This window comes from Triturus cristatus, chromosome 2_2 (assembly GCF_964204655.1).
Source record: "Triturus cristatus chromosome 2_2, aTriCri1.1, whole genome shotgun sequence".
NCBI lineage: Eukaryota > Metazoa > Chordata > Amphibia > Caudata > Salamandridae > Triturus > Triturus cristatus.
In genome coordinates, this window is record NC_140582.1 from 1,192,187,756 (window position 1) to 1,192,476,113 (window position 288,358).

The window sequence follows — 288,358 nt, forward strand, 5'->3', positions numbered from 1 at the left end:
TGTGTTCTTGTAGTTATATTTATATATAAATATAGCGTACTTTAGGCCTATACCGTCTGCTCCTCGTACAAATACGGCCACGAGGACTCCCGTTTTACCCCCCACTTCCCCAGTGTTTGTTTCCTGGATCTCACTTAGCCATTCAGGACCCTCCATGCCAGACGTTCTCCGGATCTCATTGGCTTTAGAAAGCACCTAGAAAGTTCAAAGGTGAAACTGCGGTTATTTCTCATGGCTGTGGATAAGAGGGCTGCAGCTTCAGGCAGGGTTGCTGTTGCTACGTATTTCACGCTGATCCTGGACAAGGTGCAGTGGAACAGAGCCCCCCTGAGCCCTGATAATTGCTGTTTGTATACTCCAACAGCAGTCACATAGGGCCGCCTGCGCTCCGGGGCACTTGATGGCTGCCGCCCAATGTGAATTTAATAATGCTGAACCCGGCCGAGGGTGACTGCAGTGGACCTCGTGGGAGTCGTCCGTCACACTCACGGTAAGGTTCATTCAGGGGCCGCAAGGAAGACAGTACTCACAGCAGGGACAGTCAGCTGTTTGTGTAATTTGTGTTGGGGCAGCGCGTCAGAAAGGTATTATGTAAATGCATGTTATTTGGGTTCCATAGCTTGAGGCGTGCGTTTAGGAAAACTTTGTATTTTGAAGTCCATTAGAGTGAGCTTATCGGCACTCTGTGGAGCAATGGAAATTGTGTCCGTGAGGGCACTTTGTCGAAAAACGGAAAGCTGTCTTTCTCCTGGTTTGTAAATCATGACAGATTAATTGGTGACGTAGAGACCTGTTTGCAAAGGTCGGTGTCAATTGTGGTGCGCTTTGCGGCTATTATAAAGCAGCTGTTCACTTCTCCGCATGTTAGCGTGTTTTCGAAATATCATTTTTTCGCCGCTTTCCTGCACAAGATGTTGCTGTTTTTCGAGCATGTCTTCGTAAAAAAAGCTTTGTTTCTAACCCCTCTGCTCATCAAGCCAAACGCAGTGTTGTACAAATCACGATAAATAAGTGGTAACAACAACTTTAAAATATGTATGTTTCAAAGAATTAATGTATATAATATAAACTTTAGTTGTACACACTGCTAAATAGAGATAATCTGCTGTTGAACTTGAAAAGCACCCTGGGCCTTCACGAAAGTGCATTGTAGCTTATGTATAGCACTGGATATCTGTCACCCTCAGCCTGTGTCCCCGCCCGGGCCCCTAGTAATTGTTGTTGTCGCCTGACAACACTAGAACTCTCCTTCAACACATGCTCTGAGTCCGGGACTCGGAGAGGCTGAGCAGGTGGTGTTTAGGACAGGCTCGCCGCTCACATTAGCCGAGCAGTACCACTATGTCCCGTTCTGCATAGAGATCTCCTCACCACCCGCGTTGTGACTAGGGACAGACTGACTTGGCTACTGTACATCAGCAGACACAAGGTATTATTAAATTAAGGCTTCCACAGTAATGTCACACTGATGAGGGGTTAAATATACCTGTTGAAAGCATCTGACTGTACCAATGATACACTGCATATTCCCAAAGCTACGATCCATTTGCCAGGGCACTAGGTTAGTTCCCTTAGATTTCAGGTGATTTGCAGCAGGTTTAAGATTTTCTTAGAGTTTCTTGTTGCTCAAATGGGTGTTACTTCTGATATTTATATATGTTTCCCTCGTCTTTACTGCTTGATTTTGCTCGAGAAAAAGTGTCACTCATAGTGGTTGAAATGTCACTCAATTACACTGATTTTATGAAAATGTCACACATAGCAATCTGAAACCTTAGCAGCTATGAAGCAGCTCTGAGACAAGACCGCGCCAGCCACCCGCATACCAGTGAGGCCCCAAGGAGCCAACCTTCCACTCAAGCTTCCTGCGTCGCTCTAGTAGTAGGACGTGACGTCCCCTGCAGCGCACCGGCCAATTGTATCCAACAACCTGACTGGGCCCAGCCCTAAGTCAGGTTGTCTGAATCAGAGCTGCATGGCGCCGCAGAATAATCACATAAAGATGCATTGTAGCACGGTGAGACTGCAAGCGACGCCTTAGCTCCACTGGGAGCCCCCAAGCCTATGGGAGCATTGCTCACAGGGCACAAGGCAGGGCGCTGCCACCCACCACACACAGTGCCTTCCATAGCGCTTCACAGTGACAGCTGACATATCTGCAGAAATGCGTGACAATGCATTTCAGTGCGGTGATGCGGAGCACCACACTGAAATGCGTTCGCATCACGCCTGATGTGTGAAACTTGGCAGGATTGCACATTGCCAATTTTCCTCGCTTCCTCCATGGCTTGTAGCATCCTTGCTACACTACTGTGTCTGGAGTCAGGGCCTCACTTCTGGTGGGTGGTTGTGGCGAGGTCTGTGTGCACCACAGTGGATGCAAGGATGGGCTAGAATACCACTAGCAGCCCGGGCAGGATTTGGTTGGGCCCCAGTTCCGGAGCTTTTATTATATCTTTAGTCATTCTTCAAGCAAACCAGGAACTGTGGTTGAGACTCCGAGGGTTGGGAGAGGGAGGGTTATTGATAAGATGAAGGGGCATTTTCAAAACACCATAATCCGCAACGAAGCGCCCCTGGAAGCTCTGATTCAGACATTTTCCTGGGAAGGGTAGTGCTCGTGAGTGTAACACAAGATTATCACAATAAACATCGATTTCCAGTCAGATGTTACTCTACTTCTTTATTAAACGTGAAAGTAAAAAACACACAGCTAACCTCTAGTCCATATGGTACCCGAGTTTGGACCCAACAAAGCTCAAGCATAGCTCCTAGAAATGTGCTATTTGGCGCTGCATCACCTATAAAGGCCAATATAAAAATTCAGTCTTTGGTGGATGAGTTAGGTACTCGTTCTCATCTGCCTGGAAGGTGCCACCCCAGCAGATTCCAAGAGGTCCAGTGTTCCTGTACTTACATTTAAGGGGTGTATGAATAAAAGTGCTAGTTTTACCAGGTGCAGTTCCACCCCCAGTGCAGCCACATGTGGGTACACTGTTTAACCTGCTGATAGATGGTTGAAACTGTCAGAGGGTGAGCTAAGATAGTGAAGTGGAAAGGCGGAGTCTGAAACCAATATCACCCCCCACCACTCCCACACACAGTTCAAAATGTAGTTTTTTTTAGGGTCGAGCCTGGGAAGCGCATGCGCTGCGAGGCATGCTGTAGAGTATGGAGTTGAAGCTCCGCCCATATTTTTCATTGGCTTTAGTCAATGTCCTTCGTAAATTCTGGCTTCTGATTCGTTAATAGGCTTGTTAGTCCCTCCTTAGTACTGCCTTGGCTTAATGTGTAACCTCTCACGAGGACCGGCCCTTTTACTTCTGTTACGCAGTATGTCTTATTTGGTCTGCAAGCACTATTTTCTTCAATGAGTTTCTCCTACTGCAGGCACAACATGATTTCCTGCAACATTCAGTGCGCCATGCGTGCTTTCACTTTACAAGCAGCCCGTACAATGGCGGCCGCTTCTTTGAGATGAAATAGGTCTTGCATTTACAAGAGTTTCAGCTATTGGCATTGCAAATGACAATGCCTTTTATTTATGTATTAATTATCAAAACAGATAAATAAGTCATTGTCATTTACAATGCCAATGGCTTAAACTCTTGCAAATGAAAGACCATTTGCATTGCAAATGCTTGTTTTAAGTTTGGGTCATGCCACCAGTAATCTCACACAAGTGCTGACTGTCAATGAACTAGATTTACGCACATTCAGCACATGTCACTGGCACCTAGCATCATGTTGTCAGAAAAGCGCTCATCCAGTAGCTTTCAAACAAACCCTTCAACACAAAGCAGCGAAGCAATTCTTAGTATTGTGGAACACCTTCTGCTTCCTTCAGGGCCACTTAACTCAGGCTAGACCCTTTGCCGCAAGGGGTTCGTTTAGTTATCACTCACAAGACTTAGAACTTATCCCAGCTAAACAACCCATTCTTTTGAAGCAGAAGCTTCCCCAACCCTCATACGGTGGCTTGGGCCCCGGCACTGACAGGGGCATAACACAGGCCCCCGCAGCCCCTCGGTGCAGGGGGGCCCCACACTCCAGGGGCCCCCCTCACTTACGTCATCATGAATTGAATGGTGTGCAGTGCGCACGCCACCTTTAATAAATGAAATGGTGCGCAAGGCATGCATGCCTGGGCCTCAGAAGCTAATCTCTAATTAAATGGTGCGTGCGCAGAGGCTTGCCCCGGTCTGCATGAATTAAATGGTGCACAACAACAACTGCTACACACGCTGCAGAGCCAAGGAGAGGTGGGCAGACTCTGGGTGGGCTCCATTGCAGCAGGGCAGGTGGGCAGTGGCTGCGTTCGCTGCAGAGCCAAAGAGAGGTGGACAGACTCTGGGTGGGCTCCATTACAGCAAGGCAGGTGGGCAGTGTCTGTGCTGGTTGCAGAGCCTCAGGGGAGGTGGGCAGTGTCTGTGCTGGTTGCAGAGCCTCAGGGGAGGTGGGCAGTGTCTGTGCTGGTTGCAGAGCCTCAGGGGAGGTGGGCAGTGTCTGTTCTGGTTGCAGAGCCTCAGGGGAGGTGGGCAGTGTCTGTGCTGGTTGCAGAGCCTCAGGGGAGGTGCGCAATGTCTGTGCTGGTTGCAGAGCCTCAGGGGAGGTGCGCAATGTCTGTGCTGGTTGCAGAGCCTCAGGGGAGCTGCGCAGTGTCTGTGCTGGGTGCAGAGCCTCCGGGGAGGTGCGCAGTGTCTGTGCTGGGTGCAGAGCCTCAGGGAAGGGGGGCAGTGTCTGTGTTGCCTGCAGAGCCCCAGGGGATGTGGGCAGTGTCTGTGCTGGGTGCAGAGCCTCAGGGGGAGGTGGGCAGTGTCTGTGTTGCCTGCAGAGCCCCAGGGGAGGTGGACAGTGTCTGTGCTGGGTGCAGAGCTCCAGGGGAGGTGGGCAGTGTCTGTGCTGGGTGCAGAGCCCCAGGGGAGGTGGGCAGTGTCTGTGTTGCCTGCAGAGCCCCAGGGGAGGTGGGCAGTACACTATACTAAGCACAGATTTTTAGCTTAGGTGTTTTTAGCCACGTCCGTAATTACATCGAACAAACACTTTGGAGAGACCCCCTATATTTGACATCCCACTTAAAGCCACAGAAACAACACCATGTCGCTGTCACCTCATGGCCTGGCACTGTGCATCATGCATGACTCATGACAACTTTCCAGATTGCCTATGTGCAGAGGCATAGTGAACCCTCCCCCACCAAACCCGGCCCTTGCTTTAGGAACTACGGCGAAGTCCTTGATGGGTCTCTTGTGTCTGCAATTCTGCAGACAAAGGCTCAGTTCATAATTAATATGAAAAGGGGGGTAAGTGAGTAGGTGAAGGGATGGGTGGGTGGCTGGATGGCTTAGTGAATGGGTGAATGGATGAATGAAAGGTTGAATAGATGGATAATGAGAGGATGGATGGATGGATGAGTGAGTGGAAGGATGGATGAGAGAAAAGGTAAATAGATGTATGGGTGGATGGGTAGATGGATGAGTGAAAGGATGTATGGATGAGTGGATTGATGAATTGATAAGTGAAAGGGTGGATGGATGGATGAGTGAAAGGGTGGATGTAAGGATGGCTGAGTGAGTGAAAGGGAGGGTAGATGGACAAAAGGATGGATAGATGAGTGAAGGAGTGAAAGGATAGACGGATGAGTGATAGGGTCGATGGATTCATGAGTGGATGAGTAGATGGATGGGTGGAAGGAAGGATGGCTAAGTGAAAGGGTCGATGGAGAGAGAAAGGGTGGATGGATGACAAAGGGTGAATGGGTGGAAGGATGAGAGACTGGGTGGATGTATGAGTAAGTGAAAGGGTGGCTGGATGGGTGAAAGGGTAAATGGATGGATGAGTGTGGAAGGATGAGAGACTGGGTGGATGTATGAGTAAGTGAAAGGGTGGCTGGATGGGCGAAAGGGTAAATGGATGGATGAGTGAATGGATGGATGGGTGGAAGAGTGGTTAGATGAGTGTACAGATGGATAGGGTGAAAGGGTGGATGGATGGATAATGGATGGATGAGTGAAAGGGTGGATGGCAGGAGGGATGGATGAGTGAAATGATAGATGGAAGGATACATGATGGATAGGTTTGCAAATGGTTGAATATGTTTGGCTATGGATGGGCTTACTTATATACTATTGCATGACCTCCTCCGATGTGTCTGTAAAACGTACCTTTTGTCCCGAAGTTATGTCCTGAATTTTGACCGGTGGTAGGTGGTCGGCTGGGCCGCCGAGGAGGGGCCCCCTCCATGTGCTTTGCAGGGGGGCCCCCTCAAGTTTCGTTCCGCCACTGGAACACATTGAAAACTAAAGGGGGTTTAGAAATTTACTTTTTGGAAATCTCAGGAACTGTGATTTTTATGAATGGGAAGCCACTTATTTAAAAATAATTGTGGCTTTTTGCAGGTTCCCCTTAACTGTTTGCCCCCATTTGGACAACTAGCTGCTGGTGTTTCGACTCTGAGAGTGCACTGAGGCCTGCTAACCAGACCTCAATGCCAGCGTTCTAACCCCCTTACAAAGTATATGTCAAATTGGCCATCCCCAATTGGCAGAAACAGACCTACTTATAAGTGCCTAGTATTTGATACTGTGGGCATGTAAAGCAGATTGTCCATCCAGGGCTGAAGCACCGTAGGACCTTCCACCTGCAATCACTGCCACTTCACCTGGTACAGCACACACACCAGCCCACTGACCAGCTCCACCCCAAACACACCGCAGACATACCTGAACAAAACCACCAACTTGCATGCACTCCACTCTACACACACTTACTATGCAAACGCCCCACCAAGATTTGGAACCTCATCTCCACCCTCACACCCTTTTCCTCACTGAGACCTGGCTCAACCCCACTTCCTCGCCGGACATCACCACCGCAATACACGAAGGATACAAGATCACCAACCATGACCGCATCAACAAGCGTGGCAGAGGTATTTTCAACATACAAAAAGAATAAATCCAATGCACCACCACAAATGATGACATAACCCTAGCTATGGAGCACCTCAACTTCTGACTCCCAACACTCAGTAAAACCTTCATCAGGGGCACCCTTGCCTACCATTCTTCTGGACCATGTCTTGCCTTCGACAACCTAATCGCTGACTTCATCCACCCCACACCATAGACTAAATTTTCCATGGCGACCTCAGCTTCCATCTCAACTACAACAATGACACTAACACTACCAACCTCCTCTGTAGCATTAACAACGTCAGACTAATCCAATTCATCCATGACCCCTCACACACTGCAGGTTGCACGCTAGACCCCATCATTACCTCCACCGACTGCATTGGGTACAGCCCTACCATGGAACCCACCTGGACCGACCACTCCATCAGCCACTTCAACATCACCAGCTCATGGACCTCTGCCCATAGTCTGCCCAGTGGCCTCCCCACCGCAGCTGGAGCAAAATCTCAAAGGCCGTGGATAAATGCCCTTAACACCACCCACCCCATCTCCTCCAACAACCTAGATCATGAAGTTAGAAACTTCAACAACGGGATCATCAACTGTGCTAATAGCATAACTCCCATCAGCAACAACACCCACAGAAGGTCCACCAAGTAGAGTAGCTGGTACACTGAAGTGGTCAGAACAGCTAAACAACACTGTAAACAACTGGGAAGCAGGTGGCTCACCAGAAAAGACACAAGTGACAAAACTGCCTTCAAGACAACCCTCAACCTCTACCACAGACAGTTAAGAAAATCAAAGAAAAAGGCCTGAGCCTCACACATCGAATCAAGCTTTAATAACAGCCACGAACACTTCAACATCATCAAAGATTTCTCAAAAGCCTCAGCTGCAAAAAACATTACCTCCTCACAGGAAGTATATGACCACCTTGCCAAACATCTTCCACGACAAGATAACCAACATCTACAGAAACTTTAAACCCCAGCCCAAGGCTACTGACTTCTTCAAGCAATTCAGTGACTCTGCTACCATCACAGACATCTGACTAACTGAACTGGGGTGGCATGGTGAGCAAAAGAATGATGGATTTAACCCAGATGGGGGTTGAATGTTTTGATTTGTTCTATATTCTGTCCATCAATTGTGTGTCTTTTGCTTTCTCGCACTAAGTGCGCCGAGTATGCCCAGACGTGGGTCCCGGGCTCACTGTGCCACTGGAATCAAGCTATCCTGGCTGAACAGGGGTGAAAACCCTAAACTGGTCCTAGGATGCTTGTTTCTGGTCCAGGGAGGACCTGGCTTGGCAGTTTGGACTGGACTGTTCCCATGAGGCACAGTGTTAAACTGATTTGCACATGGCCAGGTATAAACTGGGGTGGCATGGTGAACAAAAGAATGATGGATTTAACCCAGATCTCTTGACAGGTGGTGAATGTTTTGATTTATTCTGCATTCCGTCCATCAATTGGGTGTCTTTTGCTAACTGAACTGAGCCAGCTTGCATCTCAGGACACCGACCACATCTCTGACCTAGGTGAAGTCAGAATCCGCCATGTACTCACCAACTTGTTCAACACCTCAATTGCCACTGTCACCTTCCCCAAGGACTGTAAACACGCCAAAGTCAAAGCCCCACTAAAGAAACCATCAACAGACCCCAGCGAACTCAACAACTACTGACCGATCTCCCTGCTCCCGTTCCCGGCCTAAGTATTAGGAAACATTATCAACCAACAACTCTCCTCACATCTGGAACGGAACCTTCTTCTCTACTCCTCTCAATCCAGATTTCGTAGCAACCACAGTACTGAGACAGCCCTAATAGCAGCTACTGATGACATCCAAGCCCTACTCGACCAAGGAGAGACTGCAACTCTGTTCCTCCTAGACCTCTTAGCAGTCTTTGATATGGTCTCCCACCACACACTCTTCACAAGGCTGCAGAACATAGGCATCCAAGGAGCCACTCTCATATGGATCACCTCTTTCATTACCTGGAAAACACAAAATGTCTGCCTTCACCTCTGAACCCAAGGAAATCATTTCTGGAGTACTCCAAGAATCTTTGTTCAGCCCCTCCCTCTTCCACCCTTATATGACACCGCAGGCCAGCATTGTCAAAACACATGGACTCAACATCATATCCTACGCTGATGATACACAACTCATCCTCTCCCTCTTCAAAGACCCCACCAACACCTAGACCAAACTTCCACAACTGCATGACAGACGTCGCCAACTGAATGAAGGACAACTGACTGAAGCTCTACACGTACAAGACAGAGGTACTGATCTTTGGAAACAAAAGCTCCCCATGGGTCGCTTCCTCGTGGCCTTAAGAACTCGGACCTACTCCTACATCCACTGACTACGTTAGGAACCGAGGTGTCATTCTGGACAATAAGCTATCCATGATTATTCAGTTCAACCTCATCTCCTCCACCTGCTTCTTCATCCTCTGCATGCTCCGTAAGCTATTCAAATGGCCACCCCAAAACCAAGATGCAATGTAACCGAGACCTTCATTTCCAGTTGCCTGGACTATGGCAACACTCTTTACGCAGGGATCGCAGCTCACCTCCTCCGATAACTACAGACTATTCAGAATACCGCAGCCAGACTCATCCTGTATTCCCTAGAAGAATCATCCCACCAGACCCCTCCTTTCAGATTCCCTTTCTCTAACCCTCCCCCCCCCCCCCCCCCCCCACGCAACTGATGTAGCAGATGCGGAGGTCATTCCTTCTTCTACCTAGCAGCGAAGATCTACAAGCTACATTTTTATCTCCGCACCTCCCCATCTCTTCCAGAGTTCTGAAAGTCCCTGAAGACCTGGCTGTTCGGCAAATCTACTGGACCCTGCCACTGCCCGAATACCCTTATGGGTGACAAGAAAGGCTCTACAAATCTACTGATTGATTGATATATATAGCCACTGGACAGTTATAGTTAGGTCAGCATTTCCATAGGAAATTCCTTTTTGTTTTGCTTATAACTTTGGCATAGTTTAATGAATCCTAACAAAACTTGCCAGAAAAAGTGCTCTTATTTGCCTTGTTTCTGCATGGAAAGTTTAGAGATGAGTTATCAAGCGGGGGCAAGAATAAAGTGGGGTCCTGAAATGCAAAAATCCCCAAGCATTTTCCATAGATATTTTTAGACAGTGCTACCGCAAAAGCTGCTGAACAGAATTACACCAAATTTGCCAGGGAGTTAGATCTTGGTCCGAAAAGAGTATTTGTGTGATTGGATGTAGATCCATTGACTAGTTTTTGAGTAATTAAGGTAAAACAACTAGTTCTATATCTGGACCGTTGTATTCAAGGGATTCTTGCAAGAGTCCCTCAAACTCAATTTTTCAAAATAGAGCATTCTAATTCGCCCAGGGAGCTTTTTTTATCCCTTGGGCCACTAAGCTTGCATGGGAAAGATGCTTCTGCAGGAGCGATCAATTTGATTGGCAATTACAGGCCTCGGGACTTGGAGGCATATTTACAAGGCACATTTACACTTTTTTTGATGCTGTGCTTTCTTTGCTCTATGGTCCCCAATGGCCTCTGCAGTATGGGTGCCTTGGGTGGGCACCCGCCCACACTTTAAAAAGTGTCTGGCTGCGGCAAGCAGAGCGATCTAGGGGCACAGGTTCCTTGTGGCTTCCCCAGTGTCCTCCAATAACCCCTGCAGAGTGGTGATCCAGGGTGGGAACTGGGGCACCCACCAAAAATTAACAAAAGGGCCTGCTTTAACTAGGGTAGCCAGCTGGGGTCACAAGCTGTACTCCTCCCACAGCATCAAACAGTAATGTAGCTGGGGTACCCCCTGGTGTAATAGGACATGTTTGATAACATCATTGCAACATCTGAAATGACATCATTGATGACAAGTCTGTGCATGGTGGGGCATCAGTTATAGTTCCTTTAGGGAACAAGTTACGTTGGCGTACTGAGAGACAAAGCAACAAGAAAAAGCAGAATAAGTAGATGTGGCTTTGGCAAACTTGTGCAATGGTTATTTTTTAAAATAATTTTATTGCAAGCATACGCCAAGGAAAAGAAAGAAAACTTACTTTTGCATAAAAGTGGCAGTCATGCTTCAAAATTAAAAACAATAACCAGCATATATAAGTTTAATAGAAATGTATGGGTGATTCCTAGCAGAGGTGTAATTCAACATATATGGAAACCTATTTTAGTTTCAATGCGCATCACAGCACAGTGCACATAATTATTAAAAAAAATACGTTTTGCAATGTCTATGTGTGGCGCATTAAGCAGCACACATAGAACACACATAGAAGTTACCGTATTGAGACGCTGCCTGGACACGTCTCAATACGGTTTCAGACCAGCACACGGCACGGAATCTGCCCTAGTGACCGTGTTGGACGATCTTCGTTCACGAGCCGACACTGGGCGAGCAGCCTTTTTAGTGCTGCTCGACATGTCGGCCGCCTTTGACACGGTCAACCACGATATCCTGGTCAGAAGGCTTTAGGATGTAGGGGTGAAGGGCTTGGCCCGTGACTGGCTGATCTCCTATTTGGGAGATAGACGCCAGGTAGTGGCCTTGCCACCATTCCAGTCGGAGATCAAAGCAGTTGGGCAGGGCGTACCGCAAGGGTCTGCCATCAGCCCTATTTTGTTTAATATCTATCTTCGCCCTCTGGTGAGCTTGATTAAATCATTTGGTATCTCGGTTATTAATTACGCCGATGATACGCAGCTCACCTTTTCCATCGAGGGCAAAGATGCGGTGTCGCTGGAGACGTTCCATCAATGTATGGCGTCAACTGCGGACTGGCTGAGGCAGAACTCTTTGCAGTTTAATAGCTCTAAAACAGAGGTATTGCACTGCTCGCTGGACCGTGTCCCTCGGCCACTGCCTCCTGATTTTTGGCCTACCTCTTTTCAGGAAGCTCCTTTGGCAGCAGCATCCGCCAGAAATTTGGGCGTTGTGCTTGGGCCCAACCTTCAGTTGGACCTTTTCGTTAATAAAACTGTGACCACCTGTGGGAGATTCTTCCACTGCTGCCGGCTCATGTTCGACCAGAAGTGGTGTGCGGCACCATGTTGAGCAGGCTGGATTATTGCAACGCACTACTTCTCGGAGCTCCAAACAATTTGATGGCCAAGCTACAACGCGTGCAGAATATGGCGGCCAAGCTGGCTCTGTCCCGCCGCCGATCTGATTCTTCCTCCACGGCGTTAGCCGATCTTCACTGGCTGCCTATCTCACAGCGAGTTATCTTTAAAGCACTCTGTTTAGTGTTTAAAGGACTTCATGGGCAAGGACCTGCTCCACTGCAGGAACTGTTCCAGTGGTATGTGCCCACTCGCTCTCTTAGGTCGCTGTCAGCACATTTCGTGGTAGTCCCAAAGATACTGAGGGCCCGGATGGGCGGCCGAGCCTTTAGTTTCGTGGCAGCTAAACACTGGAATAATCTTCCTCTGCTGTTGAGAAGTTCTGGGGAGTTTTCCTCTTTTAGAAAGGAATTAAAAACATTTCTCTTTCCTAGGCATGATTAATTTGCCCCGAATGTTTTGTGTGGTGTAGGTATAACTGTCTAAAAGCGCCAGGATACCCTTCGGGTGACAGTCTGCGCTATACAAATATGCCATACATACATACATACAAAATGCCATTAAACAATCTTCCCCTCGACGCAGACACCCTTGCACTATGGTGCAAGCGTGCCTGTGTAGGCTGCTAAATTTAGCACCAGCGCAGGAGGAAACGCAGGGCTGCACCATATTGTTGTAAATATGGTGCAGCTCTGTGTGCTGTGCTCTGCCACTTCATAGTAAATATGCCCCATGAAAACAGCAAAAATGAGCAGAAATTGAGCATTTCTCCTTTTTTTTTTTTTTTTTTTTTTTTTTGTACATATTTTTTATTGAGTTTTTAAGTTTCACATTTCCATTTCCGACAGTTGACATTTTGATACAACATGTAGCGACACATTCTATAACGTTTTTAATCTTAACAGCATACTTTTCATATGCTTCTGCAGCAGGTATGATGAAATGTCAGAATATGAATCTTACATTTGTCTGGCCACGGCATATATGGCCCATTACATCATATGCCCTTTACAGATTTGTGACATTGCGGGTGTCACGTCAAATCTAGTTCGGCTTAGGTTCATCTGACATATTGTACATTTGATAAGAGAAGGGGGAAATAAAACAAGGGAGACAGGGTACAAAACTTGGAAGAGAGCTGAAAACAACCCTGCGTGGCTGCTGGTATTTGTGTACGTGCATGTCGCTTTATGTACCCCTGTTGATTGCCTTGGTAATAGGTGTCTGCCATTGCACAGCAAAGGAAAATGGGTCTAATGTCTATGACTGATTTAAGGATGTTGGACGCATGTGTGTGTTGGAGGGAGGACCACCGGGGAGTCGGAGGGACTACTCCGGCACCTTCTACCGCCAAGTTATAGCCGAGCGCCGCTGAGAAGCCTCCTAGGAGAGGTCCTTCTCCTATAATCGTACTAGGCCCAGTAACACCACCACACAGGACTCCGTATCAGTTGCTTAACTTGGTTCTTTATATATCAAAAAGGAGCACGTTCAATATGTACAGTGGGATCGAGAGATCCAGCAAGAGTCTCAATGTCTTTGAGGGAATAGGGTAGCGGGACAGTCTTAGTACCAACCAGGTACGGGAGGGCTCTGCGCCAGACCTTGCATGCTGGTCTCAGAGCGGCTCGGACGTGGGGAGCCGTGACGGCGTCAGCAGGGCTCGGGTCGTAGTTCCGCTTGGGTCGAGCCACGACACAGTCAGCAGGGCTCCGGTGGTAGGTCCGCTTCGGTCGAGCCGCGACGAGGTCAGCTGGGCTCTGATGGTCGGTTGCAACAATGTCGGGCCGCGACGGCGTCAGCAGGGCCCCAAGGTTCGTGAAGGTCTTGTAAGCACGAGGGAGCCGCGACGTCGTCAGCAGGGCTCAGCAGGTAGTTTCAGGAAGAGTCTCTTCTCCGTAGGGTCAGCCGCGATCCCATCAGCAGGGCTCTTGACTCCAGGATACAACTGACTTCTTGTTGTCGGGTCGCCCCATATATAGGTCTTGAGCCCTTTGATGTCCGGACCCTTGCGCCCAGGAGGGCGGAGAGGCCGGAAGGGTGCGGCCAGACGCCCAGCAGGAGAGGCGCCAGGCCACAGAGAGCTGTGGGGCGGTCGCACCTAGGTGTGGAAGGACGGTTGGGGGTCCCATCGATACTGCCCTCCGCTGGGAGTGGGAAGGGCTCACGTGGTATCCCCCGGGCCAGGGGTGGGCGCCTCGATGTCGGCCCTTGCTGGGACCGAGGCCGGGTAGAGCAGGGTCACCGAGGTGGTCACGTGGGGTGACGTGTAATCCAAGATGGAGGGGCCCCGAGGTGCATGGGACCTCGTGCAGCTGAGCGAGAGGGAACAGGACCACGCCACGAGGCCGGCTCCAACACGCGTCCCCCCCCCCAGCTGAAGGCAGGGAGAGTCACCCATCTTCTTGGGGGTTCTCCTCGCCGAGGCGGAAGAACCTGGACAGGCCGTCAGCGTTGGCGTGGTCGTTGCCGGGCCGGTGTTCCACGGTGAGGTCCATCCCTTGCAACGAGATGGACCATCGCAACAGCTTGGGGTTCTCGCCCCGCATTTGCATAAGCCACCGCAAGGGCCGGTGGTCAGTCTGGACCCTGAAGTGGGTGCCGAACAGGTAGGGCCAGAGTTTCTTGAGAGCCCATACCACAGCGAAGGCCTCCTGCTCGATGGTGCTCCACCTCTGTTCTCGTGGCAGCAGTCGGCGGCTGATAAAGGCCACAGGTCGGTCGAGGCCCTCGGCGTCCATCTGGGAGAGGACCGCCCCGACCCCGTACTCGGATGCGTCGGTCTGCACCACAAATTCCTTGCTGTAGTCAGGGGCCTGTAGCACAGGGGCAGCACACATGGCCGCCTTGAGGGCTTCAAAAGCGGTCTGGCAGCGGGGCGTCCAGTGCACCACCTTGGGCTGTTTCTTGGAAGTGAGCTCCGTAAGGGGGCCCACAATGCTGCCATAATCTTTAATGAATCGCCGGTAGTAGCCTGTGAGGCCTAAGAAGGCCCGGGCAGCGGTCTGGGTTGCTGGTGGCTCCCACGCCTGGATGGCGTCGACCTTCAACTGGAGGGGCGCTACCTGGCCACTCCCCACCTGATGGCCCAGATAGGTCACAGATCCCTGACCGATCTGGCATTTGCTGGCCTTAATTGTGAGCCCGGCCCTTTGGAGAGCGGCCAGGACCTTGCCGAGGTGTCCCAAGTGTGCGGCCCAATGGTCGCTGAAGACTGCAATGTCGTCGAGGTAGGCCGCGCTGAAGGTTTCTAGCCCGGCCAGGACCTTGTTTACCAGCCGCTGAAAGGTCGCTGGGGCGTTCTTCATACCGAAGGGCATTACCCGAAGGTGGTAGTGCCCATCGGGGGTGGAAAAGGCGGATCGTTCCTGGGCGCCGGGAGTGAGCTTGATCTGCCAATACCCAGCGATGAGATCAAAGGTGCTTAGGTAGCGGGCGGCCCCTAAGCGATCGATCAGCTCGTCTGCCCGGGGCAGGGGGTGGGCGTCGGTCTTGGTGACTGCGTTCAGGCCCCGGTAGTCTACACAGAATCGGAGTTCCGGAGAAGTACCGGGGGCGGCGGCCTTCGGCACCAAGACCACCGGGCTGGCCCACGGGATGTCGGAGGGCTCAATGACTCCGAGGGCGAGCATCTTGGTGACCTCGGTCTGTATGCATGCCCGGACTCGGTCAGGTACTCTGTATGCGCGATGTCGCACAGGGGGGTTGTCCCCGGTATCCACGTCGTGTACGCACCAGGGGGTCACCCCGGGCGTGAGAGAAGAGGGCAGCGAAGGGTTGCAGCAGCTTCCGGCAGTCATGGCGCTGTTCGGGGGTCAGTGTGTCGGAGAGGCGGACTCCCTCCAAGGAACCGTCTTGGCCCGAGGACCCCAGGAGGTCGGGCAGGGGCTCTGAGTCGCTTTCGCCCCCATCATCAGTAGCCAGCAGCAGGCTTAGTTCAGTTCGGGCAAAGTGGGGCTTGAGCCGGTTGGCGTGCAGGACTCGGAGGGGGTTCCTTGGGGACTCCATGTCGATTAGGTAGGTGACGGGGCTCTTCCTCTCAACCACCTTGAAGGGCCCGGTCCACTTGTCCTGCAGGGCGCAGGGGTCCACGGGTGACATGACCCAGACTTGCTGGCCTGGCTCGAACTCGATGGTCGAGGCGTTTGCGTCATACCAGCGCTTCATGTCTTCTTGGCTGGCTTCGAGGTTGGCTTCTGCCAGGGCCCGGAACTTCCGAGTCTGGTTCCGCAGGGTCAGGAGGTACCGGTAGACGTCGGGGGGGGGGGGGCATCTGGGACGTTCGCCTCCCAGCCCTCCTTGACCAGGCTGAGGGGCCCTCGGACGGGGTGCCCATACAAGAGTTCGAAGGGGCTGAAGCCCAGGGATTTCTGCGGTACCTCTCGATAAGCGAACAGGAGGCAGGGCAGCAGGACATCCCACCTCCTCCGCAGGGGCTCTTCCAGACCCTGGATCATCCCTTTCAAGGTTCTGTTGAACCGCTCGACCAGTCCGTTCCCCTGGGGGTGGTAAGGGGTAGTGAATCTGTAGGTGACCCCACATTGTTGCCAGAGAGATTTCATGTACTTCGAAATAAAGTTCGTACCCCTGTCGCTCACCACTTCTCGGGGGAACCCCACCCTGGAGAAGATGCCCATCAGGGCCCGGCCCACCACTGGAGCTGTCACAGTGCGGAGTGGGATGGCCTCCGGGTATCGGGTGGCGTGGTCGACCAGTACCAGGATGAAGCGGTGTCCTAGGGCAGTTCGGGGGTCGAGGGGCCCCACGATGTCGATCCCCACTCGTTCGAACGGGGTGTGGACGGCTGGAAATGGTTGGAGGGGGGCTTTAACTCGACCCCCAGTCTTCCCGCTAGCCTGGCAGGTCTGGCAGGACCGGCAGTGGTGGTCCACGTCCCTCCTCATTCGGGGCCAATAGAAATGGGTCACTAGACGGCTGTAAGTCTTGTCCCGCCCGAGGTGTCCGGCGAGAGGCACGTCATGTGCCAGGTTCAGGAGGAACTCCCGGAACCGGAGGGGAACCACCAACACCCGGCCGGCTCCCAGCTCGGCGACTTTCTGCTCGCTGTATAGTAAGTCATTGTCCCAATAGACCCAGTGAGTTCCCGTGGGGTCCCCCGAGGCCTGGGCGGCTGCTTGCTGTCGGGCCCCCTCGAGGGACGGGCAGGCCTTCTGTTCCTGCTGGAACTGTTCGCGGGTGGGGCCCCCATCGTGGCGCCACTGAGCCAGCTCGGGGATCTCGCTGAGGGAGGCGGCCTGGTCGGGAGACAGTTCGCACGGCTCGGCCTCATCGTCGGGTTCCTCCGTGCCGGAGGAGGGGGATAGTTCTGGGCCCGTAGGCTTGTCGGTGGCAGCGGCGGGTTGGGCGGTCATGGACCGGGTGGTGGCGCAGGCCCACTCAGGCAGCCCTAGCATCCCCAGATGCTCTCGGCGCTCCACCTGGGCCCAGGGGGAGCTCTCTAGGTCATTCCCCAGGAGGCAGTCCACGGGGGCGTCGTCGCGGACAGTCACTTTTAGGGTGCCGGACACTCCTCCCCACTCGAAGGGGATCCTGGCCATCCGGCACATGCTTTCGGTATTGTCCGCGGTCCGGACTGGGCATAGGACATGTGGCAGGATTTGTTCGGGGGTCACCAGGTGGCAGCGGACAGCGGTCACGCTAGCCCCAGTGTCCCGGAGGGCTTCGGCCCGTCGTCCGTTGATGGTGACCCACTGCTGGTACTTCTGTGTGTTGCTTGGGATGGCCGCTCGGGGCACCATTTCTCGGGAGCCCAGGCAGATGAGCGACATGGCTGCTGGTTCCCACTCGGGGGACCCGTCCTCGTGGTTTTCCTCCTTTTCTTCTCCTTCCCCCAGGGCAGCGGCGGCTATTTGTTGGGGAGGGGGCCCAGCGGGCCCGTTTCGTCGGTTCACGGGGCAGGCCGGGTCGCTCGCATAGTGGCCGGTCTGCTGGCAGCCGAAGCAGGTCACTGGTGGTCGGGGTCCCGGTCGGGCGATGGGGGTCCCCCTTCGGCCCAGGGTCGGGGACGTGTGGTTGGCGGCTTGGCCTCGTGGCGAGCTTCTGGGCGGTCCGGCCGGGAAGTCTCGGCTGCGGTGGGACCCCCCTCCTCCGCCCCGCTGGCGAGGGGGTCCCGTGGTACTCCGTTGGTAGTCCCCCACGGGGTTCCGGGGGACCCTTGTGTTGACCCATCGGTCGGCTTCGGCGGGGAGCTTCCGGGGCTCGGTCAACTTACTGTCCAGGAGGTGTTGCCTTAGTTCTACAAAGCAGTTGTTGGCGAGGTGCTCCCAGACAATGAGGTCGAACAGTTCATTGTACGAGGTGACCTTGCTCCCTTTTATCCACCCTTCCAAAGCCCGGTTGAAGAAGTCCACGTACTCGACCCAGGTGGTATCGGGGAGCTTCTTGCAGTCCCGGAAGCGCTGCCGGTACATCTCGGCCGATAGTCCGTAGCGGGTGAGTAGGGCTTCCTTCATGTGATCGTAGGAGGTCATCACTGCGTCGGGGAGTTGCAGCAGGGTATCACGGCCCTCGCTGAGGAACCTCCCCCATAGGCCGGCACCCCAATCCTTCCGGGGTACCCGATGGGAGGTCATGGCTACCTCGTAGGCTCGGAACCACTGCTGGATGTCGTCGTTCTTGTAGTACTCTTTGACGACATCCTTGGGCATATGAACCTTTGGCTCGGTCAGTGGTAGGGCGTCCCGGCCCCCGGGGGTGCTGGTCTCCCCCGTTTTGGATTTCAGTTAGAGTTCTTTGAGGCTCCTCTCGTGCTCGAGGGTTAGCCGTCTCTCTTCGAGCTCCCGATGCCGTTTCTTTTCCTCGATTTCCTCTTGCAGCCGTAGTTGCTCCAGGGCTATTTTCTTCTCCGCTAGCTGGAGCTCACCGTCCGTCGTGCGAGGTCCATTTCGTGTGCCCGGACCCTCTCCCGTTCTCGTATTTCTTCGTGGGACAGGCGGGCTTCGGGGATGCCTTGCCCCCCATCTGTCGGGGTTGTGGTCGGCAGGTTTTCGCCCCGGGCCGAGGTCCCTTCGGTGTGGGGTGGAGTGGCCTCGGTTTCGGCCCAGGCTTTCAGGGCTTTCTGCATTTCTTCCTTGGTGCCCAATCCTGTGGTTTGGGATCCCTTTGTCTTTGCAGAATTGTTTTAGTTCTTTGTGGGAATATTCTTCCAGTTTTTCCAGCTGGAAGGTTGCGGCCACGGTTGCTTCTTGGCCGTCCATGGTTCCCTTCTTCTTTTCCGTCTGGTTAGGTAGTGGGTGCGTTACTTGCTTTGTACGATTGCGTCTGGCTCGGATCCCGTCGCTGGCCACCAAATGTTGGAGGGAGGACCACCGGGGAGTCGGAGGGACTACTCCGGCACCTTCCTACCGCCAAGTTATAGCCGAGCGCCGCTGAGAAGCCTCCTAGGAGAGGTCCTTCTCCTATAATCGTACTAGGCCCAGTAACGCCACCACACAGGACTCCGTATCAGTTGCTTAACTTGGTTCTTTATATATCAAAAAGGAGCACGTTCAATATGTACAGTGGGATCGAGAGATCCAGCAAGAGTCTCAATGTCTTTGAGGGAATAGAGTAGCGGGACAGTCTTAGTACCAACCAGGTACGGGAGGGCTCTGCGCCAGACCTTGGATGCTGGTCTCAGAGCGGCTCGGACGTGGGGAGCCGCGACGGCGTCAGCAGGGCTCGGGTGGTAGTTCCGCTTGGGTCGAGCCGCGACACAGTCAGCAGGGCTCCGGTGGTAGGTCCGCTTCGGTCGAGCCATGACTAGGTCAGCTGGGCTCTGATGGTCGGTTGCAACAAGGTCGGGCCGCGACGGCGTCAGCAGGGCCCCAAGGTTCGTGAAGGTCTTGTAAGCACGAGGGAGCCGCGACGTCGTCAGCAGGGCTCAGCAGGTAGTTTAAGGAAGTCTCTTCTCCGTAGGGTCAGCCGCGATCCGATCAGCAGGGCTCTTGACTCCAGGATACAACTGACTTCTTGTTGTCGGGTTGCCCCAGATATAGGTCTTGAGCCCTTTGATGTCCGGACCCTTGCGCCCAGGAGGGCGGAAAGGCCGGGTAGGGTGCGGCCAGACGCCCAGCGGGAGAGGCGCCAGGCCCCAGAGAGCTGTGGGGCGGTCGCACCTAGGTGTGGAAGGACGGTTGGGGGTCCCATCGATACTGCCCTCCGCCGGGTGTGGGAAGGGCTCACGTGGTATCCCCCGGGCCAGGGGTGGGCGCCTCGATGTCGGGCCTCGCTGGGACCGAGGCCGGGTAGAGCAGGGTCACCGAGGTGGTCACGTGGGGTGACGTGTAATCCAAGATGGAGGGGCCCCGAGGTGCATGGGACCTCGTGCAGCTGAGCGAGAGGGAACAGGACCACGCCACGAGGCCGGCTCCAACAGTGTGGAATTACCCCACCGGCTCAGGTGTTGGCAAGGGCTGATCTGGTTGATCTGCACACTGTTGTAGCGCTGCCAGAATCACTTCACAACTTGTAGAGATAGGTATTTTCCTGAGGCCTGTGGTTTTCTCACATCGAATCGCTATGCCTTCAGCTCTGGACCACGCAAGGGTAGAGCGCCTCCATGCTTATATATGGGGGGATCAGGTGCCTTCCATCTTTTTGTGATTAGTCTCTTGGCTGTCACTATGCCCAGGTCCAGGAACCTGGAGGTAACTTTAGTGTTTTGTGTCCTATGGAATATGTGTAGCAAGTATGTTGGCCAATCAAAAGGTATCTCTCTCTCGAGTGGGCTTCCCCCTCCCAGTATGCGCTCAGACTGGAGCAACCCCAGAGCATGTGCACTAAGTCTGCATCTACAGTAGCACATCTGAGGCCGGGGTGAAAGAGCGCAAGGATCTGGGGGAGCGAGTACAAAGGGCGTGTGGACGCAGTGTCGTCGCGCTGACGGTCTGCCATTCATTTAAGTTGGGTTGCCAGGTAGTAATGTTCGAAGAGGTACAGGAATCTCGGCAGAGCCAACATTTTGATCAGCGCCACTCTACCGACCACTTCGAGAGGGAGCGTACTCCAGAATTGTATCTGGGATCTTACCGCCGTCAGCACTCTGCCCAGGTTTCTGTTGAAAAGGTCCACCGGCTGGCGATACATGTGTAAGCCCAGGTACCAGAATGTGTCAGCGCTCCACTGTACTCTCATGTCATTGCGTATAAGGCCTGGGTCGCGGCAATCCTCTTTAAAGGCATACAGTTTAGATAGTGGCTCCATCGCGAGTGCGAAAAGGAGAGGGGACAACGGGCAGCCTTGTCTTGTTCCCCGCCGCACCGGGATGGCAGCCGAAACATATGGTCCCAACTTCACTCTCACCACAGGGGTTGTGTAGAGTAAGCGGGTTAGCTGTAAAAATCAGGGCCTAATTTGTATTTTTCAAGAGTTGCAAACATGTAATTCCATTCGAGAGAATCAAATGCTTTCTCGATCAAGTACGAGTCTCGGCCATTCGCATATGGAGTAGGTTGCGACTCGAAAAAAGCAACGAAAATTGAGCGAGGTGTTTTGGAATGGCACAAAGCCATTTTGGTCCCCATGCACCAGGGCGAGGTCTGCCTGCGCTAATCTGTCAGCTAGGATTTTTGCTAAGATTTTATAGACCGTGTTGAGCAGGACGAGGGGTCGATATGAACCCATGTATGCTGAGTCTCTATCGGGCTTGAGCAGTGACATCAGATGTGCTTCACATAACGTGGGAGGGAGCTGTCCTTCATCCACAGCGGCTGTGTAAAGGATGCGTAGCTGTGGTACCAATGACACTTGATATGCCTTGTAATATTCTGCCAGGAGTCCGTCTGGTCCGGGGTCTTCCCCGTGGCCAGGGACATAATTGCTTCTCTAATCTCCTCTGTGGAAATGTGAGCATCCAGTATCTCGTTGTGCGTCCGCAACGCTTCAGGCAGTTGCACCTGCTCCAGGAAAGTCTAGAGGGAGGGCGGTACATGGTGACTTTGAATTGGTACAGCCGTTGATAGTGCTGCGTCTGGGTCTCGAGGATGTCTCGCTGCGTGTGCACTAGAAGCCCCGTGCCATCGCACAGCGCAACTATTGGTGCGCCGGCGTGTTCTTGGCGGATCAGCCAGGCTAGGAGTCGACCTGCATGATCAGCAGCGGCATGAACGTGGGCCGTGTGCATGGTGTATTTGTGACAGCAGAGACGTTCCATCAACTCCGCATGTTGTGTGCGCAGTGCCCCAGACGATGACTGTCTCTACCCTCACCCTCCCCTTCTGTCTCGTGGCGCACTAGCTATAGTTCTATTTTGCTCAGACTGAAGGTGTGAGTTTTACATATGTTCCATGTCGCACCCATGCAGTGTCCTCTTTTCGTGCCTTTGAAAGCTTCCCATTCTATTAGTGTGTCCCCTGCTGTGTCCTCATTGAGCTAAAAATATTCGAGGATCGCCGTGCCCAGGGAGGAGCGAAAAGGTGTATCTTCAAGTGCAGCTGTTTGGAATCTCCATGTTGAGGCAGGGGGGCGCTTAGGTTCCGAGGTAAGTTTCAGTAGCTTGGGGTTGTAGTCAGAGTGCGTCCGGCCTAGATATTCTATATGGTGGACCAAAGGGAGCAGCACAGGAGATCCCACTATTCTGTCTAGACGTACATGCAGGCGGTGCACTGCTGAGTAGTGTGAGTAGATTTAAGCATCCGGATTGATGATGCGCCATGTGTCTAATAGCGCCCAGTGCGCCAGCCAGTCTGTGAGAGCCTGCACGTTGGATGTTGCTGCAGTCTTGGACAAGGGCGGGAACGATCTGTCCAGGTCTACATTAAGCACAGAATTAAAGTCTCCCCCCAGGAGCCATGGGACTCCGCTCCATCCTGCTAGAAATTTTGTGAGGCCTACTAGAAATGTGGGTTGACTGACATTCGGGGCATAGATGGACCCAATTAGAATAATTTGAATGTTAAGCCTCCCACTCATGAGCGCATATCTGCCTTTGGGGTCGATTAGCGCCTCTTCACTTGTAAACGGGACCCCATCTCTTACCCAGATGAGCGCCTCGCACGTGTGCTGAGTAGCTGGTGCCATGTATTTGGCCCCTCAGACGTGTTGGAGGTGCCCCAGTTCCATGCGGGACATTTGTGTTTCTTGGAGCAGCGCTATATCGGTGGCTCTGCACCGTAGATAGGCATAGATCAAATATCTACGTGACGGCGTGTGTATACTGCGCACGATCCATGTGACTACATTGACCTGTGCCATGTTTCCTTTTTAAGCTTCCCAGGTCCGCATTGGGGAGGCAAAATGCTGCAGTTTCTGGACTGCGGGGATGTGCTCCAGCTCAGTGCTTCTAAAAACAGTACATGCGTGAACTAAACTGTGCATAACTGTTAGACCTGGCATATCTTGGCGTGATTACCCCTGACTTTTTGCCTGTACCTCCTTTGTTTTTAGATGCTTTGGGTACTTTGCCACTGTTGATCAGTGTCAAAGTACAAGTGTTCCCTGTGTAAAGTGTAATGGTAATTGGTTGGCCATGATTGGTATCTTTGCCTTACTAATAACGTCCCTAGAGATATGCACTGTGTGCGCCAGGGCTAGTAATGCAAAGGTGCGTGGAGGAGGGAACTCAGGCCTGCAGTATAGGGCCTGTGCGCAGTTTGCTAAGTTAGCATGTTGTCCTGACAAGTGCAACCACTTGTCAGAACTTACTTTCCCTTTTGCGTACACAGTGGGCACCCCTGTGGTAGGTCCCGGGTAACCCCTGGGCAGGGTGCAGTATAAGTAAAAGGCAGAACATGTACTGAGATGTGTGCTATGTCCTGACAGTAAGAAACACTCCATTTAGTTTTTCACTGGTGAAAGGCCATCCTGTCCATAGGACAGAATGGGGGAGGCTGGGTATTATGTTTGTTAGCCTGGTTTCCCGTAGGTTTAAAATGGAAAGGTGACGTTTAGTATGTATGAACTCAGTGTCATAACACATCTTTCTATGAAAGTGGTTTTGTCACTGTATGTTCAGAAACCACTCTTTTAGAAAGTGGTTGAGTTTTGTGCTCTAAGCATTTCTGTTTGTCTCTGCTGAATGTGGATTGACTGTCTGGCTCTGAGAGGTGAGAGGAGCTGGGGAGGTCTTGACGCAGGGAGGGTTTGAGATGGCACCAGGCTGACCTGCATCTGGGGAGTAGGGGTAGGAGAAGCCCCAGGAGGTGAAGACGCCTGGGTTGCTGCTATAAAACAATTGACCCGTCTCCTGCTGAGTGATTAAGAATCCAGTATCAAAGGGAGAAAGGTGACACTGGGATGGAGACACCCAGAACTGATTTAGGCAGTAGTCCGAGACCCCTGATCACAACGAACTTCAAAGACATTTAGGGGTTTAACTATGTGAGCTGAGACCCCTGAATTTTGGAATAGAAATGAATTGAGACTGAAAAGGCTTTGACCCATTTCGTGGTCAAGAGGAACCTCTGCTAAGGAAGGAACAACTGAAGAGACTGCTGGGGAAGGACCGACCCTTGCTTCATGATCTAGGGCTGGTCTGCAGTTTGCTGTTCTAACCAAGGAAGAGGCTGTTGGGATTGTGCTTCTTGCGCTGGGTCCCCCTGCTTGAAGAAGACTGTGCTTTGTGCCGTGTCTTGTTACCCCAAGGGCCTGAGGGGAGCTGGCTCCCTGTTTGGAAACACGGGAACATAAAAGTTTCCGGAGAAGTTTCAAGCGACGCGGTGGGCGCTTGTTGTGGCTGCTTGAGACCCTCGGAAGGTGTGCCCTGTGATCTTGGACACACGGAGGAGAGGTAAGACTCGGACGCGCTCGGTGCGTGTCGTGGTGCACAGGAGGCATTGGTAAGGAGTTCCCGGTCAACGTGTGCATTGAAGGTGAAGCGAGTCTCGGACACGCTGGGTGCGTGTCATGGTGCACTGCAGGTGTTGGTGAAGAGCACTTGGTCAGCGTGTGTATTGAAGGTGAAGTGAGACTCGGACGCGCAATGTGCGTGTCGTGGTGCACCGCAGGCATTAGTGAAGAGCTGCCTGGTCAGCATGTGCATTGGAGGTAAAAGGAGTCTCAGACGCGCAGGGTGCGTGTCGTGGTGCACAGGAGGCGTTGGTGAGGAGCACCTGGTCAATGTGTGCATCGGAAGTGGAGTGAGTCTCGGACGTGCAGGGTGCGTGTTGTGGTGCACCAGAGGTGCTGGTGAAGAGCGCTTGGTCATCGAGTGCACCAGAGCAGGAGTGATGCTCGGACACAGTGAGCGTGTCGGGGTGCGGCCGAAGGCGTTGGTAAAGAGCGCCTGGATATCGGGGCACCGGAGTTGGAGTAAGTCTCAGTGAAGCAGTGTGCGTGCTTTGGTGCAACCTGGGACTGTGGAGGTGATCAGCTGATCATCGTGTGCACCAGAAGAAAGTGAGTCTCTGCAGTGCGGTGTGCATGTCTTGGTGCCAACTGAGACCGCAGGAAGGAGTGCCTGGTGAACGTGCACTCAGAGTTGACATGAAGTCCTATCAGCATTGTGTGTGTGTGTGTGTGTGTGTGGCTTCATACCAGAGGAAACCCAACTGATCCTCTCCCTCACCAAGGACACCATCACAGCCAAAGCCAACCTCCACGAAGGAATGAAGGCTGTCGCCGAATGGATGAGGGCCAGCCGCCTGAAGCTGAACTCGGACAAGATGGAGGTCCTCATCCACGGCTCCAAACCTTCAGCCTGGGACGACTCCTGGTGGCCGACGGCACTGGGGACAGCCCCGACACCCACAGACCACGCACGCAACCTGGGAATCATCCTAGACTCAACGCTCTCTATGACCAAGCAAGTCAACGCCGTCTCCTCCTCCTGCTTCAACACCCTCTGCATGCTCCGCCAGATCTACAAATGGATCCCAACAGATACAAGAAAGACAGTTACCCAAGCCCTCGTCAGCAGCAGACTCGACTACGGAATCGCCCTCTACGCGGGAGCCCCGACCAAGCTCATCAAACGACTGCAACGCATCCAAAACGCCTCGGCACGACTGATCCTCCACATACCACGCCACAGCCACATGACCCCCCCCACCTGAGAAACCTGCACTGGCTCCCCGTCAACCAGAGAATATCCTTCAAGCTCCTCATCCACGCACACAAGGCACACCACAAGACCGGCCCTGCCTACCTCAACAGCTCCGCCGACCTCTCACTAGCCACCATTCCGCGCATCCGAAGAACTACCACCGGTGGGAGATCCTTCTCCCACCTCGCCGCCAAAACATGGAACACCCTCCCACTGAGCCTACGTTAGACCCAATACCTGCTGACCTTCAGGAGAACACTCAAGACCTGGCTGTTCGATCAGTAGCTGCCCTCCCCATCCCCCCAGCGCCTTGAGACCCTCACTGGTATGTAGTACGCTCTACAAATGTTTGATTGATTGGAGGGTGCTGTGGTGAACGTTCACCCGGAGTAACATAATCTCATGTGCATGGGGTATATGTGCCCTGCGGCCGCCTGAGACCTTCCTAACAGTCACAGCCTGGACCGGCAGCCCCAGAGGAGCTGAGCTGCCAGGTGGAGCCGCTGAGGCCCATTGAGAAAGTTCTACACGGAAGACCCAGTTTGAGGAAGGGCGAGAGGAAAGTGGGGTTGCACCCCCAGGTAACGTGGATCACTACCTGGGCAGGGTGCGGGCTTGGAGGGACACTCTCTCGGTCTCTCATTCCTTCTAGCGACGTGAGCCTTTGCTTCGGCTCAGATTGGGGCCTGTACTGCCCAGAGGAGTGGCCGTACTAGGGTCAGAGTGAGAAGCTGTACTTTATGTCATCGTTGATAAGTGTGTGGGGCAACTGTTATCGAAGAGGCCGATTGTCGTAATACACATTGCCAATATTGCTGCTAACGAACTGTCTTATGACGCCTGACATTATTTCTGCATAACGAAGTACACGATTGTAGCGCTACACATTGCATTATTTCCCACTTGCAAAGTACGGGATTGGAGTGGCCCGCATTGCATTATTTCTTAATTGCAAAGTACTTGATTGGGGCAGGAAGCATTGCCTTATTCCTTCATTGCGCATTACATGATTTTAGTTGTACGCATTGCATTATTTCTCCCATTGCAAGGTACCGGGGTGTATCGTTAAGCATTGTATTATTTCTCCTTTGTCAAGGACAGGATTGTATCGTTACGCAGTGCACTATTGTTTGTCCATTGCAACGTGTGTGATTCTAGCTTTATGACCAGCATTGCATTTGGAAAGTGGGGGTTGGATTTGGTGCCAGTGGTGCTGGACGGGGACTCCGGCTTTCAACAATAACCATGAGGGTGAGCTCCAAGTGGAAGTGCTAAAAACATTTGTCAAACTGACGTGTGGCGTGGGTGTGGTGTGTGTGGTGTGCCGCAGAGAGTGCCCCTTAATGTCATATTGCGGTCGTGTGTCCCCTCGGCCTGTCCGTAGCACGAGGGAACAAGGTGCGGGTCGCGCATGCCCCCCCAACATGGTGCTAGACATGTGTTGGGCATAGCTGTGTGTGAGGCAGCGCCGCACTGTGTAAAAAACAGTGACCTATTCAACATATTATGTAACACAACATTTTGCTGGCACAACAGGTACTTGCGTGGGTTATGCTCAACAGTTCACAGGAGGCCTTGGGAAGAGTCATATAATGCCATCGGCTGTTTGCGGCGTAACTTCTTGCAATAGGAACTCTTCAGGGTCCTCAAGTCTGGATGGCTAGGAGTCCCCAGTGGCCGAGGACCTGGATGGGCTCAAATGGCAGTCTGACTGTTGTTTTGCAGTGCCCAGCATCGCGGCCACGTGTTTTGCCTCTTGCCTTTCCGCCTTTCTCTGTGCCAGGTCAGGGTCCGTGGAAGTTGGCGCGGTTCCCGAGCGGTGCCTATTGTGTCTGCTCCGATTTCTTTTTCCGTTGCGTTTTCTTTGCCTTACTTCCACAGGCGGTCTGGGGCCCGTCAATGTTCCTGATTCTTTTGGCCAATCCGAAACCTTGTGGGTGAATCAAAGAAGCGTGCCGATCCTTTTGCAATAACACAAAGTCGAGCAGGAAATAGCAATGAGTAATTTAGACCAAGGTCTTGGAGCTGTCTCTTCACAGCTGTATATCCACTTCTGGGGCATTGGACTTTTGCAGTATAATCTGGAAAGACCATGATTTGGCTGCTGCCTATCTCCATGTATGCCAGCTTGCGGGTTTCACGGAGGATCGAGTCTTTGGGCCTTATGTAGGTAAATTACATTTACCGATTCTTAAATACCGAATTTTACCGATTCGGTATTTATGAATCGGTATTTACCGATTCGGTAATGGTAACCTGTATCTCATTGATTCCTATGGGCCAGGAGGCCCATAGGAATCAATGGGAAGCCAGTTACCATTACCGAATCGGTAAATACCGAATCGGTAATGGGGGGAGCTCAATCAAGGATGTCACATTGACACCCTGTTGCACCCCTGATTCCTGCATGTGTGCACATGTGGCACACATACATGCCCTGAGGGCATGTGTGTCTGCCACATTGCACACATCTAAGGGCCAAATAATGCCTTAGCTGAGACATTCGTCATTTACCACCAACTTTCAGTTGGTGGTAAATAACGAATCCCCACACCCACCACACACTCCCCCCCCCCCCTGCCCCCCCCCCCCTGCCCCCCTCCCCCCCTCCCCCCTACATCTCATTTCTGTATTCGGTATTTACCGAATCGGTAAAATTACCGAATACAGAAATGATCCCCCTACATATCAAAAGCCTAAATACCGGTCGGTAACGGTATATTTACCGAAAATCGGCCGTTACCGACCGGTATTGGGCTACCTACATGAGGCCCTTTGTCTCTATAGTTGAGAACTTTAAACAGGAATGGGCGCGGGCGGGCTCCCGGCGGTGGCTTTTGTGCCAGGATGTGGTGTGCTCTTATGACCACAAAGTAAGGAGACGGAATACCAGCAGGGAGCAAGTCTCTGATCCAATGCTCGGCATCGTCCTCCGGCTGTCATCCCTCTTCACCCTCCGGAAGTCCCATGACACGAATATTGTTGCAGCGCGCGTGCCCCTCTGCATCTTCTGCTTTGTCTTCAAGGTCGTGCACTCGGTCTATTAAGTCCTGGAGGGCTGCAGTGTGATTATTTGTGACTGGTGTGAGCTCTGTGAGTGTTTGTTCCTGGAGGCGCACTTTGTCCCAGAGTTTGAGGTGGTCAGCTTCAGAAGGGTGAAATCTGAAGTAACCTTGTCGATTTTGGACTCCAATGAGGAGCGGGTCTGTTCCAGCGCCGATCCCATCTTCTCCACCGCTGCCAGAACAGAGTCCAGCTTGGCAGCGAGCATTGCGCGTGGCATTTCTGTGTTTGTGTCGCTCTCCGCCACTGTCGGTTCCAAAACGCCGTTGCATGCATTTAGTTACTGGGTGTTGGTGTGTAGACGGCCCATTACTAATTGCTGCACTGTCTGCATTCGTCACCAGTCTGTGGAGGTGCTACCAAGTCAGGGTAGGGACCTTACTGGTACAGTAGGCCCAGTCGCGTGGAGGAGCTGCCTGCACGGCATAGGAGGATGACCGTTACCGGGATGTGCTTTTGCCACTCACACACTCGTGTTCTATCGTCTGGGTACCGCCTCTACCTTATGTGGACGTAGTGAGGCCTGATCAAGTCTGTTTTTTGTAAAAAGGGGGAAGTTAGGTCTTCATTGGTGCCTGACCTCTCCGTGTCCTAGCGGCGGGCCTGTGGGCGTACACCTAGGTGTCTATGGGCACTATCTGGTGGCCTATGGTACAGTACAGGGGTAGGGTGGTCTTGCTTTGCATGTTCTTCTGTGTCTCTGTCACCGTGGCGCGGTGCAGACCAGCGCAGTGTAGGTGCGCATCAACCCCTCGCACTATTCTTTGGACCCTGCGAGGCCAGTGCTCCTCTCGGTTTCTTAAGCAGATAGCCTAGGCCTCATCCGACCTCCGGGAATGTCTGCGTCTGGGCAGGTTCTGTGCTGTTTTTCCACTTTGACTGTGCAGACGAGGCTCGGGTCACCCTCACGGCCCAGCTCAGGCAATGACTGTCCGCATCTACCTTGTCTCGCGTAATCATGCCAAAGCGGCTCAAGGTGTATTAGCGAGTTGGGCACACTCGTCTAGCACCCATCCAGGCGAGGAGAAGGGGGGAGCCAGGGGCAGGCCGCCTGCTTCAAATCTCATGTAGCAGCCTCTCCCTAGGGCTCCACAGTTCCGATCCAACGTGTTGGTGGCGTTTCTTAGGGGTCACTGAGCCTCCTGTATTGATTCCCTTTCTCACTGCCCCAGTGGCGTTCGGGCGGTCTAGGCGCACAGCAGTAGCAGGCATTCACGTTCCGTTACAACAACACAGAGGACACTTCAGTTCCTGAGCCGGAGGGGTACGGTGATACGGCAGCACTTCGCTCCTGGCTCAGCGATTTGGTATGCGCAGGCCCGAACCACATGGGCCACGTCTGGAGGCCTTAGTTTTTCCTCCGCGCTGCGTGCGTCCTCGCTGGGCCCCTGTAGTACTCATACGCCTGACTTTACACCACATTAGTTAGCAGTCTCCGTATGACTTAGGGCGTGGTAGCAGTCTTCCCCAGCACCTCGTTGATGGCAGCTGTCTTGGTGAGTGGGGAGTAAGCCAGGGGGGCAGGCCGCTTACCTCCGCAATCGCAGCGAGTTCTTCCAACAGCTCAGCGATCCAGCTACTGCACGCTGGTTGTCTTCCACGGGGATCGCAAAGTCGCCTCAATGGCTTTCGTCCTCCATCTGCACAATGGAGCACAGGCGTCCCAGGCCCGCGCCTACGGCGGGCACCCACTAGCTCTCTTCAATAGAGGGGCACTTGAACTCTCAGGACAGCGGGGCTCAGCAGCCCGCTGCCTCTTCTTAGCTGCTTCGGCGGGCGGTCCAGCGCATGCAGGCCCGCGTCTCGTGGGTTGTTATTGTAGGCTGAGGTATTTTGCCACTCACGAGTGCCTCACCACTGCCCCTCTGCAGGGCACGTTGCCGTCTCAGCGTTCTGTGGGTTCCGTTGGGGCGGGTCGTTCAGGTGGTGGACATCTGCAGTCTTTCCCAGCAATACACTCGCTGGCCCGGGGAAGCTGGACGTCTTGCGACTGCCAGTCGCTCTTCTGAAGGTGCTCAGCGGCGTGCTCCTCTGCACCAGGGGGAGTGGTTATCCCCTAAACCTCTTCTTCAGGACTGCATGGAGACCAGCCCCATGTGTACCACTCCGTGCACAACCTGTAATAAAGTGATAAAAAGGAAAAATAATAAACACGCACCTCTGTGTCAGCGTAAATAAAGTATATACGGTTAAACTGAACACGTAGTATCTAAAGGAATACAAAAAACAGACATGTTAATATGCTGCCTGCCCATCATACTCGTGGGCAGGTAGGAAACGCTGTTCTTCTTGGATCAAATCAATCCACAGGTGATAGTGCTCTTGACTGTAACTTAAGATAAGTGTAGAAATCCAGTGCAGTCTGGTAATCATGTGTCATGAGACTAAACCAGTTTATGGAGCATATCAAACCATGTGACAACCTTGAACATAGACTGCTGGAAAAAGAACAACGCTGGGTCTTTAAACTGTTCACTGACACAAAGGGACTAAATGACAACATCCTGTGGGGTCAATTTGTCAGATAAACTGGTTTAGTCTCAGGACCATTTTTGGAATTGCCTGCCTTTCCTTGGTCTTTTTTTCCCCTTTTATTAATTTTATTTATTTTTCTTTTATAAATTTTTCCTGATTTCTCCTTAATTATAAAATTTCTTTCCTTATTTTTTTCCTTTTGCTCATTTTTTACAACGTCCCAAGGCTCACACAGGATTTAGTCCCAGTTGGGATTATTTTCGCCGTTTCCAGCCGACTAGCCTAAGATGGCCGCCGTCTTATTGTGATCAGTTCACAATAGAAACATTGGGGCAGATTTACAAGCCCCCTGCGCCACCACTACGTCACTTTTCGTGACGTACTGGTGGCGCAGGGGGCTCCTCCATATGTACAAGTGGAGGAAAAACCACCCTGCGTGACTTTACCTCTGCTCGTAAATACCGCCCCTTCACATGCAGCACTGTGCGTTGAAGGGGCGTTCCATGGATGTTGCTGTGGGTGTTACCACGCAACACCCATGAAACAAGACACATCTCCAGATTTACGAGAAATCGTAAATCTGGAGATGCGTGTGAATGCTACGCCACCCTAGAGGTGGCATAGCGAGGCGCAAACAGGAGAAATGTTTTCATTTCTCCTCGTTTATTCCTATTTCAATGCATGCTGCATTTAACAGCACGCATTGAAAGAGGTAAAAGGCTTGTGTGACTGTTTTTGTGCAGGAACACCTTCCTGCACAAAAACAATCTCCTCACAACACAGGTATCCTTGCACCATGGTGCAAGGGTGCCTGCGCCAGCGCTGGGGAAGCACAGAGATGCGACATATTTTTGTAAATATGTCGCATCTCTGTGCTTTCCAAACTAACGCTGCTCGGCGCAGCAGAATGACTTGCTGCACCGTGCTGCGTTACTTTGATGTAAATCTGCCCCATTCTCTCCAACTGCAGGGTTCAAGACCCGTTTTTTTCCTTTATTCTATTTTTCTATTTTTAATTTCCTAACTTTTCCCAACCCCCTTTGGTAATATCCTCCAAACTCATGTGCCCGTTTTTCAACATATTTTTACCATTTCTAAACTCTTTTTAACTTCCTCAGACCAAATGTGTCCGAAAAAGACACCCAAGATGGCCCCCATCAAACTAGCGTAATACGCGGCATAGTCTCTTTTTTCCCCATGCATCGGTGACCAGGCTTTTTCCAGCCTTCTGACTCACTACTTAGACCGCTAGAACCCAAGACACGCTAAGATGCGGTCCGCTGATGGGAACCAGTAGGTCAATTTGACGGAGGCAAGCCAAGTCAAGTAGCTTTTTCTTTTCCCGCTTCCAGGCTCACTCGCAACCGGGAGCCCAACCATGCTCTTTTCACTAATTCCCGTTTACGGGGTTAATTTAACGCCATACCGACTCTGCCTTTTTTTTAACCCCTACTCTCTCCTAGGGTTATTCAGGCTCCTCCACCCTGGCAGACCATGAGGCTTATTTAATAATAATCCACATTTTTACAAATGTGGATTTCTATTATGTGGATTATTATTATTGTTTTGGCTAACTGTTAAGTAGGTCCATACGCTATTGTATGTTTTATGGTATGTTTGTTAAGTCGGATGTCCCATCACAAGTGTGTTTGTCTTTCGCTTTTACCATGTGGTTTCTCACTTTAGAGACACACGATTACCAGACTGCACTGGATTTCTACACTTATCTTAAGTTACAGTCCAGAGCACTATCACCTGTGGATTGATTTGATCCAAGAAGAACAGCGTTTCCTACCTGTATGATGGGCAGGCAGCATAGTAGCATGTCTGTTTTTTGTATTCCTTTAGATTCGAAGGGGCAGATTTACAAGCCCCTTGCGTCACTTTTGCACCATCATTGCGTCACTTTTGTGACGCAGCGCCAGCGTAAAAGTTGAGGCCCATTTACAACGTGACGCATCAAGGGAGATGCGTCTGGTTTAATGTATGCAGGGTGGGCGTTCCGTTGCAGGAAGCCCTGAAAAGTGACGCAGTGAAATCTACAAGATTTCACTGAGTCACTTTTACGTCCATGCTGCGTCACAACCCTGCGCCTGCTTGGAGCAGGCGTAAGAATTGACGTAGCATGTTAGGCATAGGGCGGCCCTAAGCATTGCTGGAGTTGCGTCGTGCTTGCGACACGACTCCAGCAATGCGTGACTTTTCCGTCAACAGATGCTTCAGAATTTCGGACGCATCTGTCAATCCTTGCACCATGGTGTGCCGTATTCTAAATACGGCACATCCATGGTGACGCAAGGATTTGGCAAGTTGGCGCAGTGAAAGTGACGCATCGCTACAGATGCGTCACTTTCTTGTAAATCTGCCCCTATATGTTTCGTTTAACCGTATGTAATTTATTTGGCGAACACCCATCGCAACAAAGTGATCACTTCGCGAAGACGTTACAACGCAATTAGAACATCGCAATAACGTTTACATCGTAAGGCACAGCAACGTAAGCCAGAACAACGCATCTTTACGATGTAAACGTTAATGCGATGTTCCTCTACAACTGTCTGGCACAGTCACGCAAAACTACTACAAAAAAATTAATACAGGCATGCGAGATGTTATAATAGCATGTAGACGCGATGTTATTGCGGTCATTTGTGTTTGGTGATAATAGCATTGTTTATTATTTAGACATTGGCACGCATCATTGTTATAATACCATGCACAGACGGGAAAGTAGACGATGTAAACGTTAATGCGAAACAAAAATACATGAATAATTACATTGATAATTAATGATGTTATAATAGCATTGTTTATTATTTAGACATTGGCACGCATCATTTGTAGACGCGATGTTATTGCAGTCACGCTGGTATTCGGCACACATCGTTTTTCGTGAAGCCCATCATCTAAACACTGTTCCTCTAGGGAAAAATGTCCGGCACAAAAGGATGGATGTGTGAAAAGCTGGCAGGATGAATAATGGTTGGATAGATGGATAGATGGATGAAAGGGTGGGTGGATGAATGATGGGCGTATGGATGGATGGGTGAAAGAGATGGATGGATGAAAGGGTGGGGTGGATGAAAGGGTGGGGTGGATGAAAGGGTGGGGTGGATGAAAGGGTGGGGTGGATGAAAGGGTGGGGTGGATGAAAGGGTGGGGTGGATGAAAGGGTGGGCGGATGGATGGGCGGATGGATGGATGGATGGATGGATGGATGGATGGGCGGGCGGATGGGCGGGCGGATGGATGGATGGATGGATGGATGGATGGGCGGGCGGGCGGATGGGCGGGCGGGCGGATGGGCGGGCGGGCGGATGGATGGATGGATGGATGGATGGATGGGCGGATGGACGGATGGATGGATGGGCGGATGGACGGATGGACGGATGGATGGGCGGATGGACGGGCGGATGGACGGATGGATGGGCGGATGGACGGATGGATGGGCGGATGGACGGATGGATGGGCGGATGGACGGATGGATGGGCGGATGGACGGATGGATGGGCGGACGGATGGATGGGCGGACGGATGGATGGGCGGACGGATGGATGGGCGGATGGATGGATGGGCGGATGGGCGGATGGGCGGATGGGCGGATGGGCGGATGGGTGGATGGGTTAATGAATGAATGATGGGCGGATGGATGGATGATGGGCGTATGGATGGATGATGGGCGTATGGATGGATGATGGGCGTATGGATGGATGATGGGCGTATGGATGGATGATGGGCGTATGGATGGATGAATGATGGGCGTATGGATGGGCGTATGGATGGATGATGGGCGTATGGATGGGCGTATGGATGGATGATGGGCGTATGGATGAATGAATGATGGGCGTATGGATGGATGAATGGTGGGCGGATGGATGGATGAATGGTGGACGGATGGATGGATGATGGGTGGACGGATGGATGGATGATGGGTTGACGGACGGACGGACGGATGGATGGATGGATGGATGGATGGATGGATGGATGGATGGATGGATGGATGGATGGATGGATGGATGGACGGACGGACGGGTGAATGGTGGACGGATGGATGGGTGAATGGTGGACGGATGGATGGGTGAATGGTGGACGGATGGATGGGTGAATGGTGGATGGATGGGTGAATGGTGGATGGATGGGTGAATGGTGGATGGATGGGTGAATGGTGGATGGATGGGTGAATGGTGAATGATGGATGGATGGGTGAAGGGTGGGTGAAGGGTGGGTGGATGAATGATAGGGTGGGTGGGTGGGTGGGTGGGTGGATGGGTGGGTGGGTGGATGGGTGGGTGGATGGGTGGGTGGGTGGATGGGTGAATGAAGGGTGAATGAAGGGTGAATGAAGGGTGAATGAATGAATGAAGGGTGGGTGGGTGGATGATGGATGGGTGGGTGGGTGGGTGGATGGATGGATGGGTGGGTGGGTGGGTGGATGGATGGATGAAAGGGTGGATGGATGAAAGGGTGGATGGGTGGGTGGATGGGTGGATGGGTGGGTGGATGGATGGATGGATGGATGGATGAAGGATGGGTGGGTGGGTGGGTGGGTGGGTGGATGGGTGGGTGGGTGGATGGATGGATGGATGAAGGATGGGTGGGTGGGTGGGTGGGTGGATGGATGATGGGTGGGTGGGTGGGTGGGTGGGTGGATGGATGGATGAAGGATGGGTGGATGGATGAAGGATGGGTGGATGGGTGGGTGGATGGGTGGATGGATGAAGGATGGGTGGATGGGTGGATGGGTGGATGGGTGGGTGGATGGGTGGGTGGATGGGTGGATGGATGAAGGATGGGTGGATGGATGAAGGATGGGTGGATGGATGAAGGATGGGTGGATGGATGGATGGATGGATGAAGGATGGGTGGATGGGTGGATGGGTGGATGGATGGATGGATGAAGGATGGATGAAGGATGGGTGGATGGGTGGATGGGTGGATGGGTGGATGGGTGGATGGGTGGATGGGTGGATGGATGAAGGATGGGTGGATGGGTGGATGGATGGATGGATGGATGGATGGATGGGTGGATGGGTGGATGGATGGATGAAGGATGGGTGGATGGGTGGATGAAGGATGGGTGGATGGGTGGATGGATGAAGGATGGGTGGATGGGTGGATGGATGAAGGATGGGTGGATGGATGAAGGATGGGTGGATGGATGAAGGATGGGTGGATGGATGAAGGATGGGTGGATGGATGAAGGATGGGTGGATGGATGGTGGGTGGATGAATGATGGGTGGATGGAGGCAGAGCTTGACATTTAACCTCTGTCTTTGAATGCACATTACATGTGACCAGATAAGAACAACATTTAAAGAGGTGTGGCTCACTGGTTAGAGGCGGCAGACCCGTAAGCAGAGAATCGGCCAGGGACCAGGGTTCAATTCCTGACGCGGCAGGGTCGTGGACTAGGGTCAAAACTGACTCGATAATTCTTGCCTCGGTACCTACTCTAACCAGGAACACACTCGGCAACTCTGGGCATTAAGCTTGCCTCCTCTCTACAACGGCCCCCCACAGACGCCGGGGATGCCTGGTTTGGATGCCTGGTTTCACCTTGGAGATACCCAGAAAGGGACCATCTCACAGGGAAAACCAGGACGGCTTCCCCAGCGGTCTTAAGCGCCAGGATACTCCATGGAGTCAGTGCGCTTTACAAGTACACCCACATTTACATTTAAAGGCCTGTTTAGAGAAAATGAGCACTCGCTGAAGAATGTAAGGAGTGATGGTGAACAGGCTATGGTCCATTGGATGGCAAAGTCATACTGGATAGCCAAAAACAAATAAAGCCAGTGAAAATTTTTTAAAACTGTCAAAACAAATTAATTCACTTAAGCGTCCCTGCCGAGACTCGAACACGGTTCCCCAGCTCCAATGTCGGCTAAGCCTACACTGGCAGTTAGGCCATATCTGAGCCAGTCCCCTTTTGGCGTAGGATCCCTCTGGGCATGATATTGTATTCCTTGTTATTAGCATTACTAACGATGAACATGTTTCTAAAGGCGCTTTGGGAACGACATTGTGCTGCAGTGACGACGTCCCTAGTCTACAACCAGTGTCCACTTACAGGAGCGTGGATACAAAGTATTCCCACAGCACGCCTGCAAAAGTTGGAACCTGCTTTAGAATCATTGCCTGTTCCTGATCACTGGAAGGCACCAGGACTCTAAACTTACCTTGATTTGAGGGCTCTGTATACTTTAAATCTGAGGGCAAAATTGATTGAAGTACGCAGATTTATAACATTCAAAAGTTGCCAAGGTTGTGGAAGGATTTTGCAAGATACAACAAGATGCAACTTTTTGAAGTACTAACGTTCCCCCTAACTTTTTTTAATTTGTCAGCTTTTTGAGGTTCGTAATGTTGGCGAAATGGAGTTGCGCAAATTTGCACACCTCCGATTTTACAATTCTGTTACATGGAGATATAGCGTCACATTAGTTCATGAAGGGTCTGTAAACCATTATGGGCTTGTGGTGGGCAGTCCAATCCATTAATTGCTCGGATTCACACAAATACGCCATCCTTACAATTTTACACATAAAAATGTCACAAGCAGTTTTTCAAAATCTGACTCCGCTGCCACCAAGTGGCAGATACTATGAACACAGTCTGCGTGTTTTGGGCTAGAGCCGAGTGCTGGGAACACAAGATTTGAATATTAGAAACAGCTGAAATGCTGTACCCTGCTCATCGGGACTAGGAATTTCGAAATGCAAATATCACTCAGTAGCAGCCGAGTGCCTCTCCCTCGATGTCACGCACTCCTAAAGAATTAGCGTTGTGGGGACGGCGGTGGGTGGGTGCGTGGGGGCCAGGGGATAGAGGCAGGATCACGCATTGGGCCAAAATAATGTAGAAACTGTAGTAGGACACCAAGAATGCGTTGTGATGACGTGCGAGTTAGTACTCTGCGATGTTATGCACTTGCCAATAGCAATCAACGCATTGGCGTTGCAACAACGCGCGATGTTAAAATTGACGATGTTGTGGACTTTGCGATGTATTTAACGCGTGGTAAAATCGCGCGATGTAATGGTGCGCGATGTATCAACATGCATACAATTTATTTACGCTGACACAGAGGTGCGCTTTATTATTTTTCCTATTTTTCACTTTATTACAGGTTGTGCACGGAGTGGTACACATGGGGCTAGTCCCCATGTGGTCCTGAAGAAGAGGTTTAGGGGATAACCTTCAAACATGTTGACTTTCGATATCAGGGACTAATAGTACATTAATACCTAATTCTTCCCTTTTAATAAACCCCCTTTTTATCTTTTACCAACTAGGAGCAAGAATAAATTAATTTACGCTCACTAGCTAGGTAATTTTTAAACAACTACCCACACCACTCCCCTTTCACTTCACTACACATAGTCTTTATAATTCAGTGCTCCTACGTAACTGTCGCAAGTCGCAGCACGCCCCAATGATGAAGCATGTCACATAGGGGAAATCTTTGGTGAGTGAGGGGACTCAAGAAAATAATTCTCTTTTCTTTATTTGAGGTGCGTCTTACTCATTTAGTGGACCCCTCCTTTTTCCCTACTAGCTAGGTTCCCTGATCCCTGATCTCGGATCTTTTTTTGTCTTATAAGGTACCAAGGAGGATGAACCTAGCCATATCCTCCTCTCCCCCTCTCTTTGTTTTGAAACCAGGTTTTCCCCTGTGTTCATTTTGGCGCTGCTCCATATTTACGCCACCCTTATAAATATGGAGTGGCGTTGAAATCAATGGGTTATGCAGCTTAACGCCCACCGCCCATTGCCCTCGCCTTTCATGCTAAGTATAGCATGAAAGGGTGCCTTATTTACAAGGCAGCGTTAAACCATGTTAAGTGGCTTAACGCTGCCTTGTAAATAGGGCAAAGCCCTTAATTGCCACTACAACGTCCTTGAAAAGTGACTTTGGGGTGACAATAAGGGCTTGTACATATATCCCCATGTATCTCAGAAAAAGATAGAGAGATTCAAATCTCCCTCAATGTGGGTTAAGTCAACAAACCTTCGCCTCAAAAGTGCTAAGCCCACTGGAGATTGTATTTCTAACAGCTACATAGCAGCAGATAATTTCTCCTGTGTCCTAATTTCTTCTGGATCCTGCACAGCAGTAGTAGAATATTCAAAGCATACATACCATACATGTTAGTACTAAGTGGGAGTGTTAACTACATAGATTGGGGCAAATTAATTTTCCCATTAACTTGCAATTTAGTAAAGCAAGTTTATAAATGAAAGCTGAACATATAAACGTATATTTAGCTTCAAAATCTGGGAGTCTCCTGTCCCAATCAGTAGTATAGACATGTATGTATAAAATTAAATGGTAATCTGAGGGAAATATTTAAATAGGAGTCCATAGGCATTAGATAGTGAAGGAAAAATTGGAGCTAAGGCAGAACAAGGGCTTGCGTATCAAGGAAAGATGGCGGCGAGTTGCTAAGCTCTGCCGCATTCACGGAGATATATCTTTCAGTTCAGCCCTTCATGGCCGTGCCTGCTATTTGATGAGTGTCTCCTGTTCCCTGTTCTCCCTGTGCCATGGTGGTGTTTTCCTGTCATACGCGAGTGGCCACCTTTTTCTAAGCGCAATGCTAGCTTTAATTATGTCCATGCGCAGGACATTTTTCTTTCAGCGGTCTGGGTGAGCATTTCCTTAAATTTTGACATTCTGTTTGGATACCTTAACAGTTCGATATTTTTACATGCTCAATGCTCTTATTAGCAGATTATCCAAATGAAAGGGTTTCATTTACCTCATTTGTCCCACAATGGAGATTTGTAATGGACATTATATAATTCAGTAGTTACATACTACTGCTATTTGGATCTGGAGTCTTTGATTGTTAAGCGTTTTTTATCAGGTCTCTTGTTCCCTTGCTTCCCTGCATGTTGGCAAGCAGGTGGGAATTGTCAGAGACCCCCTCTCTCCTACCTATTGCTGTGAGGATATCTCTCTGTCAAATGTGAGTGATATCTTAACTGTAGCCCAGTGTTTTCCTTACTTCCATTATATTGTATGGGCAGGATTCAACCCTTTCAAAAACGTTCTCAAAATTATCAATCTTATTATGAATCATTATATACAGAAGATACTTATCCCCCTGAACATAATATCCAAGAATTTTTCAACAGCCTTCCTAATCGTTTATCTAGGCCGGACACTATTGATATTCTTGAAAAGGACATAACTCACCAAGAGATTTGGGATTCAATTAAATCTTTAAAGAAATCCAAAGCCCCTGATCCTTATGGTTTCTCAATTGAGCTATTTTCTTATTTCTCATCTCTTTTTTTGCTCTTAAATTTCTTGAACTCTTTGCTTTGTTTTTATTGAAATCGAAACCTGAAGGCTCTTTCCTAGATGCTCTTATCGTTATTAATCCTAAACCAGGTAAAGACCATACCCTTTGTAGAAGTTATCGTCCAATTTCACTAATTAACTATGACTGTAAAACGTTTGCTAAAATCCTTACCTCTAGACTTGAAGGTGGTATTCCTTCTCTTATTAAACCTGAGCAGTCTGGTTTTGTTAAAGGTAGACTTGCCTCAGTCAATGCTAGGATGTTTTCTAATACTCTTACATTGGGGAAATAAATAACCCTCTCCTCTTGCTGCATTATCACTTGATGCTGAAAAAGCATTTGATCATATAAATTTGCAAATTACATTTAAAACTCTTCAATGGTTTGGTTTTGGCTCTAAATTAATTTCCTTACTAAGCTACTGTACTCAGAACCACGTACTTCTGTTTTTGTCAATGGATGTTTTTCCCCTTATTTCTATTTACATAGAGGCACTAGACAGGGCTGTCCCCTTTTGCCTTTATTCTTTGTTTATAATATTTTCTTGAACAAATTTGTTGTAATCCTTCTATAACAGGATTTCAATAAAATTCCCTTGAAATCAAACTTTCTGCATATGCGGACGATATTTTGATCTATATATCCAAATCACTGTCCTCCTTACCTCCCGTTTTGCAAGAGATTAATTTATATTCTAAAATAACTGGTTATAGAATAAACCTCTCTAAAACTGAAATGTTACCATTACATTCTTTATGCTATCAATAAAGCTTTATTCGAATTCTTGAAAAAAGAAAACCATAAAAGCACATCAATATACACATCATTAATAATTAAACATATGTTTTAAAACCGATGAAATGATCAGTTTAGAAAGCAGTACATAATTGGACAACTGTGCGGATCGCACACAAGGGGAATTTACATCAAGATAGTTTTCCTGCATTTAAAAATATTCTTCTAAAACATGACAATAGAGCACGTAAAATGTTTTTTCTCAAAAAGTTGTAAAAACAAGAGGGCAGGACGGCATTGTCTCAAGCCAAGTATTCTTAAAGTAGGGAGAAAAAGTACATGTACAGTTGACTGTTGGGACAGTCATCACAAGGGCACTTACACAAGTCTCTTGACCAATCATTTAAATCAGGAAAGCTGATCAATCTGTGAATTATTACCAATCGGAATCGAGTTATCAGGAACCTATCGTAACCACCTAGAATATTTCTCAAATACAGCTGCATACTCGGTGTGGTCAATGTGAGCTGGTGAGCTTGTACGAATGGTTTTGCCATTTCATTGGTAGTTCTACTTTCCTCCAAAAATGACAGACCTCTACCCTTAAGACCTTTACTAGTTACAGTTCCCAGAGTTAGGGTCATTAAAATACTCAGGCTGTCCGAGGTTGGTTGTAAAAATGTTTATATACTTTATCCAGCTAATATTTAAGGCCCCTTGTAATCTACAGCTGTCCTTTAGTATTTCACGATTGAGTTTAGTACTGTCATTAGTCCAAATCCTGTGCCACAATAAGACTGGCTGAATTTTTAGGTCTGCTATATGTGATATTCCTAATTCAGCATGGCCGATATACGTCGAGGTACTATTTGGGACTGCCAACAGGGATCTGAGGAAAGTATTTTCAATGAGCTGTAGGGGATTGAATTCTACATGGCCCCAAATTCCAGCACCTTAAATGGCTATTGACTCACACTTTGCTTTATAGATTTTCAGCAGTTCAGCAGGTGGGCGTCTGCCAATTTTTCTGCTGAAATTATTGAGGGCAGCTGTCGCCTTCATAAACAATAACTTCCTTGATTGCACAGCCTGAGTCCAAGCTCCCAAACGGTTGAACAGTATCCCCCAACACGAGAAACGTTTTGTACATTTTACCATTTTACCGTCAATTAAGAAGTCTCTTCATTTGTTGCTACCCGGCCTGCATTTCATTACAAATGTTTTTGAGGTGTTAACTGCTAAACCCAGGTTGTGCATAAATGTGGCAAAGCTTGACACCACCCGTTGGAGCCTCACCGGGGTACAGGCCATCAGGACAGCATTGTCCGCATACAAAAGGGCGAGTATTGGGTGCTTGTCAATTAAAGGCATGTCCTGGCACTCATTTATCAGAGCCCGCTATCAATACATGTTCTCTAGTACAAATTTTATGTGGTATCCATCCAAGATTAAATACTTAGGTGTCTGGTTCTCGCCCTCTATCTCCCATACTCTCACTTATAACTTTAATGCCCTTAAACTTAAAATCCAAAACTTACTTAATACCTGGTCTCCTCTCCTTTCATCCTGGTAGCGTAGATTGGACACTATTAAAATGATGATAGTCCTGCACGTATTTTTTCTACTTTCTATGCTTCCATTCAAAAATCTGAATTATTGCTTTTCCAAAATCAACTCCCTTTGTACCAAATTCCTCTGGAATATTAAAAACGCTCGTATTGCTTTAACAAAATTAATTAGACCTAAAAATGAAGGTGGTGTCCGTTTTCCTAATTTTAAGTTATATCATATTGCTTTTCTAATTCGACAATTTTATGCCCTGACCAGAAACGACCTGGACTCCCCTATACCTAACTGGATTAAGTTTGAACGTCCTTTGCTACACGAGTGCTCTTTTAAGGATGTTATTTTTATGACTAATTGTACTCTTCTTTTATAATCTGACTTTTATTCATTTTTTTCTTGCTTCCTCTATTTGGTACAATAAATGTATTATATGTTGTCACAAATCATTCTCTTTTAAGCACTGGACAGTTAATCAGTAAATATCCCAAAATTCTGTTACTCCTTTTATTGTACTACAGGAATGCTATGACTCGCCTAACTCTTGCTCACCCCAAAATTGTCAGCTTTCACATGCACTTCAATCTTTCTTACCAATTAATAATTTTCCCCCTGATTCTACTCCTTTTATTCCTTTGATACCTTTATCCAGTTTTATTTGTGATTCTAATCCTAAAGCATCTCTCAAATATAAGCTTGAATATTGTACATTGAAACACAATGTATTACATTGCGTGCATTTACATTGCAAGTCATTACAACGACTTGCAATAGGGGGCGCGCTGGACTTAGGAATACTATTAATAACTATTCCTACTCCAGTTTGCGCAACAGTAGGGAAGGTGTTGGAATTTATTTCCAATACCTCAGCGCCCCTAGTGCAAGTCATTGTATTGACATGCGATGTAAATGCATCGCGTACTAACAACGCGGTCATTGTAACGACCGCATTGTAATGGTACAACGATGTAATGACAGCGTTGTAAACGCTGTTTGCCATAAGCTTTTATCTGCTCCTATTTCTGGTAGACTTAAATCCTCTATTGAGTTGACATGGGAGCAAGACCTTCCTGTATTGCTATTTGCTCAGCAGTGGGATAAACTATGGCATAAGTCTTTTACTACCTCCAAAGCTGCAAAATATAACTCGATCTTTATTTTTTGTGTATGAGAGCTGTGCTTACTTTTATTCACAAATTTACCTCTTCTGCTTCACCTTTTTGCTGGTCCTGTCTTTCCTCCAGTGGTACACTATTACACCTATTATAATATTGTTCTAATGTTTTTAGTTTCTGAAAATGTATTTGGTCCAAATGTTCAGCAATATTTAAATGTAGCATTCCTATCTCAATTCAAAATGTTTGTCTTGGTACTATGTCAGATTGTTTCCAAAACCATTCCTTGAAACCTATATTATTTGACCTTTTTATTGCACTTGCCTTAAAGGTTATACTTACTTGTTGTAAAGATAATTCTAACTGATTTCTGTTGACATGGTGGAATCTTATCTGTGATCAACATAGAATGTCTACTGTTTCTTCTTTATCGTTCTCTCAAAGTTGAGTCTGATTTTACTATGGTTACCTTTCACTGCTTTCTTATCTTCACACTCATCTTTGTCCTAACTTCTACACCTTCCTCCTTTACTCTCCTTTCTTTTCCTTATCTTTATATTCATTTCTTCTCCTTCTCCCTATTTTTTTTCTTCTTCATTCTTATATCTTCCTTTTCTATCTTTTTCTGTAAAACCTATTGTTGGACATATATCCTATCTATTTTTCTGTATCTCCATATTAGATTGCATATTCTAGTTTTTTCATCCTAATGTTGTGGTTTTATTCCTTAATCTCTAAGTGTTTTATTCAACTATATTACTTTATCATTGTATTCTGATGTCTGTACTTTCTTATATTCATCTTAATTCCAATAAAAACGTTTAAAAAAAAAAAGGGCAGAACAAGCTCAGCATTTCTTTTTAGAGGAAGCAGCCAGTGACGATGGGAGAAGTGGCAAATGCCTAAAGTTTTTTTCTTCATGATATAAAGTGCAGCACTATGTTATTATTGCCGTTCGGACTGTTTGGAAAGCTGACCTCTATTAGAAGACTGAAATCCATTCTCATGTTTTTCTTTTATTAAAGATAAATCATTTCCCATCTTTCTGTGTTAAGAATTGCGATTTCTCATCGAAACATGTCTGTAATTCTGAGTACAGGCACTGCTGCTCTGACAACTCACACGGTGCTACTGTGTGTCACACATATCTGGTCTCTTTGCACAGTTACCCGATGAGGAGCCGATATCACAAGGTATCAGTACAAACGAGCTGGAAACTAGTGATTTACAGCTGTGTGTTTTTGTTTTTGGAGGCTTTTAAAAGCTGACGTCCATTAGGGGGACTAAAAACACCCCACAACATTGGCACTAGTCTCAGCATGCTTGTTTTTTTTTTTAGGAGGAGGGGGATGGCGTGGGTGGGCGCAGAAGTGCCTCCTATGTAGTTCTTGGCACAAGGGCACACCCCTTCTATGGCCACACCCCTCCTCACACGGTGAATGTTTCTTAAGGTTGGCACATTTGGCACTCTGAACTTCTTGTGTTACAGCATAAGGCCCTAGTCACCCTATATTCAATTTGAGTAAAAATGAGTACAACTTCAATAATAGTGAACTACACTAGTGACGGGTATCAGCTGTCCAGTTTTACACTCTGGCTTAAGGCCTATGGACAATAGTGGTGAGCCTTTAAAATTGATAGTGTATTTTTTAAGAGAAATTGAGTACTAAAGAAGATTAACATCGTTTAAAGTGTGAACTTCAGTGAACGGCATCAGACAGACTTTGGTTTGATTTTAAATCCTAGTAATGCTCCTCTCGCATGTTAAAAAGGTGTCTTGCAAGTAGTGATCAAACCAGATGGCAGAGTTGACAAGCCAAGGTTTTTGCAAGAATACCCCGAGGTGTTTCAAGACCACTTGAGATTTTTTTGAAGGATGCAAACAGCAGATTATGGTAAGGAAGGATGCCAAGATTAGTAAAGTAAGAAGTATTCCGATGGCTGTGAAGGTAGCTATGAGCAGAGAGTTCGAGAGAATGTTGAAAGTAGGCATTGTAGCATCTGTGGAGACAATTTAGTGGTGAGGAAGGCTAATGGGGAGGTGAGATTTAACACAACTCATTAAGAATTCAGATCCGGTGTCTCCAACCAGTCAATCGTGAGCTACCAGTAGCCCCCAGGCACTTTCAGAGTAGCACACAGCCATAGGTCATATTTTCCATTTAAAGTTAAGGGAAGGCTGTGCTTATTTTACATTACTATCATCAGGCTGCAGATAGCAGGGCCTGATAATGAGCAGTGCTCAGCCAGATTTTTGACCCAGGCTTGGGCTGGATCACAGAGGTGAACAATTGCGAGTAGATGTCCACCACACCTGTCCAGAACCAACCAAGGAACTGACACAGCATCAAACTCTTGGAAATCACTGGTCTGTTCATTGAAGGTGAAGTGGCAGCTTCAGCAGCATCAACAAATTTGACGATGGAGCAGCATCAGAGATATTTCATAAACAAGCATCAAGATAAAAACAGCAAGTTGTTTCTTTAGATCAAAGTTCCTATATTGCTGCAGGCCACTCTTCCAGGATGTTGCATCCTTTTATTATGCACAAGCACATTGTCTCAGATACTTCTACAGGATATGTCTCTAGGGTCACACATATGTCTTGAATGAGGAATATGAGGTTTTTTTAATTTATTGTGAGGGGAGGCATAGTAAGAAGGTAACTAGGCAGTACTCAGCCTGGGTATGTGTACCAGAGGAAGTGATGTCACCTGGAGGCTGTGGGGTATTGAATCTGTCTGCAAACAGAGATACTGCAAGGGAGGCTGTGGGAACTGTGTGTCATTTATCAATACGACGTCAACAAGCAGGAATCCACAATGGACTTCTTCCTCTTCAGAGACCAGCTTTTCATTGTAAACAGTGGTGATGTATAAACCTTATCACCTCATTTGACTTCTCAGAATAAAGCACACAAAGACAAAAAAACTGAATCGGAGTCAGAAATTTAAATGGCATCAAAGACACCTTATTTATTTGTCAATATCCAACCATATCCAACTGTTGTACCTGGTCATTAATTTTCTTATAATAGCCCCCTATGAGAGACAACACATTTTCAATCTTCCCTTGCTAGGCGTCGTGTGCAGTTTCCAGCAAAAGCATGTGCTTTGTATACAATCATTTTGCAAGTGATCACTTAAATATATAGCATGAGCATAAAAACACTAAGAAATAAAACAATTAAATTAGCACCTAAAGCCTGCTGTCTAAATCCGCCACTAGGTGACAGTTAGGCAGCAGTTTACAAAGCATCATTATTATTATGGTTGCATGTATTAATCATATTCTTTATACCAGGATCAGAGCGGGCCATTCTAAAAGGCTCAGGGACAAGCAGTAAAACAGTGCAGAGAGTGTCCAGGTGAGCACTGCAGAAGAAAGGCCCCATTTCACACGGCCCTAAGTGTTCATGGGGCCTATTATCAAGGACGGTGTTAAAATTATCGCCACTTTAGCGGCAGGAAACTGCCGCTAAATGCGGCGATAATGGGCCTGATAATCTGCCGCAGAGAATTCGAATAGAAGCCCATGATCTGGTGTAAAGGTATCTTTGCATTTCCGTATTTGACAATTTGGTGAATCTTAAGAAAAAAGAAAGAGAACATCTGCATAAGAGCAGTGAAAACAATTAAAGGCCCCCAATCCATTTGACATTCCAAATCTGTTTGTAGGAAGAAGTACCACCATGTGTTAGGGTATAATATTTTTTGTTACGGGAGACAGACCGAGATACCCAACTTAAGTAATATGTTTGATCTTTCTGCCATCCTAAAACACTGAGGTCTTTGTGGTTTTACAGTGAGTGTACGATGTGTACGCCTGCTCGGCATGGAATTTTTGAATATTAGAAATATTTAAAAAAATAATTTCTGAAGAAATAGTATTGGAGTTTTCAGCTGTTCATGTAGAAGGATTTCAATTTCCTTCTAGGCTGTAATAATCTGAACTTTATAATTTTTGTGTAGCTTTTGCTTTTCATGTTCGGAGTTGCTTCATGCTACTTAAATTACAAATAATGTCCCGCTTTTGACAGGTTTGTCATGATCAAGGATGGTCTTGCAACAGTTTTGATAATTTATTGAGTACTAATTTTCACAGTGAATTAGTACCACCAATTAAACATAATGCATACTTATAGAAGTTGGCTTTCCTTGTCATTAGGGACCAGGAACCCTCGCCTCCTCCCCTGCTCGGCAGTTTAGGTATTGGACTGGAGTGGAAAGCTGTGCATGGGGTTTTATTTTCTGTCTACCTGGTTAACTGGTACGCATATTTAGTTGCTGCAAGAAGCATGCATGTAAGCTTATCAATTAGCATGTTTGCCTCATAATATTGATGAGATGTTTTCAGTCGCACAAACAGGTGATTGGTAATCGATGGAGGCTGTATGTTCTTCACAGGTCCTCTTGGCGGATGCTCAAGTTGAAAAAGGAGGCCCCCTTCCAGACGCCGGAGATGGTGGTTTTATATCCAAACACCGTCATGACCTCCGCTGTGTAGGGGACGTCAATAATGGCCTTCTTGACAACTGCTTTTTGGCGAACAGCTTTTCCAGCTGGGATTTCGAAGGTTGTTGACATTTTGTAGCTTGTCTGAAAAGAACAAGAACACCATGGGCTCAAACAGAACACACGAGTTGTTTTGGGTTTTTAAGTAGGATCAGCAGGTAGTACATTTATTGTCATTACTATTACTATTACTATAATCACTTCAGGAAACATTTTGTATTCACCAAATAATGCATCTTTGTATTGGAAGCGCCATTAATCTCCAGGCTGTGTTGATAAATCATCTCCAAGATATGCCCATTGGGCCGCCTGTTCTTTCAAAGTACCAAGAGGCACTCCTTCATTTTTGACTGGAGAATTTGGCTGTGAATATCATTTCTCAAACAATTGGTAAGTATGAATTTATCGCAAAGCACTGTCAACTTCCATTCAGCTCCTGGACACCCCTTTACTGATTGTCAATCACCTCGGGCCCTGATTCAAGGATCTCTATCAGAACAGGTGTAGAAAAGGTTCAATTTTGCACCAATCACTAAAGCTTTAAGTCCCTGGGGTTGAGGTATCTCTGCTCTAATCATTCCTCCGAGGGCACTAATTGAACCCAAATGGTGAAGACCACACCCCGGACAGTGCTTGAGTGATCAGAGGAGCCTCACAGGATTGGCTCCAACCCTTTTCAGTTTGTGCACAGGGCTTTTGTGCTTAATCTTAAAAGCTTAAAGTGTCAGCCCACCAGTACGATGATAGAGGTTAGTCTTGTCCCCACCTGAGGAAAATCCAAGAGCAGCACCCCTTACTCCTTAATACATAATTCACCCTTTTTTTAATTTTGTATGGTGCATAGTATGTTTTAAAGAAAGGCCGTGGCCCTGATTACATGAGGGTCGTTATATCCTGACCGTTCCTTAAACCTCCTGTTTGCATATAGGTTGGAATTATGGGTTGAGTCTTAAATGTCGACACCTACTTAACCTGTCGAAATAAAACAGGGGAAACATACGGTATTTACTGTACCATGTGGATTCTGGTGTGTTAAACACCAAAATCAATGTTATTCCCCAAAAACCCATAAGAGGTGCCATTTATCTCTAATGACCCCATGGTATTAATATTTTACAGGTGTGCTAAATACCACCTATTCTAGTAATCAGGCCCTGAGTGGTTTATCTTGAGATGGGAATCCAATGAATACAGACAAGAATGAGGCAAACAGAAAAATATTAAGATGGAATTATGAGCTTGACAGTGATCATGGTGGACAACGTTTATGAAGCTGTCAGATGGTCCACCAGAAGAGGACCTTTTTGTGCTCAATGGATCACATAAAAGGAGAGGAGAGCGGGTGGCAGAGCAGCTCGTGCCCCTTGAAACATGTTGAACTTAAAATGGGCTGTGCTGAAAGAGATGCTTTCAAAGAGAAAAGAAAGTTATTTAGTCCCAAGTGAGGCAGCAAGGGACAGCTGGAATCATTGTGAGGAGGGTGGCCGCTGATGTCCAGACACCAAAATCAATGATTGCCACTACTAAATGCCACTTAGAGGGCATCTGGTCATCTTATCTTATTTTTGCACTGCAGCCTTGGGTGGTGAATTCCATGGCTCTGAACTGGCAACAAGGGTACCAAGGATGCTGTAAGTTGAAAGTTGAACATCTCCCATCTAACTCAACATTCTCGCTACCCTTTGCCTGTGAATGACCACTTTGAGTGCATTGTCCATGCCAATTAGTCCAAAACAACAGTAATATGACAGAAGATGACTCTCTTCGCGCAGTCATCTTGGAATGGGATTTCAGTTTGGCCGTATTGGCCATCTCGCCAAGAGGCATCAAAAGAATGTCCATTAAAAATGCGTGTGAATCCAGAAGCCTGCTACCCCAGTAAATAACCAGGCAGGACATTTAAAATTGACACTGATATACATAACATCGGAATAATCTGAAGTGATACTGGCATGCAACACCTTGCTATGGGTGAAGCCCAGGCTAGGGGTGAACATGATTTTGACCAAACAGCCAAAACTGCATGAATCAAGGCATCACTGAAAGGCAATAAGTGTCTGTGGTCAGTTGCCCATATCCCAAAATGTTGATAGGAGTTCAGCTTCAGTCTCCACTTCTTCCATAGGAAGCACCAAAGGTGAACCCTGGATGTTTTCCTGAGAAGTATCCACACATAGTCTCGGTCATCGTGTTGGGCATGTTTGAAGCATTAACCTCATCTGAATCCACCTCAAAATTGTTCTCCATCTTCCAGAAGCATTGCTGCCAAAACAGGCGGACTGTAGGGGAGATTGCATAATCCCATCATACGTTTTGGTACTTAAATCTTTAAAGAAGAGTGGGCTCTAGCTAAATCTATTAATGGAGCTGAAGCCAACACAATCACAGCTGTGCTAAGGAGGACCAACAAGGCTTGCCCCAACCTCTGTGTAGTAGTGGATGGCATATAGGGGTGGAGGCACAGCATGGCATTGGTGGCGAAGAAGGCTGACTCATCTTGGGTCACAACGTGTGAGTAGAGGGCCCATTGTGCAAATCTACATGAAGGCCTGACTGGGAGGAACTTGATTAGCTGCAGCCTGTCCTCCTTGAAGGATACAATTTGCTGGGAAGTCAATAATGGTTTAGAAAACCTGGGGTGCATTGGTTCTAATGTTAGAACTGGATCCGGGTCAGAAACCAAGAACAGCGTAATGTGCCAAGACCGCTGATTGTATGATCTCAGCTTGATTTGGGAGCTCTAGATCATGGATGAGCTGTAGTCTCCCTTATGTTTCTTCCTTGACTTTTCTTTGGAATTGTCTTGCAAGCAAGACTGGCCTCACTTCTCGTTTTCTACAACACAGAGATTGGTCTCCCTGTTCCTGATGGTCTTTGGGTTAATCAAGAAACACTTATTAAACAACCAGCAGTCATGCTTGGTTCTGGGTCACCATAAACAAATGTCATGTAAGTAAGTCAGCCACATCTGCTTCCTAGGCATGTGGTATAGCTCAAAAGAATAAGGAAATTCACTGAAAAACCAAATTGATATCAGTCAGACTCCAGAGCTGCACCTTCTGGCACAGAAAAAGAGAAACTGTCATCAGCACAAAGGGTGGCAAATTTTGTTTGGCACCAGAAGTGGACTGCAACATATAGGCCTGCATGGGCTATTGCAAAATATTCTTGATCTAGTCTAGCACCTCGGAAGATGCTCAAGATGAGGAATCTGCCGTTAGGTGTATTGGAGGTTTCAGAAAACAAATGGATATCGTTTAAGAATAATGTAGTTGACCAGTTAAACCATATTCCTGACTTTGGGCCAGAGTTATGGAATACATGCAACCTACAGATTTAGCTGGCGAACTGACGTAGATGGGATAATGCTCTGATTTCTGGTGTTCCGGAGAAGGCTGAGATTGATAGCTTTAGTTACTGTTATGTCTTGGTTTTAGATCCTAACATCCTTGATGAACATTGACTCAATACATAATAATTATACTTTCTAACAATGATATCAATAACATGCTGCAGTCCCTAGTAGCCTCTGTCCAAGAATTGATGGAATTGGAGTTCTCTTGAATTCAAGAGAACACATACGGTTTGGTCTCTTCTGGTTACCCAGAAGGACACAACATGCCTAGTGATATCTTGCATTTTGAAGAATAAGTAGGCCCATCAGAACATCCTGGATGCCAAGAAACACTGGGGCATATTTACAAAAGAAATGACGGAGCGCAGCGTCAGCATGTTGGCTTAACGCCATGCTCGGCCACTTCTGAAGCTCCGGGCTGCACCATATTTACAAGAATACGGTGCTGCCCTGCGTTTCTCCCTACACTGGCGCTAAATTTAGTAGCCTAGGGCCAGCGCAGGGACGCTTGCACTATAGTGGCATTTTGTAACTTCTAAGTGTGCTGCTTTGTGCAGCACACATAGAAGTTGCAACTCGTAATTTTTTTCAAATGATTGTTTGTGTGCACCTTCCTGCACATTAACAATCAATGGCATTTTGCTGTTTCTATGTGTGCTGCACAACGCAGCACCCATAGAAACAGCAAAAACGAGGAGAAATAAAGGATTTCTCCTCGTTTCGCCAGGGGAAGACTTCACTCAAAACAACATTAAGATGAAGACCAAAATTGCTTTCATAATATCCTCAGAAACCATAATGACTCTCACTCCTGTGCAAACTCTAAAATCACCCTTCATAGATTTGATGCAATATCTTACAAAGCCAGACCATCCTATTGAATTTCCGAAATGTGTGTTACCCCCTCCTCCCCCCCACCACCAAACCTGCAGCAAGTGATTGTGCCATTTTTCCAATTGGAAAATGACCACTTTCAGTTTTTCATCCATTCCTTTAAATGTTATCCCTTTTCCCAATGCCATTTATTTCATGAGAATGCAGAGCTCTTAATTCCTACACAAATGTTTTAAAGTGTTTCATGGTCTTTTCTCAGAAACAAAGCTACCTCAAGAGTTACATTACGGGTAACTTACAATCTTCTTGTATCTTTTCTTGCTTGCTCTCATCAAGACCAGGCCTTTAATGCCGGTCATAATCTAGACTTTCAAATTGGCATGTTGCTGCTTTGGTCTTTAACACCACTAGATAATATTCTATGTTTTCACCTATTTCATGTTTCAGTGAAAAAACCTTATACTGTTCCATCAGTGTATTACTTTTCTTGCCAGCAACTTGGCGGCACTCTGCAGAAGTAACAAGGACACTGTCATGGATATCCTATGTGTGGTTACCATACACTGAACCCTGCACATTTCACAGCCCCCCTAAACTTTCTGAAATGCAGGGGGCTTCTGATTCATTTTCAGGGAAACACTTGTAGCTTGTAGAAAACCTATTGAGTGCTTAATTTTAAAAAATCAGGCAGAAGTAAAATAATAATAACACAACTAAGTTTTTGTTGCATCCTCCTTGTGCAACCAAATGCAGGAGATTGAAAAGAAATAGATGTTTTTACTTCACAGATTGAAGATCTCCATCAAAGATTCCTGCCCTGTGAAGATTGCCAGTGCACTCTTGAGAAGAAGGCTTCTTTCCTTATTAACCTCTCTCAAAACGCAATTAGAGGATCAGAAAAATAGATTGAAGAGATCCAAATTAGAATCTGTCAGAATTCCAGTAGAACTCTTCAGTTGCATAGGTTATTAAGAGATGTTATTAAGAGACTAATTGATACCCATGTTTTATCTGGAACTAAATAAATCATGATGATCCACAGAGCACAATGTGTCCTATGTTCAGCTAATTCAAACATTATGTGTTCAGAACAGTCTTCTTAAATGTTGGAGGCTACTGCAATCAAGAAACAATCTTGGATACAGCAATAAGACAAAAGGAGTTCAAAGTAGAAACAAATCCCTCAATAGTCATATTGATATTGCAAGAGATAGATATTAAGAAATCTCTTGAAGATTACATAAAATCAATTTATCAAATAACTACAATCCTAATAGAAGTTCAAATGTTACTTATAATATAGTATGATCATATTCTACAATCCCATAACTTTGGAATCTTGCAAACCAGATATTACCCATAGAAATAAACAATTTGTTAGAGCCTTCACCTCTTTTAAAACAGAGGTGGGAGATATATTTCTGGAGGACTCTCCACGGCACAATAAAGCTTTTTATGGAATTTTTCAAAACCATTTCAGATGACTTCTTTTTTAAATTTCAACAAACCTAGAAAAAACTTTCCATCAATGTCTACAAATTGCTTTCTGGATCATACTTTCTCTATTTGTATGCTTTCTGGATCATATGTTTCTCTATTTGTACGCACCTCTCAAGCCAGGACCAAATCTACCCTCAGAGGGAAATTAGATATATCTCTTATCACAAATGCAGTTTTCATCTATTGGCTTTAGAAAATACTCTTATTCAAGGAGTATCAAATCATAATTTGTGGGATAGAAGGCAGAATCATCAAAAATGGAACATATCAAAAGAAAAAACTAAAACTTTTAATTAGAAAGAGAGTTTGTTAATCCTCCGACACTAGAGATGCAAATCTAAAAAGACATTGAATATGCACGTAAATTAGTAATAAAACCTGCTGTGTAACCAACACTATTACTAACATCAGATAGTGAGGCAAATTCCATCATTACAGACCATCTTGGATAGAGTAGTCTGAGGAAGACATTTCACTATTAAATCAATTAGAAACTCCGTCTCTGACCTACCGTCTGGCTCTAGATTTAATACACCCATTTTAACAGATAGCAAATTAAATCTTCCAAAGCATAAGGCTTCAGGAAAGGATACTTACTCATCAGAATGGTAAGAATTCTTTGGGTCAGACTTATAGCCTCATTAACAGTTATTCAACTATATTCTCATAGGAGAAAGGTACTATCATCCTTTCATTAAGGAATCTTAATATGTCTTCTAAAGAAAGGGTAAGAGCTGACAAATCTAAATGTTTACCACCTACAACCTACAAATTTTACCTATGAAAATTAATATCTGCACTTGAGTATGATGGATTTTTGCCTTGTTTTATTCAGATAAATATTGACTATTTTTCTAACCTGAGATGGACTCATTTTGAGGTGTTTTCACTGTGTTACTGTGTGTGTATGTACAAATGCTTTACACATTGCCTCTGATCTAGACTTGACTGCTTGTGCCAAGTTACCAATAATAATCCACATTTGTAAAGCGCGAACAATCACCCTTAAGGGTCTCTAGGCGCTGGGGGCCGTCGGGAAGATTAAGCGAGCTATTGCCCAGAGTCACATGGTGCTGGGCTAATCTGCCTCCGGTGCCGGGGATCGAACCGTGATCCCCAGATTCCAGAGTCAGTCGCCCTGGCCGCGGCGCCACACCTCTTTGACCAAGGGGGTGAGCCGTGGTTATTGTAGCTGTGTAATCCCCTTACCCTGACTAGAGTGAGGGTGCCTACTTGGACAGGGTGAAAACTACTGCCAAATAGTGACCCTCATTTCTAATAAAGGGTAGGAGCCAACAAATCTAAGTGTGTACCACCCTATAACCTCCAGGAACACAGGCTATCCAAATTAATTGCCATTCAAATAGGTGCAGTAATCTCCCAATTTACACATAATGATCAAAATTGATTTTCTGCAGGATGCCAACTGTTTGCAATCATTTTTGATAGAGGCAATAGTTAATTTTTATCTACTAAAGACTCAAGAAGCTCCTAATTTTGTTAAAAGTAGAAAATGCATTTGTCCTTGTTCACTGGAGGGCTTTGTTTAAAGTGCTCCAGGAGATTGACTTTTCCAAGCACTAATCTGAATGATAGCTTCCTTATATGAAGACATAACATCATCACTACTAGAGGTGTGTGTTGTCACAGATGTCTTGTGTAAAAAAATAATAAATCAGAATAATAAAAGTAATCACTGTGGTCAATCTCATCTTAATGAGTGTTTAAGCAGATGTTTAAATGTTTGCAAAATGGGTATTATTCTGTGTTCCAGCCTGCTAATACTTTCATTTGATTAGTTTCAGGAACAAAATGGGAATGCACATGCTTTTGTGAAAGCAATTTTATTAATTACAAGATTATGGTTAGTTTTGTGCATTTAAGTTAAAATAACGAAGGTGCAAACTTAAATTACTGGGCCTCAGTCTGCTTGCACTGACATTGATTTTAAAGTTGCTTAAGAATATGTTGCTTGTAAGATTGCATGAACACGTTTCCTTTGTGTATATTTTTCTTCTTGGTGTTTTCTTTTCACAAAATAGGCTATTTTCAACATACAGTGTTTTCTTGTATTGAATAAAAAGTATTTACTTTGTGCCTTTAAAGGAAGCTTTATTGGGCTGTTCCCATATGTTACGTTATTAAAGGTCTATTGCCTAGGCCTATTTTATAATGCTTTACCTATTTCTCAAATTCCCTATTAAGAGTTTCAAAATTATTTCGGAATAAGCTAAGTAATATTATGTGTGCAAAATAGGCATCCCAAAATGTAACCTATTTTATGTGTCATGTTTTTACCAAAAATCATTGTTTGTTGTCACTATTTCTTCATTTCATACTATGTCAAGAGTGTGTTTTTTCACTGTATGAAACCTATAAAATGTGCCCTTTCTAGGATGCGTGCCGCACTTTCAGCTTCCTTTCTTGAAGGCAACCTCCTCATTGGCCTGTTTGCTGAATTGTATGTAGACCCTTCCTTGGCCACTAGACTTACAAACTGAGTTGATTCATGCAAGTTCTTTCCAGTACTATATTTTGATTTGAGCTAATTGCCTTATGTTCTGCCCACTCACAATTGGCTTAATTTTTATGCATCATTGATGCTAATTTGAATCCCATTATCTAACCAATTTTTGTATTCTGTACTAATTCTTACATTTGACTAATCCTTTATAGCTTTTGGGTTGATTTTTGTCCTGCAAAGATTGCTCTTCTTTTATTCAAAGGACCACTGACCTATAGGACTCACAATTCTCCAATCCAGTGACTCTCCCTTTAAATGTATTATTGAAATGTGTTGACACCTTCAAGGATGCGTGCCTTCAGGTCCATAATTCAACAGCCTCTGTACTTGTCAGAAAAGTGGTGTCTTGAAGTGGAATGTGTTTTAGCATGTCTATATATTCCATCACAATTTCAACTCCTCAACGGCTTCAAAATGTGATGTTTGTGGTCAATGTGTTTTACAATGTAATGATGATAAGTAATGTGATGCATGTTACTGGAACATAATGACAGGCACTTCTTGGATTAATTACATTTTGAGAAACTTCAATAAGTTTCTGGAAACCGTTTTCTGATTACTGCCATCAGGCACAAAAGCTCCATCTCCACTGATTTTGTTCACCATGGCCTTCTCTGACCCTCCTAGGAGACTTCAACTTCCACCTGGAGAACAACAATGACCGCAACACTGCCACCCTGCTGGACAACCTCGCCAACCTCGGACTCAAGCAACTGGTGAACACCCCCCACCCACAACGCCGGCCACACGCTTGACCCCATCTTCTCCTCCAGCAAGCACATCTCCTTCAGCCACACCACCGGACTGCACTGGACAGACCACAGCTGCGTCCACTTCAACTTCAGGAGAACCGCGACCCACAACCACCCTCAACAGGTTCCCCGCAGAAGCTGACCAGCTCACCACCTCCCTCAGCCGGAACCCCCCCACCAACACGACGGACCCCAACGAAGCAGCCCGCAACCTCACACAGTGGCTCACCAACTGCGCCGATGACCTCGCACCACTGAAGAACCCCCCAGCAGACACGGCAGCAAGAAAGCCTCCTGGTTCACCAACGACTTCAAAAAACTCCAAGAAAACCTGTCGCACCCTCGAGAAAGCCTGGCGCCACGACCAGACTAAAGAAAACATGACAGCCCTCAAGAACGCCACCCGCAAACACCACCAAATGATCCGCACCACCAAAAGGACCACATTCAAAGAACGACTGGACAACAACTCTCACAACAGCAAGGAACTCTTCAGCATCGTCAAAGAGCTCTCCAGCCCCAGCGCCTGCAACAACGACATCACACCCTCGCAGGACCTCTGCGACTCACTCGCCTCGTTCTTTCACCGCAAGATTGCCGACATACACAACAGTTTCGGCGCACAGACCGCGCACCCTACCACCGACCCGGCGCCCCCACCACCACCCTCCGCATCTGGACTACGGTCAGCACCGAAGATACCACCCGCACGATGAACACCATCCACTCCGGCTCCCCTACCGACCCCTGCCCACACCACATCTTCAACGAAGCCGACTCCATCATCGCACCCCAACTCCGGAACATCATCAACAGCTCTTTCGCAGCAAACACCTTCCCAGAGAGCTGGAAACACGCAGAGCTCAGCACCCTCCTGAAGAAACCCACCGCACCCCCGCGGACCCCAAGAACTTCGCCCCATCTCGCTCCTCCCCTTTCCGGCCAAAGTCATCGAGGATCGTAAACCAACAACTCTCCGCCTTCCTCGAGACCAACGGATCCCTCGCAGTCCGGCTTCCAAGCAAACCACAGCACCCAGACCGCCCTCATCACAGCCACCGACGACATCCGGTCACTGCTAGACAACGGGGAAACAGCTGCCCTCATCCTCCTGGACCTCTCGGCAGTCTTCGACACCGTATGCCACCGCACCCTGATACAGCGCCTCCGCAACATCGGAATCCAAGGAAAGGCCTTGGACTGGATCATCTCGTTCCTCGTTTGGTAGACCCAGAGAGTCCGCCTTCCCCCGTTCCGGTCCGTGGCCACCGAAGTCATCTGCGGCGTCCCGCAAGGATCCTCGCTCAGCCCCACCCTCTTCCACACCCAGCTGATCCTCTCCCTCACCGACCCCGCCACCGCCAGAGCCAACCTCCAGGAAGGAATGAAAGACGTCGCGGAATGGATGAAGCTCAGCCGGCTGAAACTGAACTCAGATAAGACGGAAGTCCTCATCCTTGGAACATCCCCCTCCGCCTGGGACGACTCCTGGTGGCCCCCTGCCCTAGGCTCCGCTCCAAAGCCAACGGACCATGCTCGCAACCTGGGCTTCATCCTGGACTCCTCCCTCAAGATGACCAAGCAAGTCAACGCCGTCTCGTCATCCTGCTTCAACACCCTGCGCATGCTCCGAAAGATCTTCCGGTGGATCCCCACAGACACCAGGAAGACTATCACCCAGGCCCTCGTCACCAGCCGACTGGACTACGGAAACACCCTCTACGCCGGAACCACAGCCAAACTACAGAAAAGACTCCAGCGCATACAGAACGCCTCTGCATGACTTATCCTGGACCCCCCGCTTCAGCCACATCTCTCCCCAGCTGAGAGACCTGCACTGGATCCCCATCAGCAAGAGGATCACGTTCAGACTCCTCACCCACGCACACAAGGCTCTCCACGACATGGGACCCACATACCTCAACAACCGCCTCACATTCTACACGCCCACCCGCCACCTCTGCTCCGCCAGCCTCGCCCTCGCCACCGTCCCACGCATCCGCAAGACCACCGCCGGAGGAAGATCCTTCTCCTACCTGGCGGGCAAGACATGGAACTCCCACCCCACCCACCTGCGACTGACCCAGAACCGTCTCTCCTTTAGGAAACAGCTCAAGACCTGGCTCTTCAAGCAGTAGCGGATCCCCCTCCCCCCCCAGCGCCTTGAGACCCTACGGGTGAGTAGCGGGCTTTACAAATTCATTGATTGATTGATTTCAGCCAATAACTTGATATAAAACAGGGTTACTTTTGATCAACATGCATGGTTCGCCCAGATTGGGTTACATGTGCTCATGTAAGCTGAAAATTATTTAATATTGGATATGTTAATCATACGTTGGAGTCCTGCTGACTACACCTCATGATTTCTGTTTCTATCAATCAACAGACCACTTTTAAATGCCTCTACCAATCCAACCTAGGTGACTAACTAGGTTGCGCTACAAAAGATGCGAGACATATAATGTTATAAATTGTGAGGAACTCCTATGCTGCCTTCGGAAAGTAATAACAAAGTCTTCCTGATAGCTGTGTCTTTAACACTGGTTGTTAGTTCACAGAAGGAAACAAAGAGATTCCCTTTGTATAAGAGTTCACATTCTGTGGCATTCTATTGTGCAGAGCCATAGAGCATTTCATTTCCTTCTTCTTATGATGTACAGTAATAGCTACCTAATCACATTCATACTTAACATAAAGTAAGACTGTAAATCTGTACCTCAATTCTGTTGATGTCAGTAAAATTCCAAGTGTGTGAAGTGCTTGCACTTGCAGTTATACTATAACCTCCTTCACCAACAAGTGGTACTTTAGCTTTAAAAGTGGTTTCAGCCTCAAATCCGATTTCAAATCCATGTTCATGGGTAAATTGTGTCTCAGCAATACATGTTTTATCAATTCTGAAATAAGCAGACAACAACACAGTTAGAGCATGTCATAACAAGAGATTATAGATTTGCAATACATCAGCATGGAAGGGAATTTGAGGTCAGACCCAGAACCATCCACGCTAGAGCAGACCAAAAGAAATTGTGCTGCTAAATTTGAGCCGGTAGTTAAAGGTGGGGGCAGCCTATCAGCATTCAGTTTTGGGGATTGACACCAACATGCCAATGCAGATGGACTCTCAAGGTATTTCCACTTAGAACACGAAGACTCCACTGGTCAAGGTTAGTTTAGTGTCCCTGCGTTTGGGGGGGGTTGTGTAGGAGAGTAGGATCTGCACTTATGTTGCCCCCACTTTTTTTCCAATGTATACACTGGTTTCTGGCTATAGTCTGGCTGGGTCCCTGCTAATCAGGGCCCCAGTCTCTCTGTTCTCTCTAAACAGCCACCCCTATGGCAGGCCCTATCAATCCTGAGGGCAGGGTGCTTGGTTTACAATGTGAGGGGGTGCCTCTGCACGAGCAGGACCCCTCTGCAGCAGGCAGAGTCTATTCTCTGTGGCCGTTTGTGGATGCGGTTAAACCATATACTCTTAAGTGCATTATAATGCTAACTTTGGAATAACTGCATCAAAACATGCCGTGTTTGGCGTCAAACAACTTGGAATCATACCCCCACATCAGTCCATGATGTGGGAGTATGATCTCACCCTTCTAGAGGGGACGACATGTACCTACTGTGGTAACACGGTAGAAATCTGAAAGAACCCAGGCATCACAAAATGGATGCCACCAGCACAGACACTGGGCTGCTCTCCTGCTGCTGATTGAAACTCACACTGGAGGAAGCCCAACAATAGGCATCCTGTCACTGGGAGGTGTCACCATCTTCCAGACAGGATTTAGTGTATTGGAGCTGGATGGGTGCACTTCTAGAGTGCTTTGAAGTCCTTCACTGGGGGAGCATTAGGCTCCTCTGTGCATATGCTAGCTCAAACCGGTTCAGGGGCTACCTGTCCCTGCTCTGGCGCTTCCACTACCTTTGGAAGACAGAAGAATCTCCCTTGGAGTCAAGGAGTGACTCCCCTGCTTGACAGGCACGAGAAACTCTAATCAACGGTCCCTGCAGCCCTGGAAGTGGATTTCCTGACTTCTCGATGGCCATTGTGAGTCCCCAGCAAAGCTGAGGCGAGTGGACCCCACGAGTGACGAGGAACTGCAATCCCTGGGAACCGTGCACTATTGTCGAGTGTATACCACTTCGAAAATGAATGCGGCCGTCAGGACACAAGTTCCACTGACGGTGCTTGATTACTTCTATCTCTCACGTAACACTTAAATCATGTGAATCAGCAAGACGGCCGCATTCATTTTCGAAGTGGTATACGCTATTTTTCAACTCTGAAGTCAGTTGAAATACTCAAGTTTTGTTAACAAAAGCAGCAAGAATAAGGAGAGAGGGATTCAGAAGAAGCCAACCCGGCAGAATAAGAGGCCCCTTGTGCAGATTGAACTCGTTACAAGCCCGTTCCCCTTTGATTGACTACAAGAGGTGGCAACTGCAACACTATAGGTTACATCTGTTCAATCACCTATATCCTAGGCTGGTATACAATTCCTGTGTCCTGAAGAAGACCATTTATGACTACTTACAACTAGCGGTTGATGTAGGGTCGAAACGTTGACGGTTCTCCAGTCCCTTATTAATCTGATTTCCTTGTTGACAATAAAAAGATAGGACATGTGCCTTACAAGGTTTATCGCATACCCATGAGGAAACTAAGGGCTTTTTCAAAATAAGGAACTTTGTACATATTTTTGTTACATTGTGTAAATACGTACATATACTGTAATTATCTGCACTGTCACTTATTGCACCAAGTCACTTTATTCACTTGTTCACTGCGTCGTTTTCTAAAAATATTGTATATACAGCCTTAGCTTTATCTTTTTCAATTTTTGGATTTTGCTTACCCCAATTCAAAATATAAAGAATAAATTGTTGTATCTAAAATTGTATAATTTTGTTTGATATTGATTATTCGATTGATTCATATATGCTGTGATTCTTGATTTATTATGATTGAAAGTAATTGTTTCCCTATGGAACCATTGTTTATATTTTGTATATTATAAGTAGGGCTCCCGGTTTTATGGTATTTATTTTTTTGACATTTCCGTCTGTAATTATCCATATTTATTTTTTGTCAACTTTATTTGTATTTATCCATATTTATTATGGGTTTTGTGAAAAAATAAAGCCAAAACTGGTATATTTCCTCATTTATTTAACCAATAAATATGCAGTAATGCTTGAATGCCTACCAGCTTTCAGTGATATGAACACCCGCAGAAGATAAATTGATGCACTTATACGAAAATAAGCACATTTCAGTATCAGCCTTGTGCATTTCTACTGCCGTTTAAGCCTCTTTACTAAAATTCCTTTTTTTTAACCCCCTTCCCTATCAATCCACACAGTTATTGGCCTGGCAGTCATGGCAAAGTGTATTTATAATCACTCAAAAAGCACCCAATTTCCGTTTTTATCCACATATAAAAAATAAATTCAGACAAGAAAATAATTAGTTTTCTGTCTGTATTTATCTGTAAAAATCAGTAAAAACGGAAAACGGGGAGCCTTAATTATAAGACAGAAGAACAAAATGAGAACATTCTAATAAAATAAATGTTTACTGAAGCTTTCTGAATGTTTGATTCTGGAAAGCCATTACATTTGCAAATTATTCGTGGTTAAGGAACTCGTTGTTAATAATGTAGTGGGTTGGCATTGCTTGTGGTTTAGCCTTTGTGGTTTAGGAAGTCGTTGTTTAGGCAGTAGTTGTTTAATCATATATCCGTCTCCCATGGGTCTGTTACTTACCTGCTTTCACTGCAGTAGTGAAGCCCCAGCGATTCTACAGGCCCTAGGCCTTGTCATTCTGCAAGTCGACTTTCCTAAACCTCTTTTTTAGTATATGGTCTGGTACACTCCTAGGGCCCCAGCCATATTTGTGCTTAACTTATTGTGAAACGTTGATATTTGAATGTGTTCCTGGCTTCTAATCTCATAAAGAGATTAGTAGAGTGTGTCTAGAAATAAATACATATATATTTGATATATATACCTGTGTGGTGTCCTTTCATTTGGTAATTCAAGAGGTTATAAGGTAAAACAAGCTGCTTTACATTCTTCTAAAGACTTAGCCTGAAGGCTGCTCTCCACAGCTACCACTAGGATAGCTTTCTTTTAAAGGTTGTCTTAAACCTATCTACCATAAGAGTCGAATTTGACTTGTGCAAGGTGGCCGCTATAACTAGTGACCAGCATATGCCAGGCCAACTTCTCACAAAGGAGCAGAAAGATGGAGAAGTAGGCTATTTTGATGAAAGGATGGTTCAGAAGGACCACAAAATAACTGACGTCCTTTTCCTACATGCAATTTTCTCATCTCTAGCCTTACTCCAGAGTTGCTGTCCTGTGTGCAGGGCGGACATGCTGCATGTACAGCAGAGGCTCATCATCACGAATGGAACCCTACGCATGCAGAGGAGAATCTTAAAAGAAACATAAAATTGTAAAAAAGATTGCTTGTGTATGTAAGTTATGAGTCTACAGTAAATTATTGTGTATGTTATAGGGCAGTAGGAGTGTAATGATTGCTCATGCTGAAGTGTTGATAATGAAAAGTATTTGAATGCTATAGGAAAAGATACTGTAATTTATTTTTAACTAGATCAAAACATTTTTTGATGACATTATGGAAATTAAACAGAGTTATTTAAAAATAGTACATATGAACCCTGTGACATCCCAACACTCATCAATGACAAGTGACGGCCCAATCATAAAAATGCTGCAACCAATCTAGCACCTCAAGAAAAAATGCATTAACAAGTTGATCCTGCAACAGTACACCATGATCTCTATAATGGTACCCCACCACAGGTACCTGGATATTGGCATAGATCAAAGTCAAGCTCAATACATAAGTGATGATGTTGTATGACTCACAAGAGGTGCTACACCTAGCTTGCACACATTTGCAGATTCAAATATTTCCGGGTATATTTTCATGAATAATACATTGCAAAGCCCCTAAATGACCATTCTATTCTGTCGTGGAAAAGGTATTTGTATGGAGCCTTGACCCTGCTTGTTGGGAAGTGTTTGGACGATTTGTTGGTATTGGTATGGTTATGCTTAGCGGCGGGCGGTGAACTCTGCTTCAGCAGGGGGTTGCAGAGTGTTTCGCGCTCCGCGCTCCGCGCTCCGCTTGGAGTGCGGAGTTCAGCAGAAATCTCACCATTCACCACGGAGCGGAGATCACCAGCGCCTGCCCCTCAGCTCACCAGATAATTGGTCCGACTCCTTGCGCCCCACTGTGACCTTTCACTGGCATTCCATCCAGCACGAGTTGCAGGCGCCTCGGCGTCTAGGTTGTCTTCTCTACCTCTTTGCATACCATAGGCCCAGGAACGCATCCACTCCAAGCCATTGCATGACTCAAACTGACGTAGCTGTGAGGATGGATCCTCTTGCAGCCTGCCTCAGTCCTAAAGCGCCTTAGAGAAGATCCCTCCCATCCATGCGGTCCAGCTCCTGTGACTGCCGCCCACCGGTCAGGCTGATGCTCCCATTGTGGCACCTCTTGTTTAGAACCCGCCCTCCCTGTCCTCGGAGCTCAACCCGAGAGCGGCTGCAGCACTGGGAGCAGGAGGCTGCGTAGTGGACACCAGCAGCAGCAGGACACCAGCGGCAGCAGGACTCCAGTGGCAGCCTCCATACCCCCCCAGAGGCCTTCAAGCTCCCAGCCATGCCAGCAGTGAGCACAACAAACCACCTGGATGGCCTTGCCTCCCCATTGCCCCGGCAGACTTTGGAGGCAATAGACGGAGCAGCATGAAGTATGAGGAACATGACACATCGGCCTCGCAGTTGCAGGCAGTGAATTCATTTGATTTGATATTACAAAGCAAACGACTGAGCTGCAATACTCTGTGTCTACAGAGTTCTACTGCCACCCAGTGGTGAAAAAACATATCTTCCGCTGTCCGCGGAGTAAGAGTAAGAGTTACTTAGTATAATATATGTTTACTCACTTTACTGGTCTGATTAGGGCGGAGAGGAACTCTGGGGAATTTCACTGAGTTTTTATACTCACTCACCCCTAGTTCTGGTTGGTGGATATGTTACATACATTACAAAAATCATCAAAAGACCCTCACAGAAAAATCCTTTAGTTTGGCAATCTCTCGAGAAGACCAGTCAGATCAATAACATTTCTTACCCACTATCTAGAGGTTTTATTGTGCAAAAGTTGGGCTTCTTAATGTAGGTAATCAATTGATTGACTTTTGTTAACCAGGATTCTTGCATGCCCTCCCAGTCAGAGGTCTGGGTGTTGTATTGGAAAGTCCTCCATGCTAAAACACATTTGGCCTGATTCACAAAGGTAAACTCACACATTTGGGTACGTTTTTTTTTTTTTTTTTCAGTATTCACAAGCTGCACTTTAATAGTAGGTTTACGACTGCAGAGACTCCACGGCCAGGGCTTAGAACTTAGATTTACATGTTGGTGAACGGGTTACTGAAAAACTGTTCCAGCTTCCCTCATACTACTTAACCTGCAATTTCAAAAGATCACAAATAACTTGAACTTGAACTTATCCAGCTCCCAGCCAAACTCTAATTTGAAATACAGGAAGACACAGACTGCCACTGTATCTTAACTCAAACCTCCAGGGGACATATTGAACTCCTCAGAAGTCTCTAGAAAGGTTGTCTCCAAATCTATGCTGAAGAAACGTGAAATGCTGCCTTCATTTCCTAAGTCATTAGATTATTATTTGAGATGGGCAACTTCTCACCCAAAGCATTTATCACAGCCTTTGTCAGGGCGAACTCTCAAAGTCACTAAATTTACCTGAGCTCAACCCGCTAGTAGCTAAGGCACAGAGCAGACAGAATTAACTTAGGGAAATGTGAAAACTATATATGCAGTACCAAAACAGTAATAAGGTCAAAACAGCAAGCAAAAATAAACCCTAAGTGAATTTAGGAAAAGAGAGAAAATGTTATAAACAAAATGACACCAAAAAGACAAAGATCCAATAATGGAAACCAGGGATATGAAATTTGGTGGTTTTATGTAGAAATAGCACCAAAAAATACCAAGTCAATGATCGTGGTAGACCAAGATATAGGCGAGATTTGAGGCTGACTGCGATTAAGCCCTCATCTGATAAAATAGTGCAATAGTCTCTCTGAAATGTATGGAAACCCAAGTAAAAAAAAAGTTTATTTCCTAATTTAGAAAGTTAGTTTGAGATGAAAACCGTCTCCGTATGGGTTGGAGCTGAAACTGTAGTAGATGCTGTGGAACCATAGGTTGCATTCTGGAGGCAGATTTATCCCACTAACTCTTTGGAGCTTTTCAATTTTTGGTTAAAAGAAGAAAGGGCTTTGCTGTTTTGTGGAGTTTTACACTCTGGACAAAGCTGTAATTCAATTAAATACCATGGAACTACTGGGTGGATACTTTTCGTACTGCTGATTATCTGGATCTCTAGAACAAATATTTTTCAAAGTTCCAAACTTTGTTCTGGTGTCCAAACAAGCACAGGAGTACACTTCTTATGCTCCCATGACCTCAAGGAGGATACCCACAGACTCCTTGGGTATCAGGCTGGGGCAAATCAAAAAGTCCGGTCCAAATCCAGTTGCCACTGGTCAGTTTGGCACTTTGGCAAAGAGGCATTTTAAAGAATGTTATGTCCCTGTAGACACACAGAGGGTCAGCCAACTGTCCATCGGTGTCCACTTCTTTGCCCTCAGTGCAAGGCTTCTCTCAAGTTACAGACAGTAGTTCCAGTCCTATTCATGTTCCTGCAAACTCAAGAAGCGCTCTGATTAGGTGCCTTGGGGTGTCACATGTATGGATGGAAGTATTTAGTTGGTTGAGATGATTTCTGGGCACTCCCCAACCAATGAAGTAGAAGGTATTTAGGGAAATCCTACCCACTTTTTAAGTAGTTCAAATTTGCCTTAATGCAAGAAGACCCAAAATGCCATGTGCCAGGGCATTTTCAAGATGGTGAAAGTCTTCAGCCACACCAAACCTGAGCTCTGAGGGTTGATGGTGTGTAGTGGAGTGCAATATGTTACTAACTAGTGTCCTCCCACTTCTAAGACTGAGGTCCTGATTAAGATCTTGGCAGACAGGTTACTCTATCATATCGGTGACGGATCTCCCATCTGCCGAAATATAAATCCCATTATAGCCTATAGGATTTATATTTCGGCGGGCGGCATATCCTTCACCGTGGTGGCAAAGTAACTCATCTGCTGAGATCTAAATCAGGCCCTAAACTCCAGATAGCATTGGGCCCTGTACAAACTAGGATACAGATGTTTGGTTGGACAATTGCAGGGTGCTACAGCACCCAAACACAATTGTACTGGCATCCTGTGCTCTCCATATTATGTGTGTCAAAGTGCTACATGTGGCTCCTGTTGAGTAGGATTTGACACCGGCGCTAGCAGAATGCCCAAGCTTCCACCCTGGATATTCTGCTGAGCTCAGAGGAGTCCTCTCCACTCATTCAGGTCAACCTCATGTGTAGCTTCTGGAAGGAATTTCACTCCTTATTCATGACTGATAAGAGGTTGGGAGCTGTGACCTCTAGACGCTTACAGTAATGCATTTCAGAACAGAAAGCATAACTCTGTTAATATTGAAAAAGTTAACTGTCCTGACCTCTTCATTAACCTAGACTCAGAAACATGTGGTCATGCAGGCCCTGCAACCTAGGCCTGAGGTTACTGATTGAAAGGTCACAGGTGGGGTGGCACTCAGCCAGCAGACAAAAAACCAGACAGAAAACGAATCCACAGATAGGCGCAGTGACACCACAATGGTCCTTGGGGAGATTTTTCCCAATAAAACACACATGCCCGTAGGGGTGCAGGTGTTTCCAAAACACCATAACGGCCGAAGCCACATGGAGTTAGGAACACTCAGACAATAAGAACACAGCACACACAGTACATGCAGTGATCATGCACTCCCCATGCCACCTGACATCTAGACACTTTACCCACTGGCCCGTATTGTGTCCATGCAAGGTTGTGGCCCACCTGCATTTGTTATCACATGGCATTATTTACAACACCAAAGATGAAGCCTGCTTTCTTTTACCAAAAAAGGATCTCTTAATTGTTTTATGATGCCCAAAGAAATGTCTAAAACTTCACTCGGATCGATTGTACTTTGAGGCTGTAACTGTTCTCCCAGCTGAAGTGTTTGATTAAACCAACTGTTCCTGTGTTGCCAAAAGCCTCTTGTCTTTTGTTTTTTCAAGTTAAATTCACATTTGAGCAACATTTTGGTGAGCCAGTCAGGAGAGACTGGTACCTCGGACCCGACTGCAACCGAATCCATCCTGCCCGGATGGATTCACATCTGTGCAAATGGTGGGAGGCAAACTCTGCTCCACCTGTAGAGTTCACAGAGTTTTGCCAATCAGCATGGAGTTCAGCGAAAAACTCCACCGTTCACCAGCGGAGCGGAGTTTATCAGCTCGCTCACCATCTGTCTCGCTGCTTCTCCATGACAGCTTCAGATTCGCTCCCAGGGCTGCCAATTGGACCCACACTCCGCTCCCCACCCCACCCCACTCCCAGTGGCTTCTGTCTGCAGAATGAGCAAAGGCAGGTCAATCAAATTGACTCGGGTAGACAGCGGCGGTGGCTCAGCAGAAGCAGAGCTGACTGTGAGTGTGCAGCTGAGGGAGCCAGAAAGGAGACTGAGGTGGCTTTTGGGAGCAGAGCTGCTGGGAATCCTGCGCTCCCTGCACCCGCTGCCCAGTATGTACTGCATAAATCTGCAGGAGGAAGGGCACTGGCATCCACTGTAGCAGGACGTGGGTCACACTACAGCGTCCCCACACCAGCAGATGGGACAAGATGATATTTTGACAGTCTGAATGAATCGGGCAGAGTGTGTGAAACAACTCGCTTGGAATGAATGTGTCATCGATTTGGAATCACAGTGTAGTTAAGTCAGTGCTGTATCTGAGCTCTGTGGACATAGAGCTATGAAACTGGACTTTAAAAAAAAAATAGGAAACATATGATCCTTTTAACAAGTTTGATTGGTGCATGCGGCGTCCCATCTCTGGTATGTGACCTGCATCACATCAATTGAAGGGCCCCATGTTCAAAATAAAGCAGGACCAGTCTGTGGTCTGTGTTCCTTTATATTTTATTTGTCGGGTAGCTGTAAATGGTATATTGTTTACGTTTCATGAATATTTTGAAAGGAGGTAGGAATTTCAAGCATGCTTCCTGTTTTCCGATCTCAGAAGAATTTCACTAACTTGATCCTAAAACCGCCCCATTATTATTATACAAGTTCAGGATTGATTAAGCTAATTAGAAACACCTGCATATTATATACAACTCTGCCAGGGGCCAGAGAGCTGCCTAGAACTTAACTTTCCAGATCTCCAACCTACGCTGTTGTGAAAGTAAGTCATATTTGTATTCCTGCCTTTCTGCTTAAATGTACAATATGTGTGTTTGGGCAGTCAAGGCTGGCATTAATCGTGGGTGAAGTAGTGAGGGGGGATTCGCACGGGAGGGTCGCGTGGGGGGATAACAAATTTTAAAACGTACCTGTATGCGGATCCTGAATTTTACTGCTCTCCAAGAACAGGAAACAGGCAGCCTCAATGCCCTCCCCTAAGCCAACCACAACTCTGCAATGGCATGGTTGTGATTGGTTGGGACGCCGACAAGCCATGCACCTATGGGGACTCCATGTAGCCTGCCTGGAGAAAAGGCAGAGTGCACATGACTGGTTTGGTGGCCGCAGTCGACCAAACAGTCAGCGTTCTCAGCAGTGGGCAAGCCACTCCTCCCCTGCCCCTCGCAGTGCAAGAAGCAGAAACATAAAATGGTAGTTTTACCATTTTATGTTTGCTTCTCGCACTGCGAGAAAGCAGTGGGGTGACACTCTTCCGCCCTAATGGAGGAGCCCCCTCTGTGTTCGGGGACCGGGGCAGCCACACAGAAACCAAGTGCAGCAGAGCAGATGTTCCACCACATGAAGAATTTTAATTTGCATTTTCAAAGGGTTGGGTCAGACTCCCCTGCCTTTCACAGGGAGAGAGAATCTCCAGAGCAAGTATGAATATCTAAAACTGAATGGCAGATAGAAAACTAAGATGGCATAGCACTCATATGCTCTATTAATAAAATGCTCCATTTTAAACCTTAAGTGTGGCGCTTACACAGTTGGGTCTATTTCATGGTGTTTGCACCTCATGGTTTTGTGTGTCTCTGTTAAGGAAGTAGCTTTTGTAACTGGGCTTGGTGGTCTAGTGGTTAAGACGGGCATTAATGAAGCACGTGTATTTTGGGGGTACAGGCTGGGCCTACGGAAGATTGCCATTAAAGCAATAATGAATTATCCTGTCAATAACTTATTTGGATTAGCTCCCCTCACAGTCCATAAGTGAGAGCGCTCTCTGAGAACCAAGGAGCAAGCAGCATGGCGGGCGTGCATGTTGTACTGAAAAACAAACATTCACTTTTCAACTTCTGTGCTTCCAAGTCAATGTGCGTCTTCCACCAGGAATTGCTGGGACATTGTTTAGGCACTTCCAGACAAAACTATATCTGAAATCTATACGTGAAATCACCATGTTCTTCACCAGGCGCACAACACCCATGGGCTGACAGGGATTGGCCCACACACTCCGCCCATGTGTAGAACTCCACGGAATTTTGTGGAGTTTTTCAGTAACTCTATGGAATTCCGCAGAGTGAAAGTCCACGAGCTCCGCCCAGGCCCAATCTGAGCAACAAGGAAAGTGAACAGACACTGCAATTGATTGGAAGTTCTGCTGAATATGTGTGGCAGAGTTCTGTCCTGATGCCACAGTCAGTGGGTAAGAGACTACATGAGATTCATGGTCCCATCACTTGGCGTATGGCAAACTAGGAAGCAGCTCAAAAATGTAACCTGAGCGCCCTGCCACTGACAGAAATCTGACATGCTACCTATTTTATGTGTCTGAACTGAGTAGTCCCATGGCAGCCGTAGAGGCATTCCCTCGGAGGTCACCTTTTTCGGTAGTCATGAAGCTAGGAAAGGTGAAGGTTGTTTATCGCTTGTACCGCTGAGCATAACTCAGACGGTTCATGAAACTCGTGGCTGCTGTACGTTTTGTCGATCGTGTATTCCCGCTAGATTCCGTAGTTCAGGGTGCCTGCAGGAGTCTAGGCCCCACTCTTGCTGATCCCCCAGGGTGGGGGTTGCTGGCCACGCCCTGGTGAAGGGAAATCTGTCAAGGGGACAGGGCAGCTCCCCCACAGTACATAGAAACAGGAGCCCTGGCCCTCAGGCGCAAGTCAATTTACTTTGTTCCTATGACCAGGTCGAAAAGTCCCCATTCTTCGGCACCCAGCCTGGAACAAACATTTCTTCATGGCGTTTAAAAAAGGTAGCAGCCGCCAGCCAAATGGAGGCTCCTTTTTCATTTCCAGTGTCGGGAGCCAGGTCTCTTGTACATTTGAGATAAGGGAAGAGCCCATAACCTCCATAGTACACGCACAACATTGATCAGACTGTGAAGCTGAGTCAGTTGGGAGGGAGTTTTACCAGAGCAGTCAGCTGAACTAGTCCATTTCCATCAGTGGGCAAATTTCGATGAAGTTCTGGCATTGCACCAGGCTCCCCATGCAGAAAGATTTTGCCGTCTCCTCTCTCTCAATTTGTTCCAAACAGCCACAGCCTGTTCACTGAGTCATGCCCTGCCAAAATAAAAAAAGAAGCGTGTCGCCGGTTAGAAGTCCCTGGCCAAAGCTGGTCCCAATATCCTGGATATGAAATGGTCCGAGGGAAAAGGGGGTACCGGCGGAAGAAGGGAGTACTCAAGTGTCCATCACAGCTCCATGCGAGATACACAAAAATGCATCACGCTGAGCCATTAGCCAACACACACAAGATCCTACACACACCGTCTGGGAGGGGCAATAAGCCCCAATGTCAGACACTGCAAATCAGAGGCACATGGGGGCAGTGGATCAGTTCCACAACCCCCTCCGATTCACTACAACTTAGATAACAAATCACGTGAAGATCTAGGGAAGCGCCCAAAGACCAGTAAAAAGAATCCCAAAATGAAGCCTCTAGAAAAAGGATATAGTCAAGACACTTAGCACCACTAGGGAGGGTCCCATTGCATGCTGCATGCCCGGGACCAGAGGGGTATATACTTGACCTCAGGGTACGTTGCAATCACCAACACTCAATTGCGACACACCCCCACTTCATACATTTCCCCGCGCATGTATAGGTCAAAAGGCCCCATCCGCACCGATGTGCACACCCATGCACACACTTGGAGAGAGAGGCTATTGGAGGACTGGCATTGCCCAAAGAGCGCTAGTTAATAACTGAGACCATCCACATTGTCACAAAGACCACCCCACAAAATATCCTTTCCAGTCTCAGAGAGGGGAGAGGTCAAACAACGCATAAATTAATGTGTCCTATGAACAGTAAACCACTTTCTCAAAATAGATACCCCGATCGGGGCCACCTTCCGATGCCTCACGAATTATTGGTGAATACACATTCAAGATAACAATGTTTTCTGAACTAACAAATGAACATAGCTCTTCTCCAACATGTCTGCAATCGAGCCTCCAAGTGCACCAACTTTACATTGGCCCACAACCTTTTTAGCAACCAAATCCACAATCCCCACAGGATCTAAGTGTGGAATTCAAGAACTATAAACTGTATCACAAACTTTTTTTTAACTGTCAGAACTAAAGAAAGCCTTGATCACCAGAGGACTACAGACATCTCCCCTGGATTCATCCCAAGACCTGCAATGTTCAATAGTTATGTATTGTTGTGCATTTGTTTCCTCTCTATTTACTATGGGTGTTGCCGCATCAATACATTGCGAAAGAACTGCCTAATCAAATGGAGTCCACCCAGAAATTGTTACAGAGCTTGCATAGGGACATCTCCCATATCACTTATAATTACGGCAAACCCAACACTAGCATTCCACACGCACTACACAACACCCTCTTACACAACACATGGTATCAGCACATGAATGCAGTGGGCTCCAAGACATTAGCCAGGTCAGGTTATGTCTGTTCGCTGGGACTGCATGCAGGAGACATACAGGCTTTACTGGTCCCAAGAGGTAGCCCCATAAAAGGAAAAATGCCTTCTCCACCTGTACCTATGTAGGATTAGGGCCAAAATACAAACCAACAGAGTAGAAAACCATAGAGTAGTAGTGTATGTGACCTGATAAGAGGCAAATCCCACAGCATTGTACCTCTTTTACTGAGCCTAGCAAGATTCAAACTGAGCTAGAAAGGGCACCATAGGGGAGGATACTGTTTGGCCTGAGACTTTCCAGAGCAGAGATTCTTGGAGGTAGCAAAACCAACACACCAATGCACTAACGCGTCCACTCCTGCTTCTGTCCCTGGTCCGAGGGTGGCCCTTAGCCTGTCTGGGGCAGTCTTCTTTAACAACAAATGGACCCCTGACATGGAGCTCCAGGGTAGGGCCATCCACCTCGATGATACAAAGGGAAATGAGTCTCATAGAGAAGGGTTGAACAACGCATAAATACCCCTGTCAGGAAATCTTGGCTGCTGAGATAGATATATATATATAAGTGGTTAGAAGGGAAGGGGCAATCCCTAATTGTATGGAAACCTACACAGGATGTGTTGTGTTTCAGAAATGAAGGAACAATTCCACTCAGCATGAATGAAAATGGCAGTGCACTTCTGCAAATAACAGCCATGCAATGGGGCACCTCCACGCTGAAGGATATATATTGGCAATGCTGCGAGTTTGCCTACACTGAACTCATCCAGGATGTCAGGGCCTCTGCTCCCTCATCACCATACACGCCCCAACCCTTGTCTTTCCTATGGAAGATGAACTGGTTTGGACTAGGCATAGGCCTCTCTGCCTTCAGAGATTAAAGAGAAAATGAGTATAAATGGGGGGACCCAGACCCCAGAAGTTTAGATCACTTTGGGAAACAAGAAGAACCTTTGCTGAGGAGAAGAACCAGAGAAACTGAGGAAGAGACTATCCCTAGCTGAGTGTTGTTTGGGGGACTAGCCTGCAGTGGTTGCATGACTGCCAAAGAAAGGACTTTGTGCTACTTTCAAATCAACTTGTGAAGGATCTCCAAGGGCTTGAGATAGAACTTGCCTACTGCTGAAGTCTCAGGGACAACAGACTTCACCAACCAGCTCCCCAAGAGTTCTTTTGAAGTGCTTACTGTTGTGCTGGGCCTTCTGAGGGACTGCGTGTCGCAAGGAGCTGGAAGCGCGACTCATGAAAAAGAAACGTGCCGCAGCCGCTGTTATCGCATCACCGGAGAAGCATGTCGCCACTGCAGCTGTCGCTTCGCATCGCAGAAGCGCCTCGCATCGCTGGAGAAGAGTGTCGCCGTCACATCAGGCGCCGTCGCATCATCGGAGAAGCTTTTGGGCGCCGCAGCCGCAGTCGTCGCACCACTGAAGAAGGGTGTCGTCGCTGCAGCTATCGCATCACCACGCCAAAGCACCTCACATCACAGGAGAAGAGTGTCGCATCAGGCGCCATCGCATCACCGGAGAAGAGTGTCGCAGGGCCTGTCAAGGCTCAGAAGAATCGTTGCTTCGCTGCATGGCAGTCGCGCGTGCACTCATCGTGTCGCATCAAAAAGAAGACGCCATTTTATTTCAGCGCACCGGATCTTCATTGCATCACGGCGTTGCAGGTCGCATCGCCGCGGAAGCGCAGTAAGAAACCGACGCATCACCTCCCCATGCAGAGAAGAACCGACGCATCACCGTCCCCTACGCATCAGTAGGGAACTGATGCATCACCGTTCTTGCGTGTAAGGAACCGACGCATCCCCTTCACTGTAACATTTTCGTTGCATAGCGTTACGCATCCAAAGGTACATTGAACATAAGTGTTGCATTTACCATCTTAAGAGAACTAAGCTATTTCTACCATTTTTAAGTACAGTATTGTGGATTTTTGTCGTTTGCAGTCTTGTGATAAGTCTATATAAAGAATACTTATTTTTTATATAAATCCTGTGTGGTATCCATCTTTAGTGTTGTCACTGTATTACTGTATGTGTTCACAAATGCTTTACACACTGCCTCTGAGATAAGCCTGCCTGCTCATGCCCAGCTACCAGGGGGTGAGCAGGGGTTATTTTAGCAGTGTACCCCCTTACCCTGACTAGAAGCAAGGGTCCCTATTTGGTCAAAGTTACTTACCGCTGCCAACTAGAGACCCCCAGTTCTAACAAAGTCCTGTTATCCATGTCATCACCTGGGATAACACACCCCTCCCTCCATCAAGGTCATCACTGTGTCCATGCAAGGTCATTTGCATTTGTAATCAGGTGGCATTATTTATGACACCAAAGACAAGCCCTGCATTCTTTTACCAAATAAGTATCTCTGAATTGTTTTACGATGCCCAAAGAAATGTATAACATTTTGCTCAGATGGATTGTAGTTGGAGACAGTCCTCAGACCCCGACTATGTAATTGTTCTCCTCACTGAAGTGTTTATTTGCTACCTGTCCTGTCCCTGTCCGAGAGCGGGATTCTTGGTACTATATGAAACTTCAGACTCTTCTGTTGTGGAGTATAGGGTTAAAATACTGAAAATAATTATATGTCATCTTTTGTTCCATAAATCATATGGGTTATTTATATGTACAATACTCATAACACCAAAGAGTGGATTTACCTATTCCCTGTTATCAATACATCTGCATCCAATGCAAATATACTGTCACACACAGAGTATAGAAGGCAGTTGACAAAAGCTCCATAAATACTTGAAGAAGCACAAAGAGATTCATATCAACCAAGGCCAGGAGAGCTGAGCAGAGGCAGATTTGTTTTTCTCTTCTCTTACTCCAACCCTTATTTTCCCCTGGAAATATTACAAACAGCCAATGGCTCATTTTCTGATTCATGTAGACTCCACAGGAAAGAGAACTGGCATTTTACTCAATTCCCATCTACCTTGAGAATCCTTACAGTTGTGTCTTTGAAATGAAGGTTGCTGCAGGCTGGTCACATGATTAATATATGACTCAAAACCGACATCAGCATCATTGTGTATTGACCCTTCACTGTTATTGGTTACTAGTTGGCCTGTGTTGCAAAGTCATCCTGCGTGCCCTGTCCACCCCCACTTTTTGCTGACTGGTACTGGTGGTAACTGGCTGTATCATGGGCTCTGCTAGGCAAGAAAACACAATGAGAACGCAGTGAAAACACCTGCATACATGACAGTACACTATATATTTGGGTTCACTCATAATTGACATGACCTACCCTTTAGGTCAACAGTACATAATTGGGCGGGGGTTTAAAACTACCTTTAAATGTCTAGTATATATTAGTGCATGGCAGTTTAGAGGTCATCTGCCCTTTTTAGGTCGAGCCTAGAGCAGTGCATGCGCTGCTTGCTCGACTTTTATTAAGGGGTAAAAAACGTGCTACCAGATGCTGTAATGGCTGGCCTAGAGCTTGAGTGCATGTGCGCGGGCGCGCGCATTGCGTGCCTCTATCCGCTCTTCAATTCCCTCCCCCCCCCCCCTTGCGTGCCTCTCTCTGTGCTTCAATTCCCTCCCACACCACAGATCGCACCACTCTGCTGGCCTTCACTCCTCCCAGATACTGCAGAAGGCCACGCGATCACTTTCATCAGTTTCACTTTCGAGGCATTCATCAGTTTTACTTTCGCGGCCAATGCTTGTTTCCCGCTCTGCCAATGCTTGTTTGGTTTTATGTTTTGGTTGTAAATCAATTTCATTCTTTAAAAAACTAAGATTCAAGTCCTCTAACCACAGCCCGCTTGGTAGAGCCTCACAAAATGAAATGTTCCAGCTGATTGAAAATGGGTCGCAGGCTCTCTCGTGAATCAGCGGTGGGTGGGTTCATTTCAGGAAGTCAGTGGGGTCTGGAGAACAGTGGGGGGAGCGGATATATTGCTTGCTGTGCCCCTGAGGCAGAGTGGTGGCCAGTGGGGGAAAAACGTAGCCTGTCTCTCTACAGGAATCTGCAACACTTCTTTAATTAACTTTCCTCTCCTCAGTCAGGAGTCCTTTTACAGATCGGCTGAAGTCCGCATAATTAGCCAGGCTCCAGTAAGTGCTTGAGGTAGAAGCACTGATGAGCTGGTGATCAGTAACACAGCGGCACAACACAATCCTGGCCCAGGCTACACATTGGGATTCTTGTGGACTAATGTTTTCAGCTTTCCAAGCATCGCTACGGGTACAAGGGTCTCCGTTGCCACGGGCTGATAGGGTGCAATCTGGGACTGCAACTGCCCTCATACCACATCACAGAATAGGTGCCAGCACACATGCAGAGTCGCACAGTCCTGCCAGTGGGCAGCAGATTGACTTGCAGGGCATTTGCTTAGTGTAGGGCATTTTTGTGCATCATACATAATGTTCTGCCACCTATAATGTGCCCCACATTACAGCTGGCATAAAGTATATGATGCCGGGATATCGTTCATTTGCAACAGGCGCAGCACGAAATGACAGCGTGTTAGCAGGGCTATTCATCTATTCTGAAAAGGGGCCAGCATTAGCTCAAGAAACCTACGCAAGGAATGAAAGGTGCCCCTTCTGTGCCTTTCAGCATCACATATGGAACTACTGTCACAGCAACAACTGATGCTCACAGTGCGCCGGAGCCCGGTGCCACTGCTCTTGTGGCACGCAAGCTTTTGCCAATGGTGAAAAACAGACCATTCCCAGCACTGACCCCACCATAAGCTTACCAGCGTGTCCTGTGCAGGTTCTAAACACAGCAGGTACCTGAGAAAGATTCATATATACATATTTGAGGTAGGGCACCGGAAGAAGGGGCGCTGGTTTGAGGTAGGGCATGGGAAACGAGCATTGGCATAGCCAATAGGTCTCGCCTTTGGGACCTTATAAGTGTTTGGCCATGCAACTGTTGATATTGTTGCACCAAGGATATTGTGCTGCATAACTAAATACTTATAAGGTCCCAAAAGCGAGACCTATTGGCTCTGCCAATGCTTGTTTTACTTGCATGTGTGCACAGCTGAGAGCCTGAGGTCATTTTAAACGCAGCCCTGTGCTGCAGCACTGCTTATAAATGTAAACTGTGCTCAAACTCGATATTGGTGGTAGGGGCACTTAGAAATGGAGATTCTACAATATTTTGCATATTAGGTACCCCCAAGATCTCCCCTAGGTGTCCCAAGGGTGCGGGGTTATGTCACTATAAGGACCTTCCTTAAAAAATGATGTTTTATATACCCTGGAGATGTGGAAATCACACATTTCCCTTCCCCTATTGTTAAAAAGTGCTTTGTGAAATTCACTTTGGTGCTAGGAGCATGTAGAGTGAGGCTCTACACAATTTTGACATATTTAGGACCCCTAAAATCTCCCCTAGGGGTGGGGGTCGAGTAGCCACATCGGTTAACATAGCAATAGTTTATTAATTTGTAGCTATTGCTAGGGATTACCCAAAAAATATCATTCAAGGACTTAGGAGAATGGTATTGGTAAATTTTAGTTTGCACCAACCAGGCACCGAACTCTTACTAACTGCGCCTGCTGCACAATCTGTAACTATAGCCCTGTAGACCTATCTTGCTTCAAGAGAAATAACAAGTGGACTCACTGCAAGCTACAGATTAACAAAGGTCACCTGGATCATCACCACTAAGAATCCCCAGCCTGGAGCGTGTCCAGTGGATTTGTAAGGGTTTTGTCCAAGTGGATTTTGGGGACTGAAGTCCCAAACTTTCAAGGACCATCATGGAGATTCCAGACCCATGGATTGTGTTTCGTACACTTTGGAGCTCCCAGAGGAACTTCAAGAAGAAATTTGGAGAACTTTGTAGCAACTTTGTAAAAAAGCTCCGACTTCACCACGAGAGACAAGCTGCCCACCTTCAACCGCAAGCCGGCCTGGCCTGCTGGTTCATCCCGCTTAAAAACTCAAGAGGTCCGACTTCCAGTGTTTGACCAGGATCTCCCTAGAAATCAAGCCGGCGAACCCTCACCGAACTTAGAGTGGTGAAGAGCATATGGTGATACCGACAGAAAAAGCTCCAGAAATGTTTCTAAGTCAGAAGGTAAAACTTTCACTGAGGCCTACTGCAAGGAGCAGCCGTGCAGGGCTCCATTGTGGTCAGCCTGAAACTTTGACTCTGACCCGGTCTAGTGCGATCAGATGTCCCAGTAGGCGCCCTACGTTTCTATGTGAGTTATTGTGCTAAATCTTAAAATATTCATATCTCCGGTTCCCTACATTATGTGTAGTGTCTTAATTATTTACTGAATGTGTGATTTTAAATGCTTTACATCTCCAAGTTAATGCTAGCAAGGGTTGAGCATGGTAATTATCTGCACTGAGCCCTGTGATAGTGGCCTTATTTCCAGTGGTAAATACACATTTACCACGTCTAATAATCCAATTTCCAACAGCCTGTGAATTTGTTGGCATGGTTAAAGTGAGGACATGAATGCTCTTTGCCAGACAACCTCTGTGTGGTGTCACTTGACACGGTAGCTGTTGTGCATCCTTATCATTGAGGCTAACCTATGGTTGCGCAGGGGTGAATTAGCAACATGCTTGGCTCTCTCAGTTTATTTCTATGAGTAGCAATACTTCCACCAAGCTATATCATAGATTTTCAGGACCTTTACTTAACAAAGTCAGTGTTGATAAGAAGATGAAGCAAGTCAGTCAGACTTTTAGTGTTTTGGTCAAAATTATCAGTATCACTGATTTTGGGAAGAGATTTGGACCACTTTACTGAAAAAAATGCAGCAGGGGGCCTTAACATTTGGATGGTGCATCTCACAAGACAAACGTGGTAGCAGTGCTTAATTTAACCGGTGGTTTCCGGTGCTCAGAACGGCACTTATTCATTAACACCGGTACTTTTCATGAGTGAATGAATGAATGAGGTAGCATTTATAAAGTGCATGGCTACCCGCAGGCATCCCAGTGCTAAGAAGTGAGAGAAGCTTCTGAGACTCATCTGGGGAAGAGCCAAGTTTTCATCCATTTACTGAAAGCCAGACGGTTAGTTTCTTTTCGCAGCTGAAGGGGAAGAGAGTTCCAAAGCTTGGCGGCGTTATAATAGAAAAGCCGACCTCCGCTTCTGGCTCTATTGATCCTTGGTACGAAGGCCAAGTGCAGCTCGCCTGAGCGTAAGGGCCTGTTGGCTTGATAATGTTTGGCCAGAGGGGAGATGATCTTAGGTCTATTTCCTCCTAGCAGTTTGTGAGTAATACAAAGAGCTTTGAAATGGACTCTCTCCCGAATAGGCAGCCAATGTAGAGCTTTCAAAGCGGGTTTGGCTGACAGTCGGTAAGGAATTCCCAAGAGAATACTTGCCGCGCAATTCTGAATCATTTGGAGTTTAGAAAATACTGCTTCTGGGGAACCTAGGTAAAGTGCATTGCTAAAGTCCAATCGTGATAAAATAAGCGCTTGGACTACGAGTTTCCTGGCTTGGAAAGGGAGCAATGGGAGTACTTTACGTAGCATACTTAGAAAGCCGAAGCAGGTGGCAACTACCTTTCAGGATTGGACTTTAAGAGTAAGGTCTGAGTCCAGCCAGAACCCCAGACTTTTTATATTGGACTTGGGGATGAGTGCTGATCCCATTGTGGTAGGCCACATCAAATAAGATCTGAATAATGACGGGTTACCAAGAAGCATAAGCTCTGTCTTATCGCCTTTCAGCTTCAGGTAGGAGTGGCTCATCCATTTGGCCACTTCTTCAAGACAAGTACAGAGGCGGGATGAGGATGTATCTGAGTGATTGAGTGAAATTACTAATTGAGTATCGTCTGCATAAGTTACGATGTTCACTCCGTAAGGCTGTATGATCTCAGCCAGTGGAGCCATATAGGCATTAAAAAGCGTAGGGCTTGGAGAAGAGCCCTGTGGGACTCCACAAAAAAGGGGCCAAGGTTTGGAGGTGGTTTCACCCTCGAATACCTGGAAAGATCGTCCTTCCAGGAAGGACATATGCCAGGCTAGGGCTGTTCCAGACACACCCAGGTTACTGAATCGGTCAATCAAGATACGATGATTAACAGTATCGCAGGCCGCGCTCAGGTGCAGGAGGATCACAGCAGAAGATCCTCCCGAGTCGAGAATTTTTCTTGATTCTTCCATGACAGCTAAAAGAGCTGTCTCTGTGCCGTGACCGGGGCGGAGTCCTGTTTGAGTTGGGTGGAGGAGATGGTTGGATTCTAAGTAGGCAGAGAGTGTGACATTTATATATCTCTCTAAGACCTTACTGATTCCTGGGAGGAGGGAGATAGGATGATAGTTGGCCAAACAGTCAGGGTCTAAGTTAGGTTTCTTTAAAAGAGCTTTGACCATAGCTTTTTTACAGGAGGAGGGGACTACTCCGGATGTGATGGATGAGTTAATCAGGTCTAAAATGACTGGGCCAACTGTCTCAGTTACTTGTTTGGGAATCCTAAGTGGAGCAGGTTCATTGGGTGATCAACTTTTTACTCGATCTGCTGTGGCTAGCAAGCAGTTGTAGTCCATTATAGGAAAGGCTACTAAGCGCATATCGTTGTCTTCTATGTGGGGTTTATCACAATGGGTGCTATTGGATTCTTTAGTGGAGTTAAGGACACATTCATTTAAGGGTAGGCATGTATCAATTAAGTGATTTGCCCAGAATGTTGAGCCGACACAGACTGAACCTGGTTCACCAGCTCCGAAGTCTGCTTTTCTGACCTTTACGCCACATTCCCTCCCCGATTTCATAGTTAGTAGTAGGTTCAGTTTTAGGTAGCGCTAACAGGAGAAATGGGCTGGTGCAAGCTGCCTCCTGACGAGAGGCCTGGCACTTATTTTTTTTATACAAATTAACCACTGCTTGGGAGGTAGTAAACATGTCACAGGTGGGAGAGAAAGCAAAACCACGCAACAGTCGTTTCAATCACTAAGACTGACAAAACTTAAGAACTGCAAGTAAAGCAAGCACAACCAAGGTGAGTGCACCAAGATCGCAAAAGGCTATCAGCTGCTTGAATCCACATCAGGAAGTTGATAAAAGAACAAATAAACTAAACGCTGAAGGAAATGTCACTCCCAGAAGCCATAAACCATATTTATATTTTGCAGAGACTGCCAGTAGTAAAAAATATTTCATGTTCATTGAAGAAACAGATGATGCTGTTAAAGGACACTGCTGTCTCATCTAACCAAGTAGAAACAGAGTGAACAGATAATTTCCAAATACTGGCTCTCCAGGAACCTATACAATGGACCATAACACACTGAATACTGATTGCTCACTTTGAACAAGTGTTCAATGCAATGACCAATTCCTGCAGTGCCAAGAAATATAGTAAAGCAAATAATCAATTGAAGTTTTCTACACATGCAAGACTTTGATAATTGCAAGTTTGTGCACCGTGAATTGTGTAGTTGATGAAATGTGGGCACTGCTGATCCAAGAGGGCCACTCGTGTTGAGGAATCTAACTCTGAAATAACCAAGGATAGCTTTCCAATTCATCACGATAGGCAGATTTCACTAACTCTTGGAGTTGAGGGTTTCCTACATGAAATCTGCAATGATCGTAGCATTCATGAAAACAAACTTTAAAAGTGGTCCTCTCGACTAGCCACTGGTATACCTGATGTTAACAGTAGTGGGCATAGGTGTATGTATGTCTACTGTGGTGACACCTACCTTCACATAGCAGCTACAGAAAAAATGGCAAAGAGAGTTTAGCATGTTGTAGGTAGGTTTAATCATTTCACCGAGGCATGTTTACAAAGACAACCACAATGAGAGGATAGTTCAGTTGGAACGCTGTACCTTAGACCTAAAGGGCAATTACCAAGCGTTCAGTGAGAAGCGTTTACAAATTAAAAAGGTACTTAAAGTTATTCGGAATAAAAATGAAGACTAAGAGGGGAGATCTAGAAAGAAAAACATACAAATCATAGAGATTCCAGAGTCAACAACAATATGGGGAAGCGCTCTCTGCAGTGCTTATCATTGAGCAGAACCATAGTTCGCTCAGCCAGTGGCCATCCGATGTCAACTCTGAGGCCCATAATTGCTCACCTTCTAAACTGTCATGACTGCAACACGATATTGCACCTCGCCAGAGAACAATAGTCCCTACATTACCACGATAATGCTGTCTCAATTTTCCTCCTGGGCTTTACTGTTCGGGTACATGTAGCCGCGAGAGATTTTTTACCAATCAAGCTTTCCTTGATGAAGAGGGAGGCTAAGTATTCACTCCTATATCCTGCTAAATTCCAAATTTTCTACTCAAGGAATACCCATTTCTTCATCGCACTGAAGGTGGCTGCGAAATTTATCAAATCTATTCCGAAGGCTAAGTCATGATCATCCTTGGCCGCAGAGAGCTTGGAGCCTGCACAGCTTAGCGGCTATGACTAATCTTGAATTGTGCCCTTGCCTCCTCTAGAGGGATCCGCCGCTGCAGCTTGTTACCCTTGCCGACATGTCACAATGGCAGTAAGGATGTCAGTCATCTCTTGCACCCCTGCGGAATGAGTTTTTTCGTTGCTCTTTTGTTTAACTAATTTGGTTTGCCACATGGGAGGGTTGGATATATTTGGCCTATTTTGGAGGTCAAAGTGGGAGGGGTGGATTGTTGGGGTAGTGGTATTGATTACAGTTGTTAATTTTTGTTATGTTGTCTCTTTTCTTCCTTCCTGACCATTCAGCATCACTTAGCGAACTTCCAAGCTGACTGCACGCCCTCTAAATGCTGGTTGTGCCTGTTATCCCTCCCTTACCCCAATACGCCCATTTTAATGCTTAACGTGGAATGTTCGCAGCCTTAATGACAGACACAAAGCTCGATGGTCCTAGCTTACTTGCAATGCCATCAGACTTAGGATTCCTACTGGAGTTCCACCTTACTGACCACACTCTGGCATGCTTGCGAGCAGGATGGCTAGGGGGACAACACGTAGCCTGGTATTCGAGTTATGCAAGGGGAGTGGCAATATTTCTCCACAGAGGGCTCCCTTGGCACACCCTTGAGGTCCTCTGCAACCCTGCCGGCCAATATGTATTGCTTGCTGACACACTGCAGGGCATCCCACTGAAGTTGCTTGCAATCTATGACCCTAACATTGACGACCCTTGCTTCTTCTCCAAAGTCTGGAGACTTGTCTGTGTTCTTGGGCTGGGAGAGATCTTGTGACACGGAGATTTTAATGTGATCCTGACCCAATGGTTGATCGCTCCAGCAACACTAGGCATCCGTACTCGAATGCAACAGTGCAACTGCACAGCCTCATTGTTGACAATCACCTTTTAGACCTCTGGCACACTAGGCATGTGGGAAATGCTGAGGGCATGTGTATCACATGAACCCACTCCACTTGGTCACTCATTGATTTCTGGTTAGCTACACGCGATATAGATGCCTAGACCACAAGAGTGGAGCAACTAGAATGCTATCTGATCATGTGCCAGTCTTACTGGAAATGCACCCACCATACTGGGCTGAGCGGGTTTGTACACGGCGGCTTCCATCGGGGGCTCTAAGAGACCAGGTTATTCGGGAAGAGATGAGATTGGTCATCGTAGACTATTCTGAGTTCAATCAGTGTTCCGTCTCTTTCCCATCCACGCTATGGAAAGCCTTCAAGGCCGTAATCATGGGGTTTGCATATCAAAACAGGTGAGTGTGCTGCAGACGCTGCAGGCGGAGTTGAGTAGCTTTGAGGTGGAAATTCTTGCACTTGAGACACTTTGCTTCCAACATTGCTCATGAGATGTGCTGGTAAACATTAGGGATTATTTGGCATCCTACAAGGAGGCAGCGCAGAGGGAAAAGCATTATTTGGGGAGGGAGGCACATGCTCACAGATTTGGAGAGGGAGACGGCCAAAATTCTAGCCAACCTACTGTGCAGACCCTGGGCCTGCGACTATATCACCGAAATACAAGATGACATGAATCACTGTCATATCGCTACCGTGGCAGTACAGAGGGAAATAGGCCTAGATATGAAATTTCGCTCTGCTCGCGGATTTATTCCCACTCTGCTCTCGGCTTAGAAAGCGGAGTTCCAAAAACTCTTTGCAGTTGAGTGTTGCCTCTCCCTAGACCAACTCCAAGCGACTTTTCTTAACGTGGGTGGTCGCGGCTGGTCACTACAGCTCACATTGAGAAATCTTCTGCTTGCTTTGAGGAAGCTGCTGCTTGAGTAGAACATCTACTCGAACGGAAGGAGGCAGTGCCCTCCTGCCCTGTGCGTGGTGCTGTTTGCCCTTATTATACAGCAACGGAGAATTACCTGCCCAGGCCTAAAAATTAATACATTTTATTCCTTTCTCTATGCGTCCCAACAACTCAGCCCTCCTCCAACCTCAGACAATACCTTGATGAACTGTTTACTAAGGAAGAGATCCAATAGGTTATAAATTCCCTCCCGGGTGACATGGCCCCTGGGCTTGACGGTCTAAATGCAGCCTTTTATAAAGAATATGCTCAGATTCTCTGGGCTGGCACACTGCCGCCTTCCCTCCGGGAGGCCTTGATTGTACTATACTCAAACTGGATAAAGACCCCCCAAAAATGCCACTCATTGTTCGACCTGATCAGGAGGTCTTTGTGCCAGGACTCGTGAACAGCCTAAAAACTGTTCACTTTCTTTGCTATCATTCGCACTTAATCCCAATTTGAAGGCAGCAGCATTTTTTGTAGATGCCACAAAGGCATTTGACTCCCTGGAATGGCCCTACCTATACACCCTGTTGCCCTGCCTGGGCCCAAGCCATAAATTCATTAGCTTGATTAGTCTCCTGGATACTGACCCAGTAGATCTAGTGTATCAATGGTGTACCAACAACTTTTTTCCTTGTGGCTCATGGCAGCCACCAGGTTTGCCAGCTGTTGCCTTCATTATTTGCTACCACCATGGAGCCCCCTGCGATGAAATGCGGCTCCACACTCACACCGAGGATTGGGCTTTAAGCAGTGGTGAGTCTTGGTTTCCTTGTAGACAGACGATTTGACATGTTAGGGATCGACATGAAAATTTGAATCTGTGACTTCACTAGATTTGGAGACTTGGCATTAGTCCATATAATTTCATCATTCGCGGTCACTACTGAGTTCTCCTCAGAACATTCATTTCTATGGGCTAGTGAGTAAGTTAGATATTTGGGAATATGGTTCAGCAGGAACCTTCAGGACCTTTGGCGGAGCAACTATGGTCATCTTGTGACTTGATGAGGCTGAGGTGGGAGGCTGGTGTAGACTGCCGCTGTCTCTCACAGGTTAGGCTTAACATCACCAAAATGATAGTACTTGCCAAGCTCTTCTACTTGTTCACAAATTTGCGGATCCCCTTAACAATGGCCTTCTGCAGAAGACTGTGCTCATTTCTTGTAATGCTTGTGGGGGCTGGACGACAACTTTGTATCGCTTGGAGGTGCTTACACTTCCCTTCAAGCAGCGAGAGCAGGGGGCACCAGACATAGATTTGTACTACTACTGCGCACAGGCGCAATTTGCCCATCATTGGCTCTTTCCCACTAGATTCATGGCCCATACTGTGCAGCATCTGGACTGTGCTGCCCCATGCCATCTTTTGACAGCATTCTATTTAAAACCTAGATGCCCACATACCTCTGTTGACACTGTTGCTTGCACTATGGGGGCATGGAACGGTCTTAGGCGGAGGGCCAGACTCTATGTTCTACATGCCCCATCGGTGGCTAGAGTTGACCACCCATCCATGGCTTTTACACAGGACGTGGGCACCTGCTCTAGGCCACGGGACCTCTGTTTAGTGAATATGGGCATACTTTATCCAGGAAGCTCATTCATCACCCCGCAGCAGGTGCTTCAGGGAGCGAACATCACCCCACTAGATACACTCACATATTAATAGCTGTGTGCTCTAGTCAGTATATGACTCCTTTCCCGAGGCGCCTCCTACGTTCCAAGTCCCTAGAGTCCACACTCACACTGCCCAGCCTGCGCTGGTAAGCTGAATCTATACCAAAATGCAAGTAACCTCGCCAGTATGTGGTCCCTATATGAGGAGTGAATGGTAAACTGATCTCAACATCTCATTCACTGATGGCCAATGGCTAAACTGCTGTGCTACGGCCAAGGCCCTCTCCATCAATTACAGACGTCGTCTGGTACATTTTAATTTTATATCCTGCATATAACACACCTCAGCACGTCTCCATAAAATGGACCTCCTCGAGGACCTGCAGTGTTTACGATTCTCTGTGTCACCAGATTTTACACACTTAGCGTGGAGCTGTAACATGGTGCAGCACTTCTGGTTGCAGATTTTCAACACCATTGACGACATTGGTGAATGCGCAATAGAGCACTCACTGCATGTTACACTGCTTGGATATGTAAAGGACATCCCCCCATGGGTGTACAGACTGACAGGGATGTTGCTATTGCTTGTCAGATGCTGTATTGCGCTTCCTGCTCCCAAACAGAACAATTGGCTGCAAGACGCTGCTTATTGCCAGCAGCAGCTTTCAGTGTATTGGGACCTGATGTTCCTACGCTCAGAACCCGAAGACATCTAGGCCCCCTAAGAGGCGTCTGTGCAAGCAAAGTTTGACATGTTTGTGTTGAAATGGCTGCACCTGCGAGCCCCGAACCACCCAAATTTAATGGATAAGCACTCGCACCTACATTGCAGCTTACCATCTAATTGCACCTAAATATCAAATGTAACTGCTAATAGTCCTTGGACTTGTGAAGTGGTTCCCATCCTCTTTATTCCTCTTCCCCTCCTTTCCCACTGACCTTCTTCCGGTTAGGACAGACAAGATGCATTAATTGTGGACTGTCACAAAAAACATCCCGCTTTATCATGATACTCTGCTTACTAAAAGATGTATTTCCTGAATGTCTATTGTTGTTTATTTCTTTTAAAACTCAATAAACAATTTTTTCAAAAACGTATTTCTCTTCAAAAACATACTTACTTGAACAAATTGATTCTGGTGCCTAAACATATATAAAGATACCTGTTATTTTTATACATTGGTGTGGATCTCTTTATTGAGTTGTGTTGGAAATGGCCCTTTATGCAGGGTTATCCCCAAACTTTTTGCTTCTTCCTCCTTTATTTTTCCTGACCCGTGGTTGTTGGCAATAGGACTCTGGGCACTTTACAACTGCTGATCAGTGCCAAAGTGCATATGCTCTGTAAAATTGTTGTTATGATTGGTTATCCATGATTGGGTTATTTGATTTACCTGCCAGAACCTAGTACAGTGCACCATGTGTGCCCAGGGCATGTAATTCAAATGCTGCTGGCGGGCTTGCAGCACTGGTTGTGCCACCCACAGAAGCAGCCTGTAAAAGTGTGTCTCAGGTCTGCCATTGCAGAGCCTGTGTGCAGTCTCTGACTGCCATGCTGACTGACCAAGTGCACCCACTTGCCAGTCCCTAAACCTTCCCTTTTCTTCATATCAGACACCCCTATGGTAGGCCCAAGGGCAGGGCGCATTGTAAGTATAAGGTAAGACATGCCCTGGTGTGTGTGGCATGTTCTAATAGTGAATTACAGCCATTTTCGTTTTTCACTATTGCAAGGCTACCTGTTCCCCATAGGCCAGAATGGGCAGTTTGATTATTACATTTTATAATCCTAAACTGACTCAGGGAACATGGTAGAAATTCGGGTTTAGTATGCCTGAACTCAGAATGATAAAATACATCTCCTAGTGAAGTAGGATGTTAACATTCTGTGTTTGAAAATACCACTTGTAGAAAGTAGGTATTTTCTTGTCTAACCATCCAAACCTGCCTTTGCTAGGCTGTGTATTCCTTGTCTGGAGTTTTGAGTGACAGGGGCTGGGGAATTCCAGGGGGCTGGGAAATTCCCGGAGACGGGATGAGTCAGCACAGGGCAGAATAGAGAGATCTGCATCTAGATGGGAGGGAGGAGTTGCACCTGTGACCTGAATAGGACAGTGCCTGCCCCCCACAGTTCTGGCTCCACCCCCTGTGGTGCGTCTGATGTTTCTGCCCTGCACTGTGACAGGAAAGAAGGAGTCTTGTAAACAGAGTGCTCCAGAACTGGATTGGACTGGGCAAATGCCCCTCTGCCCTCAGAGGACAAAGGATTTTGGGATATAAATATTGGGACCCTGATCCCAAGAAATTAGATCATCCTGGCATCAAGAAGGAACCTCTGCCAAGGAGAAAGCTGGAAGACTGAAGAGGAAGGACTGTCCTGCTGTGTATTTGTGGGCTGACCTACAGTTGTTTTGCTGCCAAGGAGAGGGGAAGGACTTTGCTGTTGCTGTGTCCCCTTGCTTGAAGAGATCTCCAAGGGCCTGAGGAGAGCTGGCCTCCTGTTAAGAAGTCCCAGGAACAAAAGGACTTCACCCCCAGCTTCCCCCCTGAACTCTGCTGAGTGAGTTCTGCTCTTCCTAGAGTGCTTGATCCAGTTGTGCCTGCTGTTTGGGGAGCTGGACAAGAAGAAAAGAAGAAGATCTGCAACTTTCACGCATCACTCACTTGCGGAGCGCATCATTGACAGTGCGAGAAAATTCCCGCCGCCGCGGAGATCATCGCAGCGCCTGTTGCTGCTGCAAGAGCCAACGCATCACTCGCTTGCGGAGCGTATCACCCCGGTGCGGGAAGATTCCTGTCCCTGCGAATATCGTCGCAGAGCCTGTCACCACTGGGTGAGATCGTCACCCCGCTTGCATGCGGACCGCATCACATCGCTGCGAACATCGTCGCAGGGCCATCGCATCAAGGGGCCGCGAGAGGAGAAGATCGGCGCCGCGCATCGCCGGCACACCTGAGATCGTCACCGCCCCAAAGATCGGCGCATCGTGCCTGTTCGAGACGCTTCCTACCGAACCTGCGCACCGGAATCCATAAAAGGTATCGCATCCCTCCCTATACATACCGGATTCGTCGCAACACGCCCGCTGCGTGCAGCGGGGCTGTCTCATCGCCTCCCCAGGGTCTCAGGAGTGACGCATCGCTTGTTTTTCAGCGCTGCAGCTTCCATTTGGAACTTTTGTCGCATCTACAGGTACTTTGGGCTAAACGTGACGCAACTGTGGATTATTTTGACGCAAACCCTAGAACTCTTTAAAAATCATATTCTGGAACTGTGCATGTTGGATTTTTGTCGTTTTTGGTCTTGTTTAGTTTAGATTAAATACTTATATTTTTCTAAACTGGTGTGGAGTCCATTTGTGGTGTTTTCACTGTGTTACTGTGAGTGTTGGTACAAATACTTTACACATTGCCTTTGATAAGCCTGTCTGCTCGTGCCATGCTACCAAGGGGGAGAGCAGGGGTTATCTAAAGAGTGTATCCCCCTTACCCTGACTAGAAGCAAGGGTCCCTATTTGGACAGTGGTACCTACCTCTGCCAACTAGAGACCCCCAGATCTAACAAGTAGTGTGCATCATTTATTGACACGTGTGTAATTGCAGATGTCTTGCTAAACTCTCTGATAAGCTTAAGGCTGCTCGACCACACTAACCCTAGAACAGCACCTTAGGATTGCTAGATCAAGCCCATGTCCACTCATAAGGGAACCCCTGGCCTCTTTGCATGATATATCTTGTTTTGATATATCATATAAAGACCCAGCTTCCTACATAGACTCATAGTTGTGTCACAGATATGTTTGTGATACCATGCAGCTGTATTGCTCTAGCCAGGGCTAAGGTAAAGGTGAGGCTCACTCCCAGCCTGGAAAATTTGCTTCATTGTTACCTCAGCATCTCTGCTGTCCAGGGTACCTTTGCCTTGGTTCCTTCTTCAAGTGACAAGTCAACCTCCTCCAATTCACTGATACTGAGGTGGTACAGTAGGCCAATAGGCCACATGCACAGTACTTGAGAGAAAGGTTAGGTCTTTTGGAATGGACTTTCCAACATCTCCAGAATCATCCAGGAAGGAGAGCAACTGAGGGAGGAGGATGAGAAACTAAAGTGGAATAAACAGCAAAGGAACACAAATAGAATGTGACACTCCTGGTTGGCACTTCTGTAACCTTTACAGAACAGACGGATTCTGAGGAAAATTCAAGACAAAACAAGATCATCATTGCAGCTATCCTTGAGACAGCAAATTGATTTGCACCTCTCCAGCTTCATGATAGAGTGACCAAATCATGTGATGGTGCTGTGGCTGTCACCCAGTAACCATGCAAGACCTGCCTTACTACAGTGATGAGGATGTAGTGCTGAAAGTGGCTTGTGCTCAAATATAAGTCCTTGCAGTTAATTTCCTTCCTAGATGTCACAAAGACCTCACTGCGGTCCTTGTAACTCCATAAACCACTCCCATGGCTAGTAAAGATAAACACTTTGCTTGTTACACTTTGACCATCACCTGTATGGACTTGACACCCATGGGTATATTTACAAGAACTGCCGCTAACTTGTGTTGGCGTTAGTTAGCTGCATTTTTCTTAACGCGGGCAATCGCCAAACAACTATCGCCCTGTTAGCGATATATTTACAATACGTCGCTTCATAGTGATAGTTTCAGGTAGTGTGATGAAAACTGCTGCTAACACTAGCGCGAAGGCGATACAAATTCTGAAGTTAGCGGGCGAAAACTGACGAAAGGCCAATTTGCGGGCAAAAAAGTCAAGTTAGTCAGCAGAACATCACCTTTTTTGCCTCTAGAGGCAAAAAAAGCCAATAAGCCGACCTCCAATAAAAAAATGAAAACAAAAACAATGGAATGGAGTAGCCAGGGACAGCACAGATGACCAACCTCCCAACAACCCCCAACAACCAGGATGACCATCCAGCGTCCCAGGGAAGAGGAAATGCAGAATAAGGCCTACATATATGAAAAGAGGCGCATCTCTGGGGAAAACCTGCGATGCATCACTTTTCATAGCGCCCTCCTTGATACACCATGGCAGCCAAAACCTTGAAAGCGTGGACAATCCCAGGCCCGGAGGCCTCACTGTTTCTGCGTCTGGGACCCGGAGTGGGATGCAGAGGTGCTGTGGGGTTTCTGGGCCGTGGCTGTAGACATTGAGTCGCTGGCGATCGCCCCTACCTGGTGGTGAAGTCTGCTAGGTCGCATGGTGATACGCTGCTGACCTGAGTGAGAAGACTGCCTGGTGCCCCTAGGAGCTCTGAACAGTAGAGGCACTCCAGCACACCAATGTAGGGAGCCTGCATCGCATACCACGCATCACAACTACACCGGGGTTCACGGATTACCAATAATGGGCCGCGCCTCTCTGCATCACAGGCCAGAGGATGTTGCGCTGGCCGGACGTTGTGGAGGGTGAGACCCCTGCGTTGCGCCGAGCTTGTGTGGTGGGAGCGTTGTAACTTCATGCATAAGGGGGCCCTGTTGCATCACCTGCATTGGGAGGTTCCCCAGCAGATTTTGTGGTGACTGTTGTACCCAGGCTTGTGCAATCCTGCCTGGTTGAGTCTCCTGCTGGCTGAGTCACAGATTCATGGGACATTGACACCGTGGATTGTGCACAGTGTCAATGTCCGGGTGAAGGCCCAGGCCTAGTGCCTGTGGGTGGGGCTGCTCTACTCACCGAGCAGGCACAGGCGTAGTGGTATGCCCACTCAAGTGTTCACTGACCATTTGGTCGGTCTTCTCAGACCGCCCAAAGGAGTCATGTGCACTTCCCTGTTTGCAATGCAGGCTGCATTACAGCCTGCATGGAGAACATGCCCACCCCTTGAGCCCCTGGCTGAATGCCTTGTCACAGCGCTCAAGAACAATCACAACACTGCGTTGCAGCATTGTGATTGGCTTAGGGGAGGGAACCTGGTTGCCTGCTTCCTGTTCCTGGAAACAGACTCAGGAGAGCAGGAGCACAGAAGACGCGTGACACGGCCTCAAGGTAAGAGTTAAAAATATTTACATTTACAACGCCCGCCCTCCGTGTCCCCTCCCCCTCCAGTGTCCTTTCCTATATTTCCCACCTCCCAGCTGTCCAGTCCCCCCTGCAGCACTACCTAATGTCCGCCGCTGTTTGGCCATGCGCAGTGGGCTTACCACTGATGTGCCAAAGGCAGGCCCGTCCCAGTCCGTCCTCCCCTGGACTGCACCCAACACCAAGGACCCGTCCTCTTGGACACTCCACAACTACAATGCCAGCCCACTCCTCATCATCAATTCTGGACGCCACACCACCTGCCATCTAGCATCACTGTAGTATTCCCTTGCACCCTGCGCCTGCCGAAACTGCAAACGCATCTTCTGCCACATCAGCAGACCAGAGCCTCCTGCCGCCCAGCCAACCAACAGCGCAGCCGACTAGCTCAACTGCATGCTCCTCAACGTGGGTTCCTCCACAAACACGCAACGGAATTCTGGGATCTGCTCTACTCCGCCTTGTCACACATAGCCTTATTCACGGAAACCTGGACCAATCTCCTCTCCAGACTGGACATCACCATCACCTTCCACGGAGGCTACAAATTCACCTGCACGGACCACCCCTAGCGCCCAGGAGGAGGCATTGCCATTGTCTAAAAAAGCACACTCTGACTGACCATGCACTCTAATGATCCGACGGTTACCATGGAACAACTCCACTTCCAGATCTGGACGAACCCCAACCTCACCCTCCACGGCACCCTCGTCTACAGGCCCCTGGCCCATGAACCCCCATTCACCGATGCCATTGTAGACCTCCATGCACCCCAGGCTCTCCCATCCACTGACTACATCCTACTGTGGAAATATGGATTTTTATGATCAGTTATGTCCCCTATCTTGGACCCCAACGGTTTCATGTATAAATCACGAGTACATGTATGTTTCCTCCAGTTCCAGTTATGAAGACGCAAACACATGTGCGTCCACCGCCAACATGTCCTCTTTCAGATCCGCCGTGAATGGGCCGGATATTCTATTCCTAAGTATGAAAGGCCACCGGCTTTATATGGTTCATTTATCCCATTTTTCAGTCCAGGCGAGTAGGCCCTGATTCTGCCATTAAGCCTTTTCCTGCCTTCTGCCTCTGAAAGCTCCAGTCTGAGCTCGCATCTGTACCCATGAACTTTGTCCTACTCCCTGCGCGGCTAACGGTGCCTGACTCGATCTGTCTGCTTGCCAAAAACTGTATTTCACCTTCAAGATTATCTGCTCTGCTCCGCTCCTCATCCAATGCATTCCTGTCTAGTAGTTTAAGTAAACATTCTTTCAGCTACCGAGCAAAAGGCCCGGCTTCTCTGTCTTTATGCAAGTAATTCATAGCCCTGTTACCATGGAATATTCCTACCCCCTCGCATCTAGTGTAGACACTTAGACGCTTGTACACGCACTAACAGTCAGTATAGTCAGTATAGAATAAGATTCTATCCTAAGAGACCTCTCTTTTTGGATAACCTAGTTCTTTAAACATAGGATGTTAGATATGATTTGGGATTAGGTTGACATAACCCCAGACTTCTGTCTCCACATGTAGAGCTGAATGTCAAGTCCCCTTCACCCCCTAGTCGCACGTCAATCACACGTCATGCTGCTGCGCGCGCATCTCTGCCAAGTATTTCTGCTGACATTGCGAAATTCTTTCATGGAACCACCCTATTGTGACATCATACCTGATGACGTTCTTTAAGTTACGCCCAGTTACACCCATTTTAGTTACGCGTGTATGTTCTTATCTTTGTTATCAACTGTTACGCCTCCTGCATCTGTTTCACTGTAATGCCTATTGTATAAAAATGATTACTTGTCAATAAAGTTGGTCCTTCACTTCCTGAACCTTCGTGGTGATGGAATATGGAGTCCATCAATTCGAATTGATTTTGGAATAAAGCCCGTTCCGAACCTCTAATACCACGGATTCTGCCTCTTATTTTAATGAGCTATTATTATAGATTTTCCGCATCAAATTAAGTTCCGGTAATTAAATTATTTACCACATATATGGCGCCCGAACAGGGACACTTTCTCATCTCACGCGCCGGAGGTGCGTTGCAGACCCGGTCTCCTGTCACAGCTGGACGGACAACAACGCGTACCCACAGGATTTCCTGTATCTCCCTCCTGCCGAGCGGGGGTAACTGAGGCTGCGATCAACACCCAGACGAGGCGGTGAGAAGTGCGAAGTATCCCAACCAGAGCCTAGCTGAGAGAGCAAGATCCGAGGTATACAGAGGCCCACCAGTTCCGAGGTTCCGAAGTTTCGAGTCGAGTCCAGTCCGGTCCGAGTCCAGTTCAGTTCAGTTCCGAGGCCTTCCGTTCCGAGCTACCCGGTGAGTACCATTGTCGGGGAGGCGTTCTGACGTGCACATAGGTTGTGCCGGTCAAGACGGGTTTGGGTACACAAATCCGGTCTGCACTGTTTCAGCAGTGTATCTGTACTGTTTAGCAGTATATCAAGTATGTCTAGTATATAATTCAGAACTACCTAGTTAGTGCCGAGTATCATGCTTAGTGACTAGTTCCCTAAATAGCCATCATTGTTGTTCATTAAATGTTAAATGTTAAAATGTTTTAAATACGTTCTGCATATTGTGGTGTGAATGACTGTTCATTATTGTGTCTCGTTGTATTAAAGGTGTTCAAAATTAGGTATCAGATCAGTTCTCAATATGCCGCTCTTTTCGAAATTAAGACAGATCAAAACTAGAAAAGGGGGAACTCGAAGAAGCTGTTCCCATTCCTCCTAGGGACACTCCAGGGTACTTCATGTATCATAAACATGGCCTAGACGCCATATTATTTCTTGATTTATGGGTAGACTACACCAAGGAATTACCAGAAAGTCAGAGGTGGCCCGCAGCTGGGACCTGGGATGCAGATTGCATCGTGAAAGTAGAGGAAGAATTATGGAAAAAGAAAGCTAGACAGTCACAGAAAGATGCCATTGAATTATGGCGTAAAGAATCATATAGGCGTACAGAAAAAGCACTCAGACAGGAAGAGAAAAGTAAGGAGAATTCAAATAAAGTTCGAGAAAATCTATTAATTGAAGAAGGTACTCGAGTTAAATCAGAACAAGTAGACAGACAACGAAATGCCCTTATGAATGGTATGTATCCTCTTCTGGCCGAAGGGTTACCTAAGGCTACTCCGGAGATACCAAAAGACTTGCCACCCCCGTTGTTTCCGATAAAAGCTCATCCCAAAGGGCATCCCAGAACCGCAGAAGATGTTTTTCTTTCCTCTTATTTAGACGACGCAGCTCCCGAGTATGCTAATGCTGCGCCACATAGACCGCCTGCCGAGGGGGTTCAACGCCAAGACCTTCCTCCGTCTGTACCTCCGCAACAACAAACTCCGACACAAGTTCCGGCAAGCACATCTGTTTCTACAGCTGTACCCACATCTATGGTTGCTATATCACGTTCAACGAATCCTTTCACATCCAGCACCCCAGGTGGTGCTACGGGAGGTACAGCAAACATTTTTTCCACGCCACCCAGAGTAAATAAACTTTCCTTTCAAGAATTAGCCCACCAACGTACGCTCAAACTAGTAACTCCCGACGCGCTTAAGGAACTTCTAATAGATTGTAGATATGACCCGGTGCCCGGAAAAGGGGATGAAATGCTGCTGGCATCATTACGTATCCGACGAGCTGCAATATATTTAGGGAGGCTACCAGGAATGACTACACATTTAGAAAATATATATCACTTTGTCCAGTCAGGACGAGATTCTGAAAGTATTAATAGAGCCTTGGAGTACCAGAAAGTGGAGATACAGGGGGAACTGTTACGTTTCCTCATAAATTGTGTGATCAGAAATCAAGACCGACCAGGGGTAAATCCGGAAGAAATGCAAATACTTACCACATGGAGTCGGAATATATCAGAGGGGAGACATGATAAACGATCATGTATAGTAGCTATGTGCCGCAAGATCCGCAAAGAAGTAGAACGAATACACGAAGAAAGATTAGCAGTAGACAAGCCTGAACAAACCGAGGAGGAGGAAGAATTAGAACTACCCACAGGACAGTTAGAAACTATGGCCTATGTAGGTAGAGGAAGATCTTGTAATAATACTAGAGGCTTTACTGATCCGATACGTCCAATACGTCCAGATAATAACAGAAATTTCCAAACCCCTATAATAAATATAAGGTCCCCCGAGCATTCGTTCCAAGCTGCTGACAAATTACTCCGAGAACGAAGGGGTTATCATCTACTCGATTCTATGGACGAACAAGAATTAGCCAGGTCAGCCGTTCATTGGGTTGAGAGTCCCGGAAAATATAGTGATGATACATTAGCGCACACGTTTTTGAACCTCACCCCAGATGAACAGCGTTTAGCTGGTATCTATATGGTTCAACAACTCCTTATATTATATAAAAGCCAACACTCCGATCCTGGTCCATTACCTGATATACTGACTGAATTACTCACGAATAAATGGAGAGGTTCAGGTACTGAGTTAATTAGAGAAATACTAGAATCCAGAAAGCAGTACATTCTTTTTGTATGTCCCGAACATGTCTCACTGCCCATAAAAGAAAGAACGACGTATTATATGGATAGACAGAATCCCTTACGCGAAGTGCACCCGATAAAAGGTGATGACAATCAGTTCAAACGTGTGTTTGTATACACACCCATATCTAAAATAGAACTATTAGAAATGAAGAAAGTGGTACCCAGTCATGACAAAGACCCAGCGGGTTTCCACCGTGAAATTAAAGACATGTTGCTCATGGGAGAGTATACCTATCCCGACATTATGAAAATATTGAAGGTATTAATGCCTGCGGGCATTTACGAAAAACTCAAGGAAAAGGATTGGGAGGTGGGAGACCAAAAGATAGATTGGACAGCATTAGAAAACGAAGAAAAAGCTCGAGGTCCAGGTTCAGGGCTTGGGGACAAGACCAAAACACTACCAGGTTTACTAGTACAGGTACTACCACGTTTATTAACTACGAAAAAGGAAGACTGGGGTGCAATCTCAGCCTGTAAACAAAAGCACGATGAGGACACTAGTGATTTCTATGCCCGATTCGAAAAATGTTTTGGTATAAATAGTGGAATAAAAGCAAGTAGCGAATCGTATCCACATCTGTTTGTGACAAAATTAGTTGAAAATTCCTTGCCCCAAGTTAAGAATAGAGTATTGAAATTCGAGAGTACCTGGCAAGGTAACTCTCCGTCACAAATGTTACAAATGCTACAGTACCATCACAATAGAATTAGAGAGGAACAAGAACATGAACAAAGACGCATGAAAGACACGAAAATGAAAATGCTAGTTTCTCAGACAGTTCCAGCTGACGGTCATAAAAAGGGTATGACACAGTCCAGTGTTTCAGCAGGTCCTGTAAAAGGGACATGCAACTATTGTAAACAGCCAGGTCATTATGTACACGATTGCCCAGTTTTAAAACATAATATCGCCATAGGTAATACAAAAGAAAGACCACGGCCACTTAGACAGGATCAGAACCAACAAGGAGCCCCGCAGCATGCACAGTCCATGCCAGCTCCGCAACAATCTATGACAGCTCCACCACCGCAGCCTATTGCTGCCACACAAACAACGACACGACAGATGTATCAGACCGCACAGTATGACTATCCTGATTATCAACGATACTCATGAAACAGCCTAGAGAGGGAAGTTGACTTACCCCTTATTGAGGTCCCTGTAGATCAAGAAGGACCTTATGTACACAGTGAATTATTAGGCCAAGACAGAAAATTTTTACTTGATACAGGGGCAAGCCGAACAACCATAAAACGTAGTGAAGTTCCAGGGGCACCCCTCTCAGGCTCACAGAATATTTCCCTTGGCTTTTCAGGAAAACCTATCGTTAACGAAGTATCACAGCCTCTTCCCCTTACGATTGGTCCCTTGACACGAACTACAGATTTATTGCTTACTAAATCATGTCCAGAAAACCTGTTAGGTATAAAAACTTTGAAAGCTCTAGGAGCTATAATATGTTGTTCTCCGGAAGGAGTAAGATTGTTTCTACGTGATTTCAAAGGGCACTATGTGTCCCGAGACATGGATCACCGACTGCAGACTTTACCCACACATTTATGGGCACAAGGCCCTACAGATGTTGGTTGCATGAACATTACACCATATCGAGTCACACTAAAGGCAGGAGTGGTACTACCACGAATGCGACAATACAAGTTACCCCCAGATGCTGTAGTGGCTTTACTGCAAATCATTGACGAGCTTATTACCCAAGGAGTGGTTGTGGAAACCGACTCCAATGTATGTAATTCACCGATAATTCCGATTCTTAAACGAACTGATCCGAAAGCCCCGCCAGTATATCGATTGGTTATTGATCTGCGCGAATTAAATAAATGTATTGTACCACAATACCCCGTAGTCCCAGATATTTCTTCATTACTGACAGCCATTGATTCCGAAGCAACATTCTTTACTGTAATTGATCTCAAGAATGCCTTTTTCAGCGTCCCAATAGATCCGGAAAGCCAATACTTGTTCGGATTTAGTTTAAATGGACGAAGCTTTAAATTCACACGCGCACCTCAAGGATTCACAGAAAGCCCCAGCATCTATAGCCAAGCACTGAAACGAGAACTTGACAGTATACACATGCCAGTCAACACTGCCCTGCTTCAATATGTCGATGATCTGCTGATCACCGCTAGAAGCGAACCTCAATGTGAAAAAGCCTCACTGACGGTTTTACAATTCTTGGCCGAAAAGGGGCACAAGGTGTCCCCTTCTAAGCTGCAATTCTGTGTCCAGCGAGTTGTTTACCTTGGTCACTCGCTGTCCAAGGAGGGAAGGCAGCTTACACCCGATCGCATCCAGTTAATTGCTAACATGCCAATACCCAAGACACAAAAGGAGGTGCGGGCTTTTATAGGCCTCACTTCATATTGTAGGCAGTGGATCCCTCAGTATGCATTTCTAGCAAAACCACTCATTCAGTTGACAACACAGGAGGCAGCCACATTGACTGTCCTCCCTTGGACTCAGGAACATACACAAGCTTTTGAAAGCCTAAAGAAAGCTTTATGTCAAGCACCTGTCTTAGCAACACCAAGTTACAATAAACATTTTACACTCTTTGTTACAGAACGCGAAGGTACTGCTTTGTCAGTACTCACACAGGAACAAGCAGGATCACACAAACCATGTGCTTATTTTTCTAGTACATTAGATCCCGTAGCTCAGGCTCTGCCTGCGTGCCTGAAATCAGTGGCAGCGACAGCTTTAGCAATCAGACAAAGCGATGCCATAGTGTTAGGACATCAATTGACAGTACAAGTACCACACGCAGTAGAGGTTCTCTTGAACCGAACGCAAACACAACACTTGACTATAGCAAGACTCACTGGTTACGAATTGACATTGTTTCAGCCACACATAGAAATCAGACGTTGTAGTACATTAAATCCTGCCACACTGTTACCAGTAAACGGAACAGACCCATTAGCACATGATTGTATTGAAGTTATTACTATCACGACGAAACCCAGACAAGACTTGACAGACGTCCCATTGTCAGACCCAGACCTGACGTTGTATGTAGATGGTTCATGTATGAGAACAAGTACAGGAGAGCTAGTGGCCGCGTATGCAGTCACAACAGACACTGAAGTCATTGAAACAAATCGTATTAATACCTTGTCAGCTCAAGCAGCAGAGCTCATCGCTCTGACACAAGCCTGTATTCAAGCCACAAATAAAAAAGTCAACATATACACTGATTCACGTTATGCATTCGGAGTTGTACATGACTTCGGCGTGCTGTGGAGAGAGAGAGGTTATTTAACTTCTCACGGTGCCCACATTCAGCACGGACCCCTCATTCATGCCTTATTAGATGCAATACATCTACCCGCTGCAATATCAATTATGAAATGTAAAGCTCATACGAAAGTTACTGATATCATTTCCCAAGGCAATGATCTAGCTGACAGAACAGCTAAACAGACTGCTCAAACTCACACATCTGACATGACAAAGACAATAGTTCCGACACCAACACATTGCATGATGGTTAAGGATCCCGCTCTTGACGTAATTGACATACAGACACATGCTACACCAGACGAAATAAAGAAATGGACTGAATTAGGAGGGATCCAAACAGATCAAGGATGGATGACGAAGGAAAAATCTGTATGGTTTCTTCCCGACTCAATGGTCCAAGTTATCATTAATACAATACATAGTCCAGCGCACCTAGGAGAAAAAGCTATGCTAGACAGCATTCAACACATTTGGTTCAACAAACATTTACGAGCAGCAGCTAAACAAAAAGTCCGTACCTGTATGATCTGTTGTCAGTTTAAACCAGGTAAAAGCATTCCCGTAGAACAGGGTGGATTTCAGCCTCCTGATCACCCTTTTGAAGTCCTCCAGATGGATTATATCCAGATGGAACGATGTCGAGGATTCAAATATGTTCTCGTAGTTGTTTGTGCTCTTTCCCGTTGGACAGAGGCATACCCGGTTTCAGATTACACTGCCCCGACTACTGCCAAACAGTTAGTTCGAGAATTCTTCCCACGGTACGGTTTACCACGTGCTGTCTACTCAGATAACGGCCAGCCGTTCTCATCCGAACTAATGAAACACGTTTCACTTTTGTTAGGCTATCAATGGAGATTTCATTGTGTCCGACACCCCGAGGCAGCAGGTCTCGTGGAACGACATAATCAAACTCTGAAAATTAGATTGTCCAAAATATGTAGGGAGAAGGGTGTAGATTGGGTAGTAGCCCTACCAGTTGCACTCTTTTACATGAGAATGGTAGCACACTCTCGAACAGGGCTATCCCCGTATGAGGTGATCTTCGGTAGACCACCAAATATGTGGGGGACGCCTATACCACGCAAAATAACTGATGTAGACTGTAATATGCTGACAGATTACCTAGCTTCCTTGATGTCTGCACTACAATCTTGTCGTTCACAGGTAGCTGCAGCCTTTCCCGACAACACCGAGGTGAAACCCCATGACGTAATTCCCGGGGACCTGGTGTTAGTGAGGAACTTTGACCGGAAGTCTCAGCTGGATCCTAGGTGGAAATCACCTCAACTCGTACTGTTAACCACGAGGACAGCCGTGAAGATCGAAGGTCGAAAAGGCTGGATACATTCAAGTCATATCAAGAAATTTCATGGATTACCATCCGATATAGAGACTAAACCCTGTATTTCCCCAAAGACAGACTCCAAGCTCCCCTTGGTTGAGCAAACGAACTCAGAACTATATAGACTAAAATTGAGGTCCAATAAGTCAGACAATTTGATTGTTTAAGTCCTCTCCAAGGTGAATCGGTTGAATTTGTCTCTGACATGTATCCTCTGGACCGGAATAGAGAAAGAAATAATCAAATCAAGTTGAAAAAACATGCGTACTGTAAATCACTGCGTAGTCATTGCACAGTGACGTTATTAATTCTGTTTTTCTTATGTCTTTTAATAATCGCTGCAAGTATATTATTGCACATATGTTATCCTATTTCTAAACATGTTTACAATGTTACTGCTGAACATTCTTTTAGTGAATTTCCCCCGCATGAGTTGTCCTATAGATTTGCGCTGCGCAATAACACTTTTATTAGTATGTTACATCATTCCCATCAGGCTAGCAATGCTACAAATTGTTGGATATGTGGCCGACTCCCTCCCTATCAGAACTATAAGGGAATTCTGCCTCTCTTTCCATATCCGTTCACACACAAGGGCTCCTGTGGAGCATGGTTTAGTTTAATTAATTCCCTAGATTCGAATTCCGCAGTTTATCAAGACAACTGGGTATGGGGAAACCTGAACTTAGTCTTGCTTAAAGTCTGTTACCCTAACAAGGAGGGACTTCCCAAAAGAACAGGAACTGATCTAGAAAATGAAGTATATGGATTAGGTAATTTCACGCTTAATCTCATGATCCTAAATGTCGAATCCGAAGCTGCACCAATTTTGCCCGCTATGTCAGTATTTCCAGTTAAAGGTGAATTGTGTATAAGAAAGAATGGCTCCATACACATGGGCCATAGTAAATGCATCACTGTAATAGAATTCAGTGATCAAGGCAAATCTACATTTAGAGCTTCTCGCCATTCCTACTTTGTATGTGGTCAGACTGCATATACACGTTTGCCTCTAGATTGGGATGGTACCTGTTACATCGGATTCCTTTTGCCACCTGTTTTCCTAGCTCCTCCTGATTATCACAGAAATACTCATTTAGTACACAATAGAGAACGGAGAGATCTCCCAATAGTCGACTACACTGAAACAGCATGGGAAAAATACACAGATTTCAATAAAGGTCTCTTTCCCTATATAGGTACAGTCACTAATAGTAAACTGATACGTAGATTAACAAGAACCCTTGAAGCAGTAGTAAACGAAACTATTTCCGCCTTAGGCAATTTAACAGAAGAGCAGTCTGCTATGCGGATTGTTGTGCTTCAAAATCGTCTTGTCCTTGACGTCATTCTGGCCGATAGGGGCGGAGCTTGTAGGGTCATCGGATCAAGTTGTTGCATTTTCATACCAGAAAATTCGCCATCTGTATATAAAGCCATAACTCGCCTTCATAAGATTGTAAGCCAGATACACCAGAATCCAGGCACCTGGACTTGGTCCGGTTGGTTTTGGAGTGTATTCTCTACCTTTGGATGGAGGGTCCTATCCTTCCTAGGTATTGGCTTTCTCATACTATTCAGTTGCTGCTTATGCCTACAATGTGGACCAGCGATTTGTGGTCTGTGTGCCACATCGTGTATTCCACCACCAAGATTTCATTCATCCCGGAAGAAGAAAGAAGAACAAATGATGCTATATGAACAGATCAACGGATTGATGAAGATTGATATCTCTTAAGGGCAAGTAGGGGACAAGGAGGGAATGTGGAAATATGAATTTTTATGATCAGTTATGTCCCCTATCTTGGACCCCAACGGTTTCATGTATAAATCACGAGTACATGTATGTTTCCTCCAGTTCCAGTTATGAAGACGCAAACACATGTGCGTCCACCGCCAACATGTCCTCTTTCAGATCCGCCGTGAATGGGCCGGATATTCTATTCCTAAGTATGAAAGGCCACCGGCTTTATATGGTTCATTTATCCCATTTTTCAGTCCAGGCGAGTAGGCCCTGATTCTGCCATTAAGCCTTTTCCTGCCTTCTGCCTCTGAAAGCTCCAGTCTGAGCTCGCATCTGTACCCATGAACTTTGTCCTACTCCCTGCGCGGCTAACGGTGCCTGACTCGATCTGTCTGCTTGCCAAAAACTGTATTTCACCTTCAAGATTATCTGCTCTGCTCCGCTCCTCATCCAATGCATTCCTGTCTAGTAGTTTAAGTAAACATTCTTTCAGCTACCGAGCAAAAGGCCCGGCTTCTCTGTCTTTATGCAAGTAATTCATAGCCCTGTTACCATGGAATATTCCTACCCCCTCGCATCTAGTGTAGACACTTAGACGCTTGTACACGCACTAACAGTCAGTATAGTCAGTATAGAATAAGATTCTATCCTAAGAGACCTCTCTTTTTGGATAACATAGTTCTTTAAACATAGGATGTTAGATATGATTTGGGATTAGGTTGACATAACCCCAGACTTCTGTCTCCACATGTAGAGCTGAATGTCAAGTCCCCTTCACCCCCTAGTCGCACGTCAATCACACGTCATGCTGCTGCGCGCGCATCTCTGCCAAGTATTTCTGCTGACATTGCGAAATTCTTTCATGGAACCACCCTATTGTGACATCATACCTGATGACGTTCTTTAAGTTACGCCCAGTTACACCCATTTTAGTTACGCATGTATGTTCTTATCTTTGTTATCAACTGTTACGCCTCCTGCATCTGTTTCACTGTAATGCCTATTGTATAAAAATGATTACTTGTCAATAAAGTTGGTCCTTCACTTCCTGAACCTTCGTGGTGATGGAATATGGAGTCCATCAATTCGAATTGATTTTGGAATAAAGCCCGTTCCGAACCTCTAATACCACGGATTCTGCCTCTTATTTTAATGAGCTATTATTATAGATTTTCCGCATCAAATTAAGTTCCGGTAATTAAATTATTTACCACACTACTCGGAGACCTCAAATTCCACCTGGACAACCCTAGGGGCCAGAACACCACCACCCTCCTGGCGAACCTCACCAACCTCCGACTCAAACAGCTAGTCACGCACCAACCCACATAGCCTGACACACGTTTGACCCTATCTTCTTCACCAGCAGGAACTTCAAATACATTCAAACCACCCAACTTTCCTGAACTGACCATCATAGTATACATCATGCCTTTACTACGCTCACCATACACCACCGCCATCATCGCACAACAAGCCGCAGCTGGATCAAGGACATCAAAGTACTTTTCTGCAACTGCCGCAGCACCACTACTCCGCCAACGCTTACAAACACCGCAGCATGCAAACTCCATCGATATAGCTTCAACTGCACCAACACCCTGCACCAACTCCTCTGTGTCAGTGGACCGAGCATCTGGGGTTCGCTGGAGGCCGGGGAAGGTGACAGCAGACACCCCTGATGCCAAACTAGACTCTGTACAAAGTGACTCATCTAGGCATATGCGTGACCTTGTGAACTCCTTTGCCACATGATACCTGTGTCAGGTAGGATGTATGCAGGGTGGGCGTTCCCATGCAACAAAGTCTCGTAGGAGTGGACAAGTGAAATATATGAGATTTCACTGACAATTTTAAGACACCACTGCGTCATGGCGGGCTTAAGGGTGACGCTGTGCCAAATGGATAGGGCTGCCCCATGCTTTGCGGGAGTTGCGTCATGCTTTTGACAAAATTGCAGCAATGCGTGACTTTAGCACCGAGCGATACAACAGGAATGGTGACATATCTGTAAATCATTGCTACATGGAGCACCATACGGTAAATATGGCGCATCCGTAGTGTCGCAATGAGGGGGTAGTGAAAAGTGTGCCAACGCTGTTTTATTGCAGGGATGCAACACTTTTCATGAATGAGGCCCCGGACTGCGCCCTATCTTATTGTGGGGCGCATTCCTGAGCTTTTGTTTTGGCGCAGAGCAGCGCAGCAATAATCTTTGCTGCGCTGTCCAGCACCAATACCTCTGAAATGAAAGTGTTTGCACCAATTTTAAGACCATCTTGTTTCTGGTCTTAAACTGCCTCTAACTGAACTTAGAGGCAGTTTTGGGGGTTTTGCACCATACAAGGAACTCCTTGTAAATATGGTGAAGTGGGATTAGCGGCAGTTTTTTCACAGGAACGCCCACCTTGCATCTAATTTTTGTTTACGCTGGAAAAGTGCCGCTAACTGCAGTTAGCAGCAAATTTTAATAAGGCGATACCCCACAGTCTCCTTGCAAAATTTAATACGGAAACTACTGATCTGGCCAAAAAGTTTCTTTTGAGTTTTCACTGCGGTGCCCAGGATCCCCTCTCATCAAAAAAAAAAAAAACTAATACGGGAATGTGGCCTTGTTAATATAGCCAATGGCAATTGTGTGGGATCTAGAATAATTATTAGTTATATCTTGTGATGCCATAAACTCCTTGAGAGAATTAATCAAATGTTGGAATCCCATCGCTGTTCTGGTTTTGAAGACGGTATCATCCATATATATGAGAGTGGGGATAAGCTGTGACCCTACCCGAGGGATATCTTTAGATGCCTCGTACAAAGATGGGCCTAAGTTGTTAATATATAATTTATGCTTCCTTGCCTAACCCCTCTATGTACCTTTATTGGAGATGACAAAGACCCATCCTGGTTACATCTAACTACAGCTGTAAGCTCCTACTTGAGCTCATGGAGGAAATGTGGTGATACAGATCAAGTCAATCGATAAGGATCACAGTTAAGCTTAAGTGACAATCTCAAAGGCCGAAGATAGGTCCATGCCAGCTAAACGTATCTGCCCTCTTTTGCCCACAGTGTATTTGCCAATAAAATAAATGAAGGTTGAGGCATTGATCAAGTCTGCCTTTCCCCTGTCTAAACCCATACTGAAGATGGGAGATTACATTATAGACAACCTAGGCAGAATCACTCTGCCCAGGAACTTAATGGTTGAATGTAAGAGAGAGTTCAGCCTGTAGCACTGGGGGTCAGACCTGTCTTCCTTTTCAAACACTGAAATAATTTCAGACCTTTTCCATGAGACAAGAGGACCCTTTTTCCAAGCTGCATTAAACACATATGTTAAGATCTTTACCCATACCAGTGAGTCCTGTTTGAATAAATCTGCAGGGACCCTGTCTGGCCCTGCAGCCCTTGTCTTGGCCATGGTTGCAATAGACACCATTAACTCTTCCTATGTAAAACAGGAGAAGGGAACCCCCCCTTGTATGATCCATATTCAGCGTTAAAGTGACCTTAAACTGACCACCATAAATCCATGAAGCATGCGTGACCCACGACACCTGGGAAATTGTACCTGCTACTCCAGTAAAAAAGGGACGGTTGATAATTTCCCAAAACATCCCACTATTACTGTGTGTGGGGATCCAAATGTTGCTCACAGGCTCTCTCTTTAACTTCCCAATTCAAGCTTAGCCTGCCGGTACTCCTTTCTTCTCCTAACTATCTCAGCCCTATCTCTAGGGGTTCTCTTTAGTGTAGCTAATAAATTATGGTGGGCCCTTGAACAGCGGGCATCAAACCATCTCTCCCCTACATTGACCCACTTGGTACTGGTGTCTCTAAAATTATTAGCAATCTGGAGGCTTATTCTGCTGAAGGCACTCAGGAGTAGCTCATCATTCATGGTGTCCTTCATACACAACTGGATATTTAGGCCACAAATAGCATATAAAGAATTAATAAAGGCTTCAAGTGGGACCTTGCTCCATTGTTATCTACGTCTCTGATCTTGTGGGGCAATGTCACAATCACAAGGGCTGTTCTCCAAGCAGGCTGTACAGGCTGACATTTTTATTGAACTCAACTGTCCTCCCTCAATCGAGAGATAATCTTAGCGGGTTTTGATCAATAAACACGGACCATAGAACGTTGAAACTATAAACAAACTGAGCTAGATAGGCTAAAATAAAGATATAGTCAATACCTGTGTCTGCACCTCTGTCTTTAAATGTGGGAAAATGTGCTCCTACTAACTCATCTCTCGTGGACACCAAGTTAAAAACTACAAGTACTTCCTCGAGCATACTTTTCCCCCTTGAGTGCTCAAAATGATCGCCCCACTTAGGATCTATGTCATGACCATTCACTAATCTAAGGCAATATAAGGGGTACAAATGCAACTTAAAATCACCCAATTAAATGACCGAATAAGGTAGTTTGATAAAATGTTTGTAAAAAAGAACTTAGCACCCACAAATGCTCTATAGGGGTTACCCGCACAAAAAACGTATAAAAGTTTAATAACAGGATACTCAGTCAAATTGAACAACCACTAGATTGCTATGGCCAGATTCTACCTGAGTAGAGGTACATTGTAACTGCAATGATACTAAGGTGAGAAAACCACCCTTTGCCCTACCCATAGGGGATGGTGTTGCAGGTGAGAAGAAAGAGATATAACCATCCAGGTAGAACTGATTTTCTGGTCCCAAATTTCCTATAATCCCACAATCTGGTAATCTGAGATTGTCTGTGTCCAGGGCTCAATATACCTATTGTCAACAACCCTGGCAAATTTCAGCTACAGATGTTTAAAAGAGATGAGTCCCTACCTAAATCTACAACCGTGGATGTCACCCTATCATGGACGCTCCTCTCCAAAGGCCCTAGGGGTCTCCTAGGTGCAACAATAAGTCAACCATTACAAACCAGGTCTTTCAAAAACATGCTACTACTGGTGTCTATACTGCTATCATGCTGGGAACACCCATTTCTAGGGTAACATCTACCACTCCCAGGTACAGCTACAGGGGGATAAAAAAAAGCCTGCACGCTCTTAGAAGCCCTCAGATGGACCATATGTCCTTCGCTATCTGGGCGACCAAGATTTAGCACCATACAGTCCACCTCAAATGATTTATGACCAGGTCCTTACCAACCCACCCGTCTTGCCATGATAATATTATGACAATTATAACTACCCACCCTGCCTTTGTAAGTGGACCAATGTTCGGCTTTGCGAAGAAGATCATGGGTTTAATCCTACCCTCCCACTGTCAGGGGCAAGACATTTGCCAAAACTGCCACCAGTGGGGTAGATTCAGGGGGGAGATGTAACCTTTGGGCAGGTGTATGGGCTTCTCATTGGGTTTTAAGGGAAAAGGCTACAGAATTATGAGTGCTACGTTGGATGGGAAGAGAGTTTATCTGAGTGGGTAACTGTGACTGAATGGCAGTTTTTGAAGATGGTCTGGCACTTGCGAGGGCACCCCCAAAAGAAGATTCATGCCCAAATGCTTCTTTTCTGCTGTTAGCGGCTCGCTATGAGTGCTAGCACGATGCTGGCCTGCCCCTCCACACTCAATGTAGCATCTCCGAGTGCTGTGCCTTCTGTCTCTGGCAGTCCCTTGGAGCAGGGCTGCTGAAGATCAAAGTAATTTTATCCCTCTAGCTCACAACCCCTACTCAGAGTCTTAGAGTCAGGAGTCATCCCCACCCGCACCCTAAATCCAGGCAGAAGTGATGAGGTATTCACAGTATCCTCCTCAGTACACTTTCTGAACCTGAGGAAAATCAGAAGGAGCCAGAACCTGCTGCCTGAGACCTGAGAAGAGCCCTGAAGGACTTCACATGCTCTTTCTCTTGTACACGGGACTACTTCCTTGTGGGAATCTGCAGGGCTCTTCCGTTAGTCCCAAGCTATTTAATTAATATGTTGCCCCCTTGGCGAAGCTGGTACGGTCCTTTGGTTTTCATGTGTTGTCTTATGTGGACGACACCCAAATCATCATTTCAATAGCAGTTGACATGCTGCTGGTTGCAGAAAGGTTCAAATGCTGTATTTCTCAAAAAAATAATCTGGATGCAAGAGAACTGCTTAAAACTGAATGCCGACTGAATGTAGATTTTGATCTTTGGGAAACAGACTTCTGCATGGTCAGAGCTTCGGTGACTAGAGACATGTAGCCCCCTACCTCTTCAGATTGTCTTGGCAAAAAATCTAGGGGTGCTTTTTGACAATACCCTCTTATTCATTACCCAGATTAAGAGGACCGCAAGTTCCTTCTTCTTTATCATCAGCATCTTAAACATGTTTCCCAGTCATACCAGTTGGACTAAGAGTGGCAGTGGTTATTGTGTTTTTCACATCATGCCATGACTACTGCAATGCTCTGTATTTAAACATCAACAAGTCCACACTGAATAGACTCCAAGTCATTCAGAATGTGGCAGCCCAACTGGTTTTGAATGTACCCAAATATGTGTCAGTCAGGAAGGGTATCCGTTCCCTGTACTGGCTGCCAGTTAGGAAACCAGTGACTTTTAAAGCCCTTTCTTTGGTTCACACATCTCTCATTCTCTTGGGACTGCTGCCCATGAGAACTGCTTTTCATTGGTACATCCCTAGGAGATAACAGAGGTATTCTTCACTTAGAATGTTGACTGTACCTAGATTTCAGATGACTAGGTGGGGCGATTACTCTTTCCCGGTTGCAGCTGCTAAGCTATGGAATACGCTGCCACCCACATTGCAAGCATAACCTCTCATGTTGCCTTTCATAAGCAATTGAAAACATGGCTTTTACCATCCCGTGATTGTAGTGTTTCTGGTCACTTTTCCGATAAGTCTGGTGCTGGACCTTTGCTAGCGCTTTGACACTTTTTGGTACAATGCACTGTATAAATACTAAAAGAAATACAAAAATACAAAAAAAAATACAAGATAAAAGATCTGACTAGGTGAATCCTGGTGTCTGTAGTAAACCTGCGCTCCACCGTGTTCCGCCTCAAATCACTCCTAGTCCCCAGTCAACCATAGCTAATTGACTGTGACTGGTGCTTTATCCCTTTCTGTACTATTCTAATTTAAGACTTAGAAATTCATATCTCTGATTCCCTTTATTGGATTTTTGTCATGTTGAGGGCATTATTTATTAATATTGCCTACATTTTTCTAAATTAGTTCAGGGTTTGTCTTGTGTTGTGTTTTGACTTTGTTACTGTTTTGGTACTGCAGAGATACTTTACACATTACCTCTAAGTCAAGCCTGTCTGCTCTGTGCCATAGCTTCCAGAGGATGGAGCCCTGGTTAATTTAGTGACTTTAGTTATTCACCCTAGCACGGATTGTGGTTATTGCTGAAGGTGGTTCATCATCCCCCTTAACTAATACCCCGGTTACAAGTATAAAATATACTGGTAAGTGAGGCGAGGCAGATGGACTAGTTAATACAGTGATACTGATAGGTGATTTTTCTGATTACAGGCCTAATGTCATAAGGTATGCTGGGGTTATGCAGGACTCATTATATAAATACAAAAATACATTCATTGTTGTCTGTTATTAGTAACTTGGGTATAAGCCAGGAGGAAATTAAGGAGTTGTTGATTGCCATGTTAGTTCTCACATAAATTTTAAAATTGTGCATAATAAATAATGAACTTGTGCAATAATTTCTGGGTGAGGCAAGGGCTCTGTAACATCATCTGCAGATTAGCAATCTCTAGACAGGTCTAACTGATTCTTAACACTTCTCACAAGCAGGCATAACACATTGAGAGAAATGAGAGACACCTGCCAGTTTTAATTTTCCCAAAAAAGGTGAATATGCCTTTTGGTCTTAGGAAATATGTCAGAGAATACAACATTGCAGTGAGGGTAAGTTGTCTTTGAGATAGTTTCAATAGTTTGTTATTTGTGGGACTAGGACAATTTACGGTTTACATTTAATTGATACCCTCATGGTCAAACTCTGTTTTCAAAGACACAATACCACTTTCAGCCCTCTTTGAAAGGTTCAACCTATACTCTCGTAGAATGTTAACAGGAAAAGTGATGAGTTTAAAAAAGGCACTCGTCTGCATATGGCAAAAATTAATACCCTCATTTCTACCCTTAAAATATTCTCATCTGCTGAGCAACCTTTATAGGTACGTAGGCTTTTTCAACAGTTCTACTTGCTGGCTTTACCAGAGGATCAAGGTTCTTGAAAACACAATCCTGTTTCAAAAATGCATTACTTGGTAAGGCTAAAGAGACAGATCATTTAATGACCTCAGATTCACAACAGATGTGCACAATATCACTTTTAAACGAGTATGCATTGCCCATGATGTCGTCCACATTTCTAGACACTGTTGGTTCTTTTCTGCCATATTGATGGATTGTAAACCACAATTATTTTTATTTGAAACATTTGAGGAGTAAAGAAACATGATAGACAATTACAATAAAGGGGGATCTAAAATATGCATCTATAAATATATTAATCAGTGGCGGTTGCCACTGAGCAGTTATAGTTAGGTCAGCGGGTCTATATGAAATGCCTTTTTTATTTTGCTAATACATTTGCTCAACAAAGTTTTTCCAAAAGGTTCTCTTTTTTTGGCTACTTTGTGCATGGAAAGTTTTGGAGTGATCCCTTAAGCAGGGGCTGAGAAAAAAGGGAGGTTTCAAAACAAAAAATCCCCATGCATTTTCAATAGAATTTCTTAAGAACTCTACAGCAAAACCACCTGAAAAGAATTACATAAATTTGGCAGGAAGCTAGATTTTGATCTAGAAAGCGTGCTTTTTGTGATTTGGTGTAAATCCTTTCAGTAGTTTGTGAGATATTAAGCTCCAAAAACATTTGTATAACTGGACAGTTTGGTTCAAGGGACTCTTGTGATAGTCCCTTGAACTCAATAAAAAAAATAGAGCCTTCTGATTGGCCTAGGGGGCTTTTCACTTGCATGGGAGCAAGGCTCTGATTGCCTGACAGCAACATGAAACACAATGTTGCTGGCAGCCATTACAGGACTCGGGCAGTTAATCCCCTGTCCTGCAACCTTTTAAACAAAGCATATAAGTGGGCAGGGTAGGGTTACCCTACCCTCAAAGAACCCGTGTTTTTCCACCATGGTTCTAGACTCCCACGGAATTGTGAAACAAAAAAAGAAAATGGTTGGGCAATCGTGGTGGGCACTCTCCCAGCCCATTTGGGCCCCAGGGACCCCATCTTCTGAGTGCAATTTTTCTTTAAAAAGGTGTTAATATAGCCAATGGCAATTGTGTGGGATCTAGAATAATTATTAGTTATATCTTGTGATGCCATAAACTCCTTGAGAGAATTAATCAAATGTTGGAATCCCATCGCTGTTCTGGTTTTGAAGACGGTATCATCCATATATATGAGAGTGGGGATAAGCTGTGACCCTACCCGAGGGATATCTTTAGATGCCTCGTACAAAGATGGGCCTAAGTTGTTAATATATAATTTATGCTTCCTTGCCTAACCCCTCTATGTACCTTTATTGGAGATGACAAAGACCCATCCTGGTTACATCTAACTACAGCTGTAAGCTCCTACTTGAGCTCATGGAGGAAATGTGGTGATACAGATCAAGTCAATCGATAAGGATCACAGTTAAGCTTAAGTGACAATCTCAAAGGCCGAAGATAGGTCCATGCCAGCTAAACGTATCTGCCCTCTTTTGCCCACAGTGTATTTGCCAATAAAATAAATGAAGGTTGAGGCATTGATCAAGTCTGCCTTTCCCCTGTCTAAACCCATACTGAAGATGGGAGATTACATTATAGACAACCTAGGCAGAATCACTCTGCCCAGGAACTTAATGGTTGAATGTAAGAGAGAGTTCAGCCTGTAGCACTGGGGGTCAGACCTGTCTTCCTTTTCAAACACTGAAATAATTTCAGACCTTTTCCATGAGACAAGAGGACCCTTTTTCCAAGCTGCATTAAACACATATGTTAAGATCTTTACCCATACCAGTGAGTCCTGTTTGAATAAATCTGCAGGGACCCTGTCTGGCCCTGCAGCCCTTGTCTTGGCCATGGTTGCAATAGACACCATTAACTCTTCCTATGTAAAACAGGAGAAGGGAACCCCCCCTTGTATGATCCATATTCAGCGTTAAAGTGACCTTAAACTGACCACCATAAATCCATGAAGCATGCGTGACCCACGACACCTGGGAAATTGTACCTGCTACTCCAGTAAAAAAGGGACGGTTGATAATTTCCCAAAACATCCCACTATTACTGTGTGTGGGGATCCAAATGTTGCTCACAGGCTCTCTCTTTAACTTCCCAATTCAAGCTTAGCCTGCCGGTACTCCTTTCTTCTCCTAACTATCTCAGCCCTATCTCTAGGGGTTCTCTTTAGTGTAGCTAATAAATTATGGTGGGCCCTTGAACAGCGGGCATCAAACCATCTCTCCCCTACATTGACCCACTTGGTACTGGTGTCTCTAAAATTATTAGCAATCTGGAGGCTTATTCTGCTGAAGGCACTCAGGAGTAGCTCATCATTCATGGTGTCCTTCATACACAACTGGATATTTAGGCCACAAATAGCATATAAAGAATTAATAAAGGCTTCAAGTGGGACCTTGCTCCATTGTTATCTACGTCTCTGATCTTGTGGGGCAATGTCACAATCACAAGGGCTGTTCTCCAAGCAGGCTGTACAGGCTGACATTTTTATTGAACTCAACTGTCCTCCCTCAATCGAGAGATAATCTTAGCGGGTTTTGATCAATAAACACGGACCATAGAACGTTGAAACTATAAACAAACTGAGCTAGATAGGCTAAAATAAAGATATAGTCAATACCTGTGTCTGCACCTCTGTCTTTAAATGTGGGAAAATGTGCTCCTACTAACTCATCTCTCGTGGACACCAAGTTAAAAACTACAAGTACTTCCTCGAGCATACTTTTCCCCCTTGAGTGCTCAAAATGATCGCCCCACTTAGGATCTATGTCATGACCATTCACTAATCTAAGGCAATATAAGGGGTACAAATGCAACTTAAAATCACCCAATTAAATGACCGAATAAGGTAGTTTGATAAAATGTTTGTAAAAAAGAACTTAGCACCCACAAATGCTCTATAGGGGTTACCCGCACAAAAAACGTATAAAAGTTTAATAACAGGATACTCAGTCAAATTGAACAACCACTAGATTGCTATGGCCAGATTCTACCTGAGTAGAGGTACATTGTAACTGCAATGATACTAAGGTGAGAAAACCACCCTTTGCCCTACCCATAGGGGATGGTGTTGCAGGTGAGAAGAAAGAGATATAACCATCCAGGTAGAACTGATTTTCTGGTCCCAAATTTCCTATAATCCCACAATCTGGTAATCTGAGATTGTCTGTGTCCAGGGCTCAATATACCTATTGTCAACAACCCTGGCAAATTTCAGCTACAGATGTTTAAAAGAGATGAGTCCCTACCTAAATCTACAACCGTGGATGTCACCCTATCATGGACGCTCCTCTCCAAAGGCCCTAGGGGTCTCCTAGGTGCAACAATAAGTCAACCATTACAAACCAGGTCTTTCAAAAACATGCTACTACTGGTGTCTATACTGCTATCATGCTGGGAACACCCATTTCTAGGGTAACATCTACCACTCCCAGGTACAGCTACAGGGGGATAAAAAAAAGCCTGCACGCTCTTAGAAGCCCTCAGATGGACCATATGTCCTTCGCTATCTGGGCGACCAAGATTTAGCACCATACAGTCCACCTCAAATGATTTATGACCAGGTCCTTACCAACCCACCCGTCTTGCCATGATAATATTATGACAATTATAACTACCCACCCTGCCTTTGTAAGTGGACCAATGTTCGGCTTTGCGAAGAAGATCATGGGTTTAATCCTACCCTCCCACTGTCAGGGGCAAGACATTTGCCAAAACTGCCACCAGTGGGGTAGATTCAGGGGGGAGATGTAACCTTTGGGCAGGTGTATGGGCTTCTCATTGGGTTTTAAGGGAAAAGGCTACAGAATTATGAGTGCTACGTTGGATGGGAAGAGAGTTTATCTGAGTGGGTAACTGTGACTGAATGGCAGTTTTTGAAGATGGTCTGGCACTTGCGAGGGCACCCCCAAAAGAAGATTCATGCCCAAATGCTTCTTTTCTGCTGTTAGCGGCTCGCTATGAGTGCTAGCACGATGCTGGCCTGCCCCTCCACACTCAATGTAGCATCTCCGAGTGCTGTGCCTTCTGTCTCTGGCAGTCCCTTGGAGCAGGGCTGCTGAAGATCAAAGTAATTTTATCCCTCTAGCTCACAACCCCTACTCAGAGTCTTAGAGTCAGGAGTCATCCCCACCCGCACCCTAAATCCAGGCAGAAGTGATGAGGTATTCACAGTATCCTCCTCAGTACACTTTCTGAACCTGAGGAAAATCAGAAGGAGCCAGAACCTGCTGCCTGAGACCTGAGAAGAGCCCTGAAGGACTTCACATGCTCTTTCTCTTGTACACGGGACTACTTCCTTGTGGGAATCTGCAGGGCTCTTCCGTTAGTCCCAAGCTATTTAATTAATATGTTGCCCCCTTGGCGAAGCTGGTACGGTCCTTTGGTTTTCATGTGTTGTCTTATGTGGACGACACCCAAATCATCATTTCAATAGCAGTTGACATGCTGCTGGTTGCAGAAAGGTTCAAATGCTGTATTTCTCAAAAAAATAATCTGGATGCAAGAGAACTGCTTAAAACTGAATGCCGACTGAATGTAGATTTTGATCTTTGGGAAACAGACTTCTGCATGGTCAGAGCTTCGGTGACTAGAGACATGTAGCCCCCTACCTCTTCAGATTGTCTTGGCAAAAAATCTAGGGGTGCTTTTTGACAATACCCTCTTATTCATTACCCAGATTAAGAGGACCGCAAGTTCCTTCTTCTTTATCATCAGCATCTTAAACATGTTTCCCAGTCATACCAGTTGGACTAAGAGTGGCAGTGGTTATTGTGTTTTTCACATCATGCCATGACTACTGCAATGCTCTGTATTTAAACATCAACAAGTCCACACTGAATAGACTCCAAGTCATTCAGAATGTGGCAGCCCAACTGGTTTTGAATGTACCCAAATATGTGTCAGTCAGGAAGGGTATCCGTTCCCTGTACTGGCTGCCAGTTAGGAAACCAGTGACTTTTAAAGCCCTTTCTTTGGTTCACACATCTCTCATTCTCTTGGGACTGCTGCCCATGAGAACTGCTTTTCATTGGTACATCCCTAGGAGATAACAGAGGTATTCTTCACTTAGAATGTTGACTGTACCTAGATTTCAGATGACTAGGTGGGGCGATTACTCTTTCCCGGTTGCAGCTGCTAAGCTATGGAATACGCTGCCACCCACATTGCAAGCATAACCTCTCATGTTGCCTTTCATAAGCAATTGAAAACATGGCTTTTACCATCCCGTGATTGTAGTGTTTCTGGTCACTTTTCCGATAAGTCTGGTGCTGGACCTTTGCTAGCGCTTTGACACTTTTTGGTACAATGCACTGTATAAATACTAAAAGAAATACAAAAATACAAAAAAAAATACAAGATAAAAGATCTGACTAGGTGAATCCTGGTGTCTGTAGTAAACCTGCGCTCCACCGTGTTCCGCCTCAAATCACTCCTAGTCCCCAGTCAACCATAGCTAATTGACTGTGACTGGTGCTTTATCCCTTTCTGTACTATTCTAATTTAAGACTTAGAAATTCATATCTCTGATTCCCTTTATTGGATTTTTGTCATGTTGAGGGCATTATTTATTAATATTGCCTACATTTTTCTAAATTAGTTCAGGGTTTGTCTTGTGTTGTGTTTTGACTTTGTTACTGTTTTGGTACTGCAGAGATACTTTACACATTACCTCTAAGTCAAGCCTGTCTGCTCTGTGCCATAGCTTCCAGAGGATGGAGCCCTGGTTAATTTAGTGACTTTAGTTATTCACCCTAGCACGGATTGTGGTTATTGCTGAAGGTGGTTCATCATCCCCCTTAACTAATACCCCGGTTACAAGTATAAAATATACTGGTAAGTGAGGCGAGGCAGATGGACTAGTTAATACAGTGATACTGATAGGTGATTTTTCTGATTACAGGCCTAATGTCATAAGGTATGCTGGGGTTATGCAGGACTCATTATATAAATACAAAAATACATTCATTGTTGTCTGTTATTAGTAACTTGGGTATAAGCCAGGAGGAAATTAAGGAGTTGTTGATTGCCATGTTAGTTCTCACATAAATTTTAAAATTGTGCATAATAAATAATGAACTTGTGCAATAATTTCTGGGTGAGGCAAGGGCTCTGTAACATCATCTGCAGATTAGCAATCTCTAGACAGGTCTAACTGATTCTTAACACTTCTCACAAGCAGGCATAACACATTGAGAGAAATGAGAGACACCTGCCAGTTTTAATTTTCCCAAAAAAGGTGAATATGCCTTTTGGTCTTAGGAAATATGTCAGAGAATACAACATTGCAGTGAGGGTAAGTTGTCTTTGAGATAGTTTCAATAGTTTGTTATTTGTGGGACTAGGACAATTTACGGTTTACATTTAATTGATACCCTCATGGTCAAACTCTGTTTTCAAAGACACAATACCACTTTCAGCCCTCTTTGAAAGGTTCAACCTATACTCTCGTAGAATGTTAACAGGAAAAGTGATGAGTTTAAAAAAGGCACTCGTCTGCATATGGCAAAAATTAATACCCTCATTTCTACCCTTAAAATATTCTCATCTGCTGAGCAACCTTTATAGGTACGTAGGCTTTTTCAACAGTTCTACTTGCTGGCTTTACCAGAGGATCAAGGTTCTTGAAAACACAATCCTGTTTCAAAAATGCATTACTTGGTAAGGCTAAAGAGACAGATCATTTAATGACCTCAGATTCACAACAGATGTGCACAATATCACTTTTAAACGAGTATGCATTGCCCATGATGTCGTCCACATTTCTAGACACTGTTGGTTCTTTTCTGCCATATTGATGGATTGTAAACCACAATTATTTTTATTTGAAACATTTGAGGAGTAAAGAAACATGATAGACAATTACAATAAAGGGGGATCTAAAATATGCATCTATAAATATATTAATCAGTGGCGGTTGCCACTGAGCAGTTATAGTTAGGTCAGCGGGTCTATATGAAATGCCTTTTTTATTTTGCTAATACATTTGCTCAACAAAGTTTTTCCAAAAGGTTCTCTTTTTTTGGCTACTTTGTGCATGGAAAGTTTTGGAGTGATCCCTTAAGCAGGGGCTGAGAAAAAAGGGAGGTTTCAAAACAAAAAATCCCCATGCATTTTCAATAGAATTTCTTAAGAACTCTACAGCAAAACCACCTGAAAAGAATTACATAAATTTGGCAGGAAGCTAGATTTTGATCTAGAAAGCGTGCTTTTTGTGATTTGGTGTAAATCCTTTCAGTAGTTTGTGAGATATTAAGCTCCAAAAACATTTGTATAACTGGACAGTTTGGTTCAAGGGACTCTTGTGATAGTCCCTTGAACTCAATAAAAAAAATAGAGCCTTCTGATTGGCCTAGGGGGCTTTTCACTTGCATGGGAGCAAGGCTCTGATTGCCTGACAGCAACATGAAACACAATGTTGCTGGCAGCCATTACAGGACTCGGGCAGTTAATCCCCTGTCCTGCAACCTTTTAAACAAAGCATATAAGTGGGCAGGGTAGGGTTACCCTACCCTCAAAGAACCCGTGTTTTTCCACCATGGTTCTAGACTCCCACGGAATTGTGAAACAAAAAAAGAAAATGGTTGGGCAATCGTGGTGGGCACTCTCCCAGCCCATTTGGGCCCCAGGGACCCCATCTTCTGAGTGCAATTTTTCTTTAAAAAGGTGTCATTTTGCAGACCCCCTCCTCAAGCCTTTGAAGACCCTGGGGGACCGCATTCCCCCAGACCTTGCTGCCTACTTCATCAATTAAGGGAAGGGGGTATGCAGCCCTCCTCCCAAAGCCTTTAAAGACCCCAACCCCACTTGGTTGAAGCTGCGGTGCCCCCTTCCCTGAGCTTCTTAAGGCCCCGGGATCCACATCCCTGAGGTAGGCTCACAGACTGTGTCCCACGGAGCCCACACCTTGGACACAGTAGTTTCCCCTGCCCACAACGATGCTTGCAGGGAAACGTGTTTGCTTCCCATGCTCCCTCCTGGTGACAGCATGCTTAAATGTACCACCGGGTGAGAGGAAAAATGTCTTCCCTGTCTGCAGGAGCATGGAAAGGGATGGTATATCTGCTCTCACTCGACAGGAGCTTTAAAAATGCTCCCACCAGGTGGAAGCAGACTTTTGTGCTGGCAGGGTAACACAGATTGCTCCAGCTCCCCAGGAGCAAGCATAAAAAGGCTGCTCCAACCTAATGTGAGCAATTCTGGCTCCCCCAAAATGCAGGAAGACAGCTGGGGTACGGGGGTCTTGGGGTTCCCCAACTTGCCCCAAACATATTGCTTACTGGGTGCCCGAGGTAGGAACCGATGGTACTACCCAGAAAGTAAAGAAGTCCTAAGGAATGAAGTCCCCTATTGAGGCTGAGTGCTCCTCCCTTTGGCATTTGGCCACGGGGAGCAAGCAAGTCCCTGTGACTTTTTAAGGCTCGGGGAGGTTGGCCACACCTGCTCCCCTTTTACATTGGATTTGGCCCTCAGAGATTGGGTCCCCTGTGTTGAAAACTAAAACAGCGATGGTTAAGCATTTACTAAAGACATTAACTTTCCTGCCTTAGAACATGTCTATTTTCTTATGTTGACTAATGTCTGGACTCCATTTTGTATTGTCATGTCTCCACGTGTTGTGCACGAGAAGAGTCCTTCCTTCTTGCTAGTTGCTCTTGTAATCTGCCTAGTAACCGTCTATAAATAGCTCCTTTGTCCGTCTGGCGCATGCCCAGACTTGACCACATCTGTTATCAGTTAATCCTTGCTTGACCATGTTTTCGCGGGCTCAGGAAGTTGGTTACTCCGCCCACATATTGGTTCTGTATCGAAAATGTCCATAAAAGGTAAAAATGCTCGCCTCATGATGTATCCACCCACTTATGAGCCCCTCTGTCGTGTATAAAAGGGGACCGTGTACGCAAGTTCTTTGTAAATGCGGAAGAGTGTTGTATAGGTTGTAGGACCACCCTTAAGGGTTAATAAACTTTGTCTTTGTACTTTGCAGTTTCCGTGCCAACTTCCTTGTAGCTTCCATTACAGGAGAGCGAACCCTTGTATGCTGCGGGCCTAGCTGGGGCCTGTATTCGTCAATTGGCGCCCGTCACGTCGGGCTCATTGGCGACTCGGATGCTCGAAGGATTGGTCGTGGTGAAGGTGAGGAATTTGGCCGGGGATGTGATCACTGCCAGCGGCGTCTTTTACCTCTGGCATCCCGAGGTTTTCTTCCTCTCCTTCCGAACTGACCTTCTGGGTGGCGCCGGTCCTCGACTGAGACCTCTTCTGTCGGTTTTACCGTGACAGCCGTTTGGGCGAATTTTGGAGCTTGGCAGTTGGAACCTGGACTCTTGATTGGTAAGAACCGTTGTACGGTACTTGCTCCGAGTTTTGAAGCCTGGGTTGGCTATTTGAGTTTGATTTGTGATGACCGGTCATGCTTTGTATTGATTACTGTGAGAATATATGCGTTGCAACACATATAGGCAGGTAATGTGGAGATATTTCTCCGGAGCTGTGTAAATTTGAACGGCGCAACGTTTAAGTGCCATTTTTTTTTATAATACTGCATATTTTGCATTATTTTTGAGCATGCCTGCTTTTAGCGCACTCGTTAAGTGGTGCTGCTGCTTTGGAAACCGGTTAAACCTCGAGGAATCTGCTCCAGCTCCCCCAGAGGGGACTCCTAATAGGGATATGTATGTGAAGCATGGTCTTTCTTCTATAATGTACAGCACAGTATGGAGGAAATACACCAAAAAGTATCCTGAGTTGCGCTGGCCTTTGTATGGCTCATTTGATATGCGTAAGATTGAGTATGTGGAACAGTATGTGTAAACGGCGTGCTCGTCAAGATATGTTTGAGTGTGTGCGGTTATGGGTGAAGGAAGTGCGTGAGCGAGAGAAACGTGAGAAAGCGCTGTTTGATAAAGAGCAACGGAAGAATGATCATGTGCGAGCACAGGAAGCGAAGCGTCGGGAGGAAAGAGAACTGACGGAGAGACAAGAGAAAGAGCGTAGGTTGCAAGTCTCGGGTCAATATGCTGTCCGTCAGCCACTTTATCCTGTCCTTACTAATCTTGACGATGATTTTTATTTATTAGATCGCTCTCCGCCCCCTTATGTTGGTGCGTCTGCCCCGAGGTCACAGGATTCTGGATCGGCTTCGGATAAGGTAGACACTCGGTCCATGTTATCGGCTGACCGAACGGGTGAGCTTCGGAAACTTTCTTTTCGTGCACTTAAGGGCAAGTTATCCCTCACTGAATTGTTGGACTCTTGGGAAAAGTGGCAGGATAGAGAGAAGTTGTATTTTTTGGGACACTTTTCTGATGAAGTGATTTCTGCCTTTCGGAAATATTCCAACGTTTTTGAGCCTGATGATGTGGTATTAGATGCTAAAGCATTACGTAACGGTGTTTTTTCTCCCTCTAAGGCGCCTGATGCGGCTCGACGGCTGTTTGCATTACGGGACGCGGCGAGTGACCTTAAAGAGAGAGCGCGCCTTAAAACAGAGGAGGAAAAGCAGTCGGATTCACGTGTCGGCGATGACCAATCATCTACCTCCCACTCAGATAAGAGCGAACTAGTGCATGCTAAACCAATGCGAGAGGCGGCACCTTTGTATGTTCCTCCTAAAGGAGCGGGAACTAGTTCGGATATTACTTCCGCCGATGCTAAGGGATATTTTGTGTATAATTGGGTTTATACTCCCTGGCATAGGGCAGATGTTATGGCATTAAAGAATGCATTGCCTGACCCCCGCAAGAATCCAGCGGCCTTTTACGAAGAAGTCGAAGGGGCCTTGAATTCTTGTACTATAACTTTAGCAGATATAGATTTGTTCTTTGGACTCATATTACCGCCTGATATGTGGCGATCTGTGCGAAAGGTGGATGATGTTCCCACTTTTAAGGCTAGGTGGGCTGAGATTGAGGATGAGGATAGGGAACGAAAACCCGCGCAAAAACCACCGCGGATTATTTTAGATCTTCCTGCTGCTATTTTGACTAAGTTGAAAACGATTATTCCCCCTAAAAAGATTGACTGGAATATGTTAGCATCATGTAAACAGAAGGTTGATGAATCAGTCTCTGATTTCTTTACGCGCTTTGAGGAGACATTTCACGATTTTAGTGGTCAGTCGCTTACGGACGACACGGGTAGACATCTTTTTGTGGATAAATATGTGGCGAATTTATTACCGGGAATAGCAGCTCGTTTAAAAGCGAGTGAAAGTTCCTGGTCCACTTCGTCTCCGGCATCCCTTCTGACTATGGCTCAGTATTATGAGCGTCAGGAACAAGAAGCGAAGGGGCAGGAGGAGAAGAAATCGAAAGATTTAAAGACAAAGGTGATGTTAGCACAGGTATATGGTCCGCCTCGTCGGGGTGTCGACAGAGGTAGGGGAGGATTTTATGGTCCCCCTTCGGGTCGGTCAGATGTAAATAGGAATCAATGTGCGTATTGTAAACAGTCGGGTCATTGGGCCAGAGATTGTCCGGCGTTGTATGCATCTCGTCAGGGGCGTGGTCAAGGTCCACCGAGAGGTAGAGGGGGTTTCTCGAATTTCAGAGGGAATTCTAATGATCGTGCTCGCTTTGAACCTAACGCGCAGCAGCGAGATAGATCCAATGTGTTTGATCGACAGCACCAGTATCGAATGTCAGGGACTGACAGCGCTGGGTACCATGATTCGCGGCATGCATAGGAATGCATTGGATGGGGGTTGGAATCAGTTGAAGTGCCGGTTGATCAGAAGGGTCCTTATGTTTCAGCAAAGGTTTTGGGTTCTACTGATCGGTTCCTAGTTGATACAGGAGCGACCAGCAGTGCGTTGTCCAAACAATTGGTTCCGAGGGCTCCCCCATCTGGCTTAATGGTTACATCGGTAGGGTTTGATGGTACACTCTCTCGAAGCCCTCTTTCTCGACCCCTTGCATTCCTTGTTGATCCCTTTTCTGCACCCTGTCCGTTTCTGCTTGCCCCGAACACGCCTGACAACATTATGGGTCTTGATATGCTCAAACACTTCAGGGCTACGATCCGCTGTTCCCCCGCTGGAGTACGTGTGATATTAAATGATAATCACCCGATGACAGACCGGATGTGTGTGGTCGTGGAGGATTCTGTGTTAGCTTCCCTCCCTCTTTCTTTGTGGGCTACTTCAGATACCGATGTGGGACAGATGGTGATTCCACCAGTCCATATTAGTGTCCAGGAGGGTGCGGTGTTACCGCGCCTCCCTCAGTATCGCATTTCCCAGGAGGGGGAGGAGGCGCTCATTCAGATTGTGCAGGATTTGATTAAGGTGGGGGTAGTGGAAGAAGTTCCCTATAATGTTTGCAACAGTCCTATTTTACCCATCTTAAAGAAAGACACGGATGCTAAAGTTTATCGGTTTATCATTGATTTAAGGGAAGTGAACAAGATCGTGATACCTCAGTATCCGGTGGTTTCTGATATCACGACGTTGCTCACTTTGGTCCCGCCAACGGCGACCACGTTTTCAGTTATTGATTTGAAAAATGCCTTCTTTTCGATCCCTATTCACCCTGATAGCCGATATCTCTTCGGTTTTACTTTGAATAATAGGTCTTGTAGGTTTTGCAGAGTTCCCCAGGGCTACACAGAAAGCCCTAGCATTTACAGTCAAGCATTGAAAAGGCAATTGGATTCCTTTGTTCTGCCTGAGGGTGTCGCCCTTATACAATATGTCGATGACATCTTGTTAGCGGCTGACACTTCTGAGCTGTGTGAGAAGACTACGTTATCCTTGCTTTCCTTTTTGGCATCTCACAATCACAAAGTGTCAAGGAAGAAATTGCAATTCTGTAGACCAAAGGTGACTTATTTGGGTCACCTTTTGTCTAAGGAGGGGCGTGCACTTACACCGGATCGTATTCAAACAATTTTGGACACACCAGCACCTTCCACACAGAAGGATGTGCGTGCATTTTTGGGTTTGGCCTCTTTCTGTAGGCAATGGATAATGGGGTTCTCACACATAGCTAAACCATTGTTAGCACTTTTGACAAAAGACACTCCGATTCCTCTTCCCTGGTCCAATGAGTGTGAAATTGCTTTTCAGCAATTACGACAAGCCCTTTGTTCAGCACCAGTGTTAGGTACCCCTGATTACACGAAGCCTTTTTCACTGTATGTGCATGAGAAAGATGGATGTGCATTATCAGTTTTAGTACAGATGCACGGCGACAAGCAGCGTCCTTGTGCATATTTTTCGGCTGTACTTGATCCTGTTGCCCGAGCATTACCAGGGTGTTTTCGCTCGGTTGCGGCGACAGCTGTGTCAATACGTCAAAGTGAGGGAGTTGTGTTATCTCACAAACTGTTGGTATTAGTCCCCCATGCTGTTGATGCCCTGCTTAATCAGACGAAGACGCAGCATTTGACCAGTGCCCGTTTAACGGGATATGAGTTGACACTTTTGGCTCCTCATATTACGTTAAAGAGGTGTGTAACGTTAAACCCAGCCACATTGTTGCCATTTCCGGAAACTCAGCCTGAAGCACGAGAAACACATGACTGTATTCTTGTGACTGAGGAACAGACAAAGGGTCGTATTGATCTCCAGGATACGCCCTTTACAGATGTAGATGGAGAACTGTGGGTGGATGGATCATGCCTGAAGCTACCAGATGGTACGACTTCAGCAGCGTATGCAATCACCACACTGCAAACAATAGTGGAGACAGCACGCATACCACAGAAATCAGCTCAAGCAGCGGAACTGATAGCATTAACACGGGCATGTGAGCTCAGTGCAGGATTGTGTGTGAATGTTTATACAGATAGCCGCTATGCCTTCGGAGTAGCGCACGATTTCGGCCTACTCTGGAAGGAGAGAGGGTTTCTAACGTCCCATGGAGCGCAGATAATGTACGGGGAGTTAGTCCACAACCTCTTGACTGCATTAACATATCCAAAGAGGATCGTTATAATTAAATGTAGTGCCCATAAGAAAGTGGTTGATAAAGTTGGAGAAGGGAATGCTTTGGCAGACCGGGTGGTACGAGAGACTGCGATGCAGCCTGGTGCTACTGCAATGTATGTTGTGAAGTCACAGGCAGAAAGATGGCACGATGCTAGGAGAGAGGTGCTGGAAATACAGAGGACCGCTTCCGATAAAGAGCGGGAGCAATGGTCCAATGATGGAGAATTAGATGACGAAGGATGTTGGAGAAATAAGCAGATGGATAAATGGAAGTTACCCACAGCCTTTGTACAACCTATGGTTCAGATGGCACATGGACTAGCGCATGTCGGAGCTCCTGCAATTGTCAAATTACTCACACGAGTTTGGGAGCATCCGGAGATCGCTAGTACGGCAAAGAGGGTAGTGCAGACCTGCATGATTTGTCTGAGGTATAACCCAGGAAAGGGTACCCGAACTCCAGCAGGAGGATTTGCGACACCTACTGCACCCTTTGAGGTTTTGCAGATGGATTACATCCAGCTTGAACGCTGTAACAACCTGAAGTATGTTCTAGTAGTGGTTTGTGCCTTCAGTAAATGGGTTGAGGCATACCCTACGAAAGACAATACTGCAATGACTACAGCCAAGATGCTATTGAAGGAGTTCTTCCCTCGATACGGTGTTTGCAGATTGTTGTGGAGTGATAACGGACCTCACTTTATAGCGGACGTTATAAAGTATGTCCTGAAGGGTCTAGGCATTACCCAGAAGTTCCATGCAGTATTTCACCCTCAGTCTGCGGGATTGGTTGAGAAGTATAACGGTACTTTGAAGCTCAAGATCGCTAAGATCCAAGCTTCGACTTCTTTGACTTGGCCAGACGCTTTGCCGCTGGCATTATTGTCAATTAGATCGATACCGCATTCTCGAACCGGTCTCACACCTTATGAGATCGTCTTTGGACGCCCAATGAATATTTGGGGTCCACCAAAACCTAAGTCTGTGTATGATATACCTTGTGTAATGATGAATGATTATCTGGCATAGTTAACGGATAATTTGGTTTCTATTCATCAACAGGTCCGAGAGGCGCTCCCTGATCGGTCCACAGGTGAAGGTCATAATCTCCGACCTGGAGACTATGTTATGCTGAAGATTTTTGAAAGGACGAAGAGCTTGGAGCCGAGATGGGTTGGTCCTGAGCAAGTCTTACTTGCAAGAGGACGGCTGTGCGAGTTTCCAATCGAAAGAATTGGATCCATTCCCTGCACTGTCGCAAAGTGCCGCCCGGATTGGTGGAGCCTGCTGTATTGACCGACCATCGAGAAATTCTGACTGCAGAGAAAGGCCGTGCTGTGGAACCGAACGACACTGAGGAGCTCTTTCCGGACCAAGCGATTCCTGGAGGAAGAAGATATCACCTCAGACCGAGGAAGTGACTGCTGTATTCAAAGTTGTCAGAACGGCCCTTAGGTTAGTGAAACGGAGAGCCAATGTGGCATGGGGGGGGGATCAGCCCTGCATTAGTGTAGCGACACCCGTCTTGGCCCGCTGGTGAAGAAATCAACCGCTGCCTAAGGGGAAGAGTTCTGACAACCTCTTAGTTTCAGGAAGATACTGACTTTTCACTCTAAGATGGAGAAGAAGAAGATTCTTTGCGCAACAGGTTTTATTATTACAGTAGCTATTGTTGGGATAACCACATGGTTTGTTGAGGATGTGACTTCTGCCCAGGAGTTGCTTATTTTGACTACTCCAGTGCCTGAGGAGCACTACTTTTATACCCCTCCGTATCAAGAACTGAAGCATCGTCAGTCTTATTTGAATAACACTTTCATTCAGATGTTGCATCATACCCATGTTGCTACCAATGCTACGAACTGTTGGATATGTGGTATGATGCCCGCTCATCAGAAGAAAGGAGGAACGCCATTCATACCTCTTCCTTTTTCTCATAATGGCTCTTGTAGAGCATGGTACACTTTGCTTTTTGCCACACGGAAACCAACAGTGGGACGGTTACTTTTCAGACTTAATAGGGAATGTCATCAAGATAAAGATGGTTATCCACAAGCGAATGGGACAGTATGGGAATGGGAAGAGTATCGACCAGATAATGAATCGATCCCCTACATTTTCACGAACATTAGAGACACTGTGGGGAAGGACCGATTCGTGATTCAAGTGGCACAAGCTCAAGCGGACCTGTGTGTCCAGAGTGTGGGTTATATTCCTGTTGGTGTTAGTGACTGTATCACTATCTTGAACATTGACGGGTTGAATAATAGTACCTTCTTAGCATCCCATAATACATACTTCGTGTGTGGGAATAAGGGTTATTATCGCTTACCGGCCGGTTGGTCCGGAGTATGTTATGTAGCATTCTTATTACCTCCTGTATTCTTGGCACCTGCATCTTATCATAAAGATTTGAAGTTGTTGAATAATGTGACTGTAAATAGGTATAAACGTACTCTATCTATTGATGATGTTGACCAAACTGATACTAGTTTGCAGCAGTATATTGATTTTAATTTAGGATTGTTTTTCTTTGTTGGAGCTGCCCTAAATAGTAGGAAAGTTCGAAGATTAACGAGAGTTGTAGAGGCTGTGACGAATCAGACCGCCGCTGCTCTTGGGAATCTTACGGAAGAATTGCAAATTACTAGAATTGTCGCATTACAGAATCGCATGGTATTAGATGTTATGTTAGCTGACAGAGGTGGAGCATGTAAAATTATCGGAAGTAGTTGTTGTGTGTTTATTCCTGATCATACGCCATCAGTTTATAATGCTATCAACAAATTACATAAAATTGCAGCTGAAATCCATACAGAAAATGGCTCTTGGACCTTTTCTGGATGGTTTTGGGCATTGATCACTACATGGGGATGGAAGGTTTTAACTGGTCTCTGTATTATTGTAGCAGTTCTGTTTTCCTGTTGCATCTGTGTCCAATGTGGTCCTTTACTCTGTTCTTTATGTGTGTCATTTTGTATTCCTGATAAGAAAACTATCGCCAATGTCGCCCATCAGAAACATTTAACCAAAGAAGTGGAAGAGATGATGAAAATTGACATATTTGATGATTATCCTAATAGGCCGAATGTCTTCAGTAAATGCTGAAAGGGTCGTCTGTTGAAAACTAAAACAGCGATGGTTAAGCATTTACTAAAGACATTAACTTTCCTGCCTTAGAACATGTCTATTGTCTTATGTTGACTAATGTCTGGACTCCATTTTGTATTGTCATGTCTCCATGTGTTGTGCACGAGAAGAGTCCTTCCTTCTCGCTAGTTGCTCTTGTAATCTGCCTAGTAACAGTCTATAAATAGCTCCTTTGTCCGTCTGGCGCATGCCCAGACTTGACCACATCTGTTATCAGTTAATCCTTGCTTGACCATGTTTTCGCGGGCTCAGGAAATTGGTTACTCCGCCCACATATTGGTTCTGTATCGAAAATGTCCATAAAAGGTAAAAATGCTCGCCTCATGATGTATCCACCCACTTATGAGTCCCTCTGTCGTGTATAAAAGGGGACCGTGTACGCAAGTTGTTTGTACTACTCTGTGCAATGCTGAAGAGTGTTGTATAGGTTGTAGGACCACCCTTAAGGGTTAATAAACTTTGTCTTTGTACTTTGCAGTTTCCGTGCCAACTTCCTTGTAGCTTCCATTACAGGAGAGCGAACCCTTGTATGCTGCGGGCCTAGCTGGGGCCTGTATTCATCACCTGGGCCTATTAAGGCTCAGGGAGTGAGCTGCATGCCCCTCACCTTTTTCTGCCATTCAGCCCCAGGAAACTGGGTCCCTGTGGCCTTCTCAGGGCTCAGGGAGGGAGGCCATGCACCCTCCTCACCTATAATTAAAGTATGGCCTCAGGGATGGGTTCCCATGTCCCATTTGAGCTTGTGGGGCGGTATACACTTCCCTCACCTATAAATGAACTACGGCCCAGGGACTGGGGCTCAGTTGGGCATGGGGGCTGCATGCCTCCTGCCCCCTTTAATGTATTTTTCTGCCCTGGCAGATAGGGCCATTGGGGCCAATAGTGGCTTTGGAAAGGGAGCCCTGAACCCCCTCATGGTTTTTCAAAAAGAGGCCTGAGGGTTAAGATCCTCAGGGCCAATAGTGGCTTGGGGAAGGGGGTCATGGGCCCCCCACCTCATTATTAAATACGAATGCCCAGCAGGATAGGGTCCCTGGTGCCTCTAGAGAATTAGGTAAGGGGGCAGTGCTCACCTCTTTCTCCTTTTAAATAAAAAATGCCTGTGGGGATGGGGTTTCCGAGGCCAGTAGTGACTTGTTTAGGGGGTTACGTGACCCTCTCCCCTGATGGGGGATAAAGCTGTATGTATAGTAACAAAATATTACTTTATGTAAAAAAAAAATGAAATTCCCTGAAAACACAAAAGGTTAAAGTGACATTATAGTTAGTAATTGTAATTAAATCTGACTTCACATTGAAAAAAACATATACATTCACTGAAAAAATCAAAGGTTAAAGTGATATAATAGTTATGAGAAAATGTCTGTGAAAATGTGATGGTTTAAACTCACAAAACCAGACAAACTCACCAGTTATATTTAGCAGGGCTGACTGTAACTTGGGCTCTTGCCATGCACTGCTGATATATAATGTCACTCATGACATGTTCTATTACATAATGTATGGCATCACTGATGACACCTCAAATGACATCATTGATGACATCACTGATGATAACATTCAAGCTACGTTTGTACTCAATACTCTAGGAGTGTGGCATTAGAGTTATCAAAATCAGTTCAAAAGAGCTCAGAATAATGTAAAGCATAATTAATGTAATCACACATACTACCCCCTTAGGTGAAGCAGGCTTGTGTTACGTGCAATATTGATGCTATACCATGCACTTCCTGGGTAGCCGAGTTCATATTAACAATCTGTTAGGTCTGTGCTTCCAATGGAACAGTGTGCTCAACGTTATCCTGTCAACAACATCACTTTATTCATGTTGTTCAAGCACAGCCATTTTTCCCGTTGGGCTCTCTCTTGAAGACGAGAGGCCTAGGCAATCACATATTAACAGAGTATGACTTCTATCACCAATGCTCTGCTTTTGAAGGTAGATTTTTCGAAGATAGAACTGTATGACATTTTACCGACAAGGCGTTTTCCTCTTTAGTCGGCCTTCCATGCGAAGCAAGGTTTTTATGAGGCATTGTTTCATTAGAAAGTAAGTACTTGCTCTAGTTAGAGGAGACTTCCGGGCATAACGGTCAATGAAGAAAATCTATTTATTTATTAATGTGTTTAAAATAATTGCTACAATTTACATTTATTCATAGTTGTGATCATTCTTGGTTCTGCAGTCTGCCATACAAAGTGTGTTAGTTCATATTTTAGTGTTTGTAATAATCTATTACATATCTGTCAGCTAGGTCTGGAGAAAGCCCCTCATATGATAAAGATGACAAGGCTCAAATATTGAAGGACTACCAGAATACCTCCATCAAGGATTCAATCCAATAAGCTGTGGCTGAGTCCATGTCTGATATTTAAAATAATGTAGAGACTATGGAATAGCTAGGATTCAAAGCATGTGGAACAGAAACTTGTTATTGCGATGGAGCAACACAGTATATACATTTTTCAGTAGAAGCCAGGTATATCTGAATCGACAACACATAGATAGTTTTCATATGGCATTCTAGATTCTGGTCCTCCCAAATGAGTTTTCCAATTTGGCTAATAAATCAGACCTCCCCTTCCAAATAATAAATGTACATGATACAGATGATGATATGGATCAGTATGATACAAATGCTAATGATAATAAGGGTGATTTGGGCCTAGATGAGGGTATATGGTTTGGGCCTTTGGAGAAGAGGCATACTTTTTCTCTTAATGAGGGTATTGGACAAATCATATGATTTTGGATACTATGGGTGAACCTATGCTCGATCCTTCATTGATTCATCATCCTAATTAGACGAGAATGAGTGCCATCAGATTACTTGACACAATATAATCTGCCAGATTGAGGTAAACTCTTGATAAATTAACTCATACCATGCTTCATTCACAGAGTCCTCACCCTTCTTTATCAAACAACATTACTGCAACTCCTGCTATTTGTAACTCTTGTTTACCAAATTCAGGAACAACCCAAAATAAGAGGTTGTTCGAGCCTGGTCTAACTGCCAGGACAGACTACTGGATCTAGCAGATTCTCTTGTGAGGATTCTTGATATGGGATGAAGGATAGAGGGTGATGGATAGAGGGTGATGGATAGAGGTTGAAGGATAGAGGGTGAAGGATAGAGGGTGAAGGATAGAGGGTGCAGGATAGAGGGTGCAGAGATTGATCTAACAACAGTAACTAATTGGGTACAAAGAGGAATTTACCTTTTAGGAAAAGCAGCAGTGGCCCCAGAAAAGTTTAAAAATCCTATGTTGAAGATTGATCAAAAACTGGGGAGTTTGCCATCAACAGCAGATCCATGGGCAAACCAATTTGGAGATTCCTTCACTAAGGAAATGAGTAAATAATTCTACTGTTTTACCTCTATTGATCAATCTGTTTTTGTTACAAATAAAATGTAAACCTCTGGTTTTAGGCAGAGCATGAAAATACTAGAGTTGCTTCCAAGAGTGAGCACTCAATACAACGGTTCTTATGGATACCAGTAACACTTTAAGCCACATTTTCTTCTCTCACAGATGCAAAGTCTTCTAAAACTGAGGCTGTGAACAAAGAGTGTCAAAATCAGGTAAACTTTTTTAGTTTCGATCTACTTCCAGTAGGAGGTTCTTTAGTGTTTTCCTTCCTGCTTGGGAAAGTATTGGAGGATATCCTTGGCATTAGTAAAAAATACAAGGTTATTCCATAGATCTTTCTGAAAAGTCTTTTCACTTGGTTCATCTCGCTCTGCTTCATTGTTTAAGGGATCAAGAACTACTAGTAATTCAAGAATTAGATTTTCTACTGCAGAAGAAAATGACTTTGTTTAGAAAAAACAATATGTATTGCTCAGTGTTAAACCTCAAAAACACCACATCTTTGTAGTGTATTATTATTCCAGAATGCAGTCTGTTATCCATCTGAGGGATTGTTACTGGTCATATGACCTGCTGCTCTCCTCTCTCACTCTCACCATGCTCTTGCACTCCTTTCTCTCATTACACTTGTGTTAGTTCAGCCTCAGACTTTTTGCTCTATGTGCTCTTCTGAATCACACTTTTGCTCGTTTTCTCTTTTCTCCCTCCTCTTTTTGCTCTTTTACAACCCTTTTTGTAGCATTGCTTGCTTTGTTTCTCACGCCCTTCTGCTTTTGCAACCATTTGTGCTTTACTTCACTCTCTTTGCTCTTTCTCTCCTTTTTTGCTATTATTGCTCTTTGGCCTTTTTTGCTATTGTGACCTTTTGTTATTTTCCCCCTTTTGCTGCTCCAACTATTTTCCTCTTTCCTCTCATAGCTCATTCTTTTGCAATTTGTTTTATTTTGCTTTTCTTGTGCTATTGTGCCCTTTTGCTTTTCCCCCCTTTTTCCTGCTCATGCCACCATTTCTACCCTCTCCCCTCCCGTGCCTCCTCCCATGCCCCTGCTCCTTACCCGATCCAGCTCCTTCCTGCTGCTTCTTCCCGTCATCTCTTGCCCCACCCACTATCCAGCACTTCTCCCACCTCGCAGGACCTACTTCATGGTGGCCACAGACAACAGGTGTACCACTGGTGCTCCCATTGTGCATCAAATGAAAGCCCATCTGTGTCTGTCTGCGCCTGAACCGGGCCCAGTGCTGCGAACCCTGGTTTGATGACCACCCGCAGCTACACTACCACCGCCCTTCATGTTATCAACTCTGGATGCCAGGACGACCGCTGTTGTCATGCACACCTCACACCACAGTAGGACCTTTCATCTGCACCCACTGCCACTACCTCTACTGCAGCACACTCACATTCTCTACCCTCATGCAGACCACACCCAAACCACATCTTTCATGAATGATTCTTAAAACATGCTCACTCTGTAAACACACCACAAAGGTCTAGGACCACATCGACACTCTCACAGCAGAAGTCCTCTTTCTCACCGAAACCTGGATTAACTCAGCTTTGGCACTCAGCATCACTGAAGCCATCCCAATGGTGTACAAGATTGTTCACCAAGACCAACTCCTCAAGCCAGGTGGAGGACTCTCCATCATCCATGAGGACAATATCAAATGCACCACATTCACAGACACAGCACATGTACCTCAAACTACAAGCAGATGAAAGAACCATGATCAAAGAAACCTTTGCATACCGACCTTTAGGACCATGCACCAGCTTCAGCAACCTCCTCAAATACCTCATTGTCCCCCCCCCCCATCAACTTCGAGGGCTTTATACCTCTCAGAGACCTCCATTTCCATCTGGATGACCCCTCAAACCCCAAATCCACAGATCTACTCAATAACCTGAACATCCTTAACGACTTCCAGCTGCCTGGAGATTGCTTTGAATCCTCAAAGGCCAGCCCTGTTGTTGAGCCCTACATTTACACCTGCACCCAGGACTACCAGAAGTGACTCTAGGGATAGTTTTCTGGCCTCCTGTTCAGAGCCACAGGGACATAACAGGCTCCCACCACCTTGAACCCGTACAGGGACCCAGCCCCCATGAGTCCTGAACCCCCAAGAGGTGTCTCACCAGTCCCGGGCCCTTGGTTGTGAAGTCAAATGTGGCTTGGTGGCCATTTTCCCCAAAAAAGGACTGACAAAATTTGGCCAGCAAGTGCTCTGAGAACCAGGAGGAGACCGGGACAAACCTGCTCGCCTATCCACTGGCTGTACCACGCTATTCAAATAACCTGCAGCTGTGTTCGGTGTTGCTCCCACTTTACATTCCCCAGCTCATCCATTGCTTCCTCCCACAAATCTCTTTGGTTTTCTAGCTTTTAACTTATTTCCTTCCCTCCCGCCACATGTTACTTTGCAGCTCCCTAGTCTCCCACTCCCCGTCAACACCAAACATTGGCTACTTTTAACACCCACTTCTTTGCTGCCCCCCACTCCTGCATTTGCTGTCTTTGCAATTGGTTTTTAAATATTTTAGAGGGCTCAGCAGCTACAATTTGCCTGTGGGCAAGTTCTTTGTCGAATCAACCTTTTACATATATTTATGTATTTTTGTTTTATTTAATGTTCAAAGATTGGTGTCAGCCTAATCGAATATTAAATAAAAAATGGCAACCATGGCATCCCAAATGCTAACATGCATGATGATGCAGGCGTGTAATAAAATGTCTCTTTCTATGTGGTCACCCCCATTTTTTGTAGAATGATGCAGGTGGTTTTTAAATGTGGCAGACTTGGACATTACTGTCTAATCCCCAGTGTATGCTGTCTGACCCCTAAAAATGGGGTAAAATGTACTATTTCCCAATTGAATTTAACTTTCCTCAATCTAACTTTCCAGTAAGGCCATATTATATGGTACATAACATACACCCATGGCATTGAAGTTAAATGTAACCTGTGGAATGTAGCATGTATCATGCCCTCGACAAAGCTGATCAGTAAAACATAGACTACACTTTTATGCCTGATATTACCAATGCAAATTTTAAACCTGTAACCAGACATGTCCAAATAATAGTTTGTTACAGGTGGGAAACCTATTTAAATATTAAGTAGGTAATCCATAAGTAAGCCATGCAGACCACGTGGTTGTGTACCTAGTATTTAAAGGGGAAACATGTATGAGTTTATGCTTTGCATGTTCAGTGACATAACGAAGCTTGAGGGGGCACCCCACAAAGTACATGGAGGGCCCCCCTCCAGACTTCATCAGGACCTCTCAGGCCAGGTTACTGTGGGGTTCCCCTTGGAGCTCAATATCCCCCCCCCCCACACTGCAGGGGCTGCCGGGGTCTTTCTTATGCAACAGGGCACGTTCCTACAGTGACTAGCTCCTAATGAAAATAACTAAGTTACCTTTTAAATAATAACTTTGGTTTAGAATCCATTAAACCATTGTTTTTAATATGCATTAAAAACCAAATTCAATGGTGAAATTATATTGTTTTACAAATACACAGGAAATTTAACTTTTAGAAAAATAGAATTTTCCTATCTGATGCTGCAGTAGGCTAATTTGCATTAGTCTGCCTGAGATGTCCTTCCTGCCTGTGGCCTGGACCTTCTGGCACAATGAACTGAATGTGAGGAATGTGACTCAGCTTATCTTAAGAAAGGCAATTGGAAAGATGTAGAAATATCATTATTTTGTAATGGCCAAGGTGAGGCCTGTCTGATCATGGTTAAGTAGTAAAGAGACCTGTAGAAGAGGCACCTGGCTGAATTCCCAGTAAGAAGATGCCCCCCCTGATTTGGTGTGAGCAAGCAGCAGGGGATTGCTCATTAGCCTACACATAAGCCTGGGTGGACCAGCATCCTTTTCCAGGGGTAGAAAGCATCTGCTATGTTGGATTGCTATGTGAATGGTGCACTGTGGGTTACAGTAAAACATACTGGATGATTTGATAAAAAAGAAATCTTTGCTCTTGGGACCATTTTACCTATTTGTTAGGCAGTAGCCAGGTAGAAGGGCTGAACTTGCTCCCGCTTATACCCAAGACCAAAAAGTGGACTCCAAGAGTCCTATTTGGATACAGGGACACGTAAAACTGCTAGAACCATTTTTTGGAGTGATATGTTGGCCAGTAACAAGCAGATCCTTACTAGAATACGCTGATGGCCTTTGCCGGAGTGAGGCTTGTACACTAAGGACTTTAGAAGACATGCAATGTTACTCTGCCTGATCCAGAATAGATAGTTTTATCACTCCCAGTTTTTACAGTTGGAAAAAGTGCACGGAGCTTTGTCTGCAGCAATAGCCAGGGGCCTACTTCCAATTATTTTTTAAAACGGGATATTACAAAATACTCCCCTGCCAGAAAAAGCCAACCTCTTCCCTTCCCTCCCCAACCCACTGTATACCGGTCTCGCACCCTTTACCTGATCGACAAGTCCCCACACTCACAGCTGGTGGAAAATATATGTGTTAAAACCCAACAGAATTGGGGATGCTGTGTTGGTTTCCGACCGGACAAATCAGTCTAACACAGTTATTCCAATTCCTGTTTGCCTTGTAATTGCACAGTACTGGTGTGGATTTACTGTAATGGTAACATTGCTTCTGATTTTATCATCACCTCAGCGCAGCACAACTTATTATCAGGTCCTAAGTGCTGACCCTGAGGTTCCGGGATCCTTAGAAGAGAAAATGCTCCATATAGAAACTTTGGTACAAGAACATTTTTGACCTCTGGAAGACCAGGTCTAACCAACCAAGGACACCCACCAAAGAGACAACCTCAGTGGGCAGGATTTTTTTTCCCAAATAAAGACTTCAGTTGACCCTTGCAGCTACAGTGTAGAGATTTGCTGCACCATGCCAGGGTCTACTTTCAGATGAAGCTTGGACTTACTGAAGGTTTTAGAGCTTCAATAAAGAGATTAATGGCCTAAATTAAAGTTCGGCAGATGGGAAACACTGTCATAATGTGACAGGACTTCAGTGGGTTTGAAATGTCCATTTTCCTGTTTAGAGCTCTTCCTGTCAAAAATAATACCTCAGGCTGGAAAGTATCCAATGCATATACAATTTCAAGAAGACTTCACCACGTACAGCCTTCAAACTTGAAAAGAAAAAAATGAATAGTATCCCCACAGAGAGACAGATCAACAAATTTTCAAGTCAATTTTTTAGAAAACTTCTTCCTTAACTTAAATCCAATTTTAAAATGTGAGATCCAAGAACTAAAGCATTCAGCCGAATGTGCTTCGTCCAAATTCAATTGAACTTCATCAGGGCTTTCTCTTATAATTTGTTTGGCATCAGCCAATAGTATCCATGTTTAGATGGTTATGTGCATTATTAATTCAGTCTAATGTGGCCATTTGCATCCAATCAGGCAAACTCGTATTTTAAATTCCAATAGGCAAGGGTTCCAGTATCCCCAATCCAAAACCAGGCTCAGTATCGGGAATGCACCGTCCCATCCAGCCTTCAAACTTGCCCCACTGGCAGATTTCTATTTGCAGACAAAAGTCTAAGGGCCAGATCTATATTGTGATGGATGGCCCATTTCTCCACCAGGGCGATGAAGTAACTTACTCCGCCACCCAAACGTAGATGCTGCCCTCCAGTTTTAGAAATGACCACCAAGCAAGTGGTCATTTCTAAAGAATTGCCTGGAACTGCAGTCACGGTTGTTCCTGTCAATGTTTTTTGCAGTTTGGTGCAGGACTTTATACCAAACTGTTTCATTTTTATATTTTCAAAAAGAAAATCCAGGAGCAGGACTTTCTCTTTGATAATAAAAAAAATAATGCCCGCACCACCAGGGTTTGCCTGCAGTGATGAACAGTAAAAAAACGGCTGTATGTCTGACCATCCTAATTGGGTGGACAGACATACAGCCAATTCCCCAATGTCCCATATTTTGTTGAGCTGTGGCAGAAGGTTGAATGCAGCAGCGACAGGGTAGTTTCTGCCGTGGCCAAACTATGGCCTGCCCACAACTAAATTGGGTGAGCTGACCACTACATTGGCAGGAAGGGAACACCGTCGCTTTTGCAACAGACTTCCCTCTCCTTCCACATTTAAATCGGTCTCTGGGTCTGAAGGCAATTTTTTTCACTGGGTTCACCCAGTAGGCTAAGGCGGCATCGTGGCCACATCAACTGGTGTTTAGGACATGATCTACCACAAGCATAGATGTGTTGCTACTTCTTGACATTTTCTAGCTTAATTCCTTACCTCCGATACCTCAGATTGGATTTTGTTCATTTTGGTGTCATTTTTCTATTTAAGTTAACTTGATTATTACTAATTTGTTGTGGGATTAATTTTCACGTTTCCAACATTAGGCTTGTCTGCTCTGTACCATAGCACAGGGGGTTAGCCCAGGTTTAAATTATTGAAAATGTGTGTTAAACCTTACTGGATTTTGGATATTTTACTTAGGAAGGGCTCACGTCCTCTTGAACGAATAACTCATTTTCTTACCGTGCTCGCATGTACTTCAAATGCTGGGTTGACGTAGCATTATGATGCAAAATTAGACATGCAGGAAGACATATGTGGGACGTTTCACTTTTTCTATATCTTTTGTCCTTTTTCCTTTAAACAGCACCAGCAATAAGCCTTAAAGCTAATATGTTTTCATTGGTAGCCAGAAAGCGAGACCTACTGGTATAGCCAATGTTTGCTATTAATAGGGTACTTGCTATCTGCATTGGACCTTTTCTGGGGACTTCCATTGGAGGGCTGAAAAGTTTTAGAAGGATGATAGGACATCTTTGATTCATTTTTGCTGTCACTACTGGTCTATCTCATTCAATGTTTATATTAGATGTGCCACAGCTTGGGTTGGAAATTACCCAAATCAATTTAAAATAACAATTAGAAAATGTGTTTTGTAGTTCCTTCAACCAGAAGAATTTTGATGAGGGAAAAGTGCAGATTATAATGATGAAAATTATATTAATCACTGATTGTAAGACATTTGAGTGCATGATATTGTGAAATGGGAAAAGGGTTGAAAAGTTAAAGAGGCACAACTTAGTTCACCTGGCTAAGGTGTCATGCTCAAACTTGGGTTGAAAAAGACAGTGTGGTGGAGCAGAAAGGCAGGGTGACTATAGCTTAGCAAAACAATAATTTATTAAGCAGCTAGCATAGTTGTTAAATTAGTCAGAAAAATACATCTCATACATGTCATACTCACTCGAAGGTGCTTTTAAGTGGACTGGTGCTGTCCTTGTTATCATAGTCTTGCAGAGTGACCACCTCTGGGATTGTATCAAGGATCTCGCCACTGTCGAACAGGAAGTTGAGTCTCAAAATCTTCTGAATTGTCTTATCCTGTGTGAACTTCATATGTCTGTATATACGATAGTCCGTACCCATCTTCTTGGCTCTCTCTATCCAACGGTCATTCTTATGAGTAGGTGGTGGCGCTGCCCACATCATCCCATCGTTATTTGAAACACACCAAAGTTCTCCTTCATAGCTAAACCCCATAAAATGTGTGAAATTCCCCCAACCAGATTTTCCTACGTTTACGCTTTGATTGAGCCATTCCCCCAATATATTTGTTACGGGGGGATTTTTACGAAGTGAACCCTTCCAAACAACATACATAATGCCTTCTGGGTCAAAACACATAACATCAAAATACTGCCAATCTCTGCCACCTAGGAGAGTGGCTTGTTTATAAAGCCAGGATATATGTATGTTGGTAGGTTCAGGGCCTTTATAAAATGCCCCAGCTTTGGTGATTACATAGAGGATGCCTCCAGGACTGAAAGAAATAAACTTAAACTTGTCCCAATCACCTCTTCCGATACATTTCGCCAACTGGAACCAGTCATTCCACCGTGATGAAGGTGTTGGCCCTTTGAAAAGCTCGTGCCCACGCACAGCAAACATCTCACCTTTTGGATTAAAGAAAACATGGCTGATGTTTGTCAAAGTTCCTAATTCCATGGCTCGTTGATGGTAGTTGTCCCCCTCTGCGGCTGGAGGTAAACCAATCAAGCAGTTATTGCTCTTATCAATACAAAACAGCACGGTCTCTGGAATGAAAAGAAGGCACACATTATCCCACAGTCCTTCATCAGGCCCTGCACATGAGTTCACATTCACTCATATATGGCGACCATTGTATCTATGGGTGTCAGCAGGACACGTTGATACTCATGGAAGCACACGGATGTAGCCTCCTTGTGAATATCTGATTTACTTCTCTGCATTAAATATCCATCTCAAATTACATTTGATTAAATGCTACAGTAAGTGTTACCCACACACAGGCAACCTCAGAACACATGCAAAGTCTAGGTTTTCAATGATTAAATAAACAGCAATGCTTGTTCTAGTTTTTTTTTTTTTTTTTTTTTTTTGTTTTTTTTTTTTAAAAAACCTTTATTCGTGCATCTTAAAAGAACAAATACGGGCCTACAACCGTCAGGCCGGCCACGATACAATGAAGCACTGATACCCACATTAAATCCCCCGTGCGTCAACAGTCAGGATTAACAACAAGTTATGGATCACATGCTGGAGATATCTTTGACACCCGGGGAAGGAGAAGTGAAGGTTAATTTTAAGTTTTTTAGATAATTTTATCAAGAAAAAAGTCAGTGAAGGATAGGAACAAAGGAGACTCGAGTCCGCAAGATAGCCTCACCACACGGGAGAGCAGCAACAGCAGTAAGAACAACAATTGAAGTAAAAACTCAAACAGTGAGGCGGTGCAGAAATATAAAAGGATAGTCACATGAGCAAGTACGCACCCCTCCGGAGCCGCCCCCACTCGATCCACCCCACACCCGGACCCCGAATCGAAGAAAGTAGAACGCAGAGACATAAAGGAAAAAAGGCCCATAGAACTAATTAAGAACAGAGTATTACCCCCCCACCCTACACCAATGCGGAGGCTACGGCCTACCCCCCCCCCAGCATAGTGCCTGTCGCCCAATGAACCCGAAATATAGAGGAGAAAGAAAGTAGGAATAGAGGAAAGAAAGTAAGAAAACAGAAAAGAAGGCGGGGAGGAGCCCACGGGACACCAGAGCGCCCCAAACCATCAGCCAATCATGGCCCCCACACACTGAGAGCCCACTACGCCAAAAAACGGCATGCGAAGATACCATGGCACCACAGTGGAAGCGAAGGGATACAAGTCGCAACAGTGCGCGCATAACATACATACAGTTCCAGTCCCAGGCCAGCCCGTCCATAAACCATGACAATAGAAATCAGTCTAGCCCTGGCCCGATCGCGGGCTTGGGATTAAACCAGCCCCTGCATGAAGGCCCCGTGTCCCGAACAAACAAAAACAAGATGGTCGCTTGTGAAAGGATGGTGAAGTAGGATCACGAAATGGCCGCCGCCCATCGATTAAGGTCCCTCTTTGCACCACATAAAATCCAAACCTGGCAAGTAAGGTACAGGAGTTCCACAAAAAGTCAGCAGTGGGCCACCGCGAACGGTTCCTCGAAGCCGTTAGGCATCTCTCAACAGGATAGTCCAGTGGACGCGGTGAGGCAGGCAACAATGAAGCAGGCAGCCATGACCAGGGGGACAAAGCATCCGCAGTTGAGGTGTAGAGCGGTGTACCCTGGGCGCCGGGAGCGCCAGGTGAAGGCACCAGTGTAACACAGTCACACACCGCCGTTGCGTCCCCGCAAGCGGACAAAAGCACCGGGAGACCCACGCCCTGTAGATGGCACACAGTGCGCTCACGACCCGCGGCCGACAGTATGGGGTCAAACCGCTCACTCAGCGCCTGCAGGCCAGCGCACATCTGTAGTTGGAAGTCCCGCAGGGCAGCCAGAACGGAGCCGCATGTAAGCGGAGGCTGGGCCCCCACAGCGGCAGCAATCCGGGACGGCACCGTGGAGCTGGTGTCCGGAAGAGGGGGGGCGAAGTGGGCAGCAGGCGAGACCGGAGTATCGCCCCCCAGCCGCAAGCAGGCACTAAACGCCATGTTTTGCCGCTATACGGTGCAATGGCCGGGGGGGGGGTCGTAGCAAGGAGTCAATTCCCCTCAGGTCTACGCCGCAACGGGAAAGGCCAACAGTCGCTTCTCTTCTCGCAGGTTCCCTCCGCCGCTGGCTAGGCAATAGGTGAAGGGGGCAGCTGCCTCCCACAGCGCGGTCCTCAGAGCGGGGCAGGGGACCCGCCGCACCGGGGCCCACCCCACAGCTCCAGCCCGTCCGGCACAGGGTGCAGAAGGTGTCCGGCCGTCCCTCTCCGGGCTCGTCCGGCAACGATCCGTGGTGCGAGGTGAAATCGGGACCGCGGGGCTCAGGTTAGCGCTAGCTGGTCCGGCAACTGCGGAGCTTCCAGGGGGCCAGCAAAGGCCGTAATGGCGCAGGGTTTCAGTGCAGAGGACAAAAGCACCCAGAACTCGGGCATCCGGGCGGGCTGAGACTCCGGGAAAGCGGCAGCGCGGTCAGCGCGTCTTCGCACACGTTGCACCTCGAAAATCGGCGAGGATGGGCATCAGGATAGTAGTCCGAGGCCACGGACCGACGGAGCCGGGCGCTCAAGCGTCTGCTCCGGTCGCCATCTTGGCTCCTCCCTCTCTAGTTTTGTTTTTAATCCTTTACATTACAGTTCATTAACAACATCTAAAAACAGATCATTCCTCTATATATTTTATTATCACTTACTAACATTCTTCATTTGCATATAAAGTTTATACTTTTTTTTAGGTATCAAAATTGTGTTTTCAGCTTATCAGAATTGTGTTTGCATTTCAGAATGAAATGTAGCTAGTCTTGAAATAAGTAATCTGGTAAACTGTGGTAGCGTTTTATTTCTGTTTTTGCGATTATTTGTTTCCACGACACTGGGGGCATATTTATGTAGGATTTGCTTTTCCCTTGTGTCACGCAAGGGTGCGCATGGGTGATGCAAAACCTAAGTTGGATTTATCAACCCATGCAAGGCCACCTTGCGTGGCCCTGCATGGCTTGATAAATCCAGAGTAACTCAAGGCAGTGCAATTCACGGTTTTCCATTACTCAGCCCCGGGGAGGCGTTTCATGGGAGGAGAATGGGTGTTTCCACACATCCACCCATGGCGTTTGGTACATTCCCAGATTTACAATTTCTGACAAACATTGGAATGAGTCAAAATGCTATGTCTCCTCAAGGGAGGCATTACAAGGAGAAATATTGATTTTTCCTCTTTCTGCAGCACACATACAAAGAGGAAACAGCCCCATAGGGTTGATTTTGTGGAGCCAGGTGTCACTTCCTTCACAAAACAATCTTGCTTACAATGCAGGAAAATGTGGCTATGCTCCATTGCGTAGGTGGTTTGATAGCAAATGCTCACCAGCACACCAGGAGCCAATGAGTACCTTAAGGATTGGCCTAGAGATAGGGGCACGGTTACCCTTGCTGACCTAATCATAGGGCAGAGGTTAAGAAGTAGACAAAATCCTTTAAAAGAAGCTTGGCTTCAGCTTCTTCTGGCTAGTTTTTTGTCTAATAGTTCTAAAAAAAATTAAATTATGAATCGGCCACTCTTTTCTCATTCTGTTGAGTGTTTACTGTCTAGTCACATTTCCCCTGAGATCTGGGTTAGTCATTTTAGTAATTTGAATGCAGGGGGATCTCTTTCTTGGCCCAGTGGTGCACTTGGAGGGTGCCTCGAACTTGTTCACACTACAGGAGGTGAGTGTGGCAACCCTTCAACTCTCTACAAACAGAGCCATAGGTCCTGATGGGATTCCAACAGATCTATTTATCTCTGAACCTCAGGTTTTGGGTCCCCTTGTGACCCAAGTCATTAAAGCCTCAGTAACAGGACGCCACCCATCCTCCTGGTCTAAATCACTTATAGTGCCAGCATCCAAAAAAGGTGCCAAGTCCAGCCCTAGCTATTACAGACCAAGCTCGCTAATAGATTCTCTTTTTGAAATATAGGGGGAATGCTTTATATTAAATAGGGCATACTGTTTGGTTTTAGATCTGGGCTGGCGAACACTGAACAATATATTTGGATCTTTACTTACAGATAGACAAGTATGCGTTTTGTAAGTCGTGTTCGGTTTATATGGAATTTATAGACCTTATTTAAGCTTTTGATTGTGTCAACCGAGATAAACTATGGCCTATACTTGTCACCTTAGGAGTCGACTCGGATATAGATGTTTTACCCGCGGGACCTGCATGCTAATCTGTCCTCGCAGGTAAGGTTCACTAATGATGGTTTCTGTACTGATTTTTTCCCTATTGGAAGTGGTGTCAGACAGGGCTGCATCTTAGCTCCTTTCTTATTTTTCTCTGTAAAAATGAGTTGGATGCAGCTATGTTGTAGCGCAATGTCGTTTCCCAAGGGTAGGGAATCGTTATACTCTTGCATTACTATATGGAGTATTGTTATCTAGAAGTGCTCTGAGACTCCAAAGGCAGCTGGACAATGTTGTTAGGTTTATGGACTCCTTGAGACTGAGCACAGATTAATCCAGATGTCATGTGATGACAGCTGGGTCGAAATCCACAAAGATCAGGCAATTCACTGTGTCTGGTAGACCCTTATTGAGGGCAGATGCTTTTCCCTATTTCGGCATAATATCTGACGCACTAGGTACATGGACTTCATTTACAGCTACTAATAAGAGCACCTATTTAAGATAGAGTGAGAGGATTTTTGAATTTAAGCAAAAGACACACAGTTGATGGACGGAATGCAGAACAAATCAAAATATTTACCCCCAGTCAAGAGATCTGGGTTAACAATCATTCTTTCGCTCACCATGCTGTTAGCCCGAAACCGGTCCCAGGATGCTTTTTTCCTGTTCAGGGAAGGCATGGCTTGGCAGTTCAGGCTGGACTGTTCCCATATGAGGCACAGGGTCAAGAGTGAATTGCATATAGCTGTGTCTGAACCGGGGTGGCGAAGTGAGCTAAAGAACGAAGATGGATTCAACCAAGATCTGAGATTGGGGGTGAGTGTCTGAAAAGTTTCAGTGCTTCATCCATCATCTCCTTGTGAGTGCTTTGTTCACCATAAGTTGGCAATGTATACCCGGACGTGGGTCCCTTGCTCACTTTACCACTGGATTCAAGTTAGCCTAGTTGATGACGGGTGTTACCCCGAAACCAGTCCCAGAATGCATGTTTCCGGTTCAGTGAAGACCTGGCTTTGCAGTTCGGGCTGGACTGTTTCCATGAGGCTCAGAGTCAAGACTGATTTGCATATAGCTGGGTCTGAACTGAGGTGGCGAAGTGAACTAATGAACAATGAAAGATTCAACCCAGATCTTTGACTGGGGGTGAGTGTCAGAAAAGTGTCAGCGCTCTGTCCATCATTTCCTTGTGTTTGCTTTGTTCACCATAAGTTGGCACGGTATGGCCAGATTTGGGTCCCTTGCTCACTTTACCAGTGGATTCAAGCTAGCCTGGCTGATGAGGGGTATTACCCCAAAATCGGTCCCAGGATGCTTGTTTCAGGTAATGGGAAGACATGGCTTGGCAGTTCGGGCTGGACTGTTCCCATGAGACACAGGGTGAAGACTGATTTGCGTATGGCTGGGTTCAAACTGGAATGGCATGGTGAGCAAAAAAAACGATGAATTTAGGCCAAGATCTCTGTACTGGGGTGAATGCATGACATTGTTCTGCAATCTGTCCATCAGTTGTTGTTTTTGCATTTGTCACGCCAAGTAGAACTGGTATGCCCAGACGTGGGTCCCATGCTCTCGATGCCACTGGAGTCAAGCTAGTATTCTGGCTGATGAGGGGTCAAACCCCGATACCTGCCCTAGGATGCTTGTTTCCAGTCCAGGGATGACTTGGCCTGGCAGTTCGGGCTGGACTGTTCCCATTGAGCGTAGGGTCAAGACTGATTTGCATATGGCTGGGTTCAAACTGGAATGACATGGTAAGCATAAAAACTATAGATTTAGGCCCGGATCTCTGTACTGGGGTGTATGCATGACAATGTTCTGCATTCTGTCCATCAATTGTTGTTTTTGCATTTGTCACCCCAAGTGGGACGGGTATGCCCAAATGTGGGTCCTGTGCTCTCCATGCCTCTGGAGTCAAGCTGTCCTGGCTAATGAGGGGTGAAACCCCAAAACCGGTCCTAAGATGCTTGTTTCCAGTCCAGGGAGGACTTGGCTTGGCAGTTCGGGCTAGACTGTTCCCATTGGGCGCAGGGTCAAGACTGATTTGCATATGGCTGGATTCACCCTGGAATAGCATGGTGAGCACAAAAACGATGGGTTTAGGCCAAGATCTCTGTACTGGGGTGAATGCATGACATTGTTCTGCATTCTGTCCATCAATTGTTGTTTTTGCATTTGTCACCCCAAGTGGAACGGGTATGCCCAGACATGGGTCCCGTGCTCTCCATGCCACTGGAGTCAAACTATTCTGGCTGATGAGGGGCCAAACCCCGATACAGGCCCTAGGAAGCTTGTTTCCAGTCCAGGGATGACTTGGCCTGGCAGTTCGGGCTGGACTGTTCCCATTGAGCGCAGGGTCAAGACTGATTTGCATATGGCTGGGTTCAAACTGGAATGACATGGTAAGTAAAAAAAACTATGGATTTAGGCCCGTATCTCTGTACTGGGGTGAATGCATGACATTGTTTTGCATTCTGTCCATCAAATGTTCGTTTTGCATTTGTTACGCCGAGTGTGACAGGTATGCCCAGACGTGGGTCCCATGCTCTCCATGACACTGGAGTCAAGCTATCCTGGCTGATAAGGGGTGAAACCCCGAAACCAGTCATAGGATGCTTGTTTCCAGTCCAGGGATGACTTGGCCTGGCAGTTCAGGCTGGAGTGTTCGCATTGGGCGCAGGGTCAAGACTGATTTGCATATGGCTGTGTTCAAACTGGAATGGCATGGTGAGCAAAAAAATGATGGATTTCGGCCCAGTTCTCTGTACTAGGGTGAATGCATTACATTGTTCTGCATTCTGTCCATCAATAGTTGTTTTTGCATTCCTTAACTCCAGCATTTTTCAGGCAGCAATAAAAATGCCATGATAACTCTGGTGTTTAGTGGACCTGCTGGAGAAAGATCCCAGTTTTGTTGAGTGGCAGTTTTGACTCATCTAAAGTAGCACAGGTAGAGTTATTATGCCTGCTGCAAAGAGGGTGTACCATGTAGATCAAAAAATTGCATATAAATTAGCTAGTTCAGTGGGTTATTGCTTTTATCAGAGAGGTCCTTTTGTTACTTGCAGTTTATAGGTTAAAATCATAATATATAACGGTGAGCTACTAACTGTCATAAAAAAAACTATTGGGGGAAAAATCATAACTTTTCAACCTACACAGCTATTGTATAGGTTGGAGAGTTATTATTTTACCCCGTCTTTCATTATCCTAATGTTGTAAAAAGGGTTTGATATAAATCTTTATTAGTAAGGACAACCCCCAACCATGGTGTTATGTTTTAAATCGCTACTTTCCTTACGCCTGCTACAGGACTGACTTAGCCATGATATCCTATGGAAGGTGGATATCATGGCTAAATTTGTGAGTCCCTATCAGCAAGCTAACGCCACACTACATGAGATTATCGCTGGGTTTCAAGCGATAATCTCACGTTAGGCAGTTGGCGCTAGGATTTGTATCGCTGAGGAGATAAGCGTTGCTAATAGCACGCTATCTCAGCAATAAAAATCCACGTTACCCGGCGATAATTATCCTCACGCTAAGAGCGCTGAGCGATAATCATATGCCCCCAAGAGCTTTTAAACTATACTCTACCAGTATGGATGACATGTGACTCCTACACCTTGTAGTCCTCTGTCGTATGTAAAATTGTCTATACACTGATTTACACACTAACAATTCATAGTTTTTTGTGTAATGTGTGTGATGTAAAGTGCTCTGACACCGTACACTGGTACGAGTGGGGCTATAAAACAAAGGAAATGCATGTGATGGAGAGTGGTTATGAAGACTTAAGGTGCACTGTTAAAGGGTGGTAGTGAGGGAATCCGCGGCGAAGGTTATTAGGGCGCGCCAACAAACTTTGTAACACGGGGCCCCAACAGCACTAAAGCCAGCCCTGGGTGGAGATTCCTGACCATTGCACGTCACCCTTGCTGTAAAGATTTTATACTCAAGCTAGGAAAGTTGGCCTATGCCTATGTGTTGTAACAGCGGGAACATATAATTTCACCCCACCCAATCAAATACCTTTTCGGAGACTAACATATTTTGGTTTGTGTCATTATACACTTGCCAGAGGATGCAGGAAAGGGCTCGAAGATGGGACATGGAAATGTGATTGGGGACAAATCCTACTTGATGCCAGTGTAAAAATAGGGGACGACCAGTTGTAGATAGTTTGCCAGTAGTTTGGCTTGGATTTTAGTGTCATCTTTAAGAAGGAAGATGGGGTTGTAGTTCGCACAATGGTTTGGGTCCTCACCCAATTAGGGAAGGTGCGTAATTATCGCATTGTTGGTTTCCACAAACAGGGTGGTTGTGGGCTGTTTCTCCAAAAACACCTGAGAGAGTAGAGATGCTAGAAGGACCATATGCATTTTATAGAATTTGGAGGGGTATCTGCCTGGGCCTGGAGATTTATTGTATGGCAGTCCCTCAATAACTTCCCTAATCTCATCCACATTAATAGGAAGATTGAGTAGTGACCAGTGTGTCGGGGTGAGTCTGCGCAAAGCATTTTGCACTGGGAAGTGCTCTATGTCAGCAGTGGTACTAGTAGTGTTTGTGGTGTAGAGGGCTGCTAAGCATGATTAAAAAGTCTCCAGGATGTCCAGAGGATGCGTGGGCACATGCAATCTGTGTGATGGATAGCTGGTATGGTACGCTATGCTTCCTGTTTGCGGGCTTTTAGAGCTAGAAGGCATCTGGCTTTCTCCCATATTTCATAAGGGTGTTGCTTAAGGCGGGAAAAAGCCTTTTCTGCTCTAGTGGTGTTGAGGGAGTTGAGGTCAGTTTAACCCGCAATTGCACTGTCAGTGTTAGGAGTATGAGAACAGAGGAGTATTGGGTCATGAATAACCCTGGGCGTAGTTTGCGTAGTAGCACTACACGTAGCTATGCGAAGTACACTTTGAACTACGCTCAGCTGTGCAAACTGCGTAATGCGTAGCTGTTAGCACTGTGTGCTTGTCTGCTCTGAGCAATAATTGCAAACTGCATCGTGCACAGCACAAGTTATGATAAAATAACTATCTGTCTTCATATTTTTTTTTAAACCTTTATGTAAGTTATATAAAGGTACACCTACAGGAAAAAGACAATCTACAATATGCTCAAAATATGTGAAAATCTCGTTACGAAATTACATTTCCCGCAGGTGTCAGAAAAAATATATATATATATATACATATATTTTATGCCTCAGAAAGGAGCAAACATGAAGCCTGTGTTAAGTGATCCAACCCTTCCATTTGTCCGTATGCCAGAGTGCACCAGCTTCTGCCTCCCCCAAAAGTGCTCGGTCAACATAAACATAAGTCATTAGTTTGTTAAGGAAGAGGTTCCTGCAATCAGTGGCAGAGATTTCTTTATGCAACAAAAGGAACAAGTTCCTTGAGTCCCATAGGGATTCTTTACCACAGTTCAAAAGTCTCCAAGCCGTGGGAGGACATTTCTCGGAGATAGAATGTCCATACAGAACAGTGTCCCAATTCAGCACAGCAATGTCTGCGATATGGAGAAGAAAAGGCTTTACCAAATTCCAAAAGGCTTGCGCCTGCCTGCAGCCCCAGAACAGGTGAAAGACAGTTTCTTCGTGGCCGCAGCGGGAACGTGGGCATTGCACTGATGGTGCCAATCCTCTGTGATGCTGGAACACCTTCACTGGCAGGCAGTTGTGTATGCTCATCCATGCCAAGTCCCTCTGGCTGTGTGTGAGACCTCGGTGACCCACCATTCTCCAGACACTCAAGGACTGAGTCTCTGACAGGAGACCCACTTGTTGGGGTTTTTCACGGGCGACCAAAGCCTGTTTCAGTTTTTTTGCATGGGAACATATTGCTCTAGTGAGTATGCTGGAGTCCAGAGTCTTTAGAAAGTTGCAAGGTCCATTCTAATATGGGGGTACATTCAGTGCAAATGGCATTAAATTTGAGTGTGTAAAAAATCCATATCCCCGCAGCATAGTTCCCAAGAAATACTTGGTGAAGAAACTTGGTACAGACATGGAGTCCACATTAGTCCGTGATACAGCATAGCATAATACTTTAGAAAAGAGAAACACTTCGATATTAGGCATACTTTTCCCCCCTATTTTTCCAAATGGTGCACATCTTTTCCCTGCTCAACCTTTCCATTTTCGAACCCCAAATAAAAGAGAAAATCAATTTGGAGCATTTCTGCAATGTGCGGGTCTGTGGAGGGAAAACCATAGGCAGGTATAGCAAAATAGGAAGAACAGCTTTTGATACCATGATCTTACCCTCGATGGTGAGTTTGCGCAATTTCCAGAAGGTGATCTTTTTTTTCATTTTTTCCTGCACTTCTTTCCAGTTTTTCTCTATATGAGTATCAGTGGCGAAGTGCACCCCTAGTATTTTTGTGGGGTCTGTGGTAACTGCAACCGGGAGATTAGTTAGCCGGTCGCAGGGACCCATAGTGAGACACACACATTTGTCCACATTTAAGCGGAGACCTGATGCTTCTTGGAAGAGTGAAGCCTGTAGTAGAGCTCTGCGCACAGATTGTGCATCCGTGCACAAGATTGTCACATCGTCCATGTATGCAACCGTTTTGGCAGGAGTACCACCCCCCCTGGTACAAACACACATTTGATGATTTTGTCACTTCGTAGCTTGCACAGGAAAGGCTCTAAAGCACAGACAAAGAGCGCTGGGGACAAGGAACATCCTTGTCGCACCCCAGCACGGATGTGAAACACTCGTGTGTGGAAACCATTGATGCTCATTCTGCTGTATGCTGTGTTATACAGAGTGTGTAGGATGCTTAGGATATTTTGCGGTACTTTCAAGCGTTGAAGTGCAGCAAAAAGGTATGGGTGAGCCACCCGGTCGAAAGCTTTCTGGAAATCCAGACTTAAAACCCCAAGTAACAGATCTTTCATGAGCATACCACAGAACATCCCTAATGGTAACCAAACTGTCAACGATGGTGCGTTCTTGAACTGCACATGTTTGGTCAGGGTGGATACATGAATGAAGAACATTCCTGAACCTACCCGCCAGGACTTTAGATACCAATTTGTAATCCACATTTAGTAGTGAAATTGGTCTCCAGTTTTGGAGTGATGTTGCATCTTCTTTTTTATAAAGGAGGGTGATAACCCCTGCGGAAAAATCATGAGTAAAACAATCATATTGCAAACCCTCTTCCAGGACCTGCAAGTAGTCAGAGCATAACAGTCCCCAGAACCTCTTGTAAAACTCCCAAGTTAGACCGTCCAAACCTGGGCTCGAGCCTTTGGGGGAGGATCTCAGTGCGTCCAGAAATTCCTCACCTCCAAAAAGTTGCCCAAGGAAGTTACTTTGATCTAATGTTAACCCTCCTGTGAGTAAAGAACAGTATTCTTCTAAATCTGAAGCTGAAGGTGTTTTGACCGAAGCATCATACAAGGACTGATAGAAGTCAAAAGCAATGGTCTGGCATGCATCTACCCCCTGTAATATGTCCCCTTTCGCATTTTGTAATTTAGTTAGCAGCTTGTGTGATACGTGAGCTTTTTTAAAGAAAAAAGAAGTACACTTTTCATCCTCTTGGAAATTCTTGACCCTTGAGTGGAAGATAGCATTTTTGTTCCGTCTGTTTAACCATCTCTGCATGTCTAGTTTCGTAGAGCGTACCTTGTCTTTAACATCACCCTCAGATTCTCCCATTTGGTGGAGGAGTATAAGTCTCCTGTGTAAACGCTGGAAGTCCTGCCATTCCCTTTTGCGTCGGAGTTTCCCTTGGAAGAACAGCCGTGTTTTAATTTTAACCCATTTCCACCATTGGTATACATTGGGGAAATGAGCCTTCCTTTGGGCCCACTTCTGGTAGCTCATCACATATTTGTCACAAATCTGCTGGTCTGTAAGGAGGTCATTATTAATTTTCCATGATCCAGGACCCCTTTGAGGTCGATCAGGAACTGACAAAGAGACTGTGATTATATGGTGATCTGAAAAGGGTACTGGTGTAACAGAGCTGCTATCGGCGCAGAGAGTTTTAGAAGCAAACACATAGTCAATGCGTGATCGTGTGAGGCCGCTATCCGCCTCCCAAGTGTAGCCCTCACCTGGTGGATGATGCTTCCGGAAAGTATCATATAGGTGTAAATCCTGTATGAGAGTTAATAACAGTTTTGACGTAACATCCAGTACATAATTTTGTTGGGACCCTTGCCTGTCCCTGCTGTGTGTGATGCAATTGAAATCCCCCAGCTAATAAGAGAGGTATAGCACCTGTCAATAAAGGTTTGATTAGATTGAACAAGCCCTCTCTTTCTGTTTTGGAGGCTGGTGCATAAACAACACAAATACGTAATGGTATACCATCCATAAGTACTGAAATCAAAAGAGACCTTCCTGGGTATAAAACCTTTTCCTCCAAGATCTGCCAATGTTTGTTTTTAAGGAGGATGACCACCCCATCGTTCCTATTAGCTCCTCCTGACCAAGCCGATGGCCCATATGCCCATTGTTGTTGGAATGAGGTGTATCGCATCTGAGGGGGGAGATAACACTCCTGAAGACATATAACATCAGCTTGTGTGTTTGCAAAATAATCCAATACAATTGCTCTGCTGACAGCATTACCTATGCCCCTCACGTTGCAAGAGGCTACTGTTACTACCATAATGAAAACCATAAGAGAACCAGCCATATTTACACATTGGAAGAGGTAGTTGCCCTCACTGACTCCATCTTCAGTGATGCCCATCCGCTCGCAACTGGTGATTATGGAGGTTGAGAACAGGGCCTCCAAATCTGGTGTGCTTTCTATATCTATTATAGGGCCATCACTGACTTCCAAGACCTGTGCAACATCTGATAAACCCTCCTCGGTATCCGAGAGGGAAAGTAGAGGGCTGTACCTGCCCCCTCGGGGAAAGCGGTCCAAGGAAGAAGGACGTCGCTTGGAGCGGGTGACAGCAGGTGAGTCCATTGGGCTTTTAGTACATCTCGTTTTGCGTTTGTTGGAAATGTACACAGTCCACCCGCTGTGTTCCATATCCTTCCCCCTCTCTGAGGTCACAGTTGAGGAATGCAAAGAAAGAGCAGTGTCCTGCGCAGCCTTCCTCAGACCCTTTACTGCCTGCTCTGTGGTGATGTTTTTAACAAGTACTTGCGCTGTGGGGGGGGATCACTGAGACACCAAAATCAGGGACCTCAGTGACCGGACTCTCATTCTCTGCGAGGGTAGGTGTTGCGCCAGGCAAAGCGGAGGAAGTAGCGCCCTGTGATTTAATATGCTCGCGCCGCGCTCTTTTGAAAGCTGCAGTTTTAATCCTCTTTGTTTCTATGCGCTCCACCTCATCCCCTGCCAGCTGGGACAGCAGAGGAACGGGACTAGGAGGATCTTCCGTGTCTATGGGAGGCACTGCCGCCTCTGGCTCCCACTCCTGCTCTGTTTGTGCACTACACCTTCTAATATCTATACCATCAAAGCAACCCAGTATGTCAAAGTCAGTAATGTCTGGTTGTTCCTGCTGGGTCTGTAGCTCTGGTGAAGCTACTGGCTGGGTGGTTTGAGCGGCTGGAGCGTGTTGTGTGGAATGGGTGCTAGCTGCTGAGGCATAGGAGAATTTACCCCTGGGGCACATTTTAAAGAGGTGTTCCTCACTACCACAGAGATTGCATTTCTTTGGAGCAACACAGTCTTGGGCCTTATGATCTGCCCCCCGCAGTTCCTGCAAATGAGCCCTGAGCATTGTTCCTTGGAGTGGCCAAATTGCAGGCAGAGTCTGCAAAAAAGGAGTTACCCTGAGTAAACCAAAAACCCCTTATTGGCTCCCAGGGTGAATGTCTGTGGTGGATGTGCCAACCCACGTACTCCTTCAGGGTCTTCCTTGAATGTTACCACATATTTCCTCTTCCCATTCCAAATCCCACACAGGTTTGTAATCTTTTGCCCCCCTCTGTCGGTGGCACAATACCGACTCAAAAACACCTCAATTAGCCTGGGATCCTTGTACGGGTTGGTCATATGTACCACTAGCACAGTCTCCTTAGGCGCAAACATAGGGGTTACAGAGAGCCCATAGAAAGCATTACTGTGTCGTTTCCCTGTTGCATTTTGGAGAAAACCTTGACAGATAGACTCACTAGAGAAGGTAACATCAAACACGCCCCTGTTGGTGAAGTCCTGCACACATTCAATTGCCCTCTCCGATATATTACACTCCTTCTTTAACACTTCTTCAATGAGAAACAAGACATTCTTCTCCTTCCTTTGAGCTTCATCAATTTCCACACGCACTGTATTTGGCACGTAATCTGATGAGCGTATATTGCCAGCCATGCGTGCATATGAGGCCATGCTAATCGCCTCGACTGGGTGGGGGAGAAAGCCCCCTGCAGGTATCTCAACTTAATGTCTATCAGCACCCACCGAGCTACTGTGCGATTGAGGGAGCAGGCGTGCCAGCTTTTACGTGCTGTGTATTAGCAGAAACAGAAGTGTTCAGGGGAGTCTTAAAAAATCGAAATAAACTATGGGAGCGGGCGTCCGCCACTGCTCCGGTATAACAGGCAGTCTCCCCTGCATGCAAAATGGGGATCCGAGGCCAAGGGGTGTGATGGGATCGGAAATGAAATCCGCCCGTTGCCTCTGTAGAAATGTCTCAAGCGTGCTCCTCCAAGAAAGGAAAAGCAGAGGTTTTAAAGCTTTTATTTCTGTCCAGTCTTACCTCCGAATGGAGACACTCGTGGCAACAGTAGCAGATGTCAGGCAAGACCACGATGAGATGAGGCGTCCCCCGTTCCCCTCCCTTTCCCTCTGTCATGAGGGGGCCAGTGCGATCTGCGTGGCCAGGGGAGGGGTGGGGGTAGCTTCCCTGGGACACCGCAGACAGTCATCCGGACCTCTGGCAGGTGGAGAGTGCAGAGCAAAATGGTGCAGACTGCTCCTCCGCCCTACTTATCGTGGGGGTGTCAGCTAGAGGCCCTTTCAGCTTTGGGGTGTGCAGCCTGGTCCCGGTCAAGCCAGGTGCCACATGCCCGGCCCGGTCCTGCAGTGTCGGGGAAAACTAGTGACCCCCTCTGCAACGTTGATTTCCAAGAGATCTTCTTCAGGATATTCTTCCTGCCCTCCCTACCCAGAGACGCCAGCCTTGCCCCGGTCAAGCTAGGGAACGAAGGCCCAGTCCCTCAAGGCAGGAAGAAAAAGCGTTATCTGCCCTCCAAAAACCCTTCACCCCTAGTGACGCAGCCTGGCTCCAGTCAAGCCAGAGTGACGCAGGCCCAGCCCTTTAGGAATCAAGTCTTCATATGCTAAAATGCATATAGTCATTTCACAAAAGTGAACATGATAAATTAGCAAGCAGTGAGAGAGGTGATGATTTTGGGATCCTCCCTAACATAGGGAGAGAACCAAGCAGATGCCTTGAAAACAAAAAGCACATCTTCTTAAACGATTCGGTGGTGGTCCCATCCTCTTATGACCACCCCAAGCACAGTTATTGGAAAAAATACAATCCCAACCAAAGGCCCTGCAAAGCATTATGGGACGCGATTAGCAGTGGGCAGTGAATATTATAGTATCCAATATCAAAATAATTCTACAAAGAGCTGCAGTTCAACTAGTCGTTACTAGATGTCCCTCACAAGTCAAATGCAAAAGCTTCATAAAAGGGTTTCAATGCTTTTGCATTTGACTCGTGAGGGACATCTAGTAACGACTAGTTGAACTGCAGCTCTTTGTAGAATTATTTTGATATTGGACACTATAATATTCACTGCCCACTGCTAATCTCGTCCCATAATGCTTTGCAGGGTCTTTGGTTGGGATTGTATTTTTGCCCATAACTGTGCTTGGGGTGGTCCTAGGAGGAAGGGACCACCACTGAATCATTCACCAACATGATATACTCTTTGTGTTCAAGGCATCTGCTTGGTCCTCCCCCTAGGTTAGGGGGGACCCCAAACTCATCACCTCTCTCATTGCCTAATATTTTCATTCACAGTTCACTTTTTTTCAATTGGTTATGTGTTCTTTAGCATGTAAAATTGCTTTATCAAAGCATTTGTGGGTATTGTTGATATTGCTGCTACGCTATGTGTAGTAGCACAGTTTTTGCATTGTGCTACGTGCATTTTGCGTAGTGTGAAGTAGTGCAAACTATGCATGCTCCGTGAGTGAAGCGTAGTACTATGCCCAGGGTTAGTGATGAACATAAAGATATCTTGTTCCAGTTTGAGTGGTATTTGGAGTGCCACCCATTTGCTTGCTGGCCATGTCCGTCATTATGTCCCTTCTGTGTGTTACCTTCCCAGCCACACAGATGACCTCCTGGGGGGTTTACCGACTCATGGTTATGCTCGGGCATGCCCGAAGATGGGCACTAAGTTGCTGTTTATCATCTGGCATTTTTTAGTGGGATAGGTTTAGACTCCACAGCACAGGAGAAGGTTGAATCTGTCCTAGGTTAAGGCCTACCCGTTTTGCCTCATGGTAGGACACTCCAAAGGGGATAATAGCAGCATCTGTCAGGTGGGCCAGCATGGGTGAGGATAAGAGGAAAAAATCTATCCATGTGCAGGTGCTATGTACACAAGAGGTGAAGGTGCAGTTTTGGGTTGTGGGACGTACCAATCTCAAGGGATCAACCAGTGAAATGTCTGATACCAGATTCAGGAGGAGACCTGTCTGAAGAAGCGTAGGAAAGAGGGTGGCAGACTTGTCAATATATGGTTCTAGCACCAAGTTTCATTCTCCCCAAGTATGGACTTTGTGCAGGAGTGTTGATGCAGGATACAGGTTATATCAGCAAAAGTTTCAGTTTTTGTGTGTATTGTGGCATTGACAGAGCCAATCAGGAGGGTCTGACCATTGAGGGATGCTTTGAGAAATATGTAGTGGCCATGTCGATCTCCCCACATTTTGCTCACCTTCAATGGGAGGTGTTTCGCCATCTAGATGGCAATGCCTCCTTTATGATAGAGATGAGCAGTATGTGATATTCCCTCCTCTGGGGTGGTTTGGGGTGGTCTTGCTAGTGTGGTATTCCCTACCCACCAATGACCTTCGGACTTTCTGTATCAGTAAGGTATATATTCTGCGGGAGAACAAGATCAGGGTGAAGAGATCTTGTGCAGTCAAGCACCTTGCACACTTGATTTAAGTCCATAGACCATTGACATTCTGGGAGACAACTTAGAGACAGATAGATTTCTCTGTGACCTCCAGTTCGGGACCAGACCCAGGGAGGGGAAGGGTACAGAATGTGAGAGGGCAGGGCAGGGGATGAGAAGGACGTATAAGGATGACCTAAGAGAGGGCAGTGGTTATAAGCTGTCATTAGGCAGCTTAGAGAGTCAGGGGTTGACAGAAGATGTTGCTAACGGCAGGAGTCAGGGCAAACCAGGCGTGTGTCAAGAGGGAGGAGGTGATTAGGAGGCAAGTCATGGATGGTTGACAATGTTAATATTCGAGCTGGTTATTGGCCCAGAGACTTAGTCATGGAGGTCGGCTTCAAAGTGGATCTAGACTTATCTTGTGTGTAAAGATCTCTGTGGATTGATCTCAGTTTTGGGCTAATTGATCAATCAATGATTAGTGACTTCCTTTAACCAGCAGCGCTCATATCCAGAAGTACTACTCTGAGGCGTGTGAGCTGTTCACTTTGTTGTGAGGGATCAGCCTGGTCCCCTACAACTTCTATCATGGAGAAGATCTGAGAGTCTCGGAAACCTTCCAATTGCTCTGGGTTACTAAATGCAGTGGTCTTATTACCATGCTTTATGAGCATTGTGCCTGGATCTAGAAGGTCATATCTGATATTCATACTTTTAAGGCAGGGTGCAGCTGGGGAAACTTTTTTCTGAGGATCATGGTGTCTTAGGAGAAGTCTTGTGAGATGTAGATTTTGAGCTTGTTGTGTGTAAGAGCAAGCCATAGTGTCTAGACAACGAGAGCACCTTCCCAGCCTGCTGATGCCTTAAGAAGCATGGCATGGTCTAGACTGCTATTGCGGGCAGTGAGAGCAAATGCAGTGTGCTCTCGGAAAATTCAGAGGGTGATAGTTGAATGATAGTTTTGTGATGGCAGGTACAAATTTGCTGAAAAACCTTAGCTTGTCTTCACTTTCTAACTTCTTTTAAACCCAGAGAAACAGAGGTTATCTCAGCAATTACGGTCTTCCAGCTCCACAGTCTTTTTCTGAAGAGAAACAGTCTTTTTCTGAAGAAGCCAATGGTCTTGTTTCCAGTCTATTGCTTATGATAGTTGGTGGTCTATGGGGTCCAGGCGTGATTCTGCTCTGGTAAGGTGGGCATTGTAGGAGGCCAGTTCTTGGCAGATAGACTAGACATATATCAAGGTCTTCGAGGAATTGTCAGCTACATCCTTCATGGTGGTCTTAAGAGCAGACAATTCCTTGAACATGACATCTAGGGCTGCGTCTTGCCTGGACTTGGTGTCCTCACCATCTTTCCATTGACCAGCCACTGCATCGGTGAAAAGAAGAAGTTGCCTGGAAGGCTCCAACATCATGGATTGTTGAAGGGCAAGTAGAGAGTTTACAAGAGCCAACCAAGGGGGTCATGTGGGTTGGGGAGCAGGGAGGGATGTGTGAGTTTTCAGGTGTACAGGCTATGGATGCTTGCCTCCGGAGCATTCCAATGGGACTAGGACAAGCAGTGCAGAATATGACAGCCATTCCAACCACTCTAACTGTTAAGGCGGTATACCTTTATTCTCCGCCTTCTTGGTTAGTTGAATAGTGTCACATTGGGTCTTCACTGCCTTGTACACATGATTATTTTGGAAGTCCGCATTCCCAGTGCTACAACTAACTCTTCCTAAGGAAAATCCGGAACCACTATTCATATCCCCCGGACTCTAGGGCACTTGTTACCTAACGCTAACACAACTTTGTTTACTCATAAAGACACATGGCATGCATGACCATTACATAAATCCTAACTCCCAGCAGTAGCAAGTGCCACACACCTCCACGTTTTTTTTGTATAAACACCCTATTCCAGGCCAAATGCTCTCACAAGTTATCCTCCATATCTGAAGTGCATGCTCTCTGCATGACCTACTGCTCAAGTTACTAATTATATCACATGTTTCAGTTTGAAGATTCAGATGGTTTGATCTAATGCATTAAATACTACTACTTACCTGTAGTTTTCACATCTCAATGGGTGATACAGGTAGTACCGGTTCAAATTGTACCATGAGCCCTGTCCCTTTTTTTGACACCAGTTATAGGTACAATGCAATCTCGGCAAGTATTGAGTCAATATACTCAATGAAGAAGATGGGTAAATGAATCGACTTATTTGATATGAACGATCATGAATAATAATCGCTCCCTATCCTCTCTTGAAAAAGGCCGATAGACCCTTAGAGGCACTAAAGGGTTGAAACATGTCGAACTCTCTTGATTAAAACACTAAGGGCCAGATGAACAACACGCAAAATAGCGCCTCGCAAACTGCGAGTTTTTTGCAAATCGCAATTTGCTAAGCGCTATTTTGGATGTACAACAGTGTGTATCTCACTGTTTGTGATTCCCAATGCGGTTGCAAATTGAGAGGCTCATAAATATTAATGAGCCTCTCTCACTTTGCGACCCCATTGGGAATGGCAGGCTCTCCCAGGTATGGTGGCATGCTGGGCTCAGCAGACCACCATTTCTGGGTCTGCTTTTAAATAAAGCAGTTTTTAGGTCGAGGGACCGTCCGGTCTGCCGAAGGCAGAACCGGAAGTCCGGAGATCTTATGTTTCTTAGAGTGGCTATTTAGCCCGCCTCTCTTTTTGCCTCTCCTCCATTGGCTGGCTTCCTAAACGGAGGCCAGCCATTGGAGGAGAGAGCCGTCCCTCCAAATAGGCTCCGTCTTTTTCAGATTCGGGGGCGTGTTCCGTGCTGTTCTTTCCACTTTTTAGCCACGCCCTTCTTTAGGCGTGTTTTTCCCTCCTCCAGCCAATGGCAAGAGGAGAGAAAAAGAAACAAGCCCCCGAATCCGAAAACGCCACTGCGTTTCTCCGAGGCATTTCTGCTTCGCCTCGGAGAAAGGCAGCGGTGTGCTTGTTACTCTTCCCAACTCCATCTGTTGAGGAAACTGTTTTGCAATAATGCACCGCGTAACCGACATCACGGACCCAATTTATAATATGAATTTTCTTCTGTGAAATTGAACGCATCCTCCTCGGATTGAGTTCACGTGCAACCGATTTATCAATTTTGGTCAAAACCATCAGAGGGATTCGCTTTTGAGGCGTGTTGGTATTTCTGCCAAGAATTGATCGCCGACCACTTCAAGCTTGAATGTTTCCACAAACAAAGTGATATTAACTTAAACAACATCGGAAAAGAACGCAGCGCGCGCCTCACGCCGAATCTGCTGAGGTGGAAAACCCCTCCCAAAAGTGGATTGTAGCAAAAACGTGTAATGTTTTAGGAGCCTGGGGTATGTTTGTGTCAGAATCATAGTAAACCAACGGCTTTGCAACAAAAACACATTGTCTTCGGAAGAAGCAAACGTGTTGCGGCCCGCGAACTGCCAACTCTCGGGTGTAAAATACGCGCTAATCTTTGCGGAGGTCTGCGCGTGCACGCCGATACTGCTGCTGTTATTATAAATACTCTGATTCATATTATTATCGTTGTTGTTTTCGTTGCTACTATTGTCGTTTTTATTATTGTTACATCAGTTCCATAGTCACGTTCTTTCTTCGTGGTCGGGAGTGAGTGTATTTTTATGTATTGAGGCTCTGTATATGGCCGGAATCAGTGCATCATTGACCGGAAGCTGCGACTCAGCGGGTCCTTGGGCCGGAAGCGGTACCTCAGTGGATCGTTGGGCCGGAAGCAGACTGAGGCACAATGGGTCTTGGGGCCGGGAGCGGTACATCGGTGGCGCAGAAGGCCGAAAGCTGATTTTGGTGTAGTGTGTTCTGCGGCTGGAAGCGGGGACTTAGTGGGGTATGGGGCCGGCCCCATCAGTGGGGTCCCATCAGTGGGGGCTGGAAGCGGTATATACGGGGGCTGGGGGCAAGAGGCGGTTCATCAGTTTGGCCATGGACGGATTTCTTATCGCTTTTAGTTTCCTACACACCATCATCCAGACTGCAGAGATAGGAAGCCGTGGCTTCTCACGCATCCAGCGTGAATGTGCAAACTTACCTTGCACAAACACTGCACACGAAAACAAGCAAAAGTTATACTCCCACCGGAGCCAAGTTCAGCAGCGTGTGTGCTCCTCATGTGCTCTGTGGATTTCTCATGGCCGCGTAGCTCGCCGCATGGGGCAGGGGCCCCGCTCGCACCTGGACCTGCTGCGGAACTTGCTGACGGCGCTGGAGCGGCACGAGCGCATACAGACAACCTTGGCTTGCGCTGACGAGCTGCGCTTCTATACCGAGAGGATGAGCACGGGACCGGGTCCGACGGATGGAAGCTGCAGGCTAGTTGGGGGCTAAATGAGTGATTGGTGCACACGCGGGGGCAGGGGATCGTCTGCCGAGCTTGGAGCAGAAAGGCTGAGGCATTTGTAAAGGGCATTTCAATGTGATACATGTGCTTCGGTAAGGTAGATGGTTTAAGAGTGTGGTTATGGCGTCGGGGATGGGGCGAGTTGCACTCGAGTTCATTAAAGTATATTATATTGGAATCGATGAGCCACACACTCTCTCTCTATCTCACTACCTCACTCTCTATCACTACATCACTATCTATTTCTATCTCACTCTCACTACCTCACTATATCACAAGACACTCTCTCAAAACTTCACTACATCACTCTCTCAAAACTTCACTACATCACTCTCTCACTACCTCACAACTTCACTCTCTCTTTCTAAATCACTAATTCACTCTCTCTATCTCACTACCTCACTCTCTCTCTCAAATACACTAAGTCACTTACACTCACTCTTTCACTACCTCACTCTATCTCACTACTTCACTACATCACTCTCTGTTTCTATCTTAATACCTCACAACATCCCTCACTACCTCACTCTCTCTTTCACTACCTCAATCTTTCTCTCTCACTACCTCACAACATCACTCACTGTTTCTATCTCACTACGTCAGACAATACCTCTCACTCACTAACTCACTCTTTCACTACCTCACACTCTATCTACCTCACTCTCTCTCACTACATAACTCTCTATACATCACTACTCCCCTCTAGCTATATCACTACCTCACTATCTCACTACTTCTCTCTCTAAAAAGATCACTACCTCACTCTCTCACTACCTCACTGCTAATGCAATAGGTATCACATATGCAAAAAAAAGCTAATGCCAATAGAAATGACAATGCCATTTATTTAGGGATACAAAAATGATAAAAAAATGAGCAATAGCTCTACCTATAGTATTGCCGAGACCATTGCATTGTAAATGCTTGTTTTATATTGCAGCCTGTTTTTCTTAAAGGAAAACGGGATGCATTTAAAAAAGAAACAAATGAAACGTTTTCGTTTCATTTTTTAAGGGCAGGTAGTGGTCCCTGGGACCACTGCCTGCCCTTAAAAAAACATTTTCCCCTGCATTTACAAAGGGGAAGGGGTCCTTTGGGGACCCCTTCCCTTTTGCTAGTGCATTACCACCCTCTTGAAGACGGTGGTAATTTGCGAGTGTTTTGCGACCGCAATTGGGGTCGCAAAACATTCATACATGGGCTTGCGCTCGCTATTAGAAAGGGAACGCCCCTTCCTAATAGCAAGTCTCAAAACCTATTTAGCGAGGCGCAAATAAATTGTGACTCGCTAAATAGGCTTTCTACATGGTCCATGCTCTTTTTGCATGCGCAAACGGGTTCGCAAACCCATTTGCGCATGTAAAAATGGTCGTACATCTGGCCCTAAGTGTGGTAGATCACTAACACATCCACCTCACACCGACCTTGTTTTTAAGACTTAGCCCTTCCTTAAATATTAAACAGACTATATAGAAAAGGAGGTAATTTTAATCATCCCTCTTTTTCCCATCTTTTCACGACTGTCAAAAACCAGATAATCGTCGTCCTGGTGGAGGATAGTAGACCACCTGAAGAACTGGAAACTCAGGCGCTGAAGACCCAATGATGACACTATTCACCTAATCAAGAAGGCGGAGAATCAAGATATACCGCCTTACCAGTTAGAGTTAATGAGGTTTTTTACAACCTATAGACCCTGGTATTACCAGACATTTCATCCAATACCTCTTGATTAATGTCGTAACCCACGGAAGCCGAGTGGATCTCAGCTTCTATCTCCCTCTAAATGATATATGAAGATTAATTCCAAAGAATCAACCTCTTGCAAGCCACCAGTGACAGGCATTAACTGAAAAGCCTATAATGGTGCAGTTATCCATGGAACGGTCAGAAGAAATCATGATCAAATTAATTAATTACAATTGTAAATTAAATAACAAAATCAACCTTGTTTTTTCCCTCCAAGTGACTTGCAAGACTATAATAGGAAGCACAGCCCACTAGGGGATTCCCGCAGGAGTCTGTCATTGGCGGCAAACTCTCACTGGTCACTAACAGGATCTATCTGAAGGTAGTTTAGTAGCAGGTGTAGGTAGGTACCTCCAGCTAGTAATAACACCACAATCATAAAAAAGGTCCAGTGAAATCTCAATTAATTAATCCTTGCTCAACCCTTGGTAGCTTGGCTATGAGCAGACAGGCATTAACTTAGGAGACAGATGTGTAACTTATTTTATATCATCATAACAGTTAATAAGTAAGACACAATGCACAATAAAAATAGAACACCAATTTATAAAAATAGAGAATATTTTTAACTTTAAAATGCCACCAAAATGACAAACGTTTAATGTAGGTAACTGCAGACATGAATTTTTAAAGATTAAATCAAAACATTGTCTTTCTAGTGCCTAAGGGTGAAAGGTGTCAGCCTGGCTATCTAGTTGCCTTGAATTGGGACATAGTCAAAGTCACTTTTATGGAGCTTATTCTTTTGACGTCAAGCAGCCGCCTTTGGCAATCCGGCTTTCAGTCCAACAACTACAGCCTAATACAATGGGATGCCTCAGTGATTTCTGAAGGTCTTTTTCATTGACGTCAAAAAATTCTGAAGCATTTAGCGGCGCTAACCTGCATGGTCAGGCCGAGTCACAGTTCAACGTCACCGGCTTGACTCTCGTTATCGAGGTCAGTGGGCTTGTGGATCTTTTTTTAAAACGTTGCCCAAAAGTTCCCAAACTTTCAGAACTTCTTCTGAAAGGTCCATTGAGGGTCCTCATCAGCAAAAGGCCCAAAAGCTTTGATTTGCCTCTTGGGGGTTGGGACTACAATTCCTACAATGCACCCAGTGGAATCCAATAACGCCCCAGTGAAGCTGGTTTGAGGGGCTTATCCTTGTTGGAGATGATGCAGGAGACTTTTCTCAACCCATTTACTCTTGTTGCTGATCAGGGGGGCCACTCCTTTGATTTTTGAAGCCAGGCAAAGTCATCTTTTGTGAAGCCCTTAGTGTGCAGCAGGTGCAATTATTATGACTGCAGTCCCCTCTAGTGCAGTCCAAGAGTCTAGTAAGGCAGTCCTTTTTCTCATGATGTTTCAGCAGGGTTCTGAGGTGCTACCGTCTGGCTAAGGAGCAAGAAGTGGGGGCGGGCCTTGTTCTTGTGCTATCTGTGCTTCTCCCTTTACAGACCAGTTTGACTACCCTGCCCCTTCCCATCCTGGCATCGGCAGGCACAGGCAGCAGATTTCCTCCCATTAGATGTCTTTTTTGTTTTAGCCCAAGGCCTCGTCACACCTCATCAGGATGCAGCTTGGCTCAAGCTGTCAATGGTTTGCTAATCAGAAGTGTTTGCTACAGGTCAGCTTTAGGTAACTTAAGGCAAGCAAGTTCTAAAACTGCTTTCCTGCAATAGTGATAATAAATCAGACTTCAGCAAGTTGTTGGATTTATTGTAACTATTATTTTAATACTTTGAGTTAATGTTCTAGTTCACTCCTTTCAAAAGTTAGACTTTTTTAAAGATTATTAAAGCCGTCCTATGTTAGCCTATGGAGCTAGCACACTATAATGCGGAAGAACAAAATTGGCAGTTTTTCCTTCACCAGGGATTATTAAATATCTTTTATAATGTCCCTGCTTTTAATTACAAGGCACCCTACCCTTGGGGCACCTGGGGCAGACCTTAAGGATGACATGTGTACTTAAAAGGTAGTGTTAGCCTTTGGAAGTACTTTTAATTCCAAAGTTGAATTTGGACACAGTTTTACTTTAAAATGACAGCAGACACCACAACAGTTCTCACTTAAGTGCATTAAATCCATGGGGGTCTTTAAACCCCATGCCCTACCATATACTAGGGACAAACATGTAGGTTGTCACAACCTATTGTAATTATATCTGATTACCATATACCTTTTAAACAGAGCACTGACCTGGGGCTTGGTTAGGATAGCCCAAGGCACAATAAGAGTCAGTAACCACCAATATCAGTCAGAAAATGGAATTGATCAGGGCAAAAAGGATGACTTTTTTACAGGATCATTAATGTTTACAACAGCATAAGAGCTAAAGCCTAAGTAAGTATTATTTATTTTGCAGATTAATTAAAATCATTGCAATTTACATAAAACATCTGAGTAAGAAAACATTTACAAGTTTAAAAACAATTAATTCATATTTAAAATGTCATTACTTTACAAAAATACGGTAGTCTGAAAGTAGCGATAATCCATCAAGTGCTCTGTGGATTTTGTTGACAAGGATTTTTATTTTATTTAGCAATGATAGGAAATTGACGCACAGTTCAACCAGTGGTAGATCCTCACTTCAAGGTTCCCTGCCCTGGGATTCCTATTATCTTTCCGGGGTGGCTGAGTTTATGGAAGTAAAGCATTCACTTGTAGAAGTAACTTGGCGGCCCCGCAGGAAAGCTAAATTGATTTGCTGCTTAGTAATGTCAGCACTGCAAAACGGCATGATCGTATATTAAGTGTCCGGAAAGCAGGGCAGAGTAGTTTGTGCCTTAAAGAGTTTACGGCCGGGCAGATGCAAAGAAAACGTAACAAGCTTTCATCAAATCGACCGCGAATTCGGCAGAGAGAGTTTGACCATCTTCGTTCTCAGGGCGGCACCTGGTCTTTTGAAGGAAAGGCTCCCATTTGTGTTTTTAAATCTGGATGGTTTGGTAAATGTGATACATATGTATGGTTGGGACCCCCAGCTCCTATAAGATTGTAAGTCTGACCATTTGTGTTTTTTTCCTGCCAGTTCCCCTTTATCCATCAACCATTACTTTAATTTGACAGCTTTGTTGGCGATTTTTTTAAATGCCACATGGCTAATGTTTAGCTCCCAGGCCTCGTGTAAGTTGAGCGATGACAGAGCTTAGCACAGCACGATTGGCAAGCTGTTTTAATCGTATGCTGGCTTTCCATTTCGGACCAACACAAAGCGGCCAAGGACTCGGGTGGGGCGGCTCTCAACTTCCAGCATGATTTAATTAGAGAAGCCGTTCTCAACAGGAGCTGGTGCTTGAGTCAGGCTTGGCAGGTGTGTTGTGGTATGCAGTAAATGCTTTAGAACAGGACACACTGTAGAGTGTTAAGAATCTTTGCGTCTTTGCCCTTGAGGAGATCTGGCCCATAAGTCAAAGACGGTAAAAAGTTGGTGCTGATAATTATGACTGAGTCGAACTACCCATTTTTTTGTTCAATAGTTTGAGGGCAAAAAACTGTTTGTTTGAAAAAGGCCCTTCATTGTGCAAAATGCTTTTTGAAGATTAGCCTGGAGTCCAGTTTCACCCCTAGATAGTTGTAGGTATTCACCTGTTCGATCTTATTGCCAGGGACAGTCCATTTAAATTTGAAGGTATGCTGTCTGATTTTGGCAAGAAGCAGATGACATTGGTTTTACTGTAGTTTAGCTTCAGGCCTAAGGATTCAATTATACTATGGTGGTGATTTGACGCTGCAAGCCAATGGAAGTCCGGCCGCACAAAACAATGTCATCTGCGTATTGTAAGCTGAGCACTCTGGTCTTTGTGCGAGTTTTGGTGGGTCGCTCGAGACTTTTCATACCAGGGTGTCCAGGTCTGCTGTATAAATATTAAAAAGGTATGGGGTGAGAACATATCCCTGTTTGAGGCCAATGGATGTGGGTATATTTCTTGTCATTCTATCGCCTACCTATTTTAATTTGTACCCAGGTGTCGGAGTATAGATTAATGATGACTTTGAGATGGTATGGGGCGCTCCCCATTTAGCCAATGTTGCCCATAAGAGACCTCTCGGGACCATGCCAAAAACTGATTTTAGGTCAACAAAACAGCTGTATAGATTTGAAGCCTTATGGTTGACTTTTTTGATCACGAGAGTGAGAACCATGAGGTTAATGATTGCCTTAAACCCGGTTTGGGTGGCCAGGATAATTTTTTCGGCCAATGCCCATGCTTCCAGGTCTATCAGATTAGTGGCGTAAAGTTTTGCATCAATGTTGATCGAAGAGCTAAAGCACTACTTATCCGCATAAACTATCTGTTTTCTAAAGGTTAAATTTGCCGTTAAAACACTATTTCTATGAAAGTGAATTTTTTACAATTTTCTTTTTGCTCTTGTGGGAAACTAGGCCTGGGCGGAGCTCGGTGAGTTGTACTCGGAGTTTCTGAAAAACGTCCCCAAATTCCACCGAGTTTCATGAGCAGATGCAGTATTGCTTGGCCACCCCTAATGAAGTCCGCTTGGCTGCTCAGGGTAATTTGGGGTCAAAAACCCCTATTGTTGTGACAAATAAGTCCTCCAAATTGGGATTGCTGAGACGTCGTTGGAGGCCACACCCGCTTTCTCAGCCACTATGCAAATGAGCCTCCAGGCGCACTACTGGTTAGGGAAGAGGTTGCCGAGGGTTGTTGGGGGCCAAGAACCCTTATTGTTGCAAAAAGTAAGTCTCCCACCATGGAATTGCTGGGATGTCATCGGAGGGGCCCCCTTTCTCAGCCATGCTGCAAATGGGCCTCCTGGCGTACTACTGGTTGGGGGACAAAGTCCCCTTGGCTGCTGAGGGCCATTAATGGACAAGAACCCCTAATGTTGCCACAAGTAAGTCCCCACAGTGGGGTTGTTGAGATGTCATCGTAGGCCCCGCCCCTTTCTCAGCAACTCGGCAGAGGGGCCTTCTGGTGCACTACTGGTTGTGGGATAAAGTCCACTTGGCGCTGAGGGTTGTGGGAGACCAAGAACCCCTATTGTTGCCACAAGTAAGTACCCCACAGTGGGATTGCTGAGACCTTGTTGGAGGCCCTGCCCCCTTTCTCAACTACTCTGGAAAAGGGCTTTCTGGCACACTACTATCTGGGGATGAAGTCTCCTTGGCTGCTGAGGGTTGTTGGGGGCCAAGAAACCCTATTGTTGCCATAAGTAAGTACCCCACAGGGGGAATGCTGTGATCTCGTCGGAGACCCAGCCCCATTTCCCAACTACTTGGCAAAGGAGCCTCCTGGCACTCTACTGGTTTGGGGATGAAGTCCCCTTGGCTGATGATGGTCGTTTGGGCGCAAGAACCCCTGTTGCTACAAGTAAGTCCCCCACAGTGGGATTGCTGAGATGACATGGGAGGCCCCGGATCCTTTCTAAATATTTTTGCAAAAGTCCTTCCTAGCGCACTTAGGTTGCAGCTACGGTCGTTCAATTGCATTCATCAATAGCACAAAGCACAAAAGAATTGCTGGAAGTCACTAGCATGGCCAAAAGCCGCTTTAGCAGCGCAAAATCTCTTAGATGCTCATGGATGGCTTTCAAATCTTGTAGGAACTCATGAGAACCACCAAGTTCATCGCAGTCCCAACGCACATAAAATGATATGACAAGCGCGGCAACGGAAAAAAAATTCCACTCCAGTGCAAAGTGCGGAGTTTATCGGTAACTTTGCTGAATGTGGAGGTGCCGAATTCCGCAAACTCCACAAGCGGTGTGGAGTTTTACACCCAGGTATATGGGAAACCCACATATGTCCCAGAAGAGACACTACAAGACACTCCTGATAAGGATAATAGGATTTCCAATATAGCACTCTTTGCAGGGAAGTCACTCTCACATCAAATTCAACAAGGTAAACAATTCACATACTAAAGTAGATCCTTTTAGGAAAGTAGGATCTGCTTCTTTTGGTTACACCCATTTTTTGCTTGATGTTACACTGTTTTTGAATAGTCTGACTGGGATCCTGCTAATCACGACCCCGGTCTATCTGCTTTCTCCATAAAAGATTATGTCATGTACATGGGTACACTCCAGATTGGATACTTAGGTACCCTTATAAGTCCCTAGTATATGGTACACATGTATAGGGCATAGGTACCCCAGAGGCCTCCCATGGGCTGAAGCAGGTATTATGCCACCCATGAAAGGCCATGCTAGATGGAACTACAGGCCTGCCATTGCAGCCTGTGTAAGATGGTGCATGCACCACTTACTTTAGATATAGGTTTACTATCTCTGTAGGTCACTACACTTAAAACCTATAAGTCACCCCTACAGCAGGCCTTGACAATCCTGAAAGCAGGGTGCTGGGTTTTACGTGAGAGGGTGCCCCTGCATGAACAAAGTACCCCTGCAGTCTTCGGAGACCATTCTCCTGGGTTGTCGGTGATGCAGCCCAACATATAGGTAGAGGTGGTTTATATGCTCACGTAAAATGCTATCTCAAACTGCTGCAACAAACCATGCCGTGTTTGGTAAAAAACACCTTGGAATCATACTTCCACACCGGTACTTTGTGTGGAAGGTATTAATCCACCACTCAGAAGCAAGCTTTGTGGGTCCCTGGTCTTCCCGGTACCAGCCTTCTCGACCCGGACAGCACAAAATGGATGCCGCCAACCAGAGACACATTTCTGCCCTCCTAATGCTGGCTGGGTGGGTGCACTTCCAAAGTGCCTTAAGGTCAGCACGAGGGGCACAATTGGTGTCCCTGTGCATATTCCAGTTCAAAACAGTTCTGGGAGCCGCTGGCTTCTGCTCTGGCGCGAAACCGGACAAAGGACATGGGAGCAACCTTTCCACTGTCCTGACCCTCCCCTGGGAGGGTCCCCTGAATCTGTCCAACCCCCTCCCGTGAGTACAAAAGGGCTTACCTGGCTGAGGGACCCTAGGTTCGACGTGGACAAGATTCTGAACAAGAAGCCAACGACCTTCGACTGTCTGGACACTCTGGACTTTGCTGGACTTTGACTGGGCCCGACTTCGCCTTCCTCTCTGTCCAAAAAATCGTATGTGCCCGTGCACCATACAGACTCCGTGCAGGACCTGTGGAGCTTCAAGGACAACTGAAGTATCTTCCTTGGAGTGCAGGAGTCTGTTATACAACCCACCGGTCTGCTGATCCTGAGCTCCTGCAGACTCCGAAGGCTCCAGCAACACAGGAGGTGGGTTCCTATGTTCCTTGAGGTTGAGCTGCCCTCTCAGCAGGTTTGAAGCCAGTATCCCTCGTGGGGACCGCATAACCCGAACCCCTGTGCACCATGTACTTTTGCAATTGCATATGCATGCTGGTCTTCCCCAACTTCATGCATTGGGCTGTCGATAGCCCTCACCTCTGCGCACACTTTGTACAAAGGACTACAGCCTCCTCGCACTCTGTGCCCTGCAAGCTGTTGCTTTATAAAACTGCTAGAGGTCCCCTCGCGACTCCTGTGCCTTTGGCCTGTGGGTTCATTTGAGGGACAACACTGATTTCTTTGGGCACCCCAGGTTGCTCCAGGCCTGCCCTGACTCCCCTTGCTGTTGTAAGTCTCCCGGTCCTTGCTGCGCCAGACCGTGACCTTCCTTGACCTTCTTTTTGGGTTGCCGCTGCCAAGGCTTGTTGGTGCTCCCGCCGGACACCAACCCCTCAGCACTCAACATCCTTCATGAGACAGCTCGTATTTGGGTCCTGGTCAACCTCGACATCTCCTGGTCCCTGCAACTGTAGAGTCAATGTCTCTTTCTTCGCACCTGAAGCACCGGACATCGGTGGGCATTCGTCTACCGAGCCCCTGGTCACTCCTGAGTGACCCAGTCTCTGTACCCTCTGCTTTCAGGTTCCTTCCATTAAGAATACACCTGCAGATTCCACCAGACATTTTTCTTCTTTCCAGCAGTGGCATTTCTTCGAAGACTCTTATTGAGAACAACAGCGGTTTCCGACGCCACTTCAGCCCTATGCACCAGGCTTCACTGGGATAGGTAACTTTCGTACTTCGGTATCCATGGGTGGGGTGGCTATCCAGCCTTCTATGTTCCAAAGGGTTTCCTCCTAATCCACTGGGAAGGGTCTTTAAACATTAAAACTGCAACTGCGACTCTCCCATTGAAATGCACGTAGCACCTGGTCATGTTCTGACACTGCATCCGTCCTCCGTGGGGTCCCTACCCACTCACCTTGGGTGGTTCCTTGGGGTCCCAGCGGTTCTACACTCTCTATACACTGTCTTGACTCGAGTCGTAGTTCTTTTACCACTATTTTAGCATATGGTTTGGTCTTCCCTAGAGCCCACTGTGTATTAGTGCTACTTACTATTGATTCTGTGCAAAAGTATTCTGTGATTTGTGTTTATCTACATGTATCAGATACTGTGAGGTATTTAAGGTGTGTTATAATAATAAATATATATTCTTATAACTACTGTGTGGTTCTCCTTTCATTTAACCAATACAATAAGGTTGCATTCTGGTAAAACAAGCTGCTTAACATTCCTTCAAGACTAAGCCTGATGGCTGCTCTCCACAGCTACCACTTGTATAGCTTTCTAAGGTTATCTTTGACCCCTTAAATCACCATAAGGGTTGTTTGGACTGGTGCAAGGTACACACTTTAATTAGTGGACATCATATACCAGGTCAACTTTTCACAATGCTCAAGAGATGCCACTCTCTTCCCAAAGTATACACCGCAATCACTCTGTAGGAAAGTGGTCACGCTGAATTAACCTCACCATGTAATACTAACATAATACCCCAAAGTCTATTTGCAGCCCCTGAAGGCACAGAATTGAGTCCCTTCTTTGTCTTTGGTGGCAAGTCTTCACATATCTGAGGTTCTGGGGTCATGGGTATCCCTTAACTCCTAAATTTAGGGGCATTATCGGTGTTGTGTAAGTGGCCAATGGGCTACTTACCTCAGCAGCTAATACACCCCTGAGATGACAACATCCAGGAGTTTGTTACCTTTTCTACCCAGAAACCTCTATTTGCCACTTCTAAAAATGGCAGAAACCTTCCTCATCTGTACAGACCAGGTAGCTTACCCTAGGAGTGTGGCTAGCCTTCTGAGGTGTACGCCTCATGACAAACTAATTCTCCCACCTGCTCGGTGCAAATGTGCCTGAGGGCAGGGGGAGTTGGCTTCCTAATTTGTGAGTCAGACTGCGTGAATATGAGAGGCATTGCATGTTTTGAAGCTCACCGCCTTGATGTGCCACTTCACTAGCCATCCTGTCAGGGAGGGAGGTGTCATCTCTTTCCGAGGCAGTCCTTTGTTTTTGACTCCTGGGAGTGTTCATACTGCCTGCCAGGAGGTCAGATTCCTGTCTTGGCTGTAGCAGCTGCAGGCGGCCAGCCAGGGCAAAGGAAAGGCTGGGGCAAAAAGGTGGCCAATCTCTATGGTAGCCACCTGAGTGCAAGCCACATAAAATGTGACATTGAAATTAAGTCAGGGGTGATGCAGCAAGTTGTTTGATACCAAACATGACTATAATCAGCAGTTACATAATGGAGCTGGCAACCTCGGGGTGCCCGGGTGCCAGCCCATGTTATCCTAATGGACCACTGATCACTTATATAATAATCCTTAATGGGAACATCCTAGTATAGAGACATATAAGCTTACACTTATACGTCCACACCTTTAATATAATGCATCCTGGGCTTGGGAGGCCTACCTAGAAGTGACTGACATACATTAAGAACAGTGCTTTGACCTTGCCATCCAAGGGCAGTCTAGTTGAAGCAGTTTGCACTGTTCCTGCAGTCTGCAATGGCAGGCCTGCGGACATCTGTTTACTTGGGTCACCCAGGGTGGCACAAACAGTGCTTCTGGCCCTGGTGACCCCTTTAACACATGCTCTGGGTACCCTTGGGAGCATTTACTAGAGACTTATCAGGGGGGAAAAATCCTCGCCAATCGGGAGTACCAATTTGCTTACATTGTGTTTATGGAGAGGGTACTGGGACTGATTAGCAAGCTCAAGTGTACTTTCAGAGTCCTAACCCAGCAACTAGTAGTCCAAATGTGGGCAAAAGTGGGGTTAAACCTGCAAAAAGCCTGTTTTCCTACAAAATCCATCCAGAGCAGTGGTCTTTGTGGAGAGGCCACACCCTCCGTAAAATAACTACAGAAATATTTCACCCAGAGCAGTGCACTTTGCATACAGTCTATTGTTTATACACAAGTGTTCTAGTTTAACAAAGTCTTATTACATACAGTGGTTGTAATAATATTATATCATTTGTAATAAAAATCATAGAAATTCACTGAAAAAAACAAAGTTTTAAGTGACGTTATAGTTGGGTGTGGTAATAACTTCTTACATAGACTTGCAAAATATCCTAGAAATTCACTTAAAAAACAAACGTTAAAGTGGCATCACAGTTATCTGACAATGTCAGTTAAAACATGCAAATTTAACTTAAAAATCTATCAAAGTCACCGGTTACATGTGTGCCAAGTTGAAGTTGTCCCGTTGAAATACACTGTTTATGACCTTGCATATTATATTACTCCTGACATGTTTAGTGACATCATTGATGAGATCACTCACTCATGACAACTCAAATGACTTTGGTTACCCATAAATCCATAAACCCATCATTGCTAAAAGCATCTTTGGTACTACATTACTTTTGTCAGTAGCTGACAAACTAAAATGCATGATAAACAAGCATGTTCCCTCCATCATCCAGCGAGAAATGCGCAGGCGTCCGCACATTCACATTTGTAAAAAGAAGTTGCCGTCAACGAGGAAGAGGGAGCCCCGGGACGCCGCACTGCAGGTAAGGCATTTTATCCTATTTTTTTATCATAGTTTACCTTATTTTAAAAGGAGGGCGGGCGGGAGGCGGGCGGCGGGCGGCAGGCAGCTTTGCTTCGCCCTGGCGTGTGCGTAGCACTGCCTGCTACGCCTACTTCGTAAACTGCGAAGCAGGCAGCGCTACGTACACTCCGTGGGCGAAGCGGAGTACTACGCCTGGGGTTACTCGTGATACTCAGACTACTAGTGGAGCTTAACCTGGATCTTGTCTTTAGTGAAAGAGGAATTACCACTTTCACTAGGAGCGAGGAGGGAGTAGGAACTCATGGGGAACCACCTAATGAGACACTAGAGCCTGACCACATGAGACTTTGTAGTTGTGTGTGCATGCTGTATTTTTCCTTTGTGCTGTTAGTGATAGAAATATATTTCTCATTAGCTATAAGTGTGAGCATTTGACTGGACAAAGATTTCTGTTTTTGGCTATGTGCTTGTTGAGTTGTAAGCCTATGATTATTTTCCTGTATTCAAGTCCCCCTGCCACACCCTCCCCCCGAGGAAGCCTTGGACTGCTCAGACCATGTTAACCTGGAGAGACAAGTGCAAATTGGGTGCTTGGACCAGTTGCTTGGAATCCGTAGTAGGGTGAACCCTGGAACACCAGGAGTACAATTCCTCAACTGCCATGGTTGCGCCCAGTAGCCTGCACATGTCTGTGGCCATCTAAAAGGAGCTCTGACTGGAGATGAGGCCCAAAATGACTTTTGGATAAGGAAGCCTAATGAGTGGTGGGCATGTAATTCCACCCAAAAGCTTGAGAAGAGAATTATGACAATTTGGTGACCAAACTGCACTCCAATGACACTCCAAGGTCCAGCAGACTTGGGTGAAACTTTTTGGTTTCATGACTCGGTCACCCAGACTGTACTTCGGCGGTCAGCAGCAGACAGGCAATCTTAGCTACCAACTCACCAAGGCAGGCTTCTTCAGCTTGTGTGGCCCCCCTCTCTTTTAAAATAAATAAGGTCCTGGGCGATGGGGTACCCAGGGCCTAATAAGGCATAGGAGGAGGACAACGAGGCCTCTCCCTTTAAAAAAAAGATGTAGCCCTGGGGGAGGGGGTCTCCATGTCCTTATGGGGCTCAGGAAGAGCTCCACTTGCCCCCCCTCCCCTTTAAAATACATAGGGCCATGAGGAAAGGGGTTCTCAGGGCCTACTGAAGCTAAAGGAGGTGGGCTATATGCAATCTTCTCTTTAAAATCCATAGGGCACTGAGAGATGGGGGTCTCAATTATATAATGAGGCTCAGGAAGGGGCCGAAACCACCCGTTCCTTTTTTATTGGTATGACCCTGGGGGATGGGATCTGCAGGGTTGGGGAGGGGAGTTTCATGTCCCCTACCACTTAGATTTTAATCTTGCGGTCCCCAGGGGCCCATAAAGGCTTAGGGAGGGAGGCTGCATGACTGCCCTCCCATTTTTATTGAAGCCAGCAGCAGGGATTTGGACCCTAGGGCCAATTACGGGTTGGGTAGGGGGCTACATGTCCCCTCCACTTAACATATATATTTTACCCCAAGGGAAAGGGTCCCCAGGCCTAAAGACCAATACTTTGCTGTGCAAGCCAAAGGCTGTGTGCCATTACTAGGGGTGGGCGGAATTTGCGTAGTTGCGCTACACAAAGCTCCGCGAAACGGTAAAAAATCTCCGCGAGCACGCAAAAGTTCTGCGAACATGCGGAATTGCTTGTTCTGCCCATTCGTGATACTTTTTTCCTGTTCGCGATCACTGTTTGCGTGCTCGGGGAGAAGTATCTCACGAACGCGCATTTTTAAAGAGCGAACAAGCAAAAAAAATTGCAAAATCGCAGAATTTTTGGCAATTTCGCGTTCTCCGCGGAACGTGAAATTACCCAAATTCTGCGAGCGGAACGGAATTTACCGCCCAGGCCTAGCCGTTACGAGCTTGCTGAACTTGCCAGCAGGCCAAGCCCTGTGGCCAACACACAGCTGTGCGTGGCCAAAGAGTGTGCAGTGTTAAGTTGGCTTTCAGCGCAGAGTTGGAAACAGGGCCTGGCTGTAAGACATACCCTGCAGCTAACCCCAGAGCAGACATGACCAAAGGTCGTGCTTGACATGGGGTTGACACATGGCCTGGCTGCAAGCCAGGTCCTACAGCCAACCCCGCACTGCACATGTCAAATGGCTGTGCACGTTATGATGCTGGCTGCCTGTGAGGGTTTTGCCACAGGGCCTGGAAGCAGTCCAGGCCCTGTGGCTAAACCCAGCTGTGCACAGCCAAAAGTCAGAGTAACGGGTGGTTGGTTTTACATTTTGAAATAAAATGTTACTTTACACAAAGAAACCTTAGAAATTCACTGAAATAAAACCAAAGGTTAAGGAAACGTTATAGTTAGGTCAATATATCAGTGAGAACATTAATGAGAACACAGACATTCACCATTTATAGTCAGCAGAGCTAACTATAACTTGTGCCCCACCATGCTCTGCTTATGATCTCACATATTACATCACTCATTACATGATCTGTGACATCCTTTATATCACTGATGACATCTCAAATGACATCATCGATGACATCACTGATGACATCATCCAAACTTCTTTTGCACACATTGCTCTATAAATAGGTATGGTATTAGAGCTCTGGATGTAACTGCAAATTACCTTGGAATAATTATAACTCCATTTTTGTAAAGTGTGAACTTATCACTCCTAAGGATATCTAGGCAATGGCGGTTGTCAGGGAGATTAAGTGAGCTATTACCTAGAGTAACATAATGCTGAGCTGAGCTGCCGCCGGCACCGGAGATCATCCCGTGCCTCAAAGTCAGCCATAGAAATTCACCAGTTATAGTTACCTGAGCTAACTATAATATACGCCCCTGCAATGCACTGCTTATGACCTCACATATTACATCACTCACAAAATGGTCAGTGACATTACCGAGGACATCTCAAATGACATCACTGATGACATCATCCAGGGAGTGTGCATGTTTTGTTAAAGTTTCTGAGTCTTAAATACAAAAACTAAGCTACTGCATAAGTGAAATTACTATTTGTTTTATACTACTAATAAGTGATACTATTTTTTACATATGCCATCTGAGTGGCTATGTACTGTCTGTATCAACGTATTAGTGGGTGTCAAGTCAAAAACAGCTTTATTTGATTTTATACAATCATAAAAGCACATAAAACAGTCATATTGTTGGACAAATGGCAATAAAAGAACACATGATATATAGTCCATAGTGCAATTGCTATTTCATACTATCATAAAAACACATAAAAACAGAGATACTGTTGCGCATAATGTCACTAAAAGAGCATTTATATATAAATCATTATAACATTCAGAAATAATACCAATATACCCTAACCTCTTTGTGACCTCAGTATTTAAATTACAATGCTTTTCCTATGACTAAATACTTTCTTTAGAAACATTCCTATCCTCCACACTCAATCAATCAATCAATATGAACTTTATTCGGATAAAAACAGCATATCCATAAAAGTACAATTAAAAATACAAATATCACATAATAAAAATTCATCCGGATACATGGTATTGCGAGTGCGTACTGCCATTTTTAGCTAGCACGATCTCGTAAGCTATCTTACAGTCAGTAACGCATCGTGATTTAAAATACGGGATCAGAAATGTTTTAGTAAGTGGTAAATAGAAGGAACAGAAAAATAAAAGTGTAACATTGATTGTTTTAAATTGTGACCACATGGACAGAGGGAAAGATCAAGATTTACAGAATAACCAGTGGGAAATAACAACAAATATTTCATAGTGTCTGTCCTTAGCCTGAAAAATAGGCCCCTTTCCCAACAGCCAACAGGTTTTAAAAGATATTTGGGCATAACTGGAATTGCATGCTCAATTTGCATATATCTAGCAACTGAGATTTTATTGCGTTCAGCTGCTAGTCTTGTTTCTTTATAAGATGCATAGAGAAGTTTTTCCAAAGTTTTAATACTAGTTAGGGTGTCGACTAAAGGATTTAAGAAAAGGTGTTCCAAGTTCAGGCTATTTAAACTTTTGTGGACTCTAGCCAACCATGGTATGACCATCCCTCTGTCACATTTTAAACAATCCAAAATAATTTCCCTAGTCAGTTGCGCGGCCGAGTTCTTCCAGATTCTTAACCAAAAGAATGTTGGGTGAGCCTTAATAAAATCCTCTACATAAGGTAAATGAAGCTCGCTATGGCAAGCATATGTAGAGGAGAAAAAAGGGGCACCCAAAATTTTTCGGCAGAACCTGTTCTCTTCACACTGAATAGGTATACTAGTAGTGTTCCCCCATACCTCTGCACCGTATGTAACAGTTTGTAAACATTGTAATCTGTAAATTTTGATAATAGAGGGGACTACCTCTATATTTTTGGGCTTGGGTAGCCTAAGAATTGTATTAATAGAGTTAGTGAATTTCCTTTTACAGTGAACGATGTGATCGTTCCATACACCGTTAGATGCAAATACCAACCCAAGATACGGGAAAGTGCGAGTGCTTGACAGTCGAGTGGAATTAGAAACAGTTGAAAGGTTAGAATGCTTCTTGGACCCACATGACATTAAAAACGATTTCTTAAAATTAGTACATAGGTCCAGTGTTGCCATAAATTCCACAAAGCCGTGAACCAGGGCGCGCAAGGCTTTGGGGGTGCGCCCCATTAGCACAGCGTCATCAGCGTATAGCAACGCGGGGATCTTATTACCACTAATGTTTGGGACGTCCTCAGTTGAGAACAGTAGAGATTTAGTTAAGTCATTGATGTATAGTATGAATAAGAGGGGGGCCAGTACACAACCCTGTCTGACCCCCCTTCCAATTTCAAAAGGCTTAGAAATCTCACCATTCCTACCTATACGCACCCTGGCTCTTAGGTCTCTGTGCAGATATGCCAAGAAGGAGACTAATGAGTCGTCTAGGCCGAGGTTTAAAAGGGTTTGCCACAGCCGTGATCTATTTACAAAATCAAAGGCTGACGTAAGGTCCATAAATGCCAGGTATATTGGTGTTTTCTTGGCTATAGTGTATTTGCTAACAATCAGGTGAATGTTCAGGCACTGTTCCACTGTGCCAACCTTACTCCGAAAACCCAGCTGAGACGGATGCAAGACCTTATTATCCTCGGCCCACAGGTTAATCCTATTGAATATCACCCTGCCCAAAATTTTTAGGGTGTTATCGATCAACGAGATTGGCCTATAACAACTCGGGTTTGATCGGTCCCCCTTCTTAAAAATTGGGACTATAGTACTAAATGACCATGTGTCAGGAATAGATGAGTTAGTAAGGTTATTAAAAACATTCGTAAGAAGTGGTGCCCAAAAGTCGGGTTTGCTTTTAATGAGGTTGATTGGAAGACCGTCTTGTCAAGGGGCTTTACCCCCAAGACTTTGAGTTATTGCTTCTTCAACCTCAAATAATTCGATCTGTATCCCACTAGTATATATATATTCTTTTTTAGGTTCGTTAGAAATCGGGGCAGCATAGATCTTGCTAAAATGAACCTCCCAAGATTCACTCAAGATGTTACAGGCAATTGGTGAGGAAGTGTTGCCCACAGATTTCATATCTTTAACCGCCTTCCAGAAGTTCTTACCATTTTTTAACACATTTGCCTGCATGAGATTTGCCCAGTGATTGTTAGTAAGCTCTTCCTTTCTACGTTTGATAGCTTTTTTGTAACTTCCCCTGAGTAGTGATACAAGGGAGGTTACCCTGGGTTTGCTTGCAAGGGCCTTTCTTAGCGCTCTATTAGCCACGGAGCAATCCGCGTTAAACCAACCAGGATCAGAATTTAACACCCTTGTTGGTTTAGACAGTATTTTTGTAATGCCAGAGCATAACCCTGAAAAGGCATCAACTACCTTTGTGTTACATAGGCAAAACGTTAAACCGGTATTAACCAAATTAGGGGAAGACTTTATCATTTTTTCAAATAGAGCATTGTTGTCAATATTACGCCAAACAATTCTAAGTTTATCATTAGAAACCACCAGATCACGTGCACCAGGCGTACTATCGTACGCTGGGCGACATGAAAAACTTAGGGTGGTACTAATGGGTTATGATCACCTTGTATTGTTGGGATTACCTCAGCCCTTAATACATAACTTTCTAGCGAGGCGGTTACGAAAATGTAATCAATGGTGGAGGTGGAGCCTCGGCTTCTATAAGTTGGAATTATGGAACCATCAGAAAGGGGAGCGGCTGCAATCTGCATGACATTCAAAAAGTTGTGTGAACTTAAAAGGTTCACTAGTTGTTCCCCTCTTTTGCTCAATGATACTTGGGTAACGAGTCGAATAACAGAAAAAGTATCCCTTGGGATCTTGACTTTAAAGTTGCCACCCAAACATATATCCTTGATTTGGGTACCACAGTTATCAGTTTGTAATTTTAAGATAAAATTAAACAACAAAGAAAAGTTCATATTGGGTACAGTTTTAAAATCATCATTATAAAAATTGATCAAATAGATTGAATCCCCCCTAGTGTAAAGAATTACTTGGAATTTATCACGGTTTGTGGGCAGAATTCTAAAACGGCCACCTGCCTTAATATTAATCCAAATTGAGAGACCGCCAGCAGGTCTACCTGATATAGGAATGGGGGACAAGATGTTAAAGCATTCAAAAACCTCCATATGCAACTCCTGAGTTGCCCAAGTCTCCTGGAACATGACAATATCCTGATGATTAATTAATTCTTTCCAATCCGTTAAATTTAGCTTAGAAGCCAGGCCTGCTATATTCCAACTCAATATTTTAAGTGTCTGGTTGTCCTTCCTTGTAGTTGGTGTAACGGGTTTAAAAACTTGAGGGCTTACTTGGATTGGTGCTAACATTATTACGTCAGTCCTTGCTTCATTCGCTGCCTGGGTGGGCAGTCAGTCTTGACAATCCAAACCAGACAGCGAAGTGAATCTATTAGATGTTGGGATATAGTTGTACATGTTGCATGGTGATGTTTCAAATGTAGGTTTATAAAAATAACCTAGGGATAAAGCCCATATACTGGTATTATGATCATTCTGTTCCATCTGAGGTGTTAGAATAGTTTTTGCCACCGATTGTCTCCGAAAATGAATGATTATGCAATCCCCCTTAATGACTTTGGGGGATATGCCCAACCAACCCACTCGTCGTACCATGATGATGTTCTCAATCAGTGAGGGTCTAAATATCCTATATTTGGTGAGCCAATCAACGCACTTACAGCGTAATTGCTCCCAAGACTCTGTCTGATCTTTTCTTAAGGGGGGAACACCTGCTAAAATTACAACGTATGGGCACGCCTCGGGGGGCTAATTTAACACCTCATTGTTACCCTCAGTATGACTTGTGAGCCTTGAATTAATATCAGCCTCTTGTTGAGTTTTAGCCAAACTATTGTTATTAGGTATATTCATGGATACATTGGTGGTAGTTATCATATTATTTGTCGGAGTGCCATCACAGATTTCGGTAATGTGATCCAGAGGCCTATTAACGTCCCTAATACCCCTCATATCAAAGCATGTGCGAATCTTATTGCAAGTCACACAGTCACTAGTTCCCTGGATTGGGTTGTGTGGCGCTTTAGTGTTTTGATCAGAGGTGGGTATACTATTAATAGGGATATTTGTAGTTTGCCTACTAACAATGATAGAATCGGGTATCTTGACAGCAACTTGGGGCACGACATTCACAGGCTGCAGTACCGGGTTTGTTTGTTGAGCAGTCAAGAGACTGAGAATGCGGTCTTGCAGTGAGGAAAAAAAGTTATCAAGAACAGGCTTAATATGGTCGGTGATAACAGTGATTAAATAACTAGTGTCAATTCCTCTGCATTGATTGTCATTGTCAATAAAGGGGAATAAAAAGTTGTTATCAGTTTGAGTTCCGATCGAGTGAGAAAGCAAATCAACCAGAGGGGCTTCAACAAGTGTTTGGTTAGTTGTTGAATGAATCCACGAAGTTAGGGTCGAGCGTGTAGAGCATGGGCGAGTGGGTTGTTTTCTCTTCACGCTTGCTGTCTTTCCTAATTTCCTTTTGCGTTTTGCCCCAAGGGCGAGGGTAGGGGTGTTGCTTATTTCAGAGTTTGATACGGATGGATCAGATGTAATAACATCATGAACCTCTTCACGGGCCAAAACAGGGACGTCGGGATTATTTACAGACAAGTCAGTAGTTTCGCCGTTAAGTCCAAAGGGTGGTGCAGATTGACCTAGACCAAGAGACAGACGCCTCTCAGTAAGCTCAATTTCATTACTGACAATGCTAACTGCCCTCTCCAGCATGTTTTGAATACAAGTAGTAGTAGATTTCATTGCCGGTGCATTAGTGCGCTTCCCCATGGTTCTCAGAAGCAGCAAACAACAATCGTGATAGAGGGGATGGCGCGAACAATAATGGTAAAATGTGGAAATAGGCTGTGCTCACCTACGAAATATCCTCTGCCTGCCTTCGAATGTCAGAGATATGGCCCAGACCAGACTCCTCCGGGCAAGGACGGGCCCGCCCTTGGCCCGGGCTTCGCCCGGGCGCTGCCCGCGCGCGTCCCGAGCTGCGGTGCTCTCCTGCGCTTTTTAAGCGCGTCGGCGGTGTTTTCTCCTCCCTCCTGGGAGTGTGGGATTGTGGGCGATGGAGTCCCCACAAGCGGCAGCCAGCAAACCTTCACGGACTGTATCCAAGCGCGTCCCGCGCTGCGGTGCTCTCCTGCGCTTTTTAAGCGCATCAGTGGTGTTTTCTCCTCCCTCCTAGGAGTGTGGGATTGTGGGCGATGGAGTCCCCACAAGCGGCAGCCAGCAAACCTTCCCGGACTGTATCCAAGCGCGTCCCGCGCTGCGGTGCTCTCCTGCGCTTTTTAAGCGCGTCGGCGGTGTTTTCTCCTCCCTCCTGGGAGTGTGGGATTGTGGGCGATGGAGTCCCCACAAGCGGCAGCCAGCAAACCTTCACGGACTGTATCCAAGCCACTCTATGTACATTATCCAGAAGCTGTAATACAATGAACGCCGCGCAACATTATCTAATCCCCAGAGATTTTAAAATTGGAACAATCCAGGTTTTTCTTAGTTCACTGTTAAATCTACAAAAAAGAACTACATGTATGGTGGATTGATTTGAGTGATTATCGCAAGGACACAGTTACATTTCTCTAGCCCAGCCATTCATTTTTGGAAAACTTTCAAGTCTGTGGAAGACCCCAAACCTAAATCTAGTCAATAAAAACCTATCATGGCCACCAGGTACAATTGATAAATATGGTTGAATATTAAAAGTAGTTAAAATCAACTGGTTGTGCTTGACGCTAGGTTTTATAAGCTCAGCCGACATTCTTAGCGTGTCCAGTAGCAGGAGGCCCTTTTTTTTTTAGGTCCTTTCTCCTTACTGTCTGCATAGTACTCGGGCCGTAAATTATTCTAAGTGACCTAGGTCACGCATAAAATCTCGGACGTGCCTTACCCAGGGAATCTTTAGGAACCCTTCCAATTTCAAGCTTTCCATTAAAATATCCCTATTTAACTGTGTCTCAGGTTTTATCCAGATCCTATGCCATAGGCTCCATTTTTATAAGGTCATAGATATATGCTAAGCCCAACTCAGCTTGACAAACATACGAAGAAGATGTGCTGCTCGGAACACACAGAATGTTTCTCAAAAATGTATTTTATACCATTTGTAGCGGGTATGTGTCAACAAAACCCCACACCCCTGGTCCATACATAGCTGTGGAGAAATGTTTCGCTTTGTAACGCTAAATAAGCTCCACTGGCGGTCTCCTGACCAATTTTCTGGAAAAGTTAGCAAGTGTGGTAGTAGTCCTTGAAAACGCAAATTTATTTGCCGCTAAGGCTTGGACCCATGAATCTTTTTGCTCAAAGAGTATTCCAAGGTATAAGAATCTCTTGGTGGGCCCTATCTTCTGTCCTTCCACAAACATATCCCTGCACCTCCGACTACCACAGCCACACCTCATTATAAAGGTTTTTGAGGTGTTCGCCTTAAGACCAAGATTGCTCATAAAATTAGAGAAACTATCTAGCACCCTCTGCAGGCCAACTTGCGTACGTGACATTAAAACCGCGTCATCCGCGTATAAAAAGGCAGGTATTGGACATCCGGCTATTTGGGGGGAAAGTCTTGACTATCTTTAAGCAGCGCCTCTCCCAAGCCATTAATGTAGAGGTTAAAAAGAAAAGGGGCTAGGACACATGCTTGCCTAACCCCCCTTCTCATTGGGAAAGGTGCAGTGCAATTACCATTCAAGCCGTATCGAACTCGCTCCTTGGCTTCACTTTATAGGCGCCTAAGAAAGTAGATAATTTGAACATCCACCCCTATCTCCTCAAGGATCTCCCAGAGCCTGTCATTCCTCACGGAATAGAAGGCCACGGTGAGATCCACAAATGCTAAAAACAGCCTACCCTCCTTCGCCCGTGTATATTTCCAAACAAAGATGGCTAAATTTAAGTTCTGTTCTATCGTCCGAGGCCCTCACGAAAACCATATTGAATATCAGATAGGACTTTATTATCCTCTGCCCATACATGTAGACATTCTAAAATTATTCGACCTGCTATTTTAGTCAAATAATCCAGTGGGTGTCGTAATGGCTGTATGTGTGTGTGACTGGTTATACAAATGGCTGTGAGGTTGTGTAAGTGAGTTTGTGAGTGGCTTTATAGGTCTGTCAGTGGGTGTTTGAGTGGCTGCATATGTCTTTGAATGGGTGGCTTAGTGTTTTTTTGGGCTGTGTGAGTGACTGTCAGTTGTATGGGTATGTGGGTAAATACGTGAATGGTTGTATGGGTGTGTTAGTGGTTGTATGGATGTATGAACATGAGTATCTATTGTATATTAGTGTGTGAGTACATATGTAAGTAGTTGTATTGGAGTGTGACTTGGTGTTTGGGTAACTGTGTAGGTATGTGAGTGGGTATATAAGTGGTTGTATGAGTGTGTGAGTAAGTGTCTCAGTGAGTCTATGGGTATATAAGTGAGTGTGTGAGTGGGTGTGTGGGTGATTGTATAGGTATATATGTATGTGTGTAAGTGAATGCATGGGTGAGTGAGTGGCTGTGTGTGTGACTATATGGGTGAGTGAGTGTGGGAGTAGTTGTTTAGGTAAGTGAGTGGCTGTGTAAGTGGCTGTATAGGTAACTGAGTGGGTGTGTGAGTGGCTCTATGGGTCAGTGAGTGGGTGTGTGAGAGGCTCTATGAGTGTGTGAGTGGGTATGTAAGTGATTGGAAGTGTGAGTGGATATGTGAATGGCACTGCGGACTATATAATTGAGATGTCATTAGTGATATCACTGACCATGTCATGAGTGATGCAATATGTGAGCTCATAAGCAGTGCATTGTGGTGGCATAAGAGTAGGTGTGTGAGTGGCTGAATGGTTGAATAGCTATATGGGTGAGTGAGTGAGTAGTTGTATGAGTAGCTGCATGGGTGCGAGAATGGTTGATTGAGTAGGTGTGTATGTGGTTCTATGGATGAGTGAGTGGTTGTGTGAGGTGTTGTATGGGTCTGTGAATGGGTACGTTAGTGATTGTGTGTGTCTGAGTGGATGTTTGAGAGACTGTATGGGGGAGTTAGTGGGTATGCAAGTGATTCTGTTGATGATGACATAAGTGATGTTATTTGAGATGCAATCAGTGATGTCATCAGTAATGCCACTGACCATGTCATGAGTGATATAGTATGTGAAGACAGAAGCAGTGCATTGAAGGGCATAATTTATAGTTAGCCCAGATAACCATAACTGCTGAATTTCTATGGTTTTGTACAAGTTCTAAGATTTTTTAATGCTATTTCCTAACAATAATGTCACTGTTTGTAACCTTTGTTTTTTTCAATACATTTCTAAAGTTGTTCAATGTCATTTCCTAGCTGTAACCTTTGTTTTTTAATGAATTTTTAAGGTTTTTAAAATTGTATCTCCTAACTTTAATGTCTCTGTAACTTTTATTTTTTCTTGTAATTTTCAAAGGTTGTTTAAACTCGATTTTCAAACTGTAACATCCCTGTAAAGTTTGATATTTTTCAGTAAATTTTTAGATTTTTTAGTGCAAATTGTAATACAATAATATTTTCCTATTTAAGAATGAATTTCAAATGTACTTTATTTAAATGTTTTACTGTTATTGTAAATGTAGTTAAACAAGTTTAAAAAAATGATTCTATGGGTTCTTGGATCCCCTCCCCGTGGCACTAAGAGAAAAGCTGTGAATACAAATACTCTGTTAGACCTGGCACCATTGGCGTGGGTCTCCCTTCCATTTTTCGCTGTTGTCTCCTCTGTTCTTGCTGGTGTTAGATGCTCTGGGCGCTGTGCCACTGCCATTCAGTGCCACAGCACGAACGCTCCCTGTGTAAATATGACATGTGAATTTGTATATCCATGATTGGTTTATTTGGTTTACCTGTTAGTCCCTAGTAGCGTGGCCTGTGTACCCAGGGCTGGTAAACCAAATGCTGCTGGTGGGCCTGCAGCACTGGTTTGCGCCACCCACAGAAGCAGATTGTAAAGTGTACCTCAGACCTGCCTCAGAGTCTGTGCGCAGTCCAGAACTGCTACCTTGGCTGTGAAGTGCCCACACTTCCCAGCCCCTGAACCTTCCCTTGGCATCATATAAGTCACCCCTATTTTAGGATGCATTGTATGTGTAAGGTAGGACATGCCTTGGTATGTGTGGCATGTCCTGGTAGTGAATTACACCCAATTTCGTTTTTCACTACTCTAAGGCTACCTGTTCTCCATAGGCCAGAATGGGCAGTTTGACTATTACATTCTATAATCCTAACTGACCCAAGGAACATGGTAGAAAAACGAATTTAGTATGCCTGAGCTCAGAATATTAAAATACATCTTTTAGTAAAGTTTATTTTTCTATTCTGTGTTTGAAAATACCACTTTTAGAAAGTAGGTATTTTCTTGCCTAAGCCTTCCAGTGTGCTCCGCTGTTATGTGTATTGGCTATCTGGTTTTGGAGGGACAGGGCATGCTGAGTCAGATCTGGGTTGAATAGAGAGATCTGCATTTAGAGTATGGGGAGAGGTAGCTCCTTGACCTGAATAGGGCTGTGCCTGGCAAGGTGAATGCTGGCTCCACCTCCTACTGTGCGTCTAATGGCAGACCCCCTCTCTCTGAAAGGAAGGATGCAGCCTGGTAAACAAAGTGCTGCAGAACTGAGCAGAACTGGTTATGGCTGGGTTCAGTGACTTGTGACTCTTTAGAACAAAGACTTTTGGGGATAAATACCTGTGCCCAAACCCCTACATTTTGTATTGCTGCTGGATATCAAGACCAATCTCTGTCCATGTGTGAGAAGTTGGCCTGATATGTAGTGCTCACTATTCTAGTGATCACTGTGTATCATTCCAAACGACCCTTATTGATGATTGGTTGTAAGTCAACCTTGTAGACCAGCTATCCTAGTAGCGTGGACAAGAGCAGTCTTCAGGCTAAACTCTAGAGGGTGTGTTAAGCCAGCTGTTTACCATCACATATACCCCTTGAACACCAAGTGAAAGGACACCACACAAGTTATGAAAATAAAGGATATTTATTTATAACAAGGCTACCCTGGCTCTTTATGAGTCAGGGAGCTAAGCACAATACAAAACTCTTGGGAAAATACTTCTAGTTGCACAATTTACACAAATGCCCGAAGGGCACAAAACCATTTACACTGCAAGTGGAATGGGAGAGGTTAGAGAGTCTAAAGTTACTGATTCCGGAGGAATCCGATCAGTTGGACTAAACGGAAAAGGAGCTGGACACTTGTAGAGTGAACCTACGATGGAGCACCGAAATGCTCGAGTTACCTAGCCCAGAGGCTGCGGCTGCGTGGGGTTCAGCAAGATGTCGGGAGTCCTCGTTGTAGTCTCGGGAGCCTGAAATAAGAAGTTGCTGGCAGGCGACCAGTGTCGATGTTCAGCGAGATCCAAGCCTGGATCGGTGATGACGGAAACCTGAAAGCAGAGGGGACTCAGTTCTCAACCGCTAGCCAGCGATCGTGTGGGCACCAGGAAGGTACCGGATGAAGTCACCTCGACCAGGTGAGTGGGCGACGTCGGACTCGGCTGTTCCTCGGACCAGGAGGTGCGGCGGCGACCAGGATGGAGGGCGAGCTGTCCCACGAAGGTGTCTGCTGTCGATGATGCTGGGCCCAGGAGTGGGGCAGCAGGTCTTAGCAGAGGCAAGCCCTCGCGGGGGAGTCAAGATGGCGTCTGGAGTGGACCAGGAGGGTCCGAGGTACTCCTCTGTTGAAGGGGAGCAAGGACCAGTCTGGAGCAACCAGACCAGCGATGAAAAACTGTCGTGGTGCGTCGTGAAGAGGGCCACTTGCCGACGGCGAGTGGCTGGACAACGAGGTGAGCAGCAAGGAGCAGAAGGGCCCCCACGCAGATCTCGTGGATGCTGGGGAGGCAGGCTTCGGTGCTGGAGCTACTCAGGGTTAGGGCTTCTCAAACCCTAGGTGCACTCACTCGAGGGTCCCTCGGTGGTTGTTGTAGATAAGCGTCGTGCAGGTTCTGAAGATGGCCGGTCCCGCAGGTCTCGTCACACCTACGAATCTCAGCTGGGCTGACGATGTAGGTAGAGGTCAGAGATGGCGGGGAATCCGGGTCTCGTCGAGCTGGGCAGTCTTGATCCGTAGGAGAGACGTACAGCAAACCGAAAGCGCTTAGGTGGTGCCTGCTGGTGCAGGGTGGCTACTCCTTAGCCACAAGGGAGAGTCTTCAGAAAAAGTCAAGAGTTCCTTTCGTGGAAAGTAGTTCAAGATTCAGAATTATCCAATTTGGGAAGGGGACTCGCTCCTACCTTTATACTAGGAAAAGGGGCTGGCCCGTGACTAGTTCCTACCTATGGGTGGGACCAGGAGGGGGGTGGTTACACCCCTATCCTTTGTCCGGCTTCGCCCCAGCTCAGGGGCTGGGGTGCCCCCGAAACTGGTTTGAGCCGGGCTATGCACAGTGAGCATCGGGGTGCCACTTGCAATCACCTTCCTTTCAGCCCTGCCTACCTGGGATACACAAACCCTGTCTGGGATGGTGCTAACACCGCCCTCGACAGGAAACCCTTTGTCCAAGCTCCCCTCGCTGGAAGGTCTCCCAGCAGCAGGAGGTCAGACTTGTGTCTGGTGGCAGCATCCATTTTGTGATGCTGAGGCTTGAGTCAACTTTAACCGGGGTTCAAGGTTACTTCCATGTCGTGTCCCTCTAGAAGGGTGGAATGCTAACCCTGTCGCCAGAATTGGCGAGGGGTTCGTATTCCAATTCGTATGACACCTTACTCGACATGTGTGGGTGATGCGATGCCATAGTTAGCAAATAACCGCGAGGATTATAATGCATTTTAAGGTAGATGGCACGCGTCACCATGGAACAGCTATTAGGACTTGGTTCCGCAAGCCGTCGACGGGCTCAGCTCGCTCCAGAGCACCATCTCACATGATTCCCAGCACTCTGCCTTCAGGATTGATAAGGCCTGCCATAGGAGTGACTGATAGGAATCCATGCGTCCATTTTAGGGTTAGGTATAGGAATACTACACCTACAGCAACGGGTGATTACACCACCTTGCCCCAGCTGTTGTGCAGCCAGTTGTGTCAGATTTGGGTGGCCATCCAGGGGTGGCATAATACATGCTGCGGCCCCTGGTAGGCCCTGGGTACGCCGATGCCCTGGATACCTGTGGTATGCTGATACAGGGACTGATAAGGCGGCCCAGTTCCAATTAGTGGATGCACCTAATGTACATGTGTGTTAATCTGGAGAGAGAACAGCTAGGCTGTGGGTCTGATTGGCAGGCCCACAGCCAGGGAAAGTCGTAAACCAATGAAGCAAAAGCAAAAAATCTGGGTGATCATAGGATTGCAGACCCTACTCTCCTACATGACCCCCCCCCAAACTTTGGGACAATAAGCTAACCTTGACCAGGTGAGTCTTCTTGCTCTAAGTGGAAATACCTGGAGAGCCCGTCTGCATTGCCATGATCAGTGCCAGGTCTATGCTCCACTGTGAAGTCCATCCCCTGTAGGGAAATGGACCACCTAAGTAGTTTGGGGTTTTCACCCTTCATTTGATTTAGCCACAAGAGGGGCTTATGGTCGGTCTGAATCTTGAAGTGAGTGCCAAACAAGTATGGCCTCAACTTCTTCAGGGCCCAAACCACAGCAAAGGCCTCCCTCTCAATAGCTGACCAATTCTTCTCTCTGGGGGTCAGCCTCCTGCTAATAAAAGCTATGGGCTGGTCATGACCATCAAAATTCAGCTGAGATAGAACAGCTCCCACACCCAACTCCGAAGCGTCTGTTTGGACAATGAATGTTTTGGAGTAGTCTGGACTCTTTAGGATAGGTGCTGTGCACATGGCCTGCTTTAGGTCATCGAATGCCTTTTGACAGCTTGCTGTCCACTGAACTTTTTTTGGCATCTTTTTACTTGTCAGATCGTTTAGCGGGGTCACAATCGATCCATAATTTCTGACAAATTTCCGGTAATAACCAGTCAGGCCCAAGAAAGCTCGAACCTGAGTCTGGGTGGTTGGAGGAGCCCAGTCCTGGATGGCCTGTATCTTGCTCTCCAATGGCTGAACCTGGCCTCCACCTATAAGGTGGCCCAGGTATACAACCTGTGTCTGCCCTATCTGGCACTTAGTGGCCTTGATAGTGAGGCCTGCCTTTTGCAGAGCCTCTAACACTTTCCTCAGGTGGACCAGGTGATCCTCCCAGGTGGAGCTAAAGACAGCGATATCGTCCAGATACGCCGCACAGAAGTCGTCCAACCCAGTGAGAACTTGATTCACCAGCCTTTGGAAGGTGGCAGGTGCATTTTTCAAACCAAAGGGCATTACCACGAACTGATAATGCCCACCCGGGGTAGAAAATGCGGTTTTGGGCTTGGCCTCCTCAGCTAACCTGATTTGCCAATACCCAGCTGTCAGGTCAAATGTACTTAAGTAGTTGGCCAAAGCCAACCGGTCTATAAGTTCATCTGCTCTTGGTATTGGGTGGGCGTCAGTCTTAGTGACTGCATTGAGGCCTCTGTAGTCTACGCAAAACCTAATTTCTTTCTTACCGCCCTGGGTGTGAGGTTTTGGCACGAGAACTACTGGACTAGCCCAGGGGCTGTCCGAGGGCTCAATGACTCCCAGCTCCAACATTTTCTGCACCTCTGTCTTGATGCAGTCTCTGACATGATCAGGCTGTCGATAGATTTTACTCTTTACGGGCAGACTGTCCCCAGTGTCGACCTCATGGGTACACCAATTGGTCTGACTGGGTGTCAGAGAGAACATATGTCGGAAGGATTGAAGAACCTGTTTACAATCCTTTTGTTGATGTCCAGAGAGGCTGCCACAAAAGACAACACCATCTACTGACCCATCGTCAGGGTTCTGAGAGAGCAGGTCCGGGAGAGGGTCACTCTCCTCCTCCTGTCGCTCATCTGTGGCCATGAGCAAGCCTATGCCCTCCCTGTCGACATATGCCTTGAGCCTGTTTACATGGAGCACCCTGTGGGGGCTCCGGGGAGTTCCCAGGTCTACCAAGTAGGTGACCTCTCCCTTTTGCTCAATGATCGTGTGGGGCCCAGACCATTTGTCTTTGAGTGCTGCTGGGGCCACTGGCTCGAGCACCCACACCTTCTGTCCAGGCTGATACACAGTCAGGACAGCCTTTTGGTCGTGCCAAGCTTTCTGTAATTCTTGGCTCGCCTCAAGGTTTTTAGATGCCTTTTCCATGTACTCAGCCATCCGCGAGCGGAGACCGAGCACATAGTCCACAATGTTTGATGCCGGCTTTTTGAGAGGTCTCTCCCATCCTTCCTTTACCAAACAAAGGGGTCCCCTTACAGGATGTCCGAACAGAAGCTCAAAAGGGCTGTAGCCAACCCCCTTCTGCGGGACCTCTCTGTAGGCGAACAAGAGGCAGGGTATCAGGACATCCCATCTCCGCCAAAGCTTTTCCGGTAGTCCATGAATCATCCCTTTCAGGGTCCTGTTGAATCTCTCAACAAGCCCATTGCATTGTGGGTGATAGGGTGTGGTGAACTTATAGTTGACACCACACTCTTTCCACATGGCAGTCAGATATCCCGACATGAAGTTTGTACCTCTGTCAGAGACAACCTCCTTAGGGAAGCCCACTCTGGAGAACACTCCAACTAGGGCTCGTGCCACAACAGGTGCTGTAGTGGTCCTAAGGGGAATAGCTTCAGGATACCTGGTGGCGTGGTCCACCACCACCAGTATAAACTTGTGCCCTGATGCTGTCTGGGGATCCATTGGTCCGACAATGTCGATCCCCACTCATTCAAAGGGTACCCCCACCACCGGCAGTGGTATGAGGGGGGCCTTTGTCGTGCCACCTGACTTGCCACTAGCTTGGCAAGTGACACAGGAGCGACAAAACTCCTTCGTATCTTCGGACATGTGGAGCCAGTGAAAGTGTGGAACAATTCTGTCCCAAGTCTTATTCTGGCCTAAGTGACCTGCAAGGGGAATCTCGTGGGCCAAGGTAAGAAGGAAACCTCTCAGAGACAAGGGGATGACCAGCCTCCTGGTCGCGCCAGGCTTGGGGTCTCTTGCCTCGGAGTACAGGAGTCCATTGTCCCAGTACACTTTGTGGGTACCTGTGGCGTTCCCTGCAGCCTCAGCAGCAGCCTGCTGTCTGAGGGGTTCAAGTGAGGGGCAGTCTAACTGTGCCTTCCCCAGGTCTTCCCTAGAGGGTCCCCCTGAGCCCAGAAACTCAACCTGACTAGGTTCAAGCTCTTTTGGCTCAGTTTCCCTCAGTTCGTTAAGGTCAGCCTCCTCAGAGACTTGATCCACGACCTGGGGCAAGGGGGAAGGCGAGGCCTTACCCTTACTGCTCCTTTTCTTGGATGGTGTCTGGTCCGTTCTTCCAGGATCCAGCACCTGTTCAGTGGGGCATCTTTTGGCCTGTGACCTGGTCACAGCAAGGACATGTGCTGGCAAGCCTAACATTTCCATGTGAGTCCTCTGCTCCACTTCTGACCATTGTGACGTTTCCAAATCATTGCCCAACAGACATTCTACGGGGAGGTCTGAACTAACCACAACTTTCTTTGGGCCACTTACCCCTCCCCAGGAGAAATCAACAACTGCCATACTGTGATTGGTAGTAACATTGCTGGCATTGGTCACTAGGTAATCGGTACCTAGCATGATCTGTCCAGGGTCCACAAAGTTAGGTGTCACCATGGTGACACTGGCACAAGTGTCCCTGTAGGCCTGAGCCACTTTTCCATTGATCAAAGGCGTCTGCCTGTATTTGCCCAAAGTATTGGGACTGGCATCAGGGGACATATCCATATCCCCTGTACAGACAAGGACGGCCTGAGTGAGCGTGACAACTAAGTCGTCACACCCCTCAGTTACCAAGGTTAACCCAACTAATGCCTTGGGAGGCGCACTACCACTGCTGACTGTACTAGGGGGTGCAGGTGCCTTAGGGGCTGCAGTGGCAGGAGTTTGCCCTCCTTTCTTGGTGCACTCACTAAACCAGTGAGTCTTACTTTTACAGTATTGGCACCACCTTTTTGACTGGCCTTCTTGAGTCTTCTTCTTCTGTGAAGCCTGACCCCCACCCTCTTTGGTTTGTTGGGGACCTGTCGAAGACTTCTGGTCATTTTGTTCGTTCTTGTTACTACCCTTTTGGTCTGCTTTCTTCTGACCACCCTGGTTCTGAGTCTGGTTCTGCTTGACCCTTGTTCTGACCCATCTGTCTGCCTTCTTTCCCAATTCTTGGGGAGAGGTCAGCTCCGAGTCGACAAGGTGCTGATGCAACAATTGGTTCTGACAGTTGTTTAAAATCTGTTCTCTCATGATAAGATTGTACAATCCTGTGTAATCAGTAACCTTGCTACCCAGCAACCAGCCTTCAAAGCCTTAGTGGCACAATCGACAAAGTCAGTCCAATCCTGAGACTGAATTTTCTGGGTGTCTCTGAACAGCAACCTGTACTGCTCAGTGGTTAAGCCGAACCCATCAATCAGTGTATTTTTCAGGACTTGGTAGTTGTTAGCATCCTCAGCTCTCGTAGTGAGGAGCTTGTCCCGTCCTTTACCTTCAAAGGAGAGCCACAGTATAGCTGCCCACTGACTTGGGGGGACGCACTGGACAGTGCAGGCCCTCTCCAAAGCAGTTATCCACTTGTGGATGTCGTCCACTTGTTTAAAGGGGGGCACTATTTTACTCAGGTGTCTAGTGTCTATACCCCTGTCTTTCTCTCTAATGAGAATGCTGCCACCAGTGGGGTCTAACCCACTCAAGGGCCAAGGCAAGTCTTTCTTTGGCGAGGGCAAGTTCTTCCCGCTCGATCCTCAGATTGACTTCCCTCATCTTCGTTTCGTGCTCCCTTCTCTGAGGGGACGTCATTCCTCTCTGAGAAGATGCCTGAGAGACATGTGTTCGAACAGATCTGTTAGAGCCTTTCGAGAGAGACCTAGCTCGTCCGTTCCCAAGGTTAAGCCTGCTTGAGCGTGGGCCCGGGGCTCCCCCAGTTCCATTCTCATGCCTGCTTAAGTTGGTCCTCGTGAGCCTGCCGACTACTACTGGACCTTTGTCTGCCTCGTCTCCTGATAATTCCTCCTCTTCCTCCTCTGTATGGAGGCCGAGGTCTGGGTCACCAAGGGTTCCCTCTAAGGGGGGCATGCTCCCATCTGGGTTAGAGGGGCCTACGTTAAGAGCCCTTCTAGCATCATAAGTCTCTAAGAGACCTATCAGGAATGGGACGGTAGGGTTAGAACCCTGTTTTAACTTCCTGGAGGCACACAGTTGTCTCATCTCCGTGAAGCTAAGAGCTGCATATCGTGACATGACCTGTGGAGGGTCAATGACCACTAAGGGAGTCTCTGCAGACTCTCCGCGGACCGACATGCTTTCTAGTGAGGTGTAAGTGATGCACCTACCTACACTATGTGTTTCCCTACTGATCCCTTGCTAAGAGTTATAGTCAGGGTGTGCTAGTCCCTGTTTCACTATAACAGCTGGTTCAGTAGAACTCCGAGTATTCTAAGTTAAGTTATATGTACCTGGGTACTTATGTGATCTTTCAACTTGATATTCTTAGGATACGTGTGTGGTAAAACAACAACAAGCTCAAATCCCAACCGCTGCTCACCAATGTGAGAAGTTGGCCTGATATGTAGTGCTCACTATTCTAGTGATCACTGTGTATCATTCCAAACGACCCTTATTGATGATTGGTTGTAAGTCAACCTTGTAGACCAGCTATCCTAGTAGCGTGGACAAGAGCAGTCTTCAGGCTAAACTCTAGAGGGCGTGTTAAGCCAGCTGTTTACCATCACACATACCCCTTGAACACCAAGTGAAAGGACACCACACAAGTTGTTATGAAAATAAAGGATATTTATTTATAACAAGGCTACCCTGGCTCTTTATGAGTCAGGGAGCTAAGCACAATACAAAACTCTTGGGAAAATACTTCTAGTTGCACAATTTACACAAATGCCCGAAGGGCACGAAACCATTTACACTGCAAGTGGAATGGGAGAGGTTAGAGAGTCTAAAGTTACTGATTCCGGAGGAATCCGATCAGTTGGACTAAACGGAAAAGGAGCTGGACACTTGTAGAGTGAACCTACGATGGAGCACCGAAATGCTCGAGTTACCTAGCCCAGAGGCTGCGGCTGCGTGGGGTTCAGCAAGATGTCGGGAGTCCTCGTTGTAGTCTCGGGAGCCTGAAATAAGAAGTTGCTGGCAGGCGACCAGTGTCGATGTTCAGCGAGATCCAAGCCTGGATCGGTGATGACGGAAACCTGAAAGCAGAGGGGACTCAGTTCTCAACCGCTAGCCAGTGATCGTGTGGGCACCAGGAAGGTACCGGATGAAGTCACCTCGACCAGGTGAGTGGGCGACGTCGGACTCGGCTGTTCCTCGGACCAGGAGGCGCGGCGGCGACCAGGATGGAGGGCGAGCTGTCCCACGAAGGTGTCTGCTGTCGATGATGCTGGGCCCAGGAGTGGGGCAGCAGGTCTTAGCAGAGGCAAGCCCACGCGGGGGAGTCAAGATGGCGTCTGGAGTGGACCAGGAGGGTCCGAGGTACTCCTCTGTTGAAGGGGAGCAAGGACCAGTCTGGAGCAACCAGACCAGCTCTGAAAAACTGTCGTGGTGCGTCGTGAAGAGGGCCACTAGCCGACGGCGAGTGGCCGGACAACGCGGTGAGCAGCAAGGAGCAGAAGGTCCCCCACGCAGATCTCGTGGATGCTGGGGAGGCAGGCTTCGGTGCTGGAGCTACTCAGGGTTAGGGCTTCTCAAACCCTAGGTGCACTCACTCGAGGGTCCCTCGGTGGTTGTGCTAGATAAGCGTTGTGCAGGTTCTGAAGATGGCCGGTCCCGCAGGTCTCGTCACACCTACAAATCTCAGCTGGGCTGACGATGTAGGTAGAGGTCAGAGATGGCGGGGAATCCGGGTCTCGTCGAGCTGGGCAGTCTTGATCCGTAGGAGAGACGTACAGCAAACCGCAAGCGCTTAGGTGGTGCCTGCTTGTGCAGGGTGGCTACTCCTTAGCCACAAGGGAGAGTCTTCAGAAAAAGTCAAGAGTTCCTTTCGTGGAAAGTAGTTCAAGATTCAGAATTATCCAATTTGGGAAGGGGACTCGCTCCTACCTTTATACTAGGAAAAGGGGCTGCCCCGTGACTAGGTCCTACCTATGGGTGGGACCAGGAGGGGGGTGGTTACACCCCTATCCTTTGTCCGGCTTCGCCCCAGCTCAGGGGCTGGGGTGCCCCCGAAACTGGTTTGAGCCGGGCTATGCACAGTGAGCATCGGGGTGCCACTTGCAATCACCTTCCTTTCAGCCCTGCCTACCTGGGATACACAAACCCTGTCTGGGATGGTGCTAACACCGCCCTCGACATGAAACCCTTTGTCCAAGCTCCCCTCGCTGGAAGGTCTCCCAGCAGCAGGAGGTCAGACTTGTGTCTGGTGGCAGCATCCATTTTGTGATGCTGAGGCTTGAGTCAACTTTAACCGGGGTTCAAGGTTACTTCCATGTCGTGTCCCTCTAGAAGGGTGGAATGCTAACCCCGTCGCCAGAATTGGCGAGGGGTTCGTATTCCAATTCGTATAACACCTTACTCGACATGTGTGGGTGATGCGATGCCATAGTTAGCAAATAACCGCGAGGATTATAATGCATTTTAAGGTAGATGGCACGCGTCACCATGGAACAGCTATTAGGACTTGGTTCCGCAAGCCGTCGACGGGCTCAGCTCGCTCCAGAGCACCATCTCACATGATTCCCAGCACTCTGCCTTCAGGATTGATAAGGCCTGCCATAGGAGTGACTGATAGGAATCCATGCGTCCATTTTAGGGTTAGGTATAGGAATACTACACCTACAGCAACGGGTGATTACACCACCTTGCCCCAGCTGTCGTGCAGCCAGTTGTGTCAGATTTGGGTGGCCATCCAGGGGTGGCATAATACATGCTGAGGCCCCTGGTAGGCCCTGGGTACGCCGATGCCCTGGATACCTGTGGTATGCTGATACAGGGACTGATAAGGCGGCCCAGTTCCAATTAGTGGATGCACCTAATGTACATGTGTGTTAATCTGGAGAGAGAACAGCTAGGCTGTGGGTCTGATTGGCAGGCCCACAGCCAGGGAAAGTTGTAAACCAATGAAGCAAAAGCAAAAAATCTGGGTGATAATAGGATTGCAGACCCTACTCTCCTACACCATGTAACTGAAGGAATCTGCAGGAGGTGACTATCCTTGTGCTTGTGTGCTGATTCTTGGATTGGCCTGCAGTGGTTACCATTGGACTTGGAAGAAGAGGGAAAAGGACTTTGAGAGAACTTTTGTTAATCTTGCTAAAGCAATCACCCAAGGGCTAGGAGAGAGCTAGCCTCCTGCTGAAGTCTCAGGCACATCAGACTTCACCACCAACCTCCTGATTCCTCCCAGTGAGGATTTCCATCTGCAGGTGAGGCTCCTCTGAGTCCCAGGACCTCTAGTTCTACTACAGAGAAGAGAGTGCTGAAATCGCTGCTAACACATGTATGCGAGCCGCCGCAGCTGAAAGCGCACCAGAAAATCATCGCGCTGCTGCCACTGAGTGCTCGCAACCAAAGATCATCACATCGCACGTTTGCAGGCTGCCAAGTGCTCGCTAACTCCAAAGATCATCGCATCGCACATTTGCGGTCTGCCAAGTGCTCGCTAACTCCAAAGATCATCGTATCGAGATCATTGCATCACGACATCACTGCGCGGACGCCGGGCGTCCGCCATTTTCATCGCATCAGGATCGTCGCTCCCTTGCGGAGCGCCATTTCTTCGCATCGCAACCTGATCGCACACACAACAGGATCGTCGCCTCGTCTCCCCCCTCGCGGCAAGGATTCATCACATCGGCGGCCTTGCGTGCAGAAAATCATCGCTACAGCTTCTTTGCGTCATTTTGTTTGTTTTGCTACGAAATCCAGGTACTTTGTAAGTAAAAGAGTCGCAGAGACCACTGCTTTGAACTGACTCCTCTTTGCACACTTTGAACTATTTTTGCAGCATTTCAAGAGTAATCCTATTTTACAGTATTGTGGCTTTTAATCGTTATTGGTCTATATATAAAGATACTTATTTTTTATAACTACTTGTGTGGTGTCCCTTTGTAGTGTTCTTCACTGTGTTACTGTGTATGGTCAGAAATGCTTCACACACTGCCTTTGAGATAAGCCTAACTGTTTGTGCTACATTACCACAGGGTTGAGCAAGGGTTATCTAAGGGTGTAGCCCTCTTACTCTGACTTAGGAAGAAGGGTCCCTACTTGGACAGTGGCCAGCAATTGCCAACTAGAGACCCCCATTTCTAACACTCTATAGTTTCTAACTGCAGTGAATCAGTGTCTAAGTGGATGCATGAGTGTCTGAGTAGGCCTGTGAGTGGGTTCTGAGACTATCTGAGTGGGTTTGTGGGTGGGTGTATGAGTGTCTGAGCGGGTGTGTGACTTGATGCACGAGTGACTGAATGTGTCTGTTAGTGGTACATGAGTGTCTGAGTGGGTCTGTGAGAGGGTATGTGAATGTTTGAGTGGGTCTTTGAGTGAATGTGAGAGTGTCTGAGTGGGTCTGTGAGTGGGTGTGTGAGTGTCTGTGTGGTTCTGGCAGTGGGTGTGAGAGTGTCTGAGTGGGTTTTAGAATAGGTGCATGAGTGTCTGTGTGGGTGTGTGAGTTTCTGAGTGGGGATGTATGTGTGTGCATGAGTATCTGCCAGGGTCTGTGAGTGGGTGTGTGTGTCTGAGTGGGAGTCTGTGTGTGGGTATGTGTGTCTGAGTCAGTGTGTGGGTATTTGGCAGAGTGTCCAAGTGGATTTAAGAGTGTCTTAGTGGGTCTCTGAAGGAGTGTGTAAGTGTCTGACTGGATGTGTGAGAGGGTGCATACATGTCTGGTTTGGTCCGTGAGAGAGTATGAGAGTGTCTGAGAGAGTCTGTGAGTGGGTTTATGAGTGTCTTGGTGGGACTGTCAGTGAGTGTGGGAGTGTCTGAGTAGGTTGAGAGTGGGTTCATCAGTGCCTGAGTGGGAGCATGAGTGTCAGAGTGGGTCTGTGACTGGGTGCATCAGTGTCTCAGTGAACATTCCCTAATATATGAAATGGTGGTGACACATCACAGCGCATCCACAAAGTCGTGCATGTCACGGTAGATCAGTAAAATTGTACATGTGGCAAAATATTTTGGTTGGGGGCATTTCTACCCCATCAGGGGTCCCTCACAGATGCTTAAATTGCACCCATGGGGTCAGGCAACCTTTACCCTGCCCCCTTGTACTATATTATGGTAGAGTTTTTGCTACTGCGGACAGTTCTGAGATGTCTAGAATGGTGGCTGCAAATTTCTACTCGGGGTGTGACTAGCCAATCACGGCATTGATGGATTTGTGAAGATTCTGCAGCCCTATAAAAATTTGTTTGCCCTTTAATACCTCAAAAAACTATTAAATGAATTTACACCAAATCACAAAACCTAGGCTTTCTAAACCAAGATCTAGCTTGCTGCCAATTTGGTGTAATTCCGTTCAGCGGTTTGGGCTGTTGTCATGCTTGAAATCTCCATGGGAATTAACATGGTAAACACACTTTTTTGATCCCTCTTTTTTTGTCAGCCCCCGCTTGACAGCTCACCCGAAAACTTTCCATGCACAACTATAAACAGTTGGACACTTTATGGGGAAAATTTCATGGAGATTTTTTTATAGAAACTAGGTCCTTACTATAACTACCTAGATATATATATCTATATATATATATATATACTGACGGAAAAAAACACAGGTTACAAGAACATTATAGTTAGGCTGACATTTTACTTGTACAAAACCTGTGAAATTCAGCCGGTATAGTTAGCTGAGCTAACTATAACTCACTCCCCCGCAATACACTGCTGATGACATCGCATATTACATCACTCATGACATGGTCAGTGACATCACGGATGACATCAATGATGACATCTCAAATGACATCACTGATGACATAATACAGTGACTGTGAGTGTTTCTAAAACGTTTAAGAACGTTATATATATGTACAACAAGGTGTATTGAATAATGAATGGGTGTATGAGTGTCTGTATGGATGATTCATTGGGTGCATGACTGACTGTACAAGAAAGTGATTATATGTGTCTCAGTGAATGTATGGGTGAGTAACCATTCTGTGTGAATGTCTGTATCAGTTCGTCTGTTGGTGTGTAAGTAGCTGCATGGGTTGGTGAGTAGCTACATGATTGTCTCCATGGGTTGATGATTGGTTGTCTAAGTATCTGTATGGGTGCTTGAGTATCTGTGTGGTTGGGTGAAGGGTGTATGACTCCCTGCATGGATGTGTGAGTGGGTGATTCACTGGATGTATGGGTTCATGAGTGCATCTGCGAGGGTCTGTATGGGTGAGTGAGCGTGCATATGGCTGTGTCAGTGAGTGAATGGATGTCTCAGTGAGTGAATGGATGTCTCAGTGGTATATAGGTTAGTAACTGCATATGTGAAAGGCAGCATATTTGAGTGTTGGAGTATAAAAGGGATTGTATGTGTTAGCGAGTGATTGTGAGTGGCTGTATGGATGAGTGTATGCTTGTGTCAATAAGTGTGGTGGTGTGTGTATAACTGTATAGGTGAATAAGTGGCAGTGTGATTGACTCTTTGGATGAGTGACTAGGTGTGTGAGTAGCTCTATGGGTGAGCAGCGGTGTATGTCTGTATGGGTGTATGAGTGGATATATCAGAGGCTGTATTGGTGAGTGACTGGGTATATGAGTGGCTGTATGTGTGAGTGTGTGGATGTGTGTGTAGACCTATGAATCAGTGAATAGGTATGTACTTAGTGGTACTAGTGTGTCTATGGTTTTGAGAATGGTAGAATGAAATTTAGAGTGGGTGTATGAAAGGTTATATTGGGGTATCAGTAGGTGCGTCAGAGATTATGTGGATGATGTCATCAGTGATTATATCAGTGATGTAATTTGAGATGTCATCAGTGATGTCACTGACCATGTTATGTGTAAAATAATATGTGGCGTCATCAGCAGTGAATTGCAGGGGCGTGAGTTATAGTTAGCTCAGCTAACTATAACAGCTACATTTCACAGGTTCTGTACAAGTGAAATGTCAACCTAACCATGAAGTCCCTGTAACATGTGTTTTAGCCATGAATTTCTAAGTTTTTAAAATTCTAATTCCTAACAATAATGGCCCTGAAACCTGTGTTTCTTTCAGTAAATTTCCAAGGTTTTTTTAATGCTAATTCCTAATTATAACAGCCCTGAAACCTGTGTTTTTTCAGTGAATTTCACAGGTTTTTAAATTGCCAATTCCTAACCCTAACGTCCCTGTAAACTTTAATTTGGCACCAAGGACGTCCTTGTGAGCCAACTACCCTCTTGTTAACTCCAGTAAGTCCCACACAGTAAGATTGCTGAGTTCTGATGGCAGACCATACCCCCTTTGTCCACCAGTCTGAAAACGCACCTCCTGGTGCGCTCTTGGTTGGAGGATGAAGTCCCCTTTGCTGCTAGGGGTCCTTCGGGTCCAACAAGCCTACTGTTACCTCCGGTAAGCCCCACACTGTTGGATTGCTGAGAAGTGGTCACAGGCCATGCCCCCTTTCTCCAGGTGTTTTTGCAGAGTAGTAGAGAAAGGGGGTGGGGCCTATGGAAAGGTGTCAGCTAACGATTTATATTTGTATTTTAGGAAGGGAGGCTGTGTGGCCCCCCTCCCCTTGATTTTTTTGGGTCCCGGGTCCTGACCAATTTTGTTTTTTAATTGGAATAAAAATGGAGGGGGCATTGCCCCCCACCCATGCCATTTTGAGTCCTGGTGACCCCATCTCCCGGGGCATTGCCAGCTAGTTGGGGACCATGGGGGAGCATGGCTTTTTACCCCCAGGGAGCTGCTGACATGCAGCTCCCTGAAGGTAAAAAGTAAAGTGTGCTTGCTTTGAACATGTGAGGGCAAACTGTTCAAAGCGAGCACTTTTGTCGGCTATGGGATGGCAGGAACACTGCTTCCACCATCCCATATCAAACTGCAATGTCCCAGGGGTGGGCACCCCAGGACATTACTGGAGTCAGCCTTGGGGGGTGGCAGTACCCAGGGGCATTTACAGATCCAGTAGGGGGGCTGCGTGGGCCCTCTCCCATTTGGAAAGTGGAAAGTAACCCCGGGTGGTCCACCCCAGGACTCTGTGTGGGCATGCTCCAACATAGCCCCAGGGAGGTGGCGGTCCCGGGGCAGAGGGGGGCCATGTGGCACCCTCGCATTTCACATACATAGCCGTGGGGAGGTGGCAGTCCTTGGGGCTGAGTCAGGGGACCTGCAGCCCCCGCATTCAATGTATGAGCCCTGAGGGAAGTGGTGGTCCCCAGGGCTGTGGGGGCCCACGCAGGCCCCGGTATCTCTTTTAATCATTTCCCCTCAGGACCTGGCCCACCAGGGGGACTAAAGGAAATTAAAAATTTGTCAGGATTCACAGATCCACCATGAATCCTGCCGAAAATATATATTTAAAAAAATATAATTTTTGTCGCTGGGGGTCCCTGTGGGACCCCTTCTGCAGGCCTAGGGGTAAGGGTGTTTCAATCCTGACCCTTTACCTTTTTTTCATGTTTTTCATCCTTCATTTTGTGACTGGGTTCAACTGGACCAAGAGCTACTTTTCTGCCAAATTTGGAGTAATTCTGTTTAGTAGTTCAGGCTGTAGCTTCCTTAAAAGATTCCTATAAACATGGAGAAAAAGCATTTTGGGACCCCCACATTTTTCTCAGCCCCGCTTGATGAATAACCCCGAAACTTTAAACACAGCAGCTTAACTGAGTGGTGTGTTAGTTTTGAAAATTTCATTAAGATTCGTCAGATGACGCCAAAGATATTGGCACAAGAAAAAAACGCTTTTCCCATAGAAACAAGGTCCTAACTATAACTACCTCCTCTGGCCAGGATACCCTCCAGGGTGATAGTGTGCTCTATAAATCTGCATAACACATGATAGAGGGCTGAGGGGGCTACTATTGACATTGTTTGGACTAAGCAAATGGTAGTGGATGGATTTTGTGTAAAAAGTGAGTGTTTGAGGGGATTATAGACATGTACAGTGAGGGTTAGGGAAGTGTAGTTTTGCAGAGTTGTGATTTGTGTATGTGTGAAGGGGTCCTTGTATGGATGTAGGGGTAGAGGAGTATGTAGAAGCATTTTGCAGAGCTGAATAGTGTTTGGTGGCTGAGTGATGGGTGGAGTGAATTAATTTTGCTTGAATGATAGGTGTGTGTTTTTGTGAGTGTGCGCGCATGTATGTGGATGTAGGTTGGTCCTGCTAAAGGTCTGTGTGTGTGCATGTTTGTGAATATGGGTGGGCCCTAGTTGAGGTTTGTGAGTAGTCGAAGAACAGCATTTCAGTTTCTAGGTCCACCAGTCCTGAAAAGGCCCATACAGGTAAGTTGCCCTCGTCCTCTTAGCCTCGATGCCAGGGCTGAAACGCCCTGGTGGGGAGGGCTTTTAAAGGCTGATAGTGAGATCACATGAGCTTTTCTCAGCCTCTTATGTTCACCTACAGGCTCATACAAGTGGTTGTCCAACAAATAACAAAAGAGAGTACTGTGTGTTCAGCTCTCTAATCTACAAGCTATGTCTGGGAGAGCAGGAGTCAAGAGGGAAAATGGAGAAGTGGAGGGAGGCAGGAAACATATAAGGTCTTGAAGCAGGAAAGTTTTGGTAATGGTGGGCAGAACTGCACAAAATTCACAAGCTTTAGAATTAACACAAGCATAGTTTGTCACTAAAAATGCTGGTCTAAAACTCTAAAAAGGCACTTTGAATATAGTCATATAAGTACACATCTATTAGGTGGTAAGCAGCCTCAGTATATTTCCTATACAGTAATTCACAGGCAATTGTTTTCAGGCACTTTATTTGACAGTCCTGATGATGATCCTGTATCTTTCTGTAAAGGATCGAAACGCCGTCGACATAGTTGTCAACCTTATACACAGTGATTCGCATATATAATTTGTGTAAAGGTGACCTTCCTATAAATTGTTGTTTCTCCATCTTTGCATTTCCTTATAGAAACAACCAAAAACTGCCTGCGCCTTCTACTCTGTTTGTTTGTCTGATATGTGGGTTCACGGATACAGGCTTGTAACCCACTGTTATTTGACTTGCATCTCTATTTAAATTTCAATTTCTTTGCATATTAAAATCGCCCTTGTCCGGCTGGATATGGGCTAAAATATAGTACTGATTGAGGCTATATTCATTGTATATATATTTTGTACTAATTCATGGACCAGTGTCTCTTGTAATAAGTGATATGGCCTGGGACTACCGAACTTCCCCCTCCCCCGCCCTGTGCATAAACCACATTTACTAATGATGGACATGAGAGGGGAGTTCTTTGGAGGCGGGGGTCGTACAATCCCCGGCCGCATTGATTAAAATATGAAAACAAAATAAAATTGAATTAAACAATATTTACACAATTTACGCAGAAACATAACATGACATTTGATTACAATTCATATGCACGGATAGCAGATGGCTAACCTTAACATATTTCTAATACATAGTTTTTCCTATCCGAATCTAACATCTGGATCATAATCATACATTAATTACTTTCTGCGTACCTATTTGGGCCTACGGCAAGGTCACTAACCAGTGTCAGATCCTTATTAATTAGCTACGCCCTCCCGTAGGAGTGCGCATGCGTAGAGGGCCCGCTTACCGAGAGGGTACTCTCCCCCCCCCCCCCCACCCCCCCCCCCCCCCGGTTACCCCCATACGTCCCCTGAACTCCATTAAAAAAGGGGGCTCTTGCACTCTGCGCCATTAAGTGACGTCCTGTCTCTTGTAATAAGTTAGTTCCCAAGGTCCCTGGCCGATCCTATTTGGGTTCCCTTGTTTCTGAAACGCACACTTCAAGTACAGCATCCTAGTTCAAGTATTGCAGACCTGCAAATAAATACACGTTTCTGCCAAATCAAAGTATTCAGCCTGGCAGTACATTTTTAGTACTGAATGAGTCAGAGCTATGGGTTTTTGCAGAGAAGCAATATAAGGGTCCCAATTAAAACAAATTAACTCATCCATGAAACACTCACCACCCTTTTCTCTATAGGTAGTGCTGTTCACTCTCAAAGATCGACACTTTCCTAACTTCTTCTTTTGCAATAAAAGTTTTTTATAGAATTTTAACCTTAAAGAAAAATGTTGCCATATTTTACAGAAGGCAACATAAATGGGACAGTTGTCTACAAATGTGGAAAGCAGATGGCGGGGATGTCGAGGTGGGGTGAGGAGCATTAATGGCATATTTGAGTGGGGTGTAGCAGCAATGGTAGGGAACATAAGAGTAGCAGTGACAGTGTAAGGCTGCCCGGGGGGGGGGTTGCGCAGCGGCCCGCCCCTTGGAGGGCGGCCACCTTAGTGCCACAGGAAGGCACAGGGGTGGGAGGTCGAGTCCCTGGGCTAGTCCGGGGGAGACCCCAACAGGTAGCTGTTTCCGGCGAGGGGGGGGGGAGGAGACAAGGGTACATATACTGTCTCCACCCCCTCCTCGTCCTCTTGTCCGCTCGTTCGCCTTGCCCGCCCCTCCGCTTACCCGGCGTCCGGAGGGACAAAGGGGGGGGCAGGTTTTTCTAACAATTTTACTTTGTGTTGCAGGGGGAGTTACAGGGCGATCCAGGGTCTGCACATACCAAGGGGTACAGCATGCAGCAGCACCGCGGGGTGCTAAGCCAGGATACCCAGGGATGTTTTAGCGTGTCCCCTGGAAGAACGACGGCGCCCCGTTAACCGAAAGGCGGTTGTGGGTCTGAGCAACTGGGGGCTGCCATGTATGCTCCGCCCACCCATCACGGGGGGGCGTGTGAAGCAAGTGGACTGGTGGTCCACGGATGGGAGGGGTGGACCCTCCCAATATTTGGTATACACCAGTTGGCGTTGCCATGGTGACTCTAGGCTTATCAGACGGGCAGGCGGCATAGGGCTGGCCTGCCCTGGGATCGCCCGTAAGATAACCCACCTTGTTTGCATATTGGTTATGCTAATAAACCTGCAGCAATATTTCTCCACTTACATTACAGTGTTGTGTGTTTTATTTATGTACTTATGTACTTATGTGCTTTGTGATAACTGTTGCCGATATTGGCACTATAGCAGGATACCAGTTTACGCATGCATCCTAGACAGGCATCTTAGTTACTTCACGGCTCAAAATCACCAAAAGGAAACCTGAGCCAGGCCCCGCATCTTACCTTCCCTGACGTTAGTGGAAGCATCGTCCTCGCTCTCCCCGCCAGCTGGGCTCGACGTGCTCGCATTTGGTGGGATGCCATGCACTGGTACCACGGTGTGAGTTGCCGCAGGGCGGAATATCGAAGGCCTGCCTGAAAGAAGCACACGTGTGAGTCATTGCCATACCCATTCCAGGCCTGCATCCCCTAACATACACCGAGGGGAGGGCAGCAGCATGCTCAGTCTCTGCCTTCACTCGTACTCAGCTGTTATTTTTTATCTACGGGGCACAGGGAGATGGGGGCTACTGCGACAGATAGTCAATATTAAACAAGCGGCTGTCCCACTCATTTAATGATGGCTCCGTCCCTGGTGGCACTCTTGCCCCTATCAAAGATGGCTGCTACCCAGAAGTGCCTGCAGTGGGTTGCTGCTTGCTGCTTACAAACGTGTGAGTAACTAACTGTGGAGTGAGCAGATTGTGTGCTGCGGGTGTTCCTAGGACAGAGGCCTGGTGCAGACCTTCGGAGCTGTGACCTAACGCCCTTAAGGGCTAATGTTTACAAGTCTAATATTTAAAGCCCTGCCCGAGCACCGAGGCTCGCTCCACCTTTCAGAAAGACCGCTCTCATCATGTCAGTGCTGTTTCGCTCTGGAGGGCGGAGGCGGAGATGGGCAGGCTATCTCTGCAGACATTCCCATTTACGTTTGAAGCGCCATTTCAAGATGGCGGCATGCGAATGAAACATGGAATATTGTGCAAACTAAATGTAAACCAAGTCATGCTATAAAAGCCAGATAATGATATATAAGCCCACTTTAACGTAATCTGCCGGAAAGAAACAATACACATCTGCAAAATGTTGTAGGCTTCTCCATTCAAGCCAGTGCCTGAAGGGGGGTTGTCCAAAGAAGTCAATGCTGGAAAGAGATGACCCAAAGGCAATTTCTTTATGAGCTATGTTATGTGTGTGTGGTGTGTGTTGTGTTATACTGACAATAGATTTTGATAGCCAGCTGAAGGTGCCTCTGATAAGGCCTACGAAATAGCATTTAAAAAAAGATGAAAATTCAAATTATCTTTGATGTGTTGTGCACTTAAAATAACAAACCTGGATGGAGAAAAATTGTTTCATGAAACACTTCAAACCAATTCATCACTAGTGAAAAAAGACAATAGGAACCCTAGATCACAGCTCCAATGACTCCATTTTGCCAGATGACACAGTAGGATGACGTGTCCTTTGTGCACAAATGGCACTGCCCACTCACATTTGTGGTGACCTGGGTGAGCTGATGCTACAGGTTTAGTCTGCCTTGTCAATCACCCTGTACATATGATGCGGGCTCTGCCTTAACGTGCTGTTGGCGAGCATTGGCTGCTTAATTTGAGCCGGGGGTTGCATGTAGGGGCCACCAGCACTCCAATATTATTAATAATGTCTATTGTATGCTGTTAATTAAAAACATTACATCTGCTTAAAAAACAGGGACAGAAATAAGAATCTCGAGTTTCAGAGAAATGCACACACAGGTTAAAGCGTCACAATGAGCAAAGGCAGCAGTTTTGGGGCCCTGTCAAATGAATGTAGTGGATGATCGAAGCGCTTGTGCACAAACCAAATAAAGAGCAGTGTCACAACCAGGAGGAGCCATTCAGATGAGGTCACTCGGCACATAGGATGGGCGTCTGCCTGGAAGGTGACAACGAGAGGAAGAAGCCTGCGCCAAAGTGCTGGTGCAAGATGGATGAGTGCACCAGTCCTTTGGATAAAAGGAGCAGTCGAGCACGTGTACCTTACACAAGGAACATTTGACACACTTTAGACAACGCGCACTGCAGGGGTCGGTAAATAAAAACTGATCTGCACTGCACCTTCTCCACCACTGGTAGCTGCAGGCCTAGTTTCAATTACAGGGTGGATTTGCACCAAGGGGTTCCAAGTGACACAACATTATTTAAATGACAGTGCGTCTCAACATAGAAACACATAGGAGGCAAACAGGAAATAGATATGAATGAAAAGCAACTTTTAATCCTTACCTGATGGCTGTTAATTACATTGTTTTCTGATGAGAGCTGGCAAGCCGCCCTGCCTTGGAGCGCAGGTAAACCTGCTTCTCTCTTTTTAAAGTCGTTCTTCTCTAAAAACTAGAACTTCAGCTAAATTTGGTGAAATCTGCTGGGACACTAGAGGAAAAACCGTAATTTCAGGTCTCCTTATATAAAGCACATCGCCTCCTTTGTATAGAGGGCAGAGATCCCAGCTTTCTGGAGCAGAAGGGGTTAAAAAGCTCATATGGAGTTCTGACGAGGGATAGTGATGTTAGCACGGAAGGACAACAGGGCGACATTATACATTGTGCGCTGGAGTGCAAATGACATGGGTATACACTTTGTGCCCCCCCCCCCCGTGCCCACCCCCCCATTTCCCCCCGGGGGCTTTGGTATTACAGAGAGGGCTGGAGCTGCTTGTACATCCCCTTCTGTAATACTGGTAGCGCTGGTGCATATGTTGCGACAGTGCTATCATAAGAAGGTGGTCCCTCATTTGCATGGGGGCATGGCCCCATGAAAATGAGGGAATTATTTAGGGCACCTCCTAGGGGCAGCCCTCTGGAGTGGAGGAAGGAATTCCCATGGACCCCCAGAAACTCCCCTGCAGGCGGGCGCAGTCACTCATCGCACCCGCCTGCAAGATGATCTTTCTTCCCTCTTTAAAATGGAGGTGGCATGCTGCATGCACAGTAAAACACAGAGGGGCCCATTATGATATGGGGGAAAAGCCATCCAACAACTCATTATAGGCTTTCTGCCTGACATCATAGGTTTACGTCCAACAGCCGTATTATGATACAGGTGGTCGGAGGGAAACCCGTGGCAGACCTCTGCTCTGCTTCCGCTGGCGGAATAGCAATCCAAAATTACCCACCGTCGGGATTACGATGTTGGTTTCCGCCTGCCATGAAAAGGCAGGCAGGAAGTGACTGTGCCGGCCCCTATCCGGGCCCCCTGGCCCTCTGCTATGGGGCCGCCCCCCCCAAACATCCATGCATCGTGTGGCAGGCACCTCATGGTGCCTGCACACGGTGCATTGATCTTTTTTTTAAAGTGCATTTGTCCCATTGTGGCTTGTGCTGCAGCCCTCAGCACAAGCCGCAATAGGAAAACATACACTTTATGACTGGAAGGCTGTTTCATCATAATGATGGCGGCGGGACTCTTTGTCGGGCGGTCCCTCTTCCCCTACGGTGTACATCATAATTAGGCCCAGAGTGACTTGCAAACAGCTGCTCTGTATTTCACTTGAATGTGATGCCCTAAGGGCAGAGTTTGCAGTTGCCATGTGGATAGGGCATTCTTTCTAATATGGTGCACTGACACTGCACATGATGCACCTGTTGAAAAGAAGCAACGCTTCAAACAGGAAACGTGCACCATATTCATAATACAGCCCCAGGCACTTTCTTAAATGATTGAAGAGTAGGAGGGAAAGAAGGCTTGAGGGAGGTCGTGGATAATAGCAATACGGCAGGTACTTTTTAAAAATAAATTTAAGGGAGCGGGGAGCCTGGTGCGAGTTGTTTGTGGGCATTTTTCATTCCATTGTAACTCTTCTTTCATTTAAAAAATAGTCCATTGGATGAACCTATAGGGGGGGTCGCTCAGAGTGGACTTCATAGGAAACTGTGGTTTAGTTTCAACAACACTGATGCTTTCCACATACTGGTTCAGATTTGCATGGCAGGCCCTTTACAAACTGTGTAGAGGAAAGGTACTTTTTGATTTTCATCGTTGTTGCAAGAACATTTCGGACAAAATGTAATATGAATGAATTAATTCTAATGCATATCACAGCACATGATAGGATGCAAAATTGATCACACAAAGGCTTAAATGAGTAGAAACATGTAATGCAAGAAAAGAATTAGGGATATGTCGACGTACCTGCTCTAGACATAGTGATGGTTCAGTCACAGCCCCTAGTCTCTTCACTGTAGGTAGAGCGGTAGGCTGCAGGCAGAGGCAGGTAGGTGCAGGCAGGTAGATGCAACAGCACTGGTTGGCAGGAGCCACTACTGAGGAGCTCAGATGAGCCAATATTTATACTAAGGTTCAAGCAGAAAAAAAAAAATCTGTCTTAGGAAAACAAATCTAATGAACATCATTGTTGACACATAGCTTCATCTCAACAGCCTACGAGAACACCTATTTTCTGCCACGTCGAAGTTGGCTCTAATACTAACCCATTGGGGATTTTTAAACACCTTTACAGGCTGTGGACATTTAATATAGCACCAAGAATACAACAGATGGCACTTTTATTTCTCATCAAATTTCCAATCGATAAGTACGAAAGTCGTACATGAATGTTGGGAGGTGGTTTATTAGTAGGTGCAGGTAAGTACCTACAGCTAATACTAACACCACAATCACAAATAGGGTACAGTCAAGTTCTCAATAAATGTATCCTTGCTCAATCCTTGGTAGCTTTGTTGCGAGTAGACAGGCTTAATCCAGGATACAGGTGTGTTAAGCATTTAAAAACACCAACACAGCAAATAAGTAAGAAACAACACACAATAAAAATCCAACTCCAATTTATCAAAATAATGAATATTTGTAGGATTGAAATGACACCAAAACAACAAAAATATAATGTAGGAAACAGAAGAATTATTATTTGTTTTAAATTAAAAGTAACACTAGCGCTTAGAAGCAATGAGAGCTCAAAGGGTTAAAAAAAAAAAGGTCACGCTGGATCAGGACAAAGTCAATAGTTCAGGTCACCCATAATGTAACATTTTACACCTACTTACAAAAGTGTTTCTTGATGCAAGATAGTGGTCCACAGCACCAGCCAAGGGTTCAGAAGCTCTGGTTTGTCTCTTGGGGTATAGGATTACAACTCCTACAATGTTCCTGGTCAATCCCAGAAACAACCAGGTGAAGCTTGACAGCTGGAGTTATCCTTGTTGTTCATGTTTCAGGTAGCCTTTCCAGGACTTTTCTATCTTTTGCTGATCAGAGGTCCACGTCTTATCCTTTAAGACAGGCAAAGTCCTTTTGTTGTGAAGCCTTGTGAGTGCAGCAGGTGCAGACCTTATGAGTGCAGTACTCTCTTGTGCAGTACAAAGGTCCAGGTTTCCTGATGTTTCTTTTGGGTCTTTGTGGGTCCACCACACCAGCCAATGGTCCAGAAGCTCTGCCTTGCTCCTTAAAGAGTTGGGACTATAATTCTCACATTGCACCCGGTCAAAACTTTAAAAGTCCACTGGACGCTGGTCAGCTGGCCTTTTCTTGTTTGAGACGATGCAGGTGACTGCTTAAAGCTCTTTTGTACCTGGAAGTCCACTCTTAAACTTTATGGCAAAGTCCTCTTTTGTGAAGACCAGAGTGTGCGCAGGTGTAGTCCTTATGAGTGGCGTCCTTCTTATTGTACAGCAGGGGTTTGATAGGGCAGTCCTTCCCTTGTTGTTTCCAAGCAGGGATCTGAGTTACTGGGCAGCTATATAATATTTATCCAGTCTTCTGAGTTGTCAAGATGGGGGGCAGCCCTGACCAGTGAGGTCAGACCATTCAGAAAGTTAAGTGTTGCATCCTACAACATTGCAGCCGCATACGTTGTAAGATACAGGGTGCACCTCTGGTGGAACACTTTACCACATTTGAACACACTGCGGAAAGTTTAAGGTGGTGGGTCATTGAGAAAGTTAAGCCCAACCCCAGAGGGGGTGATTTTGCTATTATACTCAATAAACGCGAATGCAGATGAATACACGCTTTGGACACAATTGCGAGAGGCCTGAATGAATTTGAAGAAATTAGTAAGCAGGTTTCCATTATGAGTAATGGATGATTCCACTACTGAGGCCCTATACCATGTCAGTAGGCTAGCTGCTTCCCTTTATGGGCACTGATCACTAGGGCTCTAGTGCTTTACACTTACACATGGATTGGTTTTGGCCCTCCCACATGAGATTGCTGGTAACCCTATCACATGAACATCTTGTACCTCGTTTCCATACTATCTTGCAACAGCTGTCATTAATTTCCCTCCTCATAACCGAATTGCCTATCTGTTACAGTGAACCCTTTTAGGTTGCAGTGCAGCATCACTTACCACAGTGGCGAACGACACTATATTTTTTGTAATACCCTGTATCTGTATAATAATCATATGGTGTTCTTTTGCTCTTAATTGGAAATACACACTGTATTGTTTTGTCCATCATTACTTTTCCACTATTCTGCAATTAACAGATTTGTTCGTACAGTACAAGGCACCTTTGCCAAATGGGGTGTTAGTAAGGCTTTATTAACCTTTTGTCTTGTAATCGTCAATATATGTTGTTTTGTAAATAACTACCACTGCATTTTAATCTTTTTACCATCTTACAATTATTGTATTACCTGCACAATATATTGAATTGTATTGTCATAATAACTGTAAACCGTCTAGCTCTTAAACATATATTTCTCCTCCATCATATGTATCTGAATAACCTATCTCCGATTCGCATTAGGTTGCCCGGCGGAGTCTTTTAACTCTGTCTCCTAAACGTACCGGAGCCGTCAACTCCACGTTGACACTGCATTCGTATTTACCGTCCTCGCGCTGAGCGGCAATTCTGCTACCAACGGTTTCCGACATACAACACGGATGCCGAACTAGAGCGGTCCCAGGTAAATAACCCCCTCTCCCTTCACATTTTCACGGCTCTACATCCACTGATGCCGAGTTAGACCTTAGATTTAACTATGCCTTTTTTATATCAATTCCAGCTTGGCTTGTACTCCAGCTGCCAGAGACACTTACACGTCCTCAAGTGGACCATGTAAATTATCAAACTTAAGGTAAATTGTCTCCCTCCCCCTACCGCCCGTTAGGAACTTTGGCACGCACAATTATGTACACCATGGAATTGACTGTGCCTTCTTTCTTAGTTTTCAGCCACTGATCCAACGAAGTTTCCACTAGCGGATTTAAACACTTTTACATAGGAACTAGGATCCCTATCCCCTATGTCCTATATTGAGTAATCCCGTACAATGATCAACAGCGGGTAAGCCCACTTACAGGCCTTCTTTTTAACTAGTAGTTTTTAGTGCAACAACCTTATTACCACTTCTCATCATTTCTAGGCACACGAACAGATACAGCACCTATCCAGGATGCCCCTTCGTCCTGATGAAGATCCTCATGGCCAAGGCTTAAACCACCCTTATGGCCACAAAGACGGGTCGAAACGTTGACACCCCCAGCTCATTAGCTTGGTACGCGTCACTCCCCTACGTGCCATACTAGAATTGTCTTCTAGTTCAATAAAAGTATAATTTAGTCTTTATACTCTGATACGTGACCAGGCCTTATAGGACGGTGATTGATAACCAGTCCACTATTGAATGATGCTAAGTTTCCCTATGTCACTACTTTCTGAATTCTCTCTTCTTTTACTCATTCACTCTTAAGCACCCTTGCTACACGCACGTTCCTTTTGGAGCAACCCTGACGCCAATTATTGTTAAAAGTAAAAATTATAAGTAAATAAATGTATGGTGATTTAGATTGTTTTTTGTTGCATTCTTCTCTTTGTTGAAGTTGAACATTTTATTTAATACCAAGAGCTATCAAATCTATTTATTTTAGCTCATAATTAAGTGAATGATATCACTGAGTAAGGGCCTATAGCCCCTTCTGATAATTAAAGTCTAGGACCATTGTTTTTGTACCGGAATCGCACCTAGGTCCTTGACTATTGGGTTACCCCATTTTTGTAACGGCTGACCAGTGAGGAGCAGGGTGCCACCCTCTGTGATCACCAGTTCCTCTGAAGAGTGGCATATTCTTGTCCTAGAAAGTACTGTTGACAAAAATTCAAAATTGAGAAAATCTCTCCAGGAGCTTTAGATTATTTTAACGCAGCGTACAGGTGTGGGTAACCTTCCTTAATACTCCCCTTACAGCCACTCGGCTAATTCAATTACAAGGGCTCCCATCTGGCAGGGGGAGCAAGAAGTGGGGGAGGGCCTGGTTTCTGTCCAAACTGTATTTCTCTATTTGAAGACCAGTTTGACTACCCAGCCACCTTCTTGTCTTGTGCTAGTAAGCAGCAGATTTTCTCCCACCAGATGTCTCTTTGTTTCCTTTCAGGCCACTTCACACCTCATCAGAGCAGCTTGGCTCAGCCTGTCAATGGCTGGCTAATAAAGAGAGGCTGCTCCAGAGCTGGATTCAGGCTTATCCTAAAAGCAAGTTCTAGAACTTCTTTTTTGATATAGTTATAATAAATCTTACCCTGGAATGTTGCTGGATTTATTTGAACTATTACTGTGCCACTTTGAATTATTATTTTAGCTCACTCCTGTCAATAGTTAGCTTTAGTAATGTGAAATAAAGCCTCCCTATGTTAGCCTGTGGAGCTAATGCACTACAATGGGGAAAACAATATTGTCAGTTTTGCCCTCACCAGGGCATTAAAAGCATCTTTCATAATGCCCCACTTATTTCAACATGGCACCCAACACCGGGGTCCAAGGACAAACCTTAGGGGTAAGTTATATGTAAAAATAAGGTAGTTCAAGTCTGTGGAAGTATCTTTAATTCGATTTTGAACATAGTTTTATTGCATAGCAGAGCTGCCTTTAACATGAGAGTGGGCACCACAGCAGTGCGCACTTAAGTGCATTAAATCTACTGGGCCTCTAAACCTAAATGCCCTACCATATACAGGGGCTTAAACGTAGGCTGTCATACCAATAGAAATTACATCTAAGTACCATATATCTTTTAACAGAGCACTGGCCCTGGCCTGGTTAGCAGGGCCCAGGGCACAATCAGAGTCAGTAAACACTTGTATCTAGTAAAAAATAAGGGCCAAAAGTGGGGGGACATGGCAAATGGCCCAATTTTCTCACAATTAACTTATCAATCAATTCTACTGTAATAGTTAACTTTATGTTATAATGCCATTACACTTGATTTGCACTTGTTGTTGCCTATTCAGGCCCACACCAATGTATCTGCACGGATGTTGACATATCAAGGCCAAAAACCTGAAAATGAATTTGTGGTATGGATGGGATCATCATGCTGGAGAGCTTCATCTTCTGTGAATGAATTAGGAAGCCCCCTGATCACTGCGGTGAACTTTCAGGGGTTATCATTAATACTCAATAGATCATGGCCCAACAAATGTCAGAGGGAGGGAACATGGGCTTTTTTCACCAGACAGTGATCAGGAAGATTTGTAGATATTGTGGCAAAATGAAAACTATAGGCTATGCCAGCAAGTAATGACAAATATTTATGAAAAGTCTGTAGAGTTTTACAAAGGATGAGATCAGGAGGATGGGCGTTCTCTTACATTCCTCCTATAGTTGGAACAGTTGTCAACTCCACAGCAGAGCCTCCTCATTTTTTCTTGAATCCCTCAAGAAGCTGAAGAACTGGCTATTTAACTAATCAGTCTACCCTAGGCAGAGCTAGGCACGCCCACCTGCTCAGCACCAGGATTCCCTTGTGGGTGATAGTGATGGAGCAGGTAAAACAACATTTTGTATACTTCCTCTATTTTGCATGAGAATATTAATCACTTAACCAACTAATATAATAACTTGAAAATAACCGTGTGCTGTGTTATATTAATTCAACTATTTGCACCCTTTTTAAACACCAATTATACATGGGACTTATCGCTATTTTGCATGGCAGAATAACTTTAATAACTAACTATGGTACGCATATTAACTGTAGTATGTGTGGTAATAGAATATCGCATGATTTATTTTGCTTTTGTGATGTTTGCATTCCCGTCTTGGACCGAAGGGTGAGTTTTTTTGCTTTAAATGTCTCTAAAAGCTAGGAAATTACTAATACATAAAGGGATTAGTGAGGGTTTAACATTAGAATCTTCATTTCTGTCTATTAATTGTTCTTTTGTGTTTGTTTTGCTTATGTTGGCATTTGGGCCTACCAAAATATGGCGTCCAAAATGGAGTTCGGAAGTGGCCACCGTCTTGTGAGCGCGATGTCTACTGCGTAGACTCGGATCGCTCCATAGACCTCCAGGCAACCTCTGGTTAGAAGCACAGTGTTCCTGGTCAAGGATAGGAACATGGAGGACTGCCAAACTTCAGTCGGTAAAAACTGGTCTAATTGAACAATGGTCATATACAAGCAAGCAACTACAAGGTTGCACGAAGATGTCATACACGGAGGAAGTGAACAAGCAAAATCCATGAGACACCAAAGTGGTGGGAAAATCGAACGATATTGCAAAACCTCATCAAACGAACCAATCACACTCTTCCTTGGTCTAAGAAATGTTTCTTGTTATCTCAAATTTACTAGAAAAAGGGTAGTAGAATAGGGAGGGGTACAGATGCTGCCTTCTTTCTCGATGACTGCAAACCCCTATCAACCCCACAGGTGATGACAGATGCTTGCACGATTTCAGGTCCTTTGGAGATCTTTGGGACTGTAACGTGCTGAGCAAAGGACTTTCCGGACTTTGAGCCTTGGCCTGCTTTATTTGGACAATTTATACAGCTAAATTCGGTTATGCAGAGCCAATTGAATTAGAAAAAGCCAGATAGCAAGATTAACTAAATATAAAATGTCATGCAATTTGTGCTGATTTATTAAAATTCTAAACTTTGATTGACCAAAATGCTAATAATAATTGCAAACAAATTTTAGATAAACAAATAATTGATTAACAGAATTTATGAGTTTGTGGTTAAAGGATTCTGAGGCTTAAATGTGTTTTAGCTGGTTCTAGATCACCATCAACCAGTCCAACTAATTGGTTCATCGACCAAGTGGTGGAGTGTCTTGATGTTAAGGTTAGGATCCTGTAGGCGGTGTTGCAAATGTATATTCTGTAAATAATTTTTCTTCCCTATAGGTAATAAGGTATTCCCCCACATGTCCAGCGCTGTATTATCATCCCTCCTGTGTGCAGATTCGTGAAGTGTAACGTATGAGTGTTGGTGTTATGGGCCCCACTATTGAATTCGTGAGTGAATGAGTTAGTGTGCCGGCGGGTCTGCGACGCAAGGAAGATATTTGTAAAGAAAATTTGGGGTTTGTCTTCGGCTTAGCTCTGGATCCGTTTTTCTGGTAGCAGAATGATGGTTATTATAGGCTAGTTTGGTGATTATTGCTTATTGATTTCCGATTTTTTGATTATTGATTACGGATGTTTGGATGAGTATTGATTTATGTACTAACATTCTATGTTGAGTCACCATTGCGTTTTATGTTGTTTTTGAAGACTTCTGGGATGTAGGAAGTTGGATGACCTGTGACAAGTGAAGTCACATGGTGAATTGTTTGTTGCCCGTTGGGTACACGGGGAAAACGTGTGATGATTGGAGTTGCACGACGCATTGTCTTTGTTCGGTTTGGTAACATCGCCGTGTGTTATCGTTAGGGACATTTCTGTGTGAAAGAGGTGTATGGGTAGCGAAGGCCACCTGTGAAATTTTGGTCTTAAGTAACAGGAGTCCACGTGAACTCTGATTACGCTTATCACTGGAAAGGTAATAGGTGTTCCCTAAGCTTGTAGGGAGGATAAAGTAGAGGGAAGTGCTAGTTTATTAACAAATTAAATAAGTCTGTAGTAGGGCAGAGGTAAGCACTGCTCTTGGGAAAGACAGGATTCTGTGTGAATGAACTACATTTTCCGTATGAATGTGTGAAAAGGAAATAGCATTCGGCTTAATTGTGAAACTCTGATCTTAATTCTCAGGAGCAGTGCGTCTCCAACAGGTGTTTTAGTTCTACAGAAACGGTTAGCTAATGCTTGCTAGATGGGTAAGCAGAGGGAAGAGCTACTTTATCGACGAATGTAATAATTCCGTAGTGGAGCAGAGGTAAGCACTGTTCTCGGGAAAGATGGAATTCTTGTGTAAAAGGTCAAGACTATCTCTTTTGTTAGCGAAACAGATAATGGTGGCGTTTTTATGTCGTTACTAACAAAATTTTGAGTAAAGAAAGTATAAGAGAAAGTTTGCCGATAAATTTTGTAAAGGAGGGGTCAGCAGAAGCAGGAGTAGTGAGAAAAGCTTACGTCAGAAAGACCGCGTTGGGATTGGCCAGCTGCAGGGTTTCATAGACGCACAGGATTGGTGCGTTAGTGTACGCCGCGCTAGGAGTGGAGAAGTAACAGGGTGACGAAGACGCTCCGGATTGGTGCGTTAGTGTGAGTCGTGCTGAGATTGGAGAGTTTTAAAAGTGACATAGACACCCTAGATTGGTGCGTTAGTGTGAGTCGCGCTACGATTGGATATGACAACAGAATAGTCGTAAGAGAAATCTAGCGATCACTAAGAAGAGAAAATGATGTATTACGATCCACCAGAAAAGGAGAAAAAGTCCTGGTTTGGAAAAATTAAGAGCTTGTTCAAAAAGGACAAACCGATTGTGACTAGAGAGGGACAGTTTCTTCCTCCACGGAAATCGCCCGCATCCTTCATGGTTGCGAAATATGGGTATCATATATGTATTTGGCTAGACAATTGGGCAAAGTATACAAAAGATGATGGAGTTTTAGTATTTCCAGAACATGGTTCATTTAATTTACCGGTATTAGGGAATTTGAGAGAAAGAATGATGAGAATAGAACCGAGACCTAGGCCTACTCAGTTTGAAGCATTGACAGAATGGAGGATGAGATGTATGACAGAGAGCGACAGCGGAGGGGCAGAAGGTATAAATACATGTTTGGTAGACCGTGTGGACAAGAGAATCATGATGACAGGATGAGGATATGGCGAAGTGCAAATATGGGATGTTCCCTATGAGAAATGTTGAAGATACTAGTAGTAGAAAATGTACAGAGAAGAAAAATAATACAGGATCAGAAGGTTACAAGTATGGGGTGCATGACTCGGAGAATGATGTACTTGAGGACATGTTTTATAAAAATCACTCCTGTATCAACCAAATTCCACGTTATTGACACCAAGTACCCCAGTAAAAGAGTCACCACAAAATAGAACATTTGAGTCAATGCCACTTGATGTAGGGAGGAATACTCCTTTTAGAGAAACAGAAAAAATACAATCTGGTAAAATGACAAATGAAAACTCAGCTGAATTAGCCAGAACGACTTTGGAGTTAACTGAAAAAAAGTGAGAATTGACTAAAAATATGGAAGCTGTAACTGTTCCTGTAACAATAGGACCCGTAATGCCTATTTTTGATAAGCAGAAGGATAGTGAGCATTGTCTGACGATTCCTTTCAACAGTAATAAGCAAGCTGAATCAGAAAAAAGAGACTCAGGAGAGAATCCATGGAGACCAGTGACAGGAACTTCTGGGTTAAGTACTCCTAAAAATTTGACAGTGAATCAGAGCCTAGCGAATAAAGCATTAATGACAACAGAGTCAGTGCTAGGATCACCGAGGAGTGAAATAATTCCTGTAGTACCCATTTCTGATGAATTAAGGGAATGGTTAAGGAGCTTACATCAAAGAGATACTGAACCTCGACCTTTAGATGTGGCAAAATTAAAAATAGTCTTAGAACAATTAATAGTAGGAACTATTCCCACAGAAAAATTAAAAGCATATCAGAACGAAGAGCTATTGTTTCTATGTAAAAGTATAACCTGGAGAGCAAGGAATTTACATGAAAGGTTGGAAGAAGTGGCGAGTGAGATGGGTATCGAATTTGAAAAAATAAAATCATTGCAAACACCACACAGAGTAGATTTTGCTGAGAAAGACATTGAGAATTTGAATACAGCAGGAAGAATAACTCAAATTAAAGATGTAATTATTCTACTGAGAAAACGACATGACGCAACAGATAAAACATTTGCAGCTTTCCCAGTAAGAGAAAAAGAAAAGGTGGTAACTGAGTATCCAATGAGGGAGATTCCAGGAGGAGGCTATGTGCATGTCCCCTGGACTAGACAGGACATTCTATCATTCACTAATGACTTTCCTCGTTTGCGCGAGAAGCCGGTTGAGTGGTACAGGCAGGTAGACAGGTTTGTAAAGTTATCAAAAGTATTATGCATTGATTTGAATAGTTTATTTAACATAATTGTGCCATCAGACCTATGGGCAGAATGTAAAATTACAATAGGTTGGCCTACTCAAGAATACCCTAGAGATCCAAAAACAGGTGCTCCTGATCCAGAAGTAATGAGAAAATATGAACAGGTAGTTACCTTTCTGAAAAATAAAGTGTCTCCAAAAGAAACTGATTGGGTAAAAATTGATAGAACACACCAAGAAGTAAAAGAGTCTGTACATGCCTACTAGAAGAGATTATTGCTGGCTTTTAAACAAATACAGTGGTGATGAAAATTTGAGTGAGAAGGACTTGAGTCATTTTGTATATCGATTTGTGTATGGGTTGCGTCCTGAAGTAAGTGAAATGATTAAGCAGCATACAGTGAATTGGCAAAATAAAAAGATAGATGAAGTACTGAGACATGCAAAATATTTTAGTGATGAGATTGAAGCCAAGCAGCGTAAATTACAGGAAAAAGCCATGTGGGCTCAAGTAAAAGTGGCAGAAAGACGGGAAGCCCAACTGATTGAACAAGCAAATGGTACGAAAATGAAATAAAGACCCAAAATTGGGAAAGGGAAAGGACAGATTAGTATAGAAGAAGCCAAAAAGAAGTGGCCATGTCATAATTGCAGAAGAATAGGGCATTGGAGAACCGCGTGCTAGTGCTGTTTCGCAGTATTGGCTACAACGCGATGAGAGTGAGTCAGAAGAAAACTATTGACGGTGCCGAGGGGAGGAAGAAGAGTGCATACTTGGCACAAATCTAGAAGTAGACCAGACAGGCCCTTTTGTGGATGACAAGATAAATGACAAACATTACTTTCCTAGTAGATACTGGTGCTACTCGTTCAACTGTTAGGTCAGCTGATGTCAAAAATCTTCCTCTCTTGGATGAAACAATCCAAGTAGTTGGAGTATCCAACAGACAGATAAAAACGTATCTTACTGAACCAGTTATGGTTAAAATAGGGAAATTTTCTGAAATGCACCGTTTTGTCATGTGCGATTCAAGCCCTGTAAATTTGTTAGGGAGAGACTTACTATGCAAGATGAACTGCACAATTTTCTGTACTCCTGATGGAATAGCTATTGAGACTCCTGATGAGGATGTATTGTACAAAATGACTATAGCTAATATGGAACCTGAAATTACTGAGGCATTTGCTGTATTTGATCCCGAGGGATTGCCTCACGAATTGAAGAAAACAGTGAAAACGGAAGTATGGGATTTCACAGGAGAAGATGTGGGATTAATGATAAATGTAGATCCAGTAAAACTTTCTGTAAAAGAAAGAGTAAGTTACCCAAATATTCCACAATATAAATTGACACCCGAGATAATTGCAGGAGTTACTCCTATAATAGACAGGATGATTGAACAAGGTATTTTGAGGGAAATAATGAGCAGTCCATGTAATTCACCAATTATGAGTAGGAAAAAGCCTAACGGAACTTTCAGGATAGTACAAGACCTGAGAAAAGTAAATACAATCGTTGTATCATGTTGTGCCATTGTACCAAATCCTTCTGTGATATTATATCAGATTCCTCATGATGCAGAATGGTACACAGTGATTGATATGATTCATGCTTTCTTTTCCATTCCTTTGCACCCTGACAGCCAACAGATTTTTGCGTTCCGGTTTGGCGAACGTACTTTGGCATGGTGCCGAATCCTGCAGGGGTATACAGAGAGTCCCTCGATATTTAATCCGATCCTGAAAAAGTCCCTAGAAGATTTAAAAATGCCCGAAAGTTCGGTACTAGTCCAATATATCGATGACCTGGTTGTGGCATCGAGAACTCGAGAAGCTTGTGTAGTGGATACAGTTGCATTGCTGAATCATTTGGCAGATGGAGGACTTAAGGTATCCCCATCAAAATTCCAATTTTGTCAGAAAGAAGTACAATATCTAGGCCATAAAATTGAAAAAGGGCTAAGAAAAGTGACTGCTGAAATAATCAGAATAATAAAAGGAATGAGAGCCCCAATGACTCAGAGAGAAGTAAGAATGTTTCTTGGAATGGTTGGATATTGCCGTCAGTGGATTAGTAATTTCTCATTGATTGCAAAACCTTTAGTACGCTTAGCAATGAGTGATGTAAAAGACCCCATTGAGTTAAATAAAGAAGAGTTGAAGGCTTTTAAACAATTGAGAGATGGTTTGTGTGAAGCACCAGCTCTTGGCATGCCTGACTATGAGAAAGAGTTTGAACTCTTTTGCAGCAAAAGAAATGGATGCGCACTTTCTGTATTAATACAGAAACACGGAAAACTGAGAAGACCAATTGCATATTTTTCAGCTATGTTAGACCCTGTAGCTGTAGCATTGCCTGGTTGTTTGAAAGCAGTAGCAGCAACATGTAAGAGTCTGGAACCGAGCGAAGAAATTGTGATGTGATATCCTGCAAGAGTGTTTGTATCTCATGATGTGGCAATCCTTTTAACTAGGAGCTGCACCCAGTTTATGACACACAGTCGTCTAACTAAATATGAGAAAGTCACATTAGGTGCAACAAATGTGAGCCTTGTGAGATGTCTGAATGTGAACCCTTCAACACTGTTGCCTGATGCTGAGAATGTGGAAGTCAGAGATGATGTGGATCATGACTGTTTGGAAGTGCTTGACTTTTGTACCAAGCCACGTCCAGATATAAAAGATGTACCATTGACAGAAAGTGGCTATGTGATGTTTGTGGATGGGACAAAAGTTGAGAGCCGGTTGCACTCACAAGTGAAGGAAATTTGTAGTTTCTGGTAATCCTTGTAAAAAATCTTTGGTGCTGGTGAGACCACCTCCTAATCGTTGAGGTGTAAATCAATAAATGTCAAACAGCGTCTCAAGGAAAGACGTCCTCACGATAGCACTCAAACTGCAGGTAACCCGCTTTTGAAGAAGGTACAAACGTTGTAGTTGAGTTTATAACAAGTTTAATTCATGTAACTGATCGTTAGTATGATACGGCTCATACTTTTAAAGATTGATTCAAACAGCGATGAGGTTCGCAGATACATTTTCATTCGTTAAGCAAGCAATTTTTTCAGATGTCCCCGATGCATTTCGGGACTCGCCCTTCGTCAGGGGGATGATTCTACAACAGAAATAAAGGAGGACAATAGGCAAAGGTCCAGGATGTAAAACCGTAATAACATGGTGAATGGTGATTAGCACGTGATGAGAAACTAGTCTCAATGCTTAAAAAATGTCGGTGGTGCTCATATTCAAAGCATGCGAGCGAAAGAAAGTGAGGAACGCGGTTGTAGGTGTGTTAATTAAGAAATGAAACCAATTAATTCCTATTTCGAAGTTACGGAAAAGAGTGTTCTAAATTGTGACCGGGTGCACGGAAGGAAAACTTAAACTTAAACAGTTTAGTGAGGGGAACAGGTGTGTTCACGTTAAAAAACGCAGTATGAATAAAGTTAGTAGGTGCACGGAAAGAAAAATACAAACGGGTAGGTGAGGGGAACACGTGTGTTCACGTTAAAAATCGTGGTGAGAATAAAGTTGGTTGATGCTTAAATCATTAACCTAAATGCCAAGAAAGAAGAAACTGTTAGATCGGAAGGTGCTCAAGAATAATACAGAGTGCAAGTTATAGTGAAGAAACGCAAATCAGTGAGTGTGACAAAAAAACGGTGGTCTGAGGTACCTGAAAATCGCCAGAAACACGGTGTGCAAAGCCTCATCGAAATGGTAGTGGGACATACACAGTAAACCCCGGAACTATATCCCGTAGACCCGGAAATGGTGAACACGATGACGTCATCGTGTTCACCATTTCCGGGTCTACGGGATATAGTTTATACCATTTGTATTATTCTTGAGCACCTTCCGATCTAAAAGTTTCTTCTTTCTAGGCATTTAGGTTAATGATTTAAGCATCAACCAACTTTATTCTCACCACGATTTTTAACGTGAACACACGTGTTCCCCTCACCTACCCGTTTGTATTTTTCTTTCTGATGGATACATCTGCCAGTGGATTCCTCACCTTGTGAATATCCCCTGCGCCAGCATTCCACTGAACTTTTCTTCCCCAGCGTTCCACGTCGACGTGGGCGACGTCATAATACACCGGCTCCGCTCGCGACTCCGATCGACGTCACCGGAGCCATAAGAAGCCCACGTCGGCGTGATGACGTCAGTTCCCTTTTTTCCGCGCCTTCGACGCGCAACGGTTTTTCTCCAGTGCTACTTTGTAGTTTGGTCGTGTATATCGGTTTATTCGGCTATGTCTTCGACTAGGAAGTCAGGCTTTAAGCCCTGTAGGGAGTGTGGAGGCCTGATGTCGATGACGGATCCTCACCAGAATTGTTTATGGTGCCTTTCCTCGGAGCATGATATGGAGGAGTGCGGATGCTGTAGAAGCATGAACCCGAAGGCACTCAAGGAAAGGAAGACCAAACTCTTTATGAAGAAGATTGGTGAAGAGAAAAGAGGGAGGAAGAAGGAGAGATCGAAGAGGGAGTCATCGACTTCGAAGTCGTCGAGGTCGAAGAAACACCATAAGAAGAGTAAACACTCTCGACGTCGATCCTCGAAGTCCAAGAAATCGAAGTTGAGGTCGGCGTCGTCTCATCGACGTCGGAGCAGAGGTTTGTCTCCTTCTCCTTCGAGGTCGCCGGAGGGTTCTCCTTCGAGGAAGCAGACTCCGATTCAGTCTCCGACGAGGTCTTCGGCTCCGTCTAAGACGTCGACTCCGGTTCGTGTGGAGTCGGATGCTTCTATGCATGAGGAGCAGGAAGAGTCGGTTCCAGTACCTGAAGATTCGGAGGCTCCAGTGGAGGATATTGCGGAGCCGGTGCCGGAGGCCCCACAAGAGGTTCCTTTGCCTCAGTTCCCGGCCCCAGGTACGGATTCGGCTAATTTCTTGAATGCTATGTATGGCATTTTTAATAGGGCGGCCTACCCATCCGGAGCACCAGCTGGTCCCGTGGGTCCGATGGCCTTTACAATGGGGGTGCCACAGCAGTATGCTCAGGCCCCTTTTATGCCGATGGCGCCTTCTTGGCAGTTTCCGGCGCCTTCTGGGGATCCGTTTCGACCTCGGAAGGTTTGGTAGGCTTCGGAGCCTCCTTCGACGCCGAGACTGGCTCCATCGACTCCGAAGCCGACTCCATCGACGCCGAAGCAGACTCCATCGACGTCGAGGCTGACTCCATCTGCGCCGTGTCTGGCGCCGTCGACGCCGGTTCCTCTGGTTCCTCCGACGCCGCGTACGACGTCGCCGACGTCGGTTCCCCGAATCCGGTCGAGGAGGGAAGCCCAGAGGGTGTTGGAGGAAAGAAGATATCGAGAGGTGGAAGAAGGCGAGGTCGATTCTTCTTCGGACGAATTCGAGGGCATTGAGGAAGCCAGTGGGCTGGATACGACCCCAGAGTGGGAACACGCATCTGCCAGGTCTTCTCCTCCTCATGAGTTGGCTCCCTATCACGTGGTGATAAATAAAGCAGCAGAGCTTCTGGATTTACAGCTGCCTTCTGTGGAGTATAAGTCCAACCTACTCACAGAAGTGTTACATTCTCCAACTGCGACATCGGAGCCTTTGCTACCTTTCAATGAGGCCATATTGGAGCCGGTTTTAGAGGTTTGGAAGAAGCCCCTTTCTTCTCCTGCAGTGTGTAGACAGGTGGCAAGGAGGTACAAGGTTGCTCCAGGGGACCCTGACTTTTTATCCTCTCATCCGTCCCCGGACAGTTTGGTTGTGCAGGCTTCTTGCTCCAAGCATGCTTCCGGTGCCTTTCCTCAGTCTCCAGCTGACAGGGAATCCAAAAAAGCTGATCAGGCGGCCAAAAAGACCTTTTCAACAGGAAGCATGGCGTTGAAATCCACTAATGCTACATGCCTGCTGGGGCGTTACGTGCACGCTCTAATGGATTCCATTAAGTCCTTGGCCCCTAAGTTGCCTGAAGGGGATAAGTCATCCTTCATGGAGGTTATAGCTGACACTCAGGCGGCTGCCAGGCAAGTTATCCAGTCAGGGTTGGATACTGCGGACTCCGTGGCAAGGATCATGGGGTCGTCTGTTGCTGTAAGAAGGCAGGCTTGGCTCCGTAACTCTGGTTTCTCGACGGATGTTCAGGCTACTCTGGTCGATCTTCCTTTTGATCGTCAGAAGCTGTTTGGGGAGAAGGCGGACTCTGCCCTTCAGCGTTTTAAGGACAGCCGTTTGACTGCAAAATCCTTGGGTCTGCAAGTGCCGCCAAAGTGTTCGACCTTTCGGAAATTTAGGGGCTTTGGGCGATCGTCTTTTCGCTCTTACCGGCAGCCCCAGCAGCATCAGCAGCAGAATCCCCTCTATAAGTCCTATAGAGGGAGACAAAGGGGTCGGAGAGGTTCTGGTCGCAACCCCTCTTCTTCCTCCTCCTCCTCCTCTGCTCCCAATGAGGCCTCAGGGAAGCAGCCCTAGATCCCCCATCCCGGATCATGTAAGTCCTGTCGGGGGTGGGGTGTCCTACTTTCTACGGGGTTGGAAATCGGTTACATCAGACCTTTGGGTTTTGAACCTCGTGGAGACTGGGTACGCCCTTCCCTTTCGGGAGTTTCCTCCCCCTTACCCTCCTTGCCAAGGTTATTGCTCGGAGGACCACCTGCTTCTCCTGCAGAAAGAAGTTCTAGCCTTGCTTCAGAAGGGTGCAATAGAGGTGGTTCCGGAGCAGGAAAGGGGTCAGGGATGCTACTCCCGGTATTTTCTGATTCCCAAAAAGGACGGCAGATTGCGTCCGATACTGGACCTCAGAATCTTGAACTTTTACCTGAAACAGGAGAAGTTCAAGATGCTGACCCTTGCGCAGGTTCTTCAAGCGTTGCAGCAAGGAGACTGGATGGTGTCGCTCGACTTGCAGGACGCGTACTTCCATGTCCCAATCCTGAAGTCGCACAGGAAGTATCTCCGGTTTACGGTTGGGTCGCAACACTACCAATTTGCGGTTCTCCCGTTTGGTCTTACTACCGCACCTCGAGTCTTCACCAAGGTGATGGCGGTGATGGCTGCTCATCTCAGGAGGTCAGGTGTCCCGGTTTTCCCTTACCTGGACGACTGGCTTCTGAAGGCAGAGTCCCCAGAGATGGTGCAGCGTCATCTGCAGGTGACATCTCAGCTGTTATTCGACTTGGGTTTTTCGATCAATGTGCCCAAATCTCACCTGGTGCCCTCTCAACGCAACCTGTTTATAGGGGCAGTACTGGACACTACTGTGTGTCGAGCATTCCCTCCACCTCAAAGGATTCTCGACATTCAGGAGATGGTCCCATTATTCCACAATGGAGCGGTTGTTCCAGTTCTGAAGGTCCTTCGCCTGCTCGGTCTGTTCGCTTCCTGCATTCTGTTGGTCAACCATGCACGCTGGCACATGAGGGCGCTCCAGTGGTGCCTCCGCAAGCAGTGGTATCAGCACAACGGGGATCTCGGGGAGTCGATCAAGATCTCCGGAGAAGCTGCAGCGGATCTGTCTTGGTGGAGCGTGGAGGGCAATCTGTCTCAAGGAAAGCCCTTCCATCTACCTCCATCGGTGCCCACAGTGATAACGGATGCATCCACTTTAGGGTGGGGTGCGCATCTGGGGGATCTGGAGATCAAAGGACTTTGGTCTCCGGAGGAAAGGTTGCTTCACATCAACCTTCTGGAATTACGGGCGATTCGTTTGGCGCTCAAGGCCTTCCTCCCTTCCCTTCGCGGTCAGTCTGTTCAAGTCCTGACGGACAACACGACCGCGATGTGGTATATAAACAAACAGGGAGGAGTAGGGTCTCTTTGTCTCTGCAGAGAGGCCCTGCGTCTATGGTCCTGGGCTCAGGACCATCAGATTTGTCTGATGGCAAATCATCTGGCCGGGGTTCTGAACGTGCGTGCGGACAGTCTCAGTCGGCAGTTCTCCGCCGACCACGAGTGGAGGCTCCATCCGGAGGTGGTTCGTCACGTCTTTCGGATGTGGGGAACTCCTCGGGTGGATCTGTTTGCCACTTTCGAGAACGCGCACTGCCCGTCATTCTGCAGTCTCCGGTATCCGTTGCAGGGGGCGTTGGGGGACGCGTTTCAGTTGAGTTGGGGCTCACGACTCCTTTACGCGTTTCCTCCTATACCCTTGATTCCTCGGGTTCTGAGGAAGATTCGCCAAGACCGGGCCCAAGTCATATTGATCGCCCCGGATTGGCCAAGAAGGGTGTGGTACACAGATCTTCTCCACCTCTCCTCGTGCCCTCCGTCTCCCTCTGAGGGCAGACCTCCTCTCGCAGTCGGAGGGGCAGGTTCTACACCCCCACCTCCAGAGCTTACACCTTCATGCCTGGAGATTGAACGGGGCAACCTGAGTTCATTCTCTCTCCCACCTGATGTGGTGGACGTTATTTTATCGGCCAGGCGACACTCCACCAAGTCCATTTACTCCTACAGGTGGTCTAAGTTTGTAAAGTGGTGTGGAGAGAGATCCATTGATCCTTTAAAGGCCCGTCTGTCCAATGTGCTCCAGTTTGCTCTTTCCTTGGCTCAGCAGGGTTTTGCTGTGGCCACGGTCAAGGGCTACCTTTCGGCCTTGTCGGCATTTCTGTGCCTCCCAGATCAACCTTCACTATTTAAATCTCCGGTTGTTCTGAGGTTCATCAAGGGCCTTACAAACATGTTTCCTCCTACTCCATTTGTAATGCCTCAGTGGGACCTTAATCTTGTTTTAACCTTTTTAATGGGGTCCCCTTTTGAGCCTCTTCATACGTGTCCTTTGAGGCTGTTATCTTTTAAGGTGGTTTTTCTTGTAGCCATAACCTCGGCAAGGAGGGTGAGTGAGCTTCAAGCTCTTAGTTCCAAACCTCCTTTTCTTACCTTACATGCTGAAAGGATGGTTCTCAGGACCAGGGCTGCTTTCCCGCCAAAGGTAGTCACTCAGTTTCATTTGGGGCAGTCCATTACTCTCCCTGTTTTCTACCCTCCTCCTCACCCTTCCAAAGAGGAGGAAAGACTCAATCGTTTGGACCCGAAGAGGGCTGTCAGTTTTTATCTGGATAGAACCAAGGACTTTCGCCTTGATGACCAGCTCTTTGTTGGCTACGTTGGTCGTTCTAAGGGGAAGGCGGTGCACAAGCGCACGCTGTCAAGATGGATCATCCTTGCCATCAAGATCTGCTACGCCCTGGCTGGTAAGACTCCTCCTGAGGGCATTCGAGCTCATTCAACTAGAGCTAAGTCATCTACATCTGCTTTGGCCCGGGGTGTTCCTGTGGCAACATATTTGTAAGGCCGCGACTTGGGCCTCCCTCCATACTTTTGCAAAGCATTATTGCTTGGACTCTGAGATGAGGAGGGAGGGCCACTTCGCGCGCTCTGTATTGCAAGACTTTCTGGTATAGGAAGGTGGACACCCTCCTCCGGGAGTGGGGACTGCTGTGGGAATCTATTCACAAGGTGAGGAATCCACTGGCAGATGTATCCATCAGAAGAACAAGTTACTTACCTTCGGTAACGCTTTTTCTGGTGGATACAGTATCTGCCTGTGGATTCCTCACTGACCCACCCGCCTCCCCGTTGTCCACCTTTGTATACCATGAAATGGGTCTTGTTGATATGTTTTTATGCTTTGTTGTGCATTTGTAGGAAATGCTTGTTTATTTAGCATTCTTTTCCTTTGTATGCTATGCATATGTGTTGGTGTATTGTATACTGTGTATACTTTGAGTCTGTCGTTAGTCCACCTGTTCGCCTCGAAGGCACGGGGAAAAAATGGGTGGAACTGACGTCATCACGCCGACGTGGGCTTCTTATGGCTCCGGTGACGTCGATCGGAGTCGCGAGCGGAGCCGGTGTATTATGACGTCGCCCACGTCGACGTGGAATGCTGGGGAAGAAAAGTTCCGTGGAATGCTGGCGCAGGGGATATTCACAAGGTGAGGAATCCACAGGCAGATACTGTATCCACCAGAAAAAGCGTTACCGGAGGTAAGTAACTTGTTCTTCCGTGCACCTACTAACTTTATTCATACTACGTTTTTTAACGTGAACACACCTGTTCCCCTCACTAAACTGTTTAAGTTTAAGTTTTCCTTCCGTGCACCCGGTCACAATTTAGAACACTCTTTTCCGTAACTTCGAAATAGGAATTAATTGGTTTAATTTCTTAATTAACACACCTACAACCGCGTTCCTCACTTTCTTTCGCTCGCATGCTTTGAATATGAGCACCACCAACATTTTTTAAGCATTGAGACTAGTTTCTCATCACGTGCTAATCACCATTCACCATGTTATTACGGTTTTACATCCTGGACCTTTGCCTATTGTCCTCCTTTATTTCTGTTGTAGAATCATCCCCCTGACGAAGGGCGAGTCCCGAAATACATCGGGGACATCTGAAAAAATTGCTTGCTTAACGAATGAAAATGTATCTGCGAACCTCATCGCTGTTTGAATCAATCTTTAAAAGTATGAGCCGTATCATACTAACGATCAGTTACATGAATTAAACTTGTTATAAACTCAACTACAACGTTTGTACCTTCTTCAAAAGCGGGTTACCCGCAGTTTGAGTGCTATCGTGAGGACGTCTTTCCTTGAGACGCTGTTTGACATGTTTGTGGATGGATCATGCCTGAGAACAGACGAGGGAATTTTGAGTGCAGCATATGCAGTATGTACGGTAGCGGCTGTACTGGAAGCATCTTGTCTGAAAGGAGTGAAATCAGCCCAGGATGCTGAACGTTTTGCATTAACTAGAGCATGCAAGTTGGGAAAGAATCTGAAAGTGACTATGATGACAGATAGTCAGTATGGCTTTGGTGTTGTGCATGACTTTGGGCAAATTTGGTCTCAAAGAGGGTTTTTGACATAGAGTGTAACTCCCATAAGGAATGCAGAAGTGGTTGGAAAGTGGCTTGAGGCGATACAGCTGCCTAAGCAATTAGCAGTGATGAAATGTGCTGCACATTCAAAGTCTGCTGATTACATTTCAGCAGGAAATCAGTTCGCCAATGATATGGCTCAACATTGGGCACGCAATCAGAATTCGGTCAATCGTGGGAGGGAAAAATAAATTAATTCATGTCCCTTGCTGTTTACTAACACTGTGAATACATGGGAAGAAGTGAGGCAGTTACAAGAAGAAGCAGGAGATGAGGAAAGGAGACAGTGGGTAAAAGCAGGATGTGCACCACGGGAGACAGATCATGTGTGGGTTTATCGAGATGGAAGAGCAGTCATGCCTGATAACATGGTTTCTACCATGGCACGAATGTATCATGGACAAGCACATGTAGGAAGAGATGCTATGATCACACTTTTCAAACAGACATGGTATAATGCAAAATTCAGACTTGTAGCTGAAAGCCTTTGTCAAAGATGCCTTATATGTCAGCAATACAATCCTGGAAGAAAAACAGTGGTAAGTCTGGGAACGATAGGACGAGAAGGAGGGCCTTTCACAAGAATGCAGATTGACTTCATTGAAATGCCTCCCTGCAATAGGTTGAGGTATGTTCTAGTGATAGTCTGTTTGTTTTGTCAATGGGTGGAAGCATACCCAACAAGAAGAAGTGATGGAATTACGGTAGCTAAACTACTATTGAGAGAGTTAATTCCCAGGTTTGGTTTTCCAGTCACGATTGAGTCAGATAGAGGAAAACATTTCCATAATGAAATCATGAAATTAATTTGTGAAGCATTGAATGTACAGTGCCTCTAATACTCATGACTATTAGATCTATTCCAGATAGGAATACCAGCTTGAGTCCTCATGAAATAGTGATGGGGAGAGCAATGAGGCATGTTTTCATTCCTATCAACAAACTATTGCCTATATCTGATGACTTGGTTTTGGATTATTACAAGGGGTTGGCTGATTCCGTTCATTCTGTGTTTCATCAGGTTGGATCAGATGCAACCACTCTTGAAAAGAAGTTAGCTCATGATCTGAGCCCAGGTGACTGGGTAAGAATCAAAGTGCTAAGAAGAAGAAATTGTCTGGTCCCAAGGTGGGGTAAACCACGTCAGGTAATTCTGACCATGACGACAGCTATAAAATGTGCAGGAGTAAAGAATTGGATTAATTCTAGTCATACCTTGAGAATTCCAAATCCAGTGGATAACAGAGAAGAAGAATACTTTGAAGAATCTGAAACAAGTTCTGAATCAGATACAGAAGAAACAAGAGCAAGACCAACTCCTGAAAGGGGGGAGTCAGAAGCAAGTCCAGTTATAGCACCAGAGAATCTACCATTAAAAAGAAAATTGCAAATTTCTGACACTAGCTCAGAGTCAGACACTGAACCAGTAAAAGTACATAAGAGAATAAACGAAAACAGTGAAGAGACTGTCAAAGAAATTCTTGATAAAGAAGCTCCGCATGAAAAAGCAAGAGAAAGTCTACCTGAAATAACAGAAGTAGATGGTGATGTGCAAGAAACAGAGAGAGGGAGAGATTGTTGCGGAAGATCCCCGAAGAGGAGTAGGAAAACCATAAATCTAGGTAGAAGAAGGGGCAAGTAGTCAGCAGGAAGATTGTGTGGAAGAAACACGAGGAGGGACAGAAGTAGACAGGGAAAAGGAAGTGGTGGAAAGAAAGACTATTGAAAGTAAAAGTCAAGTTGGAACTGAATGCGAGGACAGTGACGAAGAAGTACCAGAAGGTCGAGTCCTGAGAAAGAGAGCCTGGAGAACTGAGAGAAATGATAAGTGAAATAAGTTAAAAAGGCCAGCAAAGGATGAAGTTTGGCCAAACAAGATAAAGAGATTGAGATACAGATTGACACGAGTAAAATCATCCAGAGCTGAACAAGTGAATGAGGTGTCTAGCCAAGAGAAATCAAAAGACGTTGAACAGACACCATTAGATTAAAGCAAACGAACAAGAAAGCCTAACGAGAAGTATTAGTCACCAGAATGATCGTATGTGGCACTTCCTGAAGTACAAGAGGAGGAAGACAGCCAAGGAGATCCAGAGGTGACTATACTGGAAGTGGATGAGGACGACGAAGAATCAAAAATCCTGAGAGTTATCTTGTCCGACATCGGGGTCGAGACAGATGTTCAGGAAATTCTGAATCAAGATTGCGAGAAAAGAGTGAAAGATGATCAAATGCCAAACTGAAGAGACAAAAGTGCTCCAGTAGAGAGACTTGAAAATTACTGAATAAAAGACGTAAACGAAAAGAACCAAGTAGGTGCTTAGAGCCTTGGGTTAGACAAAACTAGTTGTGAAGTAGAAGAGGCTAAGCCAAAAGACACTGATCACTTTCCGAAATGGCAAACACAGAAAATAGAAAATCTACATGTGTGTTCCTTCGAAGATGGTGCAAAATGTGTTGTTGTTGTACAGGATTACTAATGCTTTTGTGGAGTGCGTTAGCTTTAATGCTTTGATTTAAAGTAACACTAGGAACAATAGAAGGTCATAGTGAGAATAAGACTAATATAGAGAAAATTAATGAGATTCAACCGACTAAAGGAATAGATAGAAATTATTTACATAAAGACAACATTTTCTCAAAATTATTGTATGAATATGTGAAAACAATGGATGGGAGAGATTGCTACGTATGCATCCAGTTGCCTGCATCAGTGTCTGAGGGAGTGACATACCATCACCTTCCAGTGACATATGGAATAACATGTAGTGTATTAGCAAGTTTGTTTTTCAAAACAGGGAAACTAGAATATTATTTTTCAGATCTAGATAACATATTTTCGCAAGTACCTGTAGTACATAAATTGAATATTGTAAAACCTGGAAAAGTGTTAGGTGAATTCTTCTTAGAAACTAGAGAATTAACATTAGAATCCGTATTCAAAAATAATCTCACTTGTGGTCTGAAAAGAGAAGAAAAGACTTTCCTAGATATGGTAGAAGAAAGGAGAATAAAAATGCAAAAGAAGGTACCTGAGGGAAAAGAAGAAAAGACTGTTTGGGATGTTGAAAGAGAAAAACATTTGAAAGGAGAAACTAGTACAGCAATGGCTTTAGATTGGCCTCAGAAAGGGAAGTTGTGTATTAGAAGAAATCAAACTCTGTATGATAACTATTTTGTAGGTGCAAGTGATTGCCATGATACTTATAGAATCAGGGGTGGATGGGGTTTTAAAGGAGGAAATGATCCGGTATTCCCTGGATTATAATTTATCTGCGGGAACAAAGCTTATTATCGATTACCCGACCATTGGTATGGCACATGTTACCAAGGCCTGGTCTTTCCAAAGATATTTCATGTGGGAAGAGGAAAAGATGGTGCACATGAGATAGGTAGACAACTAACACATAGGAGAAGAGAATCTTGGGCAGAAATTGTATGAGACATTTTTGGAGCATTGATACCAGCAGTCGGAATATCTCTAAATGCACATAAAATTAGAAAATTATCAACAGTAGTGGATCGTTTGTCAACAGGCACTGCTGGAGGATTTTTATTGGTATTACAGAAATGGTTGCCATGCCAGCAATGGTGATGCAAAATCGACTTGCCCTTGATATAATTTTGGCAAAAGAGGGTGGAGTCTGGTGAATGCTGAAGGTCCAACATTGTTGTACGTACATTCCTGACGAAAGTCAAGATTTAAAGACCTACATAAAGAATATAACTGATTTGCATGAGGAGATTGTTCCATTGGAGGTTGAAGGTATTTGGGAGAAGATTGGAAAAAAGTTTGCTACTATTAAGGACTTTCTACTAAATTTAGATGGTACCTTTATTGGTAAGATTTTAATTCCAGTAACGTGTGTGATATTTTTAGTATTAATTCTGAGACTAGGATGTTTATGTAGTAGGAGAAGAAAATTACAAAAACACATAAAAAGAGATAAAAAGAGAAACTGCAAAGAGAAAAGAGAAAGAAAGAAAAGAAAGAGAAATGGGAGAGGTAGAATTAGAAGAATAGAAAGAGAATGTGTATAAGAAGACAAGAGAAGAAGAGACAGGGGAAACAATTATGTGATCCAACAAAACTTAAGAGAACTGAATTCATTTCTATTATAAATGTTATCAAAATTTAAGGGATTTTGTGGTGATATTAAAAATCACCAAAGGGGGGATTGATGGAGCAGGTAAAACATTTTGTATACCTCCTCTATTTTGCATGAGAATATTAATCACTTAACCAACTAATATAAAAACTTGAATAAACCGTGTGCTGTGTTATATTAATTCAACTATTTGCACCCTTTTTAAACACCAATTACACGTGGGACTTATCGCTATTTTGCATGGCAGAATAACTTTAATAACTAACTGGTATGCATATTAACTGTAGTACGTGTGGTAATAGAATATTGCATGATTTATGTTGCTTTTGTGATGTTTGCCTTCCCATTTTGGACCGAAGGGTGAGTTTTATTGTTTTAAATGTCACTATTAGCTAGGAAAATACTAATACATATAGGGATTAGGGAGGGTTTTCTTCATTTCTATCTATTAATTGTTCTTTTGTTTTTGTTTTGCTTAAGTTGGCATTTGGGCCTACCAAAATATGGTGTCCAAAATGGAGTTCGGAAGTGGTCACCGTCTTGTGAGCGCGATGTCTACTGCGCAGACTCGGATGGCTCCATAGACCTCCAGGGAACCTCTGGTTAGAAGCACAGTGTTCCTGGTCAAGGATAGGAACATGGAGGACTGCCAAACTTCAGTCGGTAAAAACTGTTCTAATCGAACAATGGTCATATACAAGCAAGCAACTACAATGTTGCATGAAGATATCATACACGGAGGAAGTGAATCAGCAAACAGCAAAACCCGTGAGACCCCAAACTAGTGGGAAAATCAGACGATATTGCAAAACCTCATCACACAAACCAATCACACCCTTCCTTGGTCTAAGAAATGTTTCTTGTTATCCCAAATTTACTATAAAAAGGGTAGAAGAATAGGGAGGGGTACAGATGCTGCCTTCTTTCTCGATGACCGCAAACCCCTATCAACCCCACAGGCAATGATAGTTGCTTGCACGATTTCTGGTCCTTTTGTGATCTTTGGGACTGTAAAGTGCTGAGCAAAGGACTTTCCGGACTTTGAGCCTTGGCCTGCTTTATTCGGACAATTTAAACAGCTAAATTCGGTTATGCAGAGCCAATTGAATTAGAAAAAGCCCGATAGCAAGATTAGGTAAATATAAAATGTCAGCAATTTGTACTGATTTATTAAAATTCTAAACTTTGATTGACCAAAATGCTAATATTAATTGCAAACAAATTTTAGATAAACACATAATTGATTAACAGAATTTATGAGTTTGTGGTTTTTCAATTAAGTGATTAAAGGATTCTGAGGCTTAAATGTGTTTTAGCTGGTTCTAGATCACCATCAACCAGTCCAAATAATTGGTCCGTCGACCAAGTGGTGGAGTGTCTTGATGTTAAGGTTAGGATCCTATAGGCGGTGTTGCAAATGTATATTCTGTAAATAATTTTTCTTCCCTATAGGTAATAAGGTACTCCCCCACATGTCCAGCGCTGTATTATCATCCCTCCTGTGTGCAGATTTGTGAAGTGTAACGTATGAGTGTTGGTGTTATGGGCCCCACCATTGAATGCGTGAGTGAATGAGTTAGTGTGCTGGCGGGTCTGCGACGCAAGGAGGATATTTGTAAAGAAAATTTGGGGTTGTCTTCGGCTTAGCGCTGAATCAATAGTGTGTTTTGTGAATTCACATAACATAACAAAAGGGAAAGGCCGGAATTTGGGAGGTGAAGACTGCTAACATTGCAGGTTAGGTGAGGTGGTTGTCCCCGATTGAATGTCTTCCCTGTTATATTTTGCCTCCAATATATTTATCTGTTTTCTTCTCCTTATTTGTGTTTGTTATATCAATACTGTACCTCTTTAGTGAGAGAATGCATGTTTGAGGGCAGCGGATACTTCAGTTCTCAAAATGTAGGAAGGGGGTGATTGGAGGGTGTGTGTTATTGTTTTTTATGTGTTTAGCTATTTACAAAAACAGCACTGCATATGTCATTACGTTATCTCCCTTATTCAATCCTGTTCTGTTGGATGACTCATGCACATATATAAATAAGCAGTATCACTCTCTCTCCAGGTGAGTGAACAGGCTCAATGATGAATTCAAAGGAGCAGCCGTCCTCATTTATGTAAAGTCAAATGGCTCAGATGTCCTCCTACTTCAGGTAATAATTGCAATCTTCTCAACAAATATGGTTACTTCTGGATTTACCATGCTGAGTATTATGGGAGGCAAGAAAAATAGCAACCCTTATTTAATGTTCCTTTCTTAAATTGTTTGTTGTCAGAATACAAACACCACTCATGTTAAAAGTACATTACAAAGCTAAAGCATTGTAAAGCCAACCATAAGGAAAGCTTGTGATAGTCAGGTACCACATAAGACCACAGCTGTGCAACAGTACATGGGAGCTAAAGTGCAAAGACGTGCAAATGAGCAGCAAAGTGCAATCGTGATGAAATTAAAAGTAATATTAAGAGATCTGTCTACTTGTACCACGCACCCTGCAAGTACTTCACTACGGCACCTACAGTAAGTGGGTATTGTCCTTTCTTAAAAGAACAGCACAAATGTCTTATTGAATAGACCCAATGTGCGGCATGCAAAGATTATCCATTTGGAATGAATGGCTGAATACACTGGACAAAAGAAAAGAAAATGTTCCTCGGTCCCATTGTAATAGGAACAGATGCTGCATGCTATGGAACTCCCGGCATTATATAGCTAAGTACTTGAAAATGTTTTGAGGGGAAGAATGCTTTCTAAAGGATTTCAGAAGAAGGGAGCTCTTTAAAAGTTAAGCAATATTGAGTCAACGCACCTGCAGCTCCAGAGGTCATAAATTTAGCATAGTGCTTTCCCCACGATTTCACTTTCACCAATTCCAAGGATTCCTAGCCAATCTGTTCAGGAGAATTCCCAAAAACTTCCAGGTCAAGCTCCCTTAAATTCCCCTTAATTGATCTTTGCCAAGGGATCTCCCTCAAAGCTCTGAGAGTCCTTTCCTATTGACTTCCAGATATGCACACAAAAAGTTAATGGGTGCAATTTGGCCACCAGGCCCAAAGTTGTTAATCCTAGATCAAATCATACAGGAAGCAAGTTGCAACTCTGGGGGATTGCTAATAATGATCACAGGAATTTGTTTTCGTTGCAACCCAGATTGGTCAAGTCTGAATGGGCCCACGATTCACTTCCTTACAACACTGCAGTTAGAACCTGTGCCCTATATATTTTAAGGAGGGATTAATTGGGTGTGACTTGGCTGTTTCTACAGATCTAAGTGAGGCCCCAGCCCTGTGTTTTATGTAGCAACACTCTTTTTTAACAGGAGCTCCCATGAATTAGAGTCTGATATTCTAGTGTCAAGATAATCAAAATCCCTCACTCTGTGAAGGGAGCCACATTGCAACGACAATCTCCCCATGTAGTTTTTACATGGGTTAAAGACCATATACTTGGTCTCAGCTGTATTTAGCTCAAGGCCACGCTGGTCACAAAAGAGAGAAAATCACTGTAGCAAAGTTGGCAGCACCCTAGCGGTGTTGACAGCAAGTGGGTGTCATCAGTGTACAACAAGAGAGGGACCTTGATTCCCTCTAATATAGGGGACTCATTCTGACAATCAGTTAGGAACTCCACACACCCATTAATAAATGATAAAAACAGGGTGGGGGCCAGGATGCAGCCCTGACAGATCCTGCTTTCTATAGGAATATGTATAGTCAATTTCTCATTAGGGCCTCATCTAGCATATATGCCCTCATGCAGTCTAATTAAAATTCCTAAACGCTCACGGGGCTTCCCCTGCTACCTCAGTTCGCCCCACAATTCCTCCCTCTGAACCAGGTTGAAAGTAGAACGTAGGTCAACAAAGGAGACAAACATGTTGCCGTCACTGATCTCCACCGTCTTCTACTTGGTTACCAGAAACCTAAAAATGTTACCAACAGCACCCACGTTATCTTGGAGGCCAGCTTGAAAGTGAGTTATCACTTGCCCATTGGCAATTCACCCATTGAGATAATCGAGGATTTGTCTGCAAACATTTTTTGAGGGGAGTCTATCAGAATATTGGGGGTGACAGTTCTGCGGCATATCCCTGGAACCCTTTCATATATGGGAACAATCTTTAAGCCTTTCCAGATTTGGGGTATTGGAGCAGCTGGAAAAATGTCATTCGACATAGTATTTATATACAGGACCCAGATATCCAGATGTGATCAAAAAGATATACAGGGTTCATCTCTAGGCCAGCAGCCTTCCCCTTCTTTTACGCGGTCACAGCCCTCTTAGTATCTATAAAAGAAAAATGTAGAAAGTGTTCACGGTGGCGATTGCCACACTCTAACAAGAGGCTGGGGGTAGATTCATCTAGGCATGGCTCGCAGGTCAAAGGGGCACTATTCGTGTACAGAATTTTGAAATGATTCTCCTATGCTTTACCATGAATATGATTTTCTGCCCACATTGCCTCATGGGACGAGCCATGTATAATTATGTGGAATTTTTTTTCAACATCTTTATTAGTTGCTGCACTTAAAATTTCGACCCATAAGTCATCATTCCAGTTTGCCTGGGTTGTCCTGAGTACAGTTTATATTGCGCTCTGGCTAATGGAACCATACTTCTGTTCTCTTCTTTGACTGCATTCAGCATGGCTTCCATGCATGGAGAATTAAACCAAGATTTGGTTTTAGCTGATATCCAGGCAGGCTTAAAATCCTTCTCAAAAACCACCTTGAAGTTTGTAAAGCAGTCATATGACTGGCGAAAAGAAGTTCACTGTTATCTCGCTTTTCAACTCGTGGGTTTAGTGTAGAAAATAGGATTTCATAGATTTTGACTAGGGCATCTTCTGAATGAGCAATACTCTTCCAATGTAGGGCCCTCCTAGAGTTAGCGAGTCCAGTGCAGCACAACCTGGTCTACTTCTTTCAATATCTCTGTATATACAAATGACTGGATTTTCACAGTGAAAAAGAATTGCTTCTGAAGAGCTGGTATTTATTTTACACGTTTAAGTCTCGTTTAGGGCTCAACTGACTGAGTTACTGAATAGTAAAATCTCCTTGGGTTTTCAGAATGATCAAGAGAGATAAAATTACTTTGTTAATACTCATCATATGCAAAATTGTCTTTTACAAACTCATTGTGGATAGTACTGCCGGCTCAATAAGCCAGCCCGAGTCGGGGCTGCAGCTAACACTCGGTGCTCGCTGTGTAAAAAGGCATTGCGACCATTCCAGACGCAGCTTTATGTGGAAAAGGGGCTTTATGGAGAGCACAGAGAGCTCACCATTTCTACAAACTATGAGCTTTGCCACACACTTTTAACATAACAACATCACAAACATGGATACCTATACCCACACCCCACCCCTAAACATTTCCCACCCCTACTGTATTTAAAGCCCCCTGCCTCACCCTTCTTATCGTTCCATCTCTTAATGTATTTATAGAAAAAACTGCTATTCCTGCAATTTGATGTTGACTTTCCCCACCTTCCTTTCGTTCCTCATTACAACATCTCTAGGGCACCCCCTACTTCATCTTCAATCATGTCTTTCCATTGTGTGATCCTTTCATACTTCTCTTCCCCAACGCTTTCTTGATCATTTTTAACAATTCCAGACCTATAAGGGGTACCAGGTAAATTCCTCTAAGTGAATTAATGACATGTCCAGCCATAGTCTGCTGCCACTCAGTTCCCATAACTTGGATAGGCATTGTCTCCATCTCATCTCTCCCAGTCCATGCCACCTAATGGACACCTTGCCATCCTCCAGCCTCACTTGCTGGCCATAACTCTGCATTCTTGAGCACTCCGTGACTCAATTTACTACAGAGTAGCTGCATTCACACCTCCTTCTTTTTCATGATGCCTGCCTTCTACCTGAGGCCTTGGATGTACTCAACAATTACTTTTCACGACCCATCCCAAGCAATATTCCGCTGTTACAACCTCGATTTAGAAGTGATAGGTCCCAAACACCTTCTCATGTCACCCTTCACTTCTCAAACAAATCTGAAACACTGATAGCACTAGAACACTGGGGGTCTCCCACATCCTGCCTCAAACAAATCTCAAACACCGATCGCACTAGAACACTGGGGGTCCCCCACGTCCCGCCTCAAACAAATCTGAAACACCGATCGCACTAGAACACTGGGGGTCCCCCATGTCCCTCCTCAAACAAATCTGAAACACCGATCGCACTAGAACACTGGGGGTCCCCCACATCCTGCCTTCCTGGAGGGATATTATGCAAGCGAAGTGTCTGTGGGCACCCCTACAGATGCTGCTCTCTTGGACCTTGTCTTATGGTTCTTATACCCTTGGTGCCGTAGGGACTGCCTGCATTGGCCCCATCACAAGGCCAACCTCCTTTTTATTGATTTGCTGAAAGGGTTTGAATAATACCTTTTGTGTGTGCACACTAAGGAAGTGCCACTGCAGCCAAGTGACCACCAACTTAACCTGTTTCTCTGCCCTACTGTGTATTCCCTCTTCATGACCATGGGCAGAGAGGGCAGTTTCCCAGCCCTCAACATGGGAGCTGCTTTGTGGAGGCAAAACTCAACTGTAATAAATTATTTGAATATGGTGCTTAAGACGTTTTCTTAATACAGGTTATGTCAAGATGGCATCATCAAAACATAATTAGGGACGGTTGTAACAGGGCTATCAGGCCTTAAAGCAAGGTATATGAGTGTCATATTTACCATTTTGCCACTGTAGATCCACTCTTATTTGTTTAACAAATTCTCAACAAATAACTGCTAATGAGGCAAGTTGGGAGTATGGGCAGGTGGCATCATGTGTTGTAGTGCATTTCTAGAAAAACATTTCTCAAGAATTAATTAATCAGTTGGCTAAGCTACAGCATTGTTCTATATGTGTTTTCTTACCTTAGCTCCATGTGACTCACGATAAGATACTTAGGACAAGCCAAGGCGTACACAAACCCTGCTTCTGATGCAAATTCATAACACAATAAAATAGATCCTTAAATAACCTGAAATAAAACCATATTTAACGTACATTTTTTAATAGTACGAAATCTAACTATGCAATGTAACCACAGAGCTCTGGGTTAAGTATATGTAAGAATTTAATATTTTAAAGTTCATACATATAAGATAAAACATTGTAACAATAATACATTAGCAGCATTTGCAGGAAACCACTAGTAGCCACAGAAAATACTGACAAAGGGTTTATGAATTCATCCCAATGTGATAGTGATGTTGCCATATCGTCAAAAGGCTACTACACGTGCCTCAATTGGAAGGCCTTCACTCATGGTGATAGAGATAAAACGAAGTTTGTATGGAGCCTTATAAAGTTTCAACTAAACTGTCACAAATGAGGAGTATAGGAGCTTGAGACATGAAAGAAGCAACTGGCATCCCAAAAGCCAGACTGCAGGGAGAGGAAATAAAGTGTTGCAGTGGGGGTGTCTAGTGAATTTGGCAACCAGAGGTTTGTGATGCTAGCTAGACTCAGTTGCTGCATCTGAGGTCTTAGTCATAATATATCACTGAAGCTCATGGCAGGGAAGAGTAATTATTTTCACAAATTTATTTGAAGAGACAATGAAGGCTGAGAGAGGCTGCATGAGGCCCACGTCACCAATGATCTACCCTAATCTGATCATGCACTTACAGGTTTCTCTAATACTGGGAGTCCCAGAATCGATTATCGTTTGGTCCAGTAATAAAAGCAACATTAGTGCTGGCACCCATCTAGAATCAGACCCAGTCTTTCAACTTAAAATTAGGGGGTCATTACGATGACAGACGAACCTCAGTCTATCCGCCTTCGTATCGTATTTGGGACCACCCACCTTCAAGGCGGAGGTCCCACAGGGCAAATTACGTTGCGACCACCACTGTGGCTATCGCATTGCCCATGTTTTGTTTCGCAGCAGGTGCTGTGCTCCGCAGCACCCGATGCAAGACAAAACAGGCTCCCCAAACATTTCCCTGCACTATGTGGCAGACACCATGAGGTGACTACCACTTGATGTAGGGATATGAAGGGGGCACCATAGGTGCCCTCAGTGCTCCTGTCCCTGGCCCATGGGGTTAGGGGGGCCTGCTACGGGCCCCCAATTCTGTTTCTGCCTGCCACTTTGCAGCTGGTTGACCACCACAGAACGACCGGCAGAAAGTGATATTGTAATCCCTACGACGGTGCCTGACAGACACCGCTGCCATTCTTGGACTACTGAGAGGTCTGACAAGTTGTTGGGTACAGATTGCATGTTGGGACTGTAGCAGTCGGAGTTCCCGACCGCCTCCCGTCCAGAAGCCATTATAATATTGTGAACAGAGATCCCTGTTCCGATGGCGGGGAGACCACCACCGACAGCCTGTATGTGGCAGTCTCCTCGTCTGCGTAATCAGGACCTAACTGTCCCCCTCTGAAATCCTAGCCCTAGGTGGGTCTTCTATTGACAGAGCCTTCAACTAAGACTTAGCCGTCATTGGCCAGACCAATGACTGAACTGAAAAGCAAACAGTGTTCTTAATATCCCTACCTACTCATGTGCTGGAAAGGCGCACTGAAAACATTTTGCATAAAATAAAGAGAGCCACTTTGCATTATGATTGATAACGTGCTTCAACAAACAAGAATCTCTGGCTTCTATGAAGATGATGCACTGTCTGCATCCAACCCAGCAAATTTGTAACAGCCTAATGCTGCATTTCTAAGCCACAATCATACTCTCATGGCCATCTTTGCTTTGCAGCATCAATTTGACACATTTGTGTAAATGACTTGCTGTTTACGATACATGTTTTGCTGTTGGTGGTTAGCCTTTTTTTTATATATGCCCTTGTGAAAAGCACTGAGCCAGGTGGTAGGCATTTGTTATTCTGGGCTGTACATTACAATGTATGAAAATGTGTTAACTCGTTTTAGCCCCTCTTTGCACATTTTTCAAATACTAAGATCTCAAACTTTAGGGGTGGCCGAAGAATTCTGCTCTGCCGATGGAGTTTGCGGAGTTTTGCCCACTCCGCGCTCTGTGTAGAGTTCTCAAAAACTCCACAAAGTTATGTGGTGCAGAGATTTCCTCTTAAACAGCGCATCAATGTTAAGTTGGCGAACGTTCGTGAGAAAAAATTGCACGCTAGACCTCCTCCTGGTGAGATTTCTCAATGCAGGCGGTCTCTGCAGGACATGATCACTCATGTTGAGAAATCTGTCGCTCGTATTGAGTAAGCTGCTGCTTGACTAGAATGTCTACTTTAGCAGCAGAAAGCAGCAGCGCACTCTAGCGTGGCACATAGTGCCATTCACGCTGATTTTACAGTGCAGAACAAACTCCCGGTGCTAAAAATCAGTGGAAGCAGCACGATTTAACAGACTCCGCCACTGGCGGAACTCCACAGAGCATGGCGGGGGTTTTCCAGCACATCGCGGAGTTCCTCAGAGTAATACTCCGCAAATATCACCCAGGCCTAAGAAACATCTGAAATGCAAGGTGGTGTGTGCTGCTTAGTGTGCAGTGCTAAAGCAGGTTTTGTGCCAGAAAACTGCACTTTTCTCAATGCATAATCAGCTTTGTGCTGCTTTGTATCATAGGAAGCTCTTATGGGACAGATCGAAGCAAATACCCGTAGCTATAAAGCATAATGTGATTACAAAGTCCAAGCCCAAAGTGGGAGCTTTGCATCAAAAATTACCAACTACTGGAAGAAGGTGTACATAAGGGAAAATGTGTTGATTTCTCTGGACAAATGAGACCTTGCATATGTGCTAAATTACACAGCCCACATCCAAAGCACAGGCTTCTTTTGCGTATGTCTCGGCAGAGGAATTTGTCCTGAAAAGGCATTTTTGTAATACAAATGATATGGAATACAATGCATTTACAACTCTGTGACATGTTGCAAGGCTATACATTGAACATGGTAACCTGTTTGAATAAATGTGCATGGTATGACATGGCGGCTGCTGGCAAACCGAGGTGGGTGCCGGGGAAAAACAAATGTATATATATAAACTTATCGTTCCTGCCGGCTCCACGATCTTCTGCTCCCGCTCCACACCCTGCTGCTCCTCTGCCCCTGTCCTGCACTGCAATGCCCAAGAGCACATACTTCCAGACCCCGCGCAATGCCAGAACTTCTCTCGTTCTATTACTCCCAGCATGAGAGAAGCGCTGGGATTGGGCAGAGGGGGCCGGTTTTGCTCTCTAGCAGGGACTCTGAATCTGTGCCCTGAGCACTTTGATATCTCCACGGAACAGCTTGGAGATATCCAGGTGCGCATTTCAGTTTGGCCGGTCACCGGCCAAACCAACATGCACACTTACAGTGCCTACCACTCCTCCTCCCCTTGCTGTGTAAAGCTATGGCATGGCCCCGCCCTTGACTCGGTGGACTGGAAGTAAAAATAAAATTACAATAAACCAGTTTTATTGTCTTTTCATTTTTCTTCTGTCTGCTGTATTTCAGCAGCGGGGCGCCTCTCTTCCACCATAGTGGAAGAGCCACCCCTGGTATGACAGCAGCAGGAAATCAAACTTAATCGAAATTGCTCTGTGCTATCTTTTTCCCTTGCATCAGTGATGTCATCAAGGATGTCATTTGAAATGCCATGAGTAATGTCACCGAAGGCGTCATTTAACTTGTCATGAGTGATATTATCTTTGATGTCACAAGCAGTGCATAGCAGAGGAGATAGCTAGAGTTAGCTAACTTAACCACAGCTGGGGAATTTCAGGGTTTTTTAGAGTTTAAAACGTTACTTATTAACAGACATTTTTGTCTAACTATAACATCACTTCAATCTATATTTTTTTAAGTGAATATCTGAGTTTTTTTAATGCAAACTAAAATATTAAAACTATACCTAAAAATAACTATCATTATAAACTTTGTTTTTTTCTGTGAATTTTTAAGGTTTTTTTTAACATACAGTAACAATAAAAAGAGGTGTCATTTTAAGTAAGGATGTTAAAGGATCAGCACCAAAAAATAAAAGGCACATCCATTTGCTTTATTACTGATTAGTCAGCACATCACTATATATAAAGCAAACCCTATTGGATTTGTCCAAAAGTTGCTACAATAATTTATCAATAAACATAATCCAATGTAAATGTTATTAATACACACATGGCAAAGCCTGATAACAGTATTTGTCACATAATTCTTTACAATGAAGCATTTTAATTCAAAACGACCATAAACGTGTTTGAATCTTTCTTTAATAGTCTCTAGGCCACAAATGCAACCACATTACTAACCACAAGGGGTCCCGGCACTCCAGCTGAGGAGCATGCAACTCCAGCTCGGAGTGGTTTATAAATGATGGTTAACGTCCCTGGGGTCATGCATTCTAAGGGCCAGTAGACATGCAGTTTTGTTAAACACTCCTGGGGGCATGCTGTGCTCCTTTCAGCCCCCCCAGAACAAGAGTGAGACACTTCCAGTTCTGATAAGTCATCTTTCCTCTGGCTTCTTTGAAGACAACGCCCTTGTCCGCATCCACTTCAGCAAATTGGTAACTACCGCATAATGCATTTCCAAGCCACAATCATTACTGTTCTGGACATCTTTGCAGGCATCAATTTGGCACTGCCAGACTACCTCAGAAAAAGGCACTTTCATGACTGCTTTTTGTTAATTACCTGCTGTTTGCAAAACGTAGGTTTGTAGAATTATTAGTAATGTAAAATCCAGAACTGACTTCACTGAAATCTGCTAGGACATGGTCTCCAAATGATGTCAGTTTGCCTTCAGTCCGATTATCAGTAACTCATACCTGCTGCCAAGTGTTGCTGTTGATCGCTTGCCTTTTTTTTAATAAGTGAGCCTTTTTCAGAAGCATTGAGCCTAGAGGTAGGCATGACTTATTCTGTTTTGTACATTGCATAACATAACAGGAGAATTTGAAATACTTATTTTATTTTCAGTGTGCTGACCCATAACTTACATTTAACTGCTTTTTTAATTGATTTTCTCCTGATTTATTATAATGTATTGTATTCACCTTCCATCTACTCATTTCACACAGCACACCAGCTTCAGCAACGCTCAGCAAGTGCTAGTTGCAAAATGTGGTTGTACCCATCCTTGTACCTTAACAGGACCTTCACTGATAGCCTTTATTTAAATAGTATTTACTTTTACACATTTCCATTAAAAATTGTGAATTTCGGTATTTGTGATTTTTCTTATAATCTCAGTTCCTTCAAATGATAATCACATATAGAAATTGTCAATTAACCATGGAAAATGTCAATTTTTTCTTTTTTAAATTCTTTTTTCCACATTTGTGTGCCACTAGCTCTAACTTGGTGTGACTTAAAAAAATAAAGGGCGAATCCCTTTAATGCACATTCCATCGCTTGTCTTTGGGCTTCCCAGGCCTATAATGGCACGGGGAGGGGGCAGCGAGTCCCCCTCCCCTTAAGCAGTAAATGGGATGGTGTCCCTGGGGCTGAAAATGGTTTGGGTAGGGGAGGCCACATGCCTCCTCCCCCTATTAAATATATTCACTCCCAAGGTCAAAAACGGCTTGTGGAGCGGGGCTGTGCACACCCCAGGCCCTAAATAAAAAATGATAAAATGGCAGGAGCAATGGGGATGGTGTTCCCAGCGCTTTTAAAGGCTCGGGGGACACTCTTATTTATATATTGGCCTTGGGGATTGGGGACTCCAGGACCTATTTATGCACTGTGATGTAAGTTGCATGCCCCCCTTAGATTTTGACCTCAGGGATGGCGGCCCCAACCCTTCTTGGGCCCCAGGGACCCCATCCCCCGGGGACAAATTCTAAGGTGAGGGGGGCATTGAAGTACCCTCCCTGAGCCTTACTAGGCCCTCATCCACCCGGGGCATAATAGAATTAAAAAGGTGAGAGGGCTGCTTGGACCTCATCCCTGCGCTTATTTTGGTCCCAGGAATGCCATCTCGTGGCTTGTATCTATTATAGGTGGCTGCCACAAAGAACACCGGGCCCGATTCACAGAACTAACTTAAGACAAAATCCTAAACTTACTACCATTTTGGTATTCACAGAGGGCACTTACTCGTTTTGGTATTCACAGAAGTTAGGAGTCCTAACTTTAGGACTCCTAAATGACTTCTGTGAATACCAAAAGTCTTAAAGTTAGGATTTTTCTCAGTTTAGGAGTAGTAAAGTTAGGACTCCTACCTTTAGGACTCCTAATTGACTTCTGTGAATACCGAAGGTCTTAAAGTTAGGATTGTTCTCAGTTTAGGAGTAGTAAAGTTAGGACTCCTACCTTTAGGACTCCTAAACTGAGAAAAATCCTAACTTGAGTAAGTGACTTCTGTGAATACCAAAACGTTAGTAAGTTTAGGATTTTGTCTTAAATTAGTTCTGTGAATCTGGCCCACCCTGCCCTCACCACCCCACAACCCCAGCAGGCTCCCCACATGGTACGGAAGCCAGGATTGCTCCCACCCGGAGGAAGCAGCTGTTTTCTGCCTGCTCTCGATGAGCAGGAGAAAGTGGGCAGGAAAAACAGAACTGCAGATTGCTCCCAGCCAGCAGGAACAAGTTAAAAGTTCCCACCAGCTGGGAGCAGGCTTCCAAGTTTGCTCCCAACTGGCGGTACATTTAAAAAAGGCCTGGAGAAAACACATGTATCCCTACCCACAGTAAGTGAGCCAGCCCTGGGGGATGGGTCACCAGAGCCTTAAAAGGCTCAGGGAGGGGCCGTGCAGTACAAAACCAATTACAGACTCACACAGACACCTTCACACTATGGTGCAAAGGTATGTGCATAGCGGTCACAAGCATAATTCTGCACCGATAAAGAAAAATAGGGACTTTCCTGCTCTCTTCCTGTCATGCAATGCAGCGCAGCAACTTTGGGTGCCAAGCTGCATTGTGTGACAGGTTTATAAATCTGGACCTAAGTTATTAAAGAAATTAAGAACCGTGACTGGGCAAAGGCAAGAAAAGTATTGACCTTATGTGAGGAATTTGGCAGTCATGAAAGATGGTTTTCTTCCACTCTGAGCTTAATATTAACACTGCCCCTTCCCCAGCTGCCCCACCTTCACCACCCACAACTGTCCCACTCCCTTCCTAATAAAGGTACCCCACAATTTTGTATGTTTTGTAAAAATAATTTTTATGAGTTGCCTTGGAGGAAGACCTCTGTGAATTGGGTAGAGGGTGGGCTGCTTTTGCAGTAGATGTTTTTCTGGGCACAAGGCTCACCGCCATTGGCAACGGGGGTGGTGGTGCTGTGTTCTCTTGGCTGGCTGGACATTGGAGGCAGTGGCTTGCACTGCCTCCCCCTTGAGAATGACTTGCTGGCAGATGGTCCTTGCTATGGTCTTCATTTTCAAAAGGTACAACGGATCCACTATATCCAGCTGATAATAGTCCTTAGCCTTACCCTGGCAGGACTCAAGGGCTGGGCTTCCGGTGGGACAGCTGAATGCTTTGAGGAAAGAAGAAAAGACCATGCATTGTAGCATCCACTTCAAACAGATGCTTGATTAGTCAGACAGCCATGCGGTCTTGCTTGTTGTCTAGGGCCACTGGAATTTTTTTTATATGATTCTTTCCTTTTTTTTACATAAATTTCACTATTTCATTATGTGGAATTAATTAATGAACATGCATAATTAAAAAAAATAATGACCTAAAAAATGCATAACTTAAACAAAGCCATGGGGTAATACTTTAACCAGATACTTAACAAGCGTTTATTAATAGTGTATAAACTGCGAAGTTATATTGCCATGGAAAAAATGGTAAACTGAATTTTGCTGTACAATTTGATTAAATAGTATATATTATGCTAACTGAGCTAACCTAGTGGGGTGTCATGATTTTGGACACTTATTGGTACATATATCGCTTAACTACAATAATAATTCCAGTGATCCTGCTCTTTCCTATTCCCCACCTCAGAATCCTGCCTGGGTCTCATTTCCAAGATCCAGCTCACACCACACACTCCTCCCAAACTCCTCCCAAACTAATTACAGTACATCATAATATTCCTTTGTTAGAAAGCAAGTGAGCGTTACATAACATCTAAAATGTCAGGGTTTGGGCTAGGTTTAGGTGTAGCTATGAACATGTTGTGTTACTTGACTCATACATCACATGGTTAATATATTGCTAGAAATAGTTTTTTTGGTTGGCAGAGGTATGCACCATGTCCAAGCATGAACCACAATCCTAGACAAGGTAAGTCACAGTACACTTAAAATTAACCTGCGCTCACCCTCTGGTAGCTTGACAGAAAGCAGCCAGGCTTAACTAAAGAGGCAATGTGTACAGTATTTGTGCAAAACTTGAAACACTAAAACAGTACAAAAAAAACACACAAAAAGAATGTATACCGGTTTAGAAAAATAGAATTTAATGTATAAATAAAACAAGAACAAAATGACAAAAATCCAACAAGTTGAAGATGAGATATGAATTTTTAAAGAGTAAATCCCGAAATAGTGCTAAGAATCAGTAAGCGTTTAAAGGAACATTAGGTCACACTCGACTGAGACTAACTCAAGAGTTCAGGCCAACCATAATAGAGCACAGGTCAGATACAGGGAACCGGTGAGGCCTGCTGAAAAGAACTACATTAATCCTTGGTTTGCATCGACGAAGATGCAGGGTTCAGCTGAGTGATGCACCGGTTATACCCATGCAGTTGGTGTGTTGCATCAAATTTCTCCACGAACGGCGGTGAAGCAAAGGATCTGAGTGATGCATTGTTTCCAAGATACGGTGCTTCTGAAGGTGATGCGCCGGGTTTCTCCACACTGTAGAGGTAAATGTGTCTATCTACTCCATGCAGTAGTGGCAAACTTTGGTTCCGAAGAGGTGGTTCCCGAAGCGATGCATGAGTTCCAAATGTGATACACCAATCATGTTTCAGCAACAATGGCGATGTTTCGGTTCTGCTCTTGCAGCAGGGGGTGAGCCAGTTCTACTGGAGCAACCACCTAGGCCCACTCCCATGGCTCAGGACTCTGGAGACACCACTTGGCAGAGCAGATGCACAGGCAGCAGAGTCCAAGTGTTTTAAGCAGGTTAATTGGAAGTCTTTTGTGTCCCTGAGACTTCAATCTGGAGGCAAGCCAGCAAGCCATTGGAGTAACTCTGGGTTCAAGTGTTGCAGGACAATAAAAACATCAGAGGGTCCCTGTACTAGTGATTTATGGGGTGTAGTAGCAGGGTATATACAATCCAAAATACAGAAGGAGAAACCCCTTGTGACCAGATAACCCCTCATAGACCACAGAAGGTAAAAATTGTTTTCTAATTTAGTTTTATTTATAAAAATATATATAAATTAGTAAATCAATTATTTTTGTTTGAGTAAATCATTTTTTTCATAAATACAAATTTTTGTTTGAATAACTCATTTTTTCATAAAGATAGTTTTATACAACATTGGTTATAGTTCAACCTATGGTTGACGAAGCAATGTAATTAACAGAAGACACTTAGGAAAGCACGATCCCTATACTATGACACAATGGTACCACACTTAAGAATCTAACACTCATTAATAAAAAGGCATCAAATGTTCATTACATTTATTTTTAAAAAAAAGTATACATGCAATTCATAAAATCAATAATACAATTACATAAGCTTAAAAACACAAAAAATAACATATACAGATTTTCACATTAGTATGATTCACAAACTGTTATGAGCCCGCATAACAGAAAAAGATTAGGAAGACAATACACTTTGTCATTAATTACGCATCCTAACGGGTCATATATATACGACTGTGGTTGGTGATATGTATGCACCGTTATATCTACTCGCAATCAACCACAGTTCTCCCTTGGATTGCGTTATTTTAGATGCGTCGACGCGTTTCGATGGTTATTCTTGTGATTCCATCTTTATCAAGACAGGTGATAGGCTTTAGGTCCTCTTCTATTTTACAGGGACCTTGTTGCTTCACTTCGATATTCCGATTTTTATTCGATTTTCACTTAAGAGTCCACGTGGTGGTGCGTTGCAGGTTATAGCTGTTTTTGTGTGAATGTATTTTTTAATTATCCTGACACTGATTCTTGTGTTCGAAGCCGTGGGTACGTGGCATATCCCCTTCAATACTTCTCACCTTGTGGCCGAATCGTCAGTTTCATACAAGGTGACGGAGGTCCGAGTTACTCGAATTGAGAAGCACTTCCGCGTACGAAGCCGACTTTTTGAGGCCACAAGGTGACGAACAATAAAGGAGGAGTAACTCGGACCTCCGTCACCTTGTATGAAACTGACGATTCGGCCACAAGGTGAGAAGTATTGAAGGGGATATGCCACGTACCCACGGCTTCGAACACAAGAATCAGTGTCAGGATAATTAAAAAATACTTTCACACAAAAACAGCTATAACCTGCAACGCACCACCACGTGGACTCTTAAGTGAAAATCGAATAAAAATCGGAATATCGAAGTGAAGCAACAAGGTCCCTGTAAAATAGAAGAGGACCTAAAGCCTATCACCTGTCTTGATAAAGATGGAATCACAAGAATAACCATCGAAACGCGTCGACGCATCTAAAATAACGCAATCCAAGGGAGAACTGTGGTTGATTGCGAGTAGATATAACGGTGCATACATATCACCAACCACAGTCGTATATATATGACCCGTTAGGATGCGTAATTAATGACAAAGTGTATTGTCTTCCTAATCTTTTTCTGTTATGCGGGCTCATAACAGTTTGTGAATCATACTAATGTGAAAATCTGTATATGTTATTTTTTGTGTTTTTAAGCTTATGTAATTGTATTATTGATTTTATGAATTGCATGTATACTTTTTTAAAAAAATAAATGTAATGAACATTTGATGCCTTTTTATTAATGAGTGTTAGATTCTTAAGTGTGGTACCATTGTGTCATAGTATAGGGATCGTGCTTTCCTAAGTGTAATTAGTACCCCATTCCCTTCAAAAGACAAGGGGTCTCTCTCGGTTACTCCAACAAAAACATTAACAGAAGACATACAAAAAAAAAAATAACAATGCAAGAAAATTTTTTTTTTACATACCAATATCAATAATACAAAACCAAACCATACACAGACAATTACGCCAATCAATACACAATTGCGCCTGTTGCAGGTCCAGTCCTTCTCACCCTGGAAAAAGAGAGCAGCAAGCAGCGGGACAACACAGCAAGGCAGGAGTCCAGCAAACATCAGTCCAGCAGAGTGGCAGTCCTTTAGCAGCACAGTGAATCTTCTTCTTCCTAGGAGACTGGTCATTGGTCCAGAAGTGTACTGAAGTCATGGTGTCCAACATCCACTACTTATACCCAAATGTGCCTTCGAAGTTGGGGAGACTTCAAAAAAGGGTCTTTGAAGTGCACAGAGGTCTACCCTTCCTGCCCTGGCTCCAAATTCACTACAGGGAGATATTTAGCCCTTTTTGTGTGGACAGGGCACAGCCTATTCAGATATGTTTCAGGCTGTACCCAGTTCCTCCCTCCCATCCTTCCAGGAAGATCTATCAAGTCTCAGCTAAGCTCCCTTTGTGTGTAACTGTCTATAGGGAATACACAAAGTACAGCTGATATCACGCCCATGCTGAACAGAGACCGGCAGCAGGCACTATATACAAAATTAAGAAAATACCAACTTTCTAAAAGTGGCGTTTTTAGTATTGCATTTTAAAATCTGACTGCACCATAAGATTTTGGATTGTGACTCCAGCGACGGCAGACTTGGTGTCTTTTTTCTTCCCAGTTAGATATTACACGTATAAAATGTAATAAGGTAATCCTCATTTTATCCTGTGGGAGGGATGGGCCTTACAATATTGAAAAACAACTTTGGGTGTTTTTCACTTTGTAGACATGTAAAACTTAAAAGTACATGCCCTGCCTTTTAAATACACTGCAACCCCCCCTGTGGGTTATGTAGGGCCTATCTTCGGGGTGACTATATTTATTAAAAAAGGAAGGTCTGTCAAGAGTGTTATCTTCACAGGTGGACATGGCAGTGTAAACTGCACACACAGGCTCTGCCGTGGCAGGCCTCAGACATGGTTAAGAGGCTACTTGAGTGGGTGGCACAATCAGACCTACCAGTAGAATTTAAATTAAACGCCCTGAGTACAAGTTGTACCACTTTACTAGGGGCTAATAAGTAAATTAAATCTGGAAAATGGGGATAACCCAATTTTACCATGTTTAGGGGAGAGAGCACAAGCAGTTTAGTACTGGTTAGCAGTGGGAAAGTGCACAGAGTCCTAATACCAGTAAAATTGAGATACATAATGGAGGGAGGCAGGCAATACCTTGCGGTAAAGACCACCCTAAGGTTGTGAGGTCTAACATATATATATTACACAACTTCGAGTTTGTAGTTTATCATGGAATACGCCCATTGTTTCACAACGATTAAAGTGACGTGCCACATACCAGAGAAATCAGAACACACTTGTAGCTAAGTTTAATCATAAAAGCAAATCACCCAAACAAAAACCAATCCATTTCAAACATTGTCTTGTACACAGTAATTTGTATCTATATCCAAACATCTATCTTTATATCTATCTACATATTGTTTTATGTTTGCTTTCATTTTAATTGTTTAAATCTCATTTGTACCTGGACTGGTTGAGTCACTGAATGGTTAAATCTCGTTCGATTTTCTGAATGTAGAGACATCAAGTAACTTTGACTTAAAATACATTTTAAGCAAAATGGCCTTTTACAAACTCATTGTGAATACTCTAAAAATCTTTCTGGGCTTTTATTAATTGATGGCTTATAAGGACAGGCCTAGCCTATGCCTAGAGCTGCAGGTAACATTCTGTGCTGTCTTTGTAAGGGTGCCATGTTAGACAGAGCACTCCTGAAGCAGCTTCATGTGAGAAATGCTATTTTATTGAAATCAAGTAGAGATCTCAATTACTACACACCTTTGGCTTAGTCACTCACTCTTGATGTAACAAAATTACTAACATTGATATCTAAATCAATCCCCCACTTTAAATATTTCCTACCCCTACCCGATCTACTGCCCTCTCCCTCCCCCTTTTAACATTTCTTAATATATTTATTAAACACTATTCCTGAAAATCGATATTGGCATTCCCCACCTTCCTTTTTGTTCTACCTGACCACACCATGCCCAGGCTGTTTCCTACATCATCTTCAGTCATGTCCATCCATTGTTTAATTCTTCATACTACTCTTCCCCATACTTTCTATCGTTTCCCTGTCTCTGCCTGAGCTCTCATTTCTTGCACCAGAAAAACCCTCCACTGGGGTGTCCTTTCTAAAGCCCCAAATCAGCTCCTTCCCTTCCTCTCTTTTGCTCCAGAACTTCTATCACTTTCATCAAGTAAATCCTGTTTCTTAACAATAACAGCTGTACTCCATCCCATCGAACAAATCTAGGCCGCCACTTAAACGCGATCTCGGTTTACTACCATAATGATGTGTGCTTACAAAACCCACTATGGGGCTTATTACAATGTCGGTCAGAGTTGTCTCTGGGTTGCTGGCTCGGGACCGACTGACCTCCGGTGGGTGGTTCCGCCTGCCTGATTACGATATGACTGAACACACAGAGAAAAATGGGTGTGTATGGAAAACCCTGTACACTGTGGCAGCCAACCCATGGTGCCTGCCACACAGTGCAGATATTTACAGGGGGTACCCTAGATACCCCCTCGACCACCAACCGTAGGATGCGGAGGCAAGAGTGGGCCTGCTAGGGACCCCAAAAGTCACTTTTTGGCAGCCTTTTAGTGTCAGAAAGACAAGCACAGAAAGGCTGTTGGAAATGGACATCGTAATTCCGAAGTGAGAAACGCCGTCCATATGGGATTATTGTGTGGTTCAGACTGACCGGGAGACTCTGAGAACCGGTCGGAACCGAAACGGAAAAACCGATCTGTTTACACTCCGACTGCTGACATCGTAATTCGCGGTCGGAACGCAAAGTGACCAACTGACATAGGATTCGGCCCCTTAATCTCTATTTAGCTCTTTGTGCACCTTGTTACAAGTAAAAGTCTTTCATGGTGACCTCCTCACACTCCTGGGTAGCAGCCATATCCATAGGACATCTGTTCCATTCCACCTCTCATCCACTTTTTGAAGTCTTTTGATCATTTTCAACAGTTCCAGACCAATAAGCTCTACCAGGCCATCATTTTCCCCTAAGTGAATTAAGGACATATCTGGGCATGGTCATATCCTGCTCATTTCCCTTATAATTGATAACAATTGGCTCTATCTCATCTTTCCCAGTCTATTAAACATTACTGATCTAGTGTATTGAGACTATGTGCGCTAGGGTCCTCGCGGTTCTGGGCGGATCCAACAGACGCATTTCGGAACTTGCTGGGAGGTGTTAAGGTGTGGTAATTATGGGTTATGACGTAACGAGACCGTAGTGTGTTTTTATGCTGAAGAATAAGGACGTCTGTTACAGACCTCTGTGTGAGGCATAAGCATTTGCATGCTCCCAGGCTGGGAGGACGCTACAACGCTACAATGGTCAACGAGTAGGGGATGCGTGCCCTGAAGAAACAAGACTGCTCTCTCTGAGGGTTTGCAATGATACAGAAAACTGCTCGTGTCTGCCCCATGCACCCCAAATCAATGCAAAGCAGCCTGCAGTTGGCATATGTCGAGTCAAAGCTCCACTCCAGCCTTTACATGGCCATTGAAGAAGTTGAAGACCTTGCGGAGCTGCACGGTCGCAAAACCCACCAAAGCCCACTAAAAGAAGAGATACTGAGTTGAGCCGCACCACAAAGCCATCATCCATGCAAGGCAAAAGCTACAGGCAGCGATAACCAGACATGAAAGCACAAATGTACTTACCAGCAGAAGCGAGGGAAGTGCCAAAAAAACTCCAATTGAGCGTGAGGACCTGGACCTGGATGAGAGGCCAATGTGTGCAAAGTGGCAAGTGGCATCCAGTGCGTTTGTCCTCCAATTGGGCTTGGTGACTTGTAAGTAAGTAATTCTTTATTGTTTAATTAACAAAAATCATTAAAACATTAATATCATGTAAAAAACAGTTCCTCAATCATTTTAAAAAAATGTATATTTTAATTAACTGGTTCCATTTTGTTCCCCAAATTCGATAATTAATATACAACTGTACACAAATAATGCTTCAAGGGTTACATACCATACTGGGACATTGATACCACATATACACATCTTTATCACAGTCATAGTAAATGTAACATATAATGATAAAGTAGTTCCCAAAACAATACAGTAAAACTGTACACATTATGTACCACTTTTCAATTGGTCAATAAAGTGCCTAGGTGCTTACACGTGGTCTATAGAGTCTAAGCACACAAGTAGCGAAAAAACTGACCATCATAGTACCATAAGATAGAACGCCATGAAAACAATTACATAAAGCTGTAAACATTATATAGCATTGTGCAAATGAACAATAAAGTCCCTCTATGCTTTCTCATAATCTTTAGAGCCTAATTCCAAATGTTGCCAGAAACAGAATCATTGAGTCAAACTGCATAAAAAATCAAATTGCGAGGTGTCTAAAAACAATAACCTTCTATTATCCAATCCTATAAAATGTCCCTTTAGAAAAGACATAAACAAGTGAATTTAAACTACAGAGGCCAGCATCTTTTCGGCAAATGCTAAAAATGTTATCATTTGAGAAATCAATGGAATCGACTCAACCCATAAACATAAATAAGGGCCTTGAGAGCAGCTCTTACCCCGGCTTTAAGAAAGAAACATTTTAGTAATTCACAGCGTGTTTTGAGCAATTTTCTCCATACACATACAATGTGTAGTAAAGTTTCAGAAGGCCACCCACACAATCTGCATTCACTAGTTGGCCATTAGTGTATACACGTCGGCGTGTCCTTCTTAGTGGGGTATCTGCAAAGTCTTACTTTTAAAAATCCAAAACCAAAAGCTAAACAGAGTGATGGACTAGTTGGATAGCACCTCCCTTTTTTGCTGCAAATAAGTCTTTGCGAATGGTGCACAGCTCATCCAGCACCTGTCACCCTTTAGTGCCACTAAGTACAGATTATGCTTTTTGTTGTACCGAGGTGCACCAAAAAAGTAAATTTAGTCCATAGTGATTGCGTCAAAAAAGTTCTTTATTCAATAGTTCATGGTCAATCACAAAAAAACAGCCAACGTGTTTCATGCCCAAAATGAAACTGTGGAACTTCATCAGGGCTGTAACAGATAACATAAGGACATAAAATGACTGACAGACATGGCTGATACCATGAAAAATTACAACATTGACATCACTTACTGACGTATGAGTTTTGATCACTTCAATATTTACTTGTTCACCTTTGGTTTCACACCAAATAATATTGCCAGCTAACAGTGGATTCGGACATCTTTAAGTGGCACCAATAATAACATCAATCAAGAGGACCAAAATTGTTGTCAAACATTGGTCGAATGTGGCACGATCAGAAATGCCAATATTAACCTTACGAGGAGCTTCATATACTACAAACTACCACATGTTAATATCAATACTCATCCATAGCTCATGAATTATGTAGCAGTTTAACACGGCATGGTTATGCTATAAAACTCATCTTACTAGCCAACCCGTCTAGGGGGTTAAGCCAACTTTAGACAAATCCTATTAGCCAGTGCTTGCTAAAATGACATATTAGTTCTACAGCCTCACGCCGGTCGCCTCAAATTACCATAGTTTACCATGAACTTTTGAATAAAGAACTTTCTTGAAGAAATCACTATGGACTAAATTAACATTTTTGGTGCACCTCCTTTCATTTTAAAAATGTATCCCTCATAGGGGTCGAACCATAGGCAGTCAAATATGACTGAATTCACAAAGACTGAAGAGAATTAATCACTGACCAAACATGTGTTTTGCCACTAATGCCTCCATATCTACAATGAGTGAATTAATTTACATTTATTTATTTAAGAACTGTTTAATTCTGAGCTTTGTAATTTCTGGAAAATCTGACTGTAGATCGAAACTCTGGAAACATGTTGAAATATGGGACCTCCAGGCATCCGTATAAACGGAACAAATTATTTCACACCCGCAATTGTTTGCTAGAGAGTCAGGATCATATAAAAACAAGGAATACATACATTTCAAACTGACCCTTGCACCTCCATGGACTGCCTTTGGAGACCAAACTCCAAACGAATTTTGGCTTGTTCAATTGACCTGGGTATTCCAGACACTGATTTACTGGCCTTAATTACTAGATAATCCATTCGTTTACTTTATTTTTCCCTGGCTAGCCATATGCAACTGCTGGATGTAGCTCGGCTCCCAAAACCTTAAGAAGATGTTTGTACGATTGACACCCCAATGATTTATGTAAAGATTTAAATGCAGAAATTAAAGATGATGTTTTTGTCTCCAGAACATTAAAATTGGCATTTAAGTGAGACTTTATTATCGAATGAAATGCCCATGTATTTATAAGTCTTCTCTTCAATTGGACACCTTCAGCGCTCCATGATCTAGTATTAAACTTCACAGGGCCAATTTCCATGATTTTAGTTTAACATTCAAATCCAGTCCATTAACTAAAATAAAATCATCAAATGCACTAATTAATCTTTTTAAACCTACCAGAGTTTGCCTCAGCAAAATCGTATTGTCAGCATATTGTAAATAACTATGATGCACATCAGCAAGTTTCGGAAGATAGGCATTAACAGACTCAAAGTGCTGTGGTAGGTCTGACATAAAAAGATAAAAAAAGACATGGGGCAAGTAGACATCCATGTTTAATGCCATTACAAGTTTTGATTTTTCGAGACAAAGTAAACCCATCACCTAACTTAACCTGAACCCAATTATTGGCATACAGAAGTATTATAGCATCCAGCAACTTCTGGGGTATACCCCCATCCTGAAAGTTTTTGCCATAATAATACTCGTGGCACTGACTAGAAAGCAGCTTTTAAATCTATAAAACAAATGTACAGATTTTGTTTTTTCAAAACAGCCTGCTCGGCAATAAAGTAAGTGTTAGCAAATTGATTGGCCCTTACGAAATCCAGTCTGGCTAATTTTGTATTATTTCCTGCAATGCTGCCCAATCTTCAGATCAATCAATAATCGGGAAGCAAAGAGCTTTCGTCTACATCAGTGAACGCAATTAACCGATAGTTTGAAGGATTATCCACTGGGCCTCTTTTAAGAATTGGCTGTGCTATGCTTCCTTGCCAGGACGCGGGGGCAATAGTCAATGCTAATACCCCATTAAACACTGGCGTCAACACTTCGGCCCATATATTAGCATTGGCATGGAATAAAGAATTAGGGAGCCCATTTGAGCCAGGAGCCCTGTTCGATCTAAGCTGATGTATAAGAGTAGCTGTTTTATTACTGCTTATAAATTCCAAATCTGGCTGGTTACGGATTGGGACTACTTACTCTCTCTCTCTGTAAAAGACTTGCTAGTTTTCACAGAATAGCGACTCAAATCTGGCCTATTTATAGCAGAAGCACAAGGGTCATAGAGGTTGGTGATAAACCTCACCCTAATACTCCTCCATAATATTAACAATATAGGCCCTATTGCCTCCTCTTTCCATCCATTAATGACATCCCAAAAACAATTTGCATTATTTAGCTTAGTGGCATTTAACAATCGGTGCCATAGCCCTGTTTGCTAATGTGATTTCGCCAGCCACACTTCTTGTCTATCTGACCTTCTTAACCCCTTCAGCGCGGCGCGGATTACCGCGCCGCGCTGAAGGTTCGTTGCGCGGGCGGGGCCGTGACGGAGCGGTTCCGTCATCCACACAGCGCGACCGATGCGCATGACGGAACCGCTCCGTCATGCGGATCGAAAGGGTTAATGACCTGAGTTTATCCTTAAAAACATGATGATTGCCGATATCGATGGATAAAAACTTCCCTTAAAGCCCTATTAAGTGACTTAGATGAATATCATTTGTTAGTGGTGGATAGTACTGGATTCACTTTTGCTGTGTTTGTGCTGCAAATTGTTCACCCAATGATGAAGTGATATAGTTTCACTTATCCATCATTGATCCTGCTCTCACCAAAGCATGGTCTCTATCTTTGATTAGAACTTCAGCAAACTTCATTATTTCAACTTGTTTTTCTGAGTGCCCTACCAGCCTTTCAAACTATATAAAGAATGGACAGTATGTTGAAGCACATTGGCTATGGGATTGCAGTTTATTGCTAGATGTATAGTTAATAACTGAGGATTATGATCACTTGACTCTAGGAGTCAGCTTATAATAAACAATTTGTGAACCCAGTTTATCTGAAACAAAAGAGTAATCAATAATTGGACTGTTTAAAAGATGGAACTACCCTTGATTTGCACAAAGATAATTCATTTAAAATAGTTAGCCAAAGCTGCTGCGAATTGTCACGGCACATCGTAGCAATACCATTACATCTAAAGAATTAAGTGGACCAGATGTATATTAAAATCTCCAGAGATAAACAAGCCAGCCGTTGAATAACAGAATGCTAATGTTCTTATAATGTCCCACAAGGTAAACAGCTGAGTCATCTTTGTGAGAAGTTGGCCTGGTATATGCTGTCCACTAGTTATAGTGGTCACCTTGCACCAGTCCAAACAACCCCTTATTGATGATAGGTTAAAGACAACCTTTATTGAAAGCTATCCTAGTGGTAGCTATGGAGAGCAGCCTTCAGGCAAAATCTTGAAGGAATGTAAAGCAGCTTGTTTTACCAGTCTATAATCTCTTGTGTGAGTGGCTAAATGAAAGGAGACCACACCAGGTATATATATAAAATATATGCATTTATTACTAAACACACCCCTCTAGTCTCTTTATGAGGCTAGAGGCAAAAGCACATACGTTACACTTCAAATATTACAGTAAATTAGCACAATACACGTTAGGCCCTAGGGGCGGACCAAACCATATGCTAAGAAAGTGGTATAAGAACCACAACTTGACTAGACACAAGGCCTAGAGCCTGTAGAATCACTAGGACCCCAAGGAACCACCCAACGTAGTGACACAGGGGACCCACGGGGGCCATGTGCAGATGTGAGAACAAAGCTGCGAGCTCACGTTAGCTTCTATGGTGAAAGTCGTGGTTAGATTTTTAAAGTTTAAGGACACTTAGGAGTGGACAAGGAACAAACCCTTTTAGACTTAGATGGTTCTAGGGCCAACACCCACGAGAGCACCAGAGTACTCGTCTTACCTCACCCAGGGAAGCCGAGTGCATAGGTGTCACATGGAATTGGGTCGCGTCATCGTTCTTAATGGCAGCTTGCAGAAAAGTGCTGATGCCGGGAAGTGGAGAAGTGTCTGAAGAGATCCAAGCCTGGATCGAAGATGGGAAGAACCTGAAAGCAGAGAGGACAGAGTCTGGGTCACTTGTCAGTGACCAGGGGCACGGTAGACGAATGCCCACCGATGTCGGGTTCTTCAGGTAAGAAGAGGGGAAGCTGGAGTCTTCAGCAACGAGGACCAGGAGGTGTCGAGGACAACCAGGAGCTGGATTCGAGCTGTCCCACAAAGGATGTCGAGTGCTGCTGCATCGGTGCCCGGATTGGACACAACAAGCCTTGGCAACAGCAACTCACGCAGGCAGAGAAGAAAGGCTTCGTTGCGGACCAGCAAAGTCCTGGTGACTCCCCAAGCAATGGAGAGTCGGGGCACATCTAGAGCAACCAGGAAAGCCCAATCAAAGGAAGAGTTGCCTTCACAGGGACCCACCAGTCGACGGACCAGGGATCGCAAAGGGACCTCAAGAGGAAATCACAAAATGACGGCCCACGGGTTGGTAGGCTGACAATCTTCGGTGAATTCTCTGCACGGTGTCTGGGCTACATGTACCCAATGCAAAGCCTCAAGGGACGTCGAGAAGCTGATGCACTTGCAAATGTGCACGGTGTCCAGGGGTTCCGGTTCCACGGTACCCATGAGGGCTACGGGTTTCAGCTTTGCTGGAGACTCGGTTCGGCCTCTGGGAAGTCTGGAAATCCACCTCCTGTGCTGTAAAGTCTTTGACGTCCGGCGGGAGCTTCGGGGATGCAGACTGGACAGATGCGTCTTTGGTGCCTGCCAAGCAGGTGAGTAACTCCTTTACTCCAAGGGAGATTCTTCAGTTATCTACCGTTGAACAGATCGTCAAAGTTCCAGGATTCAGTTTCAGAGTTTCGTCCAGGGATATCTAAGGTCCTAAGGACAAGGGTTCCTTCTTTGTACCCAAGGAAGGGGTTGGACTTTCTCTGGGGACCCACCTATGGGAGGCTTTGGAAAGAGGGGTGGTTACACCCATTTTCTTTGTCCAGTTTCACACCAGAGCAGGGGCTGATAGCCCCTGCAACCGGTTTGAGCTGGACTATGCACAGGGACACAAAATGTGCCCCCAGTGCAGACTTCGAAGCACTCCTGGAGTACTCCCATCCAGCCCTAATCCACTAAGGCCTGTCTGGGAGGTGGTAACACCTCCCTGTGACAGGAAACCTATTGTCCAGGCCTCACCTGCCGGAGTTTCGGTCAGCAGCAGGAGGCCAGACATGTGTCTGTGGCTGGCAGCATCCATTTTGTGATGCAAGGGCTCTGTTAGCTGGTACCAGGTATACCGGTGTTGTCATGTCTTTCCCTCTAGAAGGGTGGGATCATACTCCCACACCAGTTACTGGTATAGGGGTATGATTCCAAGGTGTTTGACACCAAACACGACATGTTTCCATGCAGCCAGTCCAAAGTTAGTGTTTACAGTTGGTTAATAATGCACTTAAGAGTATATGGTCAGGCTGCATCACAGACAACCCAGGAGAAGAGATTCCGGAGGCTGCAGAGGGGTTCTGTTCATGCATGGGCACCCTCGCATACAAAACCAAGCACCCTGCCTTCAGGATTGATAAGGCCTGACATAGGGGTGACTGATAGGTTTATATGTGCAGTGATAGGTGAGGTATAGTGAATCTATATCTCAGTAAGGGGTGCATGCACCACCTTACCCAGCCTGCAGTAGCAGCCCTGTGGTGTCATTTCGGAGAGCTTCCAAGGGGTGGCATAATACATGCTGCAGCCCCTGGTAGGCCTCTGGGGTACCTATGCCCTGGGTACATACTATACCATATACTAGGGACTTATAAGGGTACCCCATAATCCAATCTGTGGTGTACCTAATGTAATAGGAATCAATTTAGAGAGAAAGCAGCTAGGCTGGGGTCCTGAATAGCAGAGCCCCAGCTAGACTAAAGTAAAAAAACAGTGAAACATCAGCAAAAAGTGGGGCTAACCATAAGAAGCAGATCCTACTCTCCTACACAAACCCCCCTCCCCAAATGCAGGGACATTAAACTAACCTTGACCAGTTGAGTCTTCATGTTCTAAGTGGAGAGTCCATCTGCATTGGCATGGTTACTCCCAGATCTATGTTCCACTGTACAGTCCATCCCATGTAGGGAAATGGACATCCTTAAAAGTTTGGGGTTTCCACCCTTCATCTGTTTTAGCCATAAGAGGGTCTTATGGTCTGTCTGAGCAATGAAGTGAGTACCAAACAAGTATGGCCTCAACTTCTTTAGAGCCCAAACCACAGCAGAGGCCTCCCTCTCAATGGCTGACCAATTGAGACACACTTAAGCCTTGAGCCTCACGAAAACAGCTGCCTGCCACTTACAGAAGTCTACAAGGTCTGCCAGCAGGTACCGTCCCCCGCTCTATAGTTCATCAACTTAATCAGGACTAACACAGCAGCTCCCTGGCGGAACATTACCTGGCTTGCTCCCCAGTAATGCTATTCCTTGCGTGTTGACTTGATGTTTCTTAATATAAGCGGCCCTCATTATTGCTTGATCCTGCTCTGTTGCTATCAAAAGGAAGCCCACAGAATTCCTCCAATATTCCGAGGATCAATGTGACGCAATGCCTAACCTCAAAATTGTGCCTGCATACTTAGCAGTGCAGCGCTGCTCTACTCTATGTGGCATATTGTGAAGGACATACAACATCAGATGAACTTCTGAGACCCTCTATGATCTGTGGTCTGTATCTGTGACCCTTAACACCTGCAGCCCCTTCAGCACCAGCACCCCAGGTGTTACAGGACGCTACAGCACCAACGCTAGCAAAAGCACCAGCCCTGTGCTATTCTGTACTGCTCTGGCTGCAGTGCCCCAATGCGTAACACTTTATACTAATCTGGCAGAAGTGACCCAAAAACCCAGATGCTATCCAAAATAACTTTCAAGTCAATGCTACTGCTTGCGCATTTGCCGTGGCTATCACACTAAAGGGACTCATCGCACATCTGCCCGCCTAGGGCACCCTAGAAGCACTTTTAGCCACCAGGGTCCTACATCTCAAACCTCAGGAGTACAGAAGACTTACAAGCCCACGAACCCCACTGTCAGAAATGGGGGTTTCTAGTTGGCAGATGTCGGTACGTTTGGCCATGTAGGGGCCCTTGCTTCTAGTCAGGGTAAGGGGGCTACACTCCTAAAATAGCCCCTGCTCACCCCCTTGGTAGATTGGCACGAGCAGGCAGGCTTATCTCAGAGGCAGTGTGTAAAGCATTTGTGAACATATAAAGTAATACAGTGAAAACACTACAAATGGATACCACACCAGTTTAGAAAAATAAGTCATCTTTATCTAGATTTAATACAAAACCAAACGACAAAATTCCACAATAGATTATTCAAAAATATGTCTTTCAAATGGTAGAAATAGCTTAGTTCAATGGAGATGGTAAATGCCACACTTTACTCTCAAAGAACCTTGGATGCGTAACGCAATATAAAGAAAAGGGTGGCAGGGAAGGTGATGTGTCAGTTCCTTACTGCATTCCGGTTACGATGCAACAAGATGGCGCCTCGATGCGATGCGACGATCCGGTGCGAAGCGACAAAATGACGTCTTTAATGCAATGCGACAACGTGGATACGATGCATGCACGCCTGACGGCCGTGCAGGGACATTGGTGGTTTCTTGAGCTGCGACAAGCCCTGCGACACGTTTCTCCAGTGATGCGACCGCAACCTCTGCGTCGGCGGCACACTTCTCCGGCGATGCAACACGCTTTTTTGGCGATGCGACGGCAAACAGCTACGGCGGCAGCACGCTTCTTTGGTGATGCGACGGCAACAGCTGCGGCGGTGACATGCTTCTTCCTCGTTGCATCACGCTTCCAACTCCCAGCGACATGCAGTCTCTAGAGGTTCTAAAACAGCAGGCACCCCTCTGCAGGTAGAATTCCCAGCGAGGAAATTCAGGGGAAGCTGGTGGTGAAGTCTTTGTGTCCCTGAGACTTCAGAACAGGAGGCAAGCTCAGCTTCAAGCCCTTGGAGATCTTCCTTAAGATGATAAAGTACACACAAAGTTCCTTTTCTCCTTTTCTTGGCAATAAGTAACCACTGCAGGCCAACCCTTAGGGGAGAGGAGTTGGCCTAATGGCTAGGGCGCTCGACCTCGGACCTCGGGAACTGGGTTCGAGTCTCGGTAATGACGCTGAACATCCTGTGATTCTGGGCAAATCACTCAATCTCCCCGTGCCTAACAAAGAATGAATATGTGTCCTAATGTATCGTAACTGGTGTTATGTAAAGTGCTCTGATACCTGATTGGATTCGGGTGAAGTTCTCTCATCCTGGGCCAATAAAAATGTGGGACCAAATGAGCAAATGTTTTATCTTGGCCCAGGTGTCCCGCCAGGGGGATCTCATGCGCCAACTCCATCAGAAAGGCCCGGTAGCATTGGGGGACCACTAAGGCCCTCGAGGACCCATGCACCGGGGCCTTGGGCTCACTGTAAAGAAGGCCATCCTCTCAGTAGATATGGTAGTTCCCGGCAGCATTTCCTGCTGCTTAGGCTTCGGCCTGTCGCCACATGCCCTCAAGGGTGGGGCACTCCCTCTGCACCCGACAGAATTCCTCCCGGTTAGGCCCTCCTTCCACCTGCCACTCTGCAGGGGTCAGTAAGTCCCCCACGGGACCAACGTCCTCCTCCGTGGGCTCCGGGGCCACTGCAGCGGGTGCCCCATCCATCTCACAGGGTGCATCTTCCGAAGTATCTTCCTGTTCAGCGGTGGGCTGGGCCATAGTTCCAGGCTCCAGCCCAGGTTGATCCCCTTGCCGGGCAGCCATGGACCGTGTGACTGCACAGGTCCATCCTGGTAGTCCCAGCATCTCGGTGTGTGCTTGAAACTCCACCTTCTTCCAGGCGGTATGCTCCAGGTCGTTTCCCAACAGACAATCAACTGGCATGGAAGGGCTCACTGAGACTCTCAACAGGCCCGAGACCCCTCCCCACTCAAAGGGAACCTGGGCCACCAGGTAGTGACCCACACTGTTGTCAGCCATCACAACCACGTGGAATACGTCAGGAACCACCTGCTCCGGGGACACCAGCTGTCGCCTTACCTTCGTCATGCTGGCCCTCAGAGCCTCCACCTCCTGCCCATTAACCAGGACCCTTTGCCGGTACTTTTCAGTGTTTGAGGGTACCTGAGTCTGTGGGACTATCTCCCTGTCCCCCAGGGATACTAGGGTCAGGCCTGCCCACTCACCCCCCTAATCTAGGGACAACTCCTCCCCCAGCGCTACACTAGCCACCCCGGGGCTCTTACCTCCAGTAGAGGCTGGGGGACCTCTTCCGACACTGGGGATCCCCCTTATAGTGTCCCACTTCCCCGCACTCGTAGCACCGGACAGGCTTGAGCTGCTGACTTTGGTCAGGATAAGTAGGCTTGGGAGAACCAAATTGGGGCTGGGATCCTACCCCTCTCTCTTGCGGTCTATTTTGGGGGTCTTTGAAGAACTCGTACAGCCCTTCGTAGTTGGTCACCTCACTGCCCCGCACCCAAAATTCTAATGCTTTGCGGGCATAGTCTAGAAAATCTACCCAGTTCTGGGTGGGAAGCTTGTGGCTATTCCTGAATTTCTGTCGGTATTTCTCAGGGGTCAGGCCAAATTTCTTAAGTAACGCTTCTTTCATCACCGGATAATTGGTCTGGTCAGCCTTATCTAAGGTCAAGAGCATGTCCCTCCCCACCAGAGGCATGTACCTATATAGGCCACCCCCCCCCAATAACTCTCAGAGAACCCATGGGCTACTAAGGACACCTCATAGGCCGCTAGCCACTTATCTATGTCATCCCGAACACTGAAACTGGCCACCACATCCTTGGGCATGTAGAACCTAGACTCCCGTGGAGCTTCAATAGGTACGCCGCCACCATTTGCGTTGCTGTTAGTTCCCATCTGTAGGGCTTTAATTTCCAGCTCTTTTAGGCTAAGCTCATGGAGAAGCTTTCTTTCTTCCATTGCCAGCCTCTTCTCTTCCCTCTCCTTCTCCAGTCTAGCAAGCTTTAGCTTAAGTTGTCTTTCCTCCCTCCTGTCCTCGAGCTCCTCCACAGACAAGCTCCTCACTGACACACTACTGCCTGCCCTGGAACGTCTTCCTGGCAACACATTCTCACTACCATCTATGTGCAGTAGGTCCAGGTCCCCTGGAGCATCCTGCTCTCCCTGCCCCTCGTCCCCTCTCCCTCCCGGGTGGGCCAATGCATGCCCATACTCTCAAGCTCTTCTGAAGCTCCTCTCTCTTGACGTCTCGCTTAAAGAACACCCCCTTCCCCTGACAGAACTCCCTAAGCTGTGCCACCGTGTACGTTTCTAGGTTGGCCAGCTCGAACTCCATCCTGCTAGGTGGGGCCTCGGACAATACCAGGGAATACCACTAGGACATAGGTAACAGGCTTAACTCAAGAGCATTCACAATCAGGGAGAATTTTTAGCTTGCAGTAAAACAGGTGTCAAATTGCGGCACACACTGAGTCACTGTAGGGTGCTGCACAAGTCCTAATCCCACCGCTGAACACCAGTGTTAGACCCAGAAGGTCCCAGGGACCACTGTCTCCGACGCAGTAGCTTGGCACGGGGCGGGAAGGCACTCCGGAAGATAAGTGTTAAGTGAACTTTAACCTGTATTGTTCAGTGGATAGGCCAACCCCATCTATTAGTGCACTTTTCAAGACCTGGTAATCATCAGCATCCTCTTCTCTTACAGTGAGGAGCTTATCTCTAAATTTTTCTGCAAAGCAGAGCCATAAGATTGCTGCCCACTGACCTTGAGGGACCTTCTGTACTTTACAGGCCCTCTCCAAGGCTGTTATCCATTTGTGGATGTCATTCCCACTCTGGACAATCTTACTTAGGTTTCTATGGTCATAAGACCTCTCCCTATCTCTAGGGAAATTGCTGCCACCAAGGGACTTTAGTCCCTCCTTTTTACTAGCTCTGTAGAGCTCTAGGGCTTCCCTATCTAAGGCAGTCTGCTGCTTTCTGAGGTTGAACTTGTCTTGCTCATACTTCAGCAGTCTCTCTCTCCTCTCCTTGGAGGTTTTCCTCCCTCTGTGAGAAGAAACAGAGGTCCCTATAGAGGAGTTAGACTGGACAGATCCCCTTGAGAGAGATATATCCCTTCTAGCTCTACTTTCAACTCTTCCTGGAGGAACAAAGAGGGGAGCATTATTGTCATCCTCCTCATCCTCATCTAGGGGAGCTGGGTTCACCAGATCCTTATCATTGTCATCAGTCTGGTCAGCATTAGAGGTAGGGTCAGGGGAATTTCCACCCCTAGGTCCGCCCTCAGCTGCTGCCCCGCCCACTCTGCCTACCCCACCAGAACCACTAGGTCCTGGGAGATCATCCAGCTTGAGATGCTGGGTGGTTGGACTTTTGCCTGTCTTCAGCTTCCTATTGGAACATAAGGCCCTAAGCTGTGCAAAGGAGATATCCTCATATCTATAGGGGAGAAGCTCAGTGGCTTCTGGCAGGGACCCACTGGTTCCTGGCTGATTAGACATTACTAATGTGGTGTGGTGTGTTGCACTACCTACACTAGTGTGGCCTACTAAACTCTCTTGAGTTGTAGAAAGGGTTTGCTATCCCTTACCACACAACTCTAAGTTCAGTAGAACTTATTGTATACTAAACTTGATATTATATGTACCTAAGGTACCTTTAGTGGTTTTCAGTTGATCAATTCAATTGAGATTATCTGGTAAAACAATAGCAAGCTAGAATTCCACACGCTGCACACCAATGTGAGAAGTTGGCCTGATATATGCTGTCCACTAATTATAGTGGGCACCTTGTATAAGTCTAAACAACCCCTTATGGTGAATATGTTAAAGACCACCTTTATTGAAAGTTATCCTAGTGGTAGCTATGGAGAGCGGCCTTCAGGCTAAGTCTTGAAGGAATGTAAAGAAGCTTGTTTTACCAGTCTATAATCTCTTGAATGATCAAATGAAAGGACAACCACCCCAGGTATGTATTTAAAAGATATGTTTTTAAGATAAAACACACCCCTCTAGTCTCTTTATGAGACTAGAGTTCGAAGTACTTAATTTACAAGTTAGCAATCAACAGTAATAGCACAAATACACGTTTGGGCCCTAGGGGCGTACCACACCATATACCAATAAAGTGGTATAAGAACCACGACTGACCTAGACACAAGGCCTAGAGCCTGCAGAATCGCTGAGACCCCAAGGAACCACCCAAGGTAGTGACATAGGGGACCCACTGGGGCCGTGTGCCGTGTATAAACACAACCGCGGGTTCCCGTTAGCTTCTATGGGCAATGTCGCGGTTAGAAATTTAAAGATTAGGGACACTTAGCATCGAGTTAGGACCAAACCCTTTTGGACCTAGGAAGTTCTAGGGCTAGCACTAAGGGTGGGCATCAAATTCCGTTCCGCTCGCGGAATTGCGATATTTTGACATTTTCGCGTTCCGCGGAGAGCACGAAAATGCCCAAATTTCCGCTATTTGCCGCGTTGCGAAGATTTTTTTCATGTTTGCGCTTTGAAAATGCATTCTCGGGTATGCAATCGCCTTACCGGGATCCATGCGTTCACCGACGAGTTTTCCAATCCGTTCGCGTGCTCCACGAGATGTTGTTCGCCGCTATCCCGTGAGAACACGTCATTTTCTACCGCGAGAGAGAGCGTGAGGTCGCAAACACATCAATCTCCACCGCGACAAAGAGCATGAGATTGCGAACACGTCATTTTGGACGCGCCATCGACATCCGGCGGAAGTGTGGTGAAGGTCGCGATCGCAAACACGCCAAATCTTCGATTTGAAGAAGAATATTAACTCTAGCTGCATAAAACCTTCTCTAAATGATGATTTGGATGGAAAAACTCCTCTGATTGACATTTGGCTGTCCTTTTTTGTGCAATGAGTCCTTTTAAAAAAAAAACTTTTGAGCGGTAGAGGGAGGAAGTGCCACAGAGTCTCCAACTTCCTGTCCATCTGGCTCCTCCCAGTGCTTTGTCCATCCCCTGTTCATTCTGACTTTGGATTTCAGCTGGAAGGATCACTCTTTGTGTTTGCTGTATCATTATCATTGGATTTGAGGACTTTTGAGTTTGATATTTTACAAGTAAGTTGGTGTTGTGTCTGTTTGATTGGGGGCAATTCAGTTGCTGCAACTATAATTTTGGTACTCATCATTCTCTTTTTTAAATTGTTGGGGGTAGCCAGTAGGCCCAGAGCTAGTCATGTGTGAGTGCATGATGAAGCAACTGTTCCTTTGGTGTGTGTTGAATGTATCTGAAAGAAACACGTTAGTTAGATTCCTCACCTTAGAATATCTCCAGGCGTTGACGTCAGTTCTTCTTTTTTCCGCGCCAGACAGCGCCGATCCGGGAAGAGCTTACCCCTTAGTCACTGTTTGACTAAAATTTTTTGACTCTTTTTGGTCTTCTGTCGACTCGACTCTGGTGCCGGTAGGATGCCTGGGTTTAAAGCCTGTGACTCCTGTCACCGACTGATGTCGGTGACAGACCACCATCGCCGGTGCCTCTACTGCCTGGGGGCCGACCACGACGCGGAGTCATGCCTCGATTGTCAGGCCTTGACCTCGAAAGCTAGGCGGGAGCAGTCCCATAAGCTTCTCGAGCTTCGGCACTCGGCTGCGCACCGTTCACGGTCCCGGTCCAGGAGGAGGTCCAAGGACCGGTCGCGGAGCCGCAGTCACCATCGTCGCTCATCGGGCTCGAAGTCTTAGGGTAAGTCGAAGTGATCAAAGAAGTCCAAGAGGCGACACTGCTCTTTGGACTTCCCTCGCCGGTCGCGTGACTCGGCCGAGGGTCAGGGTGGTCCCACCCCCGCGGCTCGGTCGGAGCCGCAGGAGCCGCGTCCGTCTCCATTCCCGCCGGTCCCTGGGACTGACGCGACTCTGGCGGAGGTCAGTGCTTTCCTCTCGGCCATGAGGGGCCTGGCTCCGCCGTCGACGCCTGCCAGCGCGCCTTCGGGCGCTGCGGGCTCGACTGGGTGACCTCGCGTGCCGGCGGCTCCGGCCCCGTCGCCGTCGACGACTTCGGTCCCGACGCCGCAGGTCCCCGAGGGATCCAGGCCGTTCTCCGGTTTAGCCCCGACTGTGGCCTTGGAGGAAGGTGCAGCTTTCTCAGTGGTGCTGCGCAAGGCTGCCGAAGCCCTTAGGGACTACTCTCTCCCCTTCGAGACGACCCCTCCAGCCATGCCACCGCAGTGCCACCGTATGTCGGGGGATCACTTGAATCTTCTGTGGGAGGAAGTTACGGCCCTCTTGGCCAAAGAGGCCGTCGAGCGCGTTCCTGGTCCAGAAGTAGGTCGTGGTTGCTATTCCCACTACTTTCTGGTTCCCAAGAAGGGTAAAGGGGGCCTACGCCCTATCTTGGACCTCAGGAGCGTCAACGCCTTCCTCCGGAAGGAACGGTTCAAGATGCTCACTTTAGCTCAGGTTCTGGCTGCCCTCGACCCTGGAGACTGGATGGTAGCGTTGGACTTGCAGGACGCCTATTTTCACATCCCCGTCCTGCCGGCCCACCGGCGTTACCTGCGGTTCACGGTGGGTCAGGAGCACTTTCAGTTCACCGTGCTCCCCTTCGGCCTCACCAGTGCCCCTCGGGTGTTCACGAAAGTGATGGCGGTGGTCGCAGCTCACCTGCACAGATCCAGTTCCAGTCTTCCCCTATCTCGACGACTGGCTGTTGAAGGCGGGCTCGCCCCTGCAAGTCGTCTCCCACCTCCAGACTACGGCCGACCTCCTGCATTCGCTGGGGTTCTCCATCAATGTGCCGAAGTCGCACCTGAGTCCCTCCCAGAAGCTCCTCTTTATCGGAGCGGTTCTAGATTCGGCGCAGTTCCGGGCCTATCCTCCGGAACAGCGGGTCCGGGATATTCAGGCTCTGATTCCCATCTTTCGACATCTATCCTTCAGGTCCCACTGCAGAGCCCGCATTCGCCACCTGGCGTAATGCACCAACAGGATGGCCTCCTGCATCCTGTTGGTGCATTACGCCAGGTGGCGAATGCGGGCTCTGCAGTGGGACCTGAAGTTTCAGTGGGCCCAGCATTGAGGCAACCTGTCCTACCATGTCATGATCTGGTAGGGCACTGCGAAACAGTTGCAGTGGTGGCTCACGGACCGCGATTGGGTCAGCGGCAGATGCCTCTCCCTACCCCAAACGGAGCACGTAGTAGTGACGGATGCGTCCCTCCTGGCATGGGGGGGCCATATGGGAGAGGCGGAGATCAGAGGCCTCTGGTCTCCGGCGGAGACTCAACTCCATATCAACCTTTTGGAGCTGAGAGCAGTCAGGCTTGCACTGAAAGCCTTCCTTCCCTCTGTCCGGGGATGTGTCGTGCAGGTGTTCACGGACAACACCACCGCCATGTGGTATTGCAACAAACAAGGCGGGTGGGGTCGTGGACCCTTTGTCAGGAGGCTCTGCGCCTCTGGACATGGCTGGAACACCAGGGCATCATCCAGGTGGTTCAACATCTGGCGGGCTCCCTGAATGCCAGAGCAGACGAACTCAGCCGCTGGTGCATGATGGATCACGAATGGCGTCTGAACTCGGATGTGGCGCAAGGTCTCTTTCTGCAGTGGGGAGAGCCTTGGTTAGATCTATTCGCCACCGAAGAGAATGCGCAATGTCAGCAGTTCTGCGCGTTGGAATTTCCAAGGCGGCACTCGCTCGGAGACGCTTTTCGGCGCGAGTGGAGTTGCGGTCTGTTGTACGCCTTTCCGCCTATACCACTTCTGCCCAGAGTGCTGAAGAAGATCAGGCGCGACCGGGCCCAAGTCATCTTAGTGGCTCCGGATTGGGCACGAAGGTACTGGTATCCCGAGCTACTCAGTATGTCAATCGATCCTCCGGTACGACTGCCTCTTCAGGAGGACCTTCTGTCGCAGCAGCAGGGGATGGTCCTCCACCCAAACCTGTCCAGTCTCCACCTCCATGCGTGGAGATTGAGCGGCGACAGTTGATGCCATTTGACTTGCCTCCTGAAGTCTGTGATGTCATTCTGGCAGCCAGGCGTCCCTCCACAAAGACGGTATACGCCTGCAGGTGGAACACATTTGTGGCATGGTGCACAGCAAAGGCTGTGGATCCCCTTTCCACCCCTCTTTCTGAGGTTCTCCTCTTCCTTCTTTCTGTGGCCCAGCAGGGCTCTGCTCTGGGCACCTTGAAGGGTTATCGTTCTGCAATCTCTGCTTTCTTACGGCTTCCAGATCAGCCTTCTCTTTTCAAATCCCCTGTTTCGCGTTTTCTTAAAGGCATTACTCACATGTTCCCTCCTGTCCCCTTCGTAATGCCTCAGTGGGATTTGAATCTTGTCTTGACCTTTCTGATGTGCGCTCCCTTTGAGCCTCTTCACAATTGTCCCCTTCGTCTTCTGACTCTTAAGACTGCTTTCCTGGTAGCTATCACCTCGGCTAGACGGGTGAGTGAGCTCCAGGCTCTGTCATCTAAGACTCCTTTTCTTTCTGTTCATCCGGACAAGGTTGTCCTCCGGACTCGTCCTTCCTTTCTTCCGAAAGTGGTGACCCCTTTCACATCGGGCAATCTGTCACATTGCCCACCTTCTTTCCGCCTCCGCATCCTTCGAAAGAGGAAGAGAGGCTCCACCGTCTGGACCCCAAACATGCGCTGTCCTTTTATTTGGACCGCACCAAACAGTTCCGGGTGGACGACCAACTTTTTGTTGGATACGTAGGTGCTAAGAAGGGGAGGGCTGTACACAAGCGGACTGTTAGAGTCGGGGATCTCTGGTTGCCGCAAGGTTGCCCTTGTGTCAAGCAGGAACCCCTTCCTCCACGTCAGGGCGCAGGATAACCCCTCGCGAATGACCCTTGCTCACCCTCTAGGTGCGTGGCGTGAGCAGCCAAGGCGATTCCTCAGGCGTTGTTGGTTAAGCACTTACAATCGTACACACAGTAAATACATCAATCCCCCCAGAAACGGACACCAGACTTGGATATATATAAAAATACGATTCTTTATGTAAAAATAAGGTATATATATCTCAGCAGACTTATCACAAGACCAATAACGTTTTCGCTATGCCGCCAGGTTGTAAAGCAGGCAAATGTTCGTTGTTCGTAGCTTCAAATGGATACTTTGTAGTTCTCTTGCAAATATTCCTTGTGGTTCCAGTACTCACAGAGATCGGCTCCGGCGAACGGGGAAATAAGGCGTTGCGGGCCCCGAGCCCGATACTGGAACTTCTTTCGTGATGTGGAGAGTCGGCACAGGTCGGTGCGACTCTCAGCTTGGGAAGTGTTCTTGGGTCCTCAATCAGCAGGTGTGGGCACGTAGGCAGGCGCGGCCAGCGACCCTTTAGCACGGCGGTGCAGGAGGGTCTCCACAGCGGGGGCGGCGCGGCCTGAGATGTCCGGGGATAGCGAAGCGGGGTCACAGGGCACAGTCAGTGCAGCTGGATGACCCGGCGTAGATCACAGTCGTCGGACGGCTTCCGGCAGGAGGGGTGATAGCGCGTTCAGCGCACTCCAATGGCAGGCGGTGACAGGGGTGCAGGCGGCCTGGCCCGGGGACAGAGAGCGGCTCCGGACGGAGCGGGGCTCTCACGGGATTGCGGCAGGCGAGCTCCTGAGTGTCACGGCCCTAGGAGGGGCGATGAGGGGCGCAGTCTCTTTTCCAGCGGGATGCACACACGGCTCGAATTGGAGGACGAGCAAGAAGCACAGAGAACCCACTGTTCCTGGGGTTCAGTTCAGGGGGCAAGCTCGGATCAAGCCCTTGGAGAATGTTCAAGCACACAGTAGCAAAGTCTTTTCAGTAAGTCTCTTCCTCTCCTTTCTCAGCAAGGCAAGCAGCAGGCCAGCTCCTCCGGCGTCTTCTTCTCCTTCTAGTCGGGCAGAGGTTCTTTGTGGTAAACAGGATTCTGATTTCTTAGGAGCCAGGCTCCTACTTTTATACCATGGTTCTTTTGTTCTTTAGCGCCAGGGGGCCTAGGCCTGGCTCAGTCCAGTTCTGGAGCACTTTGTTATGGTGACTCTGCTCTTTCCTTTCAGCAGCAGGGCAGAGACATCAGCCGCCCCACAGGGGGTGGCGCCGGCTTTGTGGTGGCAGAGCACAGGTCTATTCAAGAGTCAAGGTGTACTCCTCCCACCCATCCAGGTGTCACCTCTCTACCCACCACCTGGCAGCCAACCTGTCTCTGGGGATTCCCCAACCCTGCTCCTACTGTTGCCAGGCAGAACACATACACACAGCAGAGGCGGACTGAGATGGTCAGGTCAGTAAATACTAACTTTCTAAAAGTAGTATTTACAAACCCAGGATATTAAAATAAACTTGACTACAAGAAGTATTTTATTATTCTGAGTTCAGGCATACTAAACTTGACACTTCTACCATGCTCTCTGAGTCCACTGGGGTCACAGCGTTGGCGTGATCCCGGCAGCCCAGTCTGGCCTATGGAGAGCAGGTAGCCTTCAATAGTGAAGAACGGAAATGGCTGTAATTCACTACTAAGACATGCCACACACATCAGGGCATGTCCTACCTTATGCCTACAATGCACCCTGCCCTTGGGCCTACCAGAGGGGTGGCTAATATGTAGGTAAGGGAAGGTTTAGGGACTGGCAAGTGGGGGCACTTGCGCAGTCAGCGCGACGGTCCCGGACCGCGCACAGGGTCTGCGGTGGCAGGCCCTAGACACACTTTACAAGGTCGCTTCCGTGGGTGGCGCAACCAGCGCTGCAAGCCCACCAGCAGCTTTGGCATTCACAAGCCCTGGCACCCCTGGTGCACTTTACTGGGGACTGACAGTGAATCCAATAAACCAATCATGGACATCAATTACAGGTACATTTTACTTTGGGAGCACTTGCACTGCGGCACGGATTAGCCGTGGCGCAGTGCCCTGAGCGGACAACACCAGCAAAACAGTCGAGGCACACCATCAAAAAGTGGAAGGGAAACTCACGCCAAGGTGCCAGGTCTAACACGGACCATCTCACGGTGGGTTGTATTGTGTATAAAGGTTTGTTACTCCTTGGTGAAAAAGGATCCTCCTTTTGGGCTGAGAGCCCATTCCACCCGGGCCACAGCAGCGACTACTGCCCTGGGACGGGGAGTTCCCTTGCAAGACATCTGTCAGGCGGCGACGTGGGCCTCACTGCACACGTTTGCCAAGCACTATTGCCTAGACAGCCAAGTCCGGAGAGATGGCTTCTTTGGCCGTTCTGTTCTCCAGGACTTTCTGGTGTGATCTTGGTTCGCAGACCCACCACCGGGGTTGGTATTGCTGGGGTATCTAGTCTAAGGTGAGGAATCTAACTAACGTGTTTCTTTCAGATGAACAAGTTACTTACCTTCGGTAACGATGTATCTGTAAGAAACATTAGTTAGTTAGATTCCTCACCGACCCACCCATCCTCCCCGTTCTGCGAACCGACATCTAGGGTTAAGGCCACCCTGTTCAGGGCCCTAGACTTTTTGGCACCAGTGTCGGTCTCTTGCATGGCTCTGCATTCCTGGCGCAGAAAGCTATGTACAAGAACTGACGTCAGCACGCGAGGGCGGCATCTAAGTCCTCCGACGACGTCATTCCGGCGCACGATGCCAATGACGGACGCGGAGCCGCAGACAACGCCTAGCGACGCACAAGGGGTATTGCTACAAAAATCTTTCCGGATCAAGCCTGACGCCTGGGGATATTCTAAGGTGAGGAATCTAACTAACTAATGTTTCTTACAGATACATCGTTACCGAAGGTAAGTAACTTGTTCTTTTCAAACATCATTTAGGGCATGGATGGCATTGGATTGAGTTGGAAAATGTGTTTTTTGGGGGGTATTTCTGTTTTTGGGGGTGTGTTAAAGAAATGCCTTTGTTGTGTGTGCATGGTGTGTTGGTGTGCACCCTGCAGACGTTGTTTTGCCCTGTGGATTTTTGTTTTTGCATTTTATTGCATTAAAAAGGCACAGCAGTGTGGTTTAGCATGCATCTTTTGCCTGGCTTCTTTATAGGCCTTTTGGCAGTTCATTGTGTCCCAGGCCTCCAGCTTGCTGCTTGTGATTTGCGAGTGTCCATGTGGCTGTGGGCCTTTTCTGGTGGGAGTTATTAGTGTGCTGCTTTTGCCATATATAGGCCTGCATGGTATTCGTTTGTGGCCTAGGCTTCTTGTTGTGGGCCTGGCCATGAGGCTGGCGGCCATTTTGAAGGCAGGAAGTGTGTTTTTTGCAACAGACCTGCATTGTCTGTCTTCTGTTTCTTGTAGTTGGGTGGGCCTGGCCATGTGGCTGGCGGCCATTTTGAGGCCTCGGCCTTCAAGCTTGTGTGGCCTTGTCTGCCCACGGGCCTGCCTTCATCCAGTAGGGTCAGAGCAGGTAGCCACAAGTGCATTAAACAAGTGTTTATCTGTGTGTTCTTTTGAAACATCATTTAGGGCATGGATGGCATTGGATTGAGCTGGAAAATGTTTTTGGGGGTGTTTTAAAGAAATGCCTTTCTTGTGTGTGCCTAGGGTGTTGGTGTGCACCCTGCAGACCTTGTTTTGCCCTGTGGATTTTCGTTTTGCATTTTATTGCATTAAAAAGGCACATCAGTGTGGTTTAGCATGCATCTTTTGCCTGGCTTCTTTATAGGCCTTTTGGCAGTTCATTGTTTCCCAGGTCTCCTGCTTGTTGCTTGTGAGTGTCCATGTGGCTGGTGGCCTTTTCTGGTGGGAGTTAATATGGGCCTGCATGTTTTTCCTATTGGCTTACTGCTTCCATCCATCCCCTTTGCCAGCAGTAGCTCCCTTCCATTACATTTGTATTTTTGTGGTTGTTCTTATTCTTTCCTATCCTTCCTGAGTGTATAGTGTGTGTATACTGTACACAGTAAGTAGTATACCATAGCCCTTGTTGCCAAAGTCTCACAAGGGGCTACACTATATCTTCAATTTTTTTGTTTGTACTAGAGTAGTAATTGAACCACAACAACAAATGCAACATTTAACTGATGTTCTTCTCCTGGCTTATTTGCTTTTAGGTGCACAAAAAGACAGAGGAGGAGGTAACTATCAACATCATCCATTGTACTGCCAGACAGAAGTCCTGCTGCGCACCACATCACGTCCAACTGTGACCACAGACAACTCTGCAACTTATGCACCTGCGTCCTGTCTGACCTCTGAAGAAAATGGGCCCAAAGAAAGGTACCAGGTCCTCCAGTACCAAGAAATTTGCCGGTGAGAAGAAGGAACCGAAAAAGCAAGAGGCACTAACCACGACTGGTGTGCCGGCAAATGTGTTTTTTGGACCAAAAAACACACGCCTGCAGCAGCTTTGTCCGGCGGGAACCAAGCTGGGAGCAGCACATCCGCACCAGCGGGCCAACCCCACCAACCTAGGTCCAAGCCCATGAGTGTCACAGAGGTAGCCAGTCTACTAACGAGCAGCGATGCTGAAATGTTAGTATCGCAAAGTAGTACACAATCAACACAGGCGGAAACTCAGCAGATAAGTCTGCAGCAGCAGGCGAAGCCAAAAGAAGAGCAGCAGCAGGCGCAGCCGCAAGAACAGCAGCAGCCGCAAGAACAGCCACAACAACAGCCCACAATAGTAGTTGTTCCTCCTGAAGTAGGGGCATTTCAGGAAATCGAACTTCCTGCAGACAAAGAGGGGCAAGCCACTGTTTCAGAAGATCCATTGTCTTCCAGACCCCAGCAAGGAAAAGGAGGGTTATTCCATCATCATCTTCTTCAAGCCCCGCTTCTGATGATCTTGATGCCACTTGGAAGCCACCAGGTCAGTCTGAGAGTGATGCACGCCACAAGACAAGGCTAGTGAAAAGGAAGGTTCCAGAAAGCCTTAGAGTTATGGAGGTAGATGACAAGAGGGGGATGATGATGATGACGAGCCAATCATCACGGACATCACTCCCGGCCCAAAGGACATGGAGACCAACATTATTACCCTATCCAAAATGGCTGCAAGGGATGTAGCACAAATACCACCTACACAGGTAACACCACCACGACCTCCAGCTTCCATATTTTCATTTGCAAAGGAAAGGCAGGTACCTACATCCAGCTCAACCACCACCTCAGTAGGTAGTGGTAGAAGTCGCAGTGTAGCTGCTCAGAGTCACATTCCAAGCACACCCTCCAGTTCATCTGGTATTGAAAGTGGCACATCCAGCAGCACCAGAAAGTTCTCCTCCCCAGTTTCGGACTTCTTTTCGGTTAGCGGTAAGGAGGAGAACATTGCTATATGCTCAATTTGTCGACATGCTGTAAGGCGGGGTAAGCTTGGTACACCTATCGTGTGGGAGGCTCACCTACTTGGCTTAGAACAAAGTAAAACTCAACCCATTGTTGTTGGGCATGAAGAATCAGGGGACGATATTATCGTGGTGGAAGGTGAACAAGAGGGATACATGTCTAGCCCTTTCCCCAGTAGTGTAGTAGTACCACCAACATCCTCCTCAGCAACATCTCAGTGGCACTGCAGTAAGAGTCCAAGTCAGGCTGAGACACCAAGGCGACCAAGTAGTACTGCAATGATTATGAAACAAAGTGCGTCGTTGAGCCTAACTGGGTTAACCCCTTCCATGCTGCGCAGATTCCGCCGCTGTGCTGACGGAATCTTGCGCGGGCGTGGTCATGACGGAACGGTTCCGTCATGAGCACACCTCAACCGTGGCTCATGACGGAACCGTTCCGTCATGAGCACCGAAGGGGTTAAAGAAAACTGCACCACAAAGGAAAATAATCCAGACTACCACTGACAGCATGCTTAGGTTGGAGGGGCAGTACCAACGCAACCACCCAACGGCACGGTTGTACAATGCTAAGCTGGCTGAAATGTTATCTCTGGACCTTCTCCCTTTTTCATTTGTGGAAGGGGTGGGTTTCCTTGAATTTATGTCAACCATCTGCCCTAAATGGAAGGTTCCCAGCCGGTCCTTTTTCGCAAGAGTTGCTGTTCCAGCACTACATCATGATGTGCTGGAATTGGTTGGACAAGCTTTGCAGCAGAGTGCTGTTCACAGTATCCACCTAACAACAGACATGTGGACCAGTTGCCAAGCCACTGATTACATGTGCATCACTGCACACTGGGTCTCATTTGTGGGGATTAGAGATAAGCTATCTGAAGTAGCTGCTGTTGACACAGCTGAGATTTTTAAAGCTACTCGGAAACATGCAACTGTGTCCATGTTCGCCATGGAGAAATCTCATACTGCTGTAAACATATTGGAAGAGTTTCAAAGCAAGGTTTTTGAATGGCTGCACCCAAGAGGGCTTAAGATTGGTTTTGTTTCCACAGATAATGGCAGTAATGTACTTAAGGCCATGGAGCCTGGTTCCTATTACAGGGTTCCGTGTTTGGCGCACTGCATTAACATTATTGTTCAAGACTTTCTGAAAAAAGAAGCCATGGTCAGCAACTTACTGACCACCTGCAGAAGAATATGCACTCATTTCAGCCATTCTTTTAAAGCTCGGAAGCAGCTGAGGATCATTCAACGTGACTATAGAATGCCAGTCAAAGCACTCATCCAGGAGGTGGCAACACGTTGGAACTCAACTTATTACATGCTTGACTGTCAGTGAATATGTCATGCGAAGAGGGGATGCTACTGTGAAAGGCATGAGCCTTCAGATGGACCAATGGTGCCTAGTTAAATGCCTGACTCAGATGCTTCTTCCTTTCGAGGTCTTCACACGTGAAGTCAGCAAGGAGGACTGTACTATGGGTCAAGCTATCCCATTGTTGTAAATGCTAGAGCATCAGCTGAAGGAGGTGTCTGAAGCATACAAACGTGTAGAGGAAAAACAATAAGCATATGAGTTGGTGGAGAGCTTAGCCCGTCGCTTAGCTGACAATACAAGGGTGCAAAATAAGATTTTGTCACAAACATTACATTTGTGCCACAATTCTGGATCCACTGACAAAATGGGCACTGAAGACATTAATTCCTTTTTCAGAAATGGATGTTGCCTGGTACAAAATTTGGATAGCTGAGTCAGCGAGTAAGTTGGAAAATGAACGGCTGCTAATTAAAAGCCCGCTAGATCAACCCACAACAAGTACTGCAGCAGGGCATCTGGCATCAAGTTCAACTCCGGAGCCCATAGGGCAGTGCGTTTGGCTCAGAACACTCACCAACACTATCTACAACAGCAAGAACTGGATCTTCAGGCCCAGTAAAATCGTTACAGGATTGGCATTTACAGCAAGGCATTGGTAAGTCCAGTGCTGATGCAACAAGAAAAGACCCGAAAAAAGTTTTGCACCCCTGAACATTGAGAGGATGGTCCAGGCCTATCTGGATGACCCAACAGAGGTATACATTGATCAAAACCCATTGAGGTATTGGCATGGGAAAAGGGCCCAATGGCCAATGCTCAGCAGGCTGGCGATAAACTATCTGGCATGCCCTGTCGCAAGTGTCTCTTCAGAACGTGTTTTCAGTGCTGCTGGTTCCATTGTAACAGTGAGAAGGACCAGTCTCTCACCCAAAAACGTGGAGAGGTTAACAATGATCAAAATGAATCAGCACTTTATACCACCGAATTACACAATACATGATTCAAGGGAGGAAGATGAGGACAGCGGCTCAGGTGACGGAACTGGTGTGTTAGATGATGATTACCTACTTCTGGTTGAACCCCCAGAGTTTGAGGACGAGCTATACTTCCCTGACAATTAGGCTTGCACTTCCAGTTCTTACTGTCTTCCTCCCTTATTTTCTTTTATTGGTGTATCTGTCTTTCTGGTTAGAAACTTTGAATCACAACAAATCCATCACAACCATCTTCTAATTGTTTTATTGCCATATACAAGTTTCGGCTGGCTGCATATCACAGTACACTCCTCCGAATCCTGCTCCTCCATCCTCCTGAATCTCCCTAAATCCATTGCCCTCAACAAGTCAGATGATGATTGGATGATGCAAAATAGAAGAAAAAAGAAAAAATATTTCCTAGTCCCTCCAAAATAAGTGGAACTTGATTGATGATGACTACTATGGCTATCCTCCTTTGTGATCCGAGAGAGACTGCCCATTAACTGAAGATGAGAAGAAACAGGTACTGAATGATGTCATGCATTGGACGCTGACTGAGTGATTTTGTTGCTGTTTGTTGTGCATGAAGTTACTTCATTGTGTACTTTACGTAATAATCTACACACTAAAAGTAACTCACGTCCCTTTTCCCTTCTTGTATTTTTCATAACAAATTTGTACTTCTAGTGCAGGCCGATACATTGAATTTTGAATATAGGAAGGGGACTCACTCGGTACACGCAGACTGAGTTGAACAACACCATCATGATGACCACAATGACATAGTGTCTTCACAGTCACTCAGTACACGGATCGGAGATGATTAATGGAATAAGTCAGGCCGTTTCATGAGTGGCATAAAAGGTAAACAAGTAAACAACAACCACAGCAGACCTAAATGTCTGTGTAGCGGTGGAGTCAAGTGTAGCGGTGGTATGACTGCGGTAAATTGTAAAATGCTATTTTGCTGGATATGTGCTTTGTCCAACTCTTTCAAAAAATGTACGCTAAATGGAGGATGTGCAAAGGGTGCCGTCACCATGGGCCTGCTCTGTCCTGTTGGTGTTGTAGGTTAATGCTGGAAACAGACTAAGGGCAGATTCCAATCCTGGAATAAGGCTGTACGAATCGTTGTACGGAGCGTTTTCTCCGTACGACTCGTACCCGGTAAACTTTCCTTACAACCCAGGAAGTACGATTCGTACAGAAAGCCTTTTTCCGTACGAATCGTACAAAAGACCGTACGGGTAAAAAAAAAAACAATTCGGATCCGGTACAGCCTGTACGCGACGTCCGGATGTATTTAAGCAGCGGTTTCCGGCCCAGCAAGTACGATTCGTCCCTACGGCACTCCGTACGGCTCTTTTCTTACCGGAGCCAAAATCAGCCGTAAAAGCAGAGCCCAACAAACGGAGGCCCGGTACGTGACGTACATGCCATGAACCCCCATGCGTTGTGCATGTACGGTGCGTACCCCAACATCGCGTATGTACGCACCTTACAACAACAGCACGTATGTACGGTGCGTACATACGCGATGTTGGGGTACGCACCGTACTTACTCGCTGTTGTTGTAAGGTGCGTTCATATGCATGGGGGGGGGCCTGAACGACTCATACCCCTGTACGACTCGCACCCCGGGAACAACTTTTCCCGGGATACGAGTCGTACAAAGTTCGCTTCGTAGCGGGTAAAGTCATTCCCCGTGTACGGGACGTTTTCCATACGAATCGTAAATTGGACAGCCGGTCCGGATCGTTCTTTATTCGTTCGGACTGTATTTTTACGATTCGTACGGAAAAGTGTCCGGGTCTGTCTTGTACAACTTTTCCCGATCCGATTCGTATGGATCGGGCCGATCCGTATGTATTTTTCCCGTACGAATCGTACTTCACGGGTCGGACGGGACTTGTACGATTTGTAAGGAAAAAATAAAAAAATACAGGATCGGAATCGACCCCTAGAGTAGAGATGATGCATCCATGCCGCCTCGGAAAGTGTTCTTGTTGCACTATACCATTAACTTGTCCATTTTTTTCAACCTGGTTAAATCTCAATATCCCTTTTGTTTTTGCATCTACAATTACAGGCCGGGCCTTACCCTGTGCTATAACTGGGAAAACAATGCACACTTGCCTTACCAATGAATCTACATCTGCCAGGCAGGCAGTGGCGTCACCCAAGTTTGATGGACGGAGCATCCATGGAAGGAAGGACCAAGAGGAATGTCGAGATTCAACTCCCCATTTGACCAGGATAACACAGTAACAGTATCAACTTTCAGCATCTTTTAAATAATATCATTCATTTTTTTGTCTACAATCATTACAACAGTGTGTTCTTGTTGTTATTACTATTATTATCATTAGGTTTGCTCTCTGTCTATAATTCAACCCTACAGATATTTTAAAATTTTCTTTGATATCTGTTAAAGTAAGCCCGGTAACCCTGAACACAAACTGTATGTAATACAGGTCTCTCCTTATCATCAATCATCATGCATGCATTTCCTTTTTCTCCCTTAACATATTGATATGGATATGGTAGTCTACAAAGATTCTGACGTTTGATGTTTGTCCATGCGTACTGTTTTTCTTTCTCAAACCTTTCCCCAAACCCCCCTTCCCAACCATTCAACAAACCCTAACCCTCTTCCCCCGGGCTGTGTGACTTATTGAGGTATGATTACATTAAATGTACACCAATAATTTATCACACGCTTGCTAGGGCGGATATGGCAAAAGCAACAGTACTTCAATTTCAAGGCAGGGCGGGGATCTTCTTCTGCTTGCCCACCCATGAACAGTATATTTGTGAGGTAATGTTTTTACCAAAGGAACCGGCTAATACATCAGCATTAATTCCAGGCATTGTTTGGATTAATGGATTTCATTTGTTGTCATCATCCTACACAGCACTAACAGTTACGCTTGTGTCCAGTGTACTGTAGGCCTAGTCAAGTGACTCGACACAACTAGAGTTTATAACTACTAGGTTATCCCCACCACCATTATGTTTTGTTGTATTTTTGCATATTATTGTTTGGCAGTAAGTTCTGTACTGTACTTAATTCTACTACTCCTCGATGAGTCTCTCTCAGGCTACTGACTATCTCATTTTCTTTTTTGCAAATGCTGCTGCCAGTGTCTACTACTGCTACCACCACCACAACCATGGCATGTTAGAAAAGAAGACCATCATCACCATGCAGCCATCGCTGTGCCGAAGTTAAACATCAAGCAAAGGTAAGAGAAGTTTGGAGGAGGCATAATTATTAATGGACATGTTTTCATTAATTCAATTTCACACACCCCTTTGAGTCCAGTTGCAGAGTGCCTAGGGTAGAAGAGACTGACAGTACTAGTAGGACAAGTCACTCAGTGAGGGGTGCCGCATCTATCTGTTTCTGTCTTACAAAGCCATCCAATTATTAAAATCACACACTGGCTGTAGGCGGCCCTGCACCAGCAAGG

General features: G+C 45.9%; 1 protein-coding gene across 1 annotated transcript; it reads right to left on the bottom strand.

Annotated features, from left to right (window-relative positions):
- Positions 1-47,199: 47,199 nt before the first annotated feature.
- On the bottom strand, positions 47,200-212,175 carry LOC146863362 (uncharacterized). The gene is made up of 5 exons (XM_085642797.1): positions 212,044-212,175; positions 208,115-208,246; positions 140,419-141,268; positions 60,449-60,629; positions 47,200-48,848 (listed from the first exon to the last, which is right to left on the bottom strand). Exons 1-5 carry the CDS (start codon positions 212,054-212,056, stop codon positions 48,651-48,653), a joined length of 1,374 nt encoding a protein of 457 aa, XP_085498923.1. The 5' UTR covers positions 212,057-212,175; the 3' UTR covers positions 47,200-48,650.
- Positions 212,176-288,358: the final 76,183 nt, after the last annotated feature.

Excerpts from the sequence above, each read along its gene's own strand:
- LOC146863362 (XM_085642797.1), bottom strand. Across the intron at positions 141,269-208,114 it reads TTCCACTAACGTCAGGGAAG|AGACCGTGCTGTTTTGTATT; the intron begins GTAAGATGCGGG and ends TTTTCATTCCAG. Across the intron at positions 48,849-60,448 it reads CTGACATCAACAGAATTGAG|ACAAGCTACAAAATGTCAAC; the intron begins GTACAGATTTAC and ends TGTTCTTTTCAG.